This window comes from Drosophila kikkawai, chromosome 2L (assembly GCF_030179895.1).
Source record: "Drosophila kikkawai strain 14028-0561.14 chromosome 2L, DkikHiC1v2, whole genome shotgun sequence".
Taxonomy (NCBI): domain Eukaryota; kingdom Metazoa; phylum Arthropoda; class Insecta; order Diptera; family Drosophilidae; genus Drosophila; species Drosophila kikkawai.
In genome coordinates, this window is record NC_091728.1 from 9,758,952 (window position 1) to 10,000,576 (window position 241,625).

General features: G+C 39.8%; 27 protein-coding genes and 1 long non-coding RNA gene across 60 annotated transcripts; 17 read left to right on the forward strand and 11 right to left on the reverse strand.

Annotated features, from left to right (window-relative positions):
* The first annotated feature begins 13,028 nt into the window (after positions 1-13,028).
* Positions 13,029-15,236, forward strand: LOC108085365 (uncharacterized). Its single transcript, XM_017181937.3, has 7 exons — positions 13,029-13,308; positions 13,373-13,418; positions 13,678-13,823; positions 13,885-14,421; positions 14,496-14,544; positions 14,598-14,722; positions 14,778-15,236. Exons 1-7 carry the CDS (start codon positions 13,122-13,124, stop codon positions 15,164-15,166), a joined length of 1,479 nt encoding a protein of 492 aa, XP_017037426.1. The 5' UTR covers positions 13,029-13,121; the 3' UTR covers positions 15,167-15,236.
* A 7,107-nt stretch (positions 15,237-22,343) lies between these two features.
* Positions 22,344-31,526, forward strand: LOC121502419 (uncharacterized). 2 transcript variants are annotated; one of them, XM_041775924.2, is made up of 2 exons: positions 22,344-22,507; positions 30,514-31,526. In XM_041775924.2, exon 2 carries the CDS (start codon positions 30,527-30,529, stop codon positions 31,427-31,429), a length of 903 nt encoding a protein of 300 aa, XP_041631858.1. In that variant the 5' UTR covers positions 22,344-22,507; positions 30,514-30,526; the 3' UTR covers positions 31,430-31,526. The 2 variants fall into 2 exon arrangements, with proteins under 2 accessions (XP_041631858.1, XP_070139371.1); XM_070283270.1 differs by lacking the exon at positions 22,344-22,507 and adding an exon at positions 30,113-30,247.
* Positions 24,920-30,385, forward strand: LOC121502377 (uncharacterized). Its single transcript, XM_070286429.1, has one exon. It carries the CDS (start codon positions 24,920-24,922, stop codon positions 30,383-30,385), a length of 5,466 nt encoding a protein of 1,821 aa, XP_070142530.1.
* An 8,244-nt stretch (positions 31,527-39,770) lies between the features above and the next one.
* On the reverse strand, positions 39,771-44,986 carry OtopLb (Otopetrin-like b). 4 transcript variants are annotated; one of them, XM_017177590.2, is made up of 6 exons: positions 43,547-43,769; positions 42,182-42,589; positions 41,934-42,086; positions 41,651-41,868; positions 40,627-41,592; positions 39,771-40,565 (listed from the first exon to the last, which is right to left on the reverse strand). In XM_017177590.2, the coding sequence occupies exons 1-6, from the start codon at positions 43,651-43,653 to the stop codon at positions 40,048-40,050; spliced, it is 2,370 nt and encodes a 789-aa protein (XP_017033079.1). In that variant the 5' UTR covers positions 43,654-43,769; the 3' UTR covers positions 39,771-40,047. The 4 variants fall into 4 exon arrangements, with proteins under 4 accessions (XP_017033079.1, XP_017033078.1, XP_017033080.1 ...); XM_017177589.2 differs by having other exon boundaries at positions 42,182-42,631; XM_017177591.3 differs by lacking the exon at positions 43,547-43,769 and adding an exon at positions 42,701-42,819 and having other exon boundaries at positions 42,182-42,631.
* Positions 44,987-57,168: 12,182 nt separating this feature from the next.
* Positions 57,169-61,760, reverse strand: LOC108082107 (ATP-binding cassette subfamily G member 4). 4 transcript variants are annotated; one of them, XM_017177404.3, is made up of 7 exons: positions 61,622-61,760; positions 59,537-60,164; positions 59,119-59,308; positions 58,677-59,061; positions 58,506-58,622; positions 58,220-58,347; positions 57,169-58,151 (listed from the first exon to the last, which is right to left on the reverse strand). In XM_017177404.3, exons 2-7 carry the CDS (start codon positions 59,761-59,763, stop codon positions 57,372-57,374), a joined length of 1,827 nt encoding a protein of 608 aa, XP_017032893.1. In that variant the 5' UTR covers positions 59,764-60,164; positions 61,622-61,760; the 3' UTR covers positions 57,169-57,371. The 4 variants fall into 4 exon arrangements, with proteins under 4 accessions (XP_017032893.1, XP_017032894.1, XP_017032895.1 ...); XM_017177405.3 differs by lacking the exon at positions 61,622-61,760 and adding an exon at positions 60,845-60,944; XM_017177406.3 differs by lacking the exon at positions 61,622-61,760 and adding an exon at positions 60,799-60,938 and having other exon boundaries at positions 58,220-58,344.
* A 388-nt stretch (positions 61,761-62,148) lies between these two features.
* Positions 62,149-70,888, reverse strand: LOC108082217 (ATP-binding cassette subfamily G member 4). Of its 2 annotated transcripts, none has more exons than XM_017177550.3 (8): positions 70,815-70,888; positions 68,448-69,167; positions 64,685-64,802; positions 64,286-64,621; positions 63,986-64,224; positions 63,784-63,930; positions 63,216-63,725; positions 62,149-63,149 (listed from the first exon to the last, which is right to left on the reverse strand). In XM_017177550.3, the coding sequence occupies exons 2-8, from the start codon at positions 68,971-68,973 to the stop codon at positions 62,548-62,550; spliced, it is 2,478 nt and encodes an 825-aa protein (XP_017033039.2). In that variant the 5' UTR covers positions 68,974-69,167; positions 70,815-70,888; the 3' UTR covers positions 62,149-62,547. The 2 variants fall into 2 exon arrangements, with proteins under 2 accessions (XP_017033039.2, XP_041631839.1); XM_041775905.2 differs by having other exon boundaries at positions 70,731-70,888.
* A 1,139-nt stretch (positions 70,889-72,027) lies between these two features.
* Positions 72,028-86,043, forward strand: LOC108082192 (fibroblast growth factor receptor 3). Of its 2 annotated transcripts, XM_017177513.2 has the most exons (15): positions 72,028-72,764; positions 81,368-81,665; positions 81,916-82,018; positions 82,180-82,416; positions 82,553-82,736; positions 83,165-83,397; positions 83,458-83,498; positions 83,571-83,725; positions 83,788-83,827; positions 84,173-84,338; positions 84,402-84,556; positions 84,623-84,863; positions 84,925-85,051; positions 85,122-85,227; positions 85,325-86,043. In XM_017177513.2, exons 2-15 carry the CDS (start codon positions 81,405-81,407, stop codon positions 85,682-85,684), a joined length of 2,409 nt encoding a protein of 802 aa, XP_017033002.1. In that variant the 5' UTR covers positions 72,028-72,764; positions 81,368-81,404; the 3' UTR covers positions 85,685-86,043. The 2 variants fall into 2 exon arrangements, with proteins under 2 accessions (XP_017033002.1, XP_070140953.1); XM_070284852.1 differs by lacking the exons at positions 84,623-84,863; positions 84,925-85,051; positions 85,122-85,227; positions 85,325-86,043 and having other exon boundaries at positions 84,173-84,362; positions 84,413-84,547.
* On the forward strand, positions 77,754-80,116 carry LOC108082196 (facilitated trehalose transporter Tret1). Its single transcript, XM_017177518.3, has 5 exons — positions 77,754-78,079; positions 78,310-78,542; positions 78,632-78,762; positions 79,027-79,379; positions 79,470-80,116. The coding sequence occupies exons 1-5, from the start codon at positions 78,007-78,009 to the stop codon at positions 80,087-80,089; spliced, it is 1,410 nt and encodes a 469-aa protein (XP_017033007.1). The 5' UTR covers positions 77,754-78,006; the 3' UTR covers positions 80,090-80,116.
* On the reverse strand, positions 86,036-88,103 carry Fign (Fidgetin). Of its 3 annotated transcripts, none has more exons than XM_017177515.3 (7): positions 87,919-88,103; positions 87,458-87,860; positions 87,243-87,397; positions 87,081-87,175; positions 86,722-87,011; positions 86,243-86,662; positions 86,036-86,175 (listed from the first exon to the last, which is right to left on the reverse strand). In XM_017177515.3, exons 1-7 carry the CDS (start codon positions 88,044-88,046, stop codon positions 86,056-86,058), a joined length of 1,611 nt encoding a protein of 536 aa, XP_017033004.1. In that variant the 5' UTR covers positions 88,047-88,103; the 3' UTR covers positions 86,036-86,055. The 3 variants fall into 3 exon arrangements, with proteins under 3 accessions (XP_017033004.1, XP_070140961.1, XP_017033003.1); XM_070284860.1 differs by having other exon boundaries at positions 87,081-87,172; positions 87,458-87,863; XM_017177514.3 differs by having other exon boundaries at positions 87,458-87,863.
* A 520-nt stretch (positions 88,104-88,623) lies between these two features.
* On the forward strand, positions 88,624-92,294 carry LOC108082195 (facilitated trehalose transporter Tret1). Its single transcript, XM_017177517.3, has 6 exons — positions 88,624-89,036; positions 89,489-89,721; positions 90,759-91,433; positions 91,564-91,767; positions 91,836-91,901; positions 91,962-92,294. Exons 1-6 carry the CDS (start codon positions 88,979-88,981, stop codon positions 92,181-92,183), a joined length of 1,458 nt encoding a protein of 485 aa, XP_017033006.1. The 5' UTR covers positions 88,624-88,978; the 3' UTR covers positions 92,184-92,294.
* A 1,723-nt stretch (positions 92,295-94,017) lies between these two features.
* Positions 94,018-96,257, forward strand: LOC108082197 (facilitated trehalose transporter Tret1). The gene is made up of 6 exons (XM_017177520.3): positions 94,018-94,177; positions 94,509-94,741; positions 94,807-94,937; positions 95,002-95,366; positions 95,497-95,978; positions 96,041-96,257. Exons 1-6 carry the CDS (start codon positions 94,129-94,131, stop codon positions 96,185-96,187), a joined length of 1,407 nt encoding a protein of 468 aa, XP_017033009.1. The 5' UTR covers positions 94,018-94,128; the 3' UTR covers positions 96,188-96,257.
* A 1,787-nt stretch (positions 96,258-98,044) lies between these two features.
* Positions 98,045-99,931, forward strand: LOC108082102 (facilitated trehalose transporter Tret1). The gene is made up of 6 exons (XM_017177398.3): positions 98,045-98,152; positions 98,209-98,438; positions 98,502-98,632; positions 98,688-99,025; positions 99,125-99,537; positions 99,597-99,931. Exons 1-6 carry the CDS (start codon positions 98,083-98,085, stop codon positions 99,795-99,797), a joined length of 1,383 nt encoding a protein of 460 aa, XP_017032887.1. The 5' UTR covers positions 98,045-98,082; the 3' UTR covers positions 99,798-99,931.
* A 592-nt stretch (positions 99,932-100,523) lies between these two features.
* On the forward strand, positions 100,524-102,352 carry LOC108082101 (facilitated trehalose transporter Tret1). The gene is made up of 6 exons (XM_017177397.3): positions 100,524-100,600; positions 100,663-100,892; positions 100,952-101,082; positions 101,140-101,471; positions 101,539-101,951; positions 102,009-102,352. Exons 1-6 carry the CDS (start codon positions 100,528-100,530, stop codon positions 102,207-102,209), a joined length of 1,380 nt encoding a protein of 459 aa, XP_017032886.3. The 5' UTR covers positions 100,524-100,527; the 3' UTR covers positions 102,210-102,352.
* Positions 102,353-102,494: 142 nt separating this feature from the next.
* Positions 102,495-104,416, forward strand: LOC138928878 (facilitated trehalose transporter Tret1-like). The gene is made up of 6 exons (XM_070287116.1): positions 102,495-102,598; positions 102,657-102,886; positions 102,951-103,081; positions 103,141-103,472; positions 103,534-103,946; positions 104,002-104,416. Exons 1-6 carry the CDS (start codon positions 102,505-102,507, stop codon positions 104,200-104,202), a joined length of 1,401 nt encoding a protein of 466 aa, XP_070143217.1. The 5' UTR covers positions 102,495-102,504; the 3' UTR covers positions 104,203-104,416.
* LOC108082100 (facilitated trehalose transporter Tret1) lies at positions 104,336-106,531 on the forward strand. The gene is made up of 6 exons (XM_017177396.3): positions 104,336-104,523; positions 104,595-104,824; positions 104,882-105,012; positions 105,210-105,556; positions 105,644-106,056; positions 106,120-106,531. The coding sequence occupies exons 1-6, from the start codon at positions 104,445-104,447 to the stop codon at positions 106,318-106,320; spliced, it is 1,401 nt and encodes a 466-aa protein (XP_017032885.2). The 5' UTR covers positions 104,336-104,444; the 3' UTR covers positions 106,321-106,531.
* Positions 106,458-129,018, reverse strand: E23 (Early gene at 23). Of its 3 annotated transcripts, none has more exons than XM_070287105.1 (9): positions 128,597-129,018; positions 126,438-127,569; positions 109,903-110,097; positions 109,246-109,657; positions 108,933-109,188; positions 108,057-108,725; positions 107,832-107,988; positions 107,499-107,765; positions 106,458-107,435 (listed from the first exon to the last, which is right to left on the reverse strand). In XM_070287105.1, the coding sequence occupies exons 2-9, from the start codon at positions 127,304-127,306 to the stop codon at positions 107,240-107,242; spliced, it is 3,021 nt and encodes a 1,006-aa protein (XP_070143206.1). In that variant the 5' UTR covers positions 127,307-127,569; positions 128,597-129,018; the 3' UTR covers positions 106,458-107,239. The 3 variants fall into 3 exon arrangements, with proteins under 3 accessions (XP_070143206.1, XP_017032982.1, XP_017032984.1); XM_017177493.3 differs by having other exon boundaries at positions 109,903-110,100; positions 128,597-129,017; XM_017177495.3 differs by lacking the exons at positions 126,438-127,569; positions 128,597-129,018 and having other exon boundaries at positions 109,920-110,058.
* Positions 122,501-133,377, forward strand: LOC108082179 (uncharacterized). Of its 4 annotated transcripts, none has more exons than XM_070287119.1 (3): positions 122,501-122,568; positions 122,927-123,121; positions 132,465-133,377. In XM_070287119.1, the coding sequence occupies exon 3, from the start codon at positions 132,467-132,469 to the stop codon at positions 133,154-133,156; it is 690 nt and encodes a 229-aa protein (XP_070143220.1). In that variant the 5' UTR covers positions 122,501-122,568; positions 122,927-123,121; positions 132,465-132,466; the 3' UTR covers positions 133,157-133,377. The 4 variants fall into 4 exon arrangements, 2 of the variants coding, with proteins under 2 accessions (XP_070143220.1, XP_070143219.1); XR_011445284.1 differs by lacking the exon at positions 132,465-133,377 and adding an exon at positions 125,610-125,907 and having other exon boundaries at positions 122,517-122,644; XR_011445285.1 differs by lacking the exon at positions 132,465-133,377 and adding an exon at positions 125,576-125,591 and having other exon boundaries at positions 122,517-122,644.
* A 59-nt stretch (positions 133,378-133,436) lies between these two features.
* Positions 133,437-150,182, reverse strand: GramD1B (GRAM domain containing 1B). Of its 11 annotated transcripts, none has more exons than XM_017177485.3 (12): positions 149,349-150,181; positions 143,621-143,941; positions 142,969-143,428; positions 141,064-141,313; positions 139,231-140,341; positions 138,874-139,126; positions 138,654-138,784; positions 138,395-138,591; positions 137,805-138,080; positions 135,788-136,238; positions 135,606-135,726; positions 133,437-134,589 (listed from the first exon to the last, which is right to left on the reverse strand). In XM_017177485.3, exons 1-12 carry the CDS (start codon positions 149,630-149,632, stop codon positions 134,554-134,556), a joined length of 3,891 nt encoding a protein of 1,296 aa, XP_017032974.1. In that variant the 5' UTR covers positions 149,633-150,181; the 3' UTR covers positions 133,437-134,553. The 11 variants fall into 11 exon arrangements, with proteins under 11 accessions (XP_017032974.1, XP_017032977.1, XP_017032976.1 ...); XM_070287079.1 differs by lacking the exon at positions 133,437-134,589 and having other exon boundaries at positions 134,616-135,726; positions 149,349-149,698; positions 149,755-150,180; XM_017177483.3 differs by lacking the exon at positions 133,437-134,589 and having other exon boundaries at positions 134,616-135,726; positions 141,064-141,310.
* Positions 150,183-150,308: 126 nt separating this feature from the next.
* On the reverse strand, positions 150,309-152,509 carry LOC108082225 (uncharacterized). 2 transcript variants are annotated; one of them, XM_017177563.3, is made up of 5 exons: positions 151,852-152,509; positions 150,880-151,787; positions 150,738-150,819; positions 150,569-150,685; positions 150,309-150,422 (listed from the first exon to the last, which is right to left on the reverse strand). In XM_017177563.3, exons 1-5 carry the CDS (start codon positions 152,173-152,175, stop codon positions 150,411-150,413), a joined length of 1,443 nt encoding a protein of 480 aa, XP_017033052.1. In that variant the 5' UTR covers positions 152,176-152,509; the 3' UTR covers positions 150,309-150,410. The 2 variants fall into 2 exon arrangements, with proteins under 2 accessions (XP_017033052.1, XP_017033051.1); XM_017177562.3 differs by having other exon boundaries at positions 150,315-150,422; positions 150,539-150,685.
* Positions 152,510-152,552: 43 nt separating this feature from the next.
* LOC108082228 (putative oligosaccharyltransferase complex subunit CG9662) lies at positions 152,553-153,382 on the reverse strand. Its single transcript, XM_017177565.3, has 2 exons — positions 153,156-153,382; positions 152,553-153,093 (listed from the first exon to the last, which is right to left on the reverse strand). The coding sequence occupies exons 1-2, from the start codon at positions 153,292-153,294 to the stop codon at positions 152,783-152,785; spliced, it is 450 nt and encodes a 149-aa protein (XP_017033054.1). The 5' UTR covers positions 153,295-153,382; the 3' UTR covers positions 152,553-152,782.
* A 72-nt stretch (positions 153,383-153,454) lies between these two features.
* On the forward strand, positions 153,455-155,075 carry Ptpa (Phosphotyrosyl phosphatase activator). Its single transcript, XM_017177564.2, has 4 exons — positions 153,455-153,605; positions 153,669-154,292; positions 154,350-154,558; positions 154,617-155,075. Exons 1-4 carry the CDS (start codon positions 153,578-153,580, stop codon positions 154,992-154,994), a joined length of 1,239 nt encoding a protein of 412 aa, XP_017033053.1. The 5' UTR covers positions 153,455-153,577; the 3' UTR covers positions 154,995-155,075.
* A 17,670-nt stretch (positions 155,076-172,745) lies between these two features.
* On the reverse strand, positions 172,746-179,404 carry LOC138929681 (protein toll-like). 5 transcript variants are annotated; one of them, XM_070289178.1, is made up of 6 exons: positions 179,233-179,402; positions 178,562-179,181; positions 178,173-178,366; positions 174,815-175,582; positions 174,145-174,757; positions 172,746-173,898 (listed from the first exon to the last, which is right to left on the reverse strand). In XM_070289178.1, exons 4-6 carry the CDS (start codon positions 175,393-175,395, stop codon positions 172,783-172,785), a joined length of 2,310 nt encoding a protein of 769 aa, XP_070145279.1. In that variant the 5' UTR covers positions 175,396-175,582; positions 178,173-178,366; positions 178,562-179,181; positions 179,233-179,402; the 3' UTR covers positions 172,746-172,782. The 5 variants fall into 5 exon arrangements, with proteins under 5 accessions (XP_070145279.1, XP_070145276.1, XP_070145278.1 ...); XM_070289175.1 differs by having other exon boundaries at positions 172,746-174,757; positions 179,233-179,404; XM_070289177.1 differs by lacking the exon at positions 178,173-178,366 and having other exon boundaries at positions 172,746-174,757; positions 179,233-179,404.
* On the forward strand, positions 179,388-179,900 carry LOC108082145 (uncharacterized). Its single transcript, XM_017177447.3, has one exon. It carries the CDS (start codon positions 179,522-179,524, stop codon positions 179,816-179,818), a length of 297 nt encoding a protein of 98 aa, XP_017032936.1. The 5' UTR covers positions 179,388-179,521; the 3' UTR covers positions 179,819-179,900.
* Positions 179,901-186,370: 6,470 nt separating this feature from the next.
* Positions 186,371-212,311, reverse strand: Pgant2 (polypeptide N-acetylgalactosaminyltransferase 2). Of its 2 annotated transcripts, none has more exons than XM_017177552.3 (8): positions 212,293-212,311; positions 206,862-207,072; positions 189,883-190,134; positions 189,459-189,670; positions 189,218-189,384; positions 188,436-189,123; positions 188,058-188,230; positions 186,371-187,801 (listed from the first exon to the last, which is right to left on the reverse strand). In XM_017177552.3, the coding sequence occupies exons 2-8, from the start codon at positions 206,946-206,948 to the stop codon at positions 187,500-187,502; spliced, it is 1,881 nt and encodes a 626-aa protein (XP_017033041.1). In that variant the 5' UTR covers positions 206,949-207,072; positions 212,293-212,311; the 3' UTR covers positions 186,371-187,499. The 2 variants fall into 2 exon arrangements, with proteins under 2 accessions (XP_017033041.1, XP_017033040.1); XM_017177551.2 differs by lacking the exon at positions 212,293-212,311 and adding an exon at positions 208,060-208,231.
* Positions 193,238-193,961, forward strand: LOC108082220 (uncharacterized). The gene has a single exon (XM_017177554.3). It carries the CDS (start codon positions 193,275-193,277, stop codon positions 193,824-193,826), a length of 552 nt encoding a protein of 183 aa, XP_017033043.1. The 5' UTR covers positions 193,238-193,274; the 3' UTR covers positions 193,827-193,961.
* Positions 212,312-213,016: 705 nt separating the features above from the next.
* Positions 213,017-214,568, reverse strand: LOC108082098 (protein toll-like). Its single transcript, XM_070286614.1, has one exon. It carries the CDS (start codon positions 214,436-214,438, stop codon positions 213,017-213,019), a length of 1,422 nt encoding a protein of 473 aa, XP_070142715.1. The 5' UTR covers positions 214,439-214,568.
* A 12,935-nt stretch (positions 214,569-227,503) lies between these two features.
* On the forward strand, positions 227,504-228,033 carry LOC138927913 (uncharacterized). Its single transcript, XR_011444367.1, has 2 exons — positions 227,504-227,842; positions 227,892-228,033. It is a non-coding gene; the product is annotated as an uncharacterized lncRNA (long non-coding RNA).
* Positions 228,034-237,123: 9,090 nt separating this feature from the next.
* Positions 237,124-238,631, forward strand: LOC108082118 (lipase 3). The gene is made up of 3 exons (XM_017177419.2): positions 237,124-237,267; positions 237,410-238,132; positions 238,192-238,631. The coding sequence occupies exons 1-3, from the start codon at positions 237,163-237,165 to the stop codon at positions 238,588-238,590; spliced, it is 1,227 nt and encodes a 408-aa protein (XP_017032908.1). The 5' UTR covers positions 237,124-237,162; the 3' UTR covers positions 238,591-238,631.
* The last annotated feature ends 2,994 nt before the right edge of the window (positions 238,632-241,625 follow it).

Here is a 241,625-nt window from a genome sequence, read left to right on the forward strand (position 1 = left end):
GTTCAATTAACTTTGTATGAATTTTTCGTGGCATTCGACTTCACTTCTTTCCCAATTATTTCAAGGGGTCTCGATTTCCCTTGAATAAAACTACGCAGCACTTTGCTTGATTGCAGTCATCGTTTTCGGATTGCCTTTGCCCCATCGAGATTTTCCACATAATTGGTGATTTAAAAACCAAATGAAGGGTTCTTAACTCTCCTCTCGACTGCTGGCTGGGACGATGTCAAGCGGCAGTTTTTCGTTGGTCGATAATTGTCATTCAAGGGAAATTTCCGGAAATTAAACAGGGGTATGAAGAGTAGATGGGAGAATTAAGAATTGTGCCATGATATAAAATCCTTTTAATATCAGTTAAAAATATGTCCACTTTATAAGGAATATTTGCTCTATTTCTCACATTTGTTTTTATTCCAATCTTAATTTATATTAGAAATGAAAATGGACATAAACAACCCCTTTAAAAAGCTTCCCGGCAATGTCAGCGCAGCGCACTTTTATGGGCCCAGTCATTTAACAAGTTTGCACCTAAGCCTGGCCACAATTTCTTAGCAGCGAAGAGCCCAACAACAGCCAACAGAATCCTCGCTGCTTCTGGCCCAGCAGGTGAATAATATTTCTCCCACAAGTGCGCATAAAGTAGGAATAAACTGACCGTACTTACAGCCCCATAAATTTCTGGCTATCAACACTCCGGGCCATCGGGCCACCGGGTCCGCCCGGGGGGCGCAGGTGCACGGACAGGTGAGCAGGACAGGCAAACTGGGTCGAGGCAGCGATGGGAAAAACATAGAAATAGAAGCCCTTGCAGGCACAAATATTATTGCGGAGATGCCTTCGCTCTTTGATGGCCGTGGAAATTGTGGAATTGCATTGGGGAATTATCAGTGCAAAGAGCGCCGGAATGTTCATGGATATTTATGACATCTCCGGTTGCAATGCATTTTAAAGCAGCGATAGGGAAATGCGGGATTCCATTCGGCAAACATAAAATCCTTTGCCAACTATTGAAGTATTTGCCAAATCCTGGCCATAAAAAGAAACGCGTTCCGATGCGAAATGGTAAACATTCTCAGCCGTGTGATCCCTTAAGACGTCTCGAAAAAAAAGGCAGAGAAGAGCTGCTTGCTGGCAGCTAGCAGCTGGCGGAGACGGGCGAGGCGATTAGGGACAGGACCATTGTCTTACCGAGGTCCTTGGGAGGGTGCAGACAAAATATTATATACACAACTCACATGGCAACCCGCTGGGTGGCTTTCCAGAAATGACTATTAGCATATTCCCGCCATGCGGCAGCCACTTAATGATGCAGAAATGTAACCAAGTCGGTATCTGGCCAAAATCCGGGCTGGCTGCTCTCAAGTCATTGATTGTGGCAGCTTGGGCTTGAGATTTCCTTAGACATGCACTGGGAGAATTTCTTAAATAATTTAAAAAGAATTTGTATATAAAATTAAATAGTTTATTTGTAATTTTGTTTGTGTTTCTTGTAGCTTGTTTTAATATATTTTAAATAAATTTAAATATTTGTAAAGTTTGGTTGAAAGTAGAATTTTTATTTTTTGATTTATATATACATATTTTTCGAATTGGCAAAGTTGCAATTCCGTGGCTGCAATTCTCGCTTGACGAATGCGCACGGACATATTGAACCCCGGTTATATTTACCAATTTATTCATGTCAGAAACGTGAACGGAAACTACAAACTACAGCAGCTTTAGGTGGCTGCCATTGAGCAGCAGACATTTCTCATGCAGAGATTTCATCTGTTTCGGTTTCTGCGCTACGTTTCTGTTTTTGTTATGCTTTCATTACAGCATGGCAGGAACCAGTACCCACCAGTACTCACCAGGACTCTCCAGGACTCTCCAGGACTCCGTGTGCTCGAGATACGAGTGTGTGCACATCAGTTTCCTCATTCACTATGCTCACTCAACCGGAAGGGGGGGCAGCGAATGGGGGTGGCGGAAAATAAACTGAAACTCGATGAGGAAAACCCCATTCAAATTCGGAAACTTTCTCTGCCTTTTTGTCTGTGGCTTTCCAATTAAAATATAGCTCAGTGCCAGGCATCATTGAATGCGATTAATCAATCACGGAACTCGACTCATCGCCTGATTATGCGCTAATCAAAGCCAGCCTTGAGCTCGTTACGCTTTTCTTTTCATTAGTTTTTCCCTTCTTTTTTCCCCATGCTGGAATCACAAAGGATTAAATTAAATATTCTGCTAATCAGGCAAAAGAATTGTTGCGCAATCTGCGACTAAGCGCTCCGTTCCGATTCCGATTCCGATTCGGTTTCTGATTCGCATTCCACTACTGAATGCCCTCGAGAAGTCGACAGTCAAATGATTACCAATTAAATATGCAAATTGTCTTTACGCCACTAAAAAAAAAAAACGTAGAAGAAAAGACAGTGGAAAATTGAGCCCGGCCTTTGCAAGGCGTTCAATCTGGCTTAGCACTTGGATTCTACTTTTTCTCCTCGTTGCTTCTCGGCTCTTTATCTAATTTCTAATTGAGGACAGCACTTTTCGCATTGAAATTTAATTAGAGTCGGGCTTTCGCCTTGAGGCTGTGCGGCGGCAGCTGCTTGCGTTCACACAAAAGTTTTTCCTTATCAAAATAATAATCCTTTTGTTGAGAAAATAAATCTAGAAAAAACTGCGTGCGTATTATAAGCTGTGAGTAATTAAATCCGCCTTTAAAGCGTCGTTACACTGGCCCAAGATGGTGAGAATAAAATTTGAGGCAGCGGGAAAGCTGCCAGCAGTCATCAAGACCAATCCAAGTTCTTGCCACAGAACTTCCAACCACCACCACCGGCAAAACTTTGGCCGCAAAAACTGTCGCACGAACTGAAAGAGAGATGAAGCCCGGAGGTCGTGGGTCTTTTTGATTCCTTTGTTCCCCCCACATCCAGGCCAAAGCCTATATTTGTGCAGAGCTCCTCCGTATCGAGATTCAGCTTAGCCGGTGACCGCAAGTCGAAGGAGATGTTGCAGGTGCCTGATTCCGCCGATTCCACAGCGTCCTTCAACGCAACTCATTATAATTTAACAAATGAGCAGGGGAAGCTTTCCGCAAGATTGCCAAGCTAAAGGGCTTAAACCGTTCAGGAAACAAGCTGTAAGCCGTAAGCCGTAAGCTGTAAATCGCGAGCAAGCGAGCCGTGTAATAAATGCGGCAGCATACGGCCCAGGTGAAAAGCCCCGCGCTCACCTGAAAGGGTTCCCCAGTTATGCTGATTTTTGCGGCTTTAAGTAGGAGCCGTAAAGTTGATACGTCCAAAGCCAGCACAGATATTCGCACACCCTCAGACAGATTTACACGGGCAGAAAAAGTCGATTTAATTTATATTTATATTAAAATCTATATAAATATCTTTATATTTCGGGGACTACAGGTTTTCATGCGACTTTATATACAATTACTCTTTCTTTATTTATTTTAAATAATTTTATTTGACACTGAGGAGTAAAGTGTTCTCTGTAAATTCCCTCAGTGCATCCCGCAGCGTTGATTTATGCAAACAGCCAGCGTGATGTGAGTGAATTAACGCGTCTGCGAGTAAAACTCTGCTAATGGCAGTGGCAACAGCCCACGGGCGACATGAGAGAGCGGTACCGAGGGGACAACGACTTTGAAAACTTAAATTTTTCACATTAATGCCGGTGGCTGGCATGGCAACCGCACACAAGTGTAAGTATATGGCTGTGCATTAGAAGGAGTGCATAACGGGGCGTATGCGCAATGTTGGGAGACGGCTGCAAGCATATTCTAAAGGCAGTCAAAGGGTGCCAGCTGACGTATCCTTAAGGCAACATGTGCCTTGAAGATAATTTTAATTAGTTAACTTAGAGCAGCTAAAGTCTTGATGTGGCCTTGTGGCATTAGTGATTTATGGTTAGATTTTCCTAAGTTAAAAACACAAATGAAAATACATTTAACGTGCTTTTTTGCTTCTATTGCTTGGGATTTCCATAAAGCCAGGCTATAACTGGCCATTTCAATTCCCAATTCTGTCGCATTCATATTTTATGATTGTTTGCTGGTGCAAAGTGTTTATGGGTCATGGTTAAGATAAATGTGGCGCAGAGTGTAATCAAATCGCCATATATCTATATCTATATATACATAAAGCTTTATATGTATGTGTGGAAAGCCTGCAGTAGCTGGAATGAACTGAAAGGTTTATGGTGAATGTAGGTAATTTATGTACTTTTTCCCCACTGTGCCGATTGAATATTGATCATGTACCGCATCACGTATACGACTGGTGGACGTGAGCAAAATCGATTTACCTAGAAGATTTATGCTGTAGATTACAGATTTATAGATTTTAAATTGCTCTGCTCTCCGATTTCAGAGATTTCTCCTTGGCATTTTTTGGGGGAAAAACTAGAGCTTTCAAATGCTGGCCTGCATATTTGAGTGCATTAATTTTTAAATTGGTGTAAAAGGAAAGTTAGGTTATCTTCGCAGATACTTGGTATTGTAATTTTCCCTTCAACCTTTGCAGTTGGATAATTTTGTTTCAGTAAGCAAAGTACCCATCCATTTACATCAAAGTAAAGTAAATTGCCTTCCGCCGCCCTGCCCACTTCGCCTTCTGCAAATCCAATAAAGCAATTTTGTATTGTCAATTTAATAAAGCCTTTTATCGAGTGTATATAAATGGATTATGGCTGCCGAGCTGAGCGCATATTTATTAGAAAAGTTTTACGCTTCATCGGAGGCTGGCTAAGTGGGATGATGATGGGGATTTACTAGGCCACCCGGCGAATTGATATTTATGGGGATTATCTATCAATTAGGGAAGGAACTTCTCTTATTAAGCGACTTTGTCGCCAAGATACCTCATAAGATGTCCCGGCTGAAACTTAAATGAATGTCAGTCGTCTCTCCCTTCAGTCTCTCTCATAATGTGGCCGTCAGTTGGGGCAACAATTTTCGTCACGTCAAGCCAAACAAAGGAATGCCTTGCCATTCATCAAAGAGGAGAATAAAGCGAAGACTGCCATAATATTTGCAGTCAACTTGTCTGCAGTTGCAGTTGCGCTGCAGCTGCTGCAATAGAATTGTTGACAGAACAAAGGAGGTGACAAAGGATATCAAAAGCGTTGCCTGTTCCATTTCAGCTCAGCCAGCACCCTGCCGCCTCCCCTCAGCTGGCCAATTGGAACGTGCCATTATTTAGGCCACACAGCGACCACGAACCCGCAAGGTTAACTACCACTAACCAAAGGGTTAAGAGTTGTGCACTTTAAAAAACTAAAAACTTTTTTAAGATGATTTCCTAAAGAATTAAATTGGATTTTGTAGATTTTATATAATTTTCCAATTAAAACAAAGTAAAAATAAGGTTCTTAAAAGCTTTTTTAAACTAATATTTGATATTTCATTCCATTTCATTAATCATTTTATTTTGAACTTGCATTTCGTGGTGTAAATTCCTTAAATTCAAAACACAATTTGGTTTTAGTGCGTCTATTTTCTGGGGTTGCCTTGGCTTTGGTTAAAAGTTGGCCGCTGGCAGCGAGGGTCATAAAACGCCTGAATGCTCAACGAGTGAAACTCAAATACAAGCCGTGTTTGAATGAATGCGTCGAGAAGTGAGGCTTGGGAGAGGGATCCTGCGTCCTGCCCCCGAAAAGGCCTCCTCCGACCGCTCGCCCCTTTGGCCCAGGGGCAAAGTGAATGCCTGAACAGCTGACTGGGTAAATAAGTGCACAAGGCTGGTGAAAAAAGGGCTGCGGAGATGGATGCTGTCGGTGAACTGGACTGCGTGTGTAGACGGTCCTGCTGGTTGCTTTTAGAAATGTCCTTGGCCCATGTGCAGTGGCAATTGATGGATTCATCAGACCAGGACTCGTCGCCCAGTTAATGTGGATTTAAAGGTCCCTTCATTTAAATGGCAACTACTTCTGATACTTATGGAGCCACTGCTCCTGAAACGAGGCAAACTTATGGTGCGGCTGCTCCATTGACTGCCTCACACATTGAGTTCATCAAATTTGATGCCTGCGATGCAGAACTACGACCAGAACCTCGGCAAATGCATTTGATATTCTGGCGCAAGTAACGAATCAGGGAAATGTGTTTGCATTAAATTTTAGATGCGGCGAAGATCCGGCAAAACACTTTTTGAATGGCGAAATAAAATTTTATTTATACATTACACATACGACCGGTTATACTATATGCAAAGCCTTTCTTAGTAGTAAACCATTCTTAAAACCTTTCTTAGATGAAATAATATTAAATGGGTAAGCGTTTCATTTAATTAAATAAAATTTATTCAAAAGAATTAGTAAGGAAATAATTTGATGTTCACAAAATCAAAGTATAATAACTTTAAAATATACAAATTTTTACATATATTAGATTTATTTTAAAGCAGAATTTTGAATGTCACTTTGCTGTATCATAAGCAGAAAACTTTTGCATAGTCATAAATTGTTTTAGCTCGCACAGACAGCTGGAAAATCAAGCCAAATAGCTTAAATAAACAATAAATAACTCATACGCAGCGTGCGCCAGCGGCACTTGAGCATAATACGCGAGGCTAATGCAGCCAAGTGGAGCATAAAACATTTGTCTAAGCCATGACTTTTAGGATAATCCAGCGCGCACACACACACACACACACTGTCGTTGTCCCTTAACTCGGTCTCTGTCTGTGTATATGTATGTATATATACCCCAGTTCTCTGGTTCAGTTGACACTTTCATTCAGACTCCGCCGTCTGCCAAGGGAACTCATGTGTTATGGCATTCTTTTGTCTTGCGACGGGCCAAATTATACGCTGACACAGCTTGGGGACACACAGACAGGAAGCTTTGAGAGTTTCCAGATTTTCCACCCGCCGAATGGGGTGCATTTTAATAAAGTGAAATCAAATGGCTGTCAACCTTCAACCTTTTCTCAGCGATTGTTAGTCTTTGCTCACGCATCAGACTACTCTCAATTAATTCTGGCCAAAGGAGGGTACTAGAGTGCCGGCAAAGATAAGAATATAAATTGCGCAACTAGGTCTGACTGACGGCAACAACAATTGCCGGTCATACTTCAATTTCAAAGTGCGGTTTTTTAGTTTCCCGAATGGTCAACCGAAAACCGCAACAAAGTTGAATTGAAATGCTGCAGAATCAAAAGAAGGAACGCCAGCATCCAAAAAAAAGCGTTAGTAATAGCATGAAAAATAAAAGGGGGAAAAGCTGGAAAAGGAATACAAGAGGATAGTGTGGTTATTCGATGTTGGATATCACATAATATAATACGTTTAGATAAATTTCCTTTGAAAAAGTATACTATTTCCGAAATAAGACAACAAGTCTTACCTCTTTAGATTCTTATAATAAATTCAAGCTAAAAGTTGGTGGATTATACTAACAAATTACCGATAAACTCGCACAATTGTTACTAAAATAATTATTTCTATCAACTTAGTTGCAGCAGCCATATTATCATTATCATTTCCAGTTTCCAGTCAACTTCCAACCAAAGCTGCCGTTTAGTGAACCGCCAAACTTGCATGGAACAATTGTGAACAAAATCCCTTTTTCAGGATTTTGTGGCGTTGCCTCTAAACCTAGATATATGTCATATGTACAGCCCACCCACAGTGCCGCTGCTGGCATAAACCGGAGCACACTCTTAAATATTCTGGCCCGGGTCGAGTTACCGGGGACTCGCACATAGGTTAAAAAGTTGGCCTGGACTGCGCGGCATTCATTAGCATGCAAATTTGAAAATTTATCAGTTTGGCGGTCGAAATCCTTTTTCACTCTGTCGACCAACCACAGCATCTGTATAAGCCACGCACACCACTGTGCCAAAAGTTAGTCACGGTACGAAATTGGCAGAGTACTTAGTGCCCGCGTCTGCGAGAGGTTTGATGGCCACCGTGATGTGTCAGGTAATAAGCATCCAATTTGAGGCTTCCTTCATTCTAAATTGTTGTCTATTTTATGTTAAATAATAGTAATTCTAATCCGCTTACTGAAAGCCGATGATGTGTTATTATTATCGATTTCTTACTTGTTTATTATCACATTTTTGCTGCAATCTTTAAGATACCCTTATTTCCTCTATTAATGGAACTGGTCAACAATTTGTCCGCATGACCATGGGATCACAGCACCCTCATATCGGGCACTTGACGCTCTGTTTACCTGCCCCAGGTAGAACATCAAAGGCGAATCGGCCGGGCCCCCGAAGTACTAGTTTCAGTCAGCAATCAACTGCTGTAAAATTGCCTCACCTGCCTGCGGCGGCAGTTGGGGCTGGCAGGCGGACACATGGAAGGACAGCCGGGGGATGAGCTGGAGCTGGAGCTGGAGAGGGACCTTACATATTTACACAGTGTGGCCAAATCCCATCGGCTAGAAGAAGGTAAATAAATGTGGCCACAGACGGGAGTGCCATTGGGGCGGATGGCACAGGTGACCGCAGGTTGGCTCTGCAGCCTGTCGAACTGTCAGCTGCACTGTCATCCTTGGGCCCCCGGGAGACATCGTGCTGACATTCCATTGTTCATGGGCTCACTTGGTTGAGCTTTAAACATATTTTTAACCCAAATAACTGGGTAACGTTGATCGGGTCAGATGTGACACAAATAGTAGTGATGTATCAGCAAAGATAATCTAAGAAATAATTAAATACTTTTAGTCTCATAAGATTTAAGGTAAGATAGCCAAAGGATTGAGGATTGATTTTTCTACAAATAAATAAAATTAAGTTATAAAATAGTAATTTGTTTGCTTAAAACTTATAAGTAAATCTTAAATTATATATTTGCATAAGTATAATAATATGCTTTGATATTTAATATAACAGTGCAACGTTTGATTTGGCTTTTGTTCTAGATATTCATCCCTTGTTTTATGTCTTTTTATATTTTCTATTTCAGTCAACATTCCTCTTTTCTATTTTGCACTTTGTTTTCCCTTTTTTTTATACTATTTTTCCTTCTTTTGTTTTTATGGAGGGAGTCCAATGAATTGGTGTAAACGCTCCGGGCGTCGTTCTGTTGCCACTGCGAACGCTTTCTGCTGCCGCTTCCTGACATTTTGCCTGCAGTGCTTAGACAATGGTTAAGCGTCGCCTGTTGTCTGGTTAAGCCCGTTCCATCGGAATATTCATTTTTAATAGCCGGGCGTTGGGGGGCTGCAGCCCTTTTTTAATTCATCTGCGAGACTTGTACTTGCACGCACTGCCAAGGGCCTCCGGGCGAGAGTGCAGGATGCGGGGGACTGGCACAGGATATTGCGACATTTAAGCAAATATCCCTGGCACTGGAGAGCAAACCGAAGGATGTCAACGACTTTAGTTGCTGCACAATTATCGTTTAATTTGTGGGCCCAACCAACACATTGCAAATGTAATGGTAAAGTCGTAGGTAAGGCCCAGGTGTGTCTGGCCACCCGAGACCCAGGGCACAATTGAAATGTCATCCGCACACCTGCAAATTAGTTAAATGCCTGTAATTCCAGAGCCCAGCTCCTTGGCTGCATAAACAATTGATAAGGTCCTGTTTGCTAGTCCAATCCTGCATTTTCAGCTCGGCAAAGCCCCATCCGGCTGTCCTTCAATTTAAATGGAATGCATAAAATTGTCATAAAGTGTGACGGCACCTGTCAGAAAGTATGACACCCGGCTCAAAAGTTGCATTCATATCTATGAAAATGAAATAATTTGTTATTTGGTTTACGGAACACAAATTTCATACTTGCAGAGAGTAAGAAAATTAAATTTATGCAAACTAATGGACTTACAAATACTTTAATTAGTTTTTAATTGGTTAATTTGAATTTATGCCATTAACTGTTGGCCTTTCTTACTTTAAGTGGAAAATTCCCTTTGATGTTTACCATTTCTTGTGAATATTTAAATTTATTACATTAAGAATTTATGTGTCCAACTGCTTAATGAAAATGTATTTCCTTAGCATTTTTATTCTCTCAGCTCAGTACGGGTTTTTTACATTCAAGGACCTGTGCTAATTAATGGAGACTCCCTGCCATTCCATGACCGACTTGTATGACTAATTTCATTGGATGTTTCAGGGCTAAAGAACTGACGCAACTTGGCCCCATCTTGCCAACAAGTGGCCCCATGTGCTTGTCCTCAAGTGGCGGGGCTACACTAAATTGCTTTTAATTATGCAAAAAAATAATAGGTAAAAATAAAACAAAGAAAACAACAATAAAACAAAATAGCAGAAAAAAAAATATAAGCGAATAAGAGTGAAAAGCTCCCGCTGTTCACTTTATGGCTCCTGGCATACTTCACAACAGGCCGCAGACAGCCGCAGACGGACGGCAGGACCAAGGACTAGGGACTAGGAACTCGAAACTCGGAGCAGAGAACCTCCAGGGGAAGCAGTTAAGTTTGGACCTACATATTTTTGGTTGGGGCTTGGGCTTCAGTTGGGTCTGCAGTGGCGAGCAGCGGAGCGGAAATGAATTGTTGAATGTGCAGGGTCAGGGGGAACTTTTCTATGTTGGTTTATGAACAATTCAAGTCAAAGTTGGTTGTTTTATTGCCTTCATTATTTCATTTGTTTCAATTAGCGACAGCTGTTTAGCAGCGGGCAAAAAAGGAGTCCAGACTGCGATTCAAATAACTCCAGAAAGGCATGAAAGTAAATCAAAGTGTTATTATGATTAATTAAAATGCAGTTTGTTATTAACATGTATATTTTTATGCTTAAATATTTTTTTTTTATATTTTAAAAGTACAAAAGAACTTGTAATTTAATGCGCTAGTCACACAAGACAAGTTCTTTTCGCAATTTTAACTTTTAACTAACCTAACTTAACCTGCTTTTCCGTTTTTTAAAAAAATCTCTTGACCAGACGATTGAGAAATGGCTAGAAAATTCAATAAAGTACGTGGCCGGAGTGCAACTCCATAAAAAGTTGTACACATTTGCTTTTGTATGTTAGTCCTGCTTAGGAAAATACTGATAAATGGCAGCGTTGATGGGGTAAAAGTACCTTTAAAGGCAGTTTTTAAGCAAATAAATTCCGAACTTCTCTGGCAACAAATCAAACAAAAGAACATGTAGTTGAAGGGCCAAAGGCGACTTCATTAACAATACAAACAGCAGCCGCTGCCTTTCTCATTTTCACAACAATTTATATATTACCAAGGAGAATGGACTTTTATGCCGGTCCTTGCCCTTCCAGGTGAGGCGAGTGCAGCTGGGCTCGGTGTTTATTCATGCGCGATTCTCCAGTTAAACATGGCATATACATACATATGTATGTATTCTACCTTGTATATAGACCTAGCAGAAGCAGCCACCGTACGTGTCCACAGTTGGACTTGTGTGACTTTTGCATATTAGCCGAGAACTACCAGTTGGTTAGTTTGCCTCCAAGTTTCCAGTCAAGTCACGCTCCCGACGACTTCTTCTTCCATCTTTGTTCGCAGTGTCAACAATGTGTAATTTTATAAACTCGTATGTTGCTAACTAACTTCCGGCATCATGATTGCACCAGCAGCAATGGCAGAATTCAAATCACAGCAACCGGGATGATGGAAATTAAATAATATCTATTTTGAATATTAAGATAGAACCTTACTGACTCATTCTCTACATTTAAATGTAAAGTTTTATCTATAATAATAACCTTTGATAAAAATCCCTTGAATATCCATCGAGTTTCAATTTCCTAAACATCTGGCAGTGTACCATCGACTGTGAAAATATCCATTTGCCCTGTCCTTACAATTCTCAACATGAGTTCGCCCATGTTTGCTTTAATTTCTCCACTAAAAAACATGACTGAAAATTCCCGAACAACGACAAATGCGGTCAGAGGGTCGCCCTTGACTGGCTGTCTTCTGCCGGAGAGAATCCTTACCCTTGTCGGTTGGCCAGATGACAGCCAGAAGTGTGGAATAGACAGACAGTCTGACGGGCCGGCACGTGCCTCCACATAAATATGTATGTAAAACAAATGCTGGAAATTAAATTGACTGAAATTTTATGGCCAAACTACGTGAAAGGCAGCGAAATGTTCGCATAATTTGCGAACAATTGACAAACAAGAAACCGAAGTTTAAGTTTCAGCTGCGAAATGTATGCCGGGGGAACTTGCTAAATTTCATTTTAGAATTTAAAGCTCCGAGAGAGTTCCGTAATCAAGGTCCTATTCCTGTGTGCTGCCATAAAACTCACTAACGATCTGCAGTCAGACAAAGGATTCGCCGACAGTCGAATGGCCCTCTTTTGGTTGTCCTGGCTGTAAACTAACTGAAATTATCGTAAACGAATTTGTTATCTCTGGGTAACATGACAACCAGCTAAAATAATAAAATTGCATCCTCCAGTGCTGAGTAAGGCCAAAGCCTCGTCCTGCTGCTCTCGGTGTCGTCTCTTTATGTGCGATTCTGTGGCCGGGTAAAAGCCGTTTGGTCGAAAGGCAAAAGCCAAAAGTGTTTGACAGTCATACATATCCATACATACCATATGTATGAACGAGTCTGTACTAAGTGCACGCCCATGACTGGAATTATGTCCGCATCAGCAGATATTTATGCAGCCTAATGCATTTGGCTCAATGGGATTCGCAGATTTACAGCCGAGTGTGTGTGTGTGTGTGTGTGAGTGCAGTGCCAGTTGGCCAGCAGGAATTCCATTGATTTTCGGTGAATTACCATTACGCTATTAATAGTCTATTGATTCAGCTCTTGGCCAAAACCCTCTAGTCGAAGAAGCCACAGAAATCTCGAGTGTTAATTGGCAAAATTGCAATTTAATGGCTCATCATACATTTAGTTAATTATTTAAGGAAACTTGGTTTATCTTAAGAAATTATTACATATTTTAGAACACATCATACGACAAGTTAGTGTCTTAATTTACTAAGAATTCAATTAAATTTAAAACGCTGCTCTAATATTTCTGAGAATTGTATAATATTTGCTCTAATATTTGATTTTTTTTATATTAATATGTATGTATACCTATGTCTTGAAATAATTTATTTAAAGCTCAAAGAGATAACGATGATTTCTGAGAAATAAAGCGCTGATAAGCACTTCTGTGCCCTCAGTCTTCGGGCTTCAGATTCTGTGCAGCATTACTTTCGAACCTTTTGTGCGATGAAGACGTCTTTAGCTGGGATCGCTTGCTTTGCCTGGCTCATCATTCTGAACCTAAGCCACCGGGGAGATGCCCAATTTTTAGATGAGAGTTGCAGGACTTCTGCACCCAGCAAAGATGGCGCCTGGACCGTAGTCCTTCGTAATGAAACGCACTCAGTGTGTGCCGGTTCCCTGATCCACAGGCGTTAGTATATTAATTTTAGTAGATATATAAAAATGGAAATAATGTATTCATTAAAATATTTCAGGATTTGTCTTGACATCGGCGCAATGCATAGAAGACCAGAGTTCCTTGTAAGTATAGTATTTATAAATATTATAAGATTATAAGAGTGTATATTTATGTGAGAGAGATCTGCGCGTCTGCTTTGATTAAGTGTTATCTCTCGTTTTAAAATCAAAATAAGCGAGGCGTGTACAATTCTCATTTGAGTCATTTTTAATTTCCTGAAGTAAATACAATTATATTTTAAATTTTTATTAGATAAATTATATTTAGGTAATTCGTATTATTATGTTAGAGACAGCTAAAACATTATTATTTTACTTGCAGAATCGTGATGCTGGGAGCTAATAACTTACGGCATCCCGCCTCTCAGGTTGCTGTCGAAGAAGCCTTTATCCATCGTTCATACTCCAGGGAAAGTGGACTGAATAATATTGCCTTGGTGATGCTTGTGAACAGTGTCACCTACACCGGTGAGTGAAGTATTCTCAGATCCCTTTGGAGTCCGTGCTAAAGTGTTTCCTTGCTCCGCAGACCGCATTCGACCCATCTGCATTCTGCGAAATGCGACACTACAGAATGGGCCTGAAATAGTTCAGACTTTCAATACGTTTGGTTGGGGATTTGGAACGGGCCGAAGAATAAGTAACACCCTTGTAGAGGTCGCCATCAAGCGCTTCAATCAAATCTACTGCGGAAGGGACCCGGAGCAGTCAACTTTTTGCGGGGGCCCCTCATTAGAAAGCACCTGTGGTGGAGATATCGGAGGTCCCCTGTCCAAATATGTTACCTTGCAGAATCAGGAGATGCAGCCAGTACAGCTTGGCATAGTAAGCATTGGCCTACAAAAATGCGGAGGAGTCCGATATTATACCGATGTGACAAGCTACGCTGACTGGATTGAGAGATTTATTCGAGCCTATGACGAGCCACAAGAATCACAAGAATCACAAGATGCCCCAATTCAGCCGGCTGAGGAGACGCGGCTTTACGAGGACTGTGGTGAAGCATACCTGACGGCAAACATTTATGGACCCGACTTTATGGCCAAGGGCGTAATGATTACTCACCGTTCGTATCCGTCTCTATAAATTTTTATTAGATGAAAATTAAGCGATTTTATTTAATTTGTTTTTCTATTTCAGGCTTTGTTCTCACAACTGCCAGCAATTTGACCGTAGATGTCTCTTTTCTGTAAGTACACCCAACTCTTGTGGCTTTGGAATATTAATGATTCTTTTATTCAGGCGAGTTGGTGTGGAGGGATTTAGGCATTTTCAAGAAATGGCAATCGACTTGGTTTACCATCATCCGGAAATCTACAAAACTGATTTGGCATTGCTCAAGCTGAGCAGTGAGTTGATTCCTGAAAGTAAGAGTAACTTTCCTCATTATCGCTAAGCTCTAACTTAGATCCTTTTTTGCAGATGTAATGAAGCCAATCTGTATCCTTAGAGGACCTTCTATGGAGCAATCTCGGCCTCAGCTCACCGTCCTAGACGTTGAGCGAAATGAAACAGGCTTAACCTCCACTTTTAAGACTGTCTTACCCGTTGAGAGACAAAGGTGCTCTGCCAATTTGAGGAAAACGATCCAGTCGACTGAAATTTGTATCCCAACTCCTCAAAGACTTAAACAGGTCTTTGGAATTCGCGGCAATGTTGTTTCTCAAAAGGTTGTGATCCCGGGCAATAATGCTCCAATACATTCTCTATATGGCATAGTCAAATACTCAAAGCGTGGGCTAAACGTTATTACAAACGTTGCCCCACACACGAACTGGATTGCTACGATTCTAAATGAGAACTCTGAGTGAAAATACATAATTTAAATGTTGAATATATCGCAATGCATCGTGAATTAAACCCGATTTGTGAGATCTAACACTTGAAATTCTTTTAGTTTATGTTTCTCTCGGCTGTTTAGACAACAACGTGTTAAGGGCGCCGTGAAGAACACCGCAAGAGATAAGGGTAAGAGGCAATCGCCTTAAATAGACGACAATGACAACGATGTTGGGTTGCCTCAACATGATGCGAACGTCTGATAGGAAATCCAGGGTATTATTACGGGCAACTGAGACATTGCCCCTCTCAGCTGGGTCGAAGCCGCTTGGGGGGAATAGCTGCGGGCTGGGTGCCAGGACCCTAGCCAGCAGTGGCGGTGCTCTTGTCCACTTCCGGCCCCTACTGCAGGCGATGTGCAAACAGAGTCCTGCCTTGAATGGCAGTGGCAACATGGTCTACTTGCATCCGCCCCGGTGATTGGTTTGTTATTCGTGTATTTGCCGGCATTGTTGTTGGCCAGGCACTTGGAGGACGTGAGATTTGTTTTGGGGGCCAGCCCCGAGAAATCCGGTTAATCAATAGAGAGTGGCCGGCCAAAGGCCAAAGGGAAATGCAGTCCTTGCCACAACAGCATTGAATAGAATTCAGTAGCTTCAATACGGAGCCCAAGTCCGACCCGAATCCTGTGGCTTGCTGGCTTCAAATCACCTGTAAGGGAACGGAGTGCAGCAAAAGCATCTTCAGGCACACAAGGCAAAGCTTTATTTAAATGTTGGAAATTATTGTTAAAATAATGAGGAAAATTTAAGCCAGAAATGTAAAATACCGAAGATGCCTATAAATAACCTTAATTTATCCTCAGCAAAATTAGTACTGCTTTAGTTTCTTTTCAAAAACAAATTTATGCATTAAAAATAATTCCTAAAAAATTGTCTAGTGTATCAGGCGTCTCTCATAGTTATTTTCCTCTGGCTTTCCGCGATCCCGTTGACCGAGCGGCTTTTCTAGCCGCGTTGAGTTATATTTGGCTCGTCAGAAGTTATACAAGCACATGACACGTCCGGGGCTTCGCTTGTGTGTGGGTGGCGATGTCACCTGGTGACAAGGTGTTGGCTTTCACGTGGATTTTAGTTACAACGCCCGGCCGCAGCGTAGTCTCATCACCTGTCGCTCCCGTCCACATACCTGCCGCCCCGTCGACGTCACGGCTGCGTGATTAGCCAGGTAGCACGTAGTGGCAGCGGACTTGGCACCCGGCCAGATGCTTCTCCAATCAGATGTCAATTACGCCAAAGATTACCGGGGATCTGTGGCTCTTTTGTTGGCGCTCTACTTTGAGCCGGGATTACGAGTGCTCCGGGGCTATCTGCAATCTTGGCAAGGAATGCAAGCACACATAAACTATACGCAGAGATGTGCCCTCGGTCATGTCAACAAGTCAATTGCTTATCATAAATTACGCATACGCCCCATTCGGCGGCCGCCTGCTATCATTATTATTATACCCGGGGGACCACTTGGGCTGCTCCAGAAGGAGTGCATAAATTTCAAAGCAAAAGATAAATAAGGATACCCGCCAGGGCGACCTTCAAAGTGCGCAATATTCCTTATAATTCGATCGATAAAATCAAGAAAAATGTGTAAGCAGCTGGGGAGCAATCTAGTAAAAGTTAGTTAAGCATAAAGTATGTTTCATTTTTTAAAATTAAATTTAAAAATTACCTAAAATTAGGGGAAATGTTCCCCTGCTTAGTTATTTGAATAGATATAAGTATAAATTTTGATCAAGTTTTTATACTTTGTAAAAAAGGCAAACCGATAAAGGCAACACCAGCTTGCTGCTTTAAAATCATTGGAAAAAAGTGAACATTCAATGGAAATTGAATCGATATGCGAATGCGTATAAATTTCACAGAATATGGCCAGCAACAGTTGGCTTTAATGGATCCGATCCGTTCCGGAAAGTTGCCTACTTTTTATCGCTCTCGTTTTTTCAAGTTTCAGGCGAAATCCTGAATGGATAAATGCATGTATATTTGATGTGCTCACGCGGAGGGATATCCCTCATATCCACGGGGTAACCTCTTTTTTCGGAGGTGTCCCACCTGCTGGCAACCGACAAATGTAAATAAGCATAAAATCCAATTTTCTGTTGGCTCCCTGCGTGTTTGCACGGCGTCTTCCGTTCCAGCTTCTGTTGGAGCTCGTGTCTTGTCAGTTTTTTCTTCGTTTTTGGGAAAGGTGGTGCTGTCAAAGCCACTTGAAGATTTGCAATCAACGCCCCAGGCAAAAAGCAGGCAGGTGAGCATCAATTGATGCCATTCCCCCCTTTGATCTGGCCAACGTTCATGTGCTCTGACAGCCGAAAAGCTCACTGAAATTCACCCAATTTGGGTCACTCAAAGTGCGTTGAAAAGGACTTTAAGGAAATTTGTTGGGAAGAGCATGTTGTGTAATAATTTATGATTACCTCATGTGGCCGGACCGGAATGGTAAGGGACGGAGGCAAAAAGGCTTACTGCCAACTGACAGCCGACTTTTGTGGCTAATCTAAATAACATAATCAGATTTGTCAGGCGAAACAAAAAAAGTGGGGAAAAACTGACCGGGAGCCGCATATGTTCTCACTTGAGTTGGACACATTTGGCAGCGTCATTTACATATTTGACTTGATAAAAAGGGTTCTGAGCCACACAGGATGTATTCTTTCTTCCTTTGCCTTTTTTTTAGCTAGCTTTTGCGCATCTGTGTGAATGAAAAATATTCGTTTGGAGAATGAGGTCTTTCCAAGGACGGCTAGTACTTATTTTAACGCTTAGAATCCAAGAACTATGGTATATTAATAGAACCTAGTTTAATTACTTTTTAACATTTAAATTTTGTAGTTAAATGCTTCAGTTTAACCCACATTATTCGCTTGTATTCGTTGGTAAGCAAACTGAACCACTTACCTAACATCTGTAAATGCAATACAAACTGCACACAATGCATTCGAGAGCGATTGTTTGCGAATTTGTGTGAGAAGTTGGCATGCAGAATTTTGCTTTTCTTATTTGCTCTCTCGTTTGGGTTCCAATTTGCATTTTGTGTGTAGAACTCTGTGTGTAATATGAAAATTATAGATACCGGGGCTATTGTTGATTTTTGAAATTGTTGGTTTGTAATGCCTTAATCTGTGTGAGTTTTCCAACAAGATTAGGTCTAGATTCTATTACAGAGGCTTTTAAATTTTTAAAATAAAGATGAATAATAGGTACTTTATATTTTACTTAATTTTAAACCTTGTTAGAAGTGTTTTTAAGCTTCTTGTAGATCCACTTATTAAAACCTTAAACATTCAGCTTAATTTTAAACTTTTTCCAATGGTATTTAAAACTTTAACTGATGCGGCAGCTGGTGCAAGTATCCCCAAATCGATTAGCATAAAACTGATAATAAACTAAACTTATGTTGCTGCCGAAGCCAACAGCTTGAACAAGAGCATCTCGAGTGACATGAATTTTGTTCTAAGCAAAACATTTTGACTGCTGAAAAACCAAGATGGCTGAGCAAATACAACACAGCAACAACAGCTTTATTTAAGCACTTTTCCCCAATGCCTTTCAGCCACCTTTTCGCCTTTTCCTGCCACCCAAGGACACTTTAGCCTGCCAAAGATTATCAGTTCTACTTTAAATTATTATGATGGCACTGGCTCACCCCCGGGTCCGCCCAGCAAATTACGCTTCGTCCTTGAGCGCAGCGCGAAAATGGCAGACCAAAAAAAAAAATGTGGAAAATGTACAGTCACGACTTAGGAATACCTGGGTTTAAAATATGTTAAATACTGTGAAAATCAATTATAAAAAAAGGCAGGAATTGTGTGGCCTACATTTTTTTAGATATCATATATCCCCACATCTCCATGCCTCGAGTATATACCCTATTTTCCAGGAATACCTTGTATTAAAAAGAAGCATCTTCAGACCCCAAAAAAAACAAAAGGGAACGTATATCAATTTGGTGCTTCCTTCGCCTTCGCCGCTTATCTTCATTTCTGGGCCACCGTCGGGTTTATGGTCAATTTTAGATTTTATATTCGCTGCTCTCGGTTTCTTATTATTTTTTCCGCTGTGCCTTTTTCCCGCGCCACCCCTCGGTGCCTCGCCCTCTCTGCAATTGTGTTGAATCGCGTATTTATTTTTGAATTTTTTCCCCATTCCCGTTTGATTTTATCGGTGTGCAAGCAACTTGTTTGCTTTCACTTTGCTACGCTTTTGTTGCAGTTTTATTGCTCGGATTTTAAATCAATTGGGGTTTTTATTTTGCCCAGCATTTCCTCTTTCCATTTTCGATTTGCCAGTTTTGTTTAGTCAAAGGAAAATATTCTTTCTAGAAACGGTACATTTTTTTCATATTTTATATAATTTAAAAGGTTTTTTTTTATACACGCATGGGTTTTATTTATTAATAAACATTCTTATAATAAAAGTAGTTTGTTCTTATAATATTTATGGCATTATTTGTTAAGCTTTCAAGTGATATTTAAGCAACGTTTCCGAATATAAATGTAAATTTGTTGTTTGTCTAGCGCTTAAGATTGATGGGAGCTGAGAATTTAAGCTGCTTTTTGCACCAGTCTTGGGTTTTTATGATCCAACATAAAATTTTGAATATCTTAGCCTGGATTTTGTGTTTGTTTTTTGAGCTTCGCTATAATTCAGGTGATAACTTTGACAAATATTTATTCATTTTGTTTTGCCTTTATATAAACAATTTTAAATTCAGTGTCAAGTCTGTTAATCTGGTAATTAGTATTCAATATGCAAAGGCTTACGGCTATTATTAAGCCAGAAGCAAGGTCAGGAGTGTGGAGCACACTATCAAGTTCAATAACCATAACGATGCTTGTTGTTAGGGAGAAGGACTACGGTTACGGGTTTTTGGCATTTATGAGGGTCCATTATAATTTATGCGTGTGCTTAAACCTTTCGTGTTTTTCTGGCTTGAGCTAGTTTGTTGGCCTTTTTTGTTCCCTCAAAGAATTAGGACAATAAATTGTTCTAGCTTATAAAATCAAATATATACCAAACGATTATTCAAGGTACTTATTTTATACGTGTTTTCTATTCAATAATCTTTTATGAGTTTTCCCGCTGGTTATGGGAACCGCCTGCCTTTGGCTGGCATTCGTTGAAGACTAACTCGGAAATTTTTTAACATTTTTCCACCACTAACAGCTAACAGAATTTTACAGGAAGGGAAATTTATATTCAGGGAAAATGTTCAGTAAGTCCGCAAGCCTCTCCCTGCCACGCAACATGTTCCTTTCAACACGTTGCAAGTTGTGCTTCCTTTTTGTTTGTTTACGCATTGTGTGGAACTTGTCACAGATCCACAGAGACCTTTCAGGGTTACAACCTGTTGCTGATGCTTGGATATCGACTTAAAAACTAACTACATAATTCTAAGGAAGATTTTAATTAGTGAACTACAATCACCATAATTCTAAAAGAACTTTGAAACTAACTTTCTCCCCACATGCTTACCCGTTTCACAATCAAGTCATTGTTGCCGCAAGTTTTTAATTGAAAATTATGAGCACATTACTATCAGCGACTAAGTGCATTAGTGTGTCACACCCGCCCACGTACATGAATATATGGCAGCATATAAAATTAAGTCTCTGACAGACACCCAGCAACCTTCATGCGAAACATTGACGATCCCAGCCAGCCGCATTTTCCGGGCGAAACTTTTCATTGCCCTCGGAGTGCAGCTAAGTGACGACTCACTTATGCGGCAGGCACTAAAATTTAATATGTCGTCTGCCAGGAGTGAATAGAAAATGAAATTACTGTGGTCTTAGCACGCTGACAAGGTTAGAAGGGCCGCAATTTTTGTAGGAAAATGTATATTAGAGAACTATTTATTGGGTTAAATGACGCTTTAATTATTTTCTAGCTGGATAAGTTATTCTTTTACGAGATAAACCCATTGATTAATACATTTTCGCTCCGTCATAATTAGTGCAAGACAATGTGAGATATTCAAAGATATTTGCAATCACACTACTCTCGTGGCCTCTAATTTGTAAATGTTTGTTTGACAATATTCAGCTAATAGGTGATTGTGTGTAACCACAGCTAATAAGGTAGGTAATTTACGGAATCCAGCCAGAACTGAATGTGAATTAGACCATTGCCAATCAAGGATAATTTATTACGTGTCAAAAGGAACAGCTGTGAAAGTTCGTCCTCAAGCCAATATTCTAATTTAAAACAAGTTACCAGACACTTGGGTGATTACAGAAAAAAAAAGAAGCCAAGAACAACTATTGTAAAGTCTTGTGGCTAAACTCCAGCCCGTTGACAGATATTTTACATGCTTTTAGCGCCTGTAAAAGTCTGTGGAGACATAAAAAGGCGAAACTCTAACAAGGGTCCTTGATTCCTGGAAGGGAAAAAGTACAGAAAAAAAATTATAAAACGGCAGGAAACTTTTCCAATCTCTCAGGGACTTTTAGACTTGGCGGAGAAGGAAGTTATACATTTATTATAACTACAATTTTCTGGTCAACAGCTAATAATTTTAAATGGCATTAACCATACAAATCAATTAGTCTAATATTTAAACTTCACTTTGTATGATTTAATGAATTTAAAAGCCTCTCTGAATCGTTTTCTTCTTTATTTTTTATGGGAAAAGAGATAACTCTATTTATATTTCACTTCCGCGCATCTTCGTCATTGCTTTTATAGCTTGAGCAATATTAATTTGCATTTTTATGATTTAATTTTCCAAATGCATGGTAATCAATGGGAAATAGTCAATTTTTATGGTTTGCCCTTCGAATTTCCGGTATATCATTATCCGCATTTGCGGTATATCATTAAAAGTTAATAAAACGGTTTTATATCATTGTTTTGTTTTGATTAAAATATTTGATAAGAGATATTCTATTTAACTTTACTTTGTATAACGAAATGTAAACGATATTTTAATTTAATTTGTGTTATTAGCTCTCGTAGAATTGTTGTTTTTCATGATTATTGTTGATTATTGCATATTTATGAAACAATTTCTCTAAATAAAAATGGGTATAATTGATATAATTAATGTTCAAGCTGAACAAGGGGCAATGTCGCCAGGGGAGCATCTCTGGTAACAAAAGGGTACCTGTCGCCATGTTAGTTGTACGGCTCTCTTTTTTTTCACTACTCTGAAAATAAATTCGAAAGAAGACGGATCGTTTGTCCTCCTCATCAACATCATCCAAAACCTCTGCCTGCTTTTATTGGGAATTTTCTGGACTTGTACTTGCCACGGCCCCGACAGCTTCATTTTTGGTCCTTCGCCCGAGATATTCCAGCGCTTTTTTGCCAAGATAAGTACGGTGCCGAAATTCCCACCATATATGTATGTACATACTTGCATATACATATATGTAGATATATTGCTGCATCCAATTTATTTAAAACTCTACCAACTTGTGCAGTAGGATATATATGTATATGCATGTGTTTACATAGCTATATGCCCCTCTCCTATACATGTTTTAAATCAGCCAATATCCAGGAAGGCTGACATCCATTTTTCCGCACATAAAAAGCCATACATCCACACCGAGTTATTTGCATACGCATTTGTGTACATTGCCGATCTATGAACATACATATGTACATACGTATGTTCATTACCTTTGGGTCACAAATCGGCGGCATTTAAAACAAAAAAAACACATCCCATCCACAATAAATATATGTACATTTTTTTATCCACCGCACAATAATAAAACAAGAAAAAAAAAGGGATAAATAAAGTTATCTCCCTCCTCTGGCTGGCCGATCATACGTGCATACGTACATACATATACATATGCACATATCCATACAAATTGCTGGACCGGCAATTGCATACACATTTATGTACATGGCCGATCTATGAACCTATGTATGGACATATGTATGTTACCTTTGGGTCACAAATCTGCGGCATTTAAAGAGGAGAAAAAACACATCCTATCCACAATAAATATATGTACATATGTATTTTCCATCCACTGCACATTAACAACAAAACAAAAGATAAATAAAGTTAACCCCCTCCTCCAGCTGGCCGATCATACGTGCACACATATATGCACATATCCATACAAATTGCTGGACCGGCAATTGAGCATCGGCAGCTAAAAGTGTCGCTGCATCCGAACACAAACAAAGTGAAACAAACAAAATTAAAAAAAATCTGCGATTTTAATAGTTCTTTATTTGTTTATTTTGCGTAAATACATATGTATGTAAGTACTGGCCGCCAAGGTTGCGACACTATTACCGGCTGAGTCTGTTAATGAGCCATTCACACTTGGGTGCATTTTTTTTTTGTATTATTGGTTTTGAGTTTTAATTCGACTAATTTACAACCTAATTTTTTTTGAATCGTGTACACCGTTCCGATTATTTTTTGGTACGCATTATCCAGCGTCCAAGTATATCTAAAAAGGCGATAAGCATACATTTTCGATTAATCCTTTTGTCTGCACTTCCAACCCCACAGTATTTTTCGACAAACATTTATTTGTCTCCGAATAATTCATTCTACATATTTTTTTTTCCTTGGTTCATACCCAAATCGATAAAACCCTTTTTCGACTTTTTATTTTTTTTAATTCCTGTGAAATCGATAGCATTCTTTTTCGATTAATTTTGGTTTTCGCGTTATCCAGCGCCCCCATATTAATTTGAGTTGAGTACATCCTTGTCAACGCGTCATCCAGCGTTCCCGTATTAAATTGAAATCGACAGCAGTTTTTTTTTTGTCGACTGATTTCTTCTACGCGTTATCCAACGTACACACTTTCCCGAATCGATAACCATAATTTTTAAACGCTTCATCCAGCGCCCGGTATTTATTCCAAATCGATAACCATAATTTTAAACGCTTTATCCAGCGTCCTCGTATTGATTTGAAATTTCTAGCAACTTTTTTTCGATTAATTCAGTCAACGCGTTATCCAGCGTCCCCGTATCAATTGGAAATCGAGAGCATTTTTTCGATTAATTTGTTCTACGCGTTATTCAGCGCCCCCATATCTTTCAAACCGAGTACATCCGTGCCAACGCGTTATCCTGCGCCCCCATATCTTTGAACTGAGTTCATCCGTGCCAACGCGTCATCCAGCGTCCCCGTATTAATTGAATATCGATAGCATTTCTTTCGATTAATTTGTTCTACGCGTTATCCAGCGCCCCCATATCTTTCGAATCGAGTGCATACGTGCCAACGCGTTATCCAGCGTCCCTGTATTGATTTAAAATCGATAATCATAAATTTTGAACGCTTCATCCAGCGTCCCCGTACTAATTAAAATCGATAACATCCTTTTCGGGTATTATCTGTTTATTTACGCTTATCCAGCGTCCCTGCACTTATTCCAAATCGATAAATATAATTTTTTCGATTAACTCTGTTTTCCTGCGCTTATCCAGCGTCCCTGTTTTGATTTAAAATCGATAACATCCTTTTCGAGTATTATTTGTTTTTTACGCTTATCCAGCGTCCCTGCACTTATTCCAAATCGATAAATATAATTTTTTCGACTAACTCTGTTTTCCTGCGCTTATCCAGCGTCCCTGTTTTTCATTAAAAAAAAAAAAAAAAAAATCGATAACATCCTTTTCGAGTATTATTTGTTTATTTACGCTTATCCAGCGTCCCTGCACTTATTCCAAATCGATAAATATAATTTTTTCGATTAACTCTGTTTTCCTGCGCTTATCCAGCGGCCCCATCAAGAGTTTAACATGGAAAACGGCGACGGTGAGGAACCAAAACCCCGTCTGACCGTTTCTACAGCGGAGGCGTCTTCCAGAGGCAGGGCAACGAGTGAATCCTCTGTGCCTTCCGAAAACGAAAATCCCTCTCGAAGCAAAAGCCCATTAGCAACCACCACTCCACGTAAATCTACGAGCACGTCGCTCGAAGTTCTACCGTCTGCACCATCCACAAGGGCCGCGAAATCAGTCGTGTCTTCCCAGGTCACTAGAGCAACTGAAAAAAGGGCTCAAGCTGAGGGAGACAAGGCTTTGGTGAAATTCACGACCATAACCGATAGGATGGGTCAGTTCGAAGCCAGATTCAACACCCCGACTGACCAAGGTCCGTCCATCCACACGAGTAGGGTTCGACTCGAGCAGATCAGGGCTCTCTGGGACAAGGTGGAAAGGGAGTACGAGACGTGCTCCGAAGTGCTGGCCAGTCAAAACTGCAAAGACACAATAACAGTCATGCAATCCAAGTATGACTACTGTTATACCGTTTACGAGCGGTGCGCAGCAAACCTCAATGAGATCATTGAAAATTCACGCGCGCCACAGTCTGTTCAGTCCTCCAATCTAATGCCGTCTCAGGGCGGATGTCGCCTACCTCCAGTTGAGTGCGAAGTTTTCAATGGTGACTATGTTCAATGGCCCACATTTCGGGACCTTTTCTCCGCCATCTATGTACGCAATCCTCGGCTTTCAGAAGTCGAAAAACTGTTCCATCTCAATGCAAAGACGAGCGGCGAGGCCAAATCCATTGTGGCCTTATCTCCGTTGACCAATGATGGTTTTGAGTCAGCGTGGAGAAACTTGCAGAATCGGTTCGAGAACAAGAGGCTGCTGGTCAATAGCCAATTAAAGATCTTGTTTAATTTGCCTTCTGTTGCCCAGGAATGCGGAAAATCCTTGAAGCATTTAGAGAGCACAATCCAAGGTTGTTTAACGGCCCTGCAATTAGCAAGAGTCGAGACCACGAATTGGGATTGCCTGCTTGTTTTCCTGTGCTCGTCCAAGTTGCCAAAACTAACTTTGGCTCTGTGGGAACAGTCCCTGCTAAATAAGTCAGAGATTCCACTTTGGGCTGAATTCCAGGCTTTCTTAAAAGATCGTCATCGAACGCTTGAGGCGATTGAGGAGTTCAAGCCAAACGCGAGCGTTCAATCCAGGGCACTGAGGGCTGAAAATAGCTCGCGGTCGATCCAGACCTTCGAAAACAGAGTTACGGTAAACCCGCAATCCTGCAAACTCTGCGCACAGGAGAACCATCCAGTCCGATTATGTCCTCTATTCTTACGCATGTCAGTCGCAGATCGAGAGAAACATGTAAAACAGCAGAAGTTGTGCTTGAACTGTTTCGCAAGAACGCATCTGCTCCGGGATTGCAACAGTACGCATAACTGCTACACCTGCAATGGACGTCACAATACTCTCCTGCATCGAAGTACCCCTCTGCCAGTCCATTCAGTGGTTATGCCTGACCAGCAGTCCCATCCATCCACAGCAACCCAGCAACAGATACAGTCCACTCCATCGACGAGTCAAGCGAATGTGCAAACGTTTCTTGCCGTTAACACGCAAGGGGTCCTACTGAGTACGGCATTGATAGAAGTTTGCCATTTGGGCATAAAATACTCAGCACGGGCACTCATTGACTCAGGTTCCGAGGCAACCTTCATCTCAGAACGGTTGTTCAACCTAATTAAGTTGCCATATGAGTCCATTCAAGCCCAAGTTTCGGGGGTCAACCTTTCCGTTGCCGCTCAGCCTCGTAAGAGGTGTCAACTCATCATAGGTTCTTCCGTCAAGCCCCATATCCAGATTGAAACTTGTGCATACGTGTTACCCCAGTTAGCTGGTAATCTCCCATCCTACACTCTACCAGAGGCCTCATTAAAGGATCTTCCACCGTTGCAACTAGCAGATCCAAATTTCTTCCGAAGCTCGCAGATTGACGTGCTTATTGGTGCCGATATCCTGCCATCGATCCTCCTAAGCGGCTCCCATTCCAATATTTGTGGAACACTCCTGGGTCAAGAGACCATATTCGGGTGGATTCTTTGCGGTCCGATTGCAGCGAGTCCCACAAGCAGAGTCTGCTCCTTTTCAGCCCGATTAGCAGTCAAGGAATCCAAACTAGACAGCATCCTCACAAAATTTTGGGAGGTGGAGGATGTCCCAGTGAAGCTGGTTAAGGAATCCACCTCGGTTTGCGAGGAGAACTTTATCCGATCCACCAAAAGAAGTGAGGATGGAAGATATGTTGTTTCGTTGCCCTTTAAAGAGCCGGACAATATTAAGCTTGGACATTCCAGACCCATCGCACTAGCTCAGTACCTCCGAAACGAAATGCGATTAAGTAAAGATCTTCCATTGAAGGAGCAGTACGACTCAGTCATTCGAGAGTACTTAGACTTAGGTCATATGCACCAAGTCTCCCCTGACGACTCTAGCAGTTTTTATCTGCCTCATCACGCTGTCTTCAAACCAGATAGCACCACGACGAAGGTTCGCGTCGTGTTCAACGCTTCCAATCCCTCATCAAACGGGAACAGCCTCAATGATATCCTTCATGCGGGGCCTGTACTACAGTCCGATCTGACTATTCAGATTCTAAAATGGCGTTTCTTTAAGTATGTTTTCAATGCGGACATCACAAAGATGTATCGGCAAATCCGGGTCAATCCTGATCACACGCGCTTTCAGAGAATCTTATTCCGCAACAAATACGGTGAGCTCTGTGACTATGAACTCGACACAGTCACCTTCGGCGTAAATTGTGCGCCCTTCCTGGCCATCAGAGTGCTTCAGCAGTTGGCTCAGGACATCCGAGGCCAATATCCTTTGGCCAGCGACATCATTTCGAACTTCATGTACGTGGACGATGTGCTCGCAGGGGCTCACACTCAGCAGTCGGCAGTTTTAGCCATTAAAGAGCTTCGGCTGGCTCTCGAGAGTGCCGGTTTTCCACTGCGCAAGTGGACCTCAAACGAAAGGAGACTCCTACAAGCGATTCCGAGGGAACATTTGGTCAGTGCAGACTTCCTTGAGCTGGAAGATGCCAGCACGGCGAAAACTCTTGGGATCCGTTGGCAAGCTACATCCGATAGTTTCTTTTTTGTTCCAATGGTGATCTCCCTGCAACCTGCCTACACCAAACGAGAGGTTTTGTCTCAAATAGCCAAACTGTTCGACCCGGCAGGGTGGTTATCGCCTTTCGTAATCCGAGCCAAGATTTTCATGCAGGAAATTTGGCTACGGGAGCTAGGCTGGGATCAGCCACTCCCCACCGACCTTGTGACCAAGTGGCAAGAGTTTTTGAAAGGGTATCCGACCCTGAGGGAAATTCGTATTCCGAGGTGGGTGCGTTTCCATCCTGCTGCCAAGGTGCAGTACCATGCGTTTTGCGATGCGTCACAGGACGCGTATGGGGCTGCTATTTTCGTCCGAGTCGAAACGGCTGACGGCTGTTGTGCCCATTTGCTGGCATCCAAGACCAGAGTCGCTCCCGTCAGGTCCATCTCCATACCCCGCCTGGAGTTGTGCGGAGCAGTGCTGCTCACTGAGCTAGCAGCATCAGTAATTTCCGAATTGCCTCCTAAAGCTTATGAGATTTTTTATTGGACAGACTCTACTATAGTTCTTGCATGGCTAGGCAAGCCAGCATGCACCTGGACGACATTCGTGGCCAACAGGGTCGCAAAGATCGAACAGCGCACCAACGAAAGCAAATGGGGCCATGTACGATCCGAAGACAATCCAGCTGATCTGGCAAGCCGAGGCGTCTCGCCCCAAGAGCTTAAGGACAGCACACTTTGGTGGCACGGGCCGGCTTGGCTGCCACTCAAGCAGGAGCAGTGGCCGAGTGAACCACTGGTTAATCCGGAAACCGAGATGGAGCAACGGCCTATCAAATGTCACAGTGCCACAGTGCCGCCAGCAGTGGATATCCTAGAGCGTTTTTCAACCTTCGACAGGGCGCTGCGGGTTCTAGCATACGTGATCCGTTTTGCGAAAAATTGCAAAAAGGAAGACATACCCCCATCGGCAGCACTCACTTCGGCGGAGTTGTCCGACGTGCAAGAGCGATTAATCGTGTTCACTCAAAAGAACGAGTTCCCCGTCGAATATAAGGCTTTAAGTAACAAGCAGCAAATTCCATCCTCAAGTACAATTTCTAACTTAAACCCCTTTGTTGACAGAAAGGGGGTCTTGAGAGCAAGCGGCCGTTTACAAGCATCTGACATGCTCAGTTATGATGAAAAACATCCTATCATCATCCCAGCGCGATGTAGGTTCGCGAAACTACAAGCCCTGTTTACCCATCGCATATCCTTGCATGGGGGGAATCAGTTAATGGTGAGACTGATTCGGTCTAAATTCTGGATTCCTAAGCTTCAGAGGTTGGTGAAACACACAATCCACTCGTGCCGAGTTTGTGTCATCCACAAGAAGAACCTGCAGAGGCAGTTGATGGGGGATTTACCCCGGGCGAGATCCTCTTTCTCCAGGCCATTCACTCATACAGGCATGGATTTCGCGGGGCCATTTGACATCAAGAGTTATGTCGGTCGAGGCTGCAAAGTCACAAAGGGGTACGTCTGCGTTTTTGTTTGCTTTAGTACCAGGGCCATCCATCTCGAAGCGACGTCCGACTTGACGACAGAGAAATTTTTAGCTGCCTTCTCTCGTTTTTCTGCTCGCCGTGGGTGTCCACAACATGTCTACTCTGACAACGGGAAAACGTTCGTCGGAGCCTCCACGTCCTTATCCAGAGACTTTATGGAATCAACCAGAACACTGATCCTCTCCAAACACAGCCTTCAGAACTTGGACTGGCATTTCAACCCTCCTGGCGCGCCTCACATGGGAGGGCTCTGGGAGGCGGGTGTGAAAAGTTTCAAGGCTCACTTCTACAAGTACACAGCAGCAGGGAAGTACACCTTCGAAGAACTGGCTACCCTCCTTGCGAAAATTGAGGCCTGTTTAAACTCCAGGCCTATTTCACCAATGTCCGAAGATCCCACTGACCTTGTGGCTCTTAGCCCCGGACATTTTCTAATTGGTGGACCACTTCTTGCGGTATCGGAGCCTCTGATTGAGGAAAATCCTATTTCCATCATCAATCGGTGGCGGAGGTTGAAGGCCCTGCATCAGCAGTTCTGTGTGCGTTGGAAGGAGGAATATCTGAAGGAGCTCCACAAAAGGAACAAATGGAAGTTCCCATCACGAGATCTCCAAGCGGGAGACATGGTTGTGATCAAGGAGGAGAGCTTGCCAGCCAACGAATGGCGGCTTGGGCGTATCCAGTTGGTATATCCGGGCGCCGACGGCAAGGTCAGAGTTGCAGACGTGCTTACAGCACGGGGCGTCATCCGACGGCCAGTGGCGAAAATGATTCGCCTCCCAATGGACGGCCCCATTGACCACAGTGACTCCTCAATAGAGTAATCCTTCCAATTGACATGTACTAGTCCTAAGTTGTGTCATCCAACGTCGTCGTTCCGTCCACGTGTCTTGTTCATCCTCATCCATAACATTTCATTATCATATTTATCCATCTCTCTCTTTTAATTTAGATCCGTGTATACAATGGCTCCAACGACCCACCAAAATCCTCGTCGCTCATCCGGGAGCAATGTATACAGATGTCGAGTCTGCAGGGGAGTCCACGCACTGAGGGTTTGCCGACGGTTTCTCCAACTGCCGGCTGTGAAGCGGCTCCGCGCGGTACTCATTAACAAGTACTGCGCAAACTGTCTGGCACACGAGCACTCCGGTCGGTCGTGCCGCAGTACAGCGAGGTGTCATATATGCCATGAGGCTCATCACACGCTGCTACACATCCACACTGGGCAGCCTCGCTCTTCGCGACCCCGACAAAGGCGCAACCCACCCTCGGATTCTCGGCCTCAGCGTCAGTCACAGCAGCGCCATAAGGCGCCTGTATCCGGATCTCGGCGGCCCGCCACGCCAATGGATATGTCTCCATCCCGCAGCCGGTCGTGCACGCCTATCCTGGCGCGCACAAGTGTTAGCATCCTCCCGACCGCGTCCGTGCTAATCGGATCCGACCAAAAGCGGTTTGATGTCCGAGCCCTGGTGGATCCGTGCTGTCCTGTGAGTCGCATCCACATCTCCCTGGTTAAAGCCCTTAATCTGGCCATCACGGGCATTGGCGACCAACGGGTGTGCACCACCGAGATGCGCTCCAAGGCCTCCAAGATGAGCAAGCAGCTTCTGATGCTGGTGGACGAGCAGATGCAGACACGAACGCCGGGGCAACCGCTGGACCCGAAGGTGCAGGACATGTTTCAGAATGTCACATTGGCGGATGACCGGTGGTTCCACCCATCGCTAGTGTCGGTTGTGCTGGGAGCGGACGTTTACGCTGACCTGATGCTGCCGGGTATCCTCCCGGGTCAGGACGGCTTGCCGATGGCACAAAATACGACGCTGGGATGGATCCTTTCCGGACGATGCTCCCTCTCGTAGATCGCAAGCATTCCTCTTGCGCGGGGGGGGAGAATGTTCAAGCTGAACAAGGGGCAATGTCGCCAGGGGAGCATCTCTGGTAACAAAAGGGTACCTGTCGCCATGTTAGTTGTACGGCTCTCTTTTTTTTCACTACTCTGAAAATAAATTCGAAAGAAGACGGATCGTTTGTCCTCCTCATCAACATCATCCAAAACCTCTGCCTGCTTTTATTGGGAATTTTCTGGACTTGTTACCGCAGTCGTAAAAATATTCATTTACCTTTTCGATATATTTATTAGATTAAACCAATCTACTTATTTATCCTAATTGAAATAATAATGCCTTTTTTTGCTATTCTATTTTCTATATCAAATGGCAAAGATAATTCAATTGAATTGGCAAATGGCAATTTAAAATTTAAAGTTTTATGGCTTTACTACGAGTTTTATACTTTTTAAATGAAGACTTTGCCAGTGGGTTTAGTGAAATCCCTCGTCAATTTGGCATCCACTGCGTATGCGCAATTTGCGGGCATAAAAATAGTTTATGACAGCTTAGGTTTATTTCATTTTCATACAATTTGGAGCAATTTGGAGCAAAGTTGAATAGGATAAATAAATTGACAATAAATGCTGGCAGTAAAACAATAGAAAACTTTAAATCTTATGGCCGATTAAGCTTATATGCCATAAATAAATGAAATTTTTCATTTTTATCATTACTAACAATAATTCCATTTCTGATTCACAAGAATTTAAATTTTAAGCTAAGAAAATGTAGAATTCCCTTTACTTTATACCCAAAGAGACACAGACTATGATTCATTTAATAAGAAAACTGAACATCGTTTTATTTAACAAATCACAGAAATGTAGCTCGGGGGAATCCGAATCCCTTAATCTCGCTTTCAGTCAGGATTCACCTTTCTGCTGCAGATTGCCCGGGAAAATGCAAATTGTGCTGAGAGTACAAATCTTTAATCAGGACCTTTATCCCACATTCACATGCATGCTTATATGTACAATATATGTCGGCTGCCATTTTATCTTTGGCTGCAATTCGATTCGTATTCCCTGTTCGCTGTGTGACGCAAGTAATTTTATTGCTGCCTTTTGACTGCGCACAAAGGCAGTGCCATGCCTTTTAAAACGCTTGTCGATTGCATTTTCCCTTGGCCCCCAGAACATTGAACCGAATTTACCTTTACGCCAAAGTATCCCGACCAAATGCAAATCGAACTTGTGGCCATTGCCTTTCCGGTTGCAAAGTCTGGAGGGATCTCATGGCTAGTTTACACTGACACATTAGGCATGTTTCATTGGCTTTAAGCGTGTTTTGAAGTTTATTTAGATAGATTTTACGAACAAGTTTTAGTATTCAAAAGACTGAAAGACTGATTGAAGATAGAATAACTTCGACAAATGTTTTATATCCTTAAATACTTTAGAAACTCTTGAACCACTGTTGTTTTCAGTTAATCTGAATGGATGGATAACCTCTGATGCTGCTAAAATCCTGGCCATTTGTGGCTTTGAACAAGCCATATTTACACAATTTTTGTGATATATATTTTTTTTCGAAGCCCCTGGCATTCTGTCTTAATGTTTCTTTTTTTTCGTTTAAATTTTTTTAATTTTAGGTCAGCTGTCCGTTCTTCTGCGGTCGAAATGCAATTGAATTCATCTGCTGTCCAATGCTTTAAAGTGTGATGGAGCCATCTCGTTTTTTTACACACACACGCCGTGTGTGTGTGCACAATTAATCAAACAACCGGCAACAAAAAACGAACGTGCAGAACAGGACATATTCAATTATTCATACGCAATGTTAACCCGAATGTGCCGCGCATAACCACAAACAGGCGTCGCCCAACATAATGTTGATAAGTGTAAACGCCATATGTAAATGTTGTTCATGCCACGCCCACATGGGTGGGCGAGCAGCAACACCAGCAAAAAATGAAAGCAAAACCGTTGTGACATAAAAATCTAGGGTGCTTGTATTTATGACATATTCAACCAACATGATATTCTCTCCCACAAGGGAAACAACATAATTGGATCGGAAGGAGGCTAATTGACTGTGGCAGGTGTCCAATATCCCTTTTCGGAAAGTGTTTGTGTTAGGGTTTTAAGGAATCATATATTTGGAATTGGGTAAGACATCCAAAAAGTTAAAAAGATAATCGTAGTTGTAAAAAACTACCTAAAATCATTAACTTTTAAACTACATAAACTATTTTTGCAAAATTTCTAATTGGTTAAATCAAAAGTATTTCATTTCATATTAAATTCCATCTAACTTTGAGCTTGTGCCAAGTGAAGCAAAGGCACAATTCAACTATCTAAATTGCAAAAAGCGGGCGCATGATGGAAAAACGTTAATGGCACCACTGGGAGGCAGAGGCAGAGTGATGCACAAAATAGAGGAGGACATGGACCAGATAGCAGCAGCACACTGTGTGGGTGGGCATAAAAACAGCATTAGTTGAAGGGTTCTACGGAATTTGTTGGTCATGTGGGTAAACAAGAAAGTTAATTACTTGCACAAGTACCAAATGAGATAAGCAACAACAAATGTTATGGAATAATTTAATTGAAGGCGGCTGCACAGGCTTTAAACTGATGTTAGTTAATGCATAACTACAACATAATTCCACATCGGGCTCCTGCGATGAAAATGCACCCAGATCAACCAGTCCACGCTCCTTATTTTGCTCAATTAGTAATGGATACGATTGCATCTTACTAACTCAACGGTCGGAAACACCGAAATGCCTTCAAGGAAATCTTTGGCAATGAGAAATAAGCTAAGCAGGGAGTCAATGGTGATTTGCAACAAAATCATGGATACCCCTCAAACTTCTCGGGGCCGCAATCCGTATTCCAGGATCATGAAATAATTAATAATACTCACAGAGAACTGCCCCATTTGTTAGGTAATACAAAGTGTATACAAAAACACAATTTTCTACTCTTATTTACGGCTCATAGTCGCTGCGATCATTTAAAATGTACCATGTGGCAGTGAAGTCCTAATACAAAATTGAACCATGGCAGTCGTAAATAAATAATTCATGCCCAAGAGAGAAAGTCGAATGAAAATGGAGTTGCAATTCCGGCAGAGCACATCGAAGTTGAATGAATTTTTAGTGCTTTGCAAGTCCACAAAAGCCAATAAAAAATATTGTGGCATTGTTTTTGCTTCACAATTGGCTGAACTCAAAATGCAATCGACTTTTTGGGAATACATTTTGGGAATAGAGCTAAGGGGGGCACCGATTTTGACTTAAGTCAAGCGACAGTCGTCAAATGCGAATTTTGATTGCAACAACATAGTAGCCCTTTTTCGACCGATGGACATTTGGCAAGCTCAAAGTGTTTTTGTGGGTATGTGAAAGTATAAATGAGCCTCCTCCAGGCGCCCTATGCCGAATCTGTAGATGACCACAGTGCAGCTTTATTGCATCTACTGACTGAGCTACTCGAAGGGATTTACGATATATGTAAATGAAGGAGCAATCTCTTTGTGAGTTACTGAGACAACAACGATGAACAATGTTATTGACTTGTTACAACTTCCTTCAAGATTTCCTCATAGAAACGTGAGCTTGCCGAAACCTCAAGGAAAGTGGAAAAACCATATAAAAAACTATACAGCTACCAAGTCAGGAATAACCAAGGAATAGGTTTTATACTCAACACTAGCAATAAACAAACACCAAATTCGCTTTCGATAAGAGTTTTTTCAATGATTTAAACAACCACACTAACACGTCTTTTCTTACAATTGCTAAGACTGCCGAAAAGAACAAAAAAAAATTTCTACCAAAAACCAAATGAAATCCAACGGCCATTTACAGAATAAATCTTGGAAAGTGTCACATTTGTTGACCCGCCAAAGGTTCTAGCGAAAGTTTCAATTTTGGCACGTCCCCAGGGCGTATACGTGATGTGATCCTTTCATCAAATGTCCATCAGTCAATTGTTTGGAACAGCAGCCGAAAAAAGCCCCAAACTAAAACGTTTATTTACGTCTCTCTCTCTCTCGGCAAACCGAGATTGTTGGATTTTGTATAAATATTTTATTATTTGCCGCGCCACATTTATCTTGCGTGCACCTCGGCAAATAGAATAGCAAACACTGGGCCAGGGAAATGAATTATTTCGGTCGGCTTTTGTAATGCCCTGTACTTGGGCCTCGATTTGATTTGTTTTCGTTGTTGCCGATTTTTCACACGTTTACGCTTCGGCGGATAAAGTTATTTTGCGACCCATAAATTTGATATACGAGTGAGCTTTGGTCGGTGTCCTAAGGATCTCTCTTCATTATTTATTCTCTATGTTTTTTTTTTTATACTTCTAAAGCTCACTAGCTTTAGCACTACTAAAAGTTCGCTGGAATGTCATTTGCAACACTTGCTTTCATTTCATTATTCATATCTACTCACCTACTCTGCAAATCATTCATACGCCATGTGTTACGGCGGAAAAATAAAGAAGAAAACTGACAATGATTGACAGTTTTGCGCATTCCTTCCATCGCAATTGAATATTTTTTCCAAGGCCCCTGAGACCGCGCGGCCATAAAATATGGACATAAAAAGAATTGCCATAACTAGATATAGCCACTAAATTTTATATTGCAGTTCAATGCGCACCACAGTCAATTCCAGCTGCATTTGCCGGAAAAAGAAAACAGAAGTCGGGCAAGTTTTATATCCAATTAGGTGAGCATTTTGCACAGTTCATTAAACTTTAATGATTGCATTTCTCGTGGTAGTTTTTGTGTGCGAGCAAATATACCGCAACGCTCAGGATAAATCTGTCGAAATCCAAACTTTCTCTGACAACTTTTAAGCCGATTGCTGAAATTCGAGTTGCTGGCGGATTTCAATCTCAGAAGTAATCTTATTACAGTCAAGCTGCAATATGATATTTTAGTCTTTTCGTCGCCATGGTATGCTTGTGTTTAATTTTCCACTCAACAGAAAATATTACGTTGCCCTCAAGAATGCGTCACCGAGTGGGAAATTGTCCCATGTGCCGTGCGCCTTGTGGCTCCAGCGGAAGGGAGTTCGCGTTTCTGTCGTTCAAAACAAATTGAAAGTGCCTCAAGCTTCCCTTGGTGTCTTATTAAAATTCTGCCATATTTGCTTAACTGTGTTTGCCAACAAAAAAAAAAAATTGTTTATGTATACAAAAGTTGTATACATTTTCCGGGCGAAGTGCACACTTTAATTTACCTTGAGGGAAATTTCATTAAAGGTGAGAAAAACGAAGGGAAGGACATTAAGTTAAGTAAAATAAATGAGTGAATGGAACATTAATAAATATATTTAAATAACCTTTCCTTTGTCATGTTCCTTTCAAGATATATAAATTAATAAGAGCTCTTCCTATGAAAATTTACCTTACTTCTTACAACCTTGCCCTTTTTTGTTGAAATTTTAGATTTCTAAACAAACGCTTGAGTGGCAGCAATTGTTCTGCCGCCCTTTAAGCTCTTAACCATAACCCAAAACCCAAACCACACCACACACAACCCGTCAGCAACTGTTGACATCCTTCTTTAAAAAGGTTAATTGTGTCGTTCTAATGTCTTTAGCCATCCATGTGCGTGCCTTACGTGTTCGGGGTGCCAAAGCAGCTGAGAGACACAGGCAGAGGGGAAGCCACAAAGGATTTGCCACCAGAAACACGTTTTGTTTCAGTTTCTGTCCTCAAGACGGGAAAAATGCTTTCGATCTACGTGATGCTAGTCCCTCTCCGGTTACGTTTAATGGAGAGCAAATGGTTTTATTTCTATTTACTTTTCGTTGGAAATTTACTTTACAGCAAGTTGGGTTGCATAGCTTTACTTTCGTTTCTAAATTTTCCAAGCTTCAACTCGATTGGCATCTATCAATTTTGATCAATTTTAATTCCGTATATGGAAAACTTTTGCTGCTCACTTGGAGAGCAGCTTATCAGAACAATATATGGCTAAAAAGTTCTTGGCATCCCTTGGCTTGAAATAACTTGCCGAAACTGAAAATTCATTTTTAAATTGAACAAATAAAAACGCTTCTTGCACTAGAAACTTAGCTTTGCTTGCTTTCACTTCCCGGTGAGTGTGCATAAAGTTTTGGAATTTGAAAGAGATGCTGAGAAAGCGGGAATAAACTTTCCATTGATTGCCGTAGTTAGAATTAAAGTTTTCACCATGTGAATTTAGATTGTCTAGTCAAAGATGAGCTCGATTAAATTGTGATTGGTTTTGAAACTAGATAATTCTTTTGTGTAAGTATTCAAACCTCAACGTACAGTAATTACTTTAAAAAAGTTTATTTTTATAGGGAATTTGCTTAATGACCATTATTTCCCGACTATTCCCCAGTGAGTCTGCAGTTCCTTGCCGACTTCACATCTTGATTAGCATTCACCGCTTGTTTGCCCGTTTCTTTTGGCCGTTTGCCTTGCCTTTAAATTTCCGTTTCCGCTGCGAACTCCCCGCAGCGGTGTCACCTCCATTGCGATGTCATTTCCGCCACGAAGAGGCACCCGGGTGGTCGGCACCAAACATGACCATCAGCTCCAAAACTCGTCATCGTCATCGTCGACGTCCGTCATTGTCCTTAGCGCTTCCGCGTCATTTCCATTTACAACATCCTCCCAGCTAGCGCGAGCTTCCTGATTCTATTTTTCCCAGGCAGTTGACATCTGGCATAGTTGCCGGGCACGTTGATGATGGCATCATAAAAAATTCCATCGACTGCAATTTTTCCCATCTGATTTATTAATGTTGACAATCGCGGCAAGTCCGTTTGGAAGTCCATTGAAATGGAATCTTGGCGTCATCGTCGTCGTCGTCGTCTTGAACTTGAACTCATTTCGGTTGGAGGTAGTCATCTGAGAAATTATTTACAATATTGATTAAAGAGTAATGGATAACGGCTTGAATTCGCTACCCAGAGTTCTAATTAGTTTCCTCATTTCGCTCTTGGTTGCCTCTTTTTTTACTGTTCCACCTGCAATTAGCACGTTTCCGTGGAAAGTGGCGCTTCCCTTCTAATTATGATGGCTATTTGAAATGGCTCAAGATTTCAATGAGCTTTGTATGTAGTGTAGGCAGAGGTTTTATAAAACGAATTCACTTGAAAAACAGCCAAGAGTTTAAACAGAAATGTTATATTTATTGCTGGTCTTGTACCGATAATTGCACATTTTACGAGTAAATATTCAAAAGTCACGTGTGAAGCTCTGTGTTAAAGATGGGGCTAAATTTCCCCACACGTGATTGGAATTTTAATTTAAAAGTCATTTGTTTATTTATTGACATCCTCTTTTCTGATGTATTTTAATTAAGGAGTTCGGAGTATCAATAGCTTAAAGTTAACTGTATACATTGATTGTTTGACTATTGCTTTATTACACATTCCCATCACGTGCTCATCGAAAGGATGCGATAAAGCCATACATCACTCGATTTGTTAACCCCAAATTGCCCGTTTATTATCGCTGTGTGTGCCACCTGAATAACAATCGCATCTCTTCTCCTGATTTCCCCATAAATACATAATTTAAATGCGCCAATTCATCAACTTCATGGCTCAATGCCTTTTTATTTACCTTCCTTGATGTTTCGGTTCGAAAGTCCTTCACACACACACACGCACACACATCGATATATGGACTCCCGGATTTCGGGCATATCAAATTTATGCCCATGAGGCAGTTGGCTTCCCTTTTGCATCCGTTCAATGTCAATCCCCGCCCCATTTTGACATTTTTCTTGGCGGAACAGCACGCAACAGGAAACGGAAACGCCGATTTGTCAATTGTCTGCCTCAGCCTTTTTCTGCCAAAAGATTTATGTCAGCCCCGAATACATTTGATACACGAATACCTGATTTTGCTTTCACGCCAAGCAATTCCTTATGGGCTGTTTATAGATCGAGGCAATTTGTAAGGAAATAAGATGGACCCTGAATGGAATTATTTATTTCTTAAAGTTGCTGTAAAATAACACTTTTGATTTTAAGGATGTGTTTTTTTGCTGCAAATAATTACATTCTGATTAATAAGAGCTTTCGCTTGATTGATATCTAATTCTTTTCTTAGAAAAAGCGGAACTACCAGCTGTAAAGACACGTGAATGACACTTTCCAGGGGATTACTAAATGCTACCGTTTCAAAGTGTCAAATGAAATTGGGTAATCAAAATAAGTGTGCAATCTTGTGGCACCTCAACTGCTAATGAGAAAGTAAATAACAAGTGTCACGTAATGTCAGTCAAAGTGATAACAAATTGTATTTCTGTCCCATTTTTTATAGTTTTCAGATGTCAAAAAGCCAAATAATAATAGTATAGAAATAAATTATTTTAAGCATTTAATTTTGAAAGGAAGTAATAATTTACAATTCCCAAATTAACAACTAAACTCACAGCAACAAAGTTTAATTATTAAAGTCGAAATGCTTTTAAAAAAACCACCTCTCTCGTAGAATAAATTAATGATTTATTTGTTGCTAACAAAGAAGACTGATTTCGCTCTTAAAAATAAATTATCTTATGCAGAAATCTACATTGTTCGAACGTTAAATTAACTTAAACAACAAAGCAAATGACCACTAATCAAGGGAATTAATCAAGACCTAGTGCGCCTTGGCCTTGTAGGTGATTTTCCAGACTTCAAACAGACAAATCGTGGAGTGGAAGCGGTAGAAGATGGCCAGCGGCATGGAGATGTGAGTAATGATGGTCCAGCCCCAGACCCCGAAGAACTCCAGGTGCGTCTCCCGGAACACGGCTCGTCCCTTAATCAGCGTATTCACAAACCAGATGGCAATGTTGGCCACCAGCAGGAACGTGATAATCTCCCTGCCCGGCTTCCTTCGCACCTGCTTGGCGCCCTTGCACCGCCGGTGGCTTGCGTGAAGGATAAACATGGTCTGCAGCGATGTCTGCACCACGCCGAAGACCTCCGCGATAATACCTTCGACGCGGTCCGGTACTGTGTCCCACTTGGCAAAGTAGCTGCCCAGGATGCTGAACATGCCGTAGAGATACACTCCGGTCTGGGCCACAATCAGAAGAAGATTGTCCAGGTCCATCGAGTGGTGTTCGTCGCTGGTGTCCTTGATGTAGCGCAGGTCGCGCATAAGGATCATGCCTGTAAAGAAAAGGAATAAACAAAATAATATATAATTTACAATAAATTTTAAAAATCTCACCCGTTATCACAGCCGAGGCGCACATAAAGTACATGAAGGTCTCCCACAGAGTGACCTCCTGAGTGGCCACCAGCTCGTAACCCGGCTGCGTGTACAGCACAAAGTACATGATCATGGAGATAATTGTCATCACAATGATCAGGATGCCAAAGAAGAGACCCTTGTGCGACTGCGAGCAGTCCACGGAGAAATGGTGAGCCGGTTTCTGAGTCACCGGCTTCACGGAGTTCTTCCTGGTCTTGTCGATGTCCGGAATGGATTTAACAGTCTTCCACATCTCGAAGAGAATCACAGCACAGATTAGGGAATACTCGATGGTGCAGGGAAACAGGAAAGGCGACAGCTGCTGGACTAAAGAACCCATGATGGTGGTCCGAGAACAGCCACTAAATGTGGCCGCCGTGGGCGAAGGGGTCAAAGTCATGTTCGCAATAATAGTGCTCACATTGGCCAGCACCGTTCTATTGAGCGGATCCGTGACCGTCAGGTGGGAGTTGTGAAGATGATGCTGATGCAGGGACTCATTAACCGCAGCCCAGTCGGGCCGGCTGTTGGTGTTGTTGTGAATGACCAGGTCGTGGGCGGGATCCACCTCGTGTTGGCCTATGTGGAATATCTCGTGCTTGGTCTCCTCCACTAGGACATACAGCCACTCGCACAGATTGGTGGCCACCATGTGCATGAGTCCGAATCTCGAGGCCACCTTATGGCGGGCCATGTCCATGTAGGTGGTGTTCAGGAAGATGAACTGAACCTGGGCAATGCACAGGATCATCCTACAGATGGGAGTAATGGCCACGAAGACATCCCGACAGCCAGGATGACCATTCAGCTCGAAAAACTGACCAAATTCCAGGCCAGAATACACCATGGTGCCAATGGCAAAGGCAATGGCTCCGACTCTCAGGTAAAAACTGCCAAAATGAGTGACTTTGTGCTTGAGATGGACATTGCTGTTCTTTTCATCTGCAAAACAATATATACTTTAAATAAAGAATTACACAAAAAAGTAGACTAAACTCACGATACTCTTTCAGGGCATTAAATAGCGATCGATTGCGAAAGGCACTGATGTACAGAAATATCACAAAGAGTATGCTGCCTGCATAGAGATACACATAGAATCCCTGGTACACATAGGTGGGTATCTGCTCCGATATCACCTCTGTGATGGGCAGACAGACGCCCAGCAGCACCAGCAGCTTGCAGTAGGTGGCCGACAAGGCAGAGCTTATGGCATCACTGAGAAAATATAAAAAAAAATATATTAAAAATAAGCTTAACTAAGGGTGTTTTATAGCACTCACTTGCCCGCCCTGCGGTTCTTTTCCTTCTGCTGCTTGGCCTGAAAGCTCTTGGCTCCACTGTCGAAGAAGGCTGTGGATCCATTCCTAGCACTTGCCGTGCCACTTTGTAAGTTAATGGTGGCTGTACTGCCGCTGGCTGTTCCTTGCAGGTTTCTGAAATTATTAGAAATTAAGTGGGTAAAATACTAAACCATAAACAACTAGATTAACTATATCTATAAATCCTAAATTGAACCAAAAGCTAGTACCCATTTCTGGCACTCCTCGGCGACAAGAATCCATTGCCATCTTTCCTTCCAAAGAGCGGGGGCCGCTGCGTGAGTATCTCCTGCAGGAGCAGCGATGGCCTGCGGGACACCTGCAGGGTGCAGGCAGAGTCATCGCGATGGATCCCTATTGTGGGCATCGGTAGGAGGGCCTGCCTCTGACTGGCATGCTCCACGAGATCCAGATTATTCTGGGACTTGGCCAGCGGTGAGATGGGATGCGGCGACATTACGGGAATGCTGTGATGACCACAGTGGTCGCAGGAGGTTCTGGCGTAGCGTATCACCTGGTTCGAGGTGGCTGCAAAGGAGTGCGGTGGTGTTCCCGGAACCGAGGGCGGCAGCGAGTTAGGAGGCGATCTGGAGAACGAAGCCGACTTCTTTGGCACACTAATGGTTATATAATCACAGCCATCGGAGGATGTTTGGTTACTATCGAAGGATCAAATCAGATTAGAGGTGGCTCCAGGACTCTGTCCTTCCTGCCAGTGGCGCACATACACACGAAAAACACCAAGGAGAGCCTGCGACGAGTTCAATGATTTCCGATCGACTGAATCTACTTTCGAGGCTCTTGCTTCTGGTCAGCTTTTTGAAGAAGGCCAACCTGACCCTGAAAGAGTCGCTTGCTTTTTGATATATTTTGCAGCTTTGATTGCTTTTTGATTGATTTCTGGCTGCAAATTGAGATATTATCGCTGGGCGAGGATAAGAAAACTGCGCGTGTTCCCTAGGAAATATCTCTAATTTGTATATAAGTGGGTTTATCAACACAACTCGGCCAGATGTCTCATCAATCAAGAGCTAGATAAGTTTCAACTGTTTGCATAAACATTAAGTGATCACGTTTTTCTTTTGTTCCGCGCAATCAGTGTCTGCAATTTGAGCTAGGGATTTTACGAACAAAACGAAAAAAAATGTCATAACACTGACAACTTTATGTACTTGATGAACCTTTTCGATTAGATAAACTTTATTCGAAAATAAGAAGGAAGAGAAACTTACAAAAATTGTCATTTATTTGCGATCATAAAAGTTTTATGGTGGTCGATGCTTTATGGAAAATATTATCAAAATTGTTATCGTTAAAAATAAAAGAAAAATATCTTTAAATTGGATATTAAAGATTTTTCAAAATCTAGAAATCAAATTTAAACTTTAACGAATTTAAGTAATAAATATTTGGTTTTCTTTGCTTTTCTCTAATAAAATAAAAGCAAATTTATCTTCAGCCTTCATTTATTTCACACTGATAAAACCCTCCACTAGATATCTTTGAAAAATGTATATCTAAATCCGTGTATATGTGCCACTGCATTTAAGAATTTAAACCCAACAAACACACACTTTTTGCCTTTGACCACATCGTGGTGATAGTGAACGCGCTGCTTGGTCTTCCACAGATTTATCGGTTCATCGTACATGTCGCTGGATTTAAGGTTAATTAGTGACATGACCGAGCCGCTGCGCAGTTATAATTGGATCTGAGAAAACTATATAGGAACCGATCGATCACCGATCTCGAAAGCGCGACTTTCCGCGCCCTTACAGACTCGTGTCAGTTGGAAGACTGAGGTGTTTTCGAGGCAGTTACTCCAATTGTCGGAGCTATCGGCCAGACGATATTTGACTAACTGATTAGCGTCGTTATTAGCCTGCTATTTTTACCGTACGGGTGTACGAGTGTGATCCGTGTGTGTAAATAAATCTATTGCAGCCTTATTATTGCCTTAATTTATTAGCCTATTTGCACTTCATCAGGTCGGTGAGATTATGTATCCGATCAGTGTATATATCTTCTTCGGCATTGTGTTTGTACATAAATCCCATGTATTACGATCTCTCACGTTTGAGCTCGAACTGCTATTACGCTCTCTCAACAAGTTGTCAATGTTGGCAATTGTCGCGTATACAGAGAGCTGTAAAGAGCTCTGATTCTCTCTTTGGTTTATATATATTCCAGATTCCCCGCCGGTTATCTTTTTGGGCCTAGACTTTGCCGATCTTGGGCCTGTTTACTGGGTCAACATTGTTTGTCGATCTCGAGGGGCTTAAATATTTACAAACATGAGTCAATCTATGTATGTGCTCCTCAAATTATTTCAAAGGCAACGCTAATTGTAAATATATCCACCGAATGTGACGTCATTGATGTATTTAGCCAATTGTATGGGTCTGTGCCAGGTTTTGTGGCTCTGAAATAAGGAAAAATCTTGCCACTGACTCATCAGCTTTTTTAAGAGAAAGTTACAATGGATGTGTTAAAATTATTAACCAAGGTATTATGGCAGATGTCTGCCATGGCAATAAAGTTTCTGAAACATTTCAAATCAGCGGTCTTAGGTGTTAACAGGGTTATTGCCGTAAATAATTTTGATATAATCAAAGTCAATTCTTAGTATTAAATGTAATGGTTAAATATTAGTTAAAATTATATAAAGGTTTTTAAAATTAGGCAACAAGGCTAAGAGGTCTAATTTGTAATTATTTTCATTCAATTTTAAGTAAATAACAAGTTTATTTCCTATAAATTCATTAAATTATGACATAAAGCTTAACAAATTTTAAGTATTATTCACTTTTACCTGAAAGTAACAGACGGCATTCTCTCGTATTGAACTCCGCTATTTCGTTCAACCATTAATTATGTCACACCTTTTTTTAACTATAATTCACTCTTGTTTTATATATTTTATATTATTATATTTATATTATTTCACACACGATTAATATTGGTTTTCTTATTGAACCTTCATGATTCTGTAATAAAACCATCCGCTAATAGCGTTGTGCAGATGGCAGCACAGTTCTTGGAAAACTGAAACCCGATCCAAACTTCCACGCTTATCTGGGGAGTGTCTCCCACAAGTTTCGAATACCAACATAGACACAGACAACGCCCTTGTACGCGTAAATTTGTGGTTAGTTAATACCCAGATATTAGCAAGGGTTCCGACGGGAGGCGCACACCCAAAAACCAAGTGTATTTTCCAAAGTTATCTATCTAGTGGTCAGCAGTCCGACCCTGACTATCAGTTGAGTAAGCAACGTAGTTATTCTGTTTTAAAATGGTTAAAAAACTAATGTTTATGACCGCTATCGGTGCCTTAAAATCACTGCAGTATCATCTGACGCCACTTCTGTTTACGTTTGTAATCAATAACTTCTGTCAATATTTGCCATATAAACATATATACAGTTTTTTATATCGATCTATACTTTAGGTTTCCCGCTACTTGTAGACTGTACGATAAGAAAATTGCGATACAACAAAAGAAGTCGGCCAAATCATTGTCACCAAAATAAAATGCTTGTAATTTAAAGATAATTTTTAAATGTGTCAGCTGGTTATTTTGGGGTTAGTTACAATAAAAACGGAATGCGTTACTGTTTAAATCATTAAAAATATAAATTGAAAAGTAAAACATATTATTAAAATTGTAATTAATATTCAATGTTTTTATATAAGCAACGAAACCCCTACATAAATGAATAAGTGTCTCATGTTTTCTTGTTTGTGTTTATGAGAATTAGCCCTCAGGAGTGCAATATTAATTAAAATATCAAGAATGTTTACTTGTCTTGTATTTCGATCCAATTACAAAATAAACAAGAATTGCCCCTCAGGTAGTTATTAGCAAACACCCAAACTGTCTTTGGACATTTTTCTAGAGAGAGCCGGACTCATACTAAAAGTAAAGGTCAAAGAATGTTAAACAAGCCGCAAGGCAATAAATGTATACATTTAAGATAATTTAAATTAAATAATAGCTGATACATAAATAATATATAAAAAGAACATTTTACATTTTATTTAAACTTTCATTATTTTTGTATTAATCGTAAATCGCCCATTAACAAAGAGCTTCCTTTCATTTTTTTATTTAATATGTGTCATAATACATATTTAATAGATTTAATATTATCTTAATACTTTAATTTACATTGTACAGAAAAGGTCAATTGATTTAAGCTCTGGGAACCCATTGAACTCTAACACTCAACTTGGGAGCACTCATGCATATTTGTGAGGTCCTGGCGATAAATATTTAGAGCCCGGTGCATCTGTTGCACCAACCAACAGAGCCCGAGTGTCGTTAACATACGTCTGGAGGTTCCACCAGCTCGATTTCCATCTGTGTATAATTTGTGCGACAAACTTTGTCAGACGATCTAATGCAGTTGGTGGAGCTCCCAGCGAGCAGGCTGCGGTGCCCACTCTGAAAAGTGCCCATTGTGCGGTAAAGTTGTGCTCACAGGACCAGGACCTGCACCAACTACACTGGCAACAAAATAACCAAACACCATTTCAAGATTAATTAAATATATTCTTTTTATTTAAATTATTATACAATTATTAGAAAATTTAATAGTAAGTATGTAGCTAATTAATTTTTCTTAAATTAGAAATTTCCGAAATTTGTGCCTTTGGTTTTTCCCAGTGCAAAAGCGGAGACCACAGCTGATAAATTTGCAAATTTCCATGCTAATGAATGGCCTGGCAGGGAACTGTTGCTGCAAAGTTTTTAACTTATGCTCGTGCTTGCCTGGAGAAAATACGTAGAGAATCTCCGCCAGAGAGAGGACGAGATGTATCTGACCGCCAGGAAGCATTGCCATGCATTTTTGGCCACGGGCAAACTGAGGTAACCAAACAAGTTTGGCAAGCGCCATTAATTGCCTGCCGAACTTTGAGTGGCTTCCATCACTAAAGCCTGAGCTGGATGTCTACATGAGTTTGATGTCAGCTAATTAGGATCTTATTTAACTTACATTGCTTGGGAAATATGGTTACAATTTATCAAAATGTTTGTTACAGTCGCTAAATTATAACTGATTCAAAATATTTGCCAAAATGTAAGTAAACGGAGCGGATGCCCCCAGTTGTGGGCCAACACTGCGTATGAGTGTTTTAAGCAAAGTGCTGTAAAGTGTTCAAAAAATTTGGCAACCCATTCTGTAAGTTTTTTATTTATTTTTTTAGGTTGAAAAATGCAAGCACTTAGACTGACTCTTCTTCAAACGATTGAATGATTCCAACTACTAGTTGCGACAATTTTACTTTGTACAAAACGAACGGATTCCGAGGGCTCTTGGCATATTTGTTGAGTGTTTTAGGCACTCATTTAACCAGTCAGCTATTCACGCATTTACCTTTCACTCAAAGCTGATTTATTCAGCTGCATTTTGTTTGAGTTTCTCTCGGAGTGCATTCAGACGGTGAGTTTTCCACTGAAATGGGGAAATGATTAAAAGAAAAAGAGGAGACTAATAATTAACTTGGCCAGGCAGATGGACATTCCGGAGGAGTGATGAGACATTTATTTCGTTAATTAACGCCTGCGTGGCACTAATCCACCTTTTTTTTAGCTTGAAAGAGAAAATGAAGAAAAGCCAAGAATTTGCCATTATTCATACAGCAAAAGGAGCTGGGGAACATCTGGCCTTCTCACCTGTACAATAGCAACAAAAAGAGGTTTATGACATTGTTCTCTTAAGTATATTGGATCTGACTTTTCTCGCTCATTTTCTTGGCCATTTATACCCACAGCAATTGCCAGAAAATTGAATTTTCCTTTCTATATTTGCCGACACACACACATAAGCCTATTTTGTGTAATTCAATTTGGCCAAGGAGCTGCATAAATTGGTATTTATTTTGGCATTCATCTTGGCCGGGGTGTAAAAATCAATCAAAAGTCAAATGCTGAATGCGTATTTATGATTGCGTTTCGATCTAGAAAATTGTATGGGATAATCCCCACATGTACCAAGAACTTCAAGTGAAAGTTGGTTCGATTCCTAATTAACTCTTTCTGTTTTAATTTTTCTCAATTTAAATATTCCCTTTATCCTTATTGACCCTTTTGCCTCGATATTTATTGGCTTGAGAAAATATTTTCGTAAGAGCCATGCCAAACAATTCAACATCAGACTTTCCCTGGGGAAGTTTCCCCGCTCAGCATCGGCACTCGGCACTTTGCTGTCCGAGGAAAAGTTGGAGTAAAAACTTTTGGCACTCAGCTGCATTCTTCAGTCAAGTTAAATCCTTTGCCTGACTCCGCGGGTTCTGACATCAGGAAATGTGTTAAAGAACGGTGAACTTATGCATTCCGCCATGAGGTGGAAGCCAATCGTTCTGAAATGTTTCTAAAATACCGAGGAAATTGACCAGCAATCGGAAGTTATTGTTAAACAAAACACTGTAGAAGAACAGCAATCAGGTAAGTTATAATTAATAAATATTGTAGTCAATTTTAATGTAATTTTAATATACCTCGAGCTCTCCCTTACCCCTAAGAACTCCTCATGAAAAAGTGTTCTTGGCTTCATCCCCCAAATCTTTATAGTTTGAGTGATAGTTCTGCACCCTGATTATTTTGCAGTTTTCGATTTCCTTGCACGTCTGGGAAATAAAAAAGCGCGTACGTCACGCGGAGTGAGCTCGCAGAATAACAAAATCAGTATGCCACATCACAATTGCCAATGACAATCCCTCCCGCCGCTCCACATGAGCCGGAGTGGAGCTGGGGAGCCGGGAACAGGGGGCAATGGGTTGGAAATGGGTCCGACTGTCTTTGGGGGATCGGCGGGTCACAGTTGTTTTACATTTCTGCATCATTAGGCTTATGGGGACGGGGTGTGGCTGGAAATATGCTAATAAATGTATAGACGTGTGTGACAGTCAGCAGTTGGGAGGGGGGCTATAAAGCAAACAGCGGGAGCAGGATCAGAATGAGAAGCACAGGCAGAAGCCGGCGAAGGACTCTAAGTGGATCAATTGCCATGGATGCCTTGGGATGCTCAGATAAGACACTTGGCTTTGATGTTGCCACAATGATAGCATCTTATCCGATATGTGTTTACCCTCTTCCTCCTCCTTTTTTTTTTTGTGCTAGGTGCTGTGCTGGCTGTAAACTTTTAAGGCCGCATAAATTTTGGCAACGAGAAAATCCCGCTCAGCAGGCCAAAGCAAGCTTTAAAATTTATTAAACTTCACACCCGCCGCCAGCACGGTAAACAAAAACGTAATAAATATTTTATATATGTATGTGGACTGTGTGGACATGGTTGGTATATGTGTATGTGTGCGGGGAATTCCCTAATGCAATTGCACAAACAGCTCAGGCCACCGCAATGCGGACGGCAAACAGCTTTGCCAGTGTAATGGCCTGTTATGGGAGTGGGTCCCAAGGATTCCAAGGACTTGCTAGGAGCTTGCGGTGCTTGAATTGCTCTGGAGATGGTGTGGCTAAAAAAACATAGTTATTTTTCCTATTAAATGAAATAACTTAAGCCAATTTAGTGCTCAATTTAATGACGAGTTTGCCGGTTGGAAACAAGAAAATAATAAAAATATCATTGCAAATATCATGATGATAGTTTATAATTAATGCTATAAATATATATAGCATATAATCTTAGGTGCAATCTTGAAAAGCCACTACCTTTAAAAATTCAATTTTTTTCTAAAGAAAAGTGAAAAAGTCGACTGCCATCTACACAGCATCTAGAAATAAATAAAAGTCAAAGCTTCTTTGACTTGGCTTTTGGTTTTTTTGTGCGTCATTCAAAGCGGAAATGGCATTGTAAGTGGATTATTCGCCTTTGAGGGACAGTTTTAGAGGTTAGTACAAGCTAAAACCAAAATGAGGAATTTATGACAAGCTCAAATAAAGTCCGTGTCACGGGTCGTATGCGCAATGCCAAAACAAATTCAGTGTCGCAGTGAATTAAATGGTATTTCATACCCGACAATGTCAATTAGTTAGATGTTGCCGTTGGTGGAACTCTTTCAATGTGGTTTCATTAGTGGCCTAGTTAATGGATCCCGCTTCCGCTCCCTCTTTCCCTCTCGGCAGTTTTCCAGCACACTCTCTTTTCGCGCTGCTTTTCATTTTTAGCGGTTTACTTTTCAACGCTGTGTGAAAAACTTTCCAGCTCCAATTTTCTCCTATAAAACTTTTGGTTTTTTGTGTAAGTTTCTCTTTCTCGTTTTCTCAGTTTTTCGCCTGGCGTCTCTTTATTTTTCGCTCTGTTTCTGTGTCCTTGTTGCGTATAAATTGCCGTCAATTAGTTTAATTGTTTTCCTAATGTTTTTTTCTTTGCTCTTTTTTCTCCCTGAACACTGTCCCGCACTGCACTCCCTTCTTCAATGGCCATTGATGACCATCATTGATTAGTTGTGCAATTGTTTCGGAGCTGTCATTGCCTCTGTTTCATTTTCCCTCCATGTCGTTGTATTTAATGGCCGTCAAATACAAAAGCTGCTGAGTTATTATTGGCGGCCATTGTTGGCAAAAATTCAATACAACTGTGGAAAAAACGAGGGGAAATCTTCTGAAAGGGGATGTATATTTATATGTCTATTTTTTAGATTTTCGTATTGTTTAGAAAGAGTAGAAGGGCTCTATAGTTTACGGGGTTGAAGCGTTTTTAAGATTTACATATAGTTTGGCTTATATTTTAAAGTTTAGTAAAAAATATCCCTGTCTGACAAATGCTTTTCTTTCTAGTTTATTCCTTGCAAAAAAAGAAACTTACTCTCGCTTTGGGAGACATTTTCTGGAAAACTCAAATGCACACACATGCATGTGAAAACAAAAAAGGTTTTATTAAAATTGATGATGCTCCTCTGCGTTTGCCAGACGACGACGACGCCTTCAAGTATGCCATAAATCTCTGTCAACTTTTCTCTACCGACAAGGACAAACAAAAAACAAAATTAAGCCATTGGCAATGAATGACACATACGAAACGGAAATTTAACAACAAAATAGTGGCATTAAAATAACAAAAATAGTCTTGAAAATTCCTGATTCTATATGAAAACATTTGCTTGTGCCACTAATCCCCCAAAAAATATACCAAAATTATGGTTGCTCGTTCATACTGATTTCTGGCTAGACAAATACGCCGCCGCGCCACGCCGCCGCCGCCGCCGATTTTTGCCTTATTTGACGCGCCGCCGCCAAATTATGAAAATAACGGCGCGCCGCGGCGCGCCGCTGGTGCGGCATCGGCGCAGCTTCAGCGCGGCCTTCAGTGTCATTGTTCTTTATAAAACTTTAAAAAAAATAAATAACTCATTAAAATGGCCTTTTTGCCTTATTTGACGCGCCGCCGCCGCCGGTTCTTTCTGACTACTACGCCGCCGCCGCCGAGTCATTTTGACCTCTACGCCGCCGCCGATGCCTTTAACCATCGGCGTAAACCTCTATTTCTGGCTGCCTGGCTGTTGTTTTCAGCCAAGAATTTTAGGACTGCAAATTGCGTGTAATGCAAATTTCTAACTCCAAAGGCTGCATCAACTTTTCGTTCTTATTTCAGCGATGTATAATCCAATTTCACAAATTTGTTACAATGTGTTTGCTGCTACTAAATCTGCAAACTTTTGCCAAGATATTATTTACTTATTTTCATTTCATTTGGGCTTAACGAGATATTTATTTCAGTCACAGCGGGTTATTCACAACATTTTTCAAATCTCCTTTATTATTAAATAATAAGTATCATATTTATATGAATGAATACAATACTGAAGGCAAAAAGGTAGTAAAAATACAAACAAAATATCAACTTGGCCCCGAGGGAGCTTGGCAATTTCCTGACTAAGTTTCAAAACAGCACTGTGCCAGCTTTCTGAATTAATTGCATCTCCAGCTGGAGCAGCTTCCTGTTTCCGGCTGTCTGAAAGGATATACGACGAGCGTGGAATCAATCGAACTGCATTGCTAATTACATATATGCCAGGACACAGCCTGAGACAGCCCGAAGCTAATTTCAATATGCATGAGGCAACTGGGCGGCATGCCTAATGGCTGAATGCATTTAAAAAGCCACTTCAAAGGCATGATTAGTCTGGGAAAGCTAATTGTAGACCTCCTCCGACTAGGGTCCTTTGCGTCTCAGCAACAGAAGGTCGCAACATTTTGCTGGCGAGTCTGCAAAGTTTATTGAAAGTGATACGGAGCTCGAGTTATTTGCTTGATTAGAGGATGTTTTCGGGCCAAGGACTTCGCCTCCTTGGCATTAATTAGATTTTCTTGCACAAACAACTCACTGTACTTATCCTCGCGTGGCTAATTATAAAAGTTTAACCGGACAGGGCCGAAAGTAACACTTTCAGTGGCCACTGTTGATTGATGCCGGAGCACTTGAAATTTTCCAATTTAAATGATGGGTTCTGCGGTGGAAAGTGCACTGGGAGCAGCTGCTCCCAGGCTTGGAAAATTGCCCGCCTGCTTGCAAAACTCGGCTAAAAGTTGCTATAGAAATAACGAAATGAAAAATATAAATACTTGCCCATTTATAAGAGACACTTGGAGCAGCAGCAGCAGCACTCAGAGTGCCGCTGGGAGAGCTTGGGCATTTAGACGCCATTTCCAGGGATTACCACTCTCTTATGCATCTTTAGTTGGGGCCAAAAGTTCCGCAAAACATTTCCCTTTGACTGCAACCATTTAGACAAAACTACCACCAACCCAAGCCCCGTCAAGACCTTGAACCAGTCGCACAATAAAAGTGAATGCCAAAACTGCCAAGGAGCAGAGTCCAGAGTCCAGCTGTGTGATATTTCGCAGCTTGTGCCGGCATAAAAGGAGCATAAACGGTTTTTATGACCCCTTTGCCCTTTTTAGAGAATGTAATCCGAATTAAGTACTGAGTACTGAGCCGGAGTTATGGTAAATTAGACTTATTTTTGGGTACAACAAAGAAGGGGAAAGCATATTTATCATAAACCATTCCCAAAGGAGCAACATTGTTGGTAAATATGAAATATATTTTTGAGGGAAAAAAGTAAAGATTTTATTGACACATTCACAGCCTTATTTTGGGTCATCTAATTTATATCTATTATTTTTGTATTCAAAACTCGTTACATATTTAAAACGAAATATTCCAAACAAAACAATCAATTGGAAAATGCTCTCCTCTTACCAAACACCAAGTAATATTAGCATTATGGGCATATAATTATGCATTGATTTGATAATAACAACACTAATATGTGTTGGTCATTGCCCATAAATCTTTAATGATTTCTGGTTCGACAAGTGCCTTGTGTCAACTCATTGAAGCAGACCAAAATCAATTAAATATCCATTATGCAAATAAATGTGCCGCATCCCTCCCTCATGCATATTTATGTGCCAGCAAGGGAAAACCGCAGGACTAACCAAAATAGAATTTTTTGGCAGCCACAATGCCCCAGAGTAAACAACGGACGGGACGAAGGATGGGGCACGGAAGAGCTTTGCCTCGTATTTCAGTGCTGTGATTGAGGATTTTCATATTTACTTGGGGCCGCAGCATGTACACATTTCGTGTGGGGGAAGCCGGTAAAGAGATGAAAATAAACTAACCCAAAAAATGGCAATGGTGAAACGGAATTAGAAGTCCATCTTGTATACCGCCAGAGGATGGTTAAGCCTAAAAACACTTCTCAATGGCACTCAGTGGATTTGTCAGCGTCAAAAATCTGTTGCATATTCGGCCCTTGAATTATGTAAGCTACACGAATTCAGTTTTTGGCCGTCACAGGAAGCGTTTTCATGTCACGGATTTTCCGTCGAATGACGGCACACACAAACAGCGAACATATACCGAAAGCCACAGACAGACAAACTTGAAAGCAGGACGGTTATTCATTACCGGAAATGCGTTGTTTGTGTGTGTGCGTGTGCGGTTGTGTCATCTCACCGGAAGTCCAGTAAAGTACGGGCCACTTCCGGAGCATGGAGTTCTTTGTTGTTCTAGAATGAAAGTCAATGAAGTACATTCTATCGATTAAGAATACTCTTTGTAATTTCTAAAGAAATCTATAGGGTTCTCAAAAATTAAGCAATTTTTTTATAATTTAACTTCGGGTATTCCATATAAGGCATATAAGCTACATGGTCCAAAAAGGAATCCCCTAGAGTACTCAACAAAAAGCTTCTAAAAACAGTTTATCCAAGTTTTTGTTGTAGGAAACAACAGTTTTCTTCTCAAACAAAAAATACCATCGAAGGAACATAGAGAACCAAAGCAAATGAAACAACTAGCACCGGAATGCAATTGTAAAACAATTCAATTTTATTGTCTTTTCTCCTTTGCCTTTCCTCTTCCCTTATACGTTTATTCAGACAATTTCAAATGGTCCAATTAAGGCCAGGTTTAAAACATTTTATGTATGCTGCCCATGCTGAAGGCCATGAAAGCGCACATAAAATTAATAAATGTTTTGGTAATTACGCGAGAGCACTTCATTATAATTTCATTTTTCGCCCACAGTGTCAATAAGAATTACGACATTTTGTTTACGTTGCCGCCAACAATTACAAATTCATAAGTGGTGGAAAATAAATTATAAAGAGCACAAAATGAACATAGTCCATTAATAATCCGATCGCAGAAAATAATGTTTGGCTATCAAAAAAGACAAGCTGTCCTTAAATATTAAAAATAAAAACGAAATACTTTTAAATTTCTTTTGTGTGAGATATAAAGATTTAAAGTAATTGTGTTTTCCTACATTGATTCATTTTCTTTAAAGGAATTTAATCACTTGTAAATACTGAAAACTTTTTAGCAAATGAGAAAAGCAAGGCAAACATCGTTTATTTGTTGCAATCAAATGAATTGCTAACAAATTTCTGGATATATAGCCTCTTCTAAATTTCTTAAGTAAATTAATAAATAATAGAATTTGTTCAAGGCTATTAAATATATTAAATTTGATAACTGCTCGAGGAAAATGCATGAAATCGGTTCATCTGCCTGGGTCAGGGGTTATGTCCAGTTGCAGTGGCAAGTGCAACAAAGTGTTCAATAAATTATGCTCTTGCCGTTGTTTGTGCCACAAAAGAAGTGGCTGCTGCAACGGCAACGGCAATCGATTTGTCTTAGCCGCTGCACACGTCCAACATGTCGTATGTGTAACAAGTGTAGCACATAAATTGCCAAGGTTGCGGGCACTGGCGATGGCTGCCGATGCGGGGCGTAGCGTGCAGCGTCTTGAGGCAGCCACAAAATAAATAAAATAAAAGTGAAAAGTGAAAAGTGCTGCCCGTAAAGTTTCGTGCACTTTTCGCAGATATGTTGGATTTGATTTATACGAAAACAAGGCAAGTTTGTGATACCATTTATAAAGTTGCCCAAAGCAATTTGTTTGTCTGCGGTAAATCATTTATTTACAACTCTAGGTTTTGTTTACAAATTCACAGTTGTTGTGCTGGGTGGCAAGAATGTAACTTGAATTATTGAATTTATAATTTACAAAGATGAAATTGAATGGAAAATAATCACAAATTGAGAACTCCTACAGCTTCAATCATGGCTTATGTTTATTCAAGCCATACTTTCATTTAAAAACTACTATATTTTCAGTCAATCAACAAAATGTAGCATCTATTATTCGCTATCCGTGCGCTTGCCTCCGGTCAAGAGTACTTAGCACCCTTCCACCTACGCTCCGAATCCGAGTCCCAATCCGTGTCTATATTTTTACCATTCACACTCGCACAAGTTTTAGCTCGCCAACATTTCCATTTGGGTCATTGGGGATTTACGGGGCCCAAAAACTTTTCATATGCTTTTGCCAAATAAAAATAAGGACGAAACTTTTTGAGTGGCAGCTTAAATTTTTGCAGATATTTCCGATTTGTTTGTCTGGTGAACCACTTTAAAATTTTGCCTGCATTAGCCAATGTTTGCTGTCTGGCGAGATAGTTTGCATTTAACATTGATTTAATCCACGGGGCAACGACTGCTTTCAGTATTTGCCCAAGGACTCCAAGTCCCGTATTATTTTGGCTCAGTTTAAGGTGGCTGCTCATTAAATTTAATTTAATTTTAGGCTCTTGCTAGGCCAAAGAACGCTAATTGATTCCGCTCTCAACTCAAACACATACATTTCTGAGGGCAAGGCTCAGAGGGAAATGTTCTTAAACGAATTTGCTATCTATTTGCAACATGACTGCGGGTAAAATAATGGAATTTCCGCTTCCTCCCACCATACCCACCAACGGGAAGTTTTCAGCCGGCACAAAAAGCTTGGCGAAATGCATTTCAGAGCCAGGCCCAAAAGTGTCGAAGATGCAGAAAGGCCACGGGGACTACATACAACATACTATATATATATTTATATATATATAGCGACAGTAAGTCAGCCAAAATTCCAAGACATCTTGACTTTGTGTGTGGCAGTGTGTGTTTCTGTGTGTTAGCTGCAAGTAATGGGGTTTTCAAGGCTTGAATTATGTCTGGGCCAGAGAATATTTGGCCAGTTGAAAACATTTTCAAAGAGATTAAAGCCAAAGGTTTATATGTTGAATTTAAATGGGATTTAGTTATGATTTCAAAGTAATTTTATTCAAGAAAACGATTTAATTTTTGCTTAACATACATTTCTTTTTACAATATATTATTTTGAAGTTCATTTGTTTCCTATTTTACCTTATGAAATCGGAAGAAATCTCTGATTAATTTCTTACTTGAAATATAAGTATAAGTCTGCATGGATTTAATCGAACGAAACCATCGATTTTAAGGATATATTCATAGAGTTTACCATACTAGATAACTCTTCAAGTTGTCCATAACTTGTTTACACAATCTCTGTTTAGATTTCTGAGCACGAAAATTATTTCTTTATTTTTTTTTTTTGTATTTACATATAAAGTTCTCTGCCACTATTTAATTTCCTACTCGACTTTTGGTTTGGGACTTTACTTAGTTTGGGTGGAAACCCATGTAAAATGTATGTATAAAATGAAGGAAAGCTACTTTGGCATACTGAAGTTTGTATACCCTTGCTGTTTGCTATTGGATCAGGATTGAAATCGATTACATATTACTTTTGGCAAGCATTTTGACCTTTACAAACACCATGTGCACTGTAAGGACTTTAAATCGATCGGTTTTTGTATGAAATTTTTTTAGATCAAAGCTTCAGGAAATCCTAACAGAGCCAAAAGCTTTCTAAATAATTTGGAAAACTTGTCCATGTTACTTTTTATTATCTGCAAGATGATCCTTAAATTCTAAAATAAATGTACATTTTATTTAAATATTTCAATTTTTCAACAATTTATTTTTATGTTACGACCTTGCAACCCTACCGAAAATAGGTTTCATTATTTAATCTTCATTAAACTATTTTAAAACCCTGCTAAATCAACTGCTAATATTACCTAAGCGCCCGACGAATGACTAAAGTGAGGGTTAAGAAGAAAGCGAGGAGTAAAAGCATCATGAACATTCCCAGGGCGGCCAGATCCCATCCGAATGCGTCGCCCTCCATGTGAAAGTCCTTGAGGAACTGCTCGCCCGTCTTGTAGTAGCAATAATTCATAGCAGCATAGCACTCCAGCTCCCCGCGATCATAGCCGTAGATGGCCCTTAGAAGGCCCTCGAAGACGTAGCGGAAAAATGACACATCGCAGATGGGTCGCAAGAACCAGGAGAGTTCGTTTAAACGGATGAAAAACCCGGAGAAAAGCAGAAATGGTATCGTGGCACTCGGCACCAGGAATATCGCCAGCTGCATGGAGAACAGAGATCCGGCAATAACCCCAATAAAATGGCCAATAAACGCCGTTAGCACACAGATGACCCAGCACATGGCGAAGCGATGCAGCTCCGAAGGTTGACCGGTCATAAAATATCCGATGCTGATGAACATCGTGGGGCAAGTGAGCTGCAGGGGCAGATCGGCCAGCACCTTGGACAGATAGTAGGCCCTCAGGGAGTACCAACCGTTGTAGTACTCCCTGAGGAACACAGCCGAGTCCTGCATGCAGAGCAGGATCGAGGGCATTGCATTGCCGGCGAACACGAACAGGATCACAAAGAACAGGCAAGACACATTGGACACGATCTTCTCGGCGTCGGCTCCTATCTGCCAGTAGACTACGCCCAGCAGTAGGGCCACCACCACGTGCATGAGTAGACGCATCTGGACGGCAAACTAAAAGGAGAGGGAAATGTTAAAAAGGAAATTAAAAATCTCTAAATGGATAAGTGTCTTAAACCCACCAAATCCCTCGACATGGACCTCAAGTGTCGATGGAGGAGCACGCGCAGCTGGACCCAGAAGCCCACCTGCTCCTTGCCGCGCAGGTGAGCAAAATCACAGGACTCCCGGTGGACACTGATAAGCGCTGCTGGAAGGAAAGTAGAACAGGCAGAGAGAGAGAGCGGAAGATAGAGCAGGAGAAAGAGATGTGCAGTAAAGGAGGAAAATAATACGGAAGTGCGAAGGTGGAAATTGGATCTGTATGAGACAAAGCATCCTGAGTACCATCCTAACACTTTCACTTACTCTCCTCATCCACTTGGAGCTTCACAACGTTGCTGGTGTTGCAGTGGTACTCCTTATTTTGAGTAATAAGCGATTCACAACGCTCAACGGTGGAGGACTGGCTGCACACTTCGAGGGCTTTAATTAAATGTTATCAAAAACGAATCCTTATATGGATATTGGAAAACAAACCAAAATCTGCTGGATTGTAGTACTGTGGACAGATGTAGCCGGAACTGGCAAAGGTGTTCAGCATTTCCCGCTGCTCGCCGGCATAAAGGACTTCGCCGTGGGCAAGGACCACCACATCGTCGAACAATTGAAAGAGTCGTGATCCCGGCTGGTGAACCACACAAACCACTATCCTGCCATCGTGGGCCAGTCGCTGCAGGTGGCAAATCACCTGGTAACTGGCCACGCAGTCCAGTCCGCTCGTTGGCTCATCGAAGAACATAATGGGTGGATTCGTCACCAGCTCAATGCCAATGGAAAGCCGCTTGTGCTCGCCACCGGATAAATTCTTTACCAAAGTCCGACGACAGGACTGTAGCTGCAGAATGTCCAGAATTTCATCTATCTGGGAATTGTGGTATTAGTTTGCTTTACAATTTTATCATGTACATTTTCCACTCACAATTCTACGCTTTTCCTGAGATGGTGTGGAGCTGAGCATCTTCAAGTTAACGGAGATACGCAGGGTCTCCTCGACAGTCAGTAGGTTTAGCATCACAAAGTCCTGGGCAATATAGGCGGACATTTTACGGAATGTCGACATATCCCGGGGACGGCCATTTAGGAGGATCTGTCCCGAAACACCTCGAAGTCTGCAAGAAGTACACGTTGTATTTCAAATGAAAAAATCATCTTAAAATCTTATTCTGAAATTCACTTTCTAGAAACAAACTTTAATTTTAAAAGCCTAAAGGTACGCAGTAGATTTTATAGCTGGCCTATCACAATGTATTTTGGTTTAAGCAGATAACAGAGATAATGTCGCCAATAACTGTTATATGTACATATTAATTTACGTCTAAAACTCTAACAATACTCACTTGAAACCTGCGAGAGCATTGAGCAGCGTGGACTTGCCGGCTCCCGAGGGCCCCAAAATGGCCGTCAGTCGTCCCGATTTGAAGACTCCGGTAGCCTCGTTCAGTATTTGGCCGGGACCCTTCGTGGATCCACTTAGGCTGTAGCTAACCTGGCTAAAATGCAGCTCCAGAGCCTGCTGCTTCATGCCCAAGCCATTTGGTTGCCTTTGTACTGCGTTATCGGCCATTGGACGGCGTCTGGTGATTGTTTACGATTTAAAATACCCGAGTGACGTTTCGTTTCGATTTTTAGCGAGACAACCGAGCATTGAGCCGGTCAACAAACCAGTGAATTGAACTGGCGACGGCCCAACTCTTATTAAGTGCACAGGGAATCGGAGCATTCACTTATCGTTGGAATGACCGCTCGAGAGGATCGCGGATAATCTAATCGCTTAAGGTGTTACTGGATCGGATCAAGGTCGTCGAATCCAACCGAACATGTTGCACTGCAACTAGGCTTTAGGAATTAACTAAATATAGTTTAAAAAAAGTGCTAGTACGGCGCAAGATCTTGTCCGAGGTCAGTCGAATAGATTACTGGAAGAATGGCATTAGTTTGACAGTATCAGCGGGAAAATGTTGATAGCTAGGGAGACAGATAACAAATTAATAGCATGTAATTAGAAAGCTATTTATTAAATGGAATTTCCAAGAAAGAACCTTTAACTAACTAACTACTTAATATTAGTATTTTCCCTCCTTTTGTCACATTTCATTGAATAATTTCAAGACTGCAACTTTAATCGAAATAATACTTTTTATTCCTGCAATTAACTCTTTTCCACTTCCGCCTAAAAGTTAGCATCCATTTTCCAGATTTTCTTTAGAGAGTGAAATTATTAATTGGCCACGAACACTGTGTAATAGATACATTTTGTTTTCAGCTTGAAACAATGAACACTGATAGCGCACACCCACATAGCTTAAATATATATAATCCAAACTGCGTAATACATGGAAGTTAGGAATTTTAATGAAGATTATTCATTTCAATGCCAGACAGCTGCTGCTTATCACCAGCAGCTAAAAATAGTAAAAATTTGCACTAACTGCAGTTTGTGAATAATAAAACAAAATTTAAATTACAAACTTTAGTCCATGTAATTTTCACGAAAAACTGGTTTTAATAACAGACATCGCAAATCGGCTTCGCGTGCCGTTCGATCACTTAACGTTTGCATTTTTTTAAGGTTTATTATTATTGAAAGTGTTGAACGTACGCATAAATTGATTTCGTATGACACTTGGCCGGGTCGTTTTGTTTACTTTTATTTTTTATCGCCTCCTTCAATTAAGATTTGGAGTTATGAGCACATTAACCGAACCAGAGAGAGGGGTTCTGCTCATATTCCGTTGGTATTCCGAGCGCGACTGACCGATTTCAATTGCTTTCGGTTGGAAGCCGGCTATAGTTATTAATCGTAATTGATCTGCATCCTCAGCTGGCAACAAGTTTGAGTTGCACCCAAACTGCAGTCGGGCTTATATTTTGTGGCATACTTTCAAGCTATTCTTTGGAAACCAATAATTCACTTATCTAAATGAGTTTATTAAGTTTTAAAGTTCAATAGTATTTGCAAAGAACTTAGATAATGTCTGGGATTCTTTTAAGCCTTGAATATTGCAAGCTTGTGTATATAAAACAATTAGAAGCCTAACCTGTTTCTGGAAAACTATGTAAATATTTCAAGTGTCAAGTGTGCAGTGAGCTAGACAGATACACAAAGCTTACCTAAGACTAGCTGAGATAAACGTTACTGAATGAATTTGTTATTATGATTGGCTATTTGTTTACGTCTCAGTTTTTATCCCATTCAATCTATTATTTCTCATAGAATAATATTTGCATTAATTACAATGTGAATATTCACTTGAATTAATTAAATGCAAATGTAGATTTTAGTTTGTAAATTACAAATTGTATTTAATCCTATTAATTGAAAAACTTAACACCTTTTGGCAAATAAGAATAACAATGAGATAATACCTTTAAAAAGGGTTCAAAGTTTCGGCTCTACTCGTAGTTCTCAAAACACTATGTACCTTTCGATCAACTTTAGGCCATCTCCGCAGGTCAGAAACATAGTCAGAGGCACAATGGGAAAGTGATTAAAGTAGCCACTATAACGTCACTACGAAAAGATTGCGCTAAGAGGTACGTGCTTAGGAGGTAGGTGCATGGCATTTCGAGTCAAAACAACAACTAACCCAGCTGCGTCTTGGATTCCACTCCAATGCCCCTGCCGATATGGCGAAAAATGTGCAATAACAGAGAGAAAGCTTAGTGGCATTAGGAGAGCCAATGCCATGAAAGAGAGGACAGGAAGTAAAGCCATGAACTTCAAATGCACCGGAAGGGAGAGAAAAGTCCATTGCAATAAGATCTCAAAAGAGCTAACTGAGCTTTCTCTTTCTTTACCTCTCCGCTCTTAAGACTTGGTCTACATAAAAGATCTCTGTTAGTTAACAGTATCTACACAACTTCTACATGCTCTGAACGATGTAGATAGATGAACTGCAAGATACACATTTAGCTTTAAAAGACCCTTACAATAAAAATACATTATAAATTTCATGAAAAAATTGGTTTTAATGATATTTTCAAAGTCATACTCGCAGCCGAAGCCCTTAAATCAGGCTTTTGTTACAACTAGTCAAAAATCGGTCATTAATACAATAGAAAAATACATTTCTTTATGCGCTATGCTAATAAAGTGGTCTATTTACAGTTCTTGATCTCGGTAACCGCTAGGTGTGTGTATGTTTTAATGTGGGTGTGTTCTATTATCCTTTGTTTCAATTATATATCACGATTTCCTTACGCTCTATAGGCTTCTTCAATCTTTGGCACAAAAGTTCCTCTTGTATAAATGCTTAAAAAAGAAACCATAAATATAAAAACAAATATTTCCCAGGCGACGGAATGTGGCAGGCTTCCTCGTTTTTTGTTTTCCTAGACCCTGTGTGCCTCATCTAAACAGTCTGAGCCGGAAAGACATGATGTAGAAGGCCAGAATTCGGAGGAAGATGAAAATTCCAAAGAGAAAAATGAGGGCCAAGTTGTAGTTTCCGTCGGCCATGTCCAGGTTCTTAAGTATATACTTGGGCACCACCAGGTGACAGTACATCTCCTGGCAGTCCAGGCGCTCACGATCATACCCAAAGATGGCCATCATGCATCCCTCCAGGCTGTACTTTAGGAACGAAATGTCGAACATCCAGCGCATGTAGACCGGGGCATCCTTCTCCATCAGAAAGAACCCGCTGAACTGCAGGAACGGGCAGATGAAGAAGGGTCCCAAGATGCTGCCTAGCTTGAGGCTCAGCGCCGCTCCCACTGCCAGTCCAATGCTCTGCGAAACCAGAGCCGTAATGAACACAATCAGGAAGAAGAGCCCGAATCGCCAGAGCTCCATGGGTTGCTGGGTCATTAGGTAAGTGGGCACTATAAACAAGGCACTGCAGATGATCTGGATGGGCAGGTCGGCTAAGGTGATGGCCACGTAATACGCCCGCAGGGAGTACCAGCGATTAAAGTGTTCCCTCGACACAATGGGGAACTCCAAGGGAACTGTAAGAAAATATTAATAATTAATGTTTTAAAATAAATATTGGAAATTAAGGTAGAGCAACTCACACTTTACTAGAATCCCAGAGAATGCACAGTACATCACGAACATGATGGTGTAGAAGATGTACCGAAAGATGTTCAGCGTCTGGGCTCCATCGTTGCCAATCCCAAAGTACAGGGTTCCGATTAGCAGTCCCGTGATTATATGGATGGCAAACCGCATCGTGGTGAGCGAACTATCCCGCCAAATCAACAGAAAGGTCCTCAGCAGCAGGATGCTCAGCTGGCGATAGAATGGAGTGGCGTAGATATTCTCCCGATTACATAGATGTGAAGGATCCAGTTCCAACGCCGGTTTGGGTTTCTTTTTTTTCTTTGGCTTGCAGCAGCTTCCGGTGACTTTAGCTCCTACATCTCCGCTTCCAATGCCCGCCGTCTGGCTGTCCCACACCCGCGAAGATAGCTCATTGATTGGTGTGAGTGGCTTAAAGGAACTGCCCTGCGGAAAGTGTGGCCCTGAGGTGGCCATTACGGGGGCTGTTACCGGTGTAATTATTCCAGCGGCCATAAGTTGATCTGAAAAATATAGTGGTAGTTAGAATTTTTTATTGTAAGATTTGACTTTATGCCTTACCAACTTTCTTCATGGCTGCCAATTGAGCCACTCTGGCACTCTTGTTCTGCCTGTAATCCTCATTACGCCCGCTGTCCATCAAAGCCACCATCTTCTCCACTTGGTTGTCATCCTCCGTGTCGTAGTCATGCGTTGCAATTTCCATTACTGTAGATTAATTAAATTAAACTTCACATCGCATGTAGTATCTTTTTAAACTCACAGTAATCCGCCGGATTGTAGGATTCCGGGCAGTGCAGATTGAGGGCGCCCAAGAATGGCAGTAAGTTCTGCGATCCACCTGAGTAGATGCACTGACCCTCGGCAATGGCATACAGGTGATCGAACATGGCAAATGTTAGGGCGCTTGGCTGGTGGATTGTGCAGATGACAGTGCGGCCCTCCAGGGCAAGTTTCTTGAGCAGATTTATCAGTTGATTGGAGGTCGAACTATCCAAGCCTCTACAGAAAGAAAATTAAATGAATTCAAGAGTTGTTCCATTCAATTATTTAGCTTACTCACGTAGTTGGTTCATCCAGAATCAATACCGGCGGATTGTTAACCAGCTCCAGGGCAATGGCCAGACGTTTCTTCTGACCTCCGCTTAGCTTGCCAGTCATCGTGTAGCGGTTCTCATACATCCCGATGGCCTCCAGGATACTCTTAACCCGCTCCCGTTTTTCGCTGTGAGTCATGTGTGTGCCGATCTTCAGATTGGCCGCAAAGTGCATTGCCTCCTTGACGGAGAGAAAGGCCTGAAGACTCGTATCCTGGCGGATGAAGGCCACGTTCGGCTTGAAGGCTTTCAGGTCTCGTCGATTGCCATTCACGCTAAAGTCACCCGTATAGCCAAAGGTTCTGGAATATAAATATTAAACAGATTAGAGAGAAAAATTAGAATTAATTTGAGGGTTGCATTACGTGTATCCTGAGAGGATATTGAGGAGGGTACTCTTTCCAGCTCCCGAAGGTCCCACGATGGCACTCAGCTCTCCTGACTTGAAGTATCCCGTCACACCCATCAGGACATCTTTGGTTTCTGTAAAGATTGGTTAAATCACACATCAATTAAAACTAATTTCTTATGAAACAGGAACCAAAGAAAAATGAGTGTTTAGTTATCAAAAGAGTTATCAAAAGCTATTGACAGGGCTTACTGATTATAATCCAGTTGAGTAAAGTTCCTTAATCAAAGGTAGACGTGGGTTTTCAAGAAATTCACGTTATTTTGATTATTCACATGCTATCTAGCACATTAAATCATGAGTAAATATGACGGTTTATTCATTTTGAGACAAGTTTACATATGCTTTCTCTATTGATCATATAAAAAAGGTAATTTATTCCTAATCTTCTTCCTAATCTTTTTATTTGCCGAAGACCGCAAGGAAAAAGGAGATATTATAATTGCAAAAGGTATTTTCTTAATCATTTCAGTGAATGATTTGAACGTCCATTTATTTGGAATTTGTGTGATAATTGCAGGGTGTCCCACATTCGCACATTGAACCAGCTCTTCGGTGATAAGCAAATCCCATTTCCCGCGATTAGTGTCGTTCAGGGCTGCCTATCGCGCATGCTCGCTTTTCATTGTGCTCCTTAGTTGGATGATAGTGCCATAAAGAACCTTAGTTTTAGTTTACCAGTAGATTGGGTTGCCTTATAAGTAGGTTCGATTACTCGGTATACATTGTAGTGAAACGTACGCGAACGCGGGTTAATCTGTCGATTAGCCATGGCTACTGGCCAATTTAGATTTCAGGGGTCTGTTCAAACACTTATCAATCCCTCCATTGTCGAATCTTATCGCTGCAAACTCTATGACTAAAATGTCGTTAAAGTGCCTTTACGTCTTTTTTAATGCCCGCGGGCCAGATGTCGAACCAGAACCACCACCAAGCCAACAGGTGTACAAAGAGGAATTTTATTGCATTCGCATTATGGCAGTGAAGTTGGACGCCTGCTTATCACGGTTTTGTGATGACCCTGTACTTGGTACTGCATTTTTCAAAAAGGGGGATTATGCGTAAGAAATAAGCCGGAATAGTGCATTGAACACCTGCAAGTTTATAGCCCTTTGCAAACTATATATTAAATAAACTTTAAATTTCAAAGAAAAATGGTTACAAATCATTTGTTGATATGGCTAAGGTCACTTAGAGGTAAAGTTATTCAAACGATTTCATTATCAAAATCTAACTAATACTCCACACTTTAAATATTTGTATAATTTTATCAATTAAAAGCTTCAACAAATTTGTAGACACGCAGAGGCCTGGCATATATTTCCGCTCATTCTAAACATTTCTTATTAAATCGTAGCGGAAACTGTCCTCAACAATTACATCTGAAGCGTGCTTAATAGAAAAGAGGAAGCTTACGGATCTCAAATCACCTGACTCATCTCAAAAGTCGGCTTCAAAGTCGGCCTCTTGATATATCTATATATATTCTTTACAGTTGTAGAAAAGTTGTTTAAGTATAATGACGACACGCGAGGAACAACGAGAATTCAAATGAAACAAAGAACAGATATTTCATTTAATGGAACTTAAGTGACATCAATTAAAACGTTTTCGTCTTTCTCATAAAGCCAAGAATTCTGCATTATTATGCTTAATCGGAAAGCTTTCGTATCATAAGCATTTTGTGTTTTATTATGCGTATCTATCTAGGGTATCTATGGTTCATTATCATTTATATTCCTTGTCCCCAATGGCATAATAATAATAATAGTAATAATATTTATCACATGTCCGACATGTGTCGTAATCAGAGTCGTAGTCATATTTGTGTACACGTATCCATGTACGATATATCGATTGGCTTTCACTAACTTCTGATTTCTATTAAACCAAAAAAAAATAAAATAAATAAATAAAAAATCAATGGTGAAAAATTCATGTATGTTTTTACTTTCCATTATCACTGCCTGGCCGGGTAGGTAAGTTGATAAAGGTAACTTGTAGATATGGAACACGAGTAGCATTGTAGCTAATTTGGGCTATGCTTTGTTGTCGCAGCACTACAAGTAGCCTTGGTCAAAGTTTTTTGTCTAGTAACTCAAGGAACGAACACTATTTCTGCGATTAGTGTAATATAGAGTAGAAGTATTATACAATATACAATAAATTCGTGAACAGCGAAGAATCAGTTAATTACTGTGTAGGTACTAAATAATAATAATAATAATAATAATAATAATAACTGGGCACATCAGTCTCGTTTTTCTTACTATAAACAAAGACTATTCATTTGGGAATTCATCGGAATCACCCTCGTAATATTTGCCTATGATTTATCGTGTGCCTAATCAGCGTGCGGCACGTGCCATAATTTGTATCAGGATCATAATCAGATACTTAAATGAGTCAGCCCATGACTCACCAGGGATACTTTGAGGGGGCCACCTGTTCAGGCAAATATCTAATTGGGGAAGCCTGCCTTCTATCTATCAGTGCGGGTGCAAAGTGAGTCACAGACCCAAAACATATTATATTTCCCTATTTGTAACCGCGATAAGCGGGAGTATTCACAAGAAGTATCAAGTAATTGCGATTGCGTAGTTTTATGCGTTTATCATAGGCATTGTAACTGTGGGATCGGCAATTGTAAACAAACAATAAAGCAGGAACACTCGCCGATATGCAAATAGGTTCCGTGAGTTATATTTAGATAAAAAGACCACTGACCCTCATATTCAGCCCTGACCATGCAACTACACTTCTTTCCTTTCTGCGTGTGCACAAGTTTAATTCAATTGAAGGAGCTCTTTGAACCCAATAATTTATTCAATCAGCCGCTTGTCAATATAGCAAATTGAAACTGAGACAGTTACATATAATAATAACAAAATTAAAGAAAATATATATATAAAAACAAAGCCATCTCAATTGATAAATTTCCTTTGTGTGTTCCGCTTGACGGACTTTATACAATATTTAAATCTAAAACCACGCGCTGATAATATTTGGTTAACATTCTACAGATTAGAGCAAATTCGTAGATTTAACGACTCTATCTGGAGAGTAATGAACCGAAACCGAATCAGATATCAGCGCGGTTGATTCAGATAATTGTTGGACCATTTGTATTCTGACGGTTTCATTAAAAACCCATTTTTGCCGGCCCGTACAAAAGATTAAAGTTGAACTGAACTGGTTAACTTTAATTGGGTTTACTGGACATTGCCGTATTCATATTTATTCAGACTGTCAACCCTTAATTATAACGGCCACCAGTGCGTGTATGGGACCAAGCTGCCAATTATATAGCCATGAGGCACATAAGCTTTTGTTTTTGCAATCTATATAAAGACTATATGTTTCACCGCCCATTTTTGAAGTGTCAAAATAAAGGGAATATTAAAACACGCCATGTAAACTTAAAGATTGTTTTCTCTTTCAACAAACAAGGTGTGATTTTGCGAAATTCTCTGGGGATATATTATATGTTAGGCAGTATTTTAACCAGACAGCAGACTTAACATAAAAAGTATATTGTTACTAAAAAGTCTGAAAAAAAACTGTTTTACTTTGGCTATAAAGAACCGGGCACATTAAAAGCACATTTTGGAATAATCCCCTCAAGAATAATACCCGAAATTAAAGAAAAGTTTTATAATTTCTAAATGTTAATTCTCTAATCTTACAACCCAGAAATACGAAATACCCCCTGATCTTACCCCTTTTGAAGACTCCAAATTTGGTGGTATATCGTATGCTCTCGAACCCAATGTTGATCTTCTTGATGGTTTTGTACTGTTCATGGGGGAAGATGGATCCTCCGCTGGTGCCAGTGGTGTTGGTAGTTGTAGTGCTGGCACTGTGCTGGGTCTCCTGGCTCTGGTGGCTGGTTTGACTCTTTTGGCTGTGTCCCGCCGGTGAGGAGAATGGTGTGGCGCCGCCCATGGGTGTGCCGTAGATGGAGGAGGAGCCGGCGGAGAGAACCGTATTTTCCGTCTCGGCCAGCGGAGCATCGTGCGACTTGGACTGCGACTTTGTGCCACCGATGTGCAAGGTTAGGTGTGGAGGTCGCTTGGAGGACAACTTCTTGGCGGGCACGGGCGTTGTGGGACGGGGTAATCCAGACACAGATCCACGGGTTGGTATGTTTGACTCCGAACTCGCCTTGAGGTTGCTCAGTCGGATGACATCACTGCCACCGGTCACGTTCGGCGACACCGCGCTGGCCAAACTCCAACTGGACATGGTTTCGGGATTCGCACGTTATATTCGGTTTGTGTATATTGTATATTTTGATAGCACTTTTTTTGATCTTTCGGCTTTTGGGGTATACCCTTAACCCGCTTTGGTTTCACTTTTATCGCTCGCTCTTTTCAGTCTGCCCGCTCCAACATTTTACGCTCATTTAATTTGCCCCTTCCGCTCGGTTCGTCTTAGGCCTGTTTTTTTATTGTTTGTAATTTTTAAGGCGCGTCAACAATTAGAATAAATAATATTTGTTTCGCCAAAAGTGGGAGAGTGTGCGTGCCTGGGGCTCATTTGAATTAAATTTTCGCTCACACGACCGTTTGTGTGTGTGTGAGAGTTCATTCCCCCAAGAGCGTGGAGCAAGGGGGGCGTCTAAGGGGCAACGAAGGGGCTGCGAGAGACCGGCATGCAGCCTATTTAATAAAAAGTCGAACTGTGCGGGGGCGGGGGCGGGGGCCGGGACTGGGGATAGGGCCTGCTCGCCTGTTGCTAATCGGACCATGCCTCCAAAAACTAGAATAGCGCACCAACACACATGGTGTTGCTGCGTCCATGTAAAGCGTGCCAGAGAGCATGCGAGAGCAGGCATAAACAATGTTTGTTGTTGCTACTGCTGCTCTCGGTGTTGGCCCCACAGATGGAGAGAACGGGGGAGATGCTCCCATGCGGTAGCCGCGGGGGAGGAAAGAACAAGACAGACGAGTGCGCTACCATTTATGTTCGGGCTTATCAGTTTAACGCGGCAAGTTGACTTTTGACCCTCTTTTAATGGTTATTGTCTAATTTTATTTTATATTATTAAATTAGTAAAGCAAAAATGGGCACCAAAAATTAATGTTTTTCAAACCTATTATCGTAATCAAATTTCTTTAATGTAATATATATTAAATAATCTTTATAGTCGTAATTAGTAATCCAATTAGTTATCTTTTATGTATGTTTATTTATGTTCTAGAAAATAATTTAGTTATTAATAAGCATCTTTTAAAACAGCAAGCAAAGGGAATATTTTCTCATTTTGTATTATTGCCACCATTTATATCCACAAAATATATATTTACACATTTTTTTTTTTTTAATTTTCATCACTTGTGACAAGCTTTTGATTATAACGAATATGCCCCGAATTTTGATATTGTTGTGTAGGGCACGCGAAATGCACTCAAAGCTTCTTCTTTATGATGCAAATACACATTTGCTTATATTTAGCACGTTCTCTCCACGCTCTCGCCTTTGTTTTGAATTTTTTTAAATAATTGAGACGCACTTTTAATCGCTCTTAGTCTCTTTTTTTATTCGTTAACTAAACTCCAAAATTAGTGAATTAGGTGAGAAAAACGTAACCGCTCTTCGACCAGCTGATATTTTCTTTATGTGTATGTGTGTTGGCCTAGCCATCGACTTATTGGCCCCTCCGTCATTCCACCGTCTTTCGCGATTGGCAACGTTGTTGTTGTTGTTGCTAGTTTCGCTATAGGCTCACCTACTAAGTATTTAGTATGTAGTTCTCACTAAAAAGTATATCAAATTCTAAGGCTTTCCAATGTTGTTGTTGTTGTTATTGTTGATTTTCTTCTTGCCTTGCGGCTTATCACTGTGCATGTGAGCGGGGCGGAAAAGAGAGGGGGGGGGCCGATAGGACAAAGGCTAAACCCCATGCCGTTTGTGGATGTTGCTGTTCCCAGTGCAATGTAAGCCACAAAAAATATTAAGTTCGATTGGTGAAAAATAAGTGATTATCACGGTGTTACTACAGCTGATAAGCGAAGTGCAGCCAGCGCATAGGCACACGCACTCACACACACGCACAGAGTGTACAATTAACTGTTGAACATTACCGCGCGTAATTATATAGAGGGATATGTGTATCGTTTACAGAACCGGAGAGCTGCGCGATCTTTAGCGGCCGTTGGCGCGGCACGAAATGAATTCAGGAAAGTTGAAAAATATGAACCAAGCTGATTAGCCCCCCCACTCTCCCCCATTGCTGTCTGCGAGAAAGATAGCAAGAAATACGAGAGAGAGAGAGAGCGCGCACAGCGAGAGAGCGTTTGCTATCAGCTGTCTTTTGCTAACCCCCCCAAAGCACAAGGCCCGAGGTTTCTGTGGTTCTGTTTATGATTTCGACGCCTTCTCTTTGCCGCAAGGGTGTTTTTAGGTTTATTTGAAAAATATTTTGAGTTGCTCATTTCCTAGTATTTTTAAGGGAAGGTTTTTCCGCCACAACTCCTTTGTTTTGGTTTCCCCTCCTTTGTTTCAATTCGAATTCCCATTTTGAGGCCAAACAAAGGAGCTTAAAAACCAGTCAAACCAGTTTTCATGACCGTCATCAATGTTGCAAGTGACAAGGAAAACTGATTAAAAGAAAATTATAAACTTATGAATAAAGTTGGGTTTATTTGTGAGTCATTTCCATCTATGAGTATTCATTTCACGGTCTTTGAGCAACGTATGCTAAAAATTTGAATCAAAACGCTTCTTTTTCTAGACATCTGGCGACACTGGCAACATATCCCACAAACGCGTTAAGACCTGTGAGCTTTTACTCATTAATTGACTTTGGCGGTCAAATTTCAACTTTATTTTCGAATGTTTGTCTGTCTTTGTTTAAAGAACTTCTAGTATCTTAAATGTAATATGCCCAAAAGTGTGCTAAGGATTTTTAGATTTTATAAAACAATCTTGCGACTACAATTATTTCTCTGACTACATTTAAAGGACTTTTTGGAAGGATTTCAAGAACAGAGATTATTTTAAATTTTAATTGAAATAAAAAATTTGTGGTTTAAAGTCACTTCTTGTGGCTCAGATCAAGCCTCTTAAAGTTACTTTTACCGACTAAACAAAACTTGTCATAAGTTTTAGTTTATGCCAAAATATTTATTATTTAAATAAAGTTTATTCCTTTTTAGCTGACGCTGACTGTTCCATTGATGGAGCTTTAGCTACCCCTAAGCGGTAAGGGGAGCGTAGCTTTTGCGTAAAAGCTCCTCAAATGCAGAAGCAACACTTGGCAGTTAACAATTGTTATCATTCCGGCACCAACGCTTGTTGCTTCAACTCGTCTCGGTCAACGCGTCGGCTACGCAATTTTTGCCGAAGAGCATTCAGACCCGAATGGTTACGTTGCCGGCCATCTTTATTACCAATTTTTGGGCGCGCGTCGCGAAACTAAACGGAATTGTCGCGTGAATTTAACGAGTGTTGACATCAATGGGCTATAAGTGCTATAAAGGATAAATACCGTGTAATCTGTATTAAATTGGAAATAAAATACGGTCAATGAAAACCAAACAAAGGGAAATTTTGTGTAAATATGTAAACAAGAAGTGAAAAGTGGGAAAGTGAATTGAAAGGAGCAGAAAAGTGAGAAAGTGAATTGAAAAGAACATTTCATAGAAATGAAATTCAATGAATATCAAAAGTCAGTGAAAGAAATCATCAAGGGCAACAACAACACGTAAACAAAATAACAAATATTATTCAGAATTTATCTGAATGAAAGTGTAAGTGGGCAAACGGAAATTGTATTTATTTTCGAGCACCCCGAATAAGTGCTGATCGCTGTGGAAACTATATCCCATCGAAGAGCAATCGTCGATATTTGTTTAAATTAATATAACGTGTGAATGTTTACTGCAGCGTGGATGGGCAAAACAAATACCCGAAAGTGTGGAGTGTAAACAAAACTTGAAAATGAACGCGGCCAGCGCCATCGGTTGAAAAGTCAACAATCGGGCAGCTATCCCAAAGAAATCCCAGAGGGAGAGCACAAAGAACCGTCCACGGTGAGTCTAGAACAAAAGTATCTCTTTTATCTTCTGGGCTTGAGGCTGCCGCCTGAGGCTTCAACGCTATCGATTAGATAACGACGAGGTGCTGTGTTCCTTTCACGGGGGATATGTGTACCTACAAGTAGGTGTTGCGGAATTCTCGGAATTCCCTAAACATTTCTCTTGTTCGGTGCATTATTTTTATCGTTCGTGAATTACGCCCTGATTGATGATCGGTTCAATTGCCGCACGCACTGCGCAATTGATATTCCAGTTGACTTCGATCAATCTAGATGGGGTGTTGATGTCTCCTCACCCAGGTAATTGCCTCAGCTCACGCCCCCTTTTTGGCCACCCTCTGCATATGTACATAGATACATACATGTGTATCTGAAGAGACGCAGAACAGCTCCCCTTCGATAGATGTGGGCGCTGGGTTATTTCAATTTTTTATTAGATTGTGCCACGGTTATTTTTTCTACTTTTAGCTCCCAACTTTTTTTTTGTTCGGCTCGACAGCGGCCACTTTAAGTGATAAGCAAAGTGTCGCCATTTTTACCGTGCGTTCGTGATTGTGCCTCGTATATATACCGCTATATATATTTTGTCAGTTTAGTGACTCCACTAATTATCGAACTAAAAATTATCACACTCTTTTAGCATGGCCACCTCTGCCTGCTCGACTGCCCCCACCACGGCTTTTTATTACAGCTTAAAGGCATGTTTTGTTATTTATTGTTGAGAGAGCATAGAAGGCCCAAAGCGAAAAACAATGCCGGTTTTTTCGGTTCAGTATGTGTGTATATACATATATATATAACAGCCTGCACATGATTAAGTAGCCCCATTTAATCTACTTAAACACGCGCTACAATTGATAAATATTTTTAGCCAAGAAAAGGCCCGAGGGGAGTCCGAATGTTGCTCATTAAATCAAAGTAAAGTTAACCTCTCTTTGAGCACGCAAATTAATTTTAATAAATTGCATAAATTCCCTAATTTTGCCCTGCCAGCTCCGAGGTAAAAGTATTAAAGAGGATTACAGCACAAATTTACTTCCTTTGTTGTTGTTTCGTTGTTTATTACCTTAGATTTTCTTAAATTACGAGGATTTTGTATCACAGCATAAAACTATAAAGGACAATATTCCGTTTTATTTAATTTATTACTTTTGCAGCAGTGCTGTTGGGTTCTGATTGCAAAAAATCCATGTGCTTTTTTAGGGAGACTAAATTACTTAGAGTTTTTTATAATATACAACACTATTCCAATGGACACAAGAAAATGTGTGTGTAGCCTAACATTCCATGACAAATAAAAACTCCAAATTCGCACAGATGTTTGCTAGACGTCATACCTCTCAGCGCTCTATCTTTTTTGTTATTGTCAAGTTGTATTATTTTTTGTATTGTAGTTATCTAACGAATACACACTCATAAAAAAAATGTATACAATGGCGACGGTGGTAGTATCTCATCAATTATTTTTACGAGTAGGAATAGACATTGGAGAGCTTTAAAAGGCTGCCGCAAACGAGTCCATGGACGATCACATACGCAGAGACTGAATACTAATATAGACATTTAAAGAACCTTTCAGCCTACTGGCAGGTTTCACTGAATGTGAATATTCGGGGCTAGCACAGACTTTTCCTAGTTTGGGTTTATTTAAGGTATAGCTGCAGATTTAATTTCGTACTTTTAAAACTCAATTTCATGGTCTTTGAATATTTTTGGTAAATATTTATTTTCTTTTTAAATATGCTTTAAGAAGTAAGTAAACAATATTATTTACATTTTACAAATAACACATGTGTTCCTTTTATCTGTTTAATTTTATTTACTTTAGCAAAGAAAAATCCACATTTTTTTACATTTCTGAAGCATATGTGTATCTTTTTGTATATTTTGTTAAAAATACATATTCTGTTTTATAATACAGATTAAAAACTATTAATATGTAAATGGAATTAGCGGCTTTATTAGAATTTATTTATTGAAAACGATTTGTTTAGAGATTATTATTATCATCCGCCAATCAATCCTTAACAGATTTCAGTATAACAGCATAAAAAGGATAATAAAAATGTATACTAGATATTATTTTTGTAATATTTGTATACCAAATAAACCAATATTACATATTAAATGTCCTCTGTGGACTCTGGCCAACCTCTTGTTAAGTTTTAGGGGCCCGAATTCTACCTCAGCACTGACTACTGGCCATTTTAATTGGTTTCGGTTTATTGCTGATATTGCAATTAGGGGGAATTTTCAAATTTTGACTACATAAATAAGTGATGATATATGTACTTATATACATATGTTCATAAATATACAAGCAGAGTAAAGTCCATTTTAACACTTGAAATTGTTTTGGCTTGTTGGCTGTTGCTTATCTTCCAAAGTCTACTACAAAAATAACCAAAGAAATTCCGATATTAGTTATTAGTAACTCGTTATTTGGTGAAGACGATTCTGAGTACTCAGAGGCCCTAAACTTTATCACTTTCACCCGTTGGAAGCAGAATAAAAGCGATTTAAAAAGTTTGGCCTCGGCAACAGACAATACTTTTCGTTAAAGTTGTGTGTTCTTTTTCCCAGCGAATTTGGCAAACCAAAACAATTCGTTCAAGTTGGCGTGAAATGGAAAACAAATTGAACTTATCAATAAATCGAGTAGGTGCGATAACGATTAGAAAAGTGGCCGTACAATGACGCGACCGAATTCAACGCCAAAAAAAAATCCAAAAGCCACAAATTTCGACTCATGGTAGTACAAAAAAAAAAAAAAAGAGTTGGCGGCATTGAATATGGCCCCCAGTTTTTTTAGAACTATACAGATAAGGTATTAAAGTCGTTGCTCCTGTTGGCTTTGTTAACTTCTTGCCTCTCTTTGAAAACAGAAATTATATAAAATAAATGTACATTTCTAATATAGCTTATTTAGCTGAAAAGAACCTTTTAAAATCGTAAATACTCAGCCACTAAACTCAACTCAGAAGTTCTTAAACAATTTGTTTGCTGGCTTTGGCACTAAGTTGGCAACGCCTGACACTTGTGAAAAATTATCAGTTGATTAAAACACAAGCATTTAATTTATGAGTAGCCGTCCTCTTGGTCTGGTCCCACCTGGCTGGTGGCTGGCTACCTGGTTGGCTTCACCTGCCGAGCTTAATGTGTCAGCCGGTGAGACAGAATAGGAAGGCGACGCACCTCCCTCACGCTAAAAGGCTGAAGCTATCAGTTAGCCTTACTTAAAGCGCCTAATATCTGGAAATTCCACGCTTCTTTTATTGATTGCAATGTTCTTTGGACTTATCACACGATTCAGCAAGAAACAGAGCTTTCGTCTCTCAACCTCTTATCGGAGCGAAGTTTGCCACCCAAAGTTGATGAAATGCGTCATCTTGTCGGGCATGTGGCATGTCAAATATGTGGGATATTCTGTGGATATGGGGGCTCAGAAAAATGTGTGGGTCATTCGGTCAAAATGAACGTGATATTTAATAATCTATGGAGCTTGAATGCTGGCCAAAATTCAATAAAATTATTTATTGGAATATATTTTCTTTGATTTTTATTGGGGTTACATCGAATATGTTAACTGCAAAACAGAAGAACTTCAATCCCAAGCAAACACTGCTGGCAAAAATTAGACATAATCATGAGTTGTTGACAAAGCAAAGTCCATCCTAAATCATCATCGTTATATCAGGGCCATAAAAGCCAAGCCAGCCGATTGATTGTTATCTATTCAAAATGCAATCTACCGAATGTGTGTGTGATTACGGGCTTGGCTTTTTCTGTGTGCTGGTATCATACTATAAATCGAAATCGTTCGAAAATAACATTAAAGCCTAGAGCTATTTGTAAACATGTCAATGTGAGTCATTGCAATAAATCGAATTAACTGTATTTGTTTGTTCAAAGGACAATCGATGCTTATCTCGGTGTCCTTCAGTGAAAGTTAGACTTTGTTTGTAAACCTACATTACAAATAGAAGAAAACGGCTTAAGTATTTGTATTTATTTATATATTTATCTCACCTGAAACTCTTGATGTTTACTCGTGATTGTAACTTTTGACAGTATCAGCACAAAGTGTTTGCTTATCGTAATACTGTCCCCTATTATCCACTATCTGATGCTTAAAAAGTGCGCGTGTTGTGTTCCATTTTATTATTGCAATCACGCAAATGGTATTATGGAGTGCCCATAAATTACCCTAGGTCGGGGAAATATTTTTTGTATGCAGAATTATTGACATTATATATATTTATATACCTATTCTTAGTTTTAACTTAACAACTTCATGATTTAAGAGAACATTCTAATTGAAAATTAAATCTACAAATTCTCATTTGCATCCATGCTCATTGGACTTATTGAAGCATCGAATCCAGAAAGAATCACAGATACCCAGAAATTTAAAGAGCATTTGTGTAGGCCTATGACGCCAAAAAGTAGGCCTTATTTTTATCAAACTAGAAAAGTCATGACAACGCCATTCCTGCGAGTTTCGAGCATTTTTATGGTCGCTGCACTCGACTTGTTTTTATTATTCAAACTACGTAAATGGTGTGAAGTGCTAAGTGTGTCCATAAATGCCGGTAGGTCAGGAAACCCGACGACAGGCCGTTGACGTCACAACTGAAACGTATCTTTTTCCACATAATTAACCGCGTTTTCGCAGCTGCGATGCTTAGTTCCGTTTTTAAAGAGTCATGAACTTGAACTGAGAATAGAGGATCCCAGCGGTCATGACGCGGCGCCTGCTTGGGAGATTTACGGCTGTGTTTGCCGAGTATTACGAAGCAACAGCTCCGGACAGCTCCGGGCCCCGCCCACTCAGACAAGTGATGAGACGAAGCCGTAATCTGGAGCTACCGCCTGTCCACGAAACTGCGTAATCGTTCGCTGTTTCTTAGATGAAATAGTAGATGTTTACCCGCAGATTTAGATACGGATCGCGTATAAAAAGAGTGTCTCCCGCTATTTCACAAGCCATTTTCGGACAAGCCGCCAGTCGCCAGTGTTATTCGGTTTGCATTTACAAGAAGGAGTAGCCGAGAGGAACATAGCATGGAAAAAGGACACCAGAACCATAAGTTTTCCCGCAAGAGCTTTAAAGCTGCCTAGGACCAACTCCTACCCTACTCGACTGTGATATCCGAGATTCAAGGATCAAGCCTAGAATTAGTTAGTTAAGCCCAAGGATTCTAAAGAAGAAAGAAGGCACCACAGGAATCCCAAAGATGTTCCTCAACATATTCAATTCGGGCATCTTCCAGTGGCAGTTCCGCCGTCAGCTGCTGGTCTCATTGAGCGGTATGTTGACAAAGATAAGACGGATTTACGGCTCAACTGGGTAGCGGAAAGTTTCGGGTTCCCGGGTTCGTGTCATGAATTAGCCAGGAAGGCTGTCCACAGACCCGAATTCCCACAGTTGACACAAAGTTGACACGGCCGAAAATTAAATTTCACGCGTGTCTATGCAAATGAAACTCTTGAGCTGTTGATTCTGAGATTAATATTGCTCTATGTATGTATTCTCGTAGCCACGCTGATAACCTTTTGTCATGGCATCGCTCTGGGATGGCTTTCACCGATGCTACCGAAGCTCCTGTCCCCCGTCGAGACGCCTTTGTCCTTCCACATTGACGTAGACCAGGCCTCCTGGCTGGGAGCCGTCATAAGCATTGGTGGCATCACCGGCAACTTCTCCTTCTCCTACTTGATGAATCGCTTCGGTCGAAAGGTGTCGATATACGCCCTGGCAGTGCCACACACGGTGCGTTTTCCGAACTTACATCTTTTCTGCAGGATTTGCCATTGAACGAGTGCTTAACATGTCTTGCTCCCGTTTCTTTTGATCCGCAGTGCATTTGGTTCATGTTTTACTTCGCCCAGAGCATCGAGTGGTTGTATGTGGCACGGGTGTGTGCAGGTTTAACTGGCGGTGGCATGTTCGTTGTGCTACCCATTTTCATTGGCGAAATCGCCGACAACAGGTGAGTGCGGGGGTTTGGTAGGGAAATCGAGCAGAAAAGCTTTCCATGTTGTACCCAATGAATCAGAGTACTGGCACCGAACGAAAAATGACTTCAGTTAACTAACTTCGTGTACAATGATTTCTATCTCACTGCGCTAGAGATTCCTTCTCAAGCGTATTTAATGGATTGTCATAAACGAAATCAATATCTCTGTTTCGAGAGCAGTCGTAGCTAACGAAGCCTTATCAAATCCCCATTTGGGCTACCCCCTTTCCCTTGCAGCATTCGTGGACGCCTGTGTTCGTTTTTCACGCTGACCATGAACACTGGCATCATGGTGGGCTTTGTCGTTTCCTCACACATTCCCTACCATGTTATTCCCTGTGCCGTGGTGGGCCTGCCAGTGCTGTATGTATTCCTGGCCACCCGCTTCCCGGAGCCTCCCCAGCAACTGATTCGATGGCAACGGGTGGAGGAGGCCCAGAGATCCTTGAGGTTCTACAGGCGGTGCGATGGGCCCAATGTTTCCAAAGAGGCGGAGCGGGCGTACCAGAAACAGTTCGACGAGATGCTTTTGGCCATCCAGCAGCAAAACAAGGATTCTGACAATAAAGGGCTTTCTGTTGCCGATTTTTGTAAGTGAATTAACTGAAATTTCTGACTGGATTGCCAGTAATTAAGTTGCCACTTGTGCTTAATACTTTGCTCATAACGCCATTTTGCAGTGAGCAAGCGCTCCTTGAAGGCCCTGGCCACGGGTCTTATACTGATGATCGCCAACATCTTTACGGGAACCTTCGCCTTTATCAACTACATGTCGAACATCTTCGACCAGGTCAACACGCAGCTGGATCCCAACACGAACACCATCATCATTGGAGCCGTTCAGATCCTGGGCACGCTGGCCAGCATATATGCTGTGGATCGCTACGGTCGGAAGCTCCTGCTGATCGTGTCCTGTGCAGGAAGTGGTATCGGAACTGCAGCTTTTGGGGTGTACGCCTTCTATGTGGAGCAGCAGGAAGTGGATCTCTCAGCCTTCTCCGCCTGGCTGCCTGTCTGCCTGATGTCCTTCATCATCTTCATTGCCAACGTGGGCGTCATTTCGGTGACAATGGTGGTGCTGGTGGAGATCCTGCCGCAGAAGATCCGTGCAGTGGCCACCAGCTTCTGCTTGGGCTGCCTCAGCTTCTTCGCCTTCACCTCGCTGAAGACCTTCCCGCTGATGATGTTCCATCTGGGCCTGGCGGCCACCATGTGGTTCTGCGCAGCCACCAGCGCACTGTGCCTCTTCTATGTGGTGGTCTGCCTGGAGGAGACCAAGGGTCGCTCCATGTATGACTAATGCTGAATAAATCTTAGATAGTTAGTACTTCCCAGACCGTGTTTCTCTAGCGGGGGTGGGCATTAAACCAAAACAAAACACTTGGAAACAGAAGCCGCGGGAGGAGCGCCTAATAAAAGTGGAGCGCTGACAGGGCTTGATTTATGGCCCAGTCTGCCCCACCTGTTGCTAATGCGATGTCAACAATTAGCTCCCGGACTTATAATTTACAAGTCCTCGACTTAATACCTGCGAAAAGCGCATGTGTGGTCGTCAATGGCAATGCGCCTGCCACGTGTAGGTCTTCCACAAAAGGGTCCTCAGAGCGAGTAGGGAAGAAAAGCTCCCCCCACACTTTACATCTATATTTTGCATTCGGAATGCCACCACAAGTTTGTGGTAAGCCTTGGTATACAGCAAATGTTCTACAGGATTGATAGAAATAATTATTATCAATTGTTGAATTTAGGCAACAGGCCCAATGCATTTCATAGAATTCAATATTCACATAATTAGGATTGTTAATAAGCAATTCAATCTCTTTATTAATAAGTAGGATGTGGTAACGATGGTGATGATTTTCCGTAAATGCCGATAGTAATGAGAGCCTTTGCCGCTCCAATACCTCAGTCTATATACTCACAATATACATTCGTATGAACACACACATATATGTATATTTGTTCAGTGGACAACCAGCTCTTAAGTGTGTTTCGCAGTACCCCTTTATTTGTCAACAAACTCACTTTAAGTGCAGTAAACTTGAAAGCTTTCCTTGCCTATGTAACGTTTTTGTTTTTCTCATTTTTTTTAAACTCACTAGCCTTGACTTTGAAATACCACTATAGTTGTTTATGCAAATATTAGTATTATTTTTTGTACATTATAAATACAATAACAGGGTAAGAAGGAACCTTTTGACGGCAACCACTAATTAAATTCCATAATATCCAAGTGGTCTCACCATTTCCACGTGCCAGCTTGAGCATATTTGTGGTGATATTAGGTGACATAATTGGTATTCAATTTCAGAATTGAGGTCACAATTTAAATGTGTCTATGAGGAGCATTGACGGTGTCAAGCACTCCCTCATCTTGTCACCGTAATTTTCCATACAAGCAGAGAAATATATATAGAACTGCCACAATTTCAGGAAATACCTGTGAGAAAATTCACAGTTCTAGCTTATTAATTTCATTTAAAAATTTTTGTAAACATTTGTATTTTTTATCAATAGATTCCTTATTTAAATGGTTTGTTTTTAAAGGCTTAACATTTTTGGTTGCTGTGTATTTTAGATAACGCATTCAAATATGTGGAGGTACAGCCATCAGAATGCAGAACCCGAACAGCATTGGCAGTAGGATAGTCGTCCTTGCAGGGCTCATCCTGCTGGCGGGGGCTTCCGATTCTTTGGGGCCCCAGAGTTGGGTAAACAGTACAACCATTATAATTCCAACTGTGGTATCCTTGGGCAACGGAACGGAATTGGGAGAGCAGATAAATACACATCGGTACGTAACAAGCATACCAGGATCAGGCGGCGGGAATGCAACGAGCAAGAGCCTGGAATCCGTTACCAGGATGAGGAATAATGTGAGTACACTTAAATAAAAAAATCGTATTGAGTACTTCATTTTTTTAATTAAAGGTTAATTAGTTCAGAGATTAAATTATCAGTTAGCAATGCTACTTAAGGCCAAGTATAAAAAACCCATTTCCTTTTGGAATATTTCATTTCTATAAATTTGAGTCGCAGAATAAATTTAAAAACTTGTAGTTTGAGGAAATCTCTGTTTTTGAAGTGTACAAATCAGATTTGATCAGATTTCCTTGCACCTTACAGCCCACACCCAATGGAGAGATTACGGAAGTGAGCACCAATGTAACACTCTACATGGAAAAGATTCCACGACTGCAGGTGCGTTGGCAGGACAACCTACCCGAAGGTGAGCACGGATAGAAAGTTACCCATTACCTCAGGGTTAGGCTCAGTAAGCACTGCAAGTCTAAGGAGTCCATAGGTTCAGCGTAACCTTTTTACTTTTCCTGCTTAAATTTATTATAAATTGAAATATTTAATTTACTTGCAAACATCCGGTTCTTCCAGGCACTTCCTATAACGTACTTGTCAGCGCGTTGAACAACACCAGGTGTCCGGATGCTCCCTGCAGCGAGTACGGCATCAAGCGCAAGCCCGCGGCACCCAACTTCGTCTACCTGCCCCTGAATCCCAACCTGAATGTGGAATCGGTGGACTGCAACTACATGTTTGGATGCCAGTACAAGGTCACTGTGGAGACATCCAACGCGATGGTCCGCCGCTCCGCCCGCGTCTTTGTCCCACGTAAGTTTGATATTGAATTCAAGTATTACTTTAAAATATACTCTCAGAAAGTGTAATAATACAAAACTACTTTGTAATGGATATTGGGCAATCGAATCTCGACCTCTTAATTAACAATTGTCTAACAATCCCATAGAGTGCCTGGAGGGAAAGTGTTCCTGCCAGTTTGCGCCCACACCGCCAAGGGTCCTGGCCATGGGAAAAATGCTTAGCAACGACACCATTAGCATCAGCATCTCGATACTTGCCAGTGAGCAATTGCGAAAGGAGCAGGAGTCCCGCCTACACGACACACTGGGGACCTACAAAATGCAGTTGAAGTGAGTAATTCCTGGGATTTATTGGGATTTCCATTACTGAGAAACATTCCAGCTCCAGCTCCAAGTCAATGGTAGTGCATTAAATGCAGTTTTCCTATTTACGAACGCTTTTCCCCGGCTTTACCAACTAAAATTCATGCATTTTCGTTATATATCTGAAATATGCACATACATACATACGTACTTGTTACTTTCCTTTACAAATTTCTCATAATTCCCACACATTGGAGCAAGTTCTTCTACAAAAGGAGAATTCCCATTAAAATTCGTTTCATAATAAACTTTTCCATTTTCCCATTGAATATCTGCCATTTATGTCCTTCATGCAAAACGCTAATGTACTGAACAAGAACACAGCAAATAAGTTAATAGCTTAGAAAGGAAGATTTCAGCAAAACATTTAATGTCAACTACCACTAAACTTGCAGAATTAACGAGGAAACCAACCCCTCGCTACCCTGGGGCGGAGTATTGAAGCACCTTTTGACCCGTGCTTACAAATTAAGCGAACTGGGCTTTAAGGCCACACCAAAGGGCTTCGAGGGCAGCATGAAACTTGGTTTGAGCACCCAGCTTAAAGAGAAAGCCTCTCTGAGCCTGCAGGCCGTGATCATTGATCCTGCGGGTTGCGAGGGACCGCGCAGTGTGGCCAAGGTGCCAGGTGAGTGAAATTTTGGAATTCCCTTTACCTATAGATATTTTTAATCCTTTATAAATACAGTTCCTGCGAATCCCATTCTGCTGACCGAGGGAGATACTGTGGTAATTGGCCTTAACTCATATGTTTTTATATTTTTTTAATGGTGTCTTTTTTTTTTTTCTTTTTGTATGCAGAGCAACTCCATTATGGTCATGAGTGGCATGCTTATAGCCATCATCCTGGCCGGCCTGATTATGCTGCTGCTGCGGTGCCGCCGGGTAAGGACGAATGCCAAGCTGCAAATGCAGGAGCAGATATACATCCAGACCTTCGCCTCCTCTGCCATCGAGTAAGTTTGAATGAAAATACCTTTGAAATTATGCTTACCCTTAGGGTATTTCCTAATTGCAGGATGGAAGATAATGTGAACTATGTGGACAAGTATGTCGAGGTAAGTTTTTCACTTAATATTTATTTTAAAAAATCTAAAAATATGGTCTGTCCAAATATATGTTTTTCAATATTTGATGTGAAGGTAAGATCTTAGTTAGTTTTAATAACAAATTATTCGCAATAATTCATTGGAAATTATTTGATTTTTTGTCCATTAAAAATATCTAATATATCCGCATCATACAGACTTTGAATATATAATTTTATATTTCTATTTTGTGGGCCAATTAAAGTTTTTTTCAATTTTATTCCCATTCGGAAAACTAAATTCATTGTTTTGTAAGCAAAAGAGTTAAATACCAGACCGTTACCTAACTTACCCTTCACCAAAATCCTCCTGCAGAAGTCACATGTCCTGGGACTGGCAGACATATTTGAGGTGCCCCACTCCGCCATCCAAATAGGGCGCCTTCTGGGCGAAGGGGCTTTTGGCCGTGTCCACGAGGCCACCGCCATTAATTTGCGCCGGATGAGGGGCACTACCATTGTGGCCGTGAAGCAGCTGAAGCGTGAGTCCTCAAGACATGTCATTGGTAAGAATAGTTAGTGATAGTGTGTGTTTGTATTTATAGCCAATCCTAAGGCTGATGAGGTGGCTGAATTCCTGTCCGAGATCGAGATGCTCAAGGGTGTGGGCACGCACCACAATGTGGTGTGCTTCCTGGGTTGCTGCACCATCAAGCCACCTTACCTGATGATCATGGAATATGTGGGTCAGGGAAACTTGGTAAATCTAATATAATTATTCGTTGGAATACATGTTATATATTTCTGTATATATCAAATATAACAGCAAACTTATCTGCGCTCGTTGCGCAAGGAGGCCGGCAAGTTAAAGCTGCGAAATGCCAACTACACCAGCTGCAGGCCCATCTCGGCCAATAGCACGTCCTCTCCCAAAGTGTCCAGCGTGAACTATATCGAATTAAAGGCCTCCAACCAGACCCTTGATGTGCAATCCACAGGAGACTCTAATTCAATTTCCACAAATGGCTGTGGTTCGTCGCAGCCATCGCGTCGAGAGTTTGCCGAAAGTGTGTACCCGGTTAAGTTAATTAAATGCGTGGTTTTAAATTCGATCTTCATTAATTTCAGCCACCTACAGCATTGTTGAGGAGGAGGTGTCATTTGAGCACGTCCTGGACAACAAAGAGTTGCATAATTTCGCTTTGCAAATAGCCAATGGAATGCGATTCCTGGAAGAGCAGGAAATAACACATCGGTAAGGAAATTAAAGGGACATTCAAAGTGCCCTGATAATGGGTTTTAAAATGTATCATTTTTCTTTGCAGTGACCTCGCTGCTCGAAACGTACTGATTGACAGCGATAAGACCTTGAAAATATCCGATTTTGGGTTGTCGAGGCATGGAATATATACGAATACGAAGACGCGAAAGGTGAGTGGAGTTAACTTATATTTAATATGAAAATTTTCAAAGCTCTTTCTATGCATTTAAGTAATTCCTTCTGAATTTTTCTTAATTTGTTTATCAGCTTCCTCTTCGCTGGCTGTCCATCGAGGCCATTCGCGACAATGTCTACTCGAGCAAAAGCGACGTCTGGGCGTACGGTGTGGTCCTATGGGAGATTGGCACCCTGGGCGCCTCGCCGTATCCCACGATTAGCAATGGCGAGCTAATACCTTTCCTGCTGGCGGGGAACCGGCTGGAGAGGCCAGAGATCTGTACGCCGCAGGTGTACACCATCATGCTGCAGTGCTGGCTAGAGGACCCCGAGGAGCGGCCCACCTTCGATGCCCTGTACAAGGTGCTTCGTCCAAAGACAGCATACGTTGATATCAATAGTCTCAGTGATGACTATGTCTTTCCCCCGATCAACGAGAATAGGGAATAATTTCACTAACTCAGACCTCTCTAAGCGATAATTCATAAGAGTTTAGCTATATATTTTGTTCTAAGTGTAGCTTTCATATACTAGTTCTTGACGTACAAATATCTCCGTCTGTGCAGAAAGTGTTTAATAATAAGTGTACATTTTAGCATCGATTTTAGCCTTAGATTTTTCTCTGATTAATGTATAGATGGTAGAATTTAAGGGAATTAAAAACAAAACCTTGCAGGCCGAACCTTCTTCACCTGTTGTATACGAACGTAATTTCAATGTGCTGTGAGTTTCAAGTTTAAAATCAAATTTTATTGTTAACGTTTTATGCGTACTTTTTGAAAAGTATTAATAAAATTAGAGGATAGTTATGGCATGCTGTTTCAATGTCGGACGCCGTAAATTTCATTCCAGGCCACAAACTGTTGGCAGTCCTCCGCCGAGACACTTTTCGATATGACCCGCAGTGCCTTGTTGAAGTCCTCCATTGTAACGGCGGGCAGCTACAACGGATAATGGTTATAAATATAAAATAAGTGCAGATACATATATTTTCAGCCCAGTTATTACCTGATCTGGTTCAATGACTTCCATCTGCTCGGCACTTAGCGATCGAAGAGGCGCCATCGAGGCATAGCGACAAAGAGTGTCCACATCCGCACCGGAATAGCCTTCAGTGAGCTCTGCCAGCTGCTCAACCTCGGACTGGTCAAGGTTGTGCTTCACCTGCCTGATAATCTTCTTGATGATTTGCTGTCGTGCATCCTTTGTGGGCAGGGGAACGTACAAACGACGTACAAATCGGCGGCGCACCGCCTCATCCAGTTCCTGTGGTCGGTTTGTGGCTCCAATTACCAAAATGCGAGCCTCCTCATTGCTGGCAGCACCATCCAGATGAATGAGGAACTCGTTTTTCAGGCGCAGCGTGCTTTCGTTCTCATTACCGGACCGCTTTGACAGCAGGGAATCCACCTCGTCAATGAAGATTATCTGGAATGAATCGACAGGTGGTAAAATGTCCTTTTTCCTAGTAAAAACCGCCAACTGACCGCTGGTTGATGGGCAGCTGCCACTGCGAACAATGTTTTCACCAGCTTCTCGGCCTCGCCCACCCACTTGGAGGTCAGGCTAGACGGATTAATGCTGAAGAACTTGGCCTTTGCCTGGGAGGCAATGCTCTTGGCGATTAGGGTTTTCCCCGTTCCCGGTGGACCAAATAGGAGCACCCCACGTGGTGGACAGCGCACGCCCGTAAAAAGGTCCGGACGTCGCAGTGGCATTATAATGGCTTCGAGGAATGTGGATTTCGCAGATTCCAGACCAGCAATATCGTCCCACCCTGAAAACGCAAAGTGCATATACCACATGTAGTCCACTATAAAATTCACAAATGCATTGATTTACTTGCCGACATTCTTGAAATTATGCATACTCTCTCCAAGAATTTGCTCAACCATCTTGGGGTCCAGATGGGCCAGGGACGGAGGAATGTTGGCGCTGCTTCTGTGATGTAAGTAACAATTGAATATGCAATGCATTGTTTGTTCTTGAGGAGAAGGCCACTACTCACGCATTGGTGGTTGTTTGAGTCTGCCCAACAGGCGAAACAAAGTTGGAGCTGACGGAACGCTTGCCACCCAGCGTCTTCTTCCTAAAGTTCATCATTTCGGAGGGTGCAGCATCTGCAGATGCGGTTCTGCGAATTGCGCCCTGCTCCTTATTTTTCTGCCAAAATAACTCTTAACCTTGACTTTAAATCTAAGGTAAGTGAGCTTTGTGATTTACCTTTAACTCGTTTAGGATATACTGTTCCCGTGCTGTGCGAAAACCAAGGCAACTAGGCTCCGCGCTCGTCTGCTCATCCTGTGCCCTGCATTCACCAGCAGTAATCCTCTCAGCTTCCGTGGGCGCTGCTTTTTCATGGAACGAGAAGCCCTGCAGGTCTTTTGTATTTAGTTCGGTCTGTCCACAGCTTTTGTAGAAACCCCTGCAAATCGGCTCAAATGCACTTGGTTTTGGCAGGTTTAGTTCCGGATACCGACTTCCGGAAGTCGACCTTCGACTGTTTCCTATTATTTGCTGACAACGCTTTAGACGCTCTAATGTTAAGTGCTCGGTGCTCTCATCCTGGTGCATTTTATCCTGGTGTTCCCTCAACACTTCGTATCTGGTGGCTTCACTGAAGTCCCTGCTTTTTGAATAAATATAAACAAAAGGTTTGTTTTCCAAGTAAAAAACACACGAACCTGGTTTGTTGGGCGAGGAGCAGCTTCTGTTTGCGCCAAGCGCACTGTCTGCGGGCGTTTGGGACATCCTTCGACTGCCAAACCGCTTCGTTGGCGGCGTATTGCCTGCTCCACAGCTCGCGGGACATGTGTGCTAAAAATAACTTCGTAATAAACGCAAATAACGTACAATTGAATTCCTGGTACAAACGTTCCCGGCAAAGAACAGCAGCAGCTGATTTTGTTATCGTTGGGTTTCATGGCAGTCAGCATTTCAATTAGTAAGATCTCGATTAATGAGCTATCGATTGTTTTCAGTTGGCGGGTTTTTAAGATTTAATTGTGTGCACTCTGCGTGATTAATTTGTTTATTTGTTTTAATTCCAGAACATGACTCTTTTGGTTCGTTATGTAACAACACATTGTTGCCTGTTGTCTGCTCTTTTTTAAATGCAATCATTAATTAATTGCAAAAAATATGTACATGCATTGTGTAAAGTTCTCTTACATTGTTTGTTTTTGCGTTAACAGGAACTTTAAGGGTTTCGCCCTTCACTGTACATTTTTATGCTCAATTAATTCTCAATTGCGTTTAATTGCCTCTCTCAGCTTTCAATTAAAATCGTTCGCAAGCTTTTTCAGCGGTCGTGAGACACCCTAGTACGCTGTCCGCCGGAGATTTCGCCATCAACACCAGTAGCAGCCAAGGCAGACGTCCCCGGATCTTATCACCGAATCGCGGTCTGTATGCTCACGTTGGGCAAATATATACCTGCATATTGCTCATCTAAGCTGCCAACTATACGAAAACACGTCCGGACACAGTCTCCGGTCGTCGTGAATGGCCCGTGGAGTTCAACTGGTGGCGCATAGGACCGGTCGCTTATCTCCGAGGCGAGCGCCAGATAGCGGCGCCCCTTCCACGGCCATAAATAGCCCACAGCAGCCATTAACGGATTCTCAGTTTAGCGGTCAGTGCAGTGGGAGTTGCAGGTGATTCCACTCAACCGAGGAGCTACCATCGAGGAGCCGTCAGCACCATTCATTGTGTAAATACTGGAATTAAGGATAAGCTCAGATCATGTGCCTGCCAAAGCGAGTGGGTGGCCCGGCCATCCAGAGCATTGCCACAGCTATAGGTGAGTATGGAATGAATCTAAATGATTATTATTACAATATTTTTGTTATGTTGCATCTTAGTGCTATTCATATATAAGATAATAATATAGATTTAAATATTTATGATTTATTCATTGTCCTATATGTTATTTATAAGCAGAAGATAGATTTAAATACTACATTTACAATATAAATATATAAGATAAGGTATCTTTTAGGTTATACATAAGTTAGATTTTAATTTTTATGATGATCTATAACATAAACAAATTGAAATATAAATATCTGATATGAGTAGGTATTCTCTAGGTTCTGTATAAGCTGAAGATACATTTAAATATTTATGATTATCCATAATATAAAAAATGTAAAATATCTTCTAGGTAATATATTATATAAGCTGAAGGTAGATTTAAATGTTAACGTTCTGTCTCCTTGTCTCTCTTGTCTCCCTCATATCCAACCTTTGCAGGCAATATTCTCTGCTTCAACTTTGGCCTGATGTTTGGCATAACTCCCGCCCACATGACACTCTATGAGTCTGAATCGAAAACACCTTTAAATGTGGCCACGGATCCGGCGGGTACAGCATGGCTAACGGGTTACCTCTTCCTAAGCGCCGCCATTGGAGCTCTGTGTTCGGGAGTTCTGGCCCTGCGAATCGGCCCTAAATCCGTGCTGCTCTGCGCTGGTCTCCTCCAAATCGTAAGCCAACAAAACAAATTCATTTGCAGTTTTTGTTCAAAAATTTTCTAGTAATTATTCAGCTGTTATGAATTTCTGTGGCTTATCCAAACAATAACAGATTGAACAAGATAGAAAGCTAACTTTGGCCAGCCAAAGTTTGTATACCCTTGCAGGTAACAATTAAAATATATCATAGCTAAGCCAAAAATGCATTAATTTCAATTCGGAAAGCAGTTTTGTGTTAGTTTTTATTAATTAAAAAAAACTGCATACCAAATGTAAAATTTTACGAAATCAAAATGTTTGGCCATTTTTGCTAATTTTAATGATGTAACCCCTTATCAAATTTCTCAAAAATGGCCAAAAATCGATTTCTTCCGGACATGTCTAGAAAGATTCGCATGTTAATGCTGATCAAGAATATATATGGTTTATGGGGTCGGAAATGATTCCTTGACTGTGAAAAATATTATTTTGTCTTATAAAATCTGATTTTTTTATATTAAGAAACTTCTTGATTTTTTTTATAAATTAAAAATATCATAACTCGGCCAAAAGAGCATTAATTTTAAATCGGAAAACTGTTCTGTGCACGATTTTCTACAGTTAATAAACCTGCTTACTTCCTTTAAAAATTTTGAAAATTCAAATTTTTATCGAAATCAAAAATTTTAATGATGTAACCCCTTATAAAATTTTGCAAAAATGGCCAAAAAATCGATTTCTTCCAGACATATCTAGAAAGATTCCCCTGTTGATGCTGATCAAGAATATATATACTTTATAGGGTCGGAAACGTCTCCTTCACTGCGTTACAAACTTCTGACTGAAATTATAATACCCTGCAAGGGTAAAAAAAAACTGATTTAATAACTGATTTATTTAGCGTGTTTTTAGAAATCTTTGATGAATTTATAATGATTTATTTATTGCCTCTATGATTTATTATAATTGAAGAATTCAATTCAAAGAGCTAAATGAACCATGGAAATACAATTAATTTAAATAAGTTACTTTAAAATTCCTTTAAATACTTATTTAATCTCTATTTGCAGACAGGCTGGTTCTGCATCCACTTTGGCTACGACATCATTCATATCTACGCCTCCCGTCTGTTTGCGGGCGTGGCTGCGGGCGCCTCCTTTGTCGTCCTGCCCATTTTTATCAACGAAATTGCGGAAACACGCGAAAAGGCCGCCCGACTGACATTTACCATCGAACTGTGGCGCACTCTGGGCATTCTGGCGGGCTTTGTTCTTGGCTTTTATGTGCCCTACGACCTGGTCAACATTGTGGGCTGTGCGGCGTCCTTTGTCTTCACAATGACCTTCCCCTTTGTCCAGGAGAGTCCGCATTACTATCTGCGAAAGAACAATATTCCGTGTTTGGAGAAGTCCCTGCGCTGGTATCGCGGTATCAGGGACATTGACGATCGCGAGAAACCGGAGTACCTCAGCGAACTGGCCGAATTCAAGGCCGAGCTTCACAGCAAGGATAAGAATGTCGGCTCCACGCCCATGTCGCAGAGCTATATAGTGAGGCTGACGTTTGTCAGCTTCCTGCTGACAGTCTGCGCCAAGTTGAGCGGTGTCTTTGTTGAGTTAAATTACGCCTCGGATTTCTTGGGACGCACTGGATACTCCACGGAAACCAATTATGTCGTTTTGGCCAGCGCCCAATGCTTTGGAGCCCTGTTCGCCCGCATCCTCGGTCCCCATTTACCGCGCAAGGTGAGTGCTTTACCAAATATTACTGAAGCTTTTTTGAATTACCTAAAAGTAAATTAGGAGGTCGGTAATACTTATCTCAGATAAGTATTTCTCAGTGCTGATACTTAATTGCTTTGCTAATCACTTGCAGCTCCTCCTGTGCCTCTCCTCGCTGCTCTCTGCCGGAGCTGTTGTAATGCTGGCATTTTTCAAAACTTATGGCAGCTCGTGGCTTCTGGGAAGTTGGACGGATCGATACCTTCCCATTATCCTTTTGGCTTGCCAGCTCGCCTTCGTTAGCTTTGGCCTTTATCCATTGGCCGCTGTGGTTAGCAGCGAAGTGTTGCCAACTAAGGTAAGTTGAGTCAAGAAAGGCATCTTCAAAGTTTATTCTGGGAATCCCTCATTATTTTACCTCTTCAGCTGCATGACTTACTGTATTCCCTGGCATCTGCCTTCTCCTGGCTGCTGCTCTTTGGCATGATAGAGGTAAGTGCTTAGTACTTATTCTCTAGGAAATAATACTATTCAAGTGCGGCATGCTTTCAGGCTTTCAACGCTGTAAAAGCCACTATCGCCCCCGGATTGGTACTGTACCTGTGGGTCTTTGCTGGCGCCTCTATATTCGTGGGCTTGATTTCGCTGCCCCTTCTGCCGGAAACGCGGAACCGACGCCCTTCGGCGGTGCAACGGGAACTGGGCTACGTGGACGATGGCGGAGTGGCCAAAGGTTCGGCGGTGACCAACGGCCACATTGCCACGCACATCTGAAATGCTCGAGTACTTACAACTTGCAACGACTCCTAGTTTTACGCTTGTAATTAGTTAATTAGTTTTACCTCGTCCTAAGGCACTCATTAGATATGCAATAAAAAAACCTCATTTAATTGCAAAATTCTTGGGTTTTATTTAAGCATTTAATGTAATTTTATTTTTTAAACTAATTTTAGTATTAGTTTAATACAAAGTCTTCTCTCAAAAGTATGCCTTAAAATATATATACACTTCGCGGTATAGAACAGCACAGGATTACTCATCCGGCTGGCAACGATGAGATCCGGAAACCCATAAAGAAATATGTCGCGCACGTCACTTAAGCTTATATGACTTAAGTTTATCTTTTAGCCTGAATCTTGGCTGTTTGGCAGCGGGTCATAGAAGTCTGTCCTCATATCTAATCTTGCTTACGCTCTGCAAACAATATTACCCCCATCATGAATAATTTTTGATAAAAGTAACAACGGTAGGTCTACTATGCAAAAGTCTAGAAAGATATTATTATGAAATTGCTCAAGTACAATTATCTGTGAAGTACGTTTATTTCATAATTTAAACTAACACAAAAAATAAACAACAAATAATTGAAATTGATTGTCTAAGCAACATGAAATATGTTTTGCATTTTATTTATTACATTAACTTTAAATCTTTTGTAATCTCGTACTCGTGCCGTACTTTTTCCGCTTATTTTTTATATAAATAATCAGATAACATTTTGTTTGAACATTAATGGTTTAACTTTCAAAACAACTCTATCATAATAAAAGAAAATGAGTTGGCAGAAATTTTAAAGGAATTATATATGTAAGTATCTCTTAAAGATAAGGTAAATTAAATAAAAAATAATAGTTAGTCAATATAATAATAATTTTATCAGTTGGATCTTTTGAAAACGATATTGGAGGACTCACCCACTATTTTATTTTTTCTTTATATTTATATTTACATATTGTTAATGAAATTAATTGTTATATATTATTTGATTTGATTTTATTTATTCTAAAAGAATATTTATGTATGAATATTTTATATTAATATTTTACAATTAACTTGAAGTATTTCATTGATAAACACAAGTATTAATATTAATCTACAATATTAAAGATAATTATTAATTACCACTTATCTGTGGCAAGGTCATTTTCATTTTCTCGGTGCAATAACCGACAATGAGCTAAGATTATTAATGAACCTGAGCTCCACGTCAGTCGGAGATATTCCAGATCACTCATCCGCCTGCTACGCCACGCATCACTTTCGCATGGCAAAGAATCCCCTTTTAATTCGTTCACGGCGCCACCTAATCCTGATTTACGCTTTTAGGGGATGAGTTGGCCCGGATATATGGTCAAAATGCCCGAGTTTTGTGTGAGGCAGGTATCTTGACGTACAAATATTTGCTCATCTAAAGCTAAATTTACGATTGCCATTATTTAAACGCCGCTCTCTCTCTGTTCTGAGAGTTCCTGAAGCTGTCGGAGAGTAACCACCTCTCCCTCTGCGACCTCTGCTGTATCGAACTCATATCAAATCAGGAAAAAAACAAACAAAAACTATATAAAATATAAATAATTGTAATCGGCCTGGGTATGGCAACAACAAATTTGCTTTAACACCCTGGGGCAATAATTAACTATTCTCCGACGCCACTGTGACAGTGGATTTGCTTTGCTCTCGTTTTTCCAGAGCATAATGAGGCAGTGATAACGGTCTACAATCTACGCGGTTCTGCTCCGCTCAGTTCGTGTAAGCTCGTTTACGATCTAATGCAATATATATAAATGTTATCATCCAGCCACTGGTCTCGCTTAGTTAAACGCGAACGCTAACGGACCCGCGACGACCACGAATCCGGTTAACAAAGTTAATTACTCGGAGGACTCGCCAGGCTTTGATAAAAGTTTATAACGAAAAAAGTTAAAAAAGCTCACGCAAAATGAGTTCCAACGGCAGTGCAAAATACCAGTACCTGGCTGCCATAAGTGGTTAGTGGTAAAAGGGATGAAACCACCAATATAAATTGAACTTTTCAAAAATAAAACCATTTTTCTACCATATTAAAAATGGTTTTAAATTTACAACTGAAATTAGTTAGTTTAAATGAACCTAATGTTGGATTATTTGTGCTTAAATATTAAAATACAAACCACGCAGGAATTTTTAAAATCAAATTCAACCACTAAAATTTGACGAAAATTCAATTAAATAATGTTTACTGTAAAGAAAAACCAATTATCCAATATAAGCAAATAATTAAAATCCCACTATCAAATCAATTAAATAAATACATATATATTTTGTGAATTATCCTCTCAGTAAATATTATTACCATATCGTATGGCGCATTTTGCGGTTGGCCCTCGGCCAGTTTTCTGGAACTGACATCCGAGAAAAGTCCACTGGAAACGGGACCTTTGACAAAACAGGATCAGGGCTGGGTGGCGGCGACTATTTGCCTGGGAGGCCTATTCGGAACTATTTTTTTCACCTGGCTGGCGGATAAAATTGGCCGGAAATGGAGCATTCTGTGGATGGCCCTACCGAACTTGGTAATGCATTATTCTATTTACATAATAAAAGGACATTTTTGTAACGAATTTTGTTATTCTATTAGCTTGGGTGGATCATCATACCCTATGCCCGCAACCCGACGCATTTAATTATAGCCAGATTTATAGGAGGAGCTGCTGGCGGTGGAATATTTACAGTGGTTCCTATTTATATAGCCGAGTTGGCTGCAGACAGGTGGGAAATTGTGCTTTTTAGGAAATGGAAAGGTAATTAAATTATAATTATAATTATTTCCCAGTGTTCGTGGCGTTTTGGGTACCTTTCTGGTGCTCACTTGCAACGTTGGAGTGCTTCTGGCCTTTGTTCTGGGCTACTATTTTGACTATGCCACTGTGTCCTGGATTGTCTCCACCTTGTCCTTTGTGTTCGTGGGCTGCTTCTGGTTTATGCCAGAGACCCCGCAGTACCTGGCCAAGCTGAAGAAGGTGGAGGCAGCGGAGCATTCGCTGCGCTACTATCGCAACATACGATCCAATCCCGCCAAGGAGCTCAGCGAGGAACTGCAACTGGAACTGCAGAAGCTGCAGACCACAGAAAAAGTAACGGATGGAGACGATAATGATGATGATGAGAACACCAAGGGTGTGACCTGGGCAGATTTTGGTAAGAATAAACAATTAATAGTTATAGGAAATCGACGAAGGGAGTAAGTCATATATATAAAATGGAAATTTGCTTCTGCTACCACACTGCGTATACGTAATTTAATATAATAATTACTTCTTTCCACTAGCTGAGCCCAAGACCCGGAAGGCTTTCTTCATCGGCCTCGTTCTGATAATGTTCAACCAGCTGTGCGGATGCTTCGCCATGCTGAACTACACGGCAGTCATCTTCGAGCAGGCTGGTGCCAGTATGCCCCCAACAATGGCAGCCATTATTGTGGGATTAATCCAGCTGCTCGGAAGCTATGCATCCACGCTCCTGGTGGAGCGACTCGGCCGTAAAATACTGCTCCTGTTGTCGGCCCTGGGCATTGCCTTTGGCCAGAGTGCCATGGGCACCTACAGCTACCTAAAGTTGCTGGATTACCCAGTGGCGTCATTCAGCTGGGTGCCCATTGCTGGTTTCTCTTTCATGATTTTCCTGGCTGCCTGTGGACTGCTCACCCTGCCCTTCCTGGTATTATCGGAGATATTGCCGCCTAAGATTAGGAGTACGGCTAGCATGATGCTAATGTCTGTGCTCTGGTTAATTTCCACATGCACCATTAAGGTGGGTTCAGATGATAATTTTTGTATATTTATATTTACATATTTACATTTATTTATTCACAGATGATGCCCATTTTCACTTCCTCTTTGGGAATGCATGGAACCGTCTATATGTTTGCCAGTTTGTCCTTTGCAGCTGCTCTTTTCATTGCCATCTTTGTTCCTGAAACCAAAGGAAAGACAGTTGAGGCCATTTTGGCCAGCCTCTAGTATTAAAATATTTATTTAAAGTGACTTGTTATTGTTGTCAATAAAATCTCAAAAGAAATCAATGTTGTCATAGCAAAAGGTAATAATATATATAAAGCCATAGATGTCTTGATTGTTGTTGAGAAAAGTCTCCACAACAATGAATTGTGCCTGTGCAAACACCTTGATCTTCCCTAGTTATCGCCTTGGGACAGATCTTTTGACAATGAAAACTCTTTGATAAGATAAGATCTCTGGGAGTAGGTTCATTTATTAGACAAAGGCTGCTCACTGAATGTTTTAAGTAAATGAAATGGGTATTATGTAATTTTAATTTAATTATAATTTGATTTAGAAATAATTTCCCGAAATGAGCTCTTTTTACTGTCACATTTTTCTATACGAGCTTTGACTGTATAATGAAATGTAGTTCTAGAATTTAGGAGATATTTTTAAAAATATCACAAATTTTTAAAAAAGCTCCCTAGCTAAGAATCAGGTTGATGCTCAGACTAACTAATACCGGCAAGCGTAGTCTACTTCTGGGAAATTTAACACCCTCTCTTAGTTCGTGGCGAACTCAACAATCTTAAGAACCCCATATCTTCTTATCTTGTATACGCCCCTTTTCTGATGCCTGACTTTTTAGTTAATTTGCGAAATGTCTGTCGCCAACAGGAATAGAAAGATCACCTAGACAGTCTTATCATTTTGTTTAAGTTTATGTTTGGCGACTATGGAATTATCTTTACGATGCAAACATACAATAAATTGACAAATCTTAAGAGCCACCAGATAGTTCAGGTGTAAAGTTTACAGTTTCCTACAAAGTCTTACTATATTTTAGGAAAATGCAGGATTCAGTGATCAAATACCCTAGAAACTCAAAGCTACCTTAAAGGGAGGGCTAATATTTTAAAAAATTCTCAACTGCATCCCAACTATCATCAAATACAAATTCAACATAGTGAATAACTATAATCAATGCTCAAGTCCATAACTCGCCGCTGGACTTTTAAAATCAATGAAAATCAATATGAAAGCCTGGCTGCATTCAATGCTGGGAAGGTAAGCTTGTTATTGCCTTCTTCTTGGTAAGAGTTCTAAGAATGCTTTGCTTATTGGCAGTGCCTTAAGCAGTAAGTTGTCCAATTACAAATTTCTAGACAACTTAAAATAAATATTTAAACAGAAAAACAGAGCTAAAATGCCAAGAACTCAAAATCTAGACAAATAAGTTATAAATAAATAACTTATATCAGTTCAATAAATAATATTTATTAAATATAAAAACCAATTTAAGTAATTTTACTATTCAGCCTGTTTAGGTCTATAGCATACTTTAAAGCAACGCACAATAGTATGTGGCCTCTGTTAGCCATATTTAAACATTCCCTACTTTAACTCTATTAGAGCCAACTTAATGTTCTTAACCGCTTTCAGACTTTTTACTGAAATATTTTCACTTTCGGCCTAATCCAACAATATCCCTGTTGAGTCTGGACCATCACCGTAAAAATGCTAACCCGCGAGGAAAACAGACGAGCCCCTGTTTTGGCCCTCACGTGGGGAGGGTAAACATTGCAAATATGTGTTTGGATTGTGAAATATCTTTTGCGCCAAAACAAGGAAATAAAAGACTAGACTAACCTCGTATACAATACACTTCAGCTCCTCTTGGCTATCTTTACAATGTAATTTGTTACGTTTCACACACTTTTGTGTGCTCTCAAAATCCCAAGAGACAATGATATAGAAAGCAGGCCAATTATCTCTGATATTGCGGATATAAAGATTACGGATGGATATATTTCGAGAGCTTTTTGCTTCACTTGGTTCGCCTGGATTTTATACAAACGCGCTTTCTCATTTGTGGCAAAGTATTCGAGGCTAGCTGACACTGTCCCCCTGTGGCAATGACCAAGTTATTTCAGAACTCCCTGCTGCAGCAAAAAACACGCTATCAGCTTTTGGCCACGGTTATTGGTAAGAAGATATTAACTTTATATTAATTTTACCATAAAAGGCATTCATTTTTGCAGTAAACATCATAACCTTTGGCCATGGCATTGGTGTGGGATGGCTCTCTCCCACGCTGACCAAAATTCAAAGACCCGACTCACCGCTGGAATTCACAGTTAATCTCGCTGAAATATCCTGGCTGGGATCGATGTTGGGCTTGGGAAGCTTGTGCGGCAACCTGACCATCGCGTTGTTAATTGAGCGAGCTGGCAGGAAGTTCTGTCTGTATCTGATAGCAGTACCGTATGCGGTTGGTAATCCCTCTTTAATGGCTTAAAGTCCATAAAGAATTTATACCTATTTTCTCTGGTAGTGCCTCTGGGTGTTGATTTACTGCGCATCGAACGTTTATTTCCTGTATGCAGCCCGATTTTTATGCGGATTTACCGGAGGAGCGGGATATGTGGTCGTGCCAATTTTTATCAGCGAAGTTGCCGACAGCGGGTGAGATTTTTCTGAGTGAAAAATGTGGAAAAATATTTATTTCCGATTTCCATAGCATTCGAGGCGCTCTCACTTCCATGGTGATGTTATCCGTCGATTTGGGAATACTGGCTGGCTATATACTCAGCACCTATCTGGCCTATCACATAGTGCCCTTCTTGGGCATTATCTTTCCCGTGTCCTATTTTATTGCCAATCTTCTGCTGCCGGAAACAGCGCCGTATCTGTTAAAGAGAAGCCAACTAAATGCAGCTGAGAATTCGTATAGATATTACAGAAATCAGCGGGATGCGAGGTCCGAACAATCATCTAAGCAAGATTTCGAGGAGCTTCGTACCGCAGTCCTGGCTCAGCAGATGAAGAACTCTTCACCACTGAGTTACAAGGATCTAAGTAAGTTGAATTCTTACACAAATGAGTTCTTAAGGATTAAAATACAATTAAAAGAAAACAAAATATTTAAAAAACCTAATTAATCTAATTATTTTTCAGTTACCAAACCCGCCCTGAAAGGCTTTGCAGCCTCGTGTGTCCTCAACTTGGGATACCAGTTCAGTGGGGTTTTCAGCTTCATCAACTACATGTCGGATATATTCAAGGCATCAGGTTCCATAGTTGATGTCAACACTGCCACAATCATCATTGGAATAGTGCAAATCGTGGGAGTTTATACCTCGACCATATTTGTGGACATCGTGGGTCGACGTCTGCTGATGTTGCTCTCAACTCTTGGTGTGGGAATCGGATGTATTGCCTTTGGCTGCTTCACGTACTTTGCCCAGTTTCTCAATCTCAGCGACTACAACTGGCTGCCCTTGGTGTTGATGATATTCATCTGCTATGTGGCCAACATTGGACTGATCGGAATCTTCTTCCTGGTGCTGGTGGAGCTCTTTCCAGTGAAGGTACCTAAGACTCTTTAGAACGTTGTATATTTTATGATCCTTTGCATTATTCATTTTAGATTCGTTCCCTGGCCACTTCTATTTCTGTGATATTCTTAAGTCTTCTGGTCTTTGGAACTTTGAAGTTGTTCCCGCTCATGTTGCACTACTGGGGAATTTCCCTAACCATGTGGTTTTCCGCCGGTTCAGCCCTGCTCACCTTCCTTTACTTTTGGCTGTTTTTGCAGGAAACCAAAGGGAAGTCAATGATTGAGGATTAAGAAAAATAGTCAAGGGGACTGCTGAAAAAATGTATAAAACAAAATAAATAAATAAATATGTATTTAGAAATAATGTATATTCGACATTGAATAAAATAAAAAGGTTTCCAAAAGAGAATGTCCTGAAATTGAAACCACTTCTTTTATTTACTTGAAAAGAAATAGATACAAAACATTATTAAATGAACTCGTATACTATATATGAATATTTCAAGAAAAACTACGAACGAATTGGGCGCCTCTTTGGAAATTATAAAGATAACCAAATCAAACTAAATGTTCGCTCGTTATTAAACCTTAAAAATCAGCTGTTTTTTAAGGGTACTTAAAAGCTCCCCGACAATTTAGGATTTACTTTATAACGTCTGAGGTCCAGGTTTTTAGATTGACTATCTGTATAAACTGGGGAAGCTCTCAAGAGACTGATCTAAAGATAAGTTATCACTGTTTACATGATGAAAGTAAAACAGATTCTAGCCTTCCATTTGCGAATTAATCTAATTCGGTAAACTTGTTTATTGATTTTTATTTTTCATTTTTTTTAGATGAACCCTCAAACTAGACATCTGGTGAAATTAGTCCCCCAAACTAAAGACATTTATGTCTGTAAGAAATGTAAATATTTTACGAAGCTTTCGGGCTATCTGGTTTAGATAAACAGGCCAAAATGGTACTTAAGTAGGAGCTCAGACGGCAGACAGCAATATTATTTAGTAGAGATTGCACAGTCATGACGTTCTTAGAGAATCCCAATTGTCTGCTGAGTCGTAGGAATCGCATCCAATTCCTGGTGACCCTGCTCGGTAAGGTCCTTGATTAGAAGGAAGCAATGAGTGTTGTTTAATAGGTGTTATGCTTCCTACAGTGAATATCGCTCCGTTTGCCCATGGCCTGGGCATAGGTTGGATGTCGCCGGTAATGCGGGATCTAACCACCGATCAGTCGCCCCTCAATTTTCCCGTGCTGGTGGAGGACGTGTCCTGGATAGGATCTCTGGTTGGCATAGGAGCCATGATAGGCAATATTCTGGCTGGCACTTTAATAAATCGCATCGGCCGAAAGCCGGTCATGTTCGGCCTGGCATTTCCCGCCTTGGTAAGGAAGCCTCTTAGTACGTGGAGATCTATTTCACAGAGTTTTTGTACATTTTCCAGATATTTTGGAGCCTCGTTTACTACGTCCAGAGTGTGGAGTACCTGTACGTGGGTCGTCTGATGGCCGGACTAACCAATGGTGCCTTCTACGTGGTCCTTCCGACCTTCCTGAGCGAGATCGCGGATGACAAGTGAGTGAAGTGAATAAAGTGATGTAAGCTGTGATGTAGCATTTCAATATTTCACAGCATTCGCGGTCGACTTGGTTCCATGATTCTCCTGACGGTGAACACGGGAGTCCTCACAGGCTACATAGTCTCCTCTCACTTTGATTACTTTACGGCGCCTCCTTTCATAATTGCCGTGCCCATTTGCTATATAATCGGCAATTTCCTATTTCCGGAGACCCCAATTCATCTCATACGAAAGGGAAAATTCCAGAAGGCCAAAGAATCCTTTCAGTTCTACAAAAATATTCGCAGAGATGATATCAAGGCTGAAAGTGAATTCGAGGACCTGAAGCTAAAAGTGATAAAAGCGGAGGCTGAGCAGGCCAAGTCCTTTGATTACAGGGACTTCAGTGAGTGTGAATCAATTTTAATTGAGTTCTTTACTAATTTATTGTAAATATTTTGTTATCCTTTCAGTTACCAAGCCCGCTTTCAAGGCCTATGCCTCGGGGGCTGTGGTGCTCATCGCTAACCAGTTCAGTGCCAGCTTCTGTGTCTCTTCTTATTTGTCGACCATTTTTGCTGCCTCGCACACTACCTTAGATATGACCATGTGCACCATTGTCATAGGATCTGTCCAGATTGTGGGCACCTATGCCACCACCTTGCTGTGCGATAAATATGGACGCAGGATCCTCATGCTGGTCTCATCCTCTGGAGCTGCTATTTGCCTGGCGATCTTCGGTACTTACACATATTTTGCCAAGATATATAACCTGACTGCTGTCGGTTGGTTACCCCTGGTGATCCTGGCCTGCTACGTATTTCTCTGCAACATTGGCCTGGTTGGATGTGTCTTTGTGCTTCTGCTGGAATTCTTTCCAACAAAGGTGGGTGTCCTTATTTAGGCCAGGCTTTTCCCTTTTTTATTAAGTCTTTTGTTTCAGATTCGTTCCGTTTGTGTGTCGACATTTATAGTGATTTTAAGTGGCATGGTTTTCCTGGCCCTGAAAATCTTCCCCATCTGTGTGGCTGAATGGGGCATTTCGGTGACCATGTGGTGCTGCAGTGTTAGTACGACCCTGTGCTTTTTTTATTTCTACTTCTTTTTGGTGGAGACCAAAGGCAAATCCTTGCTGGAGAATTAACTACGATGCTTAGTCATGACATACAAAATTAAGAGAGTTTTTAAATGGTCAGATAAATTAATCTATTTCACCGAGAACACAAATGAAAGCTAGATCTAAAACCCTCAACTTTTTAAATAAACTTTTTATTTTATAAACCTTTATGTAATCTTAAGAAACATTTTCTCTGCGTGTATATTCATTGTTGTAAAAATGCCTTGGTCTTATCTGGCTAAGATAAACCGGTTTGAAATTATTTAAGGGGAAGCTCGGGCGCTAGATGAAACTCAGTTAGTGTAGAGAAAGCATCGCAGCCATGACGTTGAAATTGCGATTAGCCTCGGCCTTTGCCAATCCCAACTGTCTGCTGGGTCGCAGGAATCGTCATCAGTTTCTGGTCACCTTGCTGGGTAGGACACTTGACAGTTACTTAACTGTTGCTTGATGCTAAAGATCTAACCCAAATAGTAAACATTGCCACCTTCTCCCATGGCCTGGGCGTGGGTTGGATGTCGCCGGTGATGAGGGACCTTCAGACCGATCAATCGCCGCTCAATTTCCCCGTTCTGGTGGACGAGGTCTCCTGGATAGGATCGCTCGTGGGCATAGGCAGTGTGATGGGCAATCTGTTTGCCGGCTTCCTGCAGGATCGCATCGGAAGGAAGCTGGTCTTGTTTGCCCTTGCAGTTCCCAACACAGTGAGATATATGATGACTCTGCGTTTTCTTTGAAAGAACCTATTTCACGACTTTTATCTTGCAGATCTTTTGGTTCCTGATTTACTTCGTCCAGAGCGTTGAGTTCCTTTACATTGGCCGCCTGATGGCCGGCATGACCGGTGGCGCCTGTTACGTCGTCCTACCGACCTTCATAAGTGAGATTGCGGACACCAAGTGAGTACTCTGGGAGGAGCGTGCTGATGATAAACTACTTGGTCGTAAATCTCCCGCAGCGTACGCGGTCGTCTCGGCTCCATGATCTTACTATCGGTAAACATGGGCGTTCTCGCGGGCTATATTGTGTCCACACATGTGGATTACTTTACAGCGCCGCCGTTTATCATCGCCCTGCCCCTCTGTTACTTCATCTGCAACTTCCTGTTTCCGGAAACGCCGCACCATCTCATCCGTAAGGGAAAAATCGAGGCGGCCAAGAAGTCCTTTATGTTTTACAAGAATATCAGGAGGGATGACATCAAGGCTGAGAGCGAATTCGATGAGCTAGAGTATCTCGTGACCAAAGAGCAGAATGAGAAGACCAAGTCCTTTGACTACAAGGATTTCAGTGAGATATATTTTTGGGAATTTTGATAGCAGTTTTTTTTTGAATTGAATGTTAATTATAGTTACCAAGCCAGCGTTTAAGGCCTATGCTTCTGCCGGTGTCGTGCTCGCTTGCAATCAGTTCAGTGCCAGTTTCTGCGTCACCACCTACTTGTCGGATGTATTTGCGGCCTCTCACACTACCCTGGATGTGGGCATGTGCACCATAGTCATAGGAGTCCTCCAGATTGTGGGAAACTATGCAACCACACTGCTTTGCGACAAGTATGGCCGCAGGATCCTCATGCTGACCTCCACTGGGGGAGCGTCTATGTGCCTGGTTGCCTTCGCCTGCTTCGTTTACTACGCGCAGGAGTACGATCTCTCCTCGGTGGGTTGGCTACCCCTGCTGATCCTTTCCTTATACGTCTTCCTCTGCAACATTGGCATGGTTGGTTGCATGTTTGTCGTTCTCGTGGAGCTATTCCCCTCCAAGGTGGGTACCATTCGGACTTCTGGGTACGGCTCTTTAAAGACTTTTTTCATTGCAGATCCGAGCGGTGGGTGTGTCCACCTTTGTGGTCATCCTAAGTAGCACCGTATTCCTCACCCTGAAAATCTTCCCCATCTGCGTGGCTGCCTGGGGCATCGCGGTGACCATGTGGAGCTGTAGTGTCATTACGTTCTGCGGCTTTTTGTATTTCTTGTTCTTCTTGGAAGAGACTAAAGGCAAATCGCTACTGGAGGCTTAGTTTGTTTTGTCCAGAAAGATAATGGTTTATCAAATTTGTCGCACCTAGGCGATTAGCCTAAGCCAGCTAGTTATCTTTACGGCCCCCAGGATACATTACCCGCCAGATACTTAAGTCGAATTCTAGGTGGAATGCCCTTTCAGTGATCAGAGATACTCGGCCAATGAAAGACCGAATAAAGATCAAGGTGCTAGTAAGCTGTATATTAATTGGATTTCTTGAGTTTGTTTTGTGGGTACAAAATGCTGACAAGATTGCTTCAACGACCAAACTGTTTGCTCAATCGCAGGAACCGATATCAGCTGCTTACAACTTTATTGAGTGAGTAATCCAAGGAAGGGTTTCCAAGGACACATTGGAGTATTTTAACATTTTTTTTGCTCATTATGCAGTTAATCTCATATCCATATCCCATGGCATTGGCATCGGTTGGCTCTCTCCCACCTTGCGGAAACTGCAGTCCGACTCCCCAGTGGGCTTCGAGCTGAAGTCCGAGTTCGAAGTCTCTTGGGTTGGTTCAATGCTCGGAATAGGCTCGGTGACTGGCAACATCCTGATAGGGTCCCTGCTTGGGCGCCTGGGTAGTAAAAGGTGTCTTTTGTTCATTGCCATTCCGCATTCGGTAATTTGCCAAGATTTAACAGTGGAAATCTCTTAGTAAAGTGCTTTGTGCTTTTAGTGCCTGTGGATCCTGGTCTACTTTGCCCAGAGTGTGGAGTACTTGTACGTGGGCAGGCTTTTAGCTGGCATTTGTGGCGGCGGCATGTACATTGTTCATCCCATTTTCCTCAGTGAAATCGCAGATGCCAAGTAAGTGGATTATATATGATTAATGTCGCCTTTGTGCTTTGCTTGTAAGAGATAAGATCAAACTGCGACGTCACGGAAAACGGCAGCTGGCGACAGGCCAAACACAAAATACCGGCAGTCACTATAGCCTATGCGTCACTGAAAGGCATATTTCACAACTTAAGTATAATAAGTTTTTTATTTATCATTCTTTACAGCATCCGTGGCACCTTCTCGGCCATGGTGATGTTGTCGGTCAATGTTGGCATTCTTGTTGGCTACATAATTGGCACTCACCTGGCGTTCTACTCGATACCCTGGATTGTCCTTGCTCTGCCTATATGCTACCTTATATCCGTCTTGCTGTTCATTAAGGAATCGCCCATGCATTTGATCAGAGTAGGCAAATATTCCGAGGCGGAGAGATCCTTCCGTTACTATAAAAACATCAAGGATAGCGATAACATTCACGATCAGAATCGAGCCATGGAGGAGTTTGAGGACATGAAGGTGGCCCTGAAAAAGGGGAATGGCTTAAATGAAAACATAACACTAAAGGATTTTTGTGAGTAACGCGGAGGGAAATTCCTTTTTAAATATATTTATGTATTAGCTTAAACTCCACTTTAATTACCCTTATTTGATCTTTCAGGCACGCGTCCCGCTTTCAAGGCTTATGGTCCTGCGTTGGTTCTACTTATTGCCAATCAGTTCAGCGGACTGTTCACCATGGTCAACTACATGTCGGACATATTCGCCAAATCGGGCAGCACAATGGACCCGGATACCTGCACCATTATCATTGGGGCTGTTCAGATCCTGGGAACTTATGTCACCACCGTGTTGTGCGACATCTGTGGCCGAAAGCTGCTTATGCTGGTGTCCACAGCCGGGGTGGCAATTAGCTTGACAGCCTTTGGCTTTTTCACCCAATACGCCCAGACCCATTATGTTGGCGACTACAGCTGGTTGCCGCTGGTCCTCATGTCGATGGACATTTTCCTGGGCAACATCGGCCTGGTGGGCTGCTTCTTTGTCAGCCTCGTTGAGATATTTCCGGTCAAGGTATGCGATTTAATTGATGTAAACTAAGGTTAATTGCTCTTTAAATATCGATTTGAATTTTAGATACGTGCCAAGGCAGCCTCAATGGCAATTGTGGTGTGCAGCAGCTTCGTCTTTGTCATGCTAAACATTTTCCCAATTTGCATGAAACAATGGGGAATATCGGCAACCATGTGGTCATGTGCTGGAGTCACAGCATTCAGTTTTGTTTATTTCTTAATTTTTCTGAAGGAGACCAAGGGCAAGAGTATGTTGGATGATTGAACAAATATTGTATTTGATTGTTACTTTTCTCTATTCATTTACTCACCCTTAAACTTTAATTATCCAAAATATCCGCCTTTATATTAATAACAGTACAGTTTTTATAGTATTTCAGCTTACATTTTCATGTATGTATGTATATTTAAATAAATTTAATTACATATAATTAGATAATATTTAAACAAAATACAATTTATGCCATAAGTTTATACATTCTGCTGGGTTTTTTTTTCATATTCAATTACTGGTGTTTCTTTACAATTTTCCGGATAGGCATCCTTCACTAATGCCGTCCCATTAAAACTAATTAAAAAACTAGCATACTAAATCACAGTGTTTTTTCTCAAGCGAAAAAAATTTGCAATATTCTACAAAATTACTAGCATTGTTTCATTTTAAACATACAATTTATAATTATGTATACATGTAGACGTGTGCGGGTGATGTGGGTATTGGGCTGACAGCTTTTATATATAGTACTCGCATTATTCTTTTGGGGGACTTTAAAAGGTACATTAAAACATAATGCTTGCTTTACTCACAATCTCTTGTTTTAGCGGCGACATAGCGATTGATAACATAAACGGCTAACAATTAAAAGACATAAAACAAAACAAGAATTTACGTTTGCAAAATGCAACACAAAAACAGTTCTATCGCACTGCCCTACCGCGAACCTCGAATAACACGGCTAAATACAATAATAATAATAATAATAGTTGGCGTAGGGATAATTGTAATAATAATAATAGTAGGTAAACCTAAATGGTGTGGCTTGAAAGTAAATTGAATCACAAAATGGGCGCCATTTAGCAAGTTTGTTCAGTTGTAACGGTTTAGCATTGGTTAGCATTAACTAATTACGTATCACTGGTTCGATGTCTGCTCAGATAGATATAGCGTATTAGCTATAGAGATATCACGTCTTTTTCGGGCACCGCAGGTATCGCAATACCGCGTATCCTAGGCAGCGAAATACCAGGAAGAACATCATCAGTATCAGCGTGTTCAGCCAGAGCGGTGATGTCGAGTTTTGAGCATTGAGTATTTCCTCATATGGAATGAATTCGGTTGACTGCTGTTTGCAAATCTCATAGCTGCTGGGCGATCCACACCTGAACATAAGTAGATCCGAATTTATAGTAGAATATCCATTACAATGCATTCCCCCAGCTCACCTTATAGCCGGACCCTCCCGAAACTCCAGTATCTGCATGTTCTGGTAGGCATAGTGGATCATGGAGGTGTACTGGATCCAGCTGAGGCCCTCAGGAATGCGAGACGACAGGTAGCCGCCAAAGAGCTGGGTAGCCAGCGTGTACAGGGCACTCAGGGTGATGCTCACGTTCATGTCCATGCAGCAGGCTCCGATAAAGAAGCCCACGCTCTGCGCCACAATCGTATTGATCAGCAGGAAGATGAGCATCAGAAAGAAGAGCTTTAAGCTGGGGAACACGTACATCAGTTAGGAATTATCCCGTTATTCCAGCTCTCACAATGATCACACTCACCTAGTGCAGCCCAGCATGGGGTAGCTTATCATGAGGTAGACCGTGGGCAGGGTGATCACCAGCGGCAGTTCGGCACACATCTTGGCCAGGTAATAGGCAGACAGACGGTAGGCCCCGGAGCGGCGTTCCTTGCTCACAACCTCACGCTCCGAGGGGACTAAATAAAGAGAAAAACATATAATAAATTATAATAACAATATCCAATTAACAATATTTAATCCCTACATGAATTAAGCGCTCCGAAGAGGGCAAAGAGCATCCAGTAGGTCTGCGAGAAGAACATCCAGCCTTGGAGGTCGTGCAGGAACTCCTCGGTGCGCGGCAGCTGAAACCAAATGGCCCCAGCCATTAGGGCCAGCCCGATGGTCTGAAACCAATTAAGCTTGGAGAGCATTCGAGGCTTGGCCTCTTTAAAGTTGCGGCTGGAAAGTACGCAAAACTGGGTGTGAAAGCTGGTGGGGTACGAGAGCCACTCGTCATTGTCCCCGCCATGTTCCGCCCCACTGCCCGCACTGTAAGAGTGGCAGTCACTGGAAGCGCAGGAGCTGAAATTAGACTGCGAGTCGGCGGCACACCACACCAGGTGCTGGGCCGCCTCCTCGTCCTCCTCCACCTGGCAGCCACTGGTTGGGTTATGCAGGTTCTCGTACTGATGATGGTGGTTGTGATGGTGATTGTGATGGCGGCTGGAGTGGTGGTGTTGGTTGTAATAATTATTAATTATGTCGTTGATAAGGATGCTCTCCGGCTGCTTTATTTCCTTTCGCTTTGCATCGTTGTCATCGTGATGGCGGCTGCTAGTAATGCAGTTGCGGTTTAGGTAGTTTCCATGCGATTCCCTGGCGGCAACAAAGAGCTTCTCACGGATGTCAGGATGTGACTTTAGTTGCTCCACTGGAAAATGAGGGAAGAGTTTCTTAACTTTTATATAATACATGTTCAAAGGGCAGAAAACAATCAACTAAATTCGTTTAATACAGATTTAAAGGTGTATTTTAAAGTGGAAAAACTTTACATTCTGTGGCAGACTTTTAGGCAGCAGACTTCAATTGCATTTTCCAAGTCAAAAGTTAAATCTTTGCTTATCCAAGGCTTACTTACACACAAAGTCGGCCGGATTATAGTGCGGCTTGATGGTCACCCCGATGTCCTCAAAGTGTCTGTATATATTGTGCACATCCCCAAAGTAGGCGGTTCTTCCTTGGTGGAGCAGCAGCAGCTTATCAAACATGTGGAACATCTGTGACGAGGGCTGGTGGACACTGATCACGATCGTTTTCTGCTCCAACTGGGCGTACCGCTTGAGCACCTTCATCAGCGAAATGGCCGAGTGGCTGTCCAGACCAGAAGTGGGTTCCTGTCACATAAACTTGTGAATAGACTTCAAGAGGAATAAAATGTCACAACTACTTACATCCAAGAGCATGAGCAAAGGATTGGTGAGCAGCTCGCAGGCTATGTTAGCCCGCTTCTTCTCTCCGCCAGACAGACCCCGGTTGAGGTAGTCCCCGAACTTGGTCTGCTGACAGCAACCCAGCTCGAGAGCCTCCAGGATGTGATCCACCTTGCGCATCTTCTCCGATCGCAGCATAGACTCCGGCAGCCGCAGGAGCGCCGTGTAGACCACGGTTTCGCGTAGTGTCAATTGAGGAAAGAAGATTTCTTCCTGCAGCACATAGCCGATCCTTCGGCGCCACTTCTTGGTGAGAGGTTCGCGGTTGAGGAAAACGCTGCCGCTGTCAATGTGCCGCTGGCCACTGAGGCAGTCCAGCAGAGTGGTCTTGCCACTGCCCGAGGGTCCCATAATGGCCAAGACCTCGCAGGGACTGCATCATCAGAGGGAGGAGGAAACACATAAAGGATTTTAGTAAATTTCACACTTTTACTTGTTGTCAGTGCTGCCAACTATATGTTATAATTTAATACATATATTTTCTATTAAGTTCTCTAAAGTTAAAGAACTTATTGATTATTTCGGCTTATGCCAAGCCACTTAAATTGGCAGCACTGCCTTCTTAGATTTATTGTGCGGTGTTGTGTTTATTTACTTTAAGCTGGCTGATCTTGTTACCTGACAAATCCACTCACATCGGAAAGTATTTGCCTCTCGTTGTGCAAAACGTTCAGGTTCTGAAATGTCAGTTGCAATGTGTGCTGCTGCTGTGGGTGGTAATTTGGATGGGAGTTGCAAATGTTGCTGTTGTGATGCTGCTTCTGCCTGTCAACTGAATTCCGCTCAAAGTGGTAAGACAAGGAGGCTGGCGAGCTGCTGCAAGGAGAAAGGAGATAAGAAAATCAATAACAATATCCCAATTCAGGCAAAATAGATAAATGCCAAATGCATTCACTTAGATTAATTGAAGTAATATCCAAATAAAGTGCAACTATGACAAACCACTTAATCTCAAGCAATAAATTTGGTTGTATACAAATAAAAGCCAAGATGCATAAAATAAATGCAATTAATACGCCAATGTTTTAGCCACCTTCTTCACTTCAATGAATATATAAATATAACATTTAAATTGGCTACATTAAAAGCAAGCCAATAAACAAATATGCATATCTGAAGCATTTGAATTGAAGTCAATGCAATATTTATCTTTGATTTACAAATTTGTAAACTTAAACTATCGTTTTCCCAAAATAAACATTTAAATTAATTGTATTAACCTCCTATCATGACTGTCTCTTTATTATTATTATAAATTGCACAAACCTTTTGTTGTCATTCATGTAAATCAAAACAAAACACATTTAAAGTCAATGTACCCCAAAGGCCTGGCAAAAGTAATATCAGTGCGACAAAAGTTCCCTGATTTTCCCCCCTCTTTTTATTTCCCTGAGAATATATGGCAATACAATACAGTTACTGAGGCCTCAGTCTCAGTCTCTGTCGCTGTCGCAGTCGCAGTCGCAGTCTCACTGTCAACTGTTATCGCTGATATCACATGTGTGGCGGTCGCATTATCACTCACTTTGCACTCACACTCAGGAGGCCCGAAAAGAGAGCGAGTTGTGCGGAAGGCAGCCGAGAATTCCGGAGCCCTGGAGCTGTGCGTATTCTTGGCTGATACCCTGTACTTGTGGAGAGTGAGGAGCTTATAAGACTTTAAAAATTATTAAAAATTTAAAAAAGAATACCAACTTTATATATATCTTAGAGGCTTGATTGCTTGAAAATTACTTCCTTTTCGGAATCATTTATTTTTAAACCTAAATAAAAATGTGTGCTAATTTTTAATACGACTTCATGAGATTAATTATCTCGTAACTATTAATAATGCTTAATTAATTTCATTTTAAGAAAACTTGCTACTGAAGTTGGAAAACTCTAGACCTCTCTTACTTGCTTTCTTTTTCCCTGGAGACTACTCTCGGTCAATGCTTCGACTTTACTCCCACTACCACACACACACACACAAATATAAAGCACTCCTACACATAGGCACGGCACACAGATACGGACACGGATAGGGCACAAGCAAAGACGGACCCGGAGTCAATAGCCTCTTGCATGGGGGATTCTTCTCCGTTCTGTTTGTGTACCTATCAAATTTATTTAAATATTTTCCCTTGGCCATCATCCGAATAGACCGTAGATAAGGCCGTTATAGTTATAACATCTATTTCGGGATCTCGGGACTGGAGACTGCGGCAGAGGGAATACATCCCGGCAGAGGCAGCCCGCCCCAGTATCGTCAAATCAAATTATTCGAAGAGCAACATTTTAATTTACAAATTATACAGAAATGTAAATTTCTGTGGATCGACTCTGGTAGGCGCCGAAAGTAAATAGAGAGTCCGAGGCGGCGGCGAGTGCATTGAACCGCACTCGGTGCGTGAGTGCGAGCGGGAGAGCCGGCCACTGGCAACGGCAACGGGCAAGAGACAAGAACGCCCAGAGGGAGCGCGGCAGCGGGAGCGGCAGCGAGAGATACGGGGGCCCAAGTGGGGGTCAATGCAGTCAGTCAGCGTCAGAGGAGAGCGACAACAACAACAACAGTGGCAAACAAAGCCAGCGCACACACACAGATACTAACACGCACTCGCACAGGCTGAGATACTTTGCATGCAGTGTATCTGATGAATACATTTTACTTTACAAGCGCTTCCAGCGGTGGCCAAGCTCATTACAATAGCCAATGTCCGGGTCTGATAGCCCACAAGCCAGCATACGGACTTTTTAACACAAAGAAAAAACAGCTGAAATAACTTTTTTGTTTGAAAAAAAAAACATAAACACAAAATATGGTCTTGTATTTTTAAGCAAGCATACTGGCTACTGACCAACATGTGTGCATATATTAAATATAAACGTTAATGTATACAAAAAAGAATAAATAAATAATGTGTGAATAAATAATATTTAGTTCAGATTTCAGCATTTAAGACTGATTGCTTTATATTTTCAACCAACTTTTAAATATTAATTAATATATTAATATGCCGAATTTCATTTTGCCATCTCAGTTAGCTGCTTTGTTTTCCTATTTGGATTTACAATAAAGTCAAATACTTTCGCTCGTGAAACGCTCGATTGACGTAGATGCCAAAACAAAAACCAGAAACTTCGACATCCCGCAAAACTTTCCAAAACAAAAATGTGCAACAAATTCGAAAGACTTCTGCAGAGAAGACTGTTCTCTGCTCCCACCTCCCCACCTGGGCGGTTAAGATTCACAGTATTTAAGCTACTAAACCATATGGTTGGTTCATTTTTCGCATGACACAATTCCCAATTTAACTCAAAGTTCCAATTAAACGATGAAAGCAGAGAAACAAAATGTATTGTGGAAAACTTTCCTTTCAATTTCAAGAGCGACACTCGAGGGAAGTTTGTCCGTGTGCCAAAGATCACGTAGACCAAGTTGACACCACACTAAAGTAGGTCTGAGGGATAATTCGATTTCCTAAAGAGAACTATTTTGATTGGAAACTGTAGACCAAAGAACTTGCTAATTGCATTTCAGGCTTTTTGCTTCCATTAAGGCTGTAAGTCAAGGACATGGATTGATTGATAAGATTAAGCTCCATAGCTCAGTTCAATGGACAAACCAAATGCAGACCATGAAAAAAGCTTGAATAATTTCAAATTCTGCCTACATTTTCTTAGTATTTGCAAATAGAAACACCCCTTAATATTCGATTTAACCCCTTAATTATCTTCTTTCTCTCAAAAACTTTCAAAAACGCCATCCCTCTGCTCATTAAATCCGGGCAAACTTCCCGAAAGTTTCCGCCAAACTAACATAATTTACGTAATTAACCCAATCTGACCTCCTCCATTTTCGGGGCCAAGAAAGTCAGCCAACTTACTGACCAAGTAACCGGCTAACAATTTACCTAACCCACGGCTATGATGCCATTTCTTTGGCTCTTGATTAAGGCCACCGCCAACAAGAAGACAACAACAACAAAAAACTATATCTGAATTTGTTCGTGTTTTTATTTTGTTTCTTTCATTTATACACATATACATATAACATATATTCGTTTATTTTTTTTTCTTCTCGGCTTGGCGTCGCTTTCTTGGGGAACTCTCCTCGAGGAACTGGAACTGGCTTCTTGAATACGCGAAAAGGTTATTGACTTTTACAACAAGCAAAACAGACGCCAAAATAAAACAACAACAGCAGCAGCAACAAAATAATATAATTCACACACACGCAAAGAGTAAGAGAGAGAGAGAAAAAGGGGGGGGGCTAGAGGGATAACAACACAGAAATTACGTGAAAGTTTGGCATTGCATACAGCACGATCCATAAGTGTGTGCGTATACGGGGAGCACGCAATCAAAAGAAACATTTTTGAAATTCTTATCTCGTTTTTGTTGTATTTGTCACATTTAATATGGGTGATATTGTTGGTGGCTTTTTGGCCCATTGTATTTGTGAATACATTGACCGATATTAAACAAGTTGCCAAATAAAACAGATGATCGCCGTTGCTGCTGCTGCTGCTGTTTGTTTGTATATCGTTTATCGGAAGGGCTCGAAGAGTTCGTTGACTTGGCTTTTGTTTTGCCTGCTTTTATTCTGGCCCCTGACTTGGGACTGTATGTGTGTGTGCTGCCTTCATAATTTCAATATAAATAGATGAATAGAAAACAAAGTCATTTGAAAGAATTGGGTCACCGAATTTGCGCAATTTATTTGATGTTCTGTTTTAATTTAAATTTGTAGCCGAATTTCGTAGTTTTTAGCAGTGCCTTCATTGAACTTCCCAAATTCCGGACGTTATTTATTTTTTATTTTTTTTGTCAGATTGTCGCGACATTGCTATTGTTTTTAAGATACCCTGTACTTGAAAAGTATATAGTGGGGGAAAAATTATATATTATAGAAAAACTTGTATTGCTTTATAAGCTTAATAATTCTTTCTTATTGCGAATTAGTTTAAAAAATTTTATAAACAATACTTTTATCAAAAAATATTATTAAAGAAAAATCTAACAAAACTAAAACTAAAAACTTAAACTATTTTAAATTAATAAATAACATTGAAATATAAAATTTATATTCCATAAACTCTTCTACGATTTGCAGTACTAGGTATTTTAAATTCTTCAACCTTCACTAATGCCCTCTTCCTCGATTTCTTCTTTTGTTTTTGTTGCTATGACCACGCTCAATTGACTTTTTATTTGCGTGCTTGGTTTTTCTCTTCAGTCTTAGCTGTTCCTCTGTTTCTTTCTTTGTGTGCCTGCTCCTTCCCCTTCTGCTTTATCCTCTCTTCCTACGGACTCCTCTTCTTTGACTTGTGTTTCTTTCTCTCTTTTTTTTTTTTTGGCGTGTTACTGACCCAATTCTTTTGGCAGCATTTTTTTTTTTTTTTTGTGTGTGTTTCTGCTGCGGGTCTTCTTTGACGAAATTTTATTCGACTTTTTTTTTTATTTGGTCATTTCTTTTGATTTTTTATTTATTGCTGGCTTAATTTGTGGCCTTCTGCTCTGAAGGGGCAACTATTCAAATTCGTTAAACATTTGTTCCCGATTCTTATTTTGCAGTTTTGACAAATGTGCCAAGGCTTTTTGGCATAGAAGCTGATATTTTTTTTTTGTTGTATTATTATTCTTTTTCAAGCGGCGACTGGAATCGCGGCTCAAGGAAATGCAGGTCAGGCGAAAGAGAGTGGTTAACTAACTGCCGGCAGAACAACATGTCGTATACGTAATTTATGCATGCATATCATGCATATTTATATCAAGTGCTCGCGCAAAGACCAGTTTCCGAAGTTCTCTCCTTCCCGCTCTGGATGTCGTGTGGGTGTCTCTGCTTCTTGGTTATTTATTTATTTTCCTCGTCGTTTAATTGAATTGGAAAGGTAGGTGGTGGCAGAGAGCGAAGAAGTGATCGCGATAGAAAGCAGAACCTAAACTGAACCAAACTACTTTCTGAGTTGACCAACTTTGGTAGCAGCATTAAACAAAAAGTTATTGGACAGCATCAACGTACTCCTGCGAGCATGAAGGATTTACAATTCACTCAAATGGAAGCCCAGAGCTTCACTTCAGAGCCAAAAGAAGAGTGTACAAAATAAAATGGAAGTATGTAAATTTAAAGTCATAATGATAATTTTTAACTACATAATTAATTTTAAATTTCCGCAGAGTTGACTGCTTAAAGGGTGCATTTAATTTCCTATGACGACTCCTTTAATAAATAATTTCTGTAACACACAGTAAGGCGGAAATGAGAACTTTTCAGTACGTTATTGATTTTCAATCTCATTGACGTACTCAAAAACACGCACATACAACCCCAAATGGCCTTCTTAATAACCCGGGAGCCACATTACATAAGGCTCCAAGCGGCGTAATTGAAATGTGGGGTCAAAACCATTTCGAGGCGGCCAACAAGAAAGAGGGAATTGCAACAAACGCGGCAACAAAAGGAGGCAAACGATGCCAAGTCGAGTCAAGTGGCACTTGTTGCTGTGCACTCGAGTTCGAGTGGGGTGGCGGTGGTGTGTGAAGAGGCGTGGGGGTGGTGGTGCCTTTATCTGATGCCACTTTCGGGCAGGAAGCAAATATCGCGCATACGACATGTGTTCGCTTTTTGTTTGCCAGCCAGCCAGTCGGGCAGCCAGCAAGCAAAGTGAGTGTTTTCGAGCGCGAGTCGCAGTCGCACTCCGCTGGTTCAAGTTGCAATAAAGATTCAAAACGCAGATGAAATGCTGGCCGGCTGTGTCGTGACTTTTCAAGCAAGATATATGGCAAATGAAACAAGAAAGCGCTTTCTTCTTTCGGCCTGGGCCTGGGCCTCGTCTATGGCTGCGGTTTCACGAACTTTCACGTCATTGTGTGGTAATTAGCTGAGCTGGGAATTATGCTTCCTAGTTGCCAATTGATTGGCATCCATCTGGGGCGTCTCCCCCAGCACTCCTCGCTCTGTGGATCTTGGAGATGTGTATAATTTAGCATATTAATTGACACAGTTTCTAGTGTATTTCTTTCTTTGCTTTCCTGCTCTCTGCCTCACGCACTTTCTCTCTGGGGGCCTCAAGAAACTTTATGAACTATGTAAAAATTATAAAAATGCTGTTGAAATTGCATTGCGAAAAAAAAAAATATGCCACAAGAAAGCAGCCGCAAAGTGAAAGAAAATACTGAATGCAATTTATTAGCTGAAAGTGTCACTGCAATTGGGTCAGGGCAATCACCTGAGAATGCCAATCCACACTTGTCTCTCTGAGTCTCAGCCTAAATCTTTTTTTTTCGCATTACAGCGCCAGTTGCATCATCACATTGAACAGTTAAATAGTCAAGATATATATACATAGATACAGATGAAAAAAAAAGGGAAAAACAACGGAGCCCTTTGTGTGAATTAGTTGTGCAAATATTTAGTGTGCAGTTGAGTTCGATTTTCGTTGAATTTTTATTGTTGCCTTTGCTGGAAATGAATACCAAAATAAGCTATAGCGGAATGTAGTGAAAAAATCCTTTAGTCAACAAAACAATATATTCTGTGTATGGGATGGGAAACTCCAATTTTTTTCATTAAGGCAATTCAAATATTGATTCAATTTCAATTTTTTTCAATTAATATATTGCTGTAAAAGCTTCATAGAATATTACAATTTAATTAATATGTGAGATTACAGCACATTTTATTATAAATAAATATTTAAAATATATCAAATCCGCTATCAATTAAATGTAATTGGCCGATTTGGACACTGAAAGGAGTAGCAAGAACCCAGAGGGGGCGGTGACAAGGCAACTGGCATTGGGGACAGACAGTGATAATCACCCTCATATGCGTGAATGAGTTTCAGCGAATTCGACCCACACACCTTAGCACGGAGATGGGGAAAAGAAAACTGAGTGAAACTAAAGAAAACCAAGGAAAAAGTCGACACAAAAATGGCTTTGACTGCGGAAAATGATGCAGCGAAATGTCGTAAACAATGCTACCGGCGAAAGGCGGAGAAAAGTCTAAAGTATCTGCAACATTGTGCACAAAATTATCTGCATGCGCCTGAACGTGTATCTTTAGACGTTCATCCCCAACAAAATACAATATTAAATGTGAAATTTGTGAAATTTTTCCGCCTGGCCTTGCACCTGTCAAAAAAGTACCTAGCTATATTTATGACAGCACAGAATCCCAATCCAATTTGAGCCAATTTCGGTTGTCAGACAAACCAATTAAGTGAGCGTTGAACCTTGTTTGTCTATCTGTATTCTGCAAACTTTCATTTCGTTTTTAGGTTTTTTTTTAAATTAATTTTTATGGCTCTTATAATGTTAATTAATTGATGATGTTCTCTTACAAATATCAAGTGCACTTTTTCATTAAACTAACTAACCTAATTGATTTAATGAAAAGCTATTAAAAATAAAAGAAATTACAGAGCTTTCCTGCACAATAATTCGGATTTATATCAATTGGCAGCAATGAATGTCGATTCCGTTTTTCAGCAGAGGTTTTTGTGGGCGTGGCTTTATTACGTTCTAAATATGATTTTAATTCCAGTTATTACATTTCATGGAGCTCTCGTTTTTCGCTCCCATTTACGGTAAATATCCAAATTACAGGCATATTTTCCTCTCTTTCCCTGTGTCCCGCTTAACGTGTATTTTTTTGGCGTAGTTGGGAAAGTTCGACCCTAACTAATTGGACTGCAAAATGTAAACCTTTGACGGAAGTAAGCTAACAGTATTGTGGTAAGGAATGTGTGCTTTAAAATGAATGTTTTAAATGTTATTTTATGCTTATTTGATTTAGGTATGTAGGCTGGATAAAGTGGCACGGTTACGTCCATGATAACCTCCAATTAGAGCTGAATTCGGTTTTGGTGATCTCCGAAGTGACCCGCCCTAATCTGGTTGAGTGCCGGGCAGTGACACAGTAGGAGCTCCGGTGTCTCCTGCTCGCTTGTTTAATTTACTACTATTGCGAAATTTAAACAAATATAAAGTTATATTTTAAAAAGGATAACACAGGCACATAACAATTTTTTTTTAGACATTCGTGATAAAATCTATAGAAATTTATACTAATAGAAAGTAAAAATGGTTTTAATATTAAAAAAATAATAATAAAGGCAAATAGAAGGCACAACTGAATTCTAAATTTTGTACTAATTTAAAGAATTTAAAAATAAACTATTTTTCAGCTGTTGAACTACCAAATACAATAGTGCCCATAGAAAAAATCCGATATTTACTATCCCCCAGATCGTGGGTGACTCCGGGACCGCGCGTCTGATGTCAATAAAAAGCCAAGAATAATTGCAAATAGCCTGGCCAACTGATCGACCGAATAAGAATAAGAACAAGATGGCACGGGCGATGAATAAGCACAAAAGGAGGAGGAGGAGAATGAAATAGAATGAAACGAAATGAAATGCACCAATATAAACACACAGGCCACAAATTGCAAGGCAAAGCGAAGGCGAAAAGCAAACAAACAAACAACAAACAAGCAAATGACGATGACGAGAAAAGACGCGAGAAACGTAAAACAACAACAAAAGCGCACAAGAAGAAGAGAAACACGAAGCAGCAGCAGCAGCGGCGGCGGCGTCGACGCCAGAAACGTGCGAATGGCGCTCGTCGGCAACGCCGGCAAAGGCAGCGACTGCGGCAGCGGCAGAGACGCGCCGGCCATTGAACCTGCAAGTGGAGCTCAGAATTGGCGAAAGTGAAGACCCACTGCCGCAAGCGGAAGAGGGACAGAGGCAGCTAAAAGAGAGAGGGAGAGAGAGACAAGCTACGCACGATCTTCACAACTCTGCGGCAGGTAATGTTGTTGTTGTTGTTGTTGTTGTGATGACGCAGCAACAGTAACAATAAAAAGAACAATGTGAATAATCTAATAACGATTTCCCGAATACCCTCACGACAAATCGAAGAAAACACTGAGATAGCCAGGAAGGCTCTCTCTAAATTGTTGCCTACTTTTCAGCAGCATTATCCGGAGAGTCCTATATAGTTTTGTTTACTGTTTTAAGAATTCTAAATCGATTTCCTATACTGAAATAAATTATTTATTAAAGTTAAATTTAAGTTTAAAAAAAGACGTTGCCATTTTTATTTAAACGTAAGTACTTTCAAGTGCTATTTACATTTTAAAAACATAAATAATAAATAATAAAAATGTCAAAATAAAATGTTATGACGTCATTTTCCATAAGCTACATATAATACTCTCAGCAAGGGTATTCAAACACAAAGCTGATGATGCTGCAGAAACAAGAAAATGCGATTAGAAGAAGTGGTTGGCAATGGCAGGATGGTGGCTTCAGAAGAATTCCAGAAAGAAGGAGACACACTGACTGACTAACAGATTGGCTGACTAACTGACTGACTGACTGACTCTTGGCTTCTTCTTCTGCTTCATCATCATTAAGTTGATTATCATTGCGGCTCTTCCTCTGGCCGGCTTTAATGCAGTCACTTCTTGGAAGTGAACCCAACCACCGAAAATAAAAGAAAGACTCCACCAAACGGCTGAAAAGCGAAAGAACCCGAGAAATTCTGAAATTCTTGATCGCATCGCGCACACGCAACGGGCGAGTGAGAGAGAGAGAGAGAGAGACGACCGATGGGGCAATTTGTTTAAAATGTAGGTCTATGGGTTTCACGAAATCCTCTATGGGGCACCGGAGCCCCCATGGCAACACGGATCGCAGATGGGAATTTAAAAGAACAAGAGACTGAATGACTGTGTGAAAGAACGGGGAAGGGAGACGGTTGGAGTGGCTTTTTGCTTTCCTTACATTATAAGGCCAAAAGTTCTGACAGAAGTTAAGCCATATCACGCGATGTCAATAAGAGAAATTGGTAGAACATGCTATTTTAAGAATTTACTGAAACTGTATTGAATAAAAAATTAGTCAAGCATTTCCTGATAATTTGTTTTTTTAATTAATTAATATAGATATTAAAGAAATTTTAAAATAGAAATTGTATAATTTCTAATTTTTTCAAAATTCAATTCGAAACATAAGCGCAAAAAAAAAATAGGTAAAAAAAAATAAAAAAACATTCTTGTCTATATTTTTAACATATTGTTTGTTTTGAAAACTGCTGCTTTTCTTCAGCAAAATAACAAAATAAAATGCAACTCATAAACTCTGAGATTTGATGTTAAATCGCCTTAAAAGCAATTTTCTTGCCCAAGATATTTGTTGCTTATGTGTTTTTGTGTTTCTTTTATTCATTCTGGCCTAATGTCATTACACAAAAACGAATTCAAAGCAAACCGGCGAAAAAAAAAGTGAGTCAAAGCAATTTGTTTTATGGCACGGCGTCTGGCTAAATGCATTTGGCATTTTATTACGGTGGCGGATTTATATTCGCAATTTTTTATGATTTAATGCCGGTCAGCTGCTGGCCCAAAAGGATACATAGTTAGACGAAATGTTTTACGTGCGTGTTGTGCAATAGTTGGCAGTATTCATGCTTCGGTGTGTCCAGTAATTAACAAATGGTTTGAAGTGCCAATAAAGGCTGAATGGATTTTTTTTAGGAAAAAAAAAAAAACATTTTGTATTTGGTTTCCAACAATTGTATTTAAACTATTTTACAAAAACATAGAAAGCGTTTGCTGTTTCAAATAAAAAAAAAAAAATACAATATAAAGTAAATCAAATCTGACAAAATCATTTCATTTATCATACGCCCTGTGTAACGTACGGAAGTGTGATTTAATTGATTGCATATGTACATAAAATGAAAAGCAAAACATTAACATATTTCCATTACATTAATTCTATGAAATTAAATAACATAACGCGGTAGTTAAACCATAGAGAATTTTACGAGTAAAAAAAACACCCATACGCCCTGTGGGCCAGCGGAGAATATATAACAAGTAAACAGCAGTAAACAATTCATAAACTAACGAAATGGGCAATATTCATGAGGCTGCCGCGGGTTCAAGAACGTTCATTTGGCATGAACTTGTAAAGGTCACCAAATCTTTGCAATAGAAGTGAATGCACTCGACCAACAACAAGCACAGCACAGCTACAATTTAAGCTCTCCAAAGCCGGCAATAAAAATAATAATAAACCGCCAGAAAAAAAGAGACTCCGGCTGACAGCTGCTACTTACTGCTTACTGCTGCAACCGCAATTTAAACTAATAACTTGCAGCAGGGGCACGGGCACGGGTACCGCACAGACAACAACAACAACAATCTGCAACAATGGCAATGACAATAATTTATTTTTGAATTAATTTTTATTCGTTCGCTAAGCGAGAACAACAGCAACAATGGCAATAGACGTATGCAACTTTCAACCACAGAGACATTGTCATCTGCACAGTGGTCAGCATTCTTACTAAAACTGAGGCCAGAGTTTATTGATAAATTATTATAAAAGGATAAATAGGTACAAGTATTAAATTTAGCCATAAACCCTGAGATAAATTAATATAGTTCTTATAGTTCATAAAAAAACATATAAAACGTACATTTCCAAAACTTTTTAGTAAATTAATTACTGAAACTCGTTCTTGTTTAAAGTATGATAAATAGATTTTAAGTGATTTTTAGTTTCTATTTTTAGAGGAATTAGTATTAATTTTTATTTATTTATTTTTCCAACTTTGTTTTGTCTTTTATAAGATTTTTGTTACACAGTGCCTGGCTGTCGCCGCCGTTGGTCTTCGGTTTCAGTGACTGTGACTGTGACAGTGACAGTTGTCATAGCGCGACGCCGACGTTGGCCTCCATTGCAGCGGCTGCAACTGCTCCCCGGCTGCTCCTCCTTTTCCCTCTCCCACTCCCACCTTAAACTGCCAGGCATTGCCATTGTCCAGTCCCCCCCTAAACCCCCTCCCTGTCTACAGTCATCAACGCCCTCGCACACGTGTCTCCCGCCCGGGTGGGGGTCTCTCTCCGTCTCCCGTATCTGTGTGTTATTGACACTGCACACTAACGGTAGATAAAAGCCAAACAGGGCACACAACTCACAATGTATGCAGCGATCCGAGCAGAGCTGAACTCAGCCGACGAACAGAGGCACCCAGCCAGCTCCTCCGGCTCTATTTAATTTTCTATTCTAGATTAAATTATAATAAATTGCAATTTTTCTGCCTTATTTACTCTGTTGTTTTTTTTTTCTATTTTTTGCAATGCATTGCGCAATGCTTTTTCCTGTTTCGGTCGTCTGGCAATTTGTTTTGTCACGCCTTGTTGAGAGATTTTCTAGATCACAACTCGAAACGAGATGCAGATGGGCGCCCACACGGCAAAAGGTGCTCTCTCACTCAAAAGTAAGTTCAACCAGAGCGCTGGAGATGTATATTTTCACAATCATTGAAGTATCTTCGTGTATTTAATTTGAAATGGGTAAGTTGGTTTACTTTTAGTGAACACAAAGGCTGCCAAATACGCAAGGAACACAAACCATTCAAAAATATGTTAAAAATTGAAATAAATGATGTACAGGAGCAGGAAGCAGTAAAGATCCTCCAAACTACCACATTAAAGCCTTTCGCGCGAAAAAGCTTTTGTTAAACCTTGTTTTGAAAGCCAGCCAGCTGCACCCTTTTTTATACCTGCCCCACAAGAAAACAAATCTATTCTCATCTATTCCTTTGTCTACTCCTCTATCCTTTTTTTTCTACCTAGAAAACCAAAGCTGAAACCCAACTCCCTCCATCCAACGTGTGTTCTATAAAATCGAATCAAAACGAACCCAAAATTTAGCAAATGCGCCATTTGAAGTTGCCTGAATTTGGCACGCCTTTGGATTTCACCCCAGCACCCATTTGAGAGTGTGTGTTATCATATTAAAACTTGACCTACATACGAGCTTAATAACCGGTATGTTACACTAAGGAAACTTTTCGTTGGGTTGCCACAGTCACTTAGAAACTTTGCAACAAATTGGGTCCTGGAAAGTTTTCTAATGGACAAAAATTAGTTTAAGATTATATACTCATATAATTTTTGAGCTGCTGTTTTTATTAGATTTTATTTCTTGAAGAAAAATAAATAATATAAGTGATGGCTTTATAGTTCTTCTCTGTATGCAAACGTTTTGTATTACACAATTGAAGTTGATACCGCTCTCAAACTCTGACCCTTTGGGCTCGCCTTTCCTTCAGTTTTATCGCTCTATTATGGTTTTATGGCTGATTGTTTCAACTTGCAGCGTTCTTAGCTGGGATTTGTTTGTTTTAGCTCAGCTTAATTTCCCAAATTTTCCCGCCAGCAACATGAGCCAAACAAAAGTGATTCGAGGAAAGTAATGGGGAACAAAATGCATTGTTTGTGCTTTGATTTCCCGCCCACTCCCTCACCACAACTCAGAAAAAGTTCAACAAACTTGAATCGAAGAAAACCAATTGATTGGTATGGAAATGTAAATGGAATTTTCTGGCTCTTCCTGAAAATGTTATAAACAAAAATATAAATTGGGCATAAACTTGTTAGCCACAGATGGTTTGCTGAAGATTCTTTTAATTTTGGGAATAAAATCAGTAAAGCCTTTTAAAATAACATAATAAAATACGAAAGTCTACATGTTTGCAGTAAATTATATATTATAATACCATATCACAAAAGTGTTAACTAAACCTTCTGAGAATACTTAATATTATTATTCAGGTCTGGGCAGAACTATTAATACACCATCGAAAAATCTAAAAAAAATTAAAAAAAACTCTCTAAGCAATTATCAAACTGAATTTGTTTCCCTTTTGCTTTTTTTTTTTGGTTAAACTGCAATTAACTTTAATCCATTGCCCAATTGCTTTGGCCTGCCCTTTCAGAGGTGGCTCAATTAAAGCCTGGCTATAATGCAAATACGCTGTGAAAAATCAAGAAATACCATAATCATTGCCATTTGTCCAGAGCTCTACGATCTTTTGCAATTCTTGGAAAAAGGCAAAGCGGGTGGTTTTTCCTTTCCCGACTCCAACTGTGAGTTGGCCAGCAGTTTCAATTATTTATTTTAATTCGTTTGTCACTCCGCCTGTCTCTGATGTCTGACGGACAGGCTTTGGGTTAATGCTGAGATCGAGTTCGCACAAGTCTCAATTATGTGTTGGCAAATTAAGTAAATTAAATTACAATGAGAACATTGTTGGGTCGGTCCGATGCCGACGAGTGCAGGCTTCATTATGTGCATTTAACGTAAATTTTTCAATTATTATGCGATTTAGAGTGCGCTCAATGTCGGCGATTTCTTGCACTCACTGTTCAAGAATTTAAATCCGAGTTCTGTCTTTATTTTTCCTTAAATTTTTTTTTTTTTTTTTTTTTTTTTGTGCTGGCTCCTCTCAGCCGAAGAGCAATTTAAGTGCATTTTATTTTTTGCATCTTTTCTCGTTGTTTGCCTTTATCTTGTGGCATGTTTTATTTATTTCGCTGCTGCTCTTGTGATTATTATTGTGTGTTTGCCCCGTTGCCGCCGCTGTCGTTGTCGCAATTTTGCCTGAAAATTGGTTCGCAGTTGACCCAGTTTTTTGTTGCAGCAGCAACAGCAGCAGTAACAACAGCAGAAGATGGAATTAATGCTCGATTTGGCATCAGCGAAAAAGAGAGAAATAAAATTAATTCGAACACGGCAGCGGCAGCAACATGTTGCAAAGGGACTGCCATTAATGATTCATTCAGAATTTATAATTCCCTTGCAGTTACTGGGAACCAAACTACAAATTTTTCCCAAAACTAAATTATTCGTGTAAATCATATGGCGTAATGAAAATTGGAAAATGAAAAGCTACCAATTTCAGAAATTGTAAAAAGATTAATTCTCTCGAAATATGTAATAAAAAACTTCTAACTACATTTGCCACCATTGTACCTTGTTCTGTAAAATTTGTGATTTGCATTAAAATAAAATTAAAATACCACAAACATATGTACAGGTAAAAGCAGCACTGCATTTAATAATTTTTTTAAATTCAGAGCAGAAAAATAATAAACGAATAAAATTTAACATCTGCTGGGGAAGTCAGACAACTAGTAAGGCAAAGACCAACACCGACACCGATCTTCGAGTATGTGTGTATAATCCCCCATTAAATGCATCAGGGAATGAGAAACAGCAACAAAATCGAGGGAAGCGGCAACAAAACTGCAATAACGAGCACAACCTATCCAAAAACCTGCTCCTTGAACAGAACACGGTTCTCAATGTGAGGCTTTGTTTTTTATTATTTATTTTTTTCAAGTGTATGCATTTTTCAGTTAGTTGCACATTATTTTTTTTTGGCAATCACTTCTTGTTCTTTATGTATCCGTGCTAACTTAACCCAAATAACATTGCAGTTTTGACCTGTTTTACATTTTTTTTTGGCACAAGGAAGTTGCAATACAGAGGGGACCAAAGGATGTCAACTGTGTGTGCAGGATTGGCTTGAGCAGATGCTGCACTTTGCCAGATATACCATACATACATATGTAAGTATGTATATCCCCGGTAAACCGACTGATACCTCTGGTTAATCCTCATGACCAAGGCAGCCAGGAAGTTCGAGTTTGAGAACAAGTTTCCAATGCCGCTGGGCTATCATTTAAGATGGCAAAAATGTTGCAGTTTACTATAACTTCAGGTTAAGCGATACCGCGTATAAAATTATATTTAAATGTGAGAGTTTCATGAACATAAATTGTAAGAAAATGTTAGCCCTCTTGCTAAATAAAAATTAAGTAGTTTTTTAAGAGATGAAACCAAATACACAGCTAAAAACCCCAAGACAGAATTGATTTTGCCCATAGGAAGATTCGTACAAATATTATTTAAATTTTAAACTACAATTGGACTTCAATTTAGACCATCAATTAAGCTACTAAATGGGTACGTTTCCGACCACACTGTCGACTAATTAATTGACTATTCAGCTTTTGCAGAGTGGGAGTGATTTCCCGCTCAAACTGTATAAATCGGGCATCAACTCAATACCAACCGGTATCATTAGGATCTACAAAGTTGCAATCTTGATTGCAGTGGGAGCCGAACAGCCCCGAGGATTACACCTCCACTTTCCCCACCTTATCGAGAATAGAGAGCTTTTCGAACAGCCTGCCAAAATAAAGTGCCAAAAAAAAAAAAAAAAAAAGAAATAGAAATCGACTTTATATAGTTACGAGTATTGCACTGAAATTGGGTCAGAGCTGATTGAAAACTCACCTTTTGGCATCAACTAAAATGCTTTTGCCCATATTGGCCAGGCCATTGGATGACGTTAGATTATCCGTACTTGGTATCGTCGTCTGTGAAGTGTGCGTACATTCTGAGGATGTGGAGCTGGAGCTGGAGCTGGTGCTGGAAGATGACGAAGACGACGACGACGGTGACGGGGAATCACTGGTTGCCTCAATTTCTGTGGCAACTGCCGCATCCGATGTGGCTGCTGTTGCTGAGATTGGCGGTACTGCAGTAGTCACTGGGGCTGCTGGGGCGGGCTCCAATTCGATTTGGAGGCGACAATCGGCAACTATTTTGGCCAGATTGCGTCGGCTAGCAGTCACCAACGGTACCTGCTCCGTGGTGGACTCGTTGTCGTTGTCGTTCTCATTGTCCGATCCCATATCGACCGGCTCAACACTTTCCACAATCATCAAATTCATTGGCATTTTTTCGTAATGAGTCGCTTCGCACTTTGCCTTTTTCTTGGCTTTCAATTCCTCGGCTTCCTTTGGAATTTTCGGAATTTTAGCCAACTTGCGAGGAGCAACAACACCGGCAGCGGCAGCAGCAACTGCAACTGTTTCCTGTTTGGCTGGTGTTGCTTGTGTTGCTGCTGTTGTTGCTGCGACTTTTAATGACTCCTCTACAACTTGTTCAGCTGCTCCTGCTGTTGACGATCCCGTCGAGTTTATTACCAACGAAGTCGTCGTCGTTGTTGCTGCCGCTGCTGCTGCTGCTGATGTTGCTGTTGTATTTATAATTGCCGGCTGTTGTTGCTGTTGCGTTGCTAGCGCTGCGGCTCCACCTTCTGGTATGATTGTTGCAAAAATTTGTTCGCCAAATATGAAAAGATCCTTGGAAATAATCATTATCACCTTTTTGTGAACGTTTTGCCCCTTTTTGCCTGTGTGCGTTTATGTATTTCGGGTATTTTAAATGTAAATCTTGTTCAACGTACGTATATATCGTATATATGTATAACTTTTTGCTCGCCTGAAACACGTTTCCTTTATTTTAATGTATTAAACATATTTTGCGGTTGGTTGGACTTTTTGGGGATTTCTTTAAGATTTCATAATTCCCTGGCCTTTTTTTTTTTTTGTCTGGTTCCTTTTTCTGTCTTTTATTTAGTCTGTAAAAGAGAAGAGTAAAGGGGGATTATTAATTAAATATGATTGCATGTTTGCCATAACTAATGAGATAAGTACGTTGTGATCCAATAAACAGGAAATTACGACTTGCTTTAGACTTTCCTAATTGATTAATTTGCTTGCAATTATATTTACAACTTGTTAATGGCAGTTACCTATTAAATATCCAATGAAAGCCACTTGTTCTTGTGCTAAACTTTGGTACTTAAATTAAACAAGTTTTTCATTCGGTGAAAATTTCTTGAAATTGATGTCTTTTCATATTTTTTCACTACTTTACAGAAGTAAAAATCTGAGTAGTTAAATAGAACAGGGAATGCAAAGTATAAAACTTTCTTGAAAATTTACACTTTCGCAAAACTAAATGTTCTTGATAACTTCGAGAAACTTCACGATATTTTGTTTAAAACTTTGTCCAAGTACACTTTCATTAATAAAATGCATGCTAAATGTTTACCTTTTAAATTATGTTTTGCGATAGAATGAACCTTAAATTCCCTTTATAAATATTTATAAATATTAACTTAGTCACTAAATCTTTATATTTTATTCACAATTCCAAAATTCAACTTGAACTCAAAATTAATCTTCAAAATTAAACTTTAATAAAAATTCAATCAAATTTCAATGAAAATCTCCCGATTTATAGTTTAAAAACTCCGAAACTGTTTAGTCGACGCGGCGTCTGCGCAAAATGTTATTTTCTCCCATCTGTTTCGCCCGCTGCAATTTATCAACAATTTGTTTTATGCACTGCCCCCGAAACAGTAACAGAAACAGACACAGAGAAGGAGAGGAGACAGGAACGGAATCGGGGAGAAATAGGAAGAGAGAGATGAGAAAGATCGAAGTGGAATTTTGTTATATTTGTCAATTATCCCGCGCGAAACAAAGCGCCAAAAAAAACGTCAGTTTTCATTTTGTGCAATTCGAGTGTGTGCGAATGAATGCGAATGTGAATAAAATATAAAAAGCGTGTACAAATAAAACATGACAAAAACAACGCACCCAGAAAGCAACGACAATGCGAAGACGAGTTGGGAACGTATTAAAATTCGTTCTTTCTTGTGATATTAAAAATCGTCAGCACTTTTTTTGCAACTCAATTTTTTACAATAATATATTTTCTTTCTTTTTTTTTTGTTTTATTCATGAAACATGTGTAGGTTTCTTGTAAACATTTTTGATAACACGCGACTTTTTCTTCAGAGCAGGGGGTATTTTTCGGGACTTGTAGAGCCGAAACCGAAAAACGAATATTACGAAAAGGCGAAAATCAAACGAATGGAGAAGGGCACAACGACGGAAACAACAACGATCGGCCAGAGAGCTATAGCTATTCTGCTTTTCCACACAACGCGAGTTCGGCGCGCTTCAGCATTGAAGAAAACATCCAACGGCGCCCGATTTCGATCTTGTACTGATCGCACAGACCGTTAAACGCTCCCGCCGTTGCCGCCTCTGCCGACGTCGCGGCTGGCGTCACGGCTGGCGTCGCTGCCAGGTACAGTGAACAGAAATCAAATAATATATTCAACTGGGAAATTTTGACATTTGTTCAATTTGAGTAAACGATCAATAAGCTAATACGGTTTTTCTTTAACATATAGACCAGCAATTTAATATAGCTAGGTTCTTATGATCGTGAATTGTTTGTTTAGTATTGTAGTGTAGTACATTATTTATTATCTGGCCTGTCACTCTCCATTTTATTTATTAGGAAATGTATTATTTATCATTAAATATTTATATATTAAAAAAGTTTACATAAATTGTTGATTAACTATTTTATGTTAATTCTGCTCGATAAGATTTTTGTCCCACTGTGGCGGGGAGCAAAGAGCTTGCCGAGTGACATTCATTCTCTCGCACAAGCTCTCGGTTGCCTCTCTTAGGCTCTCACCGCCTACGATCTGCACGTGCTTGGGGCTTTTACTCTCTACACAGCCTCTCTCCACTCTCTTCCCATTACACCGCTGTTACGATCAATTCCCTGACATGTTATTTACAAGCTCTGTAAAAGCCTCTGGTTGCTGATAATAATAATTGTTACAAAATAAGCATTCATCTGTGTAATTGCTCCCTTTTAAAACCAAAATATTAATTGTTCCAATTAAGATTAATTATTCTAGGCTTAACTACGCTATGCCGCTTCCTTTAACGAGTAGAAAAAAGCTGAAAATATGAACTTGATTTTAATTAGGTATTTAACAACTTTTTTTACTTTAATTTTTGAATTAATTTTTTCACATATACAACATTTTCCAGGCGTTTATTATAAAGTATTATTCTCATTGATAAATTTTGATTTAACAGCCTTACTTCTCCCTTCCTAACTACCTCTATTTCCATTACATTAAATTGAAGGTACATTGTAACATACATATATGTATGGTATGTATGTTTATTGCAGAGTCTGTTACTTTTCTGTTATCGGCTTTCAGCCGGCAAATCTCTGATAATGCTTCTTGGTAAAAAGCAATAACCCATAAAAGCTGGCCTGAAGCTTGACTGATCTTGGATTTCGACTTGGCGATAGAAGTTTAAGGTCTTGATTGGCAACCCAGAAGTCATTCAACAAGTTTCGAGACGTTTTTGGTGTAGCAGAGAACGGCTTTTACGCGATGCTTTGTGGCCCAAGCGTTTGAGTCATTTTATGAAAAAATTTCTTACTACTAAAATACAATACCACTTATATATAAATGCTTACGTTTACTGGTAAATTTATTTATTTTTAATAAATAAACAAAAGTGTATTAAAATAATAATAAAACCCTCCTTCTAAATTATTTTCACATGTTTGTCTTAACTTTTAAAATTCTTTCTAATTCGTTTAAGCAAATTTCTGCTTTCCAATCTTATCAGTCATTAAACTCGCAGAGGGCAGGCACTGCGTATACGCAATTTAAATGCGTATACGTACTGGCCGGGTGTGTGCTTGTGTGCGTAATCCATGGATATGCAATCGTGTGGGTGGCAAAGGAAGGAAGGAGAAACGGTAGAAGATCGAGAGGGAGAGAAAGAGAGAGAGAGTGAGAAGAACGCACTGGCGACTGTACGATAATAAAATGTGTCAGCTGTTTGGGCTTTCTGCCTGGGTCGTTGACCAAACGGCACATGGAAAATAACGCACAATTGCATATTAGGCCTAAATAATGATGAGTTTTCAGTTTCGCCAACCCCCGGACCGGGTGTCCATGGAATCACTAACTTTATTATGTTGCCATAAACTTAAGAACGAAAAGAAAAGAAAATAAAGTCGCCGAGGCGACCGCAATTCTTTCCTCTGTTGCCTTTGTTGTTGCAGTCTGCGTGAGCTCTTTTTTTTGTTATTGTTTTTTTTAATTTTCGGTGCGTAGCTCGGCCTCTCTATAAAAAAATTATATTTCTTGTTGCTGTGTCTTGGTTGATGGTGCTGCTGCTGGTTGTTGTTGCTTTTTATTTATACGCACAATGTGCAAAATGTGCGCGCACACACACACACTCGAACTCGCCTCACATACACGCACACGCACTTGCTCTTAACCTTGAAAAATAACACGGCGCGTTGCTGTTGTTGTTTTTGCTTTATGGCAGCTTTCTTTTTGTTTTTGTTCCCAGCTTGAGTTTAGGTGTTTACTGTACTGTGTGTGTGTGTGTTTTTTTGCTCTTGTTTTTCTGCGTTCGCTGATAAGATTCTTATTTTCTTTTCTTTTTCCCTTTTTTTTTGTGTAGAGTGCGTGCGGTCGTGGCTCCAATGTGTGTGTGTTTGAGAGAGCATACAAATATTGAAATACTAGACAAATTTTATTAAGCAAATTGGCGAGAATGTGAATAATTTTGCGGTATTCCAATTTTCATTTTGATTGTTTAATTTTTGAGTCTCATATATATAATATATAAATTTGTATGCTTTTGTATCTGTATTTTCCTAATTAATAATGTTTTCCTGCCTTTAATGATTTTAATGTCATTTATTGAATTTATATAAATTATTTGTTGTTTACTTTAAAAATTATTAATAAAGCTAAGTCTTAAAACAGCAGTATTTCCAATCCTTCTTACATTTTTTTTTTCTTATTTTAATAATAAACATATAAAAATCCACTCACTGCACTGGACTACGTGGAAATGTACTCTTTATTTCACAAAATTGTTCCTGATTCGTTTGAGGTTTAATGAACTTGAACTCTTATCAGGCAGCGAGGCTTCGCATTTGTTGATTTAACCCAGGGGAGAGCTGTAATGCAACAAAAGAAGCGCCACAAAAGTCGGTGATCTTAGTCATTTGGCGTCATGCGGATTTCTTGTAGGATCTTGAACTTGGACGAGTTGGGAAATAAAGCAGAGCAATCAGAATTGGGTCGTCACCGATTGGAACTTAGTTCCATAGTTCCGATAAGCATTTATAATATGAAATCAAAAAAATAATAAAAAACGTAGAAGTATTTTATTCAAAGAGAAAAGTAAAAATATTATCAATTTTATATAATTAATTTGATTTATTTTGATAAACGGCACAAGTCTAAAATTAAATAAAAAATAATTTTAATTTAATTCTGAGACGCAGCAAATTTTCTTTGCCCTATATAAATATTTACATATGGCTCAGCTTTATGCCAAAAAGTATGCTTTAAAGTTTGTATCAAAACCAAAAAATATCCGCAGTCGAATTAACTTAAATGGATTTTCAATGATATTAAAGTAAAATTACCAAGATAAATGAATCATTTCGTGCGATATTAAATTACTTTTCCCATTTGACCCATCACGTTTTCATGGCAAAATCATTCCATAGAAACATACTCAACCAGCAAAACGATCTCATAACGTTTTAACACACATTTAACTTTAATAATTATTGAAAAGTATTCTTTATTATTGCATATTATACTAGCGATGTCGCCACATTTGGACAAGCCGATAGCATCCATTTATGACATGATGATAGAGCGCCACCGAAAACTTACTTCCGAGTCCACATCGAGAGATATTTCCATGGCGGCCCAAAAAGTACCCCGGGGGAAAGTCGAGGATGAAGCTATGTCCAAAACAAAGACATGGCCAAAGAAGCAGCACATCCCTTCCACAAAGGCGGTACGTGAAATGCCTTCATCGATTACCCTGGAGTCGGAATCCTATCGTCCACCAGGCACTGTCACGGCCTCACATCTGACGAAGAAGCAGACATTCATGAAGGTTATGCCCCCAGCAAACAAGGAGGTCATCAACAAGCTGGTAAAGAAGATGTCCATGGCTTGTGGCAGAGCCAGGGACGAGAACTTTGTCCCCGTACCGTCTGAGAAACCCACGAAGTCCGGAATTCAGCGCAAGGGTATGGCCACCCTTGGAACTTCCCGGAACAAACAAAAGTCCAACAAGTCCAATACGGATCGGCGGCCGTTGTCTCCAAGAAAGGCGGAACGTGGTCCCAACATGAAGAAGGTGGAACGCGTGCCGAAGGAGAAATTAATGGTCAAGGTTGCGCCTAAGCTCTCAAAGACTTCAGGTCTTCAAGAGAAAAGCGTGAGGGAATCCACTCGCTCACTTAAAACTGCGCCGCTTTCCAATGATCGCTGGCGAATCTAAAAATTATATAGATTCTTAGGACGACGACTGCGGAAAGTTACATCCAATCGAATTAGGAAATCTTGGCATCCCCCAAGAAGTTGAATCTTCCGACGACCATTTTGAAAACTACTTCAAATTTAAAGTAGAGTTGAAGGAAAAGAAATGGCAGAACAACTTCAGACCAAGCCATTGTCCCTGCTTAAAGATTGGATTCAATAAAAACGTAAAGTAAAAACATATGTTAATTGTTTAATTGTAGGGCAAATAAAAGAAAATTTATTTTGTTTTTTATATTTTATTTATTTTTATAATAAATTAGAATTTGTATTACTGCTGCTTAACATTCGGTTTCTTATACTTGTATTCTCTTGTTTATTAAGCCTAACATTTTGTGACACAAATTTTAAGCCAATTTTTGCGACGGCCAAAATTAATTTGACAAAAAGTATTTTTTAATGAAGGCATCAAGCCGACATTCAAACTTTAGCTTAGATCTAAATTTAGTAGCTTGTTTTTGCTTTTGTTTACTTTTGCCTTGTGTTTGTTTAATTTAAAATGCAACTACTACGGACTAACAATACTTGACTATATATATGGTACATATATATAGTGTATATAGAGTATGTCATTATTGGTGTTAGCAGTTTTCAATTTGAATAGTTTCTGGCTGCTGATTTCTCTGTATTGGTATCGGTATCGGTATCGTCTGTAAACGGGCGCCAAAAACGGGTTGGGGGTAAAGATTGGAGTTTGGAGTATTTATACAAAAGAAAACAATTGTTTCGATTCGGTTTTACAAAAATATTGTACACAATAAACACCTTTGTATAATCGTTTTTATCAAATTTCCTCTAGCCAAAGACTGGCACTCAGATCTCATATATTATAGGCTAATATGTTATATATATATACTCTTTAGTTTTCAGTTTGCCAGATTTGCTTTGCGCTTGCTTGACACGTAAATGAATTTTCTAAAACAAAAATTCAGGGCGCTCTCTCGTGATTTGTTTTTCTCTAGTTTTCCTAGTTTTTCCTTTTTTTGGTATGTGTTGTGAGATATGAAATACTTGAGGAATTCGTAGATACATTTGTCTAAAGCAAAGCCAAGCAAACATAAATGCCGTGTTTAAAAACAAAAACAATTGCTCTAATCTAACTAAAATGCAGCTACTTATGACTTGTAACTCACACGTTGCCTTCCTTAAACTTAAAACCTACTAGTAAATACGAATTGTTGACCAATCTGTGTATTATTGGGTTTGTGACTAAATTTTAGTTGAATTTCAAATTCAATTTCAGATTTCTTCTTTTTTCTTTTGTTGCTTGGGTGTTTTGGTAGCTTGTGTGTCGAAGACAATTGGATTGGTATAATTTAATTGCACAACAACTCTAGTTTTTCTATGTAATATTTTCTGCTAGCGTACAATTATTTCAGCCAAAGTTCTTTCAGTCTGAAAAAACAAACAAAATATTTGAGTAAAACGGATAAAAAACGAAAGAAGTCAAGTTTTTCACACAGAAAAGGCTTTAAACCGATTAGTAAAACATAAAAATAGTTAGTTGAGTGCGAAAATGAGTAGAAAAGTTATAAACAAATTAAATTACTTACAAAAAATAAATTTCTACAGGGGTTTCTGGTTTGTGTTTCCACAGGAATTTCTTTTGCTTGTGTCAGTTCCCTTTACGTTTAGTTTTTGGAAACAAACCAAAATGATTAATAAATTTATTTCACAAAATTTTGTTGGCCTCAAGTTTGCTCTACGGAATACAAAACTTATTTCTAAGGAGTTTCTCTCTCTCTCTATCGCTGGTTGTTGAAAAACAATGATTAAAGCTGGGTTTCACGATCTTTACAACATTTGTAGCTTCAGTCAGTGTGCCAGAGGGTAACCAAGCAGAAGAACATGCAACAGTTTTTGGGGGTTTTTGTATTTCTAACTAGGAGAGATCAGTAACAAATGCCCGCTAAGACAGTGCGTTTCAAAATGTTAAGGCAATGATTTCAACAGGATATTACTTCAAACAACTTATTTTAAATCTCAATATTTTGTTTAAATTAAGAAATAGTTTTTTTTTTAATAAATTATCTATTAAATTATGTTTGTATTTCTCTATTTTAGTAATCTCTTTATAAATAAATAAAATAGAAACCGGCTTTTAAATAATTTAAGTATTTAAGGTAACTAAAAAATCATCTTAAATCTTTGTAGAATCTTAGACTTTGTCCTGCCCATTATGAAACGCACCTTTCGTGTATACATGTGTGTGTGTTTTGTGAGTGTTAAAGTTACAATTAGTTGACGCTTGCTGGTTTCTTGTTGTTTTTCTGACCCTGGATCTTTGCTATTTTACGGTGAAAATGAGATGCTTAGAATTCAGTGCGCGTTGCCGCCGCCGCCATCGACATCGACTCAATGCTCTGACGCAGATTGTCATCGTTGTAGATCTTTTGGCAGACATTGCTCACCTTTTTCAGCAGATCGATGGCCGTCTGCAGCACCTGCTTCCACTTGTGCAGCTCATCCTCGTGCGCCATCTCCTGGTCGCGCAGCAGCTCCAGCCATTCCTGATTCGAGTTTGGTAGTTCCCTGGAAAAGCGAGAGAAACTATTAAAGGGATCTGTATATTTGAAATCATTATTGAACCTACTTTAAGGCCGCCAAACTGGGCAGGCGCGCCCGCCGACTGAGATCCACATCAATCCGTTCCTCCAGCCTCCAGAGCTTAAGTAATAATATCACATTTAATGCCAGCATCAAGCACAGCAACAGTATAACCAACAACGACAAGCCCTTGTGTTTGAGTCTGCTGTGTCCCTGTGGGCCGTGACCCATCGCCAGCTGCTGGCGGTCGCCGCCGCCGCCCAGGTGCAACTGCTGCTGCTGCTGCTGATGGTGGTGATGGTGCAACTGCTGCTGCTGCAGCTTTCCGCTTTCGAGCAGCAGCGAGTGACTGGAGGCGGCGCCGACTGCCGCCCCAGCAACGCCTCCCGCAGACAGCAATTGGGTCTCCAGGGGGTCGCCGCCGGAAAGGCCAGCCATGCTGCCGGCTTGGGCCGTGCCGCTTGCCTCCTCCAGGGGTCGGATTTGTGTGGCGGTACCTGCGGAGAAACGGGGACGAGCGTGGCGTCGAGAGGAATGGCAAATGGCAACAGTTAGAAATCAAATCATTTGAACGAAAAATTCCAAACTGAACATAAGCAGTGCGTGTCGGCGGTGCTGGGCAACAGAATCACAACATTAAGAGTACAACAAAAGATCGATTAACTACTAAATAAATCAGGCTGTAATAAAAAGCAAGTTCTTGGTCGATGTGGTCCGGCTAGCAGGTTGACACAAAAGTTCGAAGAAAATGAAGCCAAATCTTATCGATACTTTGATAAAGGTAAGGAAAAGTAAGCATTATATTGGGAAAAATAGTTCGATTCGGTTTAATAGAAAGGTAGGCATTCCAAAAATAAGGTCAAGTTCCATGGTTTATGATTGGTAACGTTTTTTTATACAATTTATGACTAATTAATCCTTATCTTTGCAAGCTTTTACTGTGTCATAAATCTAAATGAGTTTAATTTTGAGTAGTCTATTCACTATTTCTATTTTATATTTGTAATCTAGAGCTGGAAATAAAATCGATCTTGTAATCGATTAACTGATTTTTTTCAATTAGTTCTTATTTAAATACAAATATCGATAGATATGTGTCTGAAACAATAAACTTTAAACCTCTGATGAATATAAATGTATAATTTTAGTAATTTCAAGTTTTGCTTTAAGAATTTTTGAGTATCGATTTATTTGTATAATTTTTAGACAAATCGATTAACTGAAAATCGTATTATTTCAAGCTCTACTTCTAAGAGGTCTACAAAACCTTTACAACTGTATCTGCTTGATGCTATCGAGAGGGTGGGTCCGACCTCATATAAAGCCAAAAATATAGCGCTCATTTTCTTATAGAAAGTTTGATAAAAATATAAAAGAAAGTTAAAAAATTGATATATCGATAGTATCGAAAAAGTATCAGAAAATATCGCTGAGTAATATATGAAAAATATGGTAAAATTTGATAAATTAAAGTTCTAAATATTAAACACAATATAGACTTATCGATTTATCGCATATATATTTGTTATTTATACAATATCGATAAATCTGGCCTCCCTAACAAGCGGTAAATGCGCCGATGCTAAGATAACCCTTGGTTGCTTTTAACTATTATTCGTTTTAAAGATTTCACATGAATTTCTATTGGTAATATTTAGGAGAACACACCAAATTCTTAACATAAATCTTTGATGTTTATTTTACTACAAATGAAGTAAGCTTTCCTACATTTTCTATTATATAAATTACCTAATGAAATCCGTAATTATTCTTGCTTTAGAGATCTCATTAATTTGGCCTTTCTATTTTCCACACCTGTCAAAATTCGTTGCCTGCATTCGCTAGTTAGATAAGAAACGAAATAATCAACTACCTAAGTTGTTAACTGATAAGCTGACAGTGTTTTTAATTCCGTTTCTAGAAGACCACAGATAAATTAACCCCAAAATAATAATATCTATAAATTAAACACAAAATTTTCTTCTTTTAAGTGATTTAAGGATTTGCAAATAAGGCAAAATAAGCAATACTCTTTCTTTTTCCCAAAATAATTCAAGCTGTACCTCTGCTGCTCGACTGAAAGATAGTCTTACGATGATGCCAATGGGGATGCTGATGCTGATGATGGTTAAGCTGATGATGATGATGATGGTGGTGCGAGTGCCTGTGATCGTGTTCAGGCTGCTGACTGGCACCGTGATGATGGTGATGATGATGCATGTGCAGGTGCTGATGCTGCGCGGGTTGATGCGACGTCTCACGGGGATTATGTGGCGCCTCTTTGATGCTGTCATTGTCCGTACTGGTGGCTGTTGTTGTTACCGATTGCTGATTCATGCCTGTGATGTATGTTGGTTGTTGTAGCTGGTTGTGGCTTTTGGTTGTTGTGGTTGTTGTTGTTAACATGATGTTGATGTTGATGTTTAGTTGTGGTGGTCATGCGTGCGTTTTTGTGTTAGGTTAGAAGAAGCAATTGGCAATTGGCTTTTGGCAGTGTTATCGAATTCGGATTCTGATTGAATTGAATTAATTTCATTACAGTTTAAAGTTTAAAGTTGAGAGGAAAATTGCTTTGCTATTGTTGCTGTATTTGTTGTTGTTCTTGTTGTTGTGGTTGTTGCATTGTAGTTGTTAATTAAATCAAACTGCTTACCTCGCCTCGGCCTGCGTCCCTTGCCCTTGGCCGGCGGAATGCAAGTCTCGCTCTGGAGCGCATGCAATTGGGCTCCAAAGAAATCCTCCAGACCCGCCCACGTATTCTTCTCGATAAAGCCCTTGACAACGCCCCAAATAGATTTCTTGTACTTGATCTGAGTGTGAATCGATAGCATAGTGTGATCATCAACAGTTCTGTAAAAAAAAGAACCAGAAATTACAAGAAATTAAAGATGTTTCCTGCTGAAATGACTTACCTGGCCAGGCAGAAGTGTATGAGCACACTGAAACTGTCCGCATATGGAATGCCTGCATTAACACTATTTACGTCTATGGAATACAGTTCGCCCGGCTTGCTACACTCCCGCATGGTTTGGTATTCGGTCACCTACAGGGGGAGAGGGGGGGAATCAATATATGCAGTTTGCAATCAGTTTATTTATTCTATTCTATTTTCAGCACGCTGCACTCACTCACCTTTGAGGTCTTGGGTCCCACCGAGGCAGCCAATTGAACTGTGACGTTCACTGTGCGCACATTGAGACCCTCCTCGTTCTTGGACCACTCGCCCAGGATGAGGTCCGTTGACTTGCGCATGGCATGGAAGTCGGTGATAAATTTGGACCTGCTGAAGAGCAGATTGAACAGTGTGTCCACACTGATGGGCAGAATGGTGTGAACGATCTGGCGACCCTCGTGCGTCGAGGTGCACTCTGTGGTGGGCACAAATCTGGAAAGATAATGGAAGATATAATTAGTATTAACCCTCTAAAGCCCTATATCCTTCGTTATTGTGGAAAATGGCACTTAGATCGATAAATATATTCTACTTACGGCACATTATTCTCTTCCGAGTCGGACGAATCAGAGACATCCGTGGGCACAGTCTCGTCAACATTTTTGCCACCTTTTTTACTTGGCTTTCGCTTCGATTCCAGCTTGGGCTCCAGCGCTGTGGCGCCGGAAACGGATGTCATAGCGGATGTAGCTGCTGCTGCTGTGGCAGCTGCTATTGCCGATGAGTTTGAGCTCGTGCTGACCTTTTTCTCGGCACTCTTCTTATCGCTACCGCTACTGCTGGCTGCGGCCGTGCCTGATCCCGAAACCGATCCAGAGCCAGAGCCCGCCGTGTGGTTGGCGATGGTGGTGGAGGAGGCTGTGGTGGAGCCGGCAGTGCTGCTGCTGCTGGCACTGGCCACGGCGGCCATGGTGACGCTCACCGACTGCTCGGCGGGCTTAACGGAGCTGAGGGTCAGCTCCTTGGCGTTCTGCTTCATCTTCTTGTTCAGCTTGCGTGAGCTTTCCCTGGTCTTGTTGTTGTCGGAACCACTGGCCGAGGCGTTAGCCGAGGATTTGGAGGAGTTGAAGAAGTATTTCGTCTTGGACTTTCGCGGTGCACTGGCTCTGACGGCGCCGCCGCCGCTGCTGGCGCTGCTGTTGCCGCTCTGTGCCGGTAGCTGGGGATTCGACTGAGTGGACTGATTGGACTGCTGCGACTGGCGCTGTGACTGGCTATCGTCATCGATGGCCGTCTGGAAGTCGAAGTCCGTCTCGTTGTCGTTGTCCAGCGTGGGATCGATATAGTCCTCGTCGTCGGTGGTCAGGCCCAGCTCCTCGCCGTAACAGTTGTGCACATATTTCCAAATCTCCTGCGGCGAGAACTGCTTGTTCATCAGCGTGTTCTGCCAGACGCGAAAGAGCATCAAGAAACTCTTGTCGCGCGAGGTGAACGTGGCAAAGAAGTATTTGTCCTTGCCGCTGGCTATTGAAATGGCATTGGGTATGACCAAGGCTGTCTTCTCCTTGGTGATGGCCGTCACATCCTTCCACTTGATGCTCACGTAGGTCTCCCAGCTGAAGATGTTGGCATGGAAGCAGACGTAGTTCTGTGAAACGTACAGGCGGCCCTGAACCAGGATGTCACGTTGCAAGGCACACGAATAGTCTGTGGAATAAATAAAATGTATATTATAATTTATTAAAGTAATAATAGTTTTTAACTACATTTTTTAATTCAAAATTCAAATTTTTAACCCTCTATCTAGGCTTTAAAAGTGACTTGAGGCACTTCCCAGCAGACATAGAGCGGACTTAGTGCGGATGGATCCGAAAAATGTCCGCTAAAAATATTAAATACGGACAATGAATCAGACTTTCCGCATTAGTTTTGCTTAATGCTCAAAAACGGACGCGCAAACGGACGAATAGTGGACGAGTATCGCGAGCTCTCAGGATTATACCCGATAATGATGTCGTAAAAGGTCCAAAAACCAAAAACAGGACGTTCTGTCTGCTTGAAACCCGCAAAAGTATCGTTTTCGATATCAAAAACGAACGTTTTTAAAACGTTTTTGTACGCACGTTGAATTTTAATTAAAAACCAAAGCACTTTCATTCTGCTTTTATGTTTTATTGCTGTCAATTCAGACTGCTTTTGGATTATTCATAAATAACTCATTAAAAATACGATTAATATAAGAAGTCTTACTGAGTTGTTACGTGTTAATTCCGATCTTAAAAAACAAACTCATCGAGAGTTTTTACAGCATTTTAAGTTGTGCAAATATGGTTAGATCTATGCCGGGATCTCTTTCAAAGTGAACGTGACTAATTCCCCTAAAGGGAATAATTACGTTTACGAGAAAATATTCCATGCGAAAAACTCACCCACTATCAGGCGCTCATCGTTGGGCACGTCCTTGAAGAGCTTCTTGAAATCCTCAGCCCGCGATTTGTAGTTGGGATAGATGACGTTGTACCAGGACTTCTTCTTGGCTCGTTCCGATAGACGCGAGGGCTTGGCTGGCTTCTCGTTGGATGTGGAGCTGCTGCTGGTCACCTGCTGCTCCCTGTCGACGCGCAGCAGGCTCAGTTCGTGCGGTGTCAGATCGCTCAGACGGTGCTGGGTGGTGTCCTGCTGGGAGACAAGCGAGAGGGAGAGCTGATCAAACACCATGAGGATTTCCATTTATTTGGTGAACTGTGGCGGCGTGAACAAACATTTTAGGTCTAATTTAATGGCACCACCAGTTTCGATATCTTTGCTTTTTGGCCACCTGTTCGCTTTGCTTGTTAGCTCTTTTTTCTGCTTTTTTTTTGAGGTGATTCACCAACTGTTCCTAGGAAACTACTCTTCGACCAGGTGTTTGGTTTTATTCCTTATCACAGACCACACGCTTGTTGTTCGTTTACGACCCCCAATTATTTACACAAAGTTCGGGCTGCAGCAACGATCGTTATTATTATTTTTTTTTTGGCATTCGCTGAGACGCTTCGTCGCTTGTTGAATTCTAATTTGCTATTGCCAGCCGAGCAGGGCCAACGTCAATGGGAGCTCAACACACACACAAGCCTCCTTATCAATGGGTGGGAAAAAAGCTTGAGGCCCCACCAACAATTTATGTCGCGAGCTTTTGCATTGAAGGGTGATCCTAATCAGCTGCCGCCAGGTGTGGGAGAATGTAAACAATACATACTCACATATGCTCCCTATCGCCGAGCGATTAGATTGAGCTGTCAGATGGTCTCAGTGTCCCAGTGTCTGTCCGTCCATCTGCCTATCTATCTAACCATCCAGGTTTTTAGTAATCTGTCAATCGATTGATCGCTCTCCCTCGAGTGTAGTTTAATTTGATTTGAGCACTTAGCTGCGCCAATTTCACACCTTTTTCGGGGTGTGTGTGTGTGTGTTTGGAGCTAATGATTCGAATCAACAGAGTGTGCAGGTTTTGAAAGCTTGTCAAGCTTTTCTTCGAATATTCAAATATTCAAATAGAAACGGAAATAGTTGTGGGTTTGGCGACAAGCCCTTAACATTAAAAATTAAATATAGGAAAGGCAGTTGAACTTGAAGACAGTTTTGGGGTTTTTTTTTCTTGTGGAAAACCCAAGGCATTTGAATAATTTAATTATAAAAAAATAAGTTGTAAAGCGAAACAGTTGGCTTTAAAATACTTTTAGCCTATAGTCAATACTATAAAACCTTGAAAAACAAACAAAGATGTACTTTTTACTCATAAAATATACTTTTTCATTGTAACTTAGTTACGCAAAGCACCAAGTCATTGGAAATAATGTTTTATTATAGTAATTACGTTTTTGCCTTTATCCTTTTGAATTATCATGCTCACATTTAATAAATTAAGTCATAAACCGCTCGAAGTTTTCTGAGGCAAAGCAGACTTTGAGCGTACTTTACTGTGTATTTTTAGAAATGATGAAGTTAAAGAATAAAAAACTACTTCTTTTCAAAAATATCATGGTGTTTCAACCCCTACAATGTCAGGTCGGTCATTTACCACAACAGTTGTCATAGATAATGACTCATTACTCAGCTGCATATGGCTATAAAAATTGTTATGCTCGGTTAAAGCGTTTTAAAAATGCAATTTTATGAGTGCTACAAGACTGTCCTTAGCTATGAGTCATGTGTGGTCTGTTATCTGTGTTGCAATCTATGAGATTGTTATACATTTTTAACTTTTCCAAGAATGAAAGAGTTCAATTCATTTGTCGAAATTCTGGAAATCCCCCTTTTAATACCTTTTAATGGCTTTCTCAATCTAAACTCACCTCATCGCGTCCGTTGCTAGATGTGGACAATTTCGCCGCCTTGCCCTTGGAGCTGGTGGAGCTCTTCCGGCTGCTTGGGCTGTCCGCGCCACCTGGGGCGTTAAATCCGTTTGAATCGACGCTTTGCACTTGCTGATCCCGGCTCGAATCGCTGCCCACAATATTAATGCTGGGCGTGACTCCCTGGGCAGCTGTACTGGAAGTGGGGCCAGTGGGAGGACTAGTGGAAGAGACGGCCTGGGTTAAGCTATGGTTGCTGCCCGAGGACTCATTGCGCTGCGCAGGTGGAGATCCGCCGGCTGTGGCTGGGGCTGTGGAAGCGTTCTGTTTGGAGGACAACGATATGGAAACGCTGCTGTGCTCTAGACTACCGGTAGCTTCCTGTATGGTCAGGAGTTTGGTGCTCAATGTGCCGTTTGTGGTGCTCGTAATCGTGATCTCCTCGGTGATGGAATCGCGCCTGTAATGGCAATGGGAAATGAAATTAGTAATGGGATCTGTTTAATCCGCCGACTACATCTACACCGAGATTAAATGGGAAAAACTCTTGAACTAGGCATGCAAATTTGGAAGGTACTGATGTTTTAATCTCTTACGGAATTGGGCCAAGGCCTGGCTGGAGAGTTCCCGGAGCATTGACCCAAACACCTACCTGTCGCCACCATTGCTACCAGCAGTCGTTGTCCTCTCAGCGGACCTGGCATCCGTGAGTTCCTCCTCCGGCTGCGATTGCTGCTGCTGGGGGGGACTCGGCTCTGGGCAATCCTGCACCGATTGGCTCTGTGACTGTAACGGTGACTGTGACTGTGTCGGTGACGGTGACGCTGACTGTGACTGGAGCTGATCGGGCTGGGTGGTCTCGGGTATCATGTTGGCATTGGCAGGGGTCTTGCTACTGCTCGGTTTATCGGCAGTTGCAGTGGTTATGGTTACACTTGATGTTGTTGGGTTGTTTATATCAATATCTTTAATCCTACAATAAAATGCATATATAAACAAATCAAAAGAGCAAATGCTAAAAGAAAACACATGCCCAAAATAAAGGACGAAAAGAACCATTTGGGGGATCTAATATGTATTTTTACATTAAGATATATTCTAAATATTTGGGGGGATAAAATTGAAGTAACAGGGATTTTAGGGAATAACCAATTGAAATAATATTCATAACACCAGCTAAGTACTACAAAATGCAATATTTTTATACTGTTCAATATTTTTTAGGGATGTGGGAAAATATCGATAGGTAAATCCAGGTTTATTATTGCAATCTTCTGCTCGATATATCAGAACAATATAAAAAATAATTTGAAAATTTAATTAACGATATAATAATAAATAATAATAACGGAATAATCTCTCTTAGGTTTAAATATTATGGAAATATTTAACATGATTCCAACAAAGAAACTTCTCATTCCAATTACAACCCTTTAGCTATTTCATATTATATTTATTATTTCTTTTACAATTTCCTACTTGAACTTCTTAGATCAAGACACGCCTGGTTGCAAGATTGCAATTTATTAAAGAAATTAGTTCCAAGTAAATCAGATAAGGCCACGACCACAGGTGGTACCACTTGAGCTGTACAAATTTTATAAGCGACTATATAATTAATTATTTTAGGCTGATAAAAGTTAATTTTTTTTTTGTTTGAACAAAGACCTAACCAAGGAAATAAAAGAAATAATGAAAACAAATGTTTGAAGTAATTTTAGCAATAATTAAACTGATATATGGCACATATATGTCAGGAGTTGACAAGCAGATACTATTTGCCGAAATGCCACAGTGAAATCTTTAGAAGAAAGCTTTATTTTTCATATTCAAAACAAACAAAGCAAGTAATAACCGAGGCAAAGAGAACGAATTCGTAGGACTACTTTTGGTGTGATTTAATCTCAATTACGCAAATCATTTTTCCAAGTTCATTGACTTCGGATTAAACATTAACGATCTTCACAAAGAGTCATTAAGGTTTCCGCAAAACCACAATAAACCGTATTAGTCATCGATGGCGATAAGGATGCGCTTCACCATATGGCCAATACCAATTCCCATCGATAACTGGGAATTGGTAATTGTTAAGAAGACTTTCGTCTTAACTGATCGCTGGCTTAACTCATTTTCGCTTTCAAGTAATTTCCGTTAATTGTTCTCAGCGTTGATAGCGCACAGCTATAGCACACGACAAGACAGATAGTTTCCCCAAGCATACCAGAGGACCCGGTGTTTCCGACTTTTTCGCAACGTTCGCCGCAACATTTTGAACGCGCCTCGAAGAGTCAATCACAGTATACAATATTATTTTCAATTAGACGTGCTCCTGCCTCCGTGGGCCGCGACGGAATGGTGTACCAATTGCCATTAAACGATTGTAATCAATTCTATTGTGCACTATACTCTCCCATTCGGTGTGGGCGTGTGTGTGCCTTGTGGCACACAATTGTTATTATTTTTAATATATATATATATACGTATACGCTGCTTGGCTCTGATAAGCGGCGATAAGATACTTCCAGGGCTTAGCTCTTGATAAAGCGCTAAATGGCTGAGGCAAATCAGCTTTCGTGTGTGTGTGTTTGTTCAAACCAATAGAGTCTAGAGGGATTTAACCCACTTTTTCAATCCGAAATGGAAAGCTGAGAACAATTACCTACAATTATTGCAGTTATTAGGTATTTCTAGCGAAACTTGCAAGTGTTTTTTAAAAGGTTTGTTAAAGGGCAACTGCACCCAAAAGCTATAAATATAAGGTTACATATGCAAATTACTTTGTGACACACATTGAGGTTTAATGATTTTTTAAGTTTTTTAGGTACAGGAGTGCCTCTCAGGAAGTTTTAATAGAGACTGTCCATAAAGATAATTAATCTTATCAAAATATTTTTACATCAAGGTCTTCTCTAGCACTTGCAGACCATGGAAATCCACTCAAACATCCTTATCAGCGGGGTTCAAGTTCATGTAACATGGAATATACTTTGTTGGGATGAAAAACATCGCCAATTGAGTAAATACAAAATGAGTGGAGTAAAGAGCATTAAGCGACGATTACGATTCCCCCACATTAAGTGAGTGTACGTATTTATAATTGCGAATGTGTGAAAGATCAGAGATAATCTACACTGGGGGCTATAATGTGTATATAGAATTAATGTCTCTCTGTGTGCTTAAGGGAGGTTCAAGGGTTGCGAAAGCCAACTCAGATAAGACAGCGAATAACAAAGTATATGGCTAACCCCGTTTTTAGTTATTTTAAACATTAAAAAGTGAATGAATACTTGAAACTTGAATGAAGCTTGTTTCCTCTTAAATATTAAGGCAATTATATATAAAGTATATATATACTTTCAGAAGCCTCCAGGGGGCAATTGGCGATAACAGTATTCGGATAATGTCTAGAGAACAACCCCTTAATTGAGGTGGAGAAAACAATTCCGAGAATATTTCAGAGATCCAAGATAAAAACTGGTGATATTTGCAAAAAAGATCAATGTTATTTATAGATATTTTATTTGTAGGAATATATTTGGGGGTGGATATTATTTATGAGGTTGTAATGAATACAAACTGTTTATATTTAAAATGAATAACAAACAATATGTCTAGATATTATTCAATGAATCTTTGAATCACCCTGGTTTTTCTGAATACTTTCACTGAGCAATAAATAAGCTTTGCTGCATTTCTGGTTTATTATCTATGACTAAGAATTTTAAATGCAAATGTTTGGTATTTGTCAGGGAAAATTATAATCTCTGAGAATAAAGCATTTTTTTAATGTCACGCAATTAGTGATATATGCAATCATTTCTACACAGAGCAATTACGAATGAAATTGCACCGACTCGTAGCTAGAATAATAGATATATTGGGTGGTCGGGGACCTCCCCCAATTGAACTTTGGCCTTTTTACAAATGGAAGCCGGGTGCATTTCCGACATGAATGGCCGCCACTGGACATAAAAACCAAGTACCACATTTAGCTGTACAAATAATCCACTTCAATTACCCACAGCACCTAGAGTTTGGTTATTTTCTATAATGCTTAGCCATGGCAGGGAGAACCTTGCGAGCATTTAAACTCGGAGAAAAATCAATAGAGTGAAGAGTGGAAAGTGTATTACATTTTCTTTCGCTTGGGCTTCTTTGGTTCCACGATTATCGTTTTCCTCGGCGGCTTTTTTACTTCCTCCTTCGGCATTGGTTCGCTGTTTTTATATTGTTCGGCCAAAATCTATGTCATCGCTGAAAGGCGAAACAGACAAAAAAGTGGCCAAAAGTCTGGCAGAGACCAGAATCGGCCAGCGCGAAGAATTCGATGACGAAACGTAAACACGGCAGAAAATAATTCGTATTTTTAGCACAGCTCGGCGAAATGTCATTAATTTATGAACTATCCCACACGACAACGATGGCGCACGGCTCCGCTGTTTGCCGTTAATTATTTAATTAATTTTCCCTGTTTTAGTGTCGCAGTTTTTGCCAAGTTGCCGTTTTGTTTCTTCTGTTGATTGTCATTTGTTTGTTTGTTTGCTTTGTTGTTGTTTTGTTTTGTTTTCTAAGGCACGCGATGGCGTAAAATGCGAATTGAGGCACGAGAACTAAAAACCGAGAACTGAGAACCGAGAGAAGCGAGTCTAGAAACTAGAGAATTGCGAAGCGGGAGCTCGTGCCGGGCACGTCATCCCAGCTCGACGTTCCGATTTGCACTCAAGAGCAAACGGCGAGAGAATGGCAACAAATCCCCCTGGTTTGGTTTGGTTTGGTTCGGTGTTGCTTGGCCTGGGCCTGGGGTTGGAAAAATCAGCTCGAGGAGAGATAGGGGACGACCCACTGGTCGAACTTTGCATACGCTAGCTGAATTCTTCGCAGTCTGGTAAACATAACTCCTCCAAATGTGGATAGCCGTATCGCTTAAGACACCTTGTGGGAGGGGATTCCAACTACAAGCGCCTAGGCTAATCCAAATATATTTTCTGGCATTCGAGTTACGTGGAAAACGCTTCAGTGCACAAAAACCAAAAAATATACATATATATTTCGCTATATTACAGTGCGGGAGGGAAAGTATAAAAACTTTTGTAAATAATCCTTGGAAATTGCCCAATTATTCAACATTAATTAAAATCTTTTGGTTGCCAACATATGTATAATTATAGCCCACACTTTAATTAATTAAAAAGTGATTTAACAATTAACTACAGCAATTAAATTTTTACTACAAAAAGCTAAGCTTGAACAAGTTGTTAATTCTGTGAACCCAAACCTAATACCTATATAAATAAATTTATGAATGAAGTAGGTTACTTAATGTATTCCGTAAGTTCGCTACTATTTATGCATATTTATTAGAATTATCTTAAAACGTAATATGAAATTTGGAAAATGTATAAATAGGCTGGACGTTGTTTATTTATTTTAATATCCCAAAGGTCGATAAACTATTTCGAAAGCCAAATTTTCCATTGGATATTTGAATGGGAATTGTTCTTATTAATTTGTTATCTATTCATTTGACTAGCGATCCCTTCCATTCAACAAATAAACTGATAAGCAACGCAGCTATGATAATAAGTAAGTCGTATTTTGACCGACTTTACCCAAGAAATGTACTATAAAATCGATATCCCACAGGGCCTTACAATGCCGAAACGCCCTGTACCTTTCCTTATGTCCCTCCGAAAGTGCGAGGCAACTGTTGCGCAACACAAGAAGAGCTTCCAAAAGCTGGCTATCAAAATGCAAGTACGAGTGTGGGGCAGATACCTAGTGTCCTATCACTCCGGTGGCAAGGAGTGGGAAGAGCTAATGGGAAAGGGGTTAACAGGTAGATAAGCCGAAAACTGAAAGGAATAAAGAGGGGCATATATATGTAAGTATAAACGACATGCAATATGACCAGCAGCAATGGATTAAACATGCAAACCAGCGGGCAAACCTACACCACAAATTAACACGCATAACTCTTGGGTTTCAATTTTGCACAGAAAAATAAAATAAGATCAAGGATGTATCCATTATGTTCGAGATCTATTTCAATGGTGATGTTAATTAAGGCTTAATTTTTGTGGAAATTAACACGATCTGAGCTCTAATAGGAATATAAATTTTACTTTCGACTTAATAGAGTTTTATATTTATATATTTAGATAATTTATTTATTTTTAACTGCATAATGAGTTTAACTTTCAAATACAGAAAATGTTTTCAAAATGTTTCTAATTTAATTTAATTTAAAATAAATTTTATTTACAAATTTAAACCAAAATTTACCTTGATCTTATCTTAAATATGTGCAAAATTTAATATATATTTTATGTGTACATTTTAAAAATAAATTTAATGGTTTATATGGGGGTGTGGCAACTCACATGGGCGCCGCATTTAAGCTGGCAGTGCGTTTGTGCTTGCTGTGCGAAGGACGATGGAACAGACTCTGGGCGGTGGCCAAGGACTTGGGCAGAGCACCCTGGCTGGAGGACTTGCGTAAGGTGACCAGGCGTGATCCCAGACCCGTACTCGATACCGATCCCGAACCCGAACCCGATCCGGAGCAGGAGGAGGAGGAGGCCAGCGAGGAGCTCGACGAGGAGGTGGACTTCTGCTGATGGTGCTGGTTCTGCTGCTGTGCCCGCTGCTGTGTAACAAAATGCATGACAACGGCACTCGCTGCCGCCCCACAATTGCCGCTCTCAATTAATTGCTCACTTCGCGATGTTTGCTATATTAATTTTACTTTATATCCAGGGCTCGCTGGCAAAGAGCTCTTTTATTTACTTATTACTTCCTTTTACTTGGTACTTGCTGACGTCTGCGGAAGTTTCTTTTTGGTTTTGTGCGCTCGCATAGTTAACGAAATTCACTGCCACGTCGCGCTTTCGATGGATCTTGAGTGTCTGCACGATTAAATGCTATTTTTGGGCTACTTCAGTATGAGATTCATGTGTAAATTCAGGGGTTTCGTCTCCGCTCCGAACGATTCTTCACTTTTTTATGCGCATAAAAGGTATACGTCGCTGCCAGGGTTGCTAGGTGTGGGTGATGCCAGACGCCGCTCCAAGCACACGACTGATTCCACGTGAACGTGGCATTGGTGTCCAGAGAATTATCTTCTTTCCGTTTGACTTTGTTTATTTTGTGGACATTTGCTGGTTTTCAGTGAATAAAATGTGTGTATATTAAATGTCGGCAATTGTCGGCACCATGGCAACCCCCGGCCACAGCTGTGTGGGGATGCCAACTCGGGAAGAATAAAAGCCAGTTGGCAGCTCTTGTTTGCCCTAGATGGTCACACTGAACTCGTTTGATTTTCAACTTTTGTTTTAAATTTAATCAACTTTATTTAAATAATATCACAAGCAAATACACAACACTTGATTTTTTTTACAAAAACGTTTGTTCCCCTTGGCGAGAGTCAGGCAGCAGCATTAGGGCTATTGTAGGCGCTAGAAAGAGAAAATAAAATTTTTCAATAGAGGTAAGACGAAAATAAATTAAATTAAATTATAAGGAGATTAGTTTGATGAACAAAATCAATTAGAATGGCAAGTCTTAATAATACTCAAGCTAGAAAACCGTTTGGTGTCAGTACAATGCTCGAATTGCCGCTCTTCAGAAGTCCTCGAATCAGCGCCAAGTCATCGGGCGTCAAGGACCATCCGGTTAATTGGCCCACCGACTGCAATTCTGGGCAGCAGTCCATTAGTAACTGAAAACATATTTCACTTTATAAAATAGTTAATTAAAAGGTAAATTCTTACCTCCACTGAGGTCACAGTCAGTTCTGGAGCGAGAGTGAACCAAACATCCTCCAGCAACTTGAAGTCATGCTGCATAAATATGCTGGAAAAACAAGACAGGCTAATATTATATATTTCCTACAAACATATATGTAATCAATACCTCACTATATCCTCATCCGTAAGATCCACCGTGTCCACTGCCAACCGCTTCAGATCCGTGCAGTTGCAGAGGAAGGCCTTCAAGGAGCTCGTCATAATGGCGCTGCTTAGGATCTCCAAGCCCTCGAGCTGATGGAACTTGGCATTGGCTTGTACATACGACAGACTATCGATCATGTAGCAGTCGAGATCAATCAGAGAGGGGCACAGGCGCGCCAGCTTTCCCAGCTCGAGATTTCCCGACCCCTTGATCATCGTGAGATGTCGCAGATTTTGGCCAATGGGTCGCTCCAGCAGAGGCAGTAGCTCGGCCACCACAAACTTGTAAATCTTCAGCTTTCTCAGGGAGCGCGTATGCAGAGCCCTGAGGCAACCCGTCTTGGGGGAATCCAGATAGAGGGTCTCCAGCCGTGGACACGTCTGCATGATCACCTGGAGGGTGGCCTCATCCGTGCCCGTATCGTGCATATATTTCAAGCGGCACTTGAAGCGATCATCGACATTATCGTAGATGAACTTCAAGGCGGCGCCCACAAAGGAGTACGTGGACAGGGTCTCCACATGCGGACAGTGTTCCAGGATGAGGGCTATGTCGGAATAGCAAATATTTTCCTCGCCGGGCATGCCCACATCCACAACGGTTAAGGATGGGCCGCAGACTCCTTTGGCCAGGGCATCGATGCCGATTTCCGTGATGTCTGTCTCCCCGGAAATGTCCAAAATCTGCAGTCGTGTGCAGCACTTTCCGATCTCCTCCAGCAGACGATCATTGGCAATATAGGGCACATATAGCTTCACCAGCTGCTTGCACCTTCGCACTATTTCGTACATGTAGTGCATGTGCTCCTCCTTCACCCAGATTCCCTTGATATTCAAAACTCGCAGTCCAGCGCCCTGGGCAGCAATTACCTGAAGATACATCACCAAGGGATTTGGTTCATCAGGGGGAACTATGAAGTTAGCCCACAATTACCTGCAGAATCTTTTCGTAGTAGCTAAAGGGAAACACTTCCGTGACCAGAAAGGTTACCCCACAGTTGAGCAACATCTGTAGGCAGGTGAACCTCATGTTGGCCTCCAGGTAATCCGAGCTGAGGATCACCCTCAGCAGATCTTGGTATATATTGGATGTGGCTCCCAGCTGGGTCAGATACTCGTTCAACTCCACCATCACAATGTTGATGTCCAGGTGGACATCCGGGGCATACTGCACATAGCTGATGGTGGACACCAACAAGTTGGCCAGCTCAGCCAGGGAGCTGTCGCTCAGCGATCGCACGGTGCACTTCTTCGACATATGTATCTCTGTTTTGGTTTTCGCTCAGAAAGTAAACAAAATGCGACGCAGAAACCGATAAACTAAGAGCAGGAGAGCGAATCCTCGTGGTTATATCACTTGGGGATCAGAACACTGATATTTACTATGTTCCTCAACGATTCTTTAAACTTTTTCTGGTAACTATTTTTCGATTTTTACTATATTGGCTCTTAGGATGCGCCTACATATAACTATGTACTTTATATTTATAAACAAAAATAGATTCTAAAATTATATAGGCGATGGATAACAGTTTTGCACTCTGCGAACGAACGAGCGAGCCAACCGATCCGACAGCACAACGCGAACTGAGAAATGTTTGTTTATTAAACAATTTCTATATGAGACACAGGGTGTACAGTAGAGCTTCACAAAATGGAAGTTCTATACTTTATTCGACGAATTTGAGATTATCAAATCTCCAAATGAAATGTTAAACATAAAAATAAGATGAGTGTTTATCTCGAAGTCTCTTCAAAACTGGAATGTTTTGTATCAAAAGTTCGAGGTAGAGATTACCAACTGTAGACGAAAAACAGAGAGAGAGAATACTAAGAGAGAAGCGTTCCGTTTCTAGAAGAGATTCCTATGGCTGCAGGTAGCTGGGCAGCTTCATGCGCATAAACAGCCAGGTGGTAAAGAAGGAGACCAGGATAAAAATGAATCCCATGGCGGTCAGCAGCAGGCGATTCAGATTCGTCTTTCCCGGTGAATGGGTTTGGTCCATAATGATGAAGCCCAGGCCGCCGATGGTGAAGAGGAAGCTGCTGGCCAGACCCTCCATGATGTATTGCCCGTTGACGCGATACGGCATGAAGGCCACGGGACGCGAGTGTCCATGCTCGTCCACAGTGGCACCCACACTGGGTGGCTCCACGATGACATCGTAGATAATGCCTGGCAGAGGAATATTCATAGGGATTAATTTTTAAGAGCTTTATTGGGTGGAAATCACGAACCTCCAGTCACCAGAAAATAGGAGAGCAGAATCACACTGAAAACGGCCATGGGCGAGGGCATCGGGATGCTGAACTTGCGCACTTTGATGTTTGGCGGCACCAGAATGTGGAAGGGTATGTTATATAGTGTTTCGATCATGATTAATGCCACCGATATCTGCTATATCTAAAGTTAAGACTTTTTTTTGTTGTTTTGCCGGCGTAGGCGGTAGCGTTGCCAGTTACGCCTTTTTCCCGTCAAATCTGGCTCTTTTAAAGCCAATGGCTAGAAACCACCGTAAACAGAGGTCAGCGGGAATTATGGCTTTTTTAGTAGAGGCTACGGTCATACTTAGTTGCAACGAAATAAAACAAAAACAAACAAAAGGGAATTCCGGAATAAAATACATTAAATAACCGCGAAAAACAAAAAGTCTGCAAGCATGGCGGATGCCAATGCCGTAGGGCCAGGTATGCCAATGTTTAATCAACGAAAATTAATGAAAATCAAGCTAAAAGTCACTTTATTTATAGGTAAACAGCCGGCGACTGCGAAAAGGGTGCAAAACATCTTCGACCTGACCCAGTGGCAGAGATCCCGCGCCTACCACGATCTGATTGGGTTCATCAATGGCACCAGCTCGGCGATCCAGGGCATCAAGACCACCGACGAGATGCACGAGTCGGAAATGCTGCGCAAGCTGCTGGGCCTCTTCGAGTCGCTGGAGCAGCTGGTGGAGAAGCATCCGCCGCTGGAGCAGCCGCAGCGGTTCGGGAACAAGGCCTACCGGGACTGGGCGGGCGAAATGCGCGAACAGCTGCCGCAGTGGCTGCATCAGCTGCTGCCCGCCGCCAAGCAGAAGCATCAGACCGAGCTGGAGCTCTATCTGATGGAGTCGTTCGGCAATGCCACCAGGATTGACTATGGCACCGGCCATGAGCTCTCCTTCCTCTTCTTTCTGTGCGCCCTGTTTAAGGCGGAGATCCTGCAGGAGCAGGACATCGTAAGCGCCGCCCTTAGGCTGTTCAATCGCTATCTAGAGTTTGCCAGGCAGCTGCAGCGTACCTACAACATGGAGCCAGCGGGTAGCCAGGGCGTCTGGGCGCTGGACGACTTTCAGTTCGTGCCCTTCATCTGGGGCAGTGCACAGCTGGCGGGTAAGGCAGCCATTTCATGCTTGAATTCCCCTTATAATCTCATGCTCTTGGTTTTAGTCAAAAGCCCCTTTGATCCGTCGAAATTCGTGGACGAGCAGATCATCAGCGACTTCAAGGATCAGTTCATGTTCATCAGCTGCATCGATTACATCTGCAAGGTCAAAACTGGCCACTTTGGCGAGCACTCCAACCAACTGTGGAGCATCACGGATGTGCCATCGTGGGTGAAGATCAACGCGGGTCTGGTGAAGATGTACCAAAAGGAGGTGAGGTCTTGGATAAGGCTAATGTGTTCACCTTAAGCTTTCAACTTTCTGTCCCCAGATCTTGTCCAAATTCCCCGTGATTCAGCACGTGTACTTTGGGGAACTGATGTCCTTTGATGCCGTGCCTCCTGGGACGACGCTATCCAGCGCTCGATTGGGTCATGTTGCTCCGCCGCCGTCAAAACGTATCTGCATTGGAAAACCGAACTTGGTGCCGCCCGTTCCGGTAGCTGTTCCACCACCTCCGCCCGCCGAGGCTCTGCCCAGCAGCGACCTGAATGTCGGCGATTCCAGCAGCGAGAGCAGCGACAGTAGTGTGGTGCTGCGTGCCTCGGCCTCGTCGGCTTCTCTTGTGGCCGCCGCTGAGGGAGCTGGTGATAAGCCCAATACTCAGGCCGCCGAAGGAGAGGTCACCAAGGATCAGGCGGCAGAGTAAGCGATAAACATCTAACCTGTGTTACAAATTTCTTATTAATAGCGTTGACCCTCGGTCCAGTAAAAACTTTACACAAATATAGATTCGATTGTTTCATTTACAAGAGAAAGTTCTCATCTAAAATGTTTTCATTACCAACATTTATTAGCCAAGCTTCTCGTGTTTAACGAATTTCACTCCATTTAATTCAAAATTTTCACGCCAAAATCACAATAAAGAAAATGTAAATCCTAAGCCGAATTTGATGGAAACAAATGTACATTAGCCCCACTCCTTTGGAGTTTCAACCAAAACCGAGAAACAAAAGTAAAAGGAAACAGTAAAAACACAAAAAATCAATATGGCAAATGAGGCATGCAAATAGATGAACTTACATCAACTTTTGCGGATGTTCTGCCGGCTTAAAAATAAGATGAAATTATAACAAATGCAGAAAAAGGGAGAAAAGTGGCAAAAATATAAAACAAAAAACTTTTTTGTGGCGTCTCTCTTTTTCCCCGTGGAAGCATAATCATTTATTTTCGACACATCATTTATCAAACGGTGCGGCAGGAGCCAGCTTGTCACGCCCCCTTCGCAATCCTGTCTCCTCATTTCGTCACTTAAAAACTTCCTCCGGCATAGTTTTTTCCTGGCGTTGATGTTCTTTTATAAATTTTTAGGAGAAAATAGCGAGGTAGCGCTTGCATTAAAACTTTGCCGACGCATTTTGATTGAAGACTCTGGAAAACATGAAAATGTCTGGTTTTCTTCCTTTGTCCGGAGCAAAGAGCAGCAGGCCAACTACGGTCATGTTCATCAATTTGACCCCGCCCATCTGCGGACGAGGAGGGTATTCTGGGTTCTGGGTTGAGTTTCGGTTTTGTGTTCTTGCAAATTGAATGAAATTTGTGGGCGAGCTGTTAGCAGGCGTTCGAACAAGGCTCAAACATGATTGAAGGGCGATAGATGGACTCTCTGGGGGGAGGCAGAGGGTAGCGGTCGCTGATGGATGGATGAATGGCCAGGTGGATGGACCTTTTGACTTGGTAAAATCTAAAATGTGGCTTCAAACAGCATTTGAACCAAGATTTCTGCACCAGCAGTTGTGTTTGGGCGGTTCTGAGAAATGAGGGATATCTTTAGCATTAAATTTGGGTCTATTGTTTTGATTGTTGGCAATGGGATGGGTAATGTATGTACGCAAATGGACATATTAATCTTGATTTTCATAAAACTGGACTGTGGCTGTATTATTTAAAGTTTTTAGTTTTTGTTAAGAAAATGTAACAAATAAGTTTCTAATTTACGTTTTCTAAGTTACTAACACTTTTTCGATCATCACAGGTGATTTCTCACCTTTCCGCGCTGCCAATTACCTTGTGGTCTCCTCGTCGTTCAACTCCGCACATCTAATTACATACACACCTTCTGCCCGCCTCGACTTTGTCCAAAGAATGTGCAATTTGCGAAAGTTTAAGATTTTTGCCAAGGAAGTCGAGAAGTGGCAGAAGCCCCACACTGAGCTGAGCTGCACGCAGGGGACAAAGGAGACGATGAAGTCGGGGTACAAATAAGTCTGCGGAGTCACTCTTAAACCGTAGCCAATACACATAACTGGCACAAAGTTGTCGCAAAAAGTTCGAAGAGCTCGAACGGAACTTAAAACGAAGGTAGAGCAACTTTCACGTGTGCAGAGTGAAAATTAGTTATTGTCTATGGATAGTGGGTGGTAAAATACAACCTGATGGCACAGGGAAAAATGGGAAATAATTTCTGTATTTAAAATGGATTTAAGAACCAAATTTCTAACTTGTTATTTTAAGTCAATAAATAGCTTCAAATAGTGGTTTACTTATGTAATTACAATAATTTGTATATTTATAGCATTTTTACATAGCTACAAAACATATTTGTTGTATATTCTATAAAATATCTTTCTTTCTTTTTTTTCTCAGTGTCTCAAAAAGGGTTTGAACAAATTCTTTGTTCCACCGCCTCTAGAAGAGGGAAACTTCCTGATCAACTTTCATGTTTTCTTAGCCAAAGAAGTCGACCCATGGATGGGGCCGAAGTTCAACTTGCAACTTTGTGTGCGACATTGACCAGAGCCCAAAAGAGCTCCCCACCTTCCATTATTCCATTTCTAGATTAACTATGGCCAAAATATGCGACTGGCTTTTGGGGTTCTCAGTTTCTGGTTCTTCTGGTTGCACAATGTTTTCCTTCTGTTTTGTGACTCCATTTACCATTTGTGTGTTTAACCAGCTGACGGCACAAAACACCCGCTGCCAGCCTGAGCTTTCCCTTAGCCATGACACGGACACGCCCTGAACAGAAACAGGATCCCAAATAATGAATACCAACAAGTTGGCTTTTTAAGTTGGCAAGAATACTGGCTACCTTTTAAGGATTCAGAATATGGGGAAATATTTTGGCTCTAAAAACATTTGTAGAAGTTTAAGAACCTACCTAAAGAACATTTTTAAAGCAGCCTAGAAAAATCTTTAAAAAAATTAAAACGTTGTAATCCCTTCGAGTCGCCTTTTAAGTGTCAAAACTCATCACATCCTTGCACGTAAAAAATACCCTCTTGTGTAGCCGACTAACCAAAGAGTTAAACGTCCCTGAGCCGAACGCATTGTTGGTTCAGAAGTGACCAGGAGGAGCTGGTATGCCGAGCCAGGAGATAGACGCCTGCTGTGTGTGGTGGAAAATCGAGGGTGGCTGAGTGGCATCTGCCTTTTTCAGTTTGCCATTGAAGGACAGCAACAGAAGGCGATTGAAAAACAGATCTGTGAATTATGTTTTGTGACTGCCGTTGTTTTCGGTAGAAGCTGGTCAAATCCATAATTTAATTTTCAGTTTTAGTTTACGATTTGCCTTTATTCAGAGGCCTTTTTGAGTGTCGATTCTGTTTAGGATGCATTAGATTTAAGGCTGCAGTTTGATTTAGGAAACTGAAGTTCCTAAAACATAAAATATAATCTTCTCTCCTGAGGTCCAGCCAGCAATGAGTAAGCTTTAAGTAATTGAATTTCTCAGCTTACCATTTTTACAATTACTCCGTCTTCCCCTTTTATTTTGTAACCACTCGAGAGCAATCCCTAATTCCGCTGGAATTACAAAGATTAACGCTAATTTCCGACTACCAACTGGGGCTTCCTAAACCCCTCCCGAACAGCCCCCGCCTAACCCGCCAAGTCATCAAAGGTTACAAATCACTGGCAGCTTCAGCCAACTTAAAATATTATCCCAAATGGTTTAAGGAAAACTTCGTCATGCAAACATGACTTGCCAGGCTTCGGGCATCATTCGCGGTGCTAGTGGGTGGGGTTTTCCTTTTTTTTTTGTTGGTAGCTGTGGGAAATTCAAAAGCGGCGGATGAAAACGCATCTGAAATAAGCGCTGCGAAATTGCAGCTTCTTCTTTCACCTCGGGACTGCTATTTTTTATTTATTTTAGCTGCTTTTGCCGGCTTCCGGTTTGGGAATAGACAGCTGCCTTGCGATGCAGCCAGAATCGGGTTGTGGCCCTCTCAAGTATCTAATGTTCTTATGGAATAAGCAAAACAGAATTACGTAAGTATATTTACTTTCAATTTGGAATAGGAATTGGAATCGAAATAAACTAGTTTGCATACGAAAATGATTTACCAACTGTCACAGTGCGACCAAGAGCTATAAATAATACAAATAAAAATGATAGTAAAGTTATCTCAAGGTTAAATAACTATTATATATAACACCCCTCTACAAAAACCCCACCCTAAATCATCCCATGTTGTTCCCTTAGCTCCTCTGAACCCTTCTCAATCTGCTAACTCATACTGTGGCTCCAAGAGATTACATCCCATCGATATGTGCTCTGGCCGATGGCCAAAAAGCGAACAAACATCCTAAGTCCTGCATCCTTTGCCCTTCTCGTTTTATGCTCCTCCAAATGGTCGGTCATAAAAAAGTGCGCGTGTGCGTAGTTTTTTCCTTTGTTTCACCCCACCCACGAGTGTTTGTTTTTAATAACTTTCGCAATTTCTTTATGTGCTTTACGTGCGTGTCCTCGGGGCCTCGTCCTGCGACCTGGTCAGGCACCTGGCTTATTAATTAGGCCACAAAATGTCCCAAAATGCGTTCAACAATGTAGCAAACATATTCTTCGGTTTACGATGGAAGACAAAAGCAATTAGAGTGAGTGTGTGTGAAAATTCAATGTTTAAATTTGTATGTTGGGATCTTTTGGTATATTTTCTGTTCCTTCATAACTCTAAAAGTTTCAGATAATATTTTGAAACACTAAAATATCATTAGTTTTCATGGAAAATATACATACCTATAATATAAATATAAAAAAGAACAAAAATTGTTAAAATAAAATATGATCCAGAAAGTAAGCAGAAATCTTCGAAATAATTCAACACAAATTTTTTGCAAAAAAAAGCCTTTAAAAGTTTGTAAACCACAATGGCCCCTTTAGCGGATTTGGATGTGTTGACATTTTTATGTGTGCTCAGTTTTTCCGTATATATTTTTTTCTTTCTTTTTTTGTCATACTTTTGTTTTTGAACTTTTTTTTTTAGGTTCTTCGCAAAAGCCCAGAGCAAAATATGCTGTCTTGCACGGAGGCCCCCTGACGGCATTCAAATGCACAATTGTTGTCGCCTCAACGACGTAGGCACTGCCCTTCCGTCCTGGCAGCATTTTTTCTCACCACATCGTGTGTGCACTTCGTTGTTGTTGTTGATTTTGGTGATGCTAAGACTGTGTAAGTGTTCTAGTACACTGTAAATAAAAATGGAATAAATTTGTTGGAAAATAAAATTAAGTTTAGAGCTTAATTGATTGACGATGTGCTCTTGGAAGTCTGAGTTTTGTGTTTTTATCAAAAGATAAAATTCAGACCTGTATTATGGGTGTTTTTCCAAGTGCATGCTAAACATCCGGTGGCTGTTTTTGATTCCTCAGTGTCTGCTTTCTCCATTCTGCAGAGAGTCGAGTTCTGAGCTGCTGATGCTGATGCTTTTTGGGCGTGCTGCTGTCGCTCAACTTCCGCTCGAATAGAGTGAAAAATAGCATTTTAGTGGGCACAATCCGCCAGGGGCCAACCTGCTCGTGCTTTCTTCCTCCTCCGTTTTCCTCTATCCCCGCACTCCTCTTGCCTGATTGACAATATAAAGTGGAGGAGAGAGAGGCTTTCTCTATGTCTCTCTCTCTCTCTGTCTCTCTGAGCGGCAGCCATCTTGATCTGAGCTGTCAGCTGTTAAGGGCTCTGCCATCTCGTTCTAACCAAATTAAATAGTACAATTTACTCATGTGTGGGTGTGCAGGCATGTGTGGTGTGTATGTGTGCGTTTAGTAAATGCAAAAGTTCCCAGCGAAGTTTGCTGCCAGTTATAAAGGGAATTCGTATAAACACACATTAACGCATAATGCACTGCGAAAAAAACTGCATTAACCTTCAAAATGTAAATGAGAAAACAAAATAAAGTAATCAAGTTGAAGTGGTTAATATTTTTAATACATAATTGTCTGTTTAAATATTAAATTAATTAAACAATTCTTAAAAAAATTTAACAATTTATTTTTCTCTGTGCAGGGAGTTGCATTTCTGTGTTATTTTTTATGCGTTGACTGTGCAAAGAAAAGTAGAGGAAAGCAGAAATTGCAAACGACTTAAATAAGCAAACAGAAGCGTAAAGCTCACAGATCCACACACACATACTCACCCAGAATCTGACACACACACACATATGTATGTATGTATGTATGCATGCAAATGGTCCTGGCAAAGAAGAATGCAGATGTGTGAGCGGGATGACAGAACACCGTGATGCTTTACGACCTCTCTTCTTAAAAAAAACCACATTTTTCGCGCTCAGCTACTTAAATAAACTACTTTTTACTACTACTGACTGGCTTTTACTGCCATTGTTGTTGTTGTTTTGGCCCAACTATTTTACTATTTCTTTTATGTGTCGGCATAAATTGCCAGCACTCTTGTAATTCTATGTTTTTTTTTGCTATTAAATTGAGTTTTATTTCAAACTAAAAAGTTGCTTAAAAATTACCAAGGAAAATATTACTCATACGCCCCATGTACTCTCACCTTTAAATACGGTTTGCATTTTCAGTCCTTTGTGAAGTTTATATAAAATTCCAATAGTTTCGACTATGTACGTGCAATATTATTTCCCCAGGTAACTCAGGTGAAAGTAGAAATGCACCAGTAACCACATTTTGGCACCCAGCTTTATGGGTGTCGTCAGGGACAAAAGTGTTCTCCCTAAACTGCAACAAATCAAAGTGCACTTGAATGAATTTTTCATTGTTTTTAAAAGTTTACAATTGTCGTTTGGTATCGGGGTAACTTTACAGTTTAAACTGTCCCCCGACGGACATCTAATCAGTCAAAGAGTTGGACCAACTCTTCTCCATGGCGCCCACACACAGTGGCCCCGCCTGCAATTGTGCAACTTTCGGCCCGGACTTTTCTCCGATATTGTAACTTTGCGAGGAGCCGTTGTAAAAAAAAAAGAAGCGGAACGAACAACTGGCGACTTTCCAACTTGAGTTTCAACTGCCGCCCACGACAAGTGCGTTTGACAGCCGTTCTGCGGCTGAAAGGCGAAAGCCAGCAAAACAATTTTCACATTTGTACGGGGCAAAGCAAAAAGGCTTTTCCGCACTCCTCCAAAGGGTCAATGTGATAAAAGCTGAGCTCCAGATTCGGGTAAATTTGTAGATGACTTTGAAGGGTTAACTTTCAAGCGGGCAATTTGTGCATAACTTTATAGACCTTGAACTATGAAAACGAATGAAGTTCATGGCCTCATTTTGGTTAGAAATTATTAGAACATCATATTAAATTAATCTTATGTTAGGACACTCGATAACTTAAAATGTTCATCTCCTAAATACTAATTTAAGCTTTTGGAAAATGGTGAGAAGCATTCGTGCTACCACTTTCGTGGCTAGTCCTTCAAATCCAAAACCTCAAAAGCGTAAGCGACACTTGTGGGTGGCCCATTAAGCGCAGGCATCCGGGAGATGCGGTGGTAAAGTGGGTAAAACTCGGTAGAAAATCAAGGGAAAAGTGGGAGGAAAATTAGTGGGGGGGTAGAAAGCTTTTACTGTTGCTCGGCACCCTTAATTGGAATGCACTTGAAGCTGAAACAGAGACTGCTGCTGCAAAAATGCGAAGCACTCGCCAGTGAATTGGCTGCCCCCCGCAGGGCCAATTACCAAAGATCGGTATTACCCACAATTCCCTTTCGGGCCCGACCAGGAAGGAGATGAGATGAAGTGAAGTCAAACTACTTTCTATAATCCCTTTCAATCAACTACGAGGAATCAGGGAGAGAGTGAGTGAGCGAGTTGGGGAACTCGAATCAAATTCGATTTGATTTCCTATTTATATTCAATTTATTCTAGATATTTGCTGCTCTATTCAGCATTTTCCACTTCGATTTGCTGTGCTTTTCCTTGGCTTGCGCTTTTTTAGCCTGCACCAAAGGGGGAAAAGAAATCAGGCAAAACTTGGGTATTTTTTGTTTGTAAGAAAATTGAATTTGGATTCGATTGGGGAGACTCTGCAAAGCATTTGGATTTAACCAAAGAGAGATCGAATGTTTCTTTTTTTTTTACTTTTTTTCTGCTCCAAACTTAATGCGGATACTGCGCTAATGTAATGTAACATAAGAAATTGCCGCAGTCTGATCCCATAATTTATGGTCCGGCTCAAAGCGCTGCGGCTTAACCAGCCCTTTCAGCCATTTTAAAAATCGCTTAGCGTTTTTGGCACAAATGAAACATCAAAGATTTACGAGCCATGATTAAGGCATTTTGCGGCGCCCTTACAACAAAAGCGGCGCAAAAACAAAGGCCAACAACCACATCGCTTTGGCCCAAAGGATGCCTCAACAGCCGCCCCAAAAAGGAGTGCAAGTGCTTCTGGGTAAAGTGTTGAGTCGAAAGTGAAATTCCCCCTTTTTATTTATTGAATGTGCTAAGCAGAGGGGGAAGACCGTGTGCCTTTGTTGCGAGAATGGGAGTCGAGGGTCCCTGGAGAAGGAAGAAAAATAACTTGGATACAATGGAAGATGCTCTAGGGAATCGCGGGCTTTAATTGCGGAATGGAAAAGTACAAGAAGAAAATAATTCATAATTTTTTGTACTTTGTTTTCCATTCAATGTTTCAAGAAATGTTCCTGTTTTTCGTGGAAAACAGTTTGGATTTTGAATGTGTAATACATTTCTTTGTAAAAGAATATTTTTTAGTAGTACTCACAGATATCAAAATATCAAATTTTAAAACAATTCCTTAAAATTCCTTGAATTTTAGGTTAAATTAAAGCTTATTGCTTCAACTTCTTTTATTTTTTAATGATTTCGGGCTTTTACATTGGTTGTAACCTTAGATTTTGTATTTGTGTTCTTTTATTGTACTTATTATTCTCAGAATTTCAGTTTTTATTGGTTTTGTTTATTCAAACTATATTTATAGTCAAAATCTATGCAATCCTTTAAGTAAAACCTAATGAAGTAACTGATTTTGCTAAGAAGTCCAAGTAATTTTTGGATTTAGCATTTTGCAACGGCTTAGCTGGGCTTTCGATGGCAAAGTAATTCCAATTCGTTGTTCCCATACGAAAAAGGACTTATTTTGTAATTAACATGAGCTTTGTGAGATGACTTTTTGCGCCCCCGGGCCATTACTCAGGGCCCGTTTTAATTATGCCGGCCAAAGAGATTTGCTTACTTGCACTGCCTTCTCACTCTCAATCCGGTCGGAATTACTCCCTATAACATCTCCGTATGCTCTGGCTGTGTGGGTGTGAGAGACCAATTAAGCTCCGCTTATTGCAGGGCAGCACCAAAGTCGATCCCACAGCTGATAACGGACAATTTGTGTTGGCATCTCTGGGGGATTGATGCCTACGCCAACCAAGTCTGGTGTTTGAATATCCTTGAAGAGGGTGAAATACCTGTGACGAGAAGGCGGCAATGGAGCAAAGGATACTATGGGATCTCTGTTTTCTTATTTATAATTATCCTTTAGACTTTTTTATATTTCTAAAGTTGTATAAACTTGACCAAGTTTTCATAGAAAGAAACTTGTGTTTCCTAGGGTATTACGAACTTCGACTTGCCCAAATTAACTCCATTCGCATTTTCCCCTCTCGACTCCTGAGATGATTTCCATTTTTTTTTTGTTTATTTGCCCCGCAAATCCTTTGGAGGCTTATAGTTTTGTAATTGTTTCGGGACGGGCACCCCGCCGCTGTTGTGGCTATTTTCGGACTGATTCCGACCAGTATTAGTGCAGCGCTTCAAATTGCTTCGGGTTCGTACCCGATTTTTATTTCTCATTCGCTGTTTTTCCTTCTGTTGTTTTCGGTTAGCGCAATTTGCATTTTGGGGAATCGCGGGAAATTGTGTGCCGCGAGGCGTGTGAATAATGTGTGCGCTTACCGAGCTTACGGGCTTCACAATCCGGATGCTGCCGCTCGGGTGCCATTTCCAAAATGATTTGTAGGCGTTTTAATCTAATTAATGTTGTCGCGGGACTGGTTTCACAACAACGGGAATGTACTTAAAGAAAATATGTAGCAAGAAAAAAAAAAACATAACTTAAATATACAAAAAGTAGCATACTTTTTTGGGCATTTAAGTTGAGTCTCCAAGATAACTTTTGGTTTTTTAAATGTTTTTCTCTCTAGGTGATTATAAGTTTTAAAATTAATTTCGACTTAAAACTAATGACTTATATATTTCGCTTTGTACGTAAGACTTTTTTTTAACTGTGTATATATATGAAGATAAAATAAATGTTATTATAAGATAGAAAATATTTATATGCATAATTTTTATTGTTTATATTGTTATTTAACATTTGTTTTAGCATGTAAAACAATTAGCCTGTCTTTAAACAATTTTTTCTCGATCTGTTTGGCCGAGAAACAAGACTGGAATCCGCAATATCCACATTTGCGCCCCATTGCTAATTGTCTACCAAGTTGTATTCCCATCCTTTCCTTTATTTTTCACTCCTTTCAACTTTGTTCTTCTGCAGCCATTACGCGCACTTGTCGTCAGGGTTGTCATTACGCTTTCATGGCTTTAGTTTTGCCCTGGGCGTAAGTTTTCTGAAAAAAAGAGCGAAATATGAATACAAAAATGGTTAGAAGGAGTGATGTACGAGGAGTAAGAGGTGCAGAGAAAACAGGAGCAAAGTTGTTGATGTCTTAACGACTTTCAGGAAAATAGGAAAAGTTTGGCCCCTTTTAAATCTCCTGCCAGTGAGATTCTGCAGTGGACTTGAAGGATAATTCTATGAAATAAGCATTGAAATGTAATTGAATAAAAGTTTATAAAATACAAATTAATAATTGAAAAGGAAAATATAAAAATTATGGTTAACATAAAGTTAATTATAGAGTGAGCAAAAGTATAGATTTCTGTTTTTCCACTTAAATTTATTGTAATTTCTAAAAATAAAATCTAGGAAAATAAATGAAGCCCTTACCGTATTACATTTTTCATTTTCTTGGCTTGTTTACTTGCTCCAAGGAATCCAAGACAATTCCATGTGGATTTCCCTTACCTTTTCGATTGAAATCGAACATTTGATACGCAATTTCAATAAACAGATGATAACAACACTTAACCTCGGGCAGCCTTCAACCCTCCAGCCAGCCAGCCTACCCAGCAACCCCATTCAGCCCTCGACAACCAGGTGATTGTCTTTTTCAAGTCCCGCGGCATTATTGCGAAAAGCTTTGTGCAAATTTTCTCATATTTCCTTGGTAAGACCGCCTCGAGGAGACGTCAGGACGAAGGCAAACGGCATAAAGCAAATATAAATATGCTAAAGGGGGGAAAAAGGAGAAAAATTTGCAGAGAAAAGAAAAGTAAATTCTTATTTGTTTTTATGTACTTTTTCCTTTGTGTGTGCCCCAGTAATTGTTATTTGATACACACAAAGACCCAAAAGTTATATTATTGCGCTTTTGGCATATTTGCAAAAAGGATACAAAGTCTCCACCAAAAACCATTCACGAAAAACAACATAAAAATCTTCAAAATGAATTCAATAACTAGAAAAATTGCCAGGAGTGCTTTATACTAAGTTCAAGTCTAGTCTGAGAATGAAATTCAATTAAAAACTTCGAAAACTGCCTAACAATTTGCAAGTGCAATTAGAGGAAAGTGCCAGGCACACACATATGCAGCTTGATTGCAAAATTGAGAAGCAGATACAAATGCAATTTATACAGATACAAGTGCCCAGCTGAGATACAAAAACTTTGCTTTGGCAAAAGTTGCAGCTGTTATGTAACAAAAATGCAATTGAAGGCTGCGAAACTGCAATTCCTAAGCCGACTCCCCCTGCCGTTTTCAGTATCATTTGCCACACAGATGTTAACTTTTGCAAACTGGGTTATGGAAAATAAAATAAAATAAAACTTTAATAAATAAATTCCTTAGATTCTTTGTTTTGAACTATAATTGAGGCCACAAAAGTCTCTTCTCATAACACATAATTTGTATCTAAACCAAAAGCAAATTCTTCCCCGATGAGTGTTTCATAATCCATTTTCTGATGTGGCCAAGGATTTATACAGACTTGATGTAATTAAAAAGTTTTCTTTTGCGAATGGGGAGAATATAAAATAAAAGGATATGTATAATGATAACTTATAAAAGTTGTTGAGCTCGAAAAGTTGTCTAGGGCTAGTTGAATGCACATCTTGTAAGCTATATATATTATATTATATACAATACTTTCTTATCTTAATGTGTACGAATATTTATTTATTTATTCCTTATTTCTATCGCTTATATAGTTTGTCATTCCGAAAACGACTATTTAATTTTGAAAACCATAAATTTGTTAGTCATTATCATCCCATAAAAAAGGATTATTAATTTTTAAATGCGATCAATTTGTTAGTCATTATTATCCCATAAGCTTCAGGCGGCCAAAGAAATCTCTGCTGCCATTCGGCATTTAATAAAAATATATTTTATTATTTATTAATCGAAAGCGAACAGGATATTTTTCGATTTGGCCAACAAGCTGTGGCCATTTGACCTCACAATGAATCATAGATTAAAAACATTTCTCTATGTATGTTTTTTATGGCGATTTGATTGCTTTTGGCGGGTCCCGAAGCGATAAATAAAAATGTTGCCTGAAATAATTGGCAGCCTGGAATTTTCACATATGAAGCGCTTAAAGCTATTCTATTTTTTTTCTCTTTCAAGTCTTCAGTTTGTCATTTGTAATATATGCCAGAACGGATTTATGTTGGTTGCTGTCAAGGGTTTCGTCATTATTTGTTTTCCGGGCCCCCCATTTCAGGACGTTCTCTCGTTCGCAACTTTGCGGCATTTGGCATTTGCATTTTTATGGCAACACTTTCGGGGGCCGCAATTATTTCCCCATCTCGAGTCCTGCGAACCGAACATTTTATTGCTCCTGCATCCGCATGCGGACCTTTATCTCCCTCATGGCTTCGCTTCCTTTTTGTGTTTGCGTTTGTGGGCCTGGGCCAAGAGAAGCACAGGCATCAACCGTCATTTGGCAAATATATTGCAGTCACAACATCGCATATAACACATCAATATCCGGCCCGACAACGCCCACCCACACATTCGGCCCCCTCCCGGCGATTTACACATAAACAGAAGCAATAAGCGAACGAAGGGCGAAAGCAAATTGAAAGCGACAAAACAAAACTGAAGCGTTGAAAATAACAGAGATTGTCGAGGGAAAGCTAGGAAAATCTAACGACTTGGGGATACTGGTTAGTTTTAAAATATAAATATATTTTTTAAAATTTATTTTTAAGTTTTTTAAATGTAATAAGTCAGCAATAAGATAAATCTTAAAGTTTTTTAGGACATTTATTTATTTTTAAAGGTATAAACATAAGTTTAGACTATGGTTATTTATTATTGTTTTATTTTTCAGCTAAAAGTATTATTTGTTTTATTAATAAAAAACAATTTTAAAATTTTCCTATAAAAACTAAGAATAATAAATTGTCTAAGAAAAATCCTTAAAATCATTTTATCTCCTCAAAATAAATAAATAATATAGATAAATATAAAAAAATGTATTTAAGATAAATAAAAATGTTTACTTAAGTATTTTCAAACTGTTTGCTTTCAGGGTAACAATACAACTCTTCATACACCCCCCACAGTGGTTCAAAAGGAAATACAACAAAAAATTGGTAGCACCGGATATCCGCTTTTTCAACATGTGACGGAAGTTGCCTTGTCTGTTGAAAGTGTGGGTGGGGCTTAACTGATAACTTCCCTGTCATTTTTGGTTTGGCTTTTTCGTTGTTTACCTTTTTTTTATTTCGCTGTTTCTGCTGAAGTGTTGTACGGCCTCTGCAAGATCTTAATTTCGATATTGATGTCAAATTGTCGCTCGGTTTAATTAAAAAATGCAGCAGGACGAGAACAGGGAGCAAGGAGCAAGCCGAATGAATTGGGCTCAGTTGTTGGGTCGATTTTTTACCTGCGCTTTTATTTTCAGCACATTTCCGCAGTGTGTATTGTGTGTTTTTCCTTCAACGCTAGTACTTTCCCGAGTGGCTCGATTTGAGGACCAACACGTCGAATGGTCAACATGGTCCTGACCAGCTTTTCATGGGAAAGTTGGCTTTTGTGAGGCATGCGAAAAATACTTTCCAGCTTAGTGTTTTGGCAGGTGAAAAATGTTTTCTTTTGGGCCACAGTTGAGATTTTAGTTTAGAAAAATCTTAAAGCTTTGTTAAAATAAAGATAGCTTCAGATAAATAAAACAAAATATTTAAAAAAATTTGTTATTTATGAACATACGCGGTTTATAATTAATAATTAGTAATTATATCTTTCAGTTTCAATGATTTATACTTCATTCATATTATTTACATTTTTTTGCATCAAGCGGAAGCATGTTTTATTCACAAAAACATATGTTTCCAACAATTTGATTTATCTCGATGGCTTTCCCCTTTTTTTGACCCACATATAAAAAATATTATAAATTAATCCAGAGGCAAATTGTGCATTTCATCAATGCCATTCGGGTTCATCCGCATGCAGTGTTCTACTCTGATTGCTCCTACCAAAAGTCCAATATATACATTATTGATTTCAATTTAAAATTTATTTTGCTTCCATGCGCCAGCAGCAGTAGTGATGATGTCGACGATTTCCATTTCCCAGTCTCCGCAGAGCAGATCTATTGTTGTTATTGCTTTTGCCAGCCGTACTTTGGGGAAATCGTCCCTATTCTGTCCTTTTCAGCTCCGTCTGACATTTTCAACGCCGACTCGCTTTGATGGGTAATGAAAGATGCAGGCTTTTCGATTGTCGATGTTATCAAATATTTATGAATTAAATGGAAAATCATCAAACAGATAAGCCCAACAATGTGGTGAAGGGATGTAATGGAGCAGCGGCCTTTCTGATTGCGTTGTTGTGGGTAACAAAAGCAAACAATTTTAATTGGACTGAGCAATGTTGTTGAAAATATGGATTCCAGGAATGTGACAAATTGCTTGAATTTGGAGAGAAGTCATGGTCTCGTGAACTGATGATATAAACTGGATTATAATTTAATGGTTTATAAAATCTTCTATACAGATAAGTTTGTAAAGCTTTCCTTGAGTATAGATGCTCCTTTCTATAATTGTCACCTTTGGCCTCAATGAAATTTCTAATTTCAAAAATAGCTTTCAACTTTTAAAGCTAGTGCAACCTTATTACATATTAAAATAAGCGCTGTGCAGTCAAGAAGATATTATCCAAAATAGTCCCACGAAAATATACGCACAAACTTGGTAGAAAGTTTTGTAAGTAGCCCGGCGAAAAGAACTTGCCTCTGGAAGCTACAGGATGCTGGAATAACTTCCTTTTCAGTTTGTCGGTATGCCTCAGTTGGTTTAACTGGTAATTACAGTTTGGATAGTGAAAATTGCCTTGAATTGGGCGAGGAAATGAGGTCGCGAATAGGAAATTTGTGCATGAACCGAGCTAATAAAATTTCCAAGGTTTAGTTTAAGGCTTAATTTAAATTTAATTAAAGTATGTTTAATGAAATGAAAAGAGTTTTAAGATTAAAAAATGAGTATAAATAAAAAGTTGAAGAAGAAAATACTCTTTCCTCTTATTGAAAAAATATTATTTATTATCAAATCCCCATTTTTCACATTTACATTCCCATTCCGAACAATTGATTCAATTCCGAATTCCTGGCTCATAAAACGCTCTGGCAAAACAACACGATGCTGGGGGACACTTCTTGGGGCTGTCTCTCAAAAAAGTTTTGAGCTGTAAATAAAATATACACATTTGGCACACTAACGCTATATGGAATGGAAATCGTGCCAAGCGGGGTCAACTCTCTGACTCTCTGGCACTGTCAGCAGGGTTTTTCCCCATTTCCCCGCTCAGCTTTTTATCTCAAAGAAATGTACGTGAACCAGAAAACGGAAAAAACATTTTCCCCGCTCGTAACTGGCCTTAGTTGTGGCCCAATAATGGCGCAACAAAATGGAATCCCTTTACCAATTCCCGTTACAAAAGTTGTTCCGCCTTTTTTGTATGGCTTTATTTTTGTTTTCTTGGCTCTTAACCTTTGAGAATGTTTCAACTGAGAGTTGCCATTGAGGACATGTGGTTGGCGTCGTTAAAATCATATGCTGCGTTGGTCAAAATCTGGCAATCAGATAATGTCAGTCAACCGTGAATGGGTTGTACTTGGGCCTAGAAAGGGGAAAGTTGCTGGAAAACCACACGATATTGGCATTAATTAAAGTATATTTATGAGAATTTTTAACTCAGAATGATATATTTTTTTAGGACTTTAAGAGGTGCAGCTTAGATTGAAATAGAAATTGATGTTAGACAATCAAACTGTAGGTCTTGAATATTCACTTTTTTGGAAACCACGTGAAAATTATGGACACAAAGCATTTGGTATTAGTTTTTTAACTTCTAAATTATCAAAAGAATTTATATTATTTATTTTAATTCTTAGGAGTTCTAACTAAAATCAATTTAAATGTAGTAACTCTTGTTAAAAATATTCTTTGCTTTAAACTTTTCGATCTCTTTGCAGAGCTATAGAGTTTAACCTCTCCAATGAGTTCCAGTTAAGGGCAACATTATGCTGCGCCCCATTTTGTGGCCACACTGAGCTCGTCTTCCTGGCTCATTTCTACCCCCAGCCTCCCTCATTCCATACCTAGAAAAGGGGGGTGGCGAGTTCGCTTTCCAGTGTGCATTGAATTTCATGACGTCATTAGCGTTAATGGCTGTCCGCGTGCATTATGCACAAGTTTAAATATTCATTCTGCATTCAGTTTTTGTTTAATGAAAAGTTACACGACCTGCAAATGAGCGAACTGTGAACGGCAGCGACTTGCATTGAAAATAATGAGCCATAAAGTGTTTGCCATTAGAGTAGCGGGTTCGTTTCAGGGATGTGCATATACCAAAAAAAGTGAAATTTGTGATATGAAAAGTTCTAAAACTGTTGTATAAGTATACAAAATATATAGTTTAAATATTTTGTATTTCTAATTTTTAATTACCTTTTTTTTTAAAATTAGGTTTCTCTCCTTTTTATTATTAAAAAAAGTTGTTTCCTTGCTAAGTATTTGTTAAATAAATTTATATAAATGTTTGAAAAAATTATATATAATATGTTAATGATTATTGGTCTAAAAGTTCCTGCGTTGTGCAAAGATTTCCATTGCTGTCGCCTTGATCCTCCTGGATTCGTTGGCCTGGCTGTGACAGAGTTTCCTCAAATTCAGTCATAACATCGCTCTGCATATTCAAATCGATTGGGCTAGCCAACTGTAATCAAGGCAAGAACATCGAATATATATATTAAATGCAAATAGATTTAATAAACAAACCGCTTCACGCCTGCGCCGCTCCTGCTCGTCCTTCCGTTGTACGATCCGCTCGGCTGAGGGTGGTGGGCCTGACGAAAACTCTGCACGTAATCTCAGCGCCTGTCTGCGTCGAAGCGACTTTCTGCAATTCATTCTTAGAAAATTCAGCAATTCCAATTCTAATTCCATAAGGTACAGTTACTCTCTAAAAAACGAAAAATCAATTGCAACTAGAAGATTGAAATTTAGGATATTAAAAAAAAAAAGACAAAAAAAAAACAATAAGAACAAAATCAACAGAAAAATCAGAGCCAACTATGGAAAAAAATCTTTGACTGACTTTGGTCGTTTCCTCAAAATATCACCGATATTTTCAGTAATTCAGTCGTCAAAGAAATACGCACAATGTTTGTCATCTCATAAAATTCGGATATTAATATATCGATATGTTTGCCATCCCTAATTCAAATATGTGTTTTGCTTAAGCGGTGTGGTTTTCCCTTTCATCGAATAGTTGAAAGGATTTTGGCCTGTTGTCATGGCGGCTTTTGTTTCCACTTTGTTAGCCAAGCTAAGATAAGGGATTAAGTTCCACGTGGCCTTTGCCAGCCTGAAGACTTTCCACGCTCCTATCGACGCTCGACTGCTGGATTTTGGTTTGTCATTAATGAGGTGGGTACAAGTCGTGCGTGGGGAAGGGAAGTTCCCCCCAGGTTAGCGTGACAGTATCCGATTTCATAATTAATTTAGGCATTAGCTACATGTTGAATTTGGGGAATTTCATTGAATTTGTGAGACACGGAATTTGAATTTGATTAAAAATATATATATATTTTATAGGGTCGGAGATTACTTCTTAACTGCTAAAATTATAATATCCTGTAGTGGTATAAATATTATATTACTTTAAGTAACATGCGGCATCGAGTAGAGAAGTTTGTTCCAAAAGTTAGGGCTGTCCCTCCTCAAATAGGTGTTCAGCACCATGTACGCCTTCAACTCGCTGTCCAGCTCATCAAAGTTCTCGACATCCGGGTAGAGGATTACAATCAGTCGCTTGCACCGATCCTTGGATGTGGCGTGCAGAGCGAGACGGAACTCCAGCTTGCCCCAGGTGGACTCCAAGAAGTTCTTCGTCATCAGGATGATAATGCGCCGTGAATCCTTCACCGACTGGATAATGCATTCGGGAATGGAGGCACCCACATTCCAGTCGCGCAGGTAAAAGCACAAGCGGAACTGCCGTTGGCCCTTCTCCAGTCTCTCCACATAATCCTCGATAAGACGTTCGTCCTTGTGGGTGAAGCATAGGAAGGCATCGAATTTCTTCATTCGCTCCAAGTCCACGCGGACTGCCATGCTCATGCAGATTTCGTGCTCATAGAACCACATCAGGATGGGCTGCTTAAAGTAAACAAATGCGTTTAGAACCGTGATAATTATCATGCTGAACACGAACAAGAGTAGTGGGTAGATGAAGTAAGATGGACATGCATCACTCTCTTCAACAAATTCAAGACGTTTTCCCAGATTACTGCATTCTATTTCTTTAAAATCTTGTATAAAAAAGGTAAACTTTTCAGTAAATGTGAAAAGGTCGCAAGTGCAGGTCCACGGATTTCCAGACAGGGATAACTTCAGTCCTTTGGAGAGTATTTTATTCTTTAAAATGTCTAGTGATTGCAGATTTATTTCCGTTATATTATTGTCTCTGAGGTCCAAACTAGTAGCTGATTCGGGCAGAAGGGGAAGTTGCTTCAGTCTCTGACCTCTGCAATCCACGTTAAGGGATGAACTATTTAAGTTATTCAAGCAACATACGCAGCTGTCGGGACACATTGGGATGCCACATCTATCCATTGTCATTCTATATTCCGCTGGATTTCGCTTCTTTAAAAAGAACAGAAAGGATCTCGGCTTGCAGATACAGTTCCAGGGATTTCCAGACAGCTCGATCGTGGTGTTATCATGGTTATTATAAAAATCTACAGTCTCTTCATCGAGAGATTTTAAATAGTTCTCCTGTAAATCCAAATGCGTTATGTTATGAGTTTTTAAAAGGCGAGTTAGATTTTTTGGGAATTCTTTGAGGCTACAATTACCGAATATCAAAGTCAACTTATTAGGAATTCTGTTCGGTAGTTTTGGGAGGTCCACAGCTTTGCTACTGCAGTCTATGACAAAGCTTTGTGTTTTGCGATCAAAGCAACATTTACATTTGTAACTACATTTTCCGTTTAATTGTTCGTAGAAAACATATTGACTTACAGAATTCGTATGCAATAAATGAAGTAAATGCGTTTGTTCACAATATACAATCCATCTGATGCTCCTTTGCCCAAAAGAATGCCTAGAGTTCAGCGAGTTCTTGCTTAGGTAATCGGCAACTCTATCGTCGAGGGTTGTAATGGGATTATTTGAGATGTCCAGAGTATACAGTTCCTTTGGGAGTTGATGGATGGCAATGCTGTTTATATTGTTATCGGACACATCGAGCTTCAAAACTTTGATGTAGCCAGGTAAAGTGTTATTTGGAAGCTGGATTAATTGGTGTCCGGGAAAACGGAGATCGATTCCATAATCAGCTGGGATGGGGAGGGGCGGAATTTGTCTACTTTTTCTTGGTTTACGGCAGTCAATTATAAACATATCGCGGTAAGTGCATTGGCAGTTAGCTGGACACTTCCGACCATTTTTTCCCATAGTAAATTTACACTTCATCTTTTTATTGCAGATAAAGGCAGTCAAATTCTCAAAGGGTTCATATGGCCCCTCGATTAAAATGTACCTCAGTTTGCGATAATTTTCAAAATATTTCATTTTCACAGTCATGACAACATCCAAATTCAACTCCAGAACGTTTTCTTGAAGTTCTGTTAAACTGTAAAGATATTATAATGTACAAAAAATATCAATAAACTAGAACTTTACTGCTTACCTCAAAAATTTTAAATGACTAAATAAGTCGGTACCGGGACGGTGTAATCCTCTAATACTAAGTGTCTTTATACTTTTTGTGCTGGCAGCAACATAATCATTGATTAGTCCTAGGGATACAGATCGTTTAAATCTAATCTCTAGATATTTTGGTCCCACTTCAAAATGAGATTTTGTCTCGTTTATTGTAAAATTTTCGGCGTTTATTTCAAAATTGTACACATACTCAATATTTAACTTTTTCAGATAAAACGATGACGGTCGCAGTCTTTGATCTTCTGTGTTTCGAATTCCAAATATTTTCATATACGTCAAATTTTGTATTTTATTTGTAATTCCGACGATGTTCAACTCAATAAAATTTTCTGTAGTCCAGTTCAAAACTAAGAGATAATTTGGTTTATATGTTAGTCTATATTCGTTTGTAATAACAAATGTGCCGTTTTTGTGGCAACTCTTTTCACTTAATTTACTGACATTCCAATACAGTTTACAATAATCGTCTTGAATATTTCCTAAATTGATTCCACCGACTAATGTTAAGGAGACTAAAGTCAAATAATACTCCAAAATTCTTCGCATTTTCAATCTGAACTGGCTGAGAGTTGGATTTGCTCTGAGCTCCAAATAAAAATTGGCATAAAATTATATGTATAAAATGGTTTATTCCCAATACGACCATTAAAATATTTTGCGAAAAATTAATCACACGATATAGGGGGAACTTCCAGTTCTCATGGGGCCTCTTAGAGCTACGAGCTAATATGACCTGCGTATGTTAATGTTTATTACCATACAAATCCGAAAAATATACATATGATACAAATAGGGTCTTTGTAATGCTATTTTTATATTTTTAGATAAATAAAATAAAATAAACCCGTTCATATGTTACCTAAGGCAATGCCCTGCCTCTTTGACACTAAACACCGCCCTGGTACTAGTGAAAGATAACGTTGATCATCACATTTCGGTCTCGATGGCCTCTTATAATCCTTTAAGACTTAACACGTTTTCCACCCAAGTTGTTGCAGCTGCAGTTGGGTTGCAATGCCCTGTCACCCCTAATGCCACCCACTTGTACCCTGGCCAGAAAACGAGCTCGCATGAGTTGGCTTAGTCAGCGCTTACACGCAAAAGTCGCATAGAATAGCAGCGAAGTGCACATATAAATTCGCATATATCCTATATGTGTATATTTTCGCATACATTCGAATGCTTCTTTTTAGGACCGCATCCAACGAGGCATGCGAAATGCCAGCGAACAACAACGGGGCGGAATAGGAGCAAAATTGTGCAGCAACTCAGGTTTGCTACGACTCTGGCTTTAGTTTTTAAATTATTCTGCGCAATTTTATTTCGGTTTGACCATGCCTTCCCCAAAGGTGTTAATCAAATGGCCAGGCATGTCCCACATGATAAATGTCCCGACAGAATAGGACAGAAGAGGGGGTGGGATCAGTGGGTAGGCAAATCCCTGGGGTCCGTGGAGCGTGAGGTGGGCTTCAAAACGCTTGGCTGGGCAATTTTGAAATTCTGTATTTTAATAGAGTTGTAGTTATAAAGTTTAAAGAATATAATTGTAGTAATTGTAATTGTAGGAATTGTTATTAAATGTTAGAAAGCTGAAACACGAGCGTCTAGAATGCTTACTATTATTTATACATTTTATTTGAATACATTTATTAAGTCGTAAAATTAACTTAACTAGCATTAAAAGTCTCAAAAATGTTTTAATTTTTAAAGAACTAAAATTTATAGGAAATGTAGGTGTAATCCTTCAAAGGACAGTTTATTGTTTGAAAAAAATAAAACCCATCGTAAATTCCTTGCTTTATAGAGAACATTTCCAGCTTGCTTAGTTCAATTGTGAACAATAGAAATTGTTTTAAATTATAAGCTATGAAATTTCGGCATACATTTGCTATCCTGATGACCGCTTGAACTACATACATACCATAAATACATAGTGCTCTCCCAAAATCGCACTCGAGTACGCTCTCCGTATTAAGTTCCGGCTTGGCCTTGTTTTGCGGCCAAGTCCCCGTGCCGCATGCCCCCCGAACACGCCGTGTTGTTGGCTGTTGCCATTGCGAATATCACAGTTTTTCTACACCATTCTGGTGCCTGCATTTTATGGTCCTGCGGCGTGTGTGCGAGCAGAAGCGGACGAGAGTAATTGTTACATGCATTCAAGTTGACTTGCTGCGGTTTATCTGCATTCCCCCATATACCCCCTAAGCCCCGAGCCTTGAATGTGCATTGGCAATTTAATGTCACGACAATGCCATATTATTTGTTATCCTTGCTGCCCCCTCTGGGGGGGCCTGCGAAGCCGAGTTGTGCATAATAAATTAACCGCATGGCCGGTTCGAGTTTTGCTCATTAAAGCGCATTTGTATTTAGTTGTGCATAAAACATTAAGCGAAAATGAGCCAACGTGACCAGGACGAGGCTGATGAATGTCCTTCCGCCTGCACATGTGCGATAGTGAGAGTGTGTGTCCGATGTGGGAATTTGTTTGTCCGTGGGCCAGCGCAATTACACAGGTATCCCGCTGCCCACGGACACCGAATACGAGTCCATTTCAACTTATATTTAGTATGGACGGCCACGTGAGAAGATTGCCATCGAACGAGCGATTTTCTCCCCCTTGGGGGCCTCGTGTGGATTTTAAATTGCATCAAGCCATAATTAAGTGAATGGTCATTCATTTGGCTCATCGTGTTTGGGGAAAGGTTAAAGGGATCAAAAGGGGCTTTCTCTAAGCTCTCTAATTATAGCTAAAATGGAAAATGCAGGTGTGGGTGTGTTTACATTTTTACAGCATAAAAAAAATATATATATAAAGTAATCTGTACTCATTTTAGGCTTTTAAATTTTTATAATATTATTTGGTATAATAAGAATATATATTCTACGATATTGCAAGCCCTTAAATCATAAACCTCTGACTTTACGCCCAGAAAAAGACCCAACTTTGAATTTATAAATTCTCCTTTTCATTATTTCTCTATTTTTGGGAGACCCTTCTCCAAGCCCACCATAAAATCCCTGCCACATATCATTGTCCTAAATTTTTACTTTAACCATAACCATAAGTTATCTCCTATTTGTTTATTCTATTCGCAGAATATACATATATAATAGGAAAGCAGACCCCAAAAATGTTATGATAAACTTTATTATACCAAAGTGTAGTATTATATGCATGAAAATGAAATTTATTCGCCATGACCTTAGTCCTCTTTCTTCTTAGAACCCCCAGCCGACTTTTCCCTGCTCTGTCACATTCGCTTAGGCATTCGGTGGGAAAAACAATTTAAACTTTCATTACAGTCAACACATTTCGCACTCACCCCTCCAGTCTTATACCCGCTTACACATTTGGCCACTTGAGCGACACTCATTCATAAATGCGAAGGAGTCCCTATGCGGGTGAGTGGAGTAATTTTCCAGCTGCTTCACCTCCTTGAGTAGCCGCTTTTTTCTCTCTCTCTCTTTCTGTAGACTTTTTTGGTTTTATCATACACTTGGAAAGGGTATTTTGTTTCTGTTTTAAAAGTAATTGAGGTAGGATGTAAGTATAATTTAAAAAGGAACATTTTGTAAGGTCATATTTTCTATATTACAACAAAGAAGCTTAATTTTATTAATTAAACAAATTTTTTAATTCCTTCAAAGAGTATAAAATTGTTCTTTAAATTTTTCTTTAACTTAATTTTTACTCTAAAGTTTTTCTTCTTACCCCCTGCTTAGTTGTAGTTGTGGCAGCTGAGTAATTCCCAGCAACATCTGTGAGCAGCCTTCGCGTTTCCGCTTCCTTTGCACCCTTCTTCGGCTTCCGCTTCCGCTTTGGCCCGCTATGTGTTATCATTATTGCTCATCAAGCGTTTCTAATGAAGTCGTAAAAATTGAAAACTTTCAAAGCATGTGAGCGTGTCCTTTATCTCTTTCCCTTGCCCCAAGTGCGTCCTTTTTGTGGCGTTGCGGCTTATGTGTTTTGCTTTATTGCCTTCTCTTTATTTCGGTACATTTTTACCCGCCCGTCATTTCAGAGACGGGTCTCTTTTTTTTATGCCTCTCTCTCCCTCGCCATTAAATGTTTATTTTTCTGCGGTTTTTCTTCGCTGTTTTTCCTCAACGAACTCTCGCTGTTTGTTGTGTATTTTTCGCATTTGTTGAGCAAACTCGTATAATCAGCTTTAAGCTCTCTATGCCTGCAGGTCTCCGGGCTGGCCCAGGCCGGTAAATATTTGTCAGCAAACTGAATTTGTTTGCTCGGTCTGGAACGCTCTCGATTTAATGCTAATTTGGTGTTTTTAGCCTCGTAAATAATTACAACTGCCCCGGGATAAACCGTTGGGCCTAGGAATGGTTTCATTTTAATTTGAATGTGACACCTACGTAAAAACTCACCGCAGGCTAGATTAAATATGCTAGAATAATTCTCTTAATTAGTGGAGACCTCTTGGACTTGTGGTGGACTTTGTTTGCATAGTTTTTATATTCTTAAAAAGCTAAAAAACAAAAGATTTTGAGGTAAAGCAAGCAAATGTTGCTTTTTAAGTTTCCTTGGAAATAATACTCTTAGTTTCTCGTGTCATGGAAATGCTTATTTTTGGCTAAGAAAATAAAAGAAAATCATATTTTAGAAATCCAAATTTTTAGTTCGTCAGCTAGGACATTTTTTTAGCTGATCTCCAGAATGGTTTGCCGCTTTAATCCCTTTTATATTGGACCCATGCCTCCCAGCTGCTGCACGGAATCGGATAACCTTTGCGATTGTCCGCCATGTTCGCCGGAAACAGGATATCAGGAGCCGCGGCCCGTCCACGAGGAGTGCAACAAGGGAGTGACTGAAAGGGAAACCAAAGAAAGCCCATGCAATCCGCCATGCATAGAAGGCTCCGAAAAAGACAAATCGGAGCAATTGGATAAAAAGGAAAAGGAAAAGAAAAGGAAACACAAGAAGAAGAAGGAAAACAAGGAGAAGCAAGGTTAATAGTTATGTCCTGGGAATAAGCTTAAAGTATAAATTTTAAAACAAAATTAAATTAATAATAAAAATTGAATTATGAATGAAATTCTCTTGTTAAAATTCAATTATTTGCCGCTCAGCTTTATAAAATCAAAGTCAGCCACCACAAATATTTTCCAAATTGAATTTTCTCTTCAGAAAGGAGCAAAACACGAAGCAAAGGCAATAAAAACTCAATAAAAGGCCATAAAAATCCACATATATGTATAAAAAGAATATGGCAGGGAAGACTACAAACAATTTGTTCAAGTTAACGCTTGTTCCCCAGCACAATTTTCCTTTTTCATCTTCATCTTTTCTTGGCCTCGTCCTTTGGCTCCTTGGAGCGCACTAATTTCATTTGCTCGGCAGTTGCCAAGGAGGTAGAGCGGCGGGTGGGGCTTGTAATTGATTTCATTAAATCATTTGCCAAGCCGAGGAGAACGCAAATTGTGAGACAATAGGAAATTACTGAATTAGAACAGCAATTTTTCCTACAACTCGTTTATTTTTCAGGATGTTTGGGGGATGCATTTTGACAAGGACAAATTTGCAAAGACAACTTGTCCAACAAGTTTTGCTATGTGTTGCCTGTGCTCCTTCGTATTTTCTTATTATTTCCTCGATTTTTCTTTAGAATTTACTCAATCATAACCCTTTGGCTTGCCAAATTCCTGAACAAATTTCAAAGAGGAAAAATTGGTAGAGATGGGTAATAAGAGATTAAGTTTATATAGTTAAATTGAAAACTCATACTATTTAGTATATTTATTATGAATTAGTTCATTTGATCCCTCTTTAAGTACCATTATTGTTTGCATCTTGAAGTCATTTTGTTGTGCAAGAAATTCCTGCAAGTTGCAGGAATTTTCCTTTTCGCAGCTCCTTTCTTTTTCCTGATTTTTTGCTCTCGTTCCGTAGCTCATGTGTCACTGACATTGTTATCCTTTCGCTCGCTGGCTTATCCTGTCGCTTTGCAAATGGAATACGTATTTTTCTTTCCGCATCTTCGAAATCTCTGCAGAAGAAGTGGCTTTTACCACTTCCCTCCTTGGAGCACTCGGCCAGGGCCACTTGTCCCCTTTTGCTGGAAGACTTGGTCCCTTTGGCTGAGCATAATGTATGCATCGGTATGCAAATCCAGGCGGGCTTCATTTATCATTGACGCTGACTTTTATGCAAGCCATAACTTTCGAATGCGTGTGGGCCGGACATTGATTTGACTGGCGAATCCCCGGAGAGGCGGTCAGCGGGCGGAGAAGGTATCAAATTCCAACTGTGATTGGCCGGATTGATGGTATCTCTGTCAGTTGAGTCTGCTTGTCTGCCTCTTGCCTTTGATTTCAATTAATTAGTGTCGTAATTGGGGCCAGGTGTCGGTGTTCAATTCGGTTCGGTTCGGTTTTGTTGCCGTCTTTTCATTGTTAATCCTTGAACTCCTCTTCTCTCGTATTTGCCGGAAATTGCGGCTAACGATTTATTTGCATACAATCATGCAGCTGGAAATTGCTCCTGATTCTGCTGAATTGAAGGGGATTTGCCACAGTGTTTGCTCTTCAAGCAGCTAATTAGTTGAGCAAATTTTGGCATCGTCTAATTGGACAGTTTTGAGGGAAAACGAAGACTTTGGTTTATGGTTTTTCAAAAGCTTGGAATCAGATTAAAAGGTTATATTTAGCACTTGTGTTGCTTGTGGTTAATATATATTTCATTTTCAAACAATAAAATAAGATAAAATACAAGACACAAAATCGCAATAAACACAGTTTGGGTCTCTGAGGTTTTTTCCCCATGTCAGAGCACAAATTTTATGACTTAATCGCCATTTGCGATAACCAAAACATACTGCCAGCATTTTTATAGTTATACTTAAATGTTGCCTGAGAATTTGATTATGTTTTACCGCCAGCTAACTGTTGCTCGCAACGCAAGAGTAGTTTTTATTGCTGCCATTATTTATGCATATGGCAGCCAGGAGTAGCCAGGAGGCAACAACAAGGTGCAACTTGGACAAAATATTAAATGCGGCAATACATTTTCTCCCCGACTACAGGCCAACTATAAATAGCTGTCGAGCCACTTGAAGCAACATTCGCAAATTATGTATACACGCTTCTGGCCTTCGAGGAGCATTTAGTGGGAGGCGGTGGTGGTGAGGCAGCTGCTCCTCGGACCAAGGACAAACATTTTCGGTAGTGGTTTGTTATTCCTGCTCGTGTGCGTGTGCTAATGCCAACACGTCGCGCTGTGTTTGCGTCTTCAAGCTTTCCAATTAAGTCCCGGAGATAGAACAAAAGCTGGAACAAAGGTGGAAAGCCAGCAGCAGCCGAAAGATTCCACCTCCTCCGAGACAATGGCGTTGACTGGGCACCGTTCTTTTTTGTTGTTGTCCTTTGCCATTTGTTGCCTGTCAAAACAACCTTAGTTGGGGCCATCAAGCGTGGCTCTGTGCCTCTGTGTGCGAGTGATAGAAAACATTGCCAGCTTTCGGGCGCATTCCAAATAGTTAACTTTCGGAGATTGCTGCGAATGGGAAATGGAAATCGATTGGACCAACGGAAGCTCGAATCCTTGTGGCATTGAAAGCACACAGACACACATAATTAAGCAGCTTATGTGGGAGATAGTTAATTATGGCTGAGAACAATTGGAAGCTAACGGAAACTTGGAAAAATCCAAACAGAAAAGAGAAACTTGTATAGTTTATATATAAAAAGGAATATTAAATGAATCTATATATGGATATATAGAGATATTTGGCAATTTTGAATCAAAATCATAGGTTATATTTAAGTCGATATTCTTTTTATTTATTCAAGCTCATATTATATCCATTTCTCCAGGATTATGTCCTCCCATTGCCATCGAAATTCTACTCCCTATTATCAGCCTTGTATGGCGGCCACTCACTTAACTTAATTATGTGAAAAATATTATTTTTGCGCAGCCCACGCACTCATTTAATGCCCATTAAATATTAATGAGTTTTGTTGATTGGGCGAATATTGTTTTTCATGAGATTTTCCTTTTCCCTTGATGAGTTTTTGTCCTTGGGATGGTTCCACCATGTTTAACAGCCCAAAACAAACTCTCAATGTACTTAAAAAATTAAGTATTTGTAAGAAGCGTAACAGTTGTTTTTCACATTTTCTTTTCAATAATGTTTTTCGTCGTAAGGAATGGCTTCCCTCGTTGTTCAATCAATCATGAAGAGTAAAATAAAACCTCCTTGTTCGAATTTGACTTCTGATAGGCAATGCTCAATAAGCAAATAAAAAAGCAAATTAAGCTAAGCGGATTTAGATATCGATTACGCACACACACACACACACAGCCAGGGGAAAATATGCACAATGAAAACTGCTGCGTTGGAAAATTTTGTCGCGACATTTTGCAAACTTTTTGAGCAAATTGAAAAGCTGATTTATGGGTTGCTCCTTGTACCCTGTAAGTAATAACAGGAAAGTCATTAGCTAAAGATGCATTACAAAAAAAATATATTTTTACTTTTGAGACAATAATGTATAAGTCCAGAGAATATCTAAAGTTTTTTAAGCTTTAATAAAATCAGTAGAAATATTCCAGAAAGAGAGTTCTTAGTTCGGTTATACGGTCTGCCTTGTATGAAATACCCAAAAATGTTGCCAATGTCAAGAAGTAATCCGCTTATCTGTGCAAATTTGGTGAGAACATTGAATAATCACTGACGCCGACAACAGACAACAATAATAAATAAGTCATTTGCATTTGTTCGCAGCAAGAAAGGGCAAGCTTACTAAAATGCCTGTTTATTTTGAATAATGGCATTCAGGAAAAAGTGAGCGAGGATAAGGAAAATTGCAAAATGCTGTCTGGTTTACTGAAAAACTAATAAAGTTGAGTTGGAATTTTATTAAATTTACTTTGTGGTGTGGAATTGTTTGGGTTTATTAAATTAAAATATACAAGTCTGTCTTGTCTTGATTTTTACATACCTTTTCAGTCTGAAATTTACTCCTACAAATATTAATAATATTAAAATATATTTATAAAAATTACTCGTGTATTTATCTTTAATATTTCCTTGCTTAAAATTGATTATATTTCAGAAAATTATCTTATATCTGATATTCGTTTTTTGCCAGTTTCAACCTAAAAATACTAACACTTATCGTCATCATCTTCTTGACTCTCTAACGTGTTGTTAATTATGTTTCTGATGTTTCCGGCTACAATCTGGCAACGACAGCCCCATTACTTAGGCCAAACCATGTGCATGCGGTGAACTCCGTAAGACCCTAAAAATGATTAATGCTCAAAGTCAGCAGGCTGTTAAAAAAGAATACAGCAAATATGTGAAGTAATCAACATTATTTATATAGTAGAAACTAGAATACTCTTTTTAATTTATTGATTAAAAAATAAAGTTGGGCTTTAACTACATACAAAATCCCTTTGACCAATATAAGATTTATTAACACAATAAACCATATTTATCGACATCATGTAACCCATAACCAGCTTATTTTTATCAATAGCACAAGAAATTCCTTCAAAAAGAGTATGAAAAAGGATCCTTATTACCCATTCTTTGCCCCTTCAGGTGTCTTGTTAACCTGTAAACCTGTGTTGCAAAATGTCAACTGATAATCAGAGAGTGGCAAAAGGCAAAGGGAAGGCTGATATGAAAAGTAAGTGTGCGCGTTGCTTATTAACACGCCACTTATACCGACAATGACGTAAGGCTGACTACGTAACGAAGCAAATACAAGGATATGTGTGTGTGAGCGTGTAAGTGGCAGATCCTGTCGAGAGAACTTGAGATGGAGAGAACTCTCGACAGGGAATAGAAGGGTAATTGAAAAAATAATTGCAATTGTTGTACAAGAGGCAAGCATAGAGGAAAAGCTGCAATTGGAATTAGATAGTTGGATATATCGTATTTCTTAATGAGAAGAGGAAACTATATTAAAAGAAAATGAACTCATCATTCTAGTTTAAAGTTTATATAGAATAATTTGATAGATATATTAAATCAACATAAATATATATTTTAAATACAAATTTATCGCTGAAATTTCTTTAAATGCTTCTCCTAATATTCCCTTACAATACCCAATAATCTTTCGGGAGGGGGACTACAAACACCCCGGTATAAGTTGATGCCCCGTGATAAAACTGCGGAAGCGGAAAAAATGCCGATAGCATCTGCCCCAGGAAGCCAGGCTGGCTGAAAGGGAAGCTGCAAAATGTTTGCCAAGCCAGGTCAGGCCGAGTCCTTCCTGCAGAGTTCGTAGTCCGTGAGTTGGCTTTTTGCGTATGCCTGACACACGCTGCCTTAAATAAGAAGGAAAGCAGAGAATAAGGAAAAACTGTTGTTCACCTTTTCTACCCACGCACAAAGACACACAATTTTCCGCCATATGTGTGTGGGGTTTTCAGTTTTCCATCGGGGGGAGGGGTGGGCATAAACGATTTGCCTGGCTCGGGGGTTAACCTTGTCGGGTGCATTTCTTGCCACCATTTACGAGAAGCAGTAGCATCTGAGCCCGGCTGTCGAGCTCAGCTTCCGCTCTGAGGCTTCTCTCCAGGAAATCGGTTTGTCTTCCGGCTGCGACATCCTGTGCTCTACCTCTCTCACGGTGCACAGAGTGCACTTCTTTGATTTCCTACCAAGTTAAATGGCAGCAAAGGTGCGCGTTATGCTGGTTAACGAGCTGAATGGAGTATCAGCAGGTAAGGGAATGTTGCCAGGCATGTGAAGCTCAGAAGCTGACAGAATGTGTACATGTGAGGAGGCTAAGTAACAGACATGTCTTTGAGATATTTACGAATCTTTAGTGTTGCGGCATTTGAAATTCAGTCAAAGATTATGACATTCCTTTTAAAGTGCACAGAGAAACCTAAGAAATTCTATGAAATAAAGCCTAGAACCGTTTAACATTTCCTCTTTGGACTTCTTCCTGTTGTCATCACAGAATCTCTGAAGTATTAAATCCATTAAAAATTTCATCAAGCTTACACCTAAAAATATATATTTTTGCAGCAGCCCCAAACAATTTGGCTTATCTGCTGGGGAATCGCTGAAGAAGATGACACTTTATTTTCTGTTATTCCTTATGCAGGGCATGTTTGCCTCATCCTGGGCCCTCGTCGCTCACCTCCCCCTTACTAGCCCCAAATGGAAGGAAAACATTTTGTAGCGAGAATACTGCCTTGCCCTGGTTTAAAATAACTTGGGTCTTCTTCAGCGGTGTGCTGTGTCATTTTTTAAGCACGACGACAAAATTAGCGCAACGAACTCGGCTTTGAGCGTGCACATATATATTTTTTCGTGTCTACGTGTCGTATGCGTAATGTGCCAAGTTTTCATCTCGCTGGAGGTTGGGTGGGTGAGTTTCAGAGTTGAAAGTTAAGTCGTTTAACCTACATGTGGGCCCAAGTACTTAGCCAGATTTGACGGCAGCTGTGCCCCCATTTGGAGCCTTTCCTCGCCATGTAAGCAATTACATTAAGCATACGCACCGTTGGCCCAAGTCAAAAGTCCTTGTATACATATTTGTTTTTAATGTTTTTTGTTTTCATTTATTGTTTTTCTTTTTGTGGCATTTCTAGTTGATTTAAATTAAAAGTTCACTTTTAATCATTCTTTTTTTTTTTGTCGAGTATACGCCTTGTACACACACAAACAGATACACAATATTTGGTTTTGTTTTCTTCACTCCTCTTCGATTTTTTGTATATTTTTTTCCTTTAATTATTCGCATTTTATCAGCCATACAATAGTACAAAACAAGAAATTTATGTGAAAAATACGCCTGGTCTGAGATAAAAAGCGAATATATTTTCATTTGAAAACTTTAAATGATTTATGCGAATTGGAAATATCAAACAATCGATGACAAAACGCAGGGGTCAATCTGCTTTTCAATTTTTTCTTGGCTCTCGATAAACATTCAAACAATAATATCTGCTTCACATTATATACACATACATATTTCAAACCGCAGTTGTCAATGATTTAAATGATTTCACTTAGGTGTAAACTAAAACTAATGATAACATTTGATGTTTTATTTTAAGTACAAGGTTTTGAGAAGACTCTGAGCTTGGGTGTGGTTGGTTATCTGAAACGGACTATATGTGGACACTAATCTGTGGGGTTTTCGAATAGATCGTAATTGACTCGAATGAATGTGGGTGTGTTTAAGTGCTGTGCGGGAGTGCAAATTAGTTACAGTTCAGCTGCCAAAGGTTACTTTAAAGTATTATTTCACTTTCGTATAGTTTTTATACATATGTATACAAAAAATTAATCAGTCTAAGTACATTTTTTGTATAGTTTCCTCTCTCTCTCTCTCTCTGTTCAAGGTCGTGTATAACTTTAGCCCCCCGGAGCTGTTGATTTGAAGTGACAAAGTTGGCTGAAGAACTTGAACTTATTCCGAACAATATGCAGCTATAATATAATCCTGTGTGTAAGAGGGTGTGTCTGTGTCTCGGTGTCTTCCGTTCAGCAACAAATCAACATTGGGTAAATCATTACAAGTACACACATACAGTACACATACAATCCGCATCGCGTAGGTAGGCCGCCTCCTCCTCCCCCCATCGACTTGCACATATATCACGACCGATCTGCTAAATCATTATCTCCAGCTTAGCCTGGCCCGGCCAGCTCTCCCTCTCACGCGTACTTGCCGAAGGACCAGCGCTGCGTGGACAGGGCGGAGTTGCAGTGCTGGGCACTCACTCCCTGCTGCGCCTGATCCCGGGTGTCCAGGCAGACGTTGATCTTGTGATGGCGCACCAGGCCGCCCTCGCGCATGATCCATCGCTGGTTCTCCGAGTCGTCACAGGCCTTCAGCACCACCTGGGAGCCGCGGGCGAAGGTCACCAGGGTCAGGCAGAGGTCGTCGTGCTTGATCTCGCCCCGCTTGGAGAAGGCCCATTCCTGATTGCCGCCAGTGTTGTGGCAAGGGAAAATACCTAAGGAAAGGTTAGGGGTGTATAGAAAGTAAGGGAAAATGTTTAATTACAAAATTAAATATTGATTATAACTTGATAATGGAATTTTGGATAAACAAAACAAATAAATAAAAGCTTTAAATGATTTTAAATGAATTAGAATGAGACATTTTATGACTAACATTATTTTAAGCCAAGAAAAATAATTAGCATTGAGTGACTTTAGGAATACTTTAGGATTTACTACTTTCACATATATTGTTAAAGTCACACTTACCCACGGTTCCGTCGATTAAGTGGCCCATTGTGTCCAAGCACTCGGTGCTATCCTGCCGGAATTGTCCCACCTCCTGTGGATCGGGGGCCTGCAGGTCAGGGTAGACATTCTCCAGATACCATTTGAATGGCTTGCAATGCAATTTCTCCTTCAAAGCCAGTCGGTCGTCAATGCTGGACGAGGATAAAAAGGACGAGTAGGGAGGAAAGAAAACAATGTGAAATAAATAACTGGGCTAACATATTTCTGCACTTGAGAAAATCCCAAAACATTTTTGCGAAAAAGAATATTTCAAGAATTTATCTAAAGTTATTTGAGCCTATTTTATATATTATACTTTTTCGTATAGAAATTCACAGTTATTTTCGGTGTACTCACTTGCCAAATGGAATGTTCTTGGCCAGCGGCACTGCATTGTAGTAGTGTTGCTTGTAGTCGTCCATCCAAACCTCCGCCGCTCGTCTCGTATTTCGCGCAAAGACATTGCCACTTCCGCCGGGGAAGGTGTACGGATGCCGCTTCCGGAAGACGTGACCCACACGGCTGCACGGGATGATTTCTAGGCTGCCGCCGCACTGCCACACACGGAACGAGATCTCCAGATTCTCGCCGCCCCACACGTCCATTTTCATGTCGTACTTGCCCAGCTTGTTGAAGTACGCCTTGTCGATGACGAACAGGCCGCCGGCAATCATTGGCGTCCGGATGGCCGTGGTGGGGTCATTGTGGCGCACAGCCCGCTCCGAGGGACTCAGGTATTCCCACTTGAAGATCAGGTTCCAGTCGAAGCCGCCGCGTAAATCGGCCGAAGCGCCGATATACTGGAAGTTGTCCATGCTAATCACATCGATAACGGGGCAGACCACGCGGGTGGGATCCTCGCGAACCCGTTCCAGCAGCGGCTCCAGCCACTGCTCGTTGCACTCGACGTGGCTGTCGAGGAAGGTTAGGACGCTGCTCACGGCAGCATCGGCGCCGCGAACGCGTGACCTCACCAGGCCCTCGCGCTTGTCGTTCCGGATCACCCGGACCTTGTCGATTTTGGCTAGCTCCAGGCCATCCTCAGCTGGAAAGTTAAAGGGTTATTTTAAATAAACAAATAAATAAATTATAAAAAATTCGAATAAGGTTAGTCTAATTTACAATATTTATTTACTTACGATGATCGCTGTAGTCATCCACTAGGACAATTTCGCGTATTAAGTGCTCGGGACTTCGATTGAGGACACTCACAATGGTTCTCAGCAGAGTCGACCTCGCCTCATTGTGGAAGGTTATAATGACACTCGTCTCGGGCAGATCTTCACGATATTTCTTGGTTCGACACCTGGTCATAAAAATGTTAAATTAAAATTACATAAAATATAGTTAATTAAGAGAATGTGCATATATTTAACCTACATTGGATTCCTGGTGTCGGGTATCTCCCGGTTACTGGGCAGAGCATCGCTGGCCTCCTGATTGAAGCGATTCCTGATGTAGGGATCTTCGCCATTGCGCAGGGCTCCCGCTCGTATGTAGCCCGCCTCATCGAAGTACTCGATTTCGGTGCCTCGCCCACTGGGAGCCACAGGTAATCGACCTCCAGGACCACCTGTTCCACCACTGAGACCCTGAAATGTATAGGAAATTCCTTGCATTAATTCTCTGAACTCTATACTTATTTAATTTTTAATTACAGAAATAAAACCAAGTAAAATACTTTCATATTAAATAAATATAAATCATAATTTAGGTAAGCTTCGGCCGGTGTAGAGTAAGCGAAGCCATAATTAAAAGCCAAAACTATTACGAAGAAAAATTTATTTCGCCAAAAGGTCATTACCTGAGATGTCTCTTCTAGGGCCACAATGCCATTCAGCTTCAGGCCGTGGACTGCGTTGCGCTCAAAGTCCTTTACGGAGCCGATTAGGATGACATTGCCGCCAGGATCGTCGGCCCCGCTGCCAGCTGCTCCTCCTCCGCCGGCCGGAGCCCATTGGCGGGCCGTGGAGGCTGCTGCCGCCGATGAGGAGTCGTCCTGGTACTGCTGCATGGCGGTGGCCACCTCACGTAGCCGCAGCGCTCGATTTTCCACCTAAAAGGACACAGAGCCCGCGGGACGGGGTAGACAAGTGCTTTAATTTATTTCTTTAATCTGCGCCACATTGGCGACGTTGACGCCCGTTCGGGGCAATAACTCAACTCAACTGGGAGCAATTGAAATGCACTGGAAAATGTGTGAACGACACTTTATTCACCCCAAAGTTGTATGCTTTAATTTTAAATAAATAATATAAATTATAATATACAATTTTGTAGTAAAAGTTATTATATTCACACAACCTTTGCTTAAATATTTTATATTATAAAACACTTAACATTTGTTTAGAGTGTAAAAGTATACAGCAAAGGGTTGGTGCTTTCGTGCAGGTCCTGGCAAAGTTTCACCAAAGTTTCCAGCTCGCAACACAACAGAACAGGACAAAACTGAACAGTTCGGGGCCCCAGAAGCAAACCATTCCCAGCAGTTTTCGTGTTTGCTCCAAGATTAATAATCTATAAATTGCAAATGTTGCCAGGGACCGGGAACCAGAGGCACAGACCACGACCCAGTTTGAACAAAGCCCCAGATTCCTGGCTAAAATAACATGAAAAGCCTTTCAAGAGAAAGGCCTAAAACAATTGTTTCCAGTGCCAACATATAAATTGTATTTAAAGAATACATTTTTGGTTAAAAAAAACTTTTCAAAGTAAACCACTTTTACCTCTTATTTAGTTACTTTTTTAATTTGCTAAGAATACACTTTTCTGAGAGCCTAAATTTACTTAAGTTTACTTCTTGGTTCAGTTTACTTTAATAAAAGATTCCTTTTAGGTAAATCACAAGACCAAGTCTGGCGACATTCAATAACCAGCGAAGTGAATGACAATGTGTCTGGTTCTATATAAAAGGCAGACAAAACCAGGTTAACAATGCCCCTGAGCAGACACCAAATCCCCATTCCAAAATAAATGAAGGATGCGGGGGAGACTTTTTTAGAGAGAAGCTTAAATAAATTATTTAAAAGTGCCCACGAAAATGCACAAGATATTAGAAATGGCCAAAGCTGTCGGGTGAGCTCTTGCATTTCAAGTGATTTACAGAAACCCCAAGGAGGTGTTTTCGTGAAAGGCTAGCTCTGTGCGTTAAAAATGCGTTTCGAATTGTGGCTAAAAGGCAACATGTTTCAAGTAAAACGAAACTCAAACTTAATGGAATGGGAAAGCCTCACAAAAGCAGGCAACAAAGAGAAACGTACTCAAAGAGCCAGAAAAAGCGCTCCACTTAAAATTAAAATCACGCATACGCAGCGTACGCAGCAAAGTCAGCTGAAAAAAAAAGAAATCGCTTTCAATACGCTTGCCACACATAAATCAGCGTTAGAAGAGCTGCCGATAAAGGAGCTCCTGACAAAACTCTTGACAAATAGATTCAACGCAAAAGGGCAATTAATAATCGTGCCGGGCCATAGAGCCCCAGACGTTTTCATTCAGAGCCCAGGAATTGGGTCACTGTTCGGCAGAGTGAAATGATTCATTTGTCAATTTAGTTGGGGTCAGTTAGTCGCAAAAAGCCCCATTCGAATTAGCTTGAAAGGGCTCTATCCTCACTTCTTTGAGTGGCAACAGCTGTCGCATCCCTTTTCTTGGTCTATCGATGGAGTTGGATTTGTTGAAAGCCTTTTCGAGTTCTTAAGGGAAATGAATGGATCATGCTTGGTTTAGTTTTCATTTAAGAGATTCTCGATTAAGATTTAAGGAAGATGAAATACTTTACTAAATGTTTTTTAAGACTTTATTTCTATTGGTTATATTTTCCATAAATTTATATTAATAATATCAAGAATTTCACTTGAAAAGCAATTAAATATCTTGTCTGTAGTCAAAACATCAAGGAAAAAGTTATTTTCAACCGGAAATTCTGTCAAATTTAAATAGTTATTAAAGACAGAATGGGAAACTTGCGGAAATTAGAATTCTTGCCATTCATTTCTGTATTCAGTTTCAATTTCCTCAAATCCTGTACATTTTGGTTCAATTTCGATTGCTTTGCCGGTGGCAGCAGTTTCAGTTTCACATGACAAACACCTTGGGGCGAGTCTCCATAATTAAACTGAAGTGCTTTGATCCAAATGGTGTTCCTAACTGGTTCATAAACCAATCAGATTACGTATACGCAGCGTAAACACAATGGAGTCTAGGGGGGCCAAGACGTAAGCCTTTAAGCGCCATGCCATCGGAAATGCATTATGCCATTGTGTGCCACAGGACCTCTTCACTCAAATGTGCAGAGCTATTTGGCATTTCAAATTTGCCGGAAAGCGAATCTTAATTAGTTTCATTGTTTGAAGTGGAAACTGTGGTCGCCAAATGGCCAGTTGAAGTGGGCGAGCATATGCAACCGGGATTAATGGCCAATACAGCCGATTGCCCACCCAATTAGGCATAAAGCAGCATCAATTTTCGGCTCCTTAAGAGGATTTATTTTTATCACAGGAATGCAAACTCTCCTCTCCATTTGCAGATTTATTCGTCCTTTGGGCTGGCAACTCCCATTGCAGGCCAAGTCTATATATAGCCTGCCTCAGGAGGGAAATGGCTGAAAAATTATGTGTCTGACGTCAAGAGAAAGATGATACTTGGCTTTTTATTTTCCGCCCACTCGAAAGGTCAAAATCAAGACTTCATAATGTCCAGTCGGAGCTCATCAAATTCTAGTTTGCTGCAGATTGTCATTAGCTATGAGCACAAAAAACTATCATCAACTTTATTGGCGGCGACAAGTTTGCGTCAAGTTAAACCAGAGCAACAAGTTGCCATTTATGTTTTTTGTTCGCAAGTTTGCCTCTTTGTTTTTGGTAAACTTGGGTTTATTGCTCGAGTTCAATGTCTGCAGCCAAATAGAGATGAAATAGCCAAGAAAAACAAATTGTTTGGTATTGAGTTCAGAGCCATTTGATGGCACTGATTGTTTTTTGGGGTCACAGAGAAAATATGAAAATGTCCAAAGCAGATTTTAAGGCGAAAATGGGAAGCTGTGTCTGTCATTCAAATGACTTGTTAGCAGTGCTTTTTAATAAACCCCAGAGACAGACTTAATTAAACTATAAAAAATTTCGATGTATATATTTTTGAGACTAGTAGACCATTCCTATCAACTCAGCCAGCTGTTACATCGACTTCGCATAGCCCCGAATGATTTCTCTGCTCATACATCAAGCTGTAGACAGCCTAATACAAAATATATATCCAAAATTAAGAAGCCCTTGCCTTAGAATGGCCAACAATTTCATCCAGGAACTGCAGCAGCAGCAGGACTCACTGGATCCTCCGGCCGAGGCTTCAACTTTCGACTCGGACCACAAGTCGAACTTCTCGACCAAGTCGCTAGTCAATGACATCATTGGCCGATCCCTGGACCACCCTAAGGAGGACCCTAAGAAGCCTTCATCACGGATCTCCTTTCGAGCTCTGGCCCGTGTGGTAGTGGTGCTGAATAGAGCTTTCAAGGAGACAGTTCCCGAGAATGCCGACTTGGATTACTGGCGCAATCTGGCCCAGTCCCGCGGAGATATGAATTCGCGCTACTGTCAGGTCATCGAGATGCAGAGCAAGCGAATCCAAACCCTGGAGAACGATTTGCGCACTCTAATAGGTTTGGCTCGCGAGACCAGAGAGATGCTGGCCGAGATCGCCGAGGAAAAGCAGGACAAACAGGATCGAGGCGATGGTGGAATTACCTATTAGATTGCTGGTGGTACAGATTCGGATTTTCCATGAATGTGTTCTGGTATTTCAGTCAGAAATGTTTCTCTTTCAATACGGAATTGTGGTTAATCTCAGTTTTCATTGTACATTAAACGCTCAAGTCTATTGCCACTTTCCCTTAAAAAAAAATTTGCAATGAATGTATTTTCCTAATTGAGAATTTCCATTTTCTAATTAGTGACATTTTAAATGTTTTCCTAGTTCCTTTTAGTACCATTCTACCTTTTCACGATTTTAATTTGCTTGTATATGCTGTGTGTGTTAGTTGTCTCCCCTAATTCACTCAACCTTAACCATTATTTGGTTTTATTTTTCTGTCTGTTTGTTTAGCCGAGAGTGGAGCGGAGATTTCTTTAATCTCGGTTGGTGCTTCATGTTGGTTTGCTTTTTTCTCCACATTTTTCTACGGTCTGAGTCTGCGGCTGTGAGTCTCTGAGCGTGTGCAGTCTTCCAGCTGAATGATTTTCACATCGAAAGAGCCCGGGGAGCTGGGAAAAGCTCCTAACTGCATAATTTAGTAATTGGAACGTATCAAATTTAGTTTTCACCCATACCAAACAATACGAAAAATGCGAGAAATAAAGAAAACGGTGAACAAATGGCTATAACTTTATCATTTACTGCAATCTCGAGCTCAGGTTTGCCGTATCATTTTCTGCATTACGAATCGCAGGCCACTCCCAGGCTCAAAAAACACTAAGAACACAGTTAGGCCCAGCAGCAAGAACAACAAAATTCAATTAAAAGTCTACGCACGCAATTTGAAACCAAAAATATTGACAACATATACTCCTCTTGTCTGCCAGCCAGAGGAAAACAGGAAAAACCAAACAGCCATTCCGACCATTGAACTCGAACTTTGATCAAAAATTGTTTACGCCACATGACGAGGGCCCAGAAAATCTTGTTATTCAGCCTGTTGTTGGCCAGACAGTTTCGGTAAAAGTTTATTTAACCAAAAAGGGTCTCATATTTCGTGAGAATAATCAAAAAGTTTTTGATGCGAGTGTCTACTTTCTTTTGAATATCAATTAATAGTTGGTAAAATTATTCGGTTGATCGAAAGGCATATTAAAAAGGGTATTCTGTAAACTTATGCAGCTTGCAAGAGTGGCTGCTACAAAATAAATATATAAAAAATGTATCACCCAAAAAATTCCATAAAATAGAAGCTAAAACAAAGTTTCTCTTTAGCTTTTCCTCTTATTTTATTATTACCTTTGCTTACTGGCCATTTCCTTTTTAATTTTTATGATTGATTACAACACACAATTTCTCTAACCATCAAAAAGTTATAACTTGGCCTAGGAAAGAAGATGTTTATCAAACATTAATGACATTTTTCTTTGTTTTTTTTGTTTTTTGTGCAATTTGTGGGCCAACATTAAACCACATTTTAATGTAAACAAGAAAATGGAGACAGAGACAAAACCGATGATGAGTCGATGCTAAAACAAAGTAGAAAATCGTGTACCATGAAAGCGGCTCTTGGATCCTCTAAAAGCAAACAGAAACCATAATTATCTGTTATGTTTGGCCAACACCAGCGATGGATTGACCCAACAAGTTAATGGCCAAAACTCACATGTGATATGCTTGGGCCTTCCACCTACCCCGAAGCTGCCGCTGATGGATGATTGTGTGGCGGCAACTGCATCCACTGCGTTATGCAACTCTCGGCTGTGGCATGGAAATTGTGGGCCATGCCAACCGAATTGCGGCCGCATCAACGGCAGCAACAATCGCAAATTGTTTTGGTAGCAAAATTTGTGTGGCATCTTCGTAGATGGTTCCCCTTTCTGTACCCTGTACAAGTAGGGTTCAGGGGTGTATTATTTTTGTAATGGTTTAATATTGAATATTGAAGAAAACAAAGATTAACATATGCCTTGATATCAGAATTCATTCATTAAATAAATTTTTAAAAATCTAAATCACTCTTTGCTGATACTTTCTTTTATTTTTAGGCAACCAAACGATGGGTAGCAATGACAGGGGCTTCCTCATGGACAGCAGCTGCAGTGGCAGCAAACAAGTTTTATTTTATTTTTTGTCTTGCAAAACTATTAAATACATATATAGTTATTTGCCTCATGCCTGCGGCTTGATCTTCCTTTCTATTTTCTGTTAAGGTCAGGCCATAAATCAGTCATCAAAAGGAGCCTGAAGTTTAAGAGGCGTTGCAAATTTCGGTATGGATTATAGGTGGTCCTAATGTCATTTTCAAAGAAATAAAATCTAACTTTAGTTATGTTGTAAAACGTTTCTTAAATGATGGAATATCTGTCGTAATATAAACTAAAATCTTGCATGTGCCGAAGAGCAACACTTTTGAAAGTGTTGAGTATTTTCCAATTAAAATTAAAGCTGCTGCTGTGTCAAGTAAATCTTGCTTATGGCTCTTCCAGAGGCCTCCGATGCCAGCACTTGCTGGGGACCACAAACATTTGGCAGCTTGCAGCTTGGTGGCTGAGCAGATGAAGCTGCAATAAATTGCAAGTTGCAGCCAAGCGGCAGCTGTTGCATGTTTGAGGTCTCGCAGCCCGACTCTATGTGTGTGTCTGTGTGGGGATGTTTCTTGCCCTAATTGCCACTGAGAGTGACTTTGCCTAAGTGCCTACGACTTGTTCAACACCCAGCCCCCTAGCCACCGACAAGACACGGCTGCTGTTCCTGGGCTGCGACAAGAGATCTCTTCATAAAATATATTGAAGTGCTTTGCATAAATTTCGGTCTGTGACTCACAGCCAGACAATGGCTTATTGCATGTCTCTGGTCTGTGATCCCTGGCCTGGTCTTTGGGGGGCGGAAAGAATCGAGCCTAGCCTTTGACTTGTCGAAGAAAGAAAAGAAAATCAATTAAGGCCAACTGGGGAATTAGCCTGAGAAATTCACGCCTGCCAGCTATTAACTCACTTCATAATCAACTGGTGGCCACAAATGTGGGTCATCCATTTAAGGCGGACTTGAACCGAGCTCATATAGACAGAAGACAACTATAACAAATTATGGGCTCTCGCATTTGTATTGCGTTTTCCATTATGTCAGTGTCTCTATTTGTCTCCGTTTGATTGTCTTTGGTTGTTTTTCATTTGCTCTGGCAGTGAATAAATGTGTGACTCATGGGCAACAGAGTTTTCAATGATTAAGCACAAATGGGAATGGGAGTCCAGCAGCAGCTGGGAACGCCCTCGGAAAAAAGAAGGAACATAGAAGCACAGTGGTGGGAATGCTTAAGAGACGAATATTGTAGAGATGTAAGATAAATCATTAAAATGAAATTATTTATAAATATTAGAAATACAATATTTTGGGCCTTAGGATTTAATTAGATTTTTTTGTGGTTATTTCATACATTTTCTGAAGGCTATCTCTCATTTACCAAAGACACTCGCTCACTGTTCATCCAAATAGACCGGCACATGTCATCAGTCAGGCTAGGGTGAACCCACTCATGGTCTGCTGTCGGATATACAATCGCATGCAAAGAGATACATTCGAGACAGTTCAACAATCAGTTGATGGATGCACTATTTGCCAGAAGCTGGCGACAGTTGGATAGCAAAACACATCAAAAAAAAAAAAAAACAAAAAGAAAAGCAAGCTAGACTAGAAACCAACAAACAAATGAGGAGTCATATTAATGCGCAAATTTGTATCTCTCCTCTGGTTGCAGTGCAACTTTTGTTGCCATTTCAATGGGAAATGGAAAACGGTTCGCCCACATTTTAGGTGACCCCAAACACATCATCATCCTCATCATCATCATCATACTCATCTGGTGTGGTCAGTGTGCGGTCTTTGTTTATTTGCAGTGCCAATTGGTGTTCATCCATTTCAGTTGGCAAAGCTTTAATTAGGATATTAACCCAGCCAATGCGGCTAAATATTTAACCGCATTTCAATAAATGAGCCAATCGCGATTATCAAGCGGATTAAATATTTAATGTTTGACGCATTGCGGTGCTAATTCTAGGGCGTATTTCATTATGTTAGAGATTGTGGCGAGTTTTAAGGGAACCACATTTAGTTTTAATGAAGCGGCAATAGCTGATGATGAATTATTCAATTTAATTTGGTAATTATGGCAGATAAAGCTAATATTTATGACATGTAATATATGCCAATTTCATAGGCAAACCCGTTTCAAAAGCAATCATCGTTAAATGTTCGATGATTGCCCTTTTCTCTCAACCAACCACACCCACCAGAAGTCAGACAATATAACATAAAAAACTACAACTGTTAGCCAGTAAAAAAAGGAGAAGCAAACCAGTAAAAACTACACAATACGGAGGTGAATGCCACTGCTTAAGTGGCTGAAAATGCTCGAAAATCGCCACAGAAAACTTAAGATGGGGAAGGAAACATGCCTCAATACCAGGCAGTTTTTGGTATTCAGTTAGCTACGAGGAGATAAAATACAAAATAAAAAATAAAAGCCAACGGTTGCCCCGACAATTGGAGACAGTATTCGTATTCCATGCATTTGAATTGTCGTCGTCGGTTGGACTTTCTCGACTTGTTCAATTGTCTGCGCCGCTATTATCGCCGGCTTGTACTTTCACTTGCTTGGGCTTAAAGTTTATATATTTAAATGATCATCTTTGAATTGACATTTAAATGTATTTTGATCATGAGTCACGAAAGAAGGTCTCCTCGGAATCAAAATGTCAACAGGGTCTTTAAATTGGTTTCTCGTGAAAGTTGAATTTAACAATAAAAAAAAAGTAACTGATTGGGAGTTGAATTATAATTATATAAATAATAGCTAAAATCTAAATAGTATCTAAATATAATTTGCATTTGTGCTGGCCATTTGAAGGTCATCTAGTGATTCGTAACAATTAAATGGGTCAATTACTGACCCACATTATAGCAGCATCCCCACATTCCCACGCCGCATCCGGCGGTTTGCTTCTCAGCTTTGGCATCTGCCCATCATTAAATAATAATTATGTAATACCCAAAAAAATGCAACAACAATTTTGTTGTTTGTTTGTGTAATCGCCAGCAAGTAGCACTTAACCGAAGTGTTGTTATTTTAGCCTTTGTTTTCCTTTTCGCCGGCTCGTGGGCGCCACTGGACTCCCTCGACATGTGAGATGTTAACTGGTTGTTACGACGCTGTGCTGGATGTTGCGGATTTTGCAGGCCGCCTTCTCCTCCGGCTTCGCCCTCCGTTGTCATAATGAACTTGAACTTTATGACGCAAAACACGTTAAGTTGACGTTTCCGAGTGACGAGTGTTGGGCAAACACACAGGCTGTCTTGTAGCGTTTTATGTTTATTTTTGGAAACATAATTTTTCAGACGAGTCCCGGTTAAGTGGTGTTGGGTCATAAGAGTACATGTATATGTATTGTATGTTAGTTGGTCAAGTGGTTAAAGGTTAAGCCTTAGGGTGGCATTAAAGCGCATGTTAATAGGTTTTAAGACCTTGGACCTGGCTCTTATTGGAGTTTACAAGGTTCGTTGCACTTTTAATTAACACAAATGGTCTTAAGTTTTAGTTTCCAAAAAGGAATATGAGCCACAGATATTCCTTTTCATTTGAAAAGTGTATTTCATATATAATTTCTGTGAAAGTAAAGTTAATTTGAAATAATTTTTAGCTTCTTATGTTTTATATATTTGATATTTAAGTTGAAACCGGTATTTCCTTTGCTGACATTTAAAGAACACTCTTAAAGTTTATTTGAAACCAGCTTTCAGTGGCAGCTCTCCTTTGTCCGTTTTCGACAAAGAAAATGACTTCCCTGGCCGCATTTATCATTGTTATGCCATTTGTGGGTCTCTGCCACTGGTCGGAATAGGAAGCAGTCCAAACAAGTTGTAAAATAACAATAAAAATCAGCAATCGAAATTGAAAGTGGCCCAGAGGCAACTACCAAAAAAAATATGAACAATGGCGATGGCATCGTGACCGGTTTCGGGGCACGCACAAAATTTCAGTTTGGTTTAAGCGGGATTATTCGAATTTTTTAAGAATGGTTTGTTTGTTTGTTTGGTTTGAAATATATAAATTCAAGGTACTACAATTACAATTCCAAATTATTAAAGACTATATCAATTTCCCTGGGTCCAGTAATCCGAAATACAATATTTTTAGCATCCAAATTAATTTGCTGTGCAGACACACACCATCAGATCAGCGAATGATGTGGAGAAGACCACAAAAGGGTAAAATTGCTAAGCGAAACCAGACGACCTTGTCCCGATGCGTTAAGTTACGGTTATGGTTAAAGTTGCGTAATGGAAGATAGCAAGAAAAAGCAGAAGCCACCAAGAAAGCAAAAGCAGTTAAAGCCGCCGAAGAGGCCAAAAGCAGGCAGCCACAGCTGCAGCAGCTGTTGAAGCCAGTGCTAAGTCCAGTTAAAGGAAAAGCCTTTTCCTCATTTTGCAGTAGGTTCCTTGCTGTCATCTACAGTGGCCACAGCTGTCAGGGAAAAACCAGAAAAATCAACAGCAAAAGCATTTGTCGTTAAGGAAAAGCCTTCGATAGCTGACATTTTCAGCTGCAATTGCAGTTGAGGAAACGACAACTGAAACAGCAATATCTGCCAAGTAAACAGCGAATGCAGCACTGGAAATTACCAGGGAAAATTCAGTTGCTGTGGCTGTTAAGGCAAAAAGCCTCTGCAAAGGATGAAGCAGCAAAACCAGCAGCTGTGATATGGCTTTCGAATCAGTAACATCAGAGGTTCCAGCGAAACCGAAAGTTTAACAAACAAAAGCTGCAATATCATAAGTTTTTATATAGAACATTAGGCATAGTTCAGCCACAAAAGATGCTGCAACAAAGCCATGGATGTTACAGCATTGATAGTCGAAACGCAACAGCAACATTGCGAGCAACTTCGAACAACATCCCCCGCGGCCAAAGCAGCAGCAGCCGGCACACATGGTCAGCTGGTCGGAAAGAGAGGCAATGTAGAGGGACAGATAACCAGTTTTGGTTTAGGCCCATTCAAAAAATATATATCCATAGCCGGTTGGGCGAGAAGTTTGTCATTTACGCTGACTGTGACCTCCAATCTCAACCTCATGCCGCTTTCCCCTTAATCCCTCAACCGAAAATTAGTAGACAAAAGCAAAAGTCAGGCCTGTATGCAGATAGGCATCGTTCCTTAATTATTCATAGTAAATCAAAGTGCTCATCAAATGCCAAAGAAGCAGCTGAACTTTGTAAATACCATACAGACTGGGCGAGTTTTGGACTCGGCTTCTACTTCTTCTGGCCAGTTGTCATTGAAAGCCGCAGCCCAAAACTGAAAAAGTCAACTCGACTTGCTTGATAAAATGCTAATTTGTCTGTCGTTAAATATAGATGGGCAACTTTATTTCTGTGGACTTTTGAGTGACCTGGCATTCTAAGAGGAATATAAAACTCAATGTAATTAAGACCATTAGCAGCCATGGATTAATTGGAACACTCTGTTCTTAGAAATCGAAAAACTCTTCAAGCGAAGTCAACATTTTCAAATTAAATTTCTGAATCTTCTTTTATCGTTCTGCTTTCGTCATCATCTCTTAAAAAAAAAACCAGTTCGATTTCTAAGCCCGATCATTGCCGTCTATTGAACTTAATTGAAATTAATTTCCATCGACCAAAATGTTAATTTCAAGAGAAAATTACTTTTGTATTTTTTGCTGGATCTTTGGGATTCTTTTGAAGTGAGTTTTTTGTGGAGTGTCAACCAGAGCGTAACTTGCTCTGTCACGCGAATGTTTAGTTTGCTTTTTGCTTCACAGCCAAGCGGATTTATTTACTTATTATACATACATCATCTGGTCTTTTTTTATGGTCCAATCCATGATGTGCATAGCTATAAATCGAATTCATGAGGCGTTAAGGTCTTTGAAAGCATTTTAGTTTGAACTTGAAATATTTATAACACCAACGTACACTTTTTTCGCTACTGATTTTTATATATCTTTTTTTTGGCAAGGCCATAAAAGTTAAATGGCAGTTGTTATAATAGATTTTCTTTTTACATATGAGATCGCAGGCGTTGCTCGACAGGAAAAACTTCTGGAAAAAGTTTCTGGCCGAATTTGCATTTATGATGGCATCATTTGCATATGACCAACGATGCTGGGACATCTTCGAGTGTCAAGCAGATGGAAATTATGGCAATGTGCAGAGCCACAGAGAGTGGGTTTTAAAATACTCAAGAGGAAATTCTTGACGGAAATTAATTCTTAAAATACTTTTAGTAAACACTCTGCTGTAAATCTCATTCACTTTCTTTGAAGCTTCCAATTTAAATCCGTTAAAGAAACCACCAAATCCAAGCGTGACCCCAGATGCGAGTGGAAAACTTTAGTCGCAAAAGAGAAAGTTCAATTTCATAGACTATGTTGAGAAGCTGCGGGAACTCCAAAATGGTTAACCAAAGTAATTAAGGCTCAAAAAAGAAAGAGGGCGATAACTAATCAATCGGTTATGTAACCAACGCCCCGCTGCTAACAATTACATTAAATTAAATGTGTGATTGACTTGTGTGCAAGTTTTTTATTTATTTTCCTTTAAGCCCCATTTTGACGCTCTCGTTTCGATTACGAATCAAGTCTTTTAGATGAGATGGCAGAAAAACTGGGATATGGCCTAATGAATGAAATGTCATTGAATGGCAAAATGGAGAAAGATCGGGGTGGTTTGAGAAATTAATGGTAAGAAAAAACTGTAGGTGATTTTATGAGATATTTTAATAATTTTTATTATCATATATTGCCTGTTGGATTGGCTCTTAACCTGACTTCTTATCACTGCTTTGAAAAATCCCCAATTCACTTGACTGAAGACTATCACCTAAATCTATTTTAAAATCCGAGTACTTGAAGATTCTGTGCTAAACAAAGAATTGCTCGTTAAACCTATCTCGCCATGATCATAAATATTTGATAATGTCAAACTCTAGTCTTGCAGCAGATCCCCAAGCAAGCCTAATCTTATCTGCAATGTTTGTGGCTTTAATTTAGCTTGTCCCAGGAATACTTTAATAATTAAACGTGCTTCGGAGCAGTGGACAGCTTATCAAAAGTGGGAAAAATCACTAAAAAAACACCATTGGCCAACAGTAAAGTGCAGTGAGTGGACTGTGGCAGCATTTCCTGCATTTCGCAGCGCAAAAAAAGTCAAATAAATCAAGTTTACATGAAAAATTATTTCGTGGCGCAAAGAAGATGATTGCTGTGGGGATTCCGGAAGGAAGGGGCCATGTCCACAAGTGGCTGAAACTCCACTCCTGATGATGATGATGATGATGATGATGACGTCGAAGCGAGAGCCTGTAGAGTTCGCTGTGTGTGTTTACACTCACCGACATTTACGCACAAACACACACCACAGCAGGCATCTCCATAATCGGCTTCATTTGTGCAGATTTACGTTTTCATTTTAAAAAGCACTCTGCTTTGCTTGCTGCCTTTTTGTAATTATTATTTTCCGCAATTAAAAAATCATTGCAAAAGATCAAAAGTGTAATTAACAGAGGTCATTATTGCATTGTTCTTTCACACTTATTAAATGTGGGTGCACATTGCATGAATGCCATCAGTTTTTAATATAATTTTGTTTACCCAGTGCTTGAGGGAAAACCCTGTAACGCTTGGTTACGAGGTTCGGTGGCGCCGCCTAGGTGTCAGAGGCAAATTTGCGGATAAGGGCGTACGGTACAGTGCCATCTGTCGGCAAATCCGAGAAGGTCTTGGGATGGAAATGAAATGGTTAAGAGAAATTAGCTGGGTCAATCTCTCGTCTTTCACCCGAAGGGGTGCATCTTCGGGAGGCGATCGAAGGTTCCCGCTGGCGTGAGGGCGCGACGGTCGGCCAAATTGATTCTGGCGGTGCTATTAAGCAGATCGGCCGCAGCTCTGCAGATTGAGCTTTAAATTTCATTTTTGTTGGTGAAGAGAATATTTTTTTATTTTTTTTGTGAATTTATATTGGACCCCTATTGGAGTTGGAATCGACTCACGGTGAGAGTGAATAAGTGGTTTTAAAAAAAAAAGCTGTGTCCTAAGTTTTTATCGCTTAGGAATCTCGGAAGCGGTCAATTTCCTCGGCGCCAATATTGGTCAGCGCGAAGCGCCAAGGCGAGGGCGCAGCGGGGGAAGCAGACAGAGAGAAGACCGCCAATAGCGGTTCCATCCAAGCGCGAGAGAAGAGCGTCAGCAAGGCGGAGGAGCAAATTTCACCGTTGATCTCCGCAAAGCGGAGGAGCCGATAACGTCACCCCCTCTTGCCACCAAAGCATCAGCCAAATTTGGCATAGGCGGAGTAACCGCTGCTTTTGTGACTTTTTCTTTTTGAGCCGATGGTTGTTGTTGCGATGCAGTAAGCAGTGAGAGGGAAAGCAGAAGGGAAAATTAGATCAGCGATCAGCCGAACCCATATCGTCGGCGAGATGCTGTAGAAGCTGGCGAATTTGCAGAATTAATTTAATTTTATTTTATTTTTTTTGGCGTACTTATATGTTTTTTTTGTGTAAGTTTTAGTGGGGAGCCAAGAGGGAAAAAAGATAGGCCGGTGACATAGGGAGAGTGTTGAGATTAAATAATAAAAAAGAAAAGAATATGCAGGGTGAGATTTTCGGCAGGGTTTAAATAATATTCGTTCCACACAGCCTCCCCATCACATCTACGCGGGAAAGCGCTTTCTTCGCTGGAGTTACAAAAAGGGTGAGTGAAATACAGGTGTGTTTTCAAATCAACCAAAACCTGACCGAGAGTTAAAGGTCCCATTTTTTTAAAAGAAAATAATGAAAGCGTAACCTATACAAAAAAGAATAAAATAACTAATACACAACTTAGCTCCTCTGTATGTCCCTCGGTCCCGTCTATTTTCTTCTCTGCACAGGGAAAATTTGGCTAATACTCGATGCCAGTTTAATGTTAGGGTCGCTGAAGATTTTTAATTAATTTAATTTTGTCAATTTTAAGCCCAGAAACTAATGCAGGCAAATAAGGAAAGAATATTTTTTTAGGTTTTTTTATTGCTCAAATAATACTATACCGCCTAAGTTTTAAGATTTTTAATTTAAAAAGAAAATTTTGCAGCAAATGTCTTTCAAGATCTTAATATTCAAAATTCAATTTAAATGTTTACTTTTAAGGAAATAAATTTTATAATGTTTTAATTTTTCTTTGTTTTGCCTTCAGCTAGCTGATTCTCCTTGGGGATGCCTTAGATAGGTTTTGAGAAGGGGCCATCGGATGAGAGCTGGAGAGCGATGGCCAAGGAAGGGAGGGTGAAGCCACTCCAATTCCACCAGGAGTGAGCCAAGATACCGATGAATGTAGTTACCAGTAATTTTTCCCAGTGTATGTGTTAGTGTTTGGTTCCATAAATTTTTCGTCGTAGCACGCAGAATGTAAAAAATTATTATTCGAACATAGGGCGAAGCCTAGGAGGGCAAGAATACCACCCATATAGCCGACGAGCCCCAGCCGGGTCAAAACGCGTGCGCCCTTCTAGACTTGAACAACTGCCCACGGTCGTTACAACCCTACATTTTAATTTAATAAGATTAAAGAATTTGATGTACTATAATTTAAATTAAGCAATTCATCATAAAGGGTATTTCTGAAGTAACTTTTTGCGTGGGCTTTCAATAAAATTCCTACTTGGTAATGTTTCATTTTAAATTTTCGACTTTTCTTAAAAAAACGGTTTCAGTTCAGTTGTTTCTGTTGGTTTTGTTTTCTTTTTTTTTTTGGTGTGAAATATTCTGTAGATAACAGAAACGCCATGAATGCCACAGCATCTTTCAAAGTGGGCAATAAATTAAAAGGGTTTTTTGTTAAACACTCTTAAAAAACATTTTATAAAAAGTGCTGTGTGCAATGTTTTCAGGAATTTATGTATGTATGTATGCTTTCAGTCACTTTGTAGTTGCTCCCTTTTTTGTATTTATTTTATTGAGTATGTAATTCTGTCCTTTCCGCACGCTAGCAAAATAAAATACAGAAAAAAATATATGTATACATTTGAAATTGCTGAAATAAATTGACATTTCGCCTCGTCGTCTTTCTGTTCGTGCTGAAGTATATTTGTTTTTTTCTTTTTCTACAGAAAACACAAATGAAATTTTCTATTATTCTTGTGGCTTGGATAAATAAGTAAGCAAAACAAGCCAAATTCAATTGAAGTACACGTGTGTAACTGACAAATACAATTTAAAGCCACATAGTGAAGTTATTTGAAATTAAATTCAAGGATATATGTGGGTGAATTCTAATTATTTTTATAAAGATACCCAAAAGTGGAGCACATTAACACTAGAAAAACAACCTGTTTATCAGATCTCTTTACCCTCAAAAACTGTCTAATAAATATCCAAAAAATATGGCTTAAAATAAGCATATGACAAACCAAAAAAAAAGAAAAACCTAATTAAAACTTGTAAAGCGACAAAAATACAGTTGGCCAGAGGAGATGGTGGCACCTGGCGGTACGTGAGGCTAATTATGTGGAGAGGGTACTATATATGCAGGCACGTTAGACGACAGGTGAGAGGGTGTGAAAGAGGAAAAGAGAAAACAATGGAGTATCAAGACGGTAGCAAATCCAATAATTACTATGCAGGGTGGCATACGCAATGGAACTCTCCGATGCCATCATCGCAGTGTTTGTTAAAAAAGATGATAATGATGACTCAAGCGGAAGAGGAAGAAATGGTGGCAAAGGGTGGATACAATTTTAAGTTTATAGTTAGCTTATTTTTTTCGCCAGGTATTGCATGATCTGAAAGGTAAGCTCAAAAACGGCTCCCATCTTGCAGAGACACCACAAAAACAAAAAAAGAGAACACCTGGTCAAAAAGGAAAATGAAAGTGACGCCGCATAGTTGAAGGCAGGTGAGAATAAATGAGCTCATAAGTACTTTTTGTTTGGCTATTGGACATGTTTAAAGTGTTCAAGTGCATTTAGAGTCGGTCCTAGTTGAGTTATTACCACCGATACAATCTCTGAACTTTTTCCTTAAGTTGTACTTCCCCCCGACTCACCTTCTCCGTGCTGGACTGGAAGTAGTAGACCATCACAAACATCCAAATGATGCTCACGAACACGATCAGTTTGATGTTGCGACGCATTTTGGAGAGCTTTAATTTATATTTTTAACTCCTAATTGGGTTGAGGACGTATCACGTTCACTGCGATATTTAATTATTTACTTTTTGGTGTTGTTGTTTTGGCAAATGAATAATGCGATTTTCACTATTGGCGGTAAAAGAGATAGAGAAACATTGGGATGAGTGAAACAAATATATGTATATAATTTACGTATCCATTTCAATTGTTTTTCGTTCTATTTTTCATTTTGCACTGTTTCCAATCATTTCCATCTTCACTTCATTCGTTTGCCTTAATTGTGTTTGCGTTTTAATTGTTTAACTCTGCTGAATATTCAATTGGATTTAATTAGGCCTCCGATTATCAGCAGCTTTAAATGGTTTTGTCGTTTAATTCTCTCTCTTTCACATATAATTTGCCCACGGGGAATTTCTGGCAAATGTTTATTTAAAGTTATTGAGTGTATGTCTGTGGATGTATTTAATTGCACGAGGACAGATAAAGAGCTGAGGGAAATTATTGTCATTAAAGAAGCGATTAAATAATCATTAAATATGAAAATCAACAGTATTTTTAGTGATTAAATGAAAGTAAAGTATGTTGATTTAATTATAATTTTTAAAAGATGTGCAGCCCATTCATAACATTCTAACCTAGACTATTTCCACAATTTATCTAATCCAAAAAGTCTTATCGGGTAAAAACACAATTAGAACCCGATAAGAACCCCAAAACACACATAAACAAAGTTGATCTATTTCCGAATGTTAAACGATTCTCAGACCATTCACTGAATTACATCACACGCACTTAATGGATGCTAATTAAACGCTCACAAAGCCGAAATTGGTAACGTTTCATTTGGTTTATTTTTGGGACTGTCTCTGGGAAAAGGGAAAGTAAGCAGCAGCTGCTTAGCTGTTTTTCAAGCAGTCAACAGTAGGCATTACGCATACGCAGCGTGGCCTGACGCTTGATAAGATAAGAATTGCCGCTTTCTTATAGCACAGTTGTAATGTTTTTTCGCGTGTAAATCAAGCACACACAAGAGCAAAATTATCACTGTGTTTAATGGCCATTCCGCACAATAACGCTCCAGCCATTCACTTGTTCTCATTATGACCGCTTTACCGTTTTGTCGATTATAACGACTGTTGCTAACACGAATCTCGAATTGCAATCGCTGCCCGTGGCAGCCGCGCTTTGCCACCAAAAAAGCCGTCAACTGTTCTTTTTCGGGGGCCTCGTAATGGGGAAATAAATGTAGAATCGGTATAATCGGAAGTGTGGACACGAAACAGACGGCGTCGCAGAGGCAAATGGCCAAAAAGCGCAGCGGTAGCGTGTATTTTATGCTGCCAGTCCAATTGGAACCAGACCGAATGGGTGTGAGCGTATAAGAGTTGCGTTCGCTGTGGCTCGATGGCAACATGTTCGATGCCGCCCCGGCTTGATAAAATTATTAGTTTTGTTTTTGTTTGTGTATAAAAAGGGTAAAACTTGGACAGATTCCCCTTGGTTTATAATAGGTAAAGTTGATCGAGAACTTGAAGCAGAAGAAGCCCGTGGTCTGAGGTTTATTTTGGCCTGGCCAAGATGATAATGAAAGTCTAGAAGTCCAACTTTATGAATTTAAATTAGCACTTTTGGTACATCTCCTGTTGCTGTTTGATGGAAAGCAAAACAGCGATTCAAGTCGAAAAGTTTTCAACAGAGAAAAGCGCAAAGTTCTAGGAAATATATTTATATTGTTGCAGTTTCTTGTTTATAAGACTTCTTAAGTTTTATTTAAAGTGCTAACTATGCTTAAAAAAACAAAATTATAATTTTATTTTAAATTCCAAATGACATTAAAAACGTATTTTTATTTTAGTTTTACTATTTCACAATTATTCCTACTCTCAAAGTTTATATTGCATTTTAGTTTTATAGAGAAAAACTTTTTGTTGGTTTTAAATTAAAATTTTAAACGAATTTGTTAATTGCTGGGAGGATTTACCCAACATTTTATGTTCTAATTTCAGAAAAAGTTATAGTTTAGTTCTATTTAGCATAAATAAATCATTTGGCAGCCGCTTATGTATGCCTGCCAGCTCGCTTACATTTTTATTTATTTCCCTCTAGCCAACATTAGTTTTATTTCTGTTTCGTTTTTTTTGTTTGTTCACTTTTAATGCAGTTTTTGTGCTTTGGATTTTTAATTTCGTCTAATGAAATATTCATTTAAAATTGGTGAAACAAATTTCAATTATGCAGATTTGAGTCAGGCACCAAAAAAGCGAACAAAACTTTGGATTCTGGCAACAATGGGATATAGCCTTTTTTTGAAGGATCTTTCTCGTGTGCAGTTGGTGGAAAAAGAGATGTGTGTGCTTCACTTATAAATAGCGTATGTGGAGCAGTCCGAAAAAAGGACATGGGTTAGCAGGAAGGATGGACAAGTGGTCTCCTTCGCCGGAGTCCTGTTCCGTCCGCTTCGTCCATTTAAATTGGCTTAAAAACTCAACGAACAGGCAACAAAGTCATGAATATGCACACAGACAGTAGAAAACAACAAGGCAACTGAAGAATACTCGAATAATTACACAAACACAAATGCACACAAATAAAATACGTAGGAATGGGTGGGGATGGGAGGGATTGTGCCTGGGTTTAAACATGTATGCTTGTGTGTCTGTGTGGGTATTCCATTAGGCGTAATTAGAGCATTTAGCATCGGGGAAAAAGTTAAGAAAAGCCAACAGCAGAAACTGACAGATTCAGTAGGTTCTCCGTACTGCATACATACATATGTATGGATGGTATGTGGGGGCATGCAGCACGCTCAGATACAGTTAGCCGGAGTTGCACACGCATACCCAGAGCATTCTGGCAAGTATTTGCACACATGCATGATTGCTCTTTTACCACTCAGACAATTAACTTAAAGTTGGCAACGGGCAGACGGCAGAATGTCTTTCGGAACTGGTTCAAATGTTGCCTTCAAAGTCTCAGGGAAAATATAGAGCAGACTTGTAAAATAATAGCTATATAGCACAAACAAAACTGCTCTTATTGTAATTTCTTTAATAATAAATATTATAGAATATAATATAATTCATTAAAGTTTGTAGAATGGTCAGAACATTCAATGTACCAAAAAAGTATGTGTGAAGTTCAAATCTTTCATTAAAATATAAAAAAAACTATGTTTGTTGTGCTTCTACTTTTGGTGAATATACTTTTTTTACTTTAAACATTAAAATGGTATCTATTAGTTTTAAAAATCGATATTAAATTCAGTTCTAAGCCATTAAATAGCGATTTTTAACATAGAAATTTTATTAAATATCACGTATACGACTAGTTGACCAACGCTTTGAATATACATAGGTATATATTATTTTCATCATTTGTCTACAAGTTTTGTATTATTAATTATATAATATTTTAATATAACTGAACTAGTTCTCCTGCGATACACCCAGAACTTTTTACAATTGCAAAGCCACAACCTAGTCTCGCCCCGACTTTCGGCTCAAGTACGATAATTAAAACTTGGCTAAATGTGGCAGGCAGCTTCCTTGAGATGGGGTTGAACCACTCGAACAAGGCTTTTAGCTACTGACTCTGCTTCTTGGGCTCCTGCTCCTGCTCCCTCTATACTCGTGATCCTGCTTCGTTATTATGGGTGGCTTCGCCACATCCATTTGATTGCACACCATTTGCAGCACAAACGCACATATGCGCCCCACCTCGGCGTAGGGGAATCCCAACTGCACTGTACATTTAACTGTCGTCGTCGTTTCCTGCATTCTGTATATGAACTTTATAGTGTGTGATGCACTGAGATTAATACTTTTAAAATGCATTTCCTTGAATTTTTATGAAATATTAAAAATCAAGAATGTTTAAAAAACACTTCAGTGAATAAAAGTAAAAAGTTTAGAAAAAGTATTAATCTATTTATATTTATATCAAATAATAATAAAAATTAAACATCAAAATTGCAATAGGTTTATATTTTTATGCAGTGTATATCTTCACTTATTGTCCCCTTTTAATCCCCTTGCCATCTGCATCACGGAAATCAAAGTATAAATGTATTTTGTCAAATGCTGGCTCAGAAGTTTCCTTTTCTAGCAGTCACATTCGCCTGCCTTCACAATCCTGCGGAAATGTTGAAAATATCATAAGGAGGCGTGATGCTGCCGCAAATTAATGCATAATTGCATTAGTCACTTCATTTTGTGGTAAGAGCAGCAGGAAGTCTTGCTTGCAACCGCCAAAATTTGTTGCAAATTAATGGCAAGCGGAAGGATAAGAGCAGGTGGAGTGCTAAAGTGTGCTTAATTTCCTGATAGCACACGTTGCCAGGGGGAGCCGATGACTGGCATTAAGTAGTAGAAGTGCACAAGGTAATTTATTGCAATTTGAAAGCGACTTGAGTCTGCGGTGGTCCTGATAAAAGGTTCCTTGACGATGATAATAGGCTTGGTAATGTGAATGCTCGGTACTTGAATTAAGAGATTCGGAAATTCTACAAATTTTATAGGATTAAGGTAAGCAGCTTATAAACATGCATGTTTGAAAGAAGGTTTTATACATTTAGGTGATTTCCGTTATTTTTCCGTGTTCATTGAGGTACATTATGAATGAAAATGTATAAGTAAAGGGCTTTAATTTACGGATTTTATATGATTAAAGCAAAAAAGTATCTAAGATGATTTAAAAATATTTTTTCTATACATTTTATATTTTTAATTAGCAAAAATATTGGTGATATTTGGGTGAATATTAATAATACATATATTTTAATTAATTTTGCTTTCATAATTTGTTTTGTAAACCTAAAAATCTAAAATTCTGAAAACTTTGAAAATTGTGTAGATTTGGTTTTTTAAATATTTAAAAAAATATAATAATGCCTGATAATTTATTTTAAATTTTATTTTTAAGCTTTATTATTTGTTTCCATTTAGTACGCTCTCTTATTCCTCTCTTTTTCGCTCTCTCTGCTTCGTTGCAACTTGCAATGCCGGCCTTGGCTTGCTCTCCGCCTGCTCTCTCACTAGCATGGGGTGGTGCTGGCGCTCTCTCCCGATTAACGGCGGCCAACCACTCTGCTCTCTTCCTTTCCCTGTCTCTCCTTCCCACAAGCTTCATAACAAACTGTCCATCAGCTGCTTCAGCCCCACTAAAGGCGTCGTTATTGTTGTTGTTGTTGACTTTTTCATTTGCTTTCGGCACGCGCTTCTTGGCGACTTTGTTTGTCTGCCTTCGATTTTTAACAAACAAAGTGCAGAATGCAAACGCAAACACAAACACAAACGCAAACGGAAAATGCAAATGCCTGAACATTGATTAGTTACAATTTTCGCTTACACATGAAATACGAATGAACACGTTTATTTATCACTTGCTTTACGAGTTATGGATTTATGATTTTGGACTATTGCTTGCTTTTCTTCATATAGCACTAATTTACAAATTTTGTATTTGTATTAAATGCACTTTGGTGTTTTGGGGCTTGCTTAATTATTTGTACGAGTCGTGTGTGTGTGTGTACAAAAATATACGTTTAACTATTATTATATTAACTATTATTATATTCGGTGGCCACAGTGCGGCTACTTTGCTCTCGCGTTTCGGTCGGCAGACTGACTTTTTCTGGCAGTTGTCTGTTTTATGTCTGTTTCGGGTTGGTTTCTTCCTCTTCTTTTTCATCGCGTTCTTCCCTTCATTCTGTTTTTTTTTTAGTTTGTATGAAGTAACGTTTCTTCTTCTTCTTTTTGTCGCGCATTTCCGTATTTTGTTACCCTTCCGCGTCTGGGGTTCTCTCTAAATGAATCTCCCTCTCAGTACGCTTTAGGGGTAGTTTCCTTTCTCTCTCTCTCCTCCCCATGCGCATGCGCCGACCCTAATTTGGTTGTTTCAAAATGCAAATACCGTTAGATGGGCGCTTATAAGTTATAAGCGGTGATAAGTTCTTCACAAAATAAATATTTTATAATTTTCCGAAAGTTCCCATAATGACAAATATACAAAAACAGTTCCATAAAATTAATATACAATATGTATTTAAGTTTCTGTAAGATAAAAAAAAGGTCTATGTAATGTGCGGCATCGAGTAAAGAAGTTTGTTCCAAAAGTTCGGGCTGTCCCTCCTCAAATAGGTGTTCAGCACCATGTACGCCTTCAGCTCGCTGTCCAGATCGTCAAAGTTCTCGACATCCGGATAGAGGATTACGATCAGTCGCTTGCACCGATCCTTGGATGTGGCGTGCAGAGCGAGCCGGAACTCCAGCTTGCCCCAGGTGGACTCCAAGAAGTTCTTCGTCATCAGGATGATAATGCGCCGCGAATCCTTCACCGACTGGATAATGCATTCGGGAATGGAAGCACCCACATTCCAGTCGCGCAGGTAAAAGCACAGACGGAACTGCCGCTGGCCCTTCTCCAGTCTCTCCACATAATCCGCGATAAGATGTTCGTCCTTGTGGGTGAAGCATAGGAAGGCATCGAATTTCTTCATTCGCTCCAAGTCCACGCGGACAGCCATGCTCATGCATATTTCGTGCTCATAGAACCACATAAAGATGGGCTGCTTAAAGTAAACAAATGCATTTAGAGCCGTAATTATTATTAGGCTAAAAATGAGTAGGATCAGAGGGTAGATGAAGTAAGAGGGACATATGTCACTCTCTTCAACCAATGCAAGATGTTTTCCCAGATTACTGCATTCCATATCCGCAAAATCTTGTATATGTAGCGAAATGCTTCTACCGAAGGAGACAATGTCGTTTATATCGCAAGTGCAGGTCCATGGATTTCCAGCCAGGAATATTTTCAGTCCATTGGAGATTATTTTATTCTTCAAGAATTCCTGCCATTGTGGATTAATTTCCGTAATATTATTATTTCCCAGGTCTAATTTAGTAATGGAGCCGGGAAGAAGGGGAAATTCTGTTAGTCGCCGACCTCGGCAATCCACATTAAGGCCTGTACTATTCAAGTTGTCTAGACAACATACACAATTATCGGGGCACATTGCGATTTTACATCTAGTCAAGACAACGCTATATTCTGACGGTTTTCGATCCTTTAAGAATCCTAGAAAGGATTTTGCCTTGCAGTGACAGTCAAATGGATTACCAGACAGTTCTATAGTGGTTTTAGTATTTTCATATAGAGAAACTACAGTCTTATCATCAAGGGAGCTCAAGCTGTTGTTTCGTAGATCCAAATGAGTCACGTTCTGTGATTTCAATTGGAAAAACACATTGCTAGGTAGTTTTGTGATGCCACAGTTGGCCAACAACACAGCTACTTTATTGGGAGTATGAGTCGGTAGCTCTGGGTAGGTAACACGTTTGCTGGTGCAGTTGATCAAAAAGGTATTTGTGGTGCCATTAAAACAGCACATGCATATTTTCGGACATGTTCCATTTAATTGATCAAAATAAATATCTTGCCTCACAGACATTTTTTGAAGGAATTTAAATAAATGTTCCTCATAACAGTTTGCCATCCATCTGATGTCTGTTTGAATTACGTAATTGATCTTGCTTAGAAAGTCCGCAACTTCACTGCCTATGGTTTTGATGGGATTATCCGAGATGTCCAAATGAGTTAGATTCGTTGGGAGTTGATGGGTAGCAAGGCTGGTTATTTGGTTTCCAGATACATCGAGCCCTACGACTTCCGTGTAGCCGGGCAACGTTTTGTTCGGAAGCTGGCTTAACTGATTCTGGGAAAAAGTTAGGTATATTTGATAATCGCTTGGGATGGGTAGGGGTGGAATTTGTTTGAGCTTATTCGTTGTAGAGCAGCGAACACTAAAATGATAACTGTAAGAGCACTCGCAGTCCGCAGGACATCTTAGGCCATTTAGTCCAACAGTAAAATTGCATTTGTTCGATTCATAGCAAATTAAGGCAGTCAGGTTCTCAAAGGGTTCATATGGTCCCTTAAAATAAATGTGAATGAGCTTACTATAATTTTTAAAACATTCCATTTTCATTGTCATTTTTACATTTGACATTTCCAACTCCATTAAGTTTTTCTGTAGCTCTGGCAAACTGTTAAAACATTAAGAAATAACAAAACACATTAGCTCTTCTAGAATTTTTATCAAAAATCAGATCAGTATTTAACTCACCTAAAAAACTTGAAATAATCACATAGATCGGTTTCCGGAGCGTAGATGTCAGCAATTAAAAGTTCCCGTATTCTTTTCGTGCTTGCATTAACATAATCATTTATTGGTCCTACATTTACAGATCCTTTAAACTTAATCATTAGAGTTAATGGTCCCTCTTCGTAATCAGTGTTTTTCTCGGTAATCACAAAGTGTTCTGCATTTATTTGGAACTTGTTAGCAAAAAACAAATTAAGTTTATTTAAATAAAACGATCCTGGCAGAAATCTAGAATCTTCTGAGCCCCAAATGCCAAATATCTTCAAAAACTTTATATTTCCTGTTTCATTTGTTACTGGCACGATATTCCACTCGATAACATTTTCTGTAGTCCAGTTCAAAGTTAAATCGCCGAATGATTTACTTGTCAGTTTATATTCGTTCGTAATAACGAATGTACCGTTTTCGCGGCAACTCTTTTCACTTAATTTACTGGCATTCAAATACCGTTCACAATAATCGTCTGGAATAATTGTTAAATAGTATCCACCGACTAATGTAAAGGAAACTAAAGTAAAATAATACAGTAAAATTCTCCGCATTTTCAATCTGAACTCGCTAAGAGGTGGATTTGATCTGAGCTCCAAAAATAAATACCCACCAAATTATATGTATAAATATGTTTATTCCCAATCCGCGCATTCAAATATTTTGGAGAAAAATAATTAAGATATAGGGGGAACTTGCAATTCTCATGGGGCCTCTTAGAGCTACGAGCTAACATATACATATGGTAAACTCCTATAATTTGTATACATATACGTCATATATGCTTGACCAATATTGCTTAAAAACAAAGAAAGAAAATATCAAAGAGTTTCGTCAATACTTAACCCTGAAAATGATATTCAAAACTTTTTTAAAGCTGAGTTCCAAACTCCATATCCCACTATCCGATTAAGTAAACCTTTCATTCTCAGAGTCGAAACAATTTAAACCCAACCGCGTTGGATGACTGCCAATAAGGCGAGCAACATAAATTCATATTAGCGTGCATATATTTACACAAAAAACACACCGAGTGGAATGGACAGAAATAACCGAAAGCAGATATACTACCCGTACATACATAGCTCAAACATATCCATATTGTGTATTGAAATTAATCGCTAAACCCTTTTGCATATGTCACGTTCCATTCCCTCCCGAAAATGTGAAAACCCAAGACAAAGGACAATGACAGTTGGGTGGAAAAGTCTGTGCACACTAGCGAAAGAGCTGAACCGAGCAGCTTAATGCCCAAGGACGACCTACCGCCCACCGTAGTGCCATTTGTATGGATTATACATGGGTAAATCATTAATATTTTTGTTTTTCTTAGCATTTTGACTTTCTGATGTCTTACAGAAATTTGCATAAAATGGGGTTTTTGTCGCCTCTGCTGGCTGGGAAATAATAAGGCAGGAGGGCTCCACCCATATCTCTCCCTTGGGGAATATTCTCTCCTTCCACCTATTCCCTTGGTGTTGTTGTTAATCCCAACCATGCGAAAGACTTCTGGGAGAATTTGATAAGGTTTTTGGCCCAATGACTCATCTGCTTCTTATCATTATCCTCAGGGACCCCTGCTGATTATGCCGGATGCTGGGGATGAGTTTGTATTTGTTTTCAGTTTGAAGGGTTGTGCCAGAAATTTTTCCTATCTTAATTGGTGTTGATAATAATTAAAGTATTTTGTTTTTTTGTAGAAATCTAATTAATTTCAAGCCAAAAGGGATGTATAAGTATGCTATAGTATTCTTATGTTTAACTATTTGTATGTAAAAATATTAATAAAACTAAAATCATATGTTTTTTAGTTTGTGCACTAACAAGAATAATACTTTTACAGCTAAAACCCTATATGTATATGCCATAGTAATTAAACATTTTATCATGAAATTCTATTACCAAAACGGAAATTAAATACCTTAAAGACACTTCTCTCCGCGTCCATTCACTTTCCCCATTCCGAGACTTTCGAACCCATCCCCGTGAATGAACTCGAACCGCCGAGTGCATCTTATGTGCCGTCGCTTCCTCGACCAGGTAAATTGCAATATTATGCTAGACTGCGAGCGGCGACGTAATCGCCCTGAGAAACTAGGAAAACGGGTTAATAATGCCATAAACAAAAAACGCAAAAAACGAGCAGCAATAAAGACGACACTTTCGTGACTGGCCAGCCAGCCAGCTACTCGGCGATGTTTGTTTGTTTGTTTGTTCGTTGGCTGGCTGGTTTGTTTGTTTGCGCGCCAAGCGGAAAGTGAAAGGCAAACGGCATGCGAGTTGGTTTTGTTTGGGCCAGGAAAAAAAGCTGAGACGGGCAGCTGGCTCAGCCTTGTGGCAAATACACAATGCCCCTCCGTCACATGTGTCTTTGTTGCTGCTTTCATTGTTGCAGGGGCATGCCGAGGAATTAGTGTCTGCCTTATCACAACGACGACTTGTGCACCCAAAGAAATAACCTTGACATATGTGGCGATTTTTAAGGCAATACCTTTTGGGTATTATAACTCAGACATGTTGAAGATCATAAGTTATGAACTGCAAAAAAGCATTATAAAAAGTTATAGAATATTACGTAGCCGACATGTGGCATTTACCATACTACTTAAAGGTGAGAAATCGATTATTCCTAAGAAACAAATAATAATTAAGCAATTAAGCAATTATTACAAAATATTTCGAGTTTCTTAAATACTAAATAAATATAGACATCAGTTATTTTCTTATTCAAAAATACTAACCAATTTACTTGTACCTTTTTATGCTTATGACTTTAATATTAAATATTATTAAAAATTATTATAAATACCACTAAGTACTTAAATAACCTTATTTGAACGAAGAATTCATTTTTAATATCGATTATCTATTTTTATAGTTTTAGTTTCTGTGTAATAAAGCAGCTGTGGCAGCTACCTAGTTGTGGGTTCAACGACTTTAGCAACATCATCATCATTATCATCGTTGTCATGTGGAATTCGCTCGCAGAAACATATGCTAATAAATTTCTCATAAAAAGCTCTTCACAATGCCAACGCATCACGCCAGCCAACAAGTAAATACTAAGGAAAATGATAAGCTATGTTAATACCCTTGGAAGTGCAACGGGAATTAAATAAAAGAGGTATAATATTTTATTATATTTGAACTTAGTAAATGCCTTTAATTTTATAAAATTTAATTGCATAGGAGGTTCTTTCCTTTTTATTAGGTACCAAACTAATTAATAAGTACCTCGAGATTTTATTGTTAATTTTGTGTCATCTATGATTATGTCTTTATGTCATATATATTGCCTATGATAAATGAAATATTTATGACTTTAATTTTATTTAATTTGCTTTGTATTTTATTCAATTATTTATTTACAAATATCAACAGCATATATAGCTCAAATATACCCCACATTCAGTCTTCATATAAGAGGGATAATCTTCGAATCAACTCGCTTCTCCATCTTTCATTCACAATCCTCATATAATTATATTTCATGTCACAATCGCCTTTCAAGTTATCCATCAAGCTCACCTTTAAACGCATTCATCTCCCATTCCTTCCACCATTTTCTGTGGCGAGTTTTCCCCAGCAGAAATATATTTTCCAGCTGATTTTCCAACATTTCTCCATCGCTCGTCTGTTGACACAATGCAGCAGCACCGGAAATAAGTGCTCTGTAATGGCTTAATTGGTATTTATGATTGCAGATCGACGTACGTGACATATTAAGATAATTGTGATGGCATTCATTGTCCTTGTACTTGAGGCAGCTGGGGAGATTTAAATTTAAATTAAATTATTTCAGCAAACAGGAAATAAGCGAAATATTTTTAATGAATATTTTACACAAATGATTTTGTATATATACTTTAGTTTATAATTTCCTTTTGAACAGTATTTTTTTTTATATAAAACCCATTTATTCAATAGTTATTGCTTCCTTTGAAATATTTGTACTTGGAAGCCTGAAAGTCCTGCCGTAATTTGCCAAACGACTTTTTCTATTGTTATAAATTTTCTAGGAACGCTCTTACCTAGCAGCATTTGCGTTTTGCAATTTGTCGTCATTATTGCCGCGCAGTTGTAAGTTTAGAGCTTTTGTGCAAGTTTATTGGCAACAAATGAGCGACGCGGCGCTCGTTAGCTGGAATCGTTAGCAGTTTCAGGTGCATTTTATAAATATGTAGATGCCACACCTCTGCAAAATGCTGCAGAATATTGCATTTCATAATGGCATGGAGGCAGCCGAGCGAATTGATTTACGCCAAGTCACGTAGTCATGGTCCTGGTTCATGGTTCTCAGAAGCACCAACTTTGCGATGAGGGAATTAGGGTCTTCTGAGGATGCTTAATATACTTTCAATTCTCCTCCACTGTAGTAATTTTAGTAATCTTAAGTCCCGGCCAAAGTGTGGGCTTTAAGCACGCTTTCCCCTTTCGGCCATTAGCATAATCGATGCCACTTTGTTTTCCCAGCTTCCACTGATGCCCCATTCTGCTCCCATTATTCTCGTGGGCGGATTGGTTGGTACATATGCCTGAAAGTAAATGAATTAATTAACCATGTGACGAGCGTTAAATTTCAACAAAAGGCAGCCGCCACCAAAGTCGGAACAATTGCAATGCGAAAATTTAATTAAGCTGCAGCCATCAGCGTAAGAACTTTGTTGCCCGGGGTCTTCCAGTAGGTCGTCCTCCATCTCGTGCATACATATATATAGAGTTAATATTGCAATTAAGTTTTCGTGCAAAAAGTTTCGCTGCTTAATTGTAAAACAGTTGTTAATTAGATTTATCGGGGTTGTCTGGCTGGAATGGAGTTTCCGCGGCAACTTTAATGAAATTTCTTCATTATTAGGTGAAAACATTTAACAGGAAGCAGCAGACACGAAAGAAGTAACAGACTTGGCGAATTGTGATTTTATATTGTGCTTGGTTGTTTGTGTTAAGTTAAGCAATTAAAATAAGGGCAATGATAGTTAATTATATTAGGTTCTGGGTAAAGGTAAAGCTGGATAAATAACTTCATGTTTCTGGTTATATGTTAATGATTTAATTTAAATAGATTTAGTAAACCCTTTTAGAAGCAAACCTTTCAGCAAAAGACCAAGAGAAATTAAAAATAATTAAGAAATATATCTTTAGCCTTTAGATTTTCACGCACACCAAGGCTGAAAATTGTTAATAAAACACTCACTAAGTAAGTTCAAGCCTTTTAAATACTAATACATTTTAATAGTAATTAAAACAGTGTATTTTTAATCTGATTTTGTAGGTCAGCAGGACATGCAAAAAGTGTAGTGAACATTTTCGCTGGCACATCATAACTTGGTCAGCATTTTATGCGCTTCAAACGAAAAATGTTGATTTAATTTTTGCTCTCGGTGGCACTCCCGTATCGCCGTTGACATGACAGCGTCCTCGCAAAATGAAATGTACATAATTCAACGAGCAGAAACTTTAATTGCTCGTGTGATAGAATCAAATTTTCTGGCCTGGCTTTAAATTTCCGCTCCAAAAGGAAGACACGTGTTGGGTCGCTTCTCTTTCCGCATATTTTTCTGCTTGCCTTACTAGAAAATGTTATGTAAATTTGGAAATTTATACCAATTTACAAATGCGAAGATGGAAATGTATTTATTGAGATTAATTTCGGTTCAAGCTGAATTGTTTCCTGCCCAGGAAACTAACTTGTATGTAAATATTTGCGGATTTCCGGTTCAAACACAAATAAGAGAGAGTTTCAAAGGCATCATTTGGGCTTCATATTTAGCGGAATTGTAATGATTTTTTAATTTATCTCTGTGAACTGTTGGTATCTATAATTTTGATACGCATTGTGTCCTTTCGATCAGAATCAAATTTGTATTTGCATGTGGAAAACATTGCCAGTTCAATTTCATATGCAAAATTACAAATGTTTGTGGCCAGGAGGGACATGAAATTGATGGTTGATGGCCAAAACCGGCGCCCAACCGGTTGCCCACGAACGCAATTAACTATAGTTCCACATGAACTTCGACCACACATTGCGAGGTTTCAATTTCGATTGTGGCAAATTCTGAATAATGAATTGAAGCCAGCGAGTATTTAGCCGGATTCAATGTTACTCGTGAATTAAATTTACTGAATTTTTAGGCATGGATTGTTGACAAAACAAATATATGAAAAGGAAGAGGAAGGAAGATATAGGCACGAGTAGGTGATGATTTCCATTAATATATGTAATTTTTACTCTGTGATTTCTAGAAATTCCTTTAATATATTATTAATTTTAAAATATTAATGCTCTATTATTAACTAAAATATTTTCTGCTTCTTAACTATTATTTCTACTTATTTTAAAGCCAATATATAGCCAAGTTACCCCTCATTTCTCTTAATTTTCTACTCTTTTTCTATTTGATAGATTTTATCTTATTTTCTGAATGCTTTTTGTCACCCATTGGATTGACACTTGAAAGCCAGCTAACTCAAACACGTAGAGGGCAAACGATCCAGCGTCATATATTATATCCCCGGCAAGGACATCAATTCTATCCGTAGGATCTGTGTGTGTGTGTGTCTGCGTGTGCGTGCACATCGCAAACAAATAAAATGCCAGAGCTAGGAGCTCCAGGGTTCAAGGACAGCTGTGCAATTGTTTGGGCCGCTCTTGGCTTCCCACGTGCATAATTTGTGGTCAACACAGACACATGGAAACGGAGAGTGGTAGCTGCTGCTGCTTCTGGCTGGATTTTGTGCTGAGAAGTGTGGGTGTCTTGTTGGGGAAAGACAAAAAGGAAAAGCGAAGTGAACTTGGAAGGAGCCTGCGGCCAAGAGGAGGACCACACACCCGCTGCCAGGGTCATTATTCAGGACCTCACCCATGTCTGCTTAGCGGGGAGATAGCGAAAAGTTGTGGGTAAGGTAAATTTGACCCCCACAACGTCAACATCACGTAGAAAGTGGAAAAGCTTGTGAGGTTTTAAGGACCTTCCCCCATCCAGGTTAAAACTGCCTCGCCCGAACAGATGCCTGTACATTTTCATAAATAATCTGACCCAATTCGATGGCAGATTTAAAATGACAAAATAATGTGCCATTACATATATATAAAACCCATTAATCAATACACAAAATGAATGACAATCAACATGCTCACAGAACAGACATTGAAATGTATTTTAAATGTGATTTTTAAATAGAAATAGAAATTTGTTTAAATTTCTTGAAGCCATAAATTACTGAGACAACTAACCAAGCTCTAACCAGCTCACACAAACATTTATTAATATATTTTATAGGTATGGCAGGCACTTACATCGTTGTATGTCCAACATGTAATCAAATAGTTAGAAATGTTATTATTATTATTATTATTTATTTTCGTTATTGCTCTGGCCATGGCCCGCTTGTCTGTGACACAAATCGCCTTCTGTCTAGGCATAAATAAAGCAATAAATCAGTGAAATACAATACATCACCTGTGACCCAAATGCCCAACCCAGCTCAACCTTTTGCACATTCCTGTGAGCAAAAAAAAAGGAGCAAAAATGCTTTCATAAATTATGCCAGCTTTAGCCGCTGCTGGAATATGACATATTTTCGACTTGGGGTTTGGCACTGGCCAGAGGTTTTTCGTTTCTCCCACTTTTGACTATTTATTAGCTTGGCATTTTTTCGTTTTGGTAATGAAATAAATTAATTAAGAATCAATTTGGCTTGTCAGAAAAGCTGATTTAATATAACGATCCTTTTCCTTGACCTGAGCTTTGTGGCTCAATTTTTATAGTTGACAGGGCATCAAAGGGAATCCCATCAAGTTGATGGAGGAAATGGGAAACCTCAAGACTTTCCGGGACTATAAGAAGAGTCATAGTTGATAACCTTTTCTGGTCATCTTTTTTTGTAGTTTTAACTTAAAGCAACACCCAATTTTTAGTTTGAAGACAACTCACTAAGCCAAGCTAGGCGCACGTTCAAGGACCTTTATAGAAAATCATTTATAAATAGCCTTGTATGGTCCTTCCACGCTGCACTTCTTCAAAGCTTTCAACTACTTAAGCCGAACGGGGAATTTTTATTCACATTTTTAGTGCGCCTTTCCAGCGAAATAAGGATAAATAGCCACTTGAGCGGGCGTGAGTATCCTTCGGCTCGCTCACGAGCATCCTTAGCCAGTTTTTTTTTTAAACATGTACGAACCGTATGGGTGTGTGTATCCAAAATGATTTGCTACTCTTAAATTTCTACTTTGAATGCACGTAGAAAATAATAAATCCTGGGCACACACACACATGGAAAAGCTCCCATGCGTGTTAACTGTAAAAGTAATGCACTAAAAATAGCTAACCGAAGCCCAAGATGAAACAAACTGGAGGCTGGGGATTCCCCTTTTGCCGTAGAGAACGGAGCCAAACCGCTATCTCCAGTGCAAACAAAACTTGGCGTAGCAAAAATGCAAACATTTTCGCTAGCTTTTCTTTACAAGAAAAACGGCGGGAAATGGAGCTCGGGGAGTGGGGTTTTAACGGAGGAAATTTACATTGCCCGCTGGCATTCGCTTGCGGTCTGCTACACACATTTACCTATCGCGTGCTCTTCATTTCGCCTTGTTTTTTTTGTTGTTGTTGTTTCAACCATTCAGAATTGTTGTGTTTTTTATTCAAATTCGTTGCATTTTTATGATGGCAGCCAAGTGAAGTGGAAAGGAATTGCTTACAAGCAAAATACCGCCATTGATAAGAAAGTGTTGCATTAATTAAGTCCATAAATAGTCGAGTTTGTTTATTTATTTGCTTAATTATAGTTTTGTAACAGAACAGCTTTCCAGCAAATCCAATGTAATTTAATTTTAAGCTCTGATGGAAGCCATAGAACAACTCGGTTTAGTGCTCCTTCAATTGACCCAACTGGAAATTAAGTTTCGGCTCTGAAATTTCATCTGTTTCACCCAAAACAAACCAAAAAAGGTAAATTTACTTATCACACTTAAAACGCATTGCCTTTGAGCTGGTAAGGGGGAGTGCAGGTCGGGCAAAATGAGGAATTCTTGCAATTCACTTAGCCGCCGAAGGGAAAGCCACGCATTGCATTTAGCCCTCCGCTTCCCAGCTCTCATCCAGAATACATTTGGCCGTCCAGCAGTATCCAATTGCAAGCAATTTCTATTGCCCCTTCCCCGCCAGAGCCCCTTCCTCTTGGGCCAACGCCATCCATGCCTTCTCCAGTGACCCAATTTCTCACGTTTGGCTTTCATGTTTTCAGTGCACCCTGCAACCCATTACCACTGCTGAAAGAAGGGGTGTGCGTGTGCACGGGAAAAAAGTGGGTAACTGAAATTGACATGTGTTTAAATTATTGAAAAAATATTTAAAAATAAAATAATAATTGTTTAAAATAATAAATTTATATATATTATAAACTATTTTGTAACCGAATTATATCAATCACTTTTTAAGTGAGTTCTATTGATATTTTTTTATTAAAAAAACAAAATTTATTTTATAAAGCTTTACATAGGTTTTTTTTTGATAAATAATATTTCTTTTCTTACTTCTCATTACCTATTTTCTCCAAGTGCACTACCAGAAACCAGCTGCCTGCCCAGCCCTGCACTCCTCAGCCACATCTCCTCTGCCATGGCTGTGGCCTGTGTAACATTTAACGACTTTCGAGTTCAAATTGTACAAAATTTACGATTCCCGGCTATCTTCGCACTCACTCCCAAAAAAAAAAAAAAATTGCTTTTCACTGGCCTGACCAATGCTGCCTGCTACTATTGTTGTTGTTATTTCTCCTCTGGCCTTTCCGTTGGCGTTTTCACCGCTCGCTGTTGTTGCTTTTGCCGGCGTTAATTGAGGCGCAAAATAAACGATGAATGGGTTAAGGGGTGAGGAGTGAGGAGTGGCCAGGGGGGGAGTGGTCCAATAGCCATGAACAATCATTGTCTGGCAGGCATTTAATTCAATTGGCCCGAACAGCGGCGGCATAATTAAATTCGGCTTTTCATAAATCATATCAGCAACCGTAACAGTAATCATTGTTATAATAATAATTATAATGTTAATGCTTGACTACTAATCATTTAAAATGCATTCCCCCAGTTATCAATGCTTTTGTGCACTTAACACATTCATTTGGCTATAATTTCAATGTTTAATCACTCAAAATGGCCAAAATGCTATTGCTATGTTTTGGGCGAATATCGAAAATGAAATTATGACATTGTTTGGGGAGGAGGTATACCTCTATAGAGGTTCTAATTAAATGGAAATTCCAAGAGCCAAGAGATATTTGGGCCTAAGAACGAAATAATTGGTACGTATACGTGATAATTGGGGGCGTATACTTAATAAGAACATCAAATGAGGAACTGTAATTGCAACAACTATTAAACTCTTAAACTCTTACTCTTAAAAATATGGAAAAAATATGGAAAATCGTTTTCGGTGAAGGAACAGGTTCTAATTAAATGGAAATTTCAGTAACCAAGGGGCGTATACTTAATATGAACATCAAATGAGGAACTGTAATTGCAACAAGAGTAAAAATAAAATCAACAAATAAATTGAAAACTAAAGTTAATAATTAATAAAATAACACAACTTATTTGGTAATCGCTTGATTAAATATTGCCTAACCTAATTAAAGGCTTCATTATCATTCCAACTGAAGTGCACACCATACCATAACCATAAACTTTCTCCCTCTACACTCATCTCGTACACCTTTATATCTCTGAAACTTGAATAATAAAAATCCAAGTAACCTCAAAAACATTCAATGTCATGCAGACTAAATGCTTCAATGCATTTCGTTAACCGATAACCATTCGCCTCGGTTACTTTTGGTTTATTTGTGTTTGCACGTGTAATTGCTGCACGTTGCTGCAGACGATTTGCCGGACAAAAGGCTTATGAAAAGCCGCAGCCTAAGCCTCCGACTTCAACTTCAACTTGGGTCCCGGGCACAAAGAGGGCCATAAAGTTGCCGGCTTCATTCATTTCATTTTGGCGGCCTCAGCCCTCAAGTTCATAGTGGTCAAGCTGACTGTCCATTGAACACTGGTTGGAAAATAACAAAAATATTTAAGATAATACTTGAACCTGAGACGTAATTATTCGGGCAGTTTACTTTTATTAAAATCTTAAATTTAAAACCAAGGGAATATTAAGAGTAAAGCCTTGCTAATCATACCTTTAACCACTGTGCAATGACCAAAAAGGTCCCAGCTGAAACCTAGTCTTAACTATGTTTTCTTAGCTCCTCTTCTTTAGCAGTGTTTCTTCAACTTTATCTTCACTTTTTATTTTCTGTTTGCTGGCATAGTTAGAAGGCGGTTGGCGTTTGCTTCGTTTGCGCAATCTGGTGTCGGTCGTCAAGGTCGTCAAAGATGCAGCAGCAGCAGCAGCAGCAGCCAAAATGGCAAAAAACCACATCTCTTTACGTAAATCAAAAGCGTCACCAGCACCAAAAGCCAAGTTGGCCAAGACTGGCGTGGAATGAATACAACGAGCAGCGGGCCAATTGCATAAGGCGCGCGTGCAAACACGATTCCTTTGCCTCCCTGCCTGGCCAGCATCTTCTTCCTCCGCTTCTTGGCCAGGCCAAGAGCCAGATTCGGGTGCACTGGGTTTATGCGGAGACATTATCGAGAGTTTATGGGATTCATAAAATGTTATAGAGGTTGTATGGCTTATAAATAGATTGGTTTGATTTCAAATAACAATAAAACTGTTGGGAGTAATTCATTAAAAAACAATAATATTATAAGAATATGTATAGTTTTATATTGTATCTCTTATAATAGTTTCTGCTTTGTTATTATTCATATAACCATTTAAACTACAATTTCTTTAAAGCCGCATAATCATTACCAGTGTCACATTAATATTCATACCTCAAATCAGAAACATTCGTGCGAGCATAAATCATCAGCTATTTTTTATGGCATTTGCTTATATCTACCTACACAAATGCAGTTCAACTATTTTGGAAATTTCGTTTTGAAGAAAATGCTTTAAACAAAAGCTTGGAAAAGACAATAGCCAGACTGAAAAACAATACGATGAGTCAGCGCACAAACAATAAAGGCAAGAAAGGGCATAACTTTAAAAGAGAACTATTTTATATTTTAAAAAAATTAATTAAAATAATAATTTAAGGAGTAAAAATATCAATTAATATAAATATTTTAAAATATCAACAGGCTAAATAGATTATTTATTTCAATTTTCTGTTACACTCCATAAAACAATGCCTCTGAAAAAATATTATTAATAATGTCAAACTACTATTTTCATAGAATATTCGTCGTTTTTGTTCACAATTTTTGCGTTGAAACACAAACACAAATACACAGAACCAGCGCTCCCTTTGTTTTCCTATATATATTCTTTTTTTTAGCAAATCCAATAAGCACTTTAATCAAAGTCAAACAAAAAAGTCTCCCGGCTTTTTTTCACTTCTTTTTTTTCAGCGAAACAAAAACCCTCCACAGGGCTTAGAAATGAAAAGAAGAAAGCAAAAAAAAAAATGGAAAAAAGAGTAATACAAAAAATTGTCAACTTCTGACCAGCTGTACTCGGTCTATTCCCCATGGGCCATACACCGCCGCGAAATTTAATTTGAGTGCATTCGGTATTACCTTCTCTTTTTTGTGTACCTGAGGCTAAGCGAATAGAGAAGCAAACACAGGTGGATTATGACTGGAGACCAGGCCGAAGGCATTGAACCCAGAATAAACTGAATTGTTTGAAGATTGAGGTAGGTAATAGAGTTCAGCATTGTTAATAAATAAATATATTTTACACAGCTCACAAAGAGCTCCTTTTCAGCTGACACTTTGCCAAAGTGTAATAACCAACTCAAAGGCAGTTTAATCATAGTGGAAAACACTCATTAAGCAATTTACGCAATGGGTTATCAACAATTAAAATTCACTTAGTGGAGCAAAATATGGGGTGATGTCGTTTTTGTTGAAGTTCAAAGGCCAGAAATTGCATGATTTATGGACAATAGGGGCCTTGGCCAGAGACAATGACAACAGATGATTGTAATGGTAATAATGCTGCGGCATTATGATTTTAATGAGTTACAAATGAAAGTGTTTCTTCAGGGTCTTCTCATTAAATGCCTTTTAAAATGGTTTCGCTTGCGATTTTATCTCTATATTATTTTTCTCCTTTGGCTGACAGCTCATTTTGGCGATTTCCTGAATTATTATGTCTTGTGCCTAATTTAAAATGCCATAGTTCGGTGTTGCTTCCTTTTGTCTCTTTCCTTTTGGCCAAATATAGCTCGGAGAAAAAAATAATAAATAATAGTAATGGAGTGTGAGGGAGACCCGTTAACTGTTGTTTGCCATGCCACAAACGATATTTATTTGCATGGGGGCTGCCATTGCATAATTTACATAACTAATTGAATATTTAAGCATTTCGCATTGCCAAAATATATATATTTTTTTTTTTATGCTAGCCCATTAATACATAGTTAAAATGGATGTTGGCTCATTAGCCTGTGGCAGGCCAAAAGCTAAATTTATTGTTAAATATTTAACTTGATAAAACCGCGAATTTTATTAAGAAATGCATTGCTTAATAATGAAAGTCTTGCTATGTTTGATTTATAAAATACAGGTTTTGTTTAACTGGTTTGCTAAATGAAATGTGAAATAATTAATTTTGAAATTGTAAGAAGTTATTTACCTTTGTTACAGCTGAAGTTCGGGTAACTCTTAGTCCGCATTAACATAAACCTAAATAAATTTTCATATCTGAGTCTAAGATCCAGCTAATTATGCCCCAGCATTAACCTGCTGGCTATCTTAATTTTGATTATTATTAGACCCTAGTTTCTGTAACCCAGTTTCTTTTTTCTTAGTATCTTCTTCCCCGAATCTCTGGCTGCCCTTTTTATACCATTTTCTTCTAATTTCGTATTAAAATCAATAAAGTCTTTTAAAAGCTGCTACGCCCAAACAAAAAGGTGTTATTTTTTTTGTAGCCACATTTAAAATGCAGCAAACTGGTTGGTCCCCGTCCCCTTACAACCAAGGAGCCAAGTTCAAGCTGTAGGTGAGCCATTTTAATATTTGACTGCTCAACAAATGCTCGTTCTGTGTGCACTCTCGTCCTCATTTGGTATTCATTTAATATTTCCATCGAATGCATACAATATTAAATACTCTTAAAGAAGGTAGTTTTAAGGAAACTTTTTTTGTACACAAAACCATGAATATAAATAAGAAAGCGGTTAGGTGAGGGTATAGGAATTGAAAGCTAGGGTTTGTAGATGAACTAATAAAAATATAGGAAAAATATAAATTAAAAATGTACTTCTAGTTATTTATAATTACATTTAATTCAAAAGAAAATGGTATAGGAAATATTGGACTTTTGTAAAATGTATATTTATTATTTCTTATTTCAATATTTGTTAAACAATGTAAGAGTATTCAAACATCTTTATATAAACTATACAATTTCCCTTCTTTTACCTTTATTTTTCCTTCATTCCCTATCTCTGTGTGTGTTTTTGGTCATTTAGTTTGCCCATTTTATTGTCTTTTCCATGGGTCTCGGTACAATCAACTTTTCGAGTTTCTTCTGGTTCTTCTGTTAGCAACCACAATTTCTCCCATTCCCGGCGCACACACCTTTGGCGAGTTGAAACAAAATGCATATTGAATTTGAATTTGATTAGGAATGTCGGTCGACACACATTTTGCCATTGTTAATTTATGCACACGCTGGGCAGAGTGAGTGTCCGCAGCAGTCGGTCACTGATTGGCTGCCAGGTGAGGCGGGTGGGTCCGATCAGCGAAGGGGGAGTTGGGGTACTGCCTTAAATGGAGTAATTATCGCCGTATTGAAAGGTGGCTAAGGGCTGTCCCCCTGCCCCGAGGCCCCTTTCTCCTAAAGTCCGCACAAGAAATGGGTGAATGGATCGGCACTAGGCCAGAGTGAGTGGCGTTCAAAATGCGGGCTTACACTGGGAATAAGGAAAATTAAATTAGATAATAAATTAATCATAAAAAGAGTTTTTTTAACTTAAGAAATACTTAGTAATGTCATAGCAATTATAGGGGTTTTTAAAAGTGAGAAATTGTATGGTTTCTTCATTATAAAAAATAAGTTTTTAATTCATTAAAAGACTGTTAGGTTTCATGACAAATACACTCAGTTTAAAATTATTAGAAATATTATTAAGCACATATATTTACCCCTTTATAGACCCGCTACAACCTTCAGAATTTCTCCGAGTGCAGCTACCGGTAAACGTGTTTGGCATGAGCCAAACCCGTGCGGCCGAAGCATCACAAGTGCCAAAGTAAGCACTGCCCAGCTAGTAGTGCCCGGCCCCTCCAAAATCCCCCATTCCTCGCGCACCCGTAACGCTCGAGTTAAGTCGGTCGGTAAATTTTAATGCGAAACTCTTTGCCCAGCCGGGCATATCAACAGTTGGCTCCCCTAACTCCGACGGCTGGTCCGATACCTAACCTAAGTTCAGGTAACATCCCAGCCAGAGGGAACCGACTTCTGTCGTTTTATAACACCCCGGAGGGCCATTGTCTAGCCTGTTGGTATAACCAGCCTATTATGTTACCAATTGACAAACGCGGGTATCCCTCTGGATAATCACTCTATATACTACTATATGTCGGGGGAAATTGCTTTCGCTGGCTTCAAATTACTCAATTGAAATCAATTTCAGAGCCACAGCCGCCAAATTAGTTTATTTTTAATGCCGCTTAATTGATTTTCACTGTCATCCAGTTGTTTGTCTCGTTGGCCGAACTATTATTATTTTATATTACGCGTAATTTGCATGGTCGAACTGTTTGCTTTACCGCCGCACTTAATGAAACAGTCAGGAGCAACAGATGAAAGTGGACTTAAATGGTATATCCTTCCCTGTCACTGCCTGTACCGCTTATCCTTTTTATGCTGTAATTTCCGAATGCATTTATCCTTAATGGATTGTGCATGTCGGCAGTAAGTTAAGACACTTCTCCTTGGCACTCTTATACGCTGCAATGCATGACCGTTAGGCGCGTATAAGAGTTGGCCTTTCGAAGCTCGAGCCACTGGTTTGACGCTCAACTTGCAGCAAGTTTGACATAGGCTTGGGTTTGGTTTGTGGGCTGAATAGTTTATTTTGTATTAATAATTGTTTATAAATATTAAATAAATTCTTTATGAAGGTTTTAGCAAACATAAACTGTATAGAAATTTTAAAAGATTTTAAATTACACGAAATAAATCACAAAGATACAAGAATACATGCTTGGAATTATATATACTATTTAAAATCAACTTAATTATAATGCTTCTGATATTACTAGTTAGTTTATTAAAATCTGGGACATTTTATAGGTACCTTTGTTTTATTTTTAATTTTGAATATTTTTTTGGGGAAATATTAATTTTGGTTACTTTAATTATCAACTTGTCAATAATAAGAATTGTAGAATAAAAATTCAAGTTGTTTTTAGTTTTTTTAAGATGTAACATTTTAAATTTTTTTAGGATTTCAAGAACCCTAGAGATTTCCTTCATTAATAAATAAAAAATTTCTAAATAGCTTAGAAAGCTCTCATCTTCGCTTAAGTATTACACCCTAATCCACCTTAACTCTAAGAAATTTCTCTCTTTAATTTTTTTCCAACCTCCTTTTGGCATCATTTAAAGTTCCTTTTGGTAATGCCCTGTTCCGCGAGGCTGCTCTATTCGAAAAATAATGGCACTTATTCCGCTGAACGCTTCCGCAATTCAATTACAGTCAACACAACTCTCACACACACTAACAACTTGGGGAGCATTTGGCCCAGCAACAATTAGTGAGCGTTTGCAAATTGCTCAACACTGGCACAACATCTTGAGGTGCCAAGAAGTTTGAGTTTTGCGAAAACCCAGTTAAGCAGAAGCAGCCAGCAACTGCCAGCAGCTTCAACTGCCACTCGAAATGCAATGCACGAGCGGCTCTTCCCGTTAATGAGCAGGCGAGATGAGAGAGTTGGCCAAGAAGAGGCTTCGAGATTGCAGATTATTAAAAAAAAAAATAAGCAACAAGAAAAACTAACAAATAAATGCAGAAAAGGCACGAAAAGTGATATATTTCAAGATGCATTTTTCGCTCAAATCAGTTGTGGAGCAGCTCAGAAAATCGCTTAAAATTAAACAGTTGCGGTGTAAATTATAGCACTAAAAATTTTTTATTAAATTTTGTTTTTATTCTTAAAAGTACTAAAGGCTTTTAAGATTCTAAAAGAATACTTATTATCTATGTATAATCCACAGAGATTAAACCAATTTTAAAAAATGTTGTAATATTTATATTGAAACTTGTTTTTGGTTTTCTATTAGCTAAAATTTGACTTAAGTAATTTTAATAATTCTGTTTAAATAAAACAGTTTACTAATAGCATTATGTTCTATACATTCTGTAAGCTTAAAGAAACTATATGCCCTAATTGATGTTTCAAATAAAACAAATAATCATTGGCCCTAAGCTGTAATTAGTTCTATTATGTTGACCGCAGTTGTATGTATATCCCAAAAAAAAAGCTACATACATCGCAATAATTAAAACTTGGTTAAAAATGCTATGGAAAGAGGGTGCGGGAGGGGGTGGGCGGTCCACAATGCATCATCGTGTTGAAGTTGCGATGCGAAACGACCGCACCTAATTGGTTTTGCATGAGTTAGTTGCTGCTGTTTATGTTGCTGGTGGGTGGAAATGGGTGGCATGAGGGCGGCAGGAGTTGCTAACACATTTGTGGCATAAGTGGCAAAACCGAAAAATAAGAAAAAGCACCAAGTATCGAAAGTCATGTGAAATGATGACACTTTGACTGGTGTCAATTTGGGTGAGGGAAGACAGAGATTGGGAGCCAATCTGCAAAGACTTTAAAGTTATATTGAAAATATGTATATCAATTTCTGAACAAATAATTTTATTATATAATTGTTAAATATATCACTAGCTTTTCATACAAAAAGTACTATTTTTAAATTGTTTTCCCCACAAGTTCTATCCAAAAAACATACAAACAACATCTAAAGAGTGGATGCTCTCACATTTCTGATTTTTAAATAAGACTCAGTTAATATCTGTTCAATAAACTACAATCATATATTGTAATAATATTAATAAATCCCTTGGATTGTAGAAAATTAATTGATGTTACAAGTATAAAAGCTGCATATATAATAGTCCTTTTAATAACTAAATATCAAAGGATTGTTTATAGTTTGTGCTCTAAACCGCTTGAAATTGTAAAATGTAAATTCAGACCATTTCCATATGACTCCACTCAGTTCGATTGCATTTTGTAACGATGCCATAGGCAAATGCAGAATTTAATAGCGCGTTTCTATTGTTGGACAAATGCAAATTGAGTATTTTCGTGAGTTTTTCAAACGAACAGCCATATCATGTTGGGCCCTCCAACCGGCTGCCTCGCCTCCGCCGGCTTATGTTATGACATAATTAAAGCCCGACACATGTTTGGCTTGCTTTTCTGCGGTGTTGTCACCTGTCCGACTGTCCACCCGTCCGGCTGTCCCTCTGTCACTGACACGTCACGACACCTGGTGGGGTGCTGATGAGACTGATGCGGCGGTGATGTTGAGTATGCACATTTTAAATGCAATTTAATGGACGCAACAATTTACCACACATTCGCATACAAATATGAAAAATCATTCACTTAAAAAAAGGGTTAAAAGCTGAAACAAATGAAACGATATTCGGTTGCAATTTATCTTTTAAAATGGATGCCAAAGTGTTGGGAGCGTCCTTCCTGCCACTAACTCTGCATATTATTGGAATTTATGATTCCGCATAACTACACTCTACAGAAAAAGAATATTTCAAAACGAAATAATGGATTCTGTAAAATAAATCAAGTATTTATTTTAAATATTAAATAAAGTTTTCTCTGAAAAGTTTATATTTCGGAAAATGCTAGTATTTCATACTGTTTGAGTGTTATTTTTTAAAATGTTCTTTCTTTAGAGTATAAAGTTATGCACTACAAAATGTAACTTTCTTTCTATTTTATTGCATATATTTATTTTTCATTCACACGCCCGCTCGCATATCCTGGCCATCCTTGGGACGCCTGCATAGCTACATTTTAATATTTTGCCAGATGAGAGCAAAGGATGAAGTTGTGGAGGAGCCTGGCAAGGCAACGGCCATATTTCACAATTTATTGTGCTTGTCAATTGCAGGCAAGGCAAAAAAAATATATGTTTATATAAAATAGATACCATGCCATATGCATACTCGCAGTACTTCTTCAATAGCATCATTGGAAGCTAAGGGGAAAATGCGCAAAATTATTCTACTGGAAATATTGCATTCTTATATCCATCATGCAACTTGATGTCTGCAAATCATGGTAGCTGCAAGTGGCTAGCTTTTGGCCTTGACAATGCTGGGCTTACAAGAAGGTCAGATAGGTAAACTATAAGGAAAATGTTAAAAGAAATTAGTTTTTAATATTGAATATAAATTGTATTGTTAAATCTTAAAGCATATTTCATGTATCTCTACTATGTTACTCACACGTATTTCATGTTCATTGAACGCAAAAACCAATAATTGAGCCAATTATCTCTAGTTTTCTGTATCACAATTTGATCACAATTTATAAATTACTCACAAGTGGCTCAAGTTCAATGGTCCTTGGTCCGTATTTTATTGTCTTGAAATTTGAAATGTTTAAAATTACACTTTATTGTATAATAATTGAAATAAATGCGAAGGCTTCCATTTGTTGTAGGTGTTGCATTTGCAAGTACTATAAGCCACACGACAAGTGCTTGTAAAGCCATATGGATATGTGCAAATTTGACATTCAACTCTGCCCTGACCCCTGACAGTGGGGAAAGCAAATATAATGGCAAGGTAGAAAAACAACTTTGAGGGGCAGGTTGAATTGGCTGGGCAGATGGCTTGTAAGTGGCTCTTTGACTCGGCCATTAACACAAACTTGACACATTGATGACGATGTTGTTATTGGTGCTATTGCCACCGTTATTGTTTGTGCTTACGTCTAGGGGTATTGCATGGCGCAACTTTAGATTTATGATAAGTCACGATTCCAGCTGGCGGGTGGAAAAATTGTCGTGAGCCCAGGAAAAACATAACAAAAAAGAAAACCATTTTTTGTATGCAATCCAAATGGATTTTGGCAAACAATTGGCGCTCATCAGGCAGCCAATTAAGTTGTTTAATTGAATTTCGAGTGGAAAGTGCCGAGCAAGCAGAAAACGAGCTGAGGAAGACGCCGCAAAAGCATTTAGCAAACGAGCAGAAGAAAATTGAGGATTTTCTTTCACTCTTTCGTTTTCCACGTACAAATAGTAACACTTTTTCTGTTATTTTCCGATTTCTCATGTCTTGATTTTTTTGTGTTGATGCAATGTGAAGTGAAACTGTGTTTAAATGGACTATCGAGCAGGAAGAGATTATTGGAAATAGTTAAGACTATATTTATTTGTTGATGAGTAATTTTTGTTATACTAGTTATTCGTTAGAATTAGGTTTCAACAAAAATGTTTGCATTCAACGGTGAAAGCTTGTTATTTTTTGTTACCAAAAACATGTATGGTTACTCAATGCCAATTAATTTTTAGCAAAATATCACCCATTTGATGTTTTATATTTTAATATATACTTTTTCTTGTTGTGCTGCTTGCATTTTCGACAAAATATATTCCTCTTTGAGCTGTCTCGCTCCTCGTTTCGAGGATACATCCCCCCACTGTCGGCACTTCACGTAATTTCAATGAACCGCATTTACGTTTGGTTCGGTCTATCTATCCTTCCTCCGAGCATCCGTCGGCGCCGACATAGCCGTGACAATGCCGCACCCATATACACATACATACATCACAGGACTCGATAGGAGTACACTTTGAAAAAAGTCTACTAAAATGTATAGAAATTTCAAGAGCTATTGAAAATTTCACAAAATTTACACCAAGTACCCTTCTTTTCCAGAGAATGAAAAGGTTATCTGTAATCTGTATAATACAAGAATGTAATACATTACACATTCACCTAAAAGTATGCAAATATTTTATTGAATGTTGATTATTATTTAGTTTTTTCTCTGTGTACGCAGGACTCTCGTGGAGAGCGGCAGTCATCGAAGCTCGCAATTTGTGGCTTTCGGCCCAGTTAATGCCAATCTCGCAGAGGCTTCCCATCTTGCAGTCACCACCACCCCACTCCTCCCGCAACCCACATCCCTACCAATGCCACCCCCAATTCCAACCATTCTCCTGCTGCACCGCTCTGCTGCTCGCTATCTCGCCGCATTACAATTCACTGACATAATGCAAAAATCGCAGCAAGTCAGGCGCAACTCGTTGATACGCGTGTTCTGAAATTTGCAATCCTCACCGTTTTACCCGTCTGATTTTTCCAATCAGAAGGATGGAGGGAACGCCATTGTCCTGGGCTTGTAAGGGTCGAGGGTATTTTGTGAATAGCAGCAGTGCACCTAATGGAGAGTAAGCTAATTAAAATGGTTCAAAAGAGTCACAAAGACCTTGAACTAGGCGGAGGTAGGTAAAGCTCTTTAAATCATTGACGAAATTTACGAGTAATAAAAATAAAGTAAACGAACTATCCAGCTTAAGGAACCGGTTTTCTTTTGCTTAAAAATAAATTACTACATATTTTTCTATGAATTATAATAGCTCATTTATAATTATTATATACTTACTTCAGTTGTGCCAGAACCCCCCACTAAGTACCTCCTAATTGTATTAACTTTATAGCCATTGAAAGGCATAAAACAATTAACACTATCATTGCCCTCAAAAATGTACCCCCTTGGTTAGGTACTATATCAAATGGGCGATAATCACCAGGAATAATCCAAATGGACACCGAGAAGTATAAAAATCTTGGATTTACGCTGCCTTTTGCTGGTATCAAGGAAACACTAATAAATAGCCTCACTCGACTTTTTATCAATAGATTAGATTGGGCTAAAGGTTCTTCAGAAATATTCTGCAAAATACTCAGTCGTACGACCAAAGTGGACAGCAGTAGTTCAAATGCTGAGAGGAACATTATTAATACTGGCCCTTGTGGCCACAGCTGCAGCTTTCGATGACTTTGATCCTTTCATCGATATACCCTTCAAGGCTATAAAGACTTCGGTGGGTTAAAGAATCCTTCGAGCTGGAATTAATTAAGGAAAATTAAATTAATGCTGTTTCATAACAGTTCATCTTTGCCTTGGTCTCGGCTCTTCAACTATTATAGTTTCCTTAACCGATTTAAGCTTGATTTTCGCTGCAGGCGGAGCGCATTGAAGCGCACGGCTACCCGGCCGAATCGCACTTCGTGGAGACTCCGGACGGCTATGTGCTGAATGTGTTTCGCATCCCGCACTCGCCGAGCCTGAACAATGGCGCCCAACAGCGTCCGGTGGTGCTCATCATGCACGGCCTGTTCAGCTGCTCGGATTGCTTCCTGCTCAATGGTCCGGAGGACGGGCTGGCGTACAACTATGCGGACGCGGGCTACGACGTCTGGCTGGGCAATGCGCGGGGCAACCTGTACTCGAGGAACAACACCAGGCGGGACGTGAAGCATCCGTACTTCTGGAAGTTTAGCTGGCACGAGATCGGCTCCATAGATCTTCCAGCAATGATCGACTACATCCTGGAGGTGACCGGGGAGAAGGCCTTGCACTATGTGGGCCACTCGCAGGGCTGCACCTCCTTCTTCGTAATGGGTTCCTACCGGCCGGAGTACAATGACAAGATCAAGACGTCTCACATGCTGGCCCCGCCCGTCTTCATGGGAAACACTACGGAGGGTCTGATCGTGGCCACGGCTCCCGTCTTTGGAACTCCAGGTCTGGGTACTACCCTCCTGGAGAACCAAGTGTTCCTGCCCCAGAATCAGTTTATTCAACGTCTGCTGGACACCACCTGCAGCAATCAGCCTCTTCTGCTGAGCTACTGCAAGACCCTGGCCCTGCTCTGGGGAGGTCCTGAGATTGGAAATCTAAACGCGGTGAGTCATAGTTTTGCTATTAAATATCTCATCTAAGGTTTGTAATAACCTACCCGCAGACCCTGCTCCCGCAAATCGCTGAGACCCATCCCGCTGGGATTTCCTCCAACCAGGCCATTCACTTCATCCAATCCTATGCTTCGAATGAGTTCCGCTTGTACGATTGGGGAAGTCGCAAGAACCTGGAGTATTATGGAGTGGCGGAGCCTCCGCCATATGATCTGGGGCAGATTACCTCCGAGCTGTATCTGTACTACGGCCTGGCGGATGGTTCGGCCAACAAGCAGGACATTTCCCGGCTACCCGAGCTTCTGCCCAACCTGGCCCTGTTGCATGAGGTGCCCGATCCCACATGGGGCCACTTGGACTTTATTTTCGCCACTGAGGTCAAGAAGGTTATCAACGATATGGTTATAGACTACAGTAAGGCCTATGATGAGGGAATTAATAAAAATTAATGTGGATTTAGATAATAATAAAGGAAATATTTTTATAAAAAGTAGTTGTAGTTATCCCTTAAAAGCCACATTCACATCCAGATTAATTACAGATAACTAAACACTCAACTTTATCCTTCGTTTCAGCCAGAATGGCGAATGTGGGCAAACTAATTGCCAGTTAAGAACTGTCTGCTGGTCGGGTTATCTCAGCCATTCCCTTAACTTTGTCTGGTCACGCCCCTCTGATGTACAAGTTTTCTCCCTTTTTATTTTTTTGCTTCTTGTTTCCCAGACTCTGCGCCGGTTTGTTGACAAAAATTATCGCTGGCTGGATGACGCGGTTAGCAGTGCTCTCAGCCCCTTCTGGCCCTTGGCGAAATTACAGTAATTAGCACTGTTCCCCTCGCCAGTTTGCTTGTTTGGCGGTTTAGTTGGGGACAGTTGCAAATATGCTTATAATGATGATTTATGCGGTTCAGTGGGTTGTAGGTGGCGACTCGGCAGAACTATTTCGTGCGATAAGCAAAGGAGATGTTGCATTGATAGGAAGGATTTTTATTGGTTGGTGGAATGGTATTTATTTAATTTAAAAGAAAACTTTAAACTTAAATGTACCGAAAAGATTGCTTGACAGTTTGTGATAGCAAATATTATGTTACGGTGTCAGAGATTGTGCAGAGATTGTATAAATATTTAAAAATGACTCATGGTAGCCACCAATCACCATCAATTTCTATATAAACCAGTTTACTCATATAGATAAAGAATCACCCCTTGACACAAGTATTTTTCTAAAATGAAATCAAAGTTAACACCGTACATTCGCACGTAACCCCCTACATAAACATTCCCAATTACCCCAAAACCCGATGACTATCAAAGCGGTTTATCAAATTGATTACTTAACACCTGCCTGGGTTATCTACTTCAGATTAAGGTAGCTCGAATTAAGTTAAATTTAAACGCCATTATCTTAGGCCCCTCAGTGCCGCGAACAACCCAGATAATTAATTGACTCTAAGTAATGCCCATTGACTGCTCACTCGTCAGTGTTTCGCACTTGGGATGGCTTCAATCGAGCCAAGCTGCTGGCAATTAACCGCAGCTCCTACATTAATCGCGGACCGCTGATGTGGAAGAGGATAATGCCGGTGACGAGAAGGCCTCGAGTGCGTCAGCAGGCGAAAAATAAGTGCAGAGTTAAGTGAAATTGCGAATCATCAAAGGCGAGACAGCGAAATAAAATTAATAAAGTGTAAAGGATTTTGTCGCGACAGCAGCAGCATCAGCAACAGCAGCATGAGAAGGAGGAGGACAAGGAGCACAAATCTCTGGCGCACAGGACATAAATCTGCCGGGGATTCCGGCTCAAAACCCTGACCTGTCCGGAGTCTCCAGTCTGTACCCCATTGCCTATAATCCTTTATTTTCGTTTTCAATTTGTTGGAAAAGGCAAACAGAAAGTGTTAAAAGTATTTCTCATGCGGAAAATCCATAGCGACTGCCCAAGCGCTGACAAACTTTTCTCACCCAGCCCCTATACCCTGGCCTTCTCCTCTTCGGTCCTTTCTCTAAGTGGCTGCGACACTTCTGTATGCATAATTTAAACAAAAGTCGCCGAAAAAATAGGGAGAACGAGAGCGGAAAAACAAGCAGCAGCAACACAAAAGTTGCAATTGCAGAAATTGAAAAATTTTCCCGCATAAAAATATGCGCACAGGCATGAAAAGTCCAAGGGAAAACAAAAGGAAAATCAGCAGAGTCCCCAGGACAGAATTTTTGCTGGTAATCTTGCTCTCAGCTAAGATGTCGGCAGAAGTGTCGTGCATGCTAGTTGTTGCTTTTGGCCAAAATGTTTATTGTCAAAAAGTTCCGCAGAATGCAGATTGCCACAGGGTCACAGGGAACGGGGACTATTTTTGCTACCTCTTTTGGGTGATTTACCTGCCAACTTCAGGCACTTTTATCCTGAAATATATTTGTATTTCTCGCTAACAAAATCCTAAGTGACTAATTTATAATGAAGGTTGCCAGGTGTAAGCCTTGTTTACCCCAAGAATTACTTGGGCTTAAAGTAATTAAATATGAATTATGTATGAATTTACTTACAAGTTAGCAATTAGAACAATTAATTTTTACTTGACTTTTTTATTTATTAAATCTATTTTTTAAAAATATATATTTATTTGCCAAATACGACTGTACAGTTTACTGTTAAAACTCTTATAATTTTAACAGAAAATAAGATTTGGTTTGTGAAATGGCTTGAATGAGGTCTACAGTCGAAAAAGATGACAAAACAGTCAAATTATTGTTTACTAAACGGCTTAAATTATTTTAATTAAGAGATTGAATTAAATTTTATATTATTTTTTATTAAGTGCTTTTATAATGTCTTATAAAAGGGTGGAAAACATGGATCTGCAAAAGCATGTCAAAAACATGGTTCACTTTTGTGCTTTGGACAGCTTTTTGAAAATTGTACATATATTTTCACGGTTTCTAGTAGGGTATAAAAGATTGTAGAGCATAATTTAGGTAAAAGAAATGTATAAAACTATTGCCAACATTTTGGCAAATTCTGGCAACGCTATCATAAAGTCGTTTCACGAGGTTTCTCAAGGATATTCCGATGTTTTACCGCGAAAAATCGAAGTATTTTGAAAATTGTTTATTTTTTATTTTATTATTTCTTCAAGACAAAAGTACTCTTATATTTTTAAAAATTAGTTATAAAGAAAAAGTATGAAAGAGTATTTTTAACTTTCTTTTTTTTCTATATAAATTTACCAATTCATATAACTTTAAATTTTTTTTTAACTTTAATAACTTCCACCTATATAACTTCCACCTATATATCCTTTAGTATTTTATTCCAAAATCTGTAAGAACTAAGAGTTGAATCTATTTTATGTATAAAACCCAACTAAATAGAGATGAAATTTAAAAGTGTACTAACTTTTAAAGCCATTAATTTTCTTCCTGAAAACCAGCTAAACCTGCAATTGGCATTTATACATGAATTTTAAATAAATTCCTTGTAATTGCCATCC

What these genes read in the sequence shown, in the direction of transcription:
- LOC108082098 (XM_070286614.1), bottom strand. Translation starts at nt 214,438, where the DNA reads ATGGCAAACTGTTATGAGGAACATTTATTTAAATTCCTTCAAAAAATG.
- LOC108082220 (XM_017177554.3), top strand. Translation starts at nt 193,275, where the DNA reads ATGATTTCTCTGCTCATACATCAAGCTGTAGACAGCCTAATACAAAAT.
- LOC108082225 (XM_017177562.3), bottom strand. Translation starts at nt 152,175, where the DNA reads ATGTCGAAGAAGTGCACCGTGCGATCGCTGAGCGACAGCTCCCTGGCT. An exon ending in ACGGATGAGGATATAGTGAG is followed by an intron (nt 150,820 to 150,879) that starts GTATTGATTACA and finishes TTGTTTTTCCAG; the next exon opens with CATATTTATGCAGCATGACT. An exon ending in TGACTGTGACCTCAGTGGAG is followed by an intron (nt 150,686 to 150,737) that starts GTAAGAATTTAC and finishes ATATGTTTTCAG; the next exon opens with TTACTAATGGACTGCTGCCC.
- GramD1B (XM_070287079.1), bottom strand. Translation starts at nt 149,632, where the DNA reads ATGCATTTTGTTACACAGCAGCGGGCACAGCAGCAGAACCAGCACCAT. An exon ending in ATACACTTCTGCCTGGCCAG is followed by an intron (nt 138,592 to 138,653) that starts GTAAGTCATTTC and finishes TTTTTTTTACAG; the next exon opens with AACTGTTGATGATCACACTA. An exon ending in GGGACGCAGGCCGAGGCGAG is followed by an intron (nt 138,081 to 138,394) that starts GTAAGCAGTTTG and finishes CATACATCACAG; the next exon opens with GCATGAATCAGCAATCGGTA.
- Pgant2 (XM_017177552.3), bottom strand. Translation starts at nt 206,948, where the DNA reads ATGCGTCGCAACATCAAACTGATCGTGTTCGTGAGCATCATTTGGATG. An exon ending in TCCAGTCCAGCACGGAGAAG is followed by an intron (nt 190,135 to 206,861) that starts GTGAGTCGGGGG and finishes GTGTCCTTTTAG; the next exon opens with GTGGAAAATCGAGCGCTGCG. An exon ending in CCCTAGAAGAGACATCTCAG is followed by an intron (nt 189,671 to 189,882) that starts GTAATGACCTTT and finishes TATACATTTCAG; the next exon opens with GGTCTCAGTGGTGGAACAGG.
- LOC108082195 (XM_017177517.3), top strand. Translation starts at nt 88,979, where the DNA reads ATGTGCCTGCCAAAGCGAGTGGGTGGCCCGGCCATCCAGAGCATTGCC. An exon ending in GTCCCCATTTACCGCGCAAG is followed by an intron (nt 91,434 to 91,563) that starts GTGAGTGCTTTA and finishes AATCACTTGCAG; the next exon opens with CTCCTCCTGTGCCTCTCCTC. An exon ending in TGCTCTTTGGCATGATAGAG is followed by an intron (nt 91,902 to 91,961) that starts GTAAGTGCTTAG and finishes GCATGCTTTCAG; the next exon opens with GCTTTCAACGCTGTAAAAGC.
- LOC108082118 (XM_017177419.2), top strand. Translation starts at nt 237,163, where the DNA reads ATGCTGAGAGGAACATTATTAATACTGGCCCTTGTGGCCACAGCTGCA. An exon ending in TCAAGGCTATAAAGACTTCG is followed by an intron (nt 237,268 to 237,409) that starts GTGGGTTAAAGA and finishes TTTTCGCTGCAG; the next exon opens with GCGGAGCGCATTGAAGCGCA. An exon ending in AGATTGGAAATCTAAACGCG is followed by an intron (nt 238,133 to 238,191) that starts GTGAGTCATAGT and finishes ACCTACCCGCAG; the next exon opens with ACCCTGCTCCCGCAAATCGC.
- Ptpa (XM_017177564.2), top strand. Translation starts at nt 153,578, where the DNA reads ATGGCGGATGCCAATGCCGTAGGGCCAG. An exon ending in TGCCAATGCCGTAGGGCCAG is followed by an intron (nt 153,606 to 153,668) that starts GTATGCCAATGT and finishes CTTTATTTATAG; the next exon opens with GTAAACAGCCGGCGACTGCG. An exon ending in TGAAGATGTACCAAAAGGAG is followed by an intron (nt 154,559 to 154,616) that starts GTGAGGTCTTGG and finishes TTCTGTCCCCAG; the next exon opens with ATCTTGTCCAAATTCCCCGT.
- LOC108082196 (XM_017177518.3), top strand. Translation starts at nt 78,007, where the DNA reads ATGTTCCTCAACATATTCAATTCGGGCATCTTCCAGTGGCAGTTCCGC. An exon ending in GCTGCTGGTCTCATTGAGCG is followed by an intron (nt 78,080 to 78,309) that starts GTATGTTGACAA and finishes GTATTCTCGTAG; the next exon opens with CCACGCTGATAACCTTTTGT. An exon ending in GGCGAAATCGCCGACAACAG is followed by an intron (nt 78,763 to 79,026) that starts GTGAGTGCGGGG and finishes TTTCCCTTGCAG; the next exon opens with CATTCGTGGACGCCTGTGTT.
- OtopLb (XM_017177589.2), bottom strand. Translation starts at nt 43,653, where the DNA reads ATGTCACTAATTAACCTTAAATCCAGCGACATGTACGATGAACCGATA. An exon ending in GATGTGGTCAAAGGCAAAAA is followed by an intron (nt 42,632 to 43,546) that starts GTGTGTGTTTGT and finishes ATCCTTCGATAG; the next exon opens with TAACCAAACATCCTCCGATG. An exon ending in AAGAACCGCAGGGCGGGCAA is followed by an intron (nt 41,869 to 41,933) that starts GTGAGTGCTATA and finishes ATATTTTCTCAG; the next exon opens with TGATGCCATAAGCTCTGCCT.
- LOC108085365 (XM_017181937.3), top strand. Translation starts at nt 13,122, where the DNA reads ATGAAGACGTCTTTAGCTGGGATCGCTTGCTTTGCCTGGCTCATCATT. An exon ending in GGGCGTAATGATTACTCACC is followed by an intron (nt 14,422 to 14,495) that starts GTTCGTATCCGT and finishes TTTCTATTTCAG; the next exon opens with GCTTTGTTCTCACAACTGCC. An exon ending in CAGTGAGTTGATTCCTGAAA is followed by an intron (nt 14,723 to 14,777) that starts GTAAGAGTAACT and finishes CCTTTTTTGCAG; the next exon opens with ATGTAATGAAGCCAATCTGT.
- LOC138928878 (XM_070287116.1), top strand. Translation starts at nt 102,505, where the DNA reads ATGACGTTGAAATTGCGATTAGCCTCGGCCTTTGCCAATCCCAACTGT. An exon ending in CCCTTGCAGTTCCCAACACA is followed by an intron (nt 102,887 to 102,950) that starts GTGAGATATATG and finishes TTTATCTTGCAG; the next exon opens with ATCTTTTGGTTCCTGATTTA. An exon ending in CTTTGACTACAAGGATTTCA is followed by an intron (nt 103,473 to 103,533) that starts GTGAGATATATT and finishes TGTTAATTATAG; the next exon opens with TTACCAAGCCAGCGTTTAAG.
- LOC108082107 (XM_017177404.3), bottom strand. Translation starts at nt 59,763, where the DNA reads ATGGCCGATAACGCAGTACAAAGGCAACCAAATGGCTTGGGCATGAAG. An exon ending in CTACAATCCAGCAGATTTTG is followed by an intron (nt 58,623 to 58,676) that starts GTTTGTTTTCCA and finishes ATTTAATTAAAG; the next exon opens with CCCTCGAAGTGTGCAGCCAG. An exon ending in GCTCCAAGTGGATGAGGAGA is followed by an intron (nt 58,348 to 58,505) that starts GTAAGTGAAAGT and finishes CTTTCCTTCCAG; the next exon opens with CAGCGCTTATCAGTGTCCAC.
- LOC108082100 (XM_017177396.3), top strand. Translation starts at nt 104,445, where the DNA reads ATGCTGACAAGATTGCTTCAACGACCAAACTGTTTGCTCAATCGCAGG. An exon ending in TCATTGCCATTCCGCATTCG is followed by an intron (nt 104,825 to 104,881) that starts GTAATTTGCCAA and finishes TTGTGCTTTTAG; the next exon opens with TGCCTGTGGATCCTGGTCTA. An exon ending in AGTGAAATCGCAGATGCCAA is followed by an intron (nt 105,013 to 105,209) that starts GTAAGTGGATTA and finishes CATTCTTTACAG; the next exon opens with CATCCGTGGCACCTTCTCGG.
- LOC108082102 (XM_017177398.3), top strand. Translation starts at nt 98,083, where the DNA reads ATGACCAAGTTATTTCAGAACTCCCTGCTGCAGCAAAAAACACGCTAT. An exon ending in GCTTTTGGCCACGGTTATTG is followed by an intron (nt 98,153 to 98,208) that starts GTAAGAAGATAT and finishes TCATTTTTGCAG; the next exon opens with TAAACATCATAACCTTTGGC. An exon ending in AGCGAAGTTGCCGACAGCGG is followed by an intron (nt 98,633 to 98,687) that starts GTGAGATTTTTC and finishes CGATTTCCATAG; the next exon opens with CATTCGAGGCGCTCTCACTT.
- LOC108082197 (XM_017177520.3), top strand. Translation starts at nt 94,129, where the DNA reads ATGAGTTCCAACGGCAGTGCAAAATACCAGTACCTGGCTGCCATAAGT. An exon ending in GGATGGCCCTACCGAACTTG is followed by an intron (nt 94,742 to 94,806) that starts GTAATGCATTAT and finishes TTATTCTATTAG; the next exon opens with CTTGGGTGGATCATCATACC. An exon ending in GCCGAGTTGGCTGCAGACAG is followed by an intron (nt 94,938 to 95,001) that starts GTGGGAAATTGT and finishes ATTATTTCCCAG; the next exon opens with TGTTCGTGGCGTTTTGGGTA.
- LOC108082145 (XM_017177447.3), top strand. Translation starts at nt 179,522, where the DNA reads ATGGTTTGCCGCTTTAATCCCTTTTATATTGGACCCATGCCTCCCAGC.
- Fign (XM_017177514.3), bottom strand. Translation starts at nt 88,046, where the DNA reads ATGTCCCGCGAGCTGTGGAGCAGGCAATACGCCGCCAACGAAGCGGTT. An exon ending in CAGCTGCCCATCAACCAGCG is followed by an intron (nt 86,663 to 86,721) that starts GTCAGTTGGCGG and finishes GATTCATTCCAG; the next exon opens with ATAATCTTCATTGACGAGGT. An exon ending in AAGTCATTGAACCAGATCAG is followed by an intron (nt 86,176 to 86,242) that starts GTAATAACTGGG and finishes TATCCGTTGTAG; the next exon opens with CTGCCCGCCGTTACAATGGA.
- LOC108082228 (XM_017177565.3), bottom strand. Translation starts at nt 153,294, where the DNA reads ATGATCGAAACACTATATAACATACCCTTCCACATTCTGGTGCCGCCA. An exon ending in CTATTTTCTGGTGACTGGAG is followed by an intron (nt 153,094 to 153,155) that starts GTTCGTGATTTC and finishes TTCCTCTGCCAG; the next exon opens with GCATTATCTACGATGTCATC.
- LOC108082217 (XM_017177550.3), bottom strand. Translation starts at nt 68,973, where the DNA reads ATGTCCAGTTGGAGTTTGGCCAGCGCGGTGTCGCCGAACGTGACCGGT. An exon ending in CTACAATCCGGCGGATTACT is followed by an intron (nt 63,931 to 63,985) that starts GTGAGTTTAAAA and finishes ATTAATCTACAG; the next exon opens with TAATGGAAATTGCAACGCAT. An exon ending in CTCTGGGATTCTAGTAAAGT is followed by an intron (nt 63,150 to 63,215) that starts GTGAGTTGCTCT and finishes ATTTTCTTACAG; the next exon opens with TTCCCTTGGAGTTCCCCATT.
- LOC121502377 (XM_070286429.1), top strand. Translation starts at nt 24,920, where the DNA reads ATGGAAAACGGCGACGGTGAGGAACCAAAACCCCGTCTGACCGTTTCT.
- LOC108082101 (XM_017177397.3), top strand. Translation starts at nt 100,528, where the DNA reads ATGACGTTCTTAGAGAATCCCAATTGTCTGCTGAGTCGTAGGAATCGC. An exon ending in AGCGAGATCGCGGATGACAA is followed by an intron (nt 101,083 to 101,139) that starts GTGAGTGAAGTG and finishes AATATTTCACAG; the next exon opens with CATTCGCGGTCGACTTGGTT. An exon ending in TGGAATTCTTTCCAACAAAG is followed by an intron (nt 101,952 to 102,008) that starts GTGGGTGTCCTT and finishes CTTTTGTTTCAG; the next exon opens with ATTCGTTCCGTTTGTGTGTC.
- LOC108082192 (XM_017177513.2), top strand. Translation starts at nt 81,405, where the DNA reads ATGCAGAACCCGAACAGCATTGGCAGTAGGATAGTCGTCCTTGCAGGG. An exon ending in GCGTCGAGAGTTTGCCGAAA is followed by an intron (nt 84,864 to 84,924) that starts GTGTGTACCCGG and finishes CATTAATTTCAG; the next exon opens with CCACCTACAGCATTGTTGAG. An exon ending in CGAATACGAAGACGCGAAAG is followed by an intron (nt 85,228 to 85,324) that starts GTGAGTGGAGTT and finishes TTTGTTTATCAG; the next exon opens with CTTCCTCTTCGCTGGCTGTC.
- LOC138929681 (XM_070289177.1), bottom strand. Translation starts at nt 175,395, where the DNA reads ATGCGAAGAATTTTGGAGTATTATTTGACTTTAGTCTCCTTAACATTA. An exon ending in AGTCATTTAAAATTTTTGAG is followed by an intron (nt 174,758 to 174,814) that starts GTAAGCAGTAAA and finishes ATATCTTTACAG; the next exon opens with TTTAACAGAACTTCAAGAAA.
- LOC121502419 (XM_041775924.2), top strand. Translation starts at nt 30,527, where the DNA reads ATGGCTCCAACGACCCACCAAAATCCTCGTCGCTCATCCGGGAGCAAT.
- E23 (XM_017177493.3), bottom strand. Translation starts at nt 127,306, where the DNA reads ATGATTATTTCCAAGGATCTTTTCATATTTGGCGAACAAATTTTTGCA. An exon ending in TAATCCGGCCGACTTTGTGT is followed by an intron (nt 108,726 to 108,932) that starts GTAAGTAAGCCT and finishes CTCATTTTCCAG; the next exon opens with TGGAGCAACTAAAGTCACAT. An exon ending in CGGGAGGGTCCGGCTATAAG is followed by an intron (nt 107,436 to 107,498) that starts GTGAGCTGGGGG and finishes ACTTATGTTCAG; the next exon opens with GTGTGGATCGCCCAGCAGCT.
- LOC108082179 (XM_070287119.1), top strand. Translation starts at nt 132,467, where the DNA reads ATGTCGCCACATTTGGACAAGCCGATAGCATCCATTTATGACATGATG.